This window comes from Saimiri boliviensis, chromosome 5 (genome assembly GCF_048565385.1).
Source record: "Saimiri boliviensis isolate mSaiBol1 chromosome 5, mSaiBol1.pri, whole genome shotgun sequence".
Taxonomy (NCBI): Eukaryota; Metazoa; Chordata; class Mammalia; order Primates; family Cebidae; genus Saimiri; species Saimiri boliviensis.
In genome coordinates this window covers 129,031,760-129,266,668 of record NC_133453.1, presented here as the reverse complement: position 1 = coordinate 129,266,668, position 234,909 = coordinate 129,031,760, and the positions used below count along the sequence as shown (strand labels likewise).

The window sequence follows — 234,909 nt, the reverse complement described above, 5'->3', positions numbered from 1 at the left end:
AAAAAATGTAAATACTAGCCAGGCATGGTGGCATGCACCTGTGGTCTCAGCTACTCAGGAGCTGAGGTGGAAGGCCTGAGCCCAGGAGTTCAGTGCTGCAGTGAGCTATGATCACGCCACTATACTCCAGCCTGGGCAACAAAGCAAGACCTTGTCTCTAAATAATAAAGAATATTCCCTACTTTACAGAAAAGTTTGGTAGTTAAATGGCTTTTTCAGGGTCACACAGGGCCAGATGAGTATGTTGAAAAGCACTCAGAATTAACTTCAGTTCACCACTTGGTACCTCAGAGTGGCTACTGAGAGAGAAAAGGCACACTGCAGAGCTGACAGAGGGCGCTCAGAGATGGCTCTTGGGTACCAGGTACCCAGTCAGATGTCAGGACATTCTGGAGGGCTGACAGAGAGACCACCAAAGGGCTTGCCCTGTTTAAGGAAACAAAGGCTTTGTCCTATGTTAAGATATTTGACCTGAGATGGTAATTGTGGACTGAGCTGGGAAGACAGGTCTGTCCCCTCCACCAAGTGCAAAGAAAAAAGGAAATGAACCACACAAAGAATTCAACCATCTTGAGGCAGAGATAGCAGGGCATGCAATCTATGGAATTTGCATCACCAACAGCTGGTAATAATTATCAAATAATCTGAAAGACTTGAAGATAAGTAGGCTTAACATGTTTAAAGAGATAAGAGAAGAAAAAAAAAACAGGTAGCCGGGCAGAGTGGCGCGTGCCTGTAGTCTCAGCTACTTGGAAGACGGAGGTGGGAGGATCGCTTGAGCCCAGGAGTTCTGGGCTGTAGGGCGCTATGCCAATCGGGTGTCTGCACTAAATTTGGCATCAGTATGGTGACCTCCCAGGACTGGGGGACCACCAGGTTGCCTGAGAAGGGGTGAACCTGCCCAGGTCGGAAATAGAGCAGGTGAAAACTCCTGTGCTGATCAGTGCCTGTGAATAGCCACTGCACTCCTGTGGGATCACACCTGTGAATAGCCACTGCACTCGAACCTGGGCAACATAGTGAGACCCTGTCTCTTAAAAAAAACAAACTAGCAACTAAGATAAACCAAGACAGCTTAATAATAGATTTGACAACCATATTAATAGACATTCTAGAGAAGAAGAATATAGTCACTGAAACAGAAAACTTCAGTGTCTAGGTGTCACAAAGACCAGACGTGACTCAGGAGGGAATCTGTAAATTGGAAGACAATGAAGAGACTCAATTAGCAGGCGCACTGAGAAAAAAATGGAAAATGTAAAAGATAAAATATGAGTAGAAAGAAATGCTTCAAAATATGTCCAATTAGGAGATCCAGAAGGGAGAATGGGGAGAAGCAGCATCTAGAGGAGAGCAGAGTCCTCCGGGATTTGACAGACACAAGTTCACAGATGTAAAGGCACGTTAAATCCTAAGCAGTATAAGTAAAACAGATCTACACAAGTGAAACTGTAGAACATTGAGCACAAAGAGAAATACTTAAAAGCTGAGAAAAGACCAATCGCAAAAGGAATAGAGTTAGACCACCATCAGGCTTCTTACCTGCAATGACTAAAATCAATAAAGTAATATTTAAATACTGAAGGAAATGGTCAACCTAGAATTACACGCCTGTATAGAAATTGCCAAAGGAATTAAAGAATATGGAACTTAAAATCACTAACAGGAGGCCGAGCGCAATGGCTCATGCCTGTAATCCCAGCATTTCCGAGAGGCCGAGGCGGGCAGATCATCTGAGGTTGGGAGTTTGAGACCAGCCTGACCAACATGGAGAAACCTCATCTCTACTAAAAATACAATATTAGCTAGGTGTGGTGGTGCATGCCTGTGATCCCAGCTACTTGGGAGGCTTAGGCAGGAGAATCACTTGAACCCGGGAGGTGGAGGTTGTGGTGAGTCAAGATCACCCCATTGCATTCCAACCTGGGCAACAAGAGCAAAACTGTCTCAACAACAACAAAAAAAAAGCAAAGAAGAAATAAAAGACAAACGGAAAAAGAAAATGCATGAGTTAGAAAAGACAACCACAGAAATAAGTATAAACTCATACACAGAATTTGATAAAGATCTACATGTAAAAAAAGTAGCATATACGAAAGATGCAAACCAAACTAGGCAGCTTAAATCAGTGTAGACTTATTATTGTCTCATGTCTCCTGGGGCTATAAGGCTGGAGTCAAGGTGTCAACAGGGTTGGTTCCTCCTGCAGGCTCAGAGGGAGAAAGTGTCCTGTGCCTCACCCTTAGGTCTTGGTGACTGCCGACAATCCTAGACGCTCCCTGGCTAGCAGATGCATCATCCCAGTCTCTGCCTCCACCTTCGCATTGCCTTCTATGGGACCTGTGTCCTCCCTTTTACTTATAAAAACACTGGTCATTGGATTTAGGGTCCATGCTAAATCCACGCTGGTTTCACTTCAAAATCCTTAACTAATGACATCTGGAAGGACCCTATTTCCACACAAAGTCACATGTTGAGGTTTCAGGGGGACACTGTTCAACCCATTATACATGGCGATAATCATGTTCGCTTGCTTGCTCTGATGAAGCAAGCTGCCGTGTTGTGAGCTGCCTTATGGTGAGACGCACGTGGCAAGGAACTAATGATACCCTGCAGCTCACAAGCAGCAGGGAAGTGAATCCTCCCAGCAACCACTCGAGTGAGCTGGAGGTACATCCTGCCTTGGTCAAGTCTTTAGGTGAGAGCACTCTCCCAGGAGACACCTTGATTACAGCCTTGCAAAAGAGTCTGAGCCAGAGAGCCCAGCTAAGCTGCACCTGGATTCCTGACTCACAGAAACTGAGATAACATGTTTTAAACCAGTAAGTTTTAATGCAGTTTGTTACACAGCAACAAATCACTAACAAATAAACTGTATAGCACCGAAAAAGAATGAAGCAGAGCTACAGATGTCGACTGGGTGAAAGATGAAGAATAATATTGGATGAAAAGGCAGAATTGCACTGTGATAACAATTTATGCAACGTTTTTGAATACCCAAAACAATACACTATTACTTATGTAAAAATTAATAGTAGGAACATTAAAATTCACATATTCACAAATACTGTGAAATTTACAAATACTGTGACCTCGCTCGTACAATACCACCTAGCCTCCTGGTGTACACAAGAGACTGAAAAGTCTTCCAAACTCCCTTGCACCCAAGTTTTCAGGTCTAATTTAGGTTTACTTGTCAGATGGCATTTGTCCAAGACTCTGATTTAGAATTAGTCATAAATGGAAGAAAGCTGCGTTTGGGCGCAGTGGCTCATGCATATAACCCCAGTATTTTCAGAGGGCGAAGCAGGCAGATCACCTGAGGTCAGGAGTTTGAGACCAGCCTGGCCAATAAGGTAAAGTCCCATCTCTACTAAAAATACAAAAAGTTAGCTGGGTGTGGTGGCAGGTGCCTGTAATCCCAGTTTCTTGGGAGACTGAGGTGGGAGAAGCGCTTGAATCCGAGAGGCAGAGGTTTCATTGAACCGAGATTGCGCCACTGCACTCCAGCCTGGGACAGAGCAAGACTCCATCTAAAAATTTTATATATATAAATGGGATATCTATATCAGCTGCAGCAGCTCACAACTGTAATCTTAGCACTTTGGGAGGCTGAGGCAGGTGGAGCATGAGGTCAGGAGATTGAGACCATCTGGCTAACATGGTGAAACCCTGTCTATACTAAAAATACAAAAATTAGCTGGGCATAGTGGCTCACACTTGTTATTTGTAATCCCAGCAACTCAGCAGGCTGAGGCAGGAGAATCACTTGAACCCAGGAGGCAGAGGTTGCAGTGAGCCGAGATCACACCACTGGGCTCCAGCCTGGCAATAGAACGAGACGCTCTCTCAAAAAAAGGAAAAAAAAGCAGACACAGAAAAATGTTAACATTTGTTAAGTCTACTGGTGAGTACACTGATTTTTTTTTAAAGGCAGTTAGGGCCAAGACAACTAGGATATTTTTTCTTTTCTTTCTTTGAGACAGGTCTCTCTTGCCCAGGCTGAAGTATAGTGGCACCATCAGGCTCACTGTAGCTTCTACCTCCCAGGCTCAAACAGTTCTCCCACCTCAGCCTCCTGAGTAGCTAGGACTACAGGCCCATATTTTAAGTAGAGAAAATAGTACGCAAAACGGAAGCCATATGAAAAAAATAAAATCAACTATAAAAATCAAAACATTTTATGTGACAAATCACAATATGTCAAAAACAGGAAAATGTTTATAAATCATTTTACAAAAGCTTCCATAATACTGATTTTTATATAAGGAAATGAACAGCACAGTAGAAAAAAATTTTAAAATGATATAAAAAGTTTGTAGAAAAACAAAAGGTTCTTAAACTTTATGCTAAACTTCACTGATAATTGAAATGCAAATTAGAACCAATTTGAGAGATTTTTCACCTTTAAGATGAGTAAAGAATAAAAAGTTTGATAATATAATATATTAATAAGAAAGTATGGGCCAGTTGTGGTGGTTCATACCTGTAATCCCAGCACTTTGGGAGGCTGAGACCAGCAGATCATGAGGTCAGGAGTTCGATACCAGCCTGCCCAACATAGTGAAACCCCATCTCTACTAAAAATACAAAAATTAGCCAGATGTGGTGGCAAGCACCTGTAATCACAGCTACTCCTGAGGCTGAGGCAGGAGAATTGCTTAAACCCAGGGGGTGGAGGTTGCTGTAAGCCGAGATCGCACCACCGCACTCCAGCCTGGGCGACAGAAAGACTCCGTCTTGGTGGGGGAAAAAAAAAGAATGTGTGGAAATGACATCGCAGGTGAGTGTACAACCTAATTACAAATTTGCCACATCTATCCAAATTATAAATGTACACGAATTGTGACCCGGCAATTCTACTTCCAGGATTTTAACCTAAAGATATTTACAAATGTGGGAAATAATACATCAAAATTATTTATGGCAGCCCTACTTATGTTAGTAAAAGACTGAAAACAAGTTGTCTATCATTTAAGAAGAGTAAGTAAATAAATTACAGTATGACCATACAATGGAATACTATGCAAGTTTAAAAAAGAATGAGGAGACTTTTATTTTCCAGTTCTGCATGTAAGGAACTCGAAAGTCACCACTTCATTCTAACAAGTAAAAAGCTGAATAGCAAAAAATCAACCACTCTTCCTAGATCTGTGAGAAAGGTGAGGATACAGGGCAAACTGCTGCCCCTAAGATGGGAGAGACCAACAGGCAAACACAGGAAATTATATCTTTCTGGAGCAGAGATTCATGAGTGAAAACCACCATCGGAACCAGTGCCAGAGTAGAAAAACCTGATCAGTAAATCGAAGAACTGGTGGAGGCTCAGTGTGGGCAGTCTAAGAATTAAAACTCCAAGGGAACCCAGTCATAAGGAGTACTCCCCCTGCACTTTTGTGAATTTTACCTCCAAGATCTTGACAATTCTCACAGTAAATATAAGAGAAAAATTCCCTCATACTTCCAGCAAAGAGAGGGGAAAGCACTGTTTTGTTTATAGCAAAACCACTGTAAATGAATGAAAAGTGCTTTTGATGGGCTCATTAATAGACTGGATATGACTGAGGAGTGAAACTCTCAGCTTGAAGACATGTCAATAGAAACCTACAAAACTGAAAACTAAAGACAATAGGACTGAGCAAAACATCCAGGGACTGTGGAGCCAAAAAGTTGTAATACACATGTAATAGGACGACCAGAGGGAAAATCCAAACAGAAAAGAACAGAGGAAAGATTTGAGGCCAGATGTGGTAGCTCATGCCTGTAGTCCCAGGACTTTGGGAGGCCAAGGTAGTAGATCACTTGAGGCTAGACATTTGAGACCAGCCGGGGCAACAGAGTGAGATCCCCGCCTATAAACAAATAAAAATTTAAAAAGCCGGCTGGGCGTGGTGGCTCACACTTGTAATCCCAGCACTTTGGGAGGTCAAGGCAGGTGATCACTTAAGGTTGGGACTTTGAGACTAGCCTGACCAACATGGAGAGACCTTGTCTCTACTAAAAATACAAAATTAGCCGGGTGTGGTGGCGTGCACCTGTAATTCTAGCTACCTGGCAGGCTGAAGCAGGAGAATCGCTTGAACCCGGAAAGTAGAGGTTGCAGTGAGCCAAGATCATGCCATTGCACTCCAGCCAGGGCAACCAGAGCAAAACTTCATCTCAAAAAAAAAAAAAAAATTTTTTTTTTTTTAAAGCCAGGCCAGACATGGTGGCTCACACCTATACTTTGGGAGCCTGAGACAGGTGGATCACCTGAGGTTGAGAGTTTGAGACCAGCCTGACCAACACGGAGAAACCACATCTCTACTGAAAACATAAAATTAGGTAGGTGTGGTAGTGCATGCCTGTAATCCTAGCTACTCAGGTGGCGGAGACAGGAGAATCGCTTGAGGCCGGGAGGTAGAAGTTGCAGTGTGCCGACACAGCACCGCTGCACTCCACCCTGGGCAGCAAGAGTGAAACTCCATCTCAAAAAAAAAAAAAAAAAAAAAGTCAGGCATGGTGCTATGCCTGAGGCTGGAGGATGACTTGCCCTCAGGAATTTGAGTCTGCATTGAGCTATGATCACACTACTGCAATCCAGCCTGGGCAACAGAGCAAGACCCCTAGGAAAAAAAAAATTGAAAAAATAATGATTGAAAATGTCCCCAAGTCACCAAAACACAGATTCAGGAAGCTGAGAAAACACCAAGCACAATGAATGGAAGGGAGAAAAAACTTTACATGGATGCTGTCTTAGTCCATTTGTGCTGCTCTAGCAAAATACCTGGGACTGGATAATTTATAAAGAACAGAATATTCTCATAGTTCTGGAGGCTGGGAAGTCCAAGATCAAGGCACCAGCAGGATAGTTTTCTGGCGAGACCTGCTCTCTGCTTCCAAGATGGCGCCTTGTTGCTATATCCTGTGTGAGATAACCTGTATCTCCTCAACATAATGGAGGGGATGAAAGGGCAAGAGAAGATGAATGCAGTGTCCTCACAGGGCAGGAGAGCATAAGAGAATGAAATTCTCTCACGCCATTTTATAAGGACCTAATCTCACGCATGAGGACTCTATCCTTATGACTTAGGCACTGCCCAAAGGCCTCGCCTCTTAATAAAATCATGTTTGGGGCCAGGCCTGGTGGCTCACGTCTGTAATCCCAGCACTTTGGGAGGCTGAGGAGGGCAGATAATGAAATCAGGAGTTGGAGACCTGGCCAATGTGGTGAACCCCCATCTCTACTAAAAATACAAAAATTAGCCAGGCGTGGTGGTGTGCCTCTGTAGTCCCAGCTACTCTGGAAGCTGAGGCAGGAGAATCACTTGAACCCGGGAGGCCGAGGTTGCAGTGAGCCGAGATAACACACGAATTTGTGGGGGCAGGCATTCGGGCCATGGCATAGGCATATCACTTTCGAACTATAAAAATCGAAAGTAAAGAAAAAATTCTGAAATAAACCAGAGGACAAAAACACCTTACCTATAGAAGACCAAAGACGAGAATTACATCTGACTTCTTAAGCAGGAAGAGTGGAGTGAAATAGTGTTGAAAGAAAAAAGCCACCAACCTAGAATCCTGAATCCTGAGAAATTATCCTTCCAAAAGTGAAGATGCTAATGTTGCATATAACTTTAAAAAAAAAACAGCAACAAAAACTCGACAAGGTTTGTGGGGGGAAAAAAATTGAAGGAGAATTAAAGGCTCTCTCAAGCCAACAAAAATTGAGGGACTTGTTGCCATTAGACCTGCCTTGCAATAAAAAACGTTAAAAAAAAGTTCTTTAGCCAGAAGAAAAATAGTATATGCCAGAAACTCAGATCATAAAGAAAGGAAGAATGTCAAAGGAGGAATAAAGGTAAAATAAAAATGTATCTTTCTTATTCTTAACAGCTAAGTTCCCCAAAATGATGATAGCAACATGTATTTGATTATGCACAGCTGTGTATATCAGAGCATAGATATGTGCTTACGTATGCTTTTGCTTTTTTTTTTTTTTTTTTTTGAGACGGAGTTTCGCTCTTGTTACCCAGGCTGGAGTGCAATGGCACGATCTCGGCTCACCGCAACCTCCGCCTCCTGGGTTCAGGCAATTCTCCTGCCTCAGCCTCCTGAGTAGCTGGGATTACAGGCACGAGCCACCATGCCCAGCTAATGTTTTGTATTTTTAGTAGAGACGGGGTTTCACCATGTTGACCAGGATGGTCTCGATCTCTCGACCTCGTGATCCACCCGCCTAGGCCTCCCAAAGTGCTGGGATTACAGGCTTGAGCCACCGCGCCCGGCCTACATATGCTTACATATGTGAAAGGAATGTGAAAGGACAGACAGCAAGGATACAAGGAATGGGAGGAAAAAATTGGGATTATTTTCTTACTATAAGGAACTCACAGTACTCGTGAAATAATTTAGTATTACCTGAAAGTGGGTTTGGATTTGTAAATTTATGTTGCAAACTATGGCAACCACTAACAAAAAAGTGAAAAGAAGTTTAACTCACATGCTGACAAAGGAGAGCAAACTGAATCATATAAAGTACTCAACTGAAACAATGCAAGGCAGAAAGGGAGTGGAAGACAAAAACAGAAACAAAGAACAAGGGGAACGAATGGAAAAGAGAAGCAAACGTAGAAGATACTGATCTAACACATGAATAATCACGCTGAACATCAGCGCTCTCCATGAACCCACTAGAAGAGAGTCAGAGTGGATCAAGAAACAAGACACAAGTAAACACTGTCTACAAGAAATACTTTAAATATAAAACACATAGATTAGGCTGGGCACGGTGGCTCACGCCTGTAATCCCAGCACTTTGGGAGGCGGAAGCAGGTGGATCACCTGAGGTCAGGAGTTTGAGACCAGTCTGGCCAACATGGTGACACCCCATCTCTACTAAAAATACAAAAAATTAGCCACACATGGTGGTGAGTGCCTATAATCCCAGCTACTTGGGAGGCTGAAGCAGGAGAATAGCTTAAACCCAGGGGGCAGAGGTGGCAGTAAGCCAAGATCATGCCACTGTACTCCATCCAGCCTGACCAACAAGACTGAAACTCCATCTCAAAACAAAATTGAAAAACCACACACATAGATTAAGTAGATGGAGCAAATATACTACACTAACACTAATCAAAAGAAAGCAAGACCATCCTGGCCAACATGGTGAAGCCCTGTCTCTACTAAAAATACAAAAATTAGCTGGGCATGGTGGTGCACACCTGTAGTCCCAGCTACTCAGGAGGCTGAGGCAGGAGAATTGCTTGAACTTGGGAGGAAGAGGTGGCAGTGAGCCAAGATCTTGCCACTGCACTCTAGCCTCATGACAGAGTGAGACTGTCTCAAGAAAAGAAAAGAAAAGAAAAGAAAAGAAAAAGCAGGAATAGTTACATTAATTGCAAACAGAACAGACTTCAAAGCGAGGGAAGTTATCAGGGATAAGGAAGATCATTGGATTATGATAAAGAGATCATTTCTCCAAGAAGACGTAGCAATCCCTAACATGTATATACCAAACAACATCAAACTACGTGAGCCCCAAACTGATAGGACGGTAAGGAGAAAAGATTAATCCACTATTACACTTGGAGATTTCAACACTCGTCTATCAGACGTGAACAGATTCGGCTGGCAGAAAATCAGTAAGGACATAGTTGAACCTTACCACACTGCCAGTCAAATGGATGTAATTGATATCTACAGACTAGTTCAGCCGACGGCCACAGATCACCCTTTCTCCTCAAACCCACATGGAACATTCACCAAGACAGACCATATCCTAGATTATAAAACACACCTTAACACATTTAAAACCAAAAATTAGGCCAGGTGCAGTTACTCATGCCTGTAATGCCAGCACTGTGGGAGGCCAAGGCAGGAAGATCAACTTGAGCTCAGGAGTTCAAGACCAGCTTAGGCAGCAAGGTGAGACCCTGTCTCTTCTAAAAATTACTGGGTGTAGAGGTGCATACCTGTGGTCCCAAGGTGGTAGAAACACGAGCTCAGGAGTTTGAGACTGTAGGAAGCCATGATCACACCACTGCACTCCAGCCTGGGTGACAGAGCAAAACTCTGTTTCCTAATTAATTAAAAATAAGACCCTGTCTCCTCTCAGACCACAGTGAAATTAACCTGTAATCAATAAAGGAAGACAACTGGAAATTGTCAAATTATGTGGAGCTTACAGAACACACTTCTAGGGCCAGGCACCATGGCTCACACTTGTAATCCCAGCACCTTGGGAGGCCAAAGCAGGGGGATCACCTGAGACCAGGAGTTCAAGACTAGCCTGAGAAACATAGTGGGACACGGTCTCAGCAAAAAGCACAAAAATTAGCCCGGCATTGTGGCACACCTGTAGTCCTAGCAACTCAGGGGGCTGCGGTGAGAGGATCACTGGAGCCTAGAAAGTCAAGGCTGCAGTGAGCCATGATGGCGCCACAGCGTTCCAGCCTGGGCAACTGAGTGAGACCCTGTGTCAAAAACAAAGACAAAAAACATGCATAATTAACACAGGGGCCAAAGAAGAAACCTCCGGAAATTTTTAAATATTTTAAACTAAATGAAAATTTAAATACAGCTTATTAAAATTTGTGGGATACGGAGAAAGCAGTGCTTAGAGGGAAGTTTATAGCATTGAATGTGTACATTAGGAAAGAATAGAGTATACAATTAATTATCTAAACTTCTAGCTTAGGAAACTAGAAAAAGAAGAGCAAATGAAATCCAAACAGAAGAAATAGTTTAAAAAAAAAATTAGAGCAGAAATCAATGAAATTAAAAACAGGAAATAGAGAAAGTCGATGAGACCAAAACCTGCTTCTTGGAGACCAGTAAAATTGCTAAGCCTTTAGCCAGGTTTACTAAGAATAAAAGCAAGAAGACACAAATTCCTATTATCAGAAACAGAAGCTATCACAACAGATCCCATAGACATTAAAAAGATAAAGGAATACTGTGGGAAAACTCCATACTCACAAATTTGGTATCTTATTTGAAAAGGACCAATTCAGCCAGGTGTGGTGGCTCATGCCTGTAATCCCAGCACTTTGGGAGGCCGAGGCAGGCGGATCACTTGAGGCCAGCAGTTCAAAACCAGCCTGGCCAAAATGGTAAAACGCTGTCTCTACTAAAACTACAAAAAATAGCCGGATGTGGTGATGGGCACCTGTAATCCCAGCTACTCGGGAGGTTGAGGCAGGAGAATCGCTTGAACCTGGGAGGCAAAGGTAGCAGTGAGCCGAGATCACACCACTGCACTCCAGCCTGAACAGCAAAGTGAGACTCAGTCTCAAAAGAAAAGCAGGGCAGGGTGGGCAGGGCAGGGCAGGTCCAATTCTTGAAAGACGCAATCTGCCAAACCTCACAAGAAGAAACAATCTGAATAAGCCTGTATCTCCTAAAGAAATTAAACCAATAACTTTCCAAAACAGAAAATGCCAGGCTCAAATGAGTTTCCTGTGAATTCTGCTAGACATATAAGGAAGAAATTATGCACTTTTTAAAAAGAATCTGGTTCAGAAAATCAAAGCAGAAGTAGTTTATAACTTTATAACTCCTTCTATGGGGCCAGACTCACCCTAAAATACATACCAAAGACATTGCAAGGAAGTGACAGACCAATATCTTTCACGAATCTAGATACAAAAATCCTTAAAAAAAATATTAGCAAACAGAATCCAAAAATGTGTAAAAAGAATTACACTTGACAACCAGATAGGATTTATCCCAGGGATGAAACACTTAGTTATACTAAATGGTGAGAAAGTAGAAGCTTTCTTACTAAGAACAGGAGCAATGCAAGGAGGTCCCTGTCACCATTCCTTTTCAACACTGGACTGCAAGTTCTAGCTAATGTAAGAGAAGAGAAAGGATATACCAAATCAGAAGAAATAAAACTCTGTTCACAAATGACAAGATTACCTATGTAGAAAATCCAAAAGAATAAAAAAATACCTGGAAAAAGCCATTTTGGCAAGGTTGCAGGGTACAATGTTAAAACAAACAAAAGTCAGGCCAGGCGTGGTGGCTCACGCCTGTAATCCCAGCACTTTGGGAGTCTGAGGTGGATGGATCATGAGATCAGGAGTCTGAGACCAGCCTGGCCAACATGGTGAAACCTGGTCTCTACTAAAAATACAAAAGTTAGCCAGGCACCGTGGCAGGCGCCTGTAATCCCATCTACTCAGGAGGCTGAGGCAGGAGAATCGCTTGAACCCAGGAGGCGGAGGTTGCAGTGAGCCGAGATTGTGCCACTGCACTCCAGCCTGAGCAACAGAGCAAGATTCCTTTAAAAACAACAACAACAAAAACCAAAAAACAAAACAAAACACAACCAAAAGTGAGTCACTTTCCTATGTATCAACAAGTAGAATTTGAAATTAAAAACACAATACTATTAATGTTAGCCCCCCCCACCTTAAAATGAAAGCTTGGATATAAATCTAACTATTTAGATACGTTCTTTATAAGGGAAACTACAAATGTTATATGAAAGAAATCAAAGAAGAACTGAATAAATGAAGAACTAGTCCATGTTCACAGATCGGAAGACTCAATATTGCCATGATGCAGTTTCTTCACAGCTTCATCTACAGATTAAATGCAACCACAATCAAAATCCTAGCAAGTTATTTTGTGGCTATTAACAAACTGATTTTAAAGTTGACTGGAGAGAAAAAAGACCCAGAAGAGCCAACAGAATACTAAGGTAGAAGAACAAAGCCGAAAGACTGATACTACCTGACGTTTAGACTTACCGTAAAGCTACGGTATTCAAAAAGATGTGGTAGGGAGAAAGAACAAATAGATCGATGGAGGAAAATGGAGTGCAGAAGTATGGAGCCCATGTGAGTACAGTCAGCTCATCTCTGACAAGGGGGCAAAGCAGTACAGTAAAACAAAGGGTTTTTATTTGTTTGTTTTACTAAATGGTGCTAGAATTGGACATCCACATCCAAACAAACAAACAGACAAAAATGTAGATGCAGACCTCACAACCTTCACACAAATTAACTCTAATGGGCTTGTAGGCCCAAATGTAAAATGTCAAACTGTAAAACTTCTAGAAGATAGCATACAAGAAAACCTAGGTGACCATGGATGTACTGCAAACTCTTCAGATACCGCAACAAAGGCACACTCCATGAAGGAAATCACTGATAAGCTGGATTCCGTTAAAGCCAACAACCTTCTGCTCTGTGAAGAATGTGAAGAGGATGAGAAGACACGCCACAGACAGGGAGAAAATATTCGCAAAATACACATAAAGAACTATTATTGAAAATATACAAAGAACTCTTAAGACTCAGCAATAAGAAAACAATCTGATTTTAAAACGGGTCAAAGACCCTAACAAAGACTTCACCAGAGAGGATCTACAGGTGGTAAGTAAGGATGTGAAAAGACGCAGCACATCACATGTCGTCAGGGAAGCACGAACTGAAACAACAGTGAGATGCCACTGCACACCTATTAGAATGGCCACACTGTAGAACACAGACAACACCAAATGCTGATGACGCTGTGAAGCAACAGGACATCTCATTCATTGCTAGTGGGAAGGCAAAAATGATACAGCCACGTTGGAGGACACTTTGGCAGTTGTTTTTCACAAAACTAAATGTAATCTTACCAAATGATCCAATTATCATGTCCTTGATTATACCCAAAGGAGCTGAAATCTCATGTTCACATACAAACCTTCACATGAATGTTTACAGTGGCTTTATGCATAATTGCCCAAGCTTGGAAACAACCAAGATCTCCTTCAGTCAGGGAATGGATAAACTGTGATGCATCCAGACAATGGAATTTTATTTAGCACTAAAAAGAACTAAGCTATTAGCTGGGCACGGTGGCTCATGCCTGTAATCCCAGCAATTTGGGAGGCCGAGGCAAGTGGATCATTAAGTCAAGAGATCGAGACCATCCTGGCCAACATGGCGAAACCCCATCTCTACTAAAAATATAAAAAATTAGCTGGGCGTGGTGGTACATGCCAGTAGTCCCAGCTACTCGGGAGGCTGAGGCAGGAGAATCACCTGAACCCAGGAGGCGGAGGTTGCAGTGAGCTGAGATCACGCCACTGCACTCCAGCATGGTGACAGTGGGAGACTCCATCTCAAAAAGAAAAAAAAAATGATAATTGAGCTATCAAGCCATGAAAAGACACAGAGGAACCTTTAACGCATTTTACTAAGTGAATAAAGCCCATCTGGAAGGGCTACATAGTGCACCATTCCAAGTGTTGGCAGTCGGGAAAAGGCTACAGGGTGGAGACCGTACCAGCTCAGTGGTTGCCATGGGGGAAGGGACGCAGAGAGACAAAGCACAGCAGATTTTTAGGACAGGGAAAATCCTCTGTATAACTGTAGATACGTGCCGTTATACATTTGTCCACACCCACAGAATGTACACCAGCCCAGTGAACCCTAATGTAAACTAGGGGCTCCAGTGGTAATGACGTGTAACAAATGTACCCCTCTGCTGGGGGAGCTGCTAATGGCGGACGCAGAGGGGATGGGGAACACCCACAGAGAGTTCAAAAACCTTTCAAAAGTTGCTTCTCGGTTCTGTTGTAAACCTAAAAACTGCCTTTTAACAATCAAGTGTTTTTAAAAACCCACAAAGCTATGTATCATTTTTTTAAATGAGGAAACTCATGTATACCTATGAAAAAATTACCAAGATACACTGATAAGTGAAAAACGCATAAGCATAATGCAAAATAAGATACACACACACAAGCATTTGTTTAAGTGCTACATTAGCTTCAGATCACCACCTGGATACACAAGAAACCAGAAGCACAGCTTCCTGTGGGAAGGGAACCTGGTCCCTGCTGCCCGCAGCAGTGGGAAAAACGCTTCCCGCACGCCCGTTTGTCCCTTTTGAATTTTGAACAGTGCTCCTGAAGAATTTAAAAGGTGTAAATAAACATAAAGGCATACCTTATTTTGGGGGTGAGTTAATTTCGTAAAAACATCACTTTTTACCTAAATTGTTCTATGAATTTAGCCTGAGTCCCGATCAAAGAAAAAAATTTAATCTAGTCAAGTCATTGCAAAGTTCGCATACTATGTGAAGGAGAGACGCAGTAAGAAACGTATATTTGCTCTTTGTCCCCGGTTTCTAACACAGAGCTCCTAAATCCTTGGAATTTTCTGAGTGATAGGAGCATCTTTTGTTCTAATGAGGAGGCCCCTGATGAGGAGGGAGCCCTAGTAGCTTCAGGATGGAGGCTGGTAGCCAGCAATATCAAGCCATGATTAGGGGGTAGAACGTTTCAGCCCTATCCCTGACCTCCAGGTTTGGGAGAAGAGCTGGAGTTTGAGGTAATTACCAGTGGCCAATTATTTAATCCGTCATGCCTAGGTAAGGAGCCCTTCATAAAACTCCTTAACAACAGGGTTGGAAGAACTTTTGGACTGATGAACACATCAAGGTGCTGGGAGGGTGGGCTCCTGGACATGGCGTGGAGGCTCCACACCCCCCTCAGGCCTTGGTGTCTGCTCCTCTTCCATTTGACTCTTCCAGAGGTGTACCCTTCATAATAAACTGGTCATGGTAAGTCAAATGTTTTCTTGAGTTTTGTGAGCTATTCTAGCAAATTACTGAACCTGAGGAAGGGGTTGTGGGAAGCCTCTGACTTTATACCAGTCATTCAGAAGTACGGGAGACCCGAACTTGCAACTGACACCTGAAGCGGAGAGTCTTGCGGGACTGAACCCTTCACTTCAGGGTCTGCACTAACTCCAAATAGCGTCAGAATTGAATTGAATTTGGGACATCCAGCTGGTATCCAAAGAGTTGGAAAACTGGTTGGTGTGAGGGAAAAACCCCCCACACATCTGATGTCAGAAGTGTTGTGAGTTGAAACAGGTCAGAGAAGAAGAGCGAGGAAAATTCTGGAAATGAGTGATATGGTTTGGCTCTATGTCCCCACCCAAATCTCATGTTGAATTGTAGTCACTATGTGTCAGGGGAGGGGCCTGGTGAGAGGTGACTGAATCATGGGGCAGATTTCCCCCTTGCTGTTCAAGCTGTCAAGAGATCTGACGGTCCAAAAGTGTGTGGGGGCACTTCTCCCTTCACTCTCTTTCCCCTGCTTCGCTACGGTAAGACGTGCTTGCTTCCCCTTCACCTTCCACCATGATGGTAAGTTTTCTGAGGCCTCCCACTCATGCTTCCTCTTAAGCCGGAAGAACTGTGAGTCAATTAAACCTCTTTTCTTTACAAATTACCTGGTCTCATGTAGTTCTGTATAGCAATGTGAGAATGAACTAATACAAGGAGTAAAAAGAAAGGACTGGCTATATTTATGAAAATACATCATAAAGCTACCATGATTAAAACTGTGAGGCACTGACTTTTTTAGATGAAAAAAAATGAAACTGAACAGAGCCCAGAAATAAATCAAAACACACAGGAAATAGGTATGGATTACTCAATAAATGGTGTGGGATGACTGGGTGTCTAGGAAATTAAATTTTTTTTGAGACAGGGTCTTGCTCTGTTGCTCAGTCTGGAGTGCAGTAGCACAATCTCAGCTCAATGCAGCCTTGACCTGGGCTCAAGCCATCCTCCCATCTCAGCTTCAAGAGTAGATGGGACCAGAGGTGCACACCACTACACCTGGCTAATTTTTTTGAATTTTATGGAGACAGGGTTTCACCATGCTGCTCAGGCTGGTCTTGAACTCCTGGGCTCAAGTGATGCCCCTGCCTCAGTCTCCCAAAATGCTGGGATTACAGAAGTGAGCCACCGTGCCTGGCCAGAAATAAATTCTTAATGTGCCAATGCTTTAGTAGTGAAAGATTAAACACGAAAACATGACAAGAAACTGTGAAGAAAACATTTTTATCATCTTGGAGGAAAAAGGCATGACCGAAAACCCAAAGTTTATATTTTAAAAACCTGCTGATTTCACCTATTTTGAAAGAAAAAAAAATCTGCTCCAGGCTAGGGTTTGCTTGGGAGGGGAAAGATGTGAAACATCAGTTAGAGCCCGACAGTAATTCAAAGGACAAGCAGCAGGGTGGGGCCAACAGCACAGATTCCTGGTGTTGAATCAGGCTGAGAAATGCCCAACAGGCAAAGAAAGACTCAGTATGGTTAAGAAGAAAAACTCAGGATGATTTCCAAAAGGGGTGCTTTTTGCAGCCACTAAAAATAATGACTTAGAAAAACGGATCAGTGAAATGGAAAACATCAAGCCTGGGTTATTCCGGGAAAACACATTGATGGCATCTTTCCTTTCACTTTCTTCCCTAATCACGTGGTGCTTCTGCGGCCTGGAATCAGAAGCACCATGTATGTGATTAGGGAAAGACGTCTAAGAAAAACACCCTCGGGCATGTTCACAGCTTCTCTCTGAAGGCTGGGATTACAGGGGATTTATTTTCTACCTTGTGCTTTTCCGGCTGTTCCCAAACTTTAATCCATTTGATTACTTTTGCAGTTTGTTCTAAGGTTTTGGGGGTTTTTGTTTTGTTTTGTTTTGTTTTGTTTTGTTTGAGACGGAGTCCCACTCTGTCACCCAGGCTGGAGTGCAGTGACATGATCTTGGCTCACTGCAACCTCCGCTTCCCAGGTTCAGCGCTTCTCCCATCTCAGCCTTCCGAGTAGCTGGGACTACAGGCGGACACCACCACGCCTTGCTAACTGTATTTTTAGTAAAGACAGGGTTTCACCATATTAGTCAGGCTAGTCTGGAACTCCTGGCCTCAGGTGATCCACCCACCTCAGCTTCCCAAAGTGCTAGGATGACAGGCGTGAGCCACTGCGCCCATCCTGTGCTAAGGATTAAAATCTAATGACTGAGAAGGTAATGTGAGTCATTTAACTAGGAAATGCTGGGGACAGAATCAGACTTTCCAGGGAAGACAATCAACTCAGATTTGGACACAGTGAGTGTCAGGGCCTGTGGACATGCAGGGAGCAGAGCCTGCTGGAAATGGACTCCCGGGCCTCGTGGAGTCTGTGCGGTGTTTGGCTCCATGGACAGGACACAAGCCTTGAAATAATCAAGGATGAGCAGGGAGGAAGGGGAGAGCCGCACAGAACAGCTGTACCCTGGGCTGGCAGAGTCCACATGGCAGCCCGAGGGGAGGTGCAGAACCCCCAGGGCCACCTGGGGCTGGACAGGAACAGAGCCTCAAGAGTGTCCAGACTTCCCACCTCCTGGCCCACACCTTCTCCTCTTCCACTTTGAGGGACAAGGTAAGCGTGCCTGCCAGCTAGTGTGTCCCTCCGGCAGCTAGGCAGAAAAATGAAATTCTAAATAGAAGCAAAAGTTATCAGCCTGGAAAAAGACCAAGGTTTGTATGCCCGCCTCACTGTAGCTGAACCAGGAAAAGGGCAGAGAAAAGGAGGAAGTAGTTTTGCTCCCCATCTTCTTCAAAGAAATAACTGGATGTGGAGGAACTGGCTTCTGAGTCGCAAGGAAGCCTTTCCCCCGAGGAGTGGGATCAGATACGAGGAAGAAAGGAATGAGTAAAGTCAGCAGCTCACAGCCAGCTCGGGAAGAAGCTGAGTAAATTTGTGAACGATTTGTCTCATCCTGCTATAAAAAGAGGAAATTTCAAAAAGTTAAAAACTATTGTATGTATAGAGTTACACACCTGTTTACTCTGCTTAGATAATCTAGAGTCACAAAGAGGCCCAGGAGTAAGAAAGCAAAGCCCTCCAGCCCCTCACTTATGGTCTGCAGACCAGCAGCTTTGGCGCCTCCAGGAACCGGCCAGAAACACAGCACCTCATGCCCGCGCACACTCATGTCTGAGAAGCGTGGCTTAATGAAAGCCTTCTCTACAATGAGGTATTTTCGCAAGTCACCCTTCCCCTTTCCTCCCGCCCCCATTTCACCAAAGCCTGAAACCCCACCTAAAAGGCCCCATTCTTGACGAATAGAAAAAAGGCTAAACTAATGAAAAACAGAGATGACTAGAATTGCTAAATGCATGAATCAGAGAGAGGACATCACTACCAACCTTAAAAAAATAAAAAGGATTGCAGGAGAGTACCATAAATAATTACGTACATAAATAATATGTACGTAAACATATTAGATAACCCAGGTAAAATATAGAAGTTCCTAGAACGATACAAATTAATGAAAAGGATTCAATAAAAATGTTAAACTTGAATAGATCTATAATAAGTGAAGATGGAATTAGTAATATAAAAATTTTCCCATAAAGGAAAGCCCAGGACCAGGTGGCTTCACCACTGAATTTTACTAAGCATTTAAAAAAGAATTAACACCAATCCTTTTCAACATCTTCCTAAAAACAGAAGAGGAGTAAACACCTCCCAACTCATTTTGTGACGCCAGCATTACCCTGATACCAAAATCAGACAAAAATATCACAAGGAAACTACAGATCAATATCTCTCACGAATGTGAACACAGAGGTGCCCTACAATGTACCAGCAAGCTGAATGGAGCAACATGGAAAACTGACTGTACATCATAGTCCAGTGGTACTTATCTCAGGAATGCTAGGTCAGTTAAGCATACAGTAGTCAGTCAACATAATACACCATACTGATAAGGAGTAAACCACACAGTTATTTCAATAGAAAAAATGGACATTTGACAAAATTTAACACTCTTTCATGATATAAATAAATAAATAAATAGATAGATAGATAGGAACTTCCTCAGCCCGATAAGGGGCAACCAGCTGTTTGGGAGCTCTACATAGGGATGACTGATTAAATCATTTGCCACTGGTGGTGAACGTAACCTTCAGCTTTTCTCCTCTCCCTGCAGGTTGGTGGGTGGAGCTGAAAGTCTCAACCTTCTAGATATGAACAGACACTTTACAAAAGTAGACATATATGAAGCCAATGAACGTATGAAAAAATGCTCATCATCGCTGGTCATTAGAGAAATGCAAATCAAAACTACATTGAAATACCGTCTCACGCCAGTTAGAATGGTGATCATTAAAAAATCAGGAGACAACAGATGCTGGAGAGGATGTGGAGAAATAGGAACACTTCTACACTGTTGGTGGGAGTGTAAACTAGTTCAACCACTGTGAAAGACAGGGTGGCGATTTCTCAAGGATCTGGAAATAGAAATTCCATTTAACCCAGAAATCCCATTACTGGGTATATACCCAAAGGATTATAAATCATTCTATTATAAAGACACATGTGCACATATGTCCATTGCAGCAAAGACCTGGAACCAACCCAAATGCCCATCGATGATAAACTGGACAGGGAAAATGTGGCACATATACACCAGGGAATACTATGAAGCCATAAAAAAACGATGAGTTCGTGTCCTTTGTAGGGACATGGATGAACCTGGAAACCATCATTCTCAGCAATCTGAAAATCAAACACCGCATGTTCTCACTTATAGGCAGGTGTTGAACAACAGAACACATGGACACAGGGAGGGGAGCATCACACGCTGAGGTCTGTCAGGGGGAACTGGGCAAGGGACAGTGGGGGTGGGGATTTGGGGAGAGATAGCATGGGGAGAAATGCCAGACAGAGGTGATGGGGAGGAAGTCAGCAAACCACATTGTCATGTATGTACCTATGCAACAATCCTGCATGTTCTTCACATGTACCCCAAACCAACAAAATATATTAAAGAAAAAAAAAGTCTCAACCTTCTAATCATGCCTTGGTCTTTCGGTAACCAGCCCCTATTTGGAAGCTATCTAAGGGCCGCAGCCACCATTCATCTCATTAGCGTATAAGAGACACTCATAACTCCAGAGATTCCGAGTGCTTTACAAGGTATATGTCAGGAAACAGGGAGGAAGACCTAATATATGTATTTCACAGTATCACACAAGGGTTCCATCAACCCAAAGAAACGCTGTACCCTGCAAACCAGAACCTAAAGAAACTAGTCATATCTTTCCTCCAAATGAGAAGTGGTTTGTGATAATGAACATAAGAATGAAAAAGCAGGCCGGGTGCAGTAGCTCAAGCCTGTAATGACAGCACTTTGGGAGGCCAACACAGGCAGATCATGAGGTCAAGAGATCGAGACCATCCTGGCCCACATGGTGAAACCCTGTCTTTACTAAAAAAATACAAAAATTAGCTGGGCGTGGTGGCACGAGCCTGTAGTCCCAGCTACTTGGGAGGCTGAGGCAGGAGCATTGATTGAACCTGGGAGGCGGAGGTTGCAGTGAGCCTAGCTCATGCCACTGCACTCTAGCCTGGTGCCTGGCAACAGAGTGAGACCCTGTATCAAAAAAAAAAAAAAAGAAGAAAGAAAGAAAGAAAGAAAAAAGAAAACCTATTATGAGCTAACCCAGTAGATTACAACCCTTTGATTATTCATAAGGAACGAAAAAATGTGTAACTTCTAAAAAAAATTATGTTTCACTTGTATTTAAAATATTTATACCTCAGTGTTGCAGGACAGAGAAATATGTTACAGGAAAGGGGTCCCAATCCAGACCCCAAGAGAGAGTTCTTGGATCTCACCAAAGAAGGAATTCAGGGCGAGTCCACAGGGCAAAGTGAAAGCAAGTTTATTAAGAAAGTAAAGGAAGGCCGGGCGCGGTGGCTCAAGCCTGTAATCCCAGCACTTTGGGAGGCCGAGGCGGGTGGATCACAAGGTCGAGAGATCGAGACCAACCTGGTCAACATGGTGAAACCCCGTCTCTACTAAAAATACTAAAAATTAGCTGGGCATGGTGGCGTGTGCCTGTAATCCCAGCTACTCAGGAGGCTGAGGCAGGAGAATTGCCTGAACCCAGGAGGCGGAGGTTGCGGTGAGCCGAGATCGCGCCATTGCACTCCAGCCTGGGCAACAAGAGCGAAACTCCGTCTCAAGAAAAAAAAAAAAAAAAAAAAAAAAAAAAAAGAAAGTAAAGGAATGAAAGAATGGCTACTCCATAGACAGAGCAGCCCTGAGGGCCACTGGTTGCCCATTTTTATGGTTATTTCTTGATAATACTCTAAATGAGGGGTGGATTCTTCATGCCTCCCCTTTTCAGACCATATAGGGTAACTTCGTGATGTTGCCATGGCATTTGTAAACTGTCATCCTGTGACTTAAAATGCCTTAACCATCTGGGAATGCAGCCCAGTAGGTTTCAGCCTCAATTACCCAGTTCCTATTTAAGATGGAGTTACTCTGGTTCACACACCTCTGACAATATGGCCCCAAACCACAAAGCAACTCCTAGAAATTTTCAACTGAAAATAAAATATAAATCAACAAAAATAAAAACATAAATTAAAAAGCCCTGGATTGGATTTGATAAAAGACAGGCATCTGTAAACCCAAGAGGCTCACCAAATTTCAAGAAAAAGTCAAAGAGACCCACACTGAGACACATTAATCAAACTGCTGAAAGCCAAAGACAACCCTGAAAGCACTGAGAAGCACCTCACCGAGTACAAATGATGCTCAACAAAATCACTTCCAATTGCTCATCAGATAGTGTGGAGTCCAGAGGATGACATATCCTAAAGTGCTGAAAGAAACAAACCTACTGTCACTTTGGTCTTCAACTTCTATCCTCCAGATCAGAGAGAAAATAAATGTTCTGTTGGTTAAATCACCCAGTCTACAGCACATTGCTATGGCAGCCCTAGCAAACTAATCATGATGGCAAATGTCAGCCCCACAGGAAAATTTGATTTTACTATAGTCTCCTTCACAAAGAAAATACCAGCAGACTATACACAAAAGGAAATGAAAAGGGAATCAAAATGGTTCACTATGGAGAATTAACAAAACACAAAAGGAAGAGAAAATGAGGGACAAGAAACAAAGATATATAGAAAACAAATAGCAAAGTGACAGAAGTCGTTCCTCATCGATAATGACTTTAAAGGTAAATGGATTAAACTTTCCAATCAAGACAGAGAATGACCAAATGGATTTTTAAAACCATGAACCAGCTATATACTGTCTACAAGAAACATCTTTAAATCCAAACACACAAACGGGTCGAGAGTGAAAGGATGGAAAGAGACATTCCATGCCGATAGGTCCCAGAAGGGAGCTGGGGCTGCTGAGCTCATACTGGACAAGACAGGCTTTATGCCAAAACCTATTACAAGGGACAAGGAAGGACATTATATATTGATAATTTAATAATTATTAACTTTATTCTATAGTAAGTATAAAATAAACTTTAATTAATCTAATCAATAATTTAATTCATTAATTTATTAATAAGTTTGTAAATACATTGATTCACCAATATTATATAATTATAAGCATATATTATATATCATATATTACATATGTGAATCTAAAAATCAGTAATAGTGAAAAAAATCTGCAAATACATGGTCATTAACCAATACATTTTTTTTTTTGAGACAGGGTCTTACTGTATTGCCCAGGCTGGAGGGCAGTGATGTGATCTTGGCTCACTGCAACCTCCACTTCCTGGGCTCAAGTGATCCTTCCGCCTCAGTCACCCAAGTAGCTGGGACCACAGCCACATGCCAGATAATTTTAGTATTTTTTTTGTAGAGATGGGGTTTCACCATGTTGCCCAGGCTGGCCTCAAACTCCTGAGCTGTAGCAATCCACCCACCTGAGCCCCCGAAAGTACTAGGATTACAGATGTGAGCTACCACACCTGGCCAACAACACATTTTTTTTTTTTTTTTTTTTTTTTTGAGACCGAGTTTCGATCTGTTACCCAGGCTGGAGTGCAGTGGCGCAATCTCGGCTCAATGCAACCTCTGCCTCCCAGGTTCAAGTGATTCTGCTGCCTCAGTCTCCCGGGTAGCTGGGATTACAGGTGTTTGCTGCCATGCCCGGGTAATTTTTGTATTTTTAGTAGAAACAGGGTTTCACCATGCTGGTCAGGCTGGTCTCAAACTTCTGATCTCAGGTGATCTGCCCATCTTGGCCTCCCAAAATGTTGAGATTACAGGTGTGAGCCACCGCACCCAGCCAACAACACATTCTTAAATTATAGGTCAAAGAAATTATGAGACAAATTAGAAAACACTTAGAGACAAATGAAAATGAAAAGACAACATACCAAAACTTAACAGGATACAGTAAAGGTAGTACTCAGAAGGAAATGAATAGCTGTAAATGCCTACAAAAAAAAGGAAAATGCAGGCCGTGGTGGGTCACACCTGTAATCGCAGCACTTTGGGAGGCCAAAGTGGGTGGACCATGAGGTCAAAAGATCGAGACCATCCTGCCCAACATGGTGAAACCCCATCCCTACTAAAAATATAAAAATTAGCTGGATGTGGTGGCACATTCCTGTAATCCCAGCTACTCAGGAGGCTGAAGCAGGAGAATTGCTTGAATGTGGGAGGCAGAGGTTGCAGTGAGCAGAGATTGTACCACTGCATTCCAGCCTGCTGACAGTCTAAAAAAAAAAAAAAAAAAAAAAATTGAAAAAGGAAAGAAGAAAAAATATCTCAAATCAATAAACTAACTTCACACCTTGTGGCTCAAGAAAAAGAGCAAACTAAACTAAAAGCTAACACAAAGAGGGAACTAAAGATTAGAGTTGAAATGAATAAAAATAGATCATGGAAAAACAATTGTGAGATCAATGAAACCAAAAGCTCGTTTTTTGAAAAAAATCAATTTTGACAAATCTTTAGCTCAACTCACACACACACAGACAAACACAGACACATACACACACACACACGAAGACGCAAATAATCAAAATTAGATATGAAAGCAGAGATATTACTTCTGAACAAACAGAAGTAAGAAGCAATGTATGAGAATATCATGAACAATTGTACACCAAAAATTGGGTAACCTAGATGAAATGGACAAATACATAGAAACACATAAATTACATAAATTGACTCAAAAAGAAATGGAAAGTCTTACCACGTATATAACAAGTAAAAACATTTAATCAAAACTTGTCCACACAGAAAAGTCTAGAACCAGATGGATTCACTGATGAAGTCTTCTAAAGATTTAAATAAAAATTAATATCAATCCTTCTCAAACACTTCCAAAAAAATCAAAGAGGAGGGAATACTTTCTAACTTATTCAGATGCCAGCATTACCCTAATAACAAAGCCGTATTAAGACATGAAAATAAAAAAATAAAAATCAATATCCCTCATGAGTATCAATGCAAAAATCTTCAACAAAACACTAGCAAACCAAATACAACACATGATGTATCATGACCAAGTAGAATTTGTAACAGGAATGCAAAGATTGTTCCACATAAGCAAATCAAATCAATGTAACACATTACATCAGTGGAATGATGATCTTAATTGGTACAGAAAAGGCATTTACAAAATGCCTTTCTACACATTTTCATGATAAAAACTCTCAGAACTAAAAACAGAACCATAGTTTTATTTTAAAAAATCACTCCCAGAGGCCGGGCGCGGTGGCTCAAGCCTGTAATCCCAGCACTTTGGGAGGCCGAGGCGGGTGGATCACGAGGTCGAAAGATCGAGACCATCCTGGTCAACATGGTGAAACCCCGTCTCTACTAAAAATACAAAAAAACTAGCTGGGCGTGGTGGTGCATGCCTGTAATCCCAGCTACTCAGGAGGCTGAGGCAGGAGAATTGCCTGAGCCCAGGAGGCGGAGGTTGCGGTGAGCCGAGATTGCGCCATTGCACTCCAGCCTGGGTAACAAGAGCGAAACTCCGTCTCAAAAAAAAAAAAAAAAATCACTCCCAGAAAACTAGGAATAGAGGGAAGATTCTTCAACATAATAAAAGCACTTATGAAAGACCCACAGCTAACATCATAGTCAATAGTAAAAGACTGAAAAGGTTTCCCATAACTTCACAAACAAGTCAAAAATGCCTGCTTTCACCAGTGCTTTTCAACATTGTATTGGAAGTTTCCTTCTTTTTTTTTTTTTTTTTTTTTAAACAGGGTCTCACTCTGTTGTCCAGGCTGGAGTACCACTGTACCATCATAGCTCACTGCAGCCTTGATCTCCTGGGCTCAAAATGACCTTCTCATCTCAGCCTCCTGAGGCTGATACCACAGGAATGTGCCACCACATCTGGGTAATTTTTATTTTTGTAGAGATAGGGTTTTGCCATGTTGCTCAGGCTGGTCTCAAACTCCTGGGCTCAAGTGATCTGCCCTCCTCTGCCTCCCAAAATGTTGGGATTACAGGTGTGAGCCACTGCACCAGGCCTGTACGAGAATTTCTAACCAGAACAATGAAACAAAAAAAAGGAATAAAAAGCATTCAAACTGAAAAGGAAGTAAAACTATATTCACAGACAATATGGTCTTACACATAGAAAATCCCAAAGTAGCCGGGCGCGGTGGCTCAAGCCTGTAATCCCAGCACTTTGGGAGGCCGAGGCGGGTGGATCACGAGGTCAAGAGATCGAGACCATCCTGGTCAACATGGTGAAACCCCGTCTCTACTAAAAATACAAAAAAAATAGCTGGGCATGGTGGTGTGTGCCTGTAATCCCAGCTACTCAGGAGGCTGAGGCAGGAGAATTGCCTGAACCCAGGAGGCGGAGGTTGCGGTGAGCCGAGATCGCGCCATTGCACTCCAGCCTGGGTAACAAGAGCGAAAACTCCACCTCAAAAAAAAAAAAAAAGAAAAAGAAAATCCCAAAGTATGTAAGGCAACTCCTAGAGCAAATACATGATTCAGCAAAATTTTAGGATACAAGATCAACATGCAAAAACTAGTTATGTTTCTAAATACCACTACTGAACAATCAGAAAAGGAAATTTAAAAAGCAATTCCATGTACAATACTATTTAAAAGCATGAAATATCTGGCAATAAATTTAACTAAGGAGTGAAAGACTTATACACTGTAAATTGCAAAACATTCCTGAAAGTCCTAAATCAAGAAAGGCCTAGGCCAGGTGTGGTGGCTGATGCCTGTAATCCCCACACTTGGGGAGGCAGAGGCGGGTGGATCACGAGGTCCAGAGATCCAGACCATCCTGGCCAACATGGTGAAACCCCGTCTCTACTAAAAATACAAAAATTACCTGGGTGTGGTGGTGTATGCCTGTAGTCCCAGCTACTCAGGAGGCTGAGGCAGGGGAATGGCTTGAACCCAGGAGGCAGAGGTTGCAGTGAGCTGAGATCATGCCACTGCACTCCAGCATGGTGACACAGCAAGACTCTGTCTCAAAAAAAAAAAGGCCTAAATAAATGGATATGCTGGGTGTGGTGGCTCACGCCTGTAATTCAAGCACTTTGGAGGCCAAGGCGAGCGGATCACCTGAGGTCGGGAGTTCAAGACCAGCCTGACCAACATGGTGAAAACCATCTTTAAAAATAAATAAATAAACAAATAATTTTAAAATAAGTAAATAAATAAATGGATAGAAAACCACCTTGTGCTAATGGATGGAAATAATTGATATCAATACTACCCAAAGCCATCTAGAGATTCAAGCCATGTCTAACAAAATTTCAAAAGCCTTTTTTGCAGAAATGGAAAATCTGATCTTCAATTAATATGAAATTCCAAGGAAATGCAAAAGAAAACAGAAATTCCAAGGAGCTTGTGTTATGAGCTGAATTGTGTCCTGCTGCCCTCTCAATTCACATGTTTGAGTCCCTAATCCCCCGGTACCTCAGAATGTGACTGTATTTGGAAATAGGACCTTTAAAGCATTGATTGAGGCTGGGAGCAGTGGCTCACACCTGTAACCCCAGCACATTGGAAGGCCAGGGTGGATGGATCACCTGAGGCCAGGAGTTCAAGACCAGCCTGTCCAACATAGTGAACTCTGTCTCTACTAAAAATACAAAAATTAGCCGGGCATGGTGGTAGGCACCTGTAATCCTAGCTACTCAGAAGGCTGAGGCAGGAGAATCGCTTGAGGCCAAGAGTTCAAGACCAGCCTGACCAACATGGTGAAACCCCTCTCTACTAAAATTACAAAAATTAGCTGGGCGTGGTGGCAGGCACCTGTAATCCCAGCTACTCGGGAGGCTGAGGCAGGAGAATTGCTTGAACCCAGGAGGTGGAGGTTGCAGTGAGCCGAGATCATACCATTGCACTCCAGCCTGGGCAAAAACAGCAAAATTTTGTCTAAAAAAAAAAGAGAAGTGACTGAGATAAAATAAGGCTGTTAGAGTGGTCCCTAATCTAGTCTAACTGGTACCCATATACCGAGGAGAAATTTGGAACCATCGAGGGAAATCAGTGACTCAATTACACCAAGAAAACACCATAGAGGATGGAGCAGGAAAGTAGCCATCTGCAAGCCAGGGAGAGGCTTGAAGAGAAACCATACCTGCTGACACCATGATCATGGACTTCCAGCCTCCAGGTCTGTGAGAAAATAAAATTCTGTTGTTTAAGCAACCCAGTTTCTGATATTTTGTTTTTCGTGGGTTTCTTTTTAGATGGAATCTCGCTCCATTGCCTGGGCTGGAATGCAGTGGTGGGATCTCAGCTCACCGCAACCTCCGCCTCTCGAGTTCAAGTGATCGTCCTGTCTCAGCCTCCCAAGCAGCCGGGACCACAAGCGCACATCACCATGCCTGGCTCAGTTTTGTATTTTTAGTAGAGAGGGGGTTTTGCCATGTTGACCAGGCTGGTCTCAAACTTCTGACCTCAGGTGATCCGATTTCTTTGGTCTCCCAAAGTGTTGGGACTACAGGTGTGAGCCACTGTAATCAGCCAATTTGTGATATTTTGCAATGGCAACCCTAGAAAATTAATATAGCTCAAATGACCCCCCCAAAAAAATCTCAAATAGAAGTAGAGAGGACTCACATATAGACCAATGCAATAGAACTGAGAGTTCAGAAATAAACGTGGACATCTGTGGCCACCTGACTTTTGACAAGGGTGCTAAGTTTGTTCAATGTGGCAAAGACAGTCTCTTCAACAGACGGTGTTGCATTAACTGAAGTTCCACAGGTAGAAGAATGAAGCTGGACCCTGACTTCATACCATACGCTAAAATTTTAGAAATGAATCAAAGGCCTAAATGTAAGAGCTAAAACTATAAAACTCTTAGAACAAGAGGAATTCTTCATGACCTTGGACTTGGCAGTGGATTCTTAGATATGACACCAAAAGCACAGGCAACAAAAGAAAACACAGACAAACACAACTTCATCAAAGTAAACTTTTTGTTATCAGAGAACACTTTCAACAGAGTTAAAGGCAACCCCCAGAATGAGAGAAAATATCTGCAAATTGGTGGAGCATGGTGGCTCAGCCTGTAACCCCAGCACTTTGGGAGGCTGAGGCAGGTGGATCACGAGGTCAAGAGATGGAGACCATCCTAGCCAACATGGTGAAACCCCGTCTCTACTAAAAATACAGAAATTACCTGGGCATGGTGGCACATGCCTGTAGTCCCAGCTACTCGGGAGGCTGAGGCAGGAGAACTGCTTCAACCCGGGAGGCGGAGGTTACAGTGAGCCGACATCGCACCACTGCACTCCAGCCTGGTGCCTGGTGACAGAGTGAGACTCTGTCTCAAAAAAAAGAAAAAATATCTGCAAGTCACGTATTTCATAAGCGATTAATATCCAGAATATATAAAGAACTCCTACAACTCAAAAAGAAAACGAACCACCTGATTCAAAAATGGGTGAAGGATTTAAATGAACATCTCTCCAAAGACGACATACAAATGCTCAACCCGCACACGAAGATGCTTGACATCACTAACCATGCAAATAAAAGCCACACTGAGACAACTCCACCTCACACCCCTTAGGAGGGCTACTATTTTTTTTTTTAATGGAAAAGAACATGTTGGCAACGATGTGGAAACATCAGAAGTCTAGTGGATTGGTGGTGAGAATGTAAAATGGTGAAGCAAAATATGATGTATGGTATTTCACCAAACACAGAATTACCGTATGACCCAGCAATCCCACTTCTGCAAATATAACCAAAAATTGAAAGCAATAATTCCAACACATATTCGTATACTCATGTTTACAGCGACATTATTCACAGTAGCCAAAACATAGAAACAAACAACCCATGTCCTTCAACAGATGAATGGATGCACAAGTGTGGTACATACACACAATGGAATATTATTCAGCCACGAAAGGAATGTAACTTTGATATATGCTGCAATACAGATGGACCTTGAAAACATTATGCTTAGTGAAAGCAGCCAGGCATAGAAAGACAGATATTGTATGATTTCACTTATGTGAGGTACCTAGAAAAGGCAAATTCATAGAGACACAAAGTGAAACTGAAGTTACTTGGGGTTTGGGGAAAGAGGGTAGGGAGTTGTTTAACGATTACAGAGTTTTTACTGGAGATGATGAAAAACCTTTTTGAGTATACACAATGATGATATATAACACGGATGTATTTAACATCACTGAATTGTACACTTATGGGTGGTTAAAATGATAAAGATTATATTTAACCAAACTTTAAAATCTATACTTTACCAAATTTCATACAATGGATGACAGTTAAATGAGAGGAAATGAAGCTCACTTCCATCATACATGATAATATAAATACCTTCCACACGATATCTGATGAATAATATAATGGCAACTATGAGTTTTAAACACTTGACATTTTTGGAAGCTTTGGAATTTCTCCAAATAAGCCTTTTTCTGCTCCACACATACTTTTACTACAACCAGCTGTACCAGAGCTCAGCAGATTCCCACCTCAGGTTGCATGGAATTCGTGATTTCTAGTTTTCTTTAAAAATATTCTCACCCAGCCGGGCGCGGTGGCTCAAGCCTGTAATCCCAGCACTTTGGGAGGCCGAGGCGGGCGGATCACAAGGTCAAGAGATCGAGACCATCCTCGTCAACATGGTGAAACCCCGTCTCTACTAAAAATACTAAAAATTAGCTGGGCATGGTGGCGTGTGCCTGTAATCCCAGCTACTCAGGAGGCTGAGGCAGGAGAATTGCCTGAACCCAGGAGGCGGAGGTTGCGGTGAGCCGAGATCGCGCCATTGCACTCCAGCCTGGGCAACAAGAGCGAAACTCTGTCTTAAAAAAAAAAAAGGCCGGGCGCGGTGGCTCAAGCCTGTAATCCCAGCACTTTGGGAGGCCGAGGCGGGTAGATCACGAGGTCAAGAGATCGAGACCATCCTGGTCAACACGGTGAAACCTCGTCTCTACTAAAACTACAAAAAGAAAAAATTAGCTGGGCATGGTGGCGCATGCCTGTAATCCCAGCTACTCAGGAGGCTGAGGCAGGAGAATTGCCTGAACTCAGGAGGCGGAGGTTGCGGTGAGCCGAGATCGCGCCATTGCACTCCAGCCTGGGTAACAAGAGCGAAACTCCGTCTCAAAAAAAAAAAAAAAAAAAAAAAAAAAACCATAAAAATATTCTCACCCACAGTTGTTCTATGCAGAATATTCATAAAGTCAAATTCTCACCTCTTCAAACTTGGCACTGACACCTTGAGCAGTATCAGTAACATCTCTTGACTCATCAAGAGCACACGAAAATCACTCAGAATCATTTGCCTTCTTTTGCCAAATTAGAGACAGGGTCTCACTCTGTGGCCCAGGCTGGAGTGCAGTGGTGCCATCATGGCACACAGCAGCCTTGAACTCCTGGGCACAAGTGATCCTCCCATCTCGGCCTCTCCAGTAGCTGGGACTTTAAAATTAGTGTGCAACCACACCTGGCTAATTTTTTTTTTTCTTGAGAGCGTCTCACTCTGTTGCCCAGGGTGGAGTGCAGTGATGCAATCTCAGCTCACTTCAACTGCTGCCTCCTGGGTTCAAGTGATTTCCTGCCTCAGCCTCCTCAGTAGCTGGGATTAGAGGCACCTGTCACAACACCCAGCCCATTTTTTTGGGTAATTTTTAGTAGAGAGGTGGTTTCACCATCTTGGCCAGGCTGGTCTTGAACTCCTGATCTCGTGATCCACCCACCTTGGCCTTCCAAGTGCTGGAATTACACCACTCCTGGCCTTTTTTTTTTCTTTTAACTTTTATTAGAGACAGAGCCTCGTTATGTTGCCCAGGCTGGTCTTGAACTTCTAGCCTCAAGCAATCCTGCCTCAGCCTCCCAAAGTGCTGAGCCACCATGCCCTACATTCCTAAATGTTTAAAAGATGAAGAAGAATTTGCCAGTGAAAATTCAAATTTCAATGCCCATAAAGTTTTATTGGAACACAGTCATATTGGACCACACGCTGGCATCACTGCTCTCCAGCCTGGGTGACAAGGTGAGACCTTGTCTCAAAAAAAGAAAAAAAAAGCCATTTTTATACACCTGCTGAAGGGTGGTCTTAAAATAAAAATTAAAAAGCCATTTTTAGTTTCTGACACACACACAAACAAGCAGCTGGCTATAATTTGCCCAACTCTGCAGTTGAAAAGAGAAAATGAGCATTATTCTTATTACTCACAAATTCTAATAGGGAAAAGAGGCAACCTCAAGTAAAGAGGAAGGAAGGTAGGAAGAACTCCGAGTGCAGGTTCTTTGAAACTATCGATAAAATAGTCAAACACATGACATGTTTAATTAAGAAAAGGAAGACTATTAAATATGAGACATAATGGATTCGGAATCTTCCTAATTACAGGAGAAAACTATGCATAATTACATACTAATAAAACGCAAAGTCTTGATGCCATAGGCAGGACAGGAAACAAATATGAATTTATTGATACAGGGGGAAACGTGTGCTCAGTGAAAAACTGTAAGAGCAGTCACCCAGGTTCTGATTCAAAATTACAGGAGCTCTGAACCTTCCTTCCACCGCCTTCAAGCGATTTTGCAACTTTGTAACTTGTAGATACCCGAGAGCATCAGAAAATTCCTGTATGGAGACTCACAAATGGCCACCATGGTGAAACACCATCTCTACTAAAGATGCAAAAATTAACTGAGCGTGGTGGCGGGCGCCTGTAATCCAAGCTACTCAGGAGGCCGAGGCAGGAGAATCGCTTCAGCCCAGGAGGCAGAGGTTGCAGTGAGTTGAGATCAGCCCACTGCACTCCCGCCTGGGCGACAGAGTGAGACTGTCTCAAAAAAAAAAAAAAAAAAAAAAGGATTATTCCAATAGACCTCCCGTTGACTCCCCACTGAAGAAGGAAGAGGCTAGTTTAGTTTTGTGTCCATTTATAAATTCATTTCAAACTTACTCTACTCCAAATTAATTTGTCCTTCTTTGATTCCTCCTTTAAACTGATTATAACATCTTGGTTCCCCCAGCTGAGGCTTTTAAAAAAATCTTTGGTCCGGCGTAGTGGCTCAGACCTGTAATCCCAGCACTTTGGGAGGACAAGGAGGGCAGATAATTTGAGGTCTGCAGTTCGAGACCTGCTGGCCAACATGGTAAAACCCCTATCTCTAGCAAACGTACAAAAATTAGCCAGGCGTGGTGGCGGGCCCTGCAGTGCCAGCTACTCGGAAGGCTGAGGCGGGAGAATGGCTTGAACCCGGGAGGCGGAGGTTGCAGTGAGCTGAGATCCCGCCACTGCACTTCAGCCCGGGCGACAGAAAGACTGCGTCTCAGAAAATGAAATATATTTTAACAATCTTGAACATGTGTTTATTTTATAGAAGGATGTAACTTCTGTTTGTTGGAAATCATTAAGGACCCTACAGGAAAAAAAGAATTACCTCCAAAAGTGTCCGGGGGCACTTCCAATCTTCAGCCAACACTGTCTCCGTGACACCGAAAGCAGAAGACCGCCCAGTCTAGTGGATGCCAACATTCCTGTGACCCACAGAAGCTGGGAGGATGGCCCCGAGGGTGCCCGGCAATGCGAAGGGCACGGAGAGCTCGGCAGGAACACCTGCGCTGGGCCCGCCCCAAACGGAAACAAATCGCAGCCCCGGGCGGGGGCGGGGCCTGACCGTGAGCGTTTAACGAGATTCAGGGAGCGCCAATGAGCACTGTGATGAGTCGTGTTTTAGAGGAAAGAACCAAAGCCCAGAGAGGTTCCCCAGCACAGCTGGAGCCTCGGTCAGCGCTGCCTCCGTAGCCCCAGCGCAGCCGCCCGGGACTGCGGAAGCCGCGGTGACCAGCGCTGTGCCCGAGGCTCCAGCTGTGCTGGGGAACCTCCCGCCCTAACTGCGCATCCAAGTGACCTGGCGCAGGTTTCCGAGGGGGGCGGGCTGCGAAGATGAAAATGATGACATCGCCCCCCAGTGGACGAGGGTGGCAAGTGTCACAGCCGGCGGCCCAGTTTCATTATTATTGGTCATTTTTCTCAGTTTGGGTTTTGTATAAGCTCCCCCTTGTTTCAGCTCCCCACCCGCCATCCTTAAACAAAGCTCAATCCTCTCCTCACCAATGACACCAGACCTAGGGGAGGGGCTTCTTTATGCACAGCTGTATTTACAAGGTAAGAGGATTTGTTGAGAATACTCTACCCCGCCCACCCCACACACAGACACAAAAGTTTGCTGGGAATAAATAAGTTCTTCCATACAGTGCAATATGAATAAATATAAAAGAAATGATGGATAACATCACCAATGGATGCTAAAGCTGGTGGGTAAAAAATTGACAAAGAACAGATATTTTGCCTCAAAATATCTGCTCACAATTACGAAGGGGAAAAGTTTACATTACAGAAGCTTGACAGAGAGGCACCTTCATGCAAGTGCTCAGAGTAGACCTCGGGAGGCTGAAGTGGGAGGGTCACTTGAGCCCAAGAGGTCAAAGCTCCAGGGAGCTGTGATTGTCCCACCCCGCACTCCAGCCTGGGGGACAGAGTGAGACCCTGTCTGTAAAAATAAAATAAATAATAAAAAACTATATATACATATACATATATATATATATATACACACACACACACACACGTAGTTAGGAGAAATAGTTCTAGTGTCTTTAGCACTATATGGTGACAATAATTGATGACACCTTATTATATATTTTCAAATAGCTAGTGGAGTAGATTTTGAATGCTCGAAGAACAAATAAATGATAAATGCTTCAGGTGATGGAGGCACTAATTGCCCTGATTTGCTCATTACATGTTATATACATGTATAAAAATATTGTAGTGTATCCATACATATGTGCAGTTATTATGGGTTATTAAAAATAATACTAAAAGAAAAAATATACTCTTTTACATATTTTCAAGTATATATTATTATTAACTCTAGTCATCATTCTGTACAACAGGTCCCGGAACTTACTCACATTATCTTTAATTCTGATCAGATTACTAGAGACACAGAGCTAAGAACAAAATGGTATCTGGAGCAAGACATCGTCAGTGAAACAAGAAAAGAAGACCAGAAAAACTGTGCTCCAAGGCTTCTATCCCAAAGCATTTCTTGTGCCCCTTCCCTTCTTGCCTTTGAGTGCTAACGCCCAGACGCCAACACTTTAAACTCATTTCGCCATTTCCTCTGTTATTTATAATTATATTTTTAATTAATGTTAATGTTGATTTCTTTTCCTCAGTATCTGTCAACTTCATGGCATAGCACAGTATACGGCTCACCTCCCTTATGAGGTCTGAACAATTCGCTTGACTCCATTCAACCAATGTGACTCGATTATAATCTTAGGAAATGAAAAGCATTGCCAGGCTTGGTGGCTCACAGCACTTTGGGAGGCTGAGGCGGGTGGATCACGAGGTCAAGAGATCGAGACCATCCTGGCCAACATAGCAAAACCCCGTCTCTACTAAAATACAAAAATTAGCTGGGCGTGGTGGTGCACACCTGTAGTCCCAGCTACTGGGGAGCCACCAGCACATTTGTGTGAGCTGGGTAATCGCATTCTTTTCTTCCAAGGACAGAGGTATCAAGGCCCTGGGAACCTTATCAGTGGATGTGGGGAAAGGGGGCCTGCGGTGAATCCAACAAATCTTTGGCACCAACTGAGCTCATGTCCCAGGGTGAGGCTCTGCCCGAGGACAAGAGATACAAGTGAGGCCCACTTGCTGCTAGTCCCATGCTGGGGCTCAGGACACACATAGTCCAGGAGGCCCAGAGCCCGGGGCTACAGTTACATGCACCTCCCTGCACCTAGCATTCAGTGAGCCACAGGACAACGTAGGGAAGGGGGCAGCTCCAGAGGGTCGTATTCGGGAGGGAAATAATCATGGGGTGGGGAGTGGCCTTGTGGAAAAGGGGCACATGCCAGGCCGTGTGTGTGTGTTTGTGTGAGTGTGTGTGTGTGTGTGTGTGTGAATGTATCTGTGTTGTGTATTGGGGGTAATGGGGAGAGCATCTGAGGTTTTCTCTGCACCAAGCAGCCGTTTCCATTCCAAGTGGACAGACCAAGTGTTACTTTCCTAATGGATGGGCCTTCTCGGTCCATCTCATGCTCCCAACAGAGCTCCCTCCGTGGGATGGGAAGGTGCCATTCTAGGGCAGCCCTTTTGACACAGCCTCCAGCCTAGGCCAGTCCCCCTGCCAAGCAGGCCCCACAGTTACACTGGAGGGTGACAGGCCTCTCCTGGAAATTTCTTGCTGAAAATTATCAGTTTCCCGCACAAGCATGGCCTGGCATTTTAATTCAGATTAAACCCAGAAGGAGACTGCTGCCTCAGTTTTGACTGCTTGGAAATTGGGCTCTGTAGAGCTTCTGTGTGCTGGAAATTGTGCAGTCAGACACTGAGCAGATTGATCCAGGAGATACAGCACATACACACAGCGCCAACCAAGCACAAGTGTGTACATGTGTGCACACACACGCACATAGGCACAGCAACAAATCTAGAAACAAACTATTTTAGTTTCAGCTGTCATGGAAGTTTTGTGTCATTTCCCCCCAAAACACAAATTATATTGTATGATTTAGTTGTGTTTTCATTTAGAATTATTTAAGAAAAGAGGGAGCTGAGTGCCGTGTCTCATACCTGTAATCGCAGCACTTGGGAGGCTGAGGCGGGAGGACTGCTTGAGCCCAGGAGTTCAAGACCACTCTGGGCAACATGGGAAAACCCCATCTCCACAAAAAATACAACTAGCCAGTTGGGGTAGCATATGCCTGTGGTCCCAGCTCCCCAGGAGACTGAGGTGGGAGGGTCACCTGAGCCTGGGACATCAAGGCCAGGGTGAGCTTTCATTGTGCCACTGCACTCCAGCCTGGATGACAGAGTGAAACTCTGTCTCACAACAAACAGGGGCTCTGCACGATCATTCTTGCAGTGTCATGGGTCTCCTAAGCTATTAATTTTGGCTCTAAACCCAGGTGAACATATGTCTAGAGTGAGATAGGGTGGGTCTCTGGAGAGGGGTCGATACGCCAGTGGTTTTCAACCTGGCTGCACCTGGAAAGCTTGGCGTCACCTGGAGGCTTGAACACATTCTCATGCCCAAGCCCCACACTAGGGATTCTGAGCTACTTGGTTGGGGGACAGCCTGGGCACCAGGAGTTTTCAGAGCTCACCCGATGATGGCAACGTGCAGCCAGGGCTGAGAATTACTGCCCTTTGCTGTTCCACGTTGCATCTGCCTTGATTTCCCCATATTCTCCCAGGCTCTGGGAGAACTACAGGAATGGAGAATCAGCCATCCCACCCAGCTGCTTTCCTCCCAGGCTGGGGAATTTTTATTCTTGTGGGAAGTGCCTGTATTTCTATTGCCCATTTTCTGTTGAAAATCATTTGTTTTATTCTAAGTTTAAAGATTTCTTTATAGACTAAGGATACAAACATTTTTAAACATCATTGAGTTTGCAAAAACTTTCTCCCAGCAAGAATGGATCATTTCACTTTCTCTCTCTCTCTCTCTCTCTCTCTCGTTCTATGTTTTTGCAGGTATACAAGATGTGCCTACCAGGAGTCTGCTTTATAGCCACTGAAAGCAAGAAGTAATACAGTAAAACTTTGCCTGGTAGAGGCTTTGAAACAATGCAGTGTTCTGGTTTCATTCTATTATCTTGGAAGTATGAAGGTGAAAAAAATTCAAAACTTAAATTTCCTGTTTAAGTTGAAAGCAATTTGAAAATATTGACAATTACTTCACTTTTCTTCTCTAGTGAGTTTCAACATTCTGATCTATTTAGTGTTTTATTACAGAACTCCTCCTGTGCCTGATATTTACATTGTGAGGATACTTTTTAAAAACTTTAGATGTAAGACGATGTAAATGGTTTGTATGAGATCAGGCTGGATGAGAACTGATATTTATCAATATCCTTTTTAGACTAAATCTCCACTGCCCCATATTTTCTGCTTGAACTCATAAAAAGAAAACACATTGGATGGAGGGTGGGAGTAGGAAAGAGATTTCTGTGTCTCAATTGCATGTCACTGTTTTGTATCAAGACAGAACACAGAGTATCCCGGGCTTTGGACCTACAGAAGGAAACACATTTTCTACCTCCCGTATGCCAGAAGTTCTTGAACACCTGGAGGGATGACTGCAGCACAGATTGCCAAGCCCTACTCCAGAATTTCTGATTCATCAGGCCCAGGGTGGGGCCTGAGAACTTGCATTTTTAAGAAGTTCTCAGGCGCTGTGGGTGCTGCTAGTCCAGAGACTGCATTACTGAGAACCACGTTTTTTTGTTTGTTTGTTTGTTTTTTATCCAAGATGGGGTTTCACCATATTGGTGAGGCTGCTCTCGAACTCCTGACCTCAGGTGACCACCCACCTCAGCCTCCCAAAGTGCTGGGATTACAGGTGTGAGCCACCGCGCCCGGCTGAGAACCACTCTTGTTTACTAACTGTAAACTGTAGAACTCTGGAAAAAAGCTTAGTTTGGTCTGGGATAAACAGCAAACTGATGATGGAGCAAATCATGAAAGATTCAACCCTTGATTGCAGCCTAGTGTCAAATTCAGGTAACGAGCAGTACACAGTGACATGACAGAACCCTTGGTTTTGATGATTGCAAGTCATAGCCAAGTATCAACTGAGAAATTAGTTTTGTTTGCAAGGCTTAGGCCAGTTGATTCTAGAGAAATGGGTCTTGTATTCGTTTTAAGCCAGTAAAGAGCTTTGAGTGTTCATTAAATTGAAATCGCTGTGTTTTTATGTATTTTGTATTTTATTTTATTGTATTTCTTTTGAGATGGAGTCTCGCTCTGCCGCCCAGGCTGGAGTGCTGTGGCATGATCTTGGCTCATTACAACCTCCGTCTCCTGGGTTCAGGTGATTCTCCTGCCTTAGCCTCCCGAGTAGCTATGATTACAGGCACCCACCAACACGCCTGGCTAGTTTTTGTGTTTTTAGTAGAGACGGTGTTTTACCATGTTGGCCAGGCTGGTGTGGAGCTCCTGACCTCAGGTGATTCACCCATCTCGGCCTCTCAAAGTGCTGGGATTACAGGTGTGAGCCACTGCACCCGCCAAAAAGCTTTGTGTTTCTAAAGATGTTAGACATACATCTTGCTGAAAAAAAAAAAAAAAAACCTTAACAATAATGAAGGAGAAACGTTTTTCCAAAAAAGGTAAATCATTGTGATTATTTTATCTTGCTGGAATGTTGGGTAACGTAGTCTGCTTAATGAATCATCAGGCATGCTATGGATTTTCCATTTTTATAGGTTTTGTATCTTTGTTAAGGTAATACTGGTAATTCTTGTACTCCATTTGAAGATGAAAAATAGAGGCCAAAATCATAGACTTTGCTTGCATTGAAGCTGGATAATGAAGACAGCTTTGAAGGCACACATAGAAATAGACAGACAGATACACGTATATATAAAGTATGCAGACATATATTTTTTAAAGTTCATTTTTTAAAACTTTTAAAGGAAAAGCCGACCCCTCCCCACTCCCGGAGTGGGCAGCCCCTCCCCTCTCTCGGAGTGGGCGGGGACAGCAGTGGCACGTGCGGCTTTCCTTGTGACACCTCCCCTTCATCTTTCTGATTGACCAATGGGCTTGGAGCATTAAGGCCACGCCCCCATTCTAGGTTCTAGTGCTGCCCTGGTTACGCCTCCCCTGGCTCAGTCACACAGCTGCCTGCTAGGTGACTGGAGCTGTTTACCAGTGCTGGCCTGATTTGCTGATGTGACCCCCAACCCCGCCTCCCTCCCCACCCCGCGATGTCAACGTCCACAGAGTCTCGAGAGAGCAAATTGGCAGCAGCCAAAAAAAAGGTAAAACGTACCAGGTCATGGCTCCCCAAACCAGCCACAGATCCCCTCCAATGGCAAGACTGCCGCCAGAGTCCATGCCAGTCCTGAGGCACACGGGACTGGGCCCCACAACCTTGCAGCCTCTGAGCCCCCGCCACCAAAATCTTGTCAGTCAACCCCATCCTTCCAGCAAGCAGCTCCGTCCCTGCCATCGCCAATCACCCCAGAGTGACTTTGGGCGGGTGACTCCTGGGACTCCCCACTCCATACGTGGCCCTCACCTCCTGCCTCCCCAAGATCAACCTCCCTGGGCTCTTTGGGCTTGTGTCTCTAAGGACCAGGGGTCCCCAGTCCTAGGCCCCACCCTCACCAGCCATCCCCGGGTGACTTTTGGCTGGTGACTCCTGGGGCTCCCTGCTGCAGGCTCTGCGCTCCCCTCCTGCTACCCCAACCTCGACCTCCCAGGGCTATTTCAGCTGCGTCTCCAAAGGCCTGGGTCCCAACCCTGTGTTTCCCTCCCCCATCATGGAGCAGCACCTTGGGTGTGGCAAGGATGTGGTCCCCTCCACCGGTAGGAGAATGTCTTGATATCACAATCTCTCCATGAACTGTCATTACTGTTACAAGACCTGACTTTGATCTTACGACCCAGTCCCCATACGTTCTCATCCCATTTCTGGTTCCTCTGGTCACAGAACACATTTCCAGCTGGAAAGGGAATGGAGACTATGGGACCTAGGAGCAAGAGCTTTCAGGCTGCCTCACTCCCTTAACATAGACACTGACAGGGTGAGAAGCCTACACTTCCCCTGTGAGCTCAAAATGTTACCAGTATCTCTGGTGCCAATGGAAGAATGGGTTGGGCTTGGTTTTCTTCCAGGCTTCTACTCTCCAGAGAGACTTTAACATTTTTTTCTGAGTTCTCCACCTCATATTCGAATTCTCCATAGCTCTGGGACCAACCACCCTTCAGTCAGTGGTCTCTGGAATGAGGTCTCCTCGTCTTCTATTGAATAGATCTTGGGAAACTAACTTGACAGCTTGGATCTTCCTCATATCACCTCAACCTGGGGTACTTTGAGTGCCACAGGAAAATTATGGGACATCTTTCTGAAGAGTCAGTTTCCCTTTAGTTTCTTGAGAGAGGAAAAAACAATAATGTACTTAGGGATGACAGTCACATGGGTTTCTAAGAGTGTACCAGACTTCTCTCTGAAATGAGGCTTGGGTTGTCATCTTGCTGATAAATCCCCAGATTTAACAGAAATGCTGCCTTCTGCCATGACGACACATCGATATAAAAGTGAGAGCGGTACTGGCGCACTTCTTAACACCAACAGAGGTGTGAGGATGTGTGACTGTAAACATACAGCGAACAGGTCCTGTCTACTGAATGTTGACGTTTTCTACCTCTGCCTCTGATTTTGGTCCCTGGAAGCTGCTGATTCATGGAAAAAATCGTAGAGTTTGGAGTCAAAAGACTGAGTTTAAGTTCCAGTATTGCCTTTTTCTTTTCTTTTCTTTTTTTTTTTTTTTTTTTTTTTTTTGCCGTTTATCAGTCCCTCTTAGTCACTGACTGCGGCAACAACTTGTACAGTTGTTGGCATTAAATCAGACAATGTATAAGAGTGTATGGTAAAAACTGTTAAAGGGGGATGTGGCTGTCGGGGCTGGTGGTTCTCATGAGTGTTACTGCTCTTCTTTCCCACAGTTCAAAGAATATCAGATGAGAAAGAGATCTGGTGTTCGCGAAGGAGCAAAAAGAAAGTTGAACAAAAATGCTATGAACTCTGAGTCAGCCCCCTCTAGTGGCTGCCAGTCACCTGGGGATGTGAGTCTTGGCCAGCCAGGCTCCTGGGGATGGGGTGTCGGGGCTGGGGGGATGCCCACAGGGCAGTGGAGGGTAATTCCTAAGATTGTGGATGGACTGTCAGGTCCTGGTTAAGAATTCTGGGTTTGAATCCTGCCTCTCCATCTGCTAGGGATACGATTTAGGGCAAGTTTCTTGAGCTCTTTGGGCCTCACTTTTCACAGCTGTAAAATAGAAGTGGTATTGTTTGAATTCTATTTGTGAAGTTTAAATGAGATTTGTGATTGTTGTTGTTGTTATGTGAATCTCTAGTACATGGCCTGCTGTAAGTAGCCAGGACACCCAGGAAACGGTCGTTGCTGTCTGATTTTCCTTATCCCCAGTCTCAAGGGGAAGCCAGGCCAGTGAGAACAGCCACTTCCCATCAGCCTGTCCCTTCAGCAGTCACTGAAAGAGCCCCAGCGTTGGAGGGTGGGGAGATAAGAACCATGAGAAAAGCCGGCACAAAGGGGTTATGGGACAAAGGGTCCGAGACAGGCAGAAGAGAAAATTTTGCCAGTTGATGGGGAAGAAAGGAAGTCAGAGGGCTTAGAGACCGAGGGGGACAGAACATCTCACGTACACTCTCATCTCTTGTAGTCAGAAACAGGTGTTCACGCGGAGGGCCCTGCGTCACGTACTGCTCTGAAAGATCTGCAGGTAAGAGGCCCTGCATCGAGGTGCAGTGACCCTGCAGGCCAGCCCTCCAGCCTCTTCCACAGCGGGAGCTGGGTGCCCTTCTGCCAGCTGAGACAGCCCCATACACCCAGCCCTAATGACTGTTCTCTCTGCCTCCCCCAAATCCTCCAACTCCTCCTCTCTGCATGCACCTCAGAGGCGCTACCAAGAAACAGCAGTGACCCTGGACTGGAGCTCCGGAACAGTCAGTCAACTGAATGACACCATTCAGTTATTGGTAAGAGTCCAGTGGGATCCCCTGATGCCACACTGCTGATCCTGGGCTCCAGTTTCCCCTAGGGGCCCTGAAAAAGGGGCTGGGGGACCCTGGTGCCAAGGGCAAATGGGGAGCTGGGGCACCCAGGCCTCACCTGGAGGGACCCACAACAGGGACATGCAGCATGGCTCTTCTGTTGCTGCCCTCTTTGCCGACTCTTCTCCAGACACCCCTGCTCAGGTCTTTGCCACACATGCCCTGGGGCTGTCACCTCTCGGGGAATTGCTAGCCTGACTGGTGGTCAGGGGCCCTGTATTCCTGCTGTGACTCAGTCCCTAATTTGCTATTTGACTCTGAACGAGCTGCCTCTCCTCCTTGGGCTCCTGTTTCCACAGGAGGTAGAAAATCAGAGGTCTCTGTCAGCTCTGAGAGTCGGAGATTTAAAGGCCCCTTAGAATGGAAACCTCAGGGCCAAGGGCTCCTGTCCTTTGCTGTCCTGCATCTCTGCTGTGAAGAACCGTACCTGGCCCATATCTGCTCCGTAAATATTTATGGAATGAATGGTTTTCTAAATCACAAGCTGACACAAGGGGGCCCTTTCTCAAACTTCATCCCTAGAGGTTGATGTTACTGTCCTTTCGAGAGAATTCAGATTCCGACTTTGAGTTCTGTGGCTGTGGGCAAAAACCAACAGAGACTCTCTGTCCTTGGGAGCTTGAGGAGAGTTGACCAGTTTGGGTTCCCACTGGGTCTGAGAAATTTGCCTTCAAAATCCATTCCTGGCCCCTGCATATCACTTCCTGGTGTGGACAATAGAGTTGAGGGGCCACCTCAGTCACATTGACTCTTTCCACAGAAACAACAGAAGGAAGACCTGGAACAACAGCTGAGAGAAGTAATGTGATTTGTTTGCTCGTGACATGACTGTGGGGTTTGGGGGACATTCAGATGGAGAGGCGCCAGTCTCATCTCACCCACTTCCAGCCTGGGGAAGAAGGCTCGCCCCTCAGATTCCACCCCATCCCCACAGGGTCCCTGAGAACCTGGTCCCATGGGTGGATCTGTCCTGGGGCACTGGTGGCATTCCTGGGGCATGTCTCTTGTGCCATCTCGGCCTCCCCCTGCAGAGAGCTCTGTCTTCCTCTTCCTATAGGAAAAGAAAATGCGAAGGGAGCAGTTAGAGGTGAGTGCAGGGTGGGAAGGGCTCTCCTGTCCTTCGGAGAATGCTTCTTTCCTTCTCTTTCAGCACTTGCTTGGCTTTTCTACCAAAGGGTCACATCCAGACAATCAACAGCCTCACGTCTGAGAATGGGCAGTTGAAAACTGCCGTATACCACACGGGCCGTGCCGCCAGGCACTTTGAAGGTGGGAATCTGGGTACCCCGTCACCCTTCAACCTGGCGCTTTGACAGGTCTTTAGTGGGAGTCCTTGGGGCCCCATCTCCATCTCTCTGATTCCAGAGGAGTCCAATAAATTGGTCGGCTGCCTGCAGGAGGCCGTGCAGCAGAGAGGGGAGTTGGAGCGGACTCTGTCTGCTGCCTCCGCCCAGCAGGACAAGGCGGACAGGGTGAGTCCAACCACCTGCCCCATCCCCTGGCTTCCAGATGGAGGAGTGAGCCTAACGGTGCCTTCTGCAGGATGGAGCGTCTGCCCAGAAGGCAGCATGGCCATTTCTCCCTGCTTTTGTGTGTGGTTGTCAGAGGCAGCCTGGGGACAAGTCAGCTGCTGTGGGTGACTTAGGGGGCACTGTGGGGAGCGAGCACTAGACGCAGAACTCGGAGGCCAAGTGCCTGCCCCCCCCTTATCTGTGTCCTTGGCGAAGTCCTCAGTGGGGAATTGGGTACTTGTGCTGTGAAGGGACAGAACAGTACCTTTAGTATGTTACCATTTGTGTAGAGAGAGGAAACGTGTGTGTGTGTGTGTGTGTGTGTGCTATAATATGCATAAAGCATGTCTGCAAGGGCTCGTAAAAAACTCAGGAGAGAGCAACAAGGTGACTGGGAGGTACTTCCTTTCTGGACCTTCTGAGTTTTGGACTATGTCAATGCATCCTCCTGTCAAAAACTGAACAAAAGATTAATTTCCCCCTTGCTATCTGTGCCTCCATGCCCAGCATGAAAAATGGGCTTAGAGAATCAGATACATCTGGGCGTTCAAATGCCAGCTCTGTCTCAGTGATCTTACACAAGCACTTAACCTCTAACACTCCGTGGTTTTTATCTACACAATAGAGGAAATCATAGTAACTGTCTCATACGGTGGTTGTGAGCATCAAATGGGATTGTTAGCACAGGACCTGGGAAGCACTCCATAAAGGTTCAAACAGTGGTAGTAAGAAGAGTAATAAGAGTAGCATATTATCTCCTGTCTCTGGGCCTGTGTTAGCCAGCTGTCACTTGGATCTCTTTCCCTGTCCCTTCCAACTTTACTGAGTTCTTTTGAAAACCAGACCACCGGCTTGGAAATGCCTTTATGTTTAGTGACCGAGTTGTACATTGAGCCTAGCCCCAGCTCCTTTAAGGAGTACTGTACAGAGCGGCCCGGGCTCCCAGATCAAAACTTCTCACTCTTCACCATCCAGTCCTCACACCGCTGTGAAGCAGTCCTCGAGCGGCAGTTACAGCGCTCCAGAAAGGAGCTGGCACTGCTCAAAGCACACATGACACAGGTGAGGCTTTGCAGAGGGAGGGATGTGGAAGGAAGATGACCCCAGGTGGCCATGAGCAGGTGAGGACCAGTGACAGCTTTTCCTAACGTCTGTGTTCACTTTTACAGATGATGGCATCACTTCACCAAGTGCAGCTCGAGAGAGATGAGTATTGTCAACATATTAAAGGAGAGAGGTTCCGATGGCAGCAGAGGATGCGGAAAATATCAGAGGAGGTGAGACCTGACCCTTCAGACCCCACCTTAAGATAGGTCACTGGATCTTTCTGGGCATCTGTGAAATAGGAATTGTACAGCCAGAGGTGGCCGTGGGTCTGGCCTTTGTAGACGTGGGCAGAGAGGGAGATGGCAGCCTGTCCAGCCACCAGCCCCTCTCTTCAGGGTCCTTTCCCCCCGTGCTTTGGGCAGGTTCGCACACTGAAGCTTGAGAAGAGGCAGGATGCACATCGCCTGCAGGAGCTGGAAAGGAGCCTTGCCCACCTCAGGAACCAGCTGGGTAAGATGTGGCTGGCATGACCTGAGAGCAGGACTGGCACCAGAGGGCTGAGCATGTAGTTTAGAATGCGCTAGGGAGGTGGGTGGACGGAAGGGCTTTGAGACAGAGGAAAGAGGTCGGTGCCAGGAGATGGCAAGTCTTCTCATCTCCATGAGCCTCAGTGTCCCCATCAGCCAAGAGGGAGGAGTGCCCGTTGTCAGCCACCCACAGTGCTCTCTATCTGAAAGTGGCTTGGAAGTCTGGCTACCGTCGGGCGCAAAGAGTCGTCCGCAGTGAGGCCAAGTTTAGGGAGCGTGAAAGGAGCTGTGCGCCAAAAGGAGGGTGGTGGTTTGTTTTGTTTTGTTTTGTTTTAGAATCCAGAGGCCCTTATATTCTGCTTCCTTTTTCAGCTGAAGCCCCTCGTCCTGAGCCCCCAGTAGGGCCCTTGGTGGCAGAACAACAGCTAAAATTTGAGACCAACCTCCTGAGGAAAAACCTGCAGAGTCTGACAGAGCAGTTGCAAGCTCAGGTGAAAACCAATGAGAACTTGAATCGCCTGAGCTCTGAGCAGAAAACAAGGCTGTGGCAGCAGGAGCAGTCCTTGCAGGAGCAGAAAGAGAGGACGCGGCTGCAGGAGGAGGAGCTGGTGCGCTGAGCCACCTGGGGAGCCTGTCCTTCCCAGCCCTCCAGGCCTTTGTTTCCCCACCCGTAAAACGGGGGAATGTAGCCCTCATGTGAAATGGTATTTCTAAAGGCACCTGTGAACCAGAGTCCTGCTCTGATGGCTGTGGGAGAAAGGGCCTGACTTTTCTAACCTGTCTCTCCCCTTCCCGGTGCCTTGGGAGGCAGACACCCAGTTCTGAGGTCTCTGGCTGCAGTGGGTGTCCGCTGATTGCTTCTCTCTGTCCAGAACAACGAGAGAAAGAACGCACTGCAGTTGGTGCAGCAGATACAGGAGCTGCAGGAGGAGCTGCACAACCAGAAGGTGACGGGAACCTCTGTCCCATCCGAGAAGGGCTGGGAGGCCGGCAGCAGCTTCTGGGTAGGGGAGGGGCGAAGCCAAAGGCAGCTCCAGCCTGAGGGCAGGTGACCCCAGCACCCTTCAGACAGTCCTGTCACCGTTTCCTGCTTTCTGCCCTCTCACTTTTAGAGGTGGGTAGCCCTGGGCTCCTCCCAGGTCTACACATTATCATCCCAGCTAGAGGCGTGGAGCCCCCAGTCACAGGAAAAGAGGCGGTTGTATAAGAGGCTCCTTAGCCTAGGCATGGTGGCACATGCCTGTAATCCCAGCTACTCGGTAGGCTGAGCACAGGAATCCCTTGAGCCCAGGAGGTGAAGGCTGCAGTGAGCGGAGATTGCACCACTGCCCTCCAGAGCATCCAGAGTGATACTCTGTCTCACACAAAAAAGGCTTCTTAGACTCAAACTGGATTCTGGCGTCGCTTCCGCTCGTCACCACTGAACTTCTTTACATCTCTAAGCCTCTGTTTCTTTCATTTCAAAAGGAAGTTAGTATTTTCCTTGTGGAGGTGCTGAGCATTAAATGTGATGCTATGTGGAAAGCATTAGGTGCGCAGCACACTTAGCAGACGGTGGTTGGCTCCCTCTGCTTTTCCACCAGTCTGTGGCCTGTAGTTTAAATGGTGGGAAGAAGGACGAGTTGCTGAGGATGGGGCCCCGAGGGGGATGACCTGGCAACCTCTGTGCCTTCTCGCTTCCTTTCCTGGCCCCTTAGGAGCACCTGAAAGCTGCCACCCAGGAGAACGAGCAGCCACAGAACCAGCTGAGCCTCACGACTCTTCCTGGGGAAGGTATGGGACACCACTCAGAGGAAGAGAGAGCCCCCCAAGAGGAAGGGGGGACTCTTAGCAGCATAGGATTGAGGCGTTGGAAGAGACCTTTAGAACAGCTGCTCATGACACTGACCAGGTGTCCGCACTAAGTTTGGCATCAATATGGTGACCTCCTGGAAGTGGGGGTCACAGGTTGCCTAAGGGCAGGTGAACTGGCCCAGATCAGAAAGGGAGTGGGTCAGAACTCCCACACCGATTGGTAGCGGGACTGTGCCTGGACAGTAGAGAAACATCTTGGTTCTCAAAAGTAGAGAAAGTACAGCAGCTAATTCCTGTGTGGTTAGGGGCTGGCTCAGGGTCACACGGTGAGGGTGGAGGTGGGCCCACAGTGGCACCTCCCTTGTTGGGTTGTGTGCGGACCCCTCTGGCCACCCCCCACAGGAGATGGAGGAGGACATGTGGACAGCAAGGAGGAGGACGAGGTGCCTCGGCCCAGCATTGCAGAGGCCCTGGAGAGCCGAGAGGCCGTGGTGAGCCTGACTCCCCCTGCCCCTCCTTTGCCCCCTTCCTCTGTGGTCCCTCCCAGACCCCCTTATGCTCTTGGTTTCCTGACCTTCTGATTTCTCTGGACACTCACCTCTTCCGGGAGCCAGTGCTCAGGCACCATTTCACCTGTGACCGACAGTGCATTCTCTGAGGCCCCACGGGAAGGGGCTGCACCCCACCTCCGTGCCCGTTTGTTCTGTGTGTGCCCCTACAAGAACGTTCACCTCTTGCCTTCAGGTGGCATTTTTCAATTCGGCTGGGGCCAGTGCCCAGGAGGAGCAGGAACAAAGGGTGCGCTACCAGCACCTGGCTCACCCGGTGGCCTCGGTGCAGGAGCCAGAGGCAGTGGCCGCAGCCCCAGCCCCAGGGACTGAGAGTGAGTCTTTGTGTAGGGAGACCAATCACGCACTGCAGGGAGCCATAGAGAAGCTGCAGGTGAGTCCTGGCATAGGCCAAGAAGGATGGGAGCGGGGCAGGTCACTGCTGAGAGGTGACCTCATTATTTTTACTTCAGAGCGGCTTTAGGACCCTCCGAAAGGAGAAGGTGGACCTGAAGGAGCGGGTGGAGAAACTAGAGCTTCTATTCGTCAGGCTCTCTGGAGAGACAGACACGATGAGTGAGCGGGAGGCCAGGGCACGGCAGGGGGAGCTGCAGGGTGGTCGGAGGGTCCCCAGCGTCGAGCCTGTCTGAGCCCTGTCCTCTCGCAGGAAAGGACATCAAATCATATGAGCCGCAGAGGGCAGTCCCAGAGTCCCGGCACCAGGAGGAGGAGGAAAAGCGGGAGATAAAGGTAAGGCGAGCAGCATCTCTGCGGGCTGAGGGGGTTGGGAGTGGGCATGAGTATGGGTGCTGGCACAGCGTGGCAGCTGAGCACCCCTCTCTCCAGCTGCAGCTGCAGGAGCCGGTGTTTCCAATTCTGGGTGACAAGGAGGGTCATGTCAAATTCCTGGCCACTGCCAAGAACCATGTTGATGAGCCTGCTCCAGGGGCCCCAGCCCCCCAGCAGCTTGGGACTGTCAACAAGGAGGGTGGTGAGTGGAGCCTCCAGGCGGGGTGGGCAGGCGGAAGCAGGGGAGACTCACCCCGAGCTGAGATCCCCACCTCCCTCTCTCCAAAGATCTTTGTGAGGTGAGCCTCGCAGACAGCATGGAGCCTGCAAGAGACACCGGGGAGCGTTCTGCCCAGGGCAACCCCACTGTAGGAAACATCGTGCAGCCGCCTTGTGAAATGAAGACCTTCCAGGAGCACCCAGGCTTGGGCAGAAACCCCTATGTGCCATTTTTTTACCAGGCTGCCAAGAACAGGGAGATCAGCATCACCATCTTCTAAGAGCTGGGCAAGAAATTTGAAAACCAAAACAAAGTTATGGTGTTAATCTACACAATTCATTAACTTTATCTGGATGTTAAAGCCACTCATGATTCTTTGTGTTTCTCATTTATACATTTCTTTGTTTATAAGTTTAGCATTAATTATTAATTTAGCGTTTTTCTGTTTTGATAATTGTAGGTCAATAGCATGCATATCGAGTTTGGCCTTACGTGGTGGGAGTTCAAACACACAAAGACCCACTCTTTACACCAAACTCTTTTGCTGGTTTGGAATAGGATGCCATGCTTTTTAAATGTTATTGCCGCATGTATACTTATTACGGAATTCAGATACAATTTATGTTCTGCTATCACAGTTGATCCGATCCTAATCACAGTGAGCTCTGAATTAGCTCAGTAGGTGGTTTGCCCTCAAGTGTGCACTGTCTGTTACTTTGTAACATGCCACTGTGAGTGCTGACATTGAGAGTTGCTAAAAGGCCCAGAAATGGAAACAGCCTTTCCTCCGTTTTCTGTGTCTTTGGGATGGGAGTAATAACATTTTGGGGAGCTTTTTAAATCTCACAGGAGAAAGTGGCCTACTCTGGCAGGTGTGTGCAGAATAATAGAGTGTGCTTCATTGGTTCCCCAGCCAAGAATGAGCGCTGTACTATGGTAGTTCCCTTAGGGTTTTCCTGTGCTCTGGGCTCATGAAGATATTGCACTATGAGCTGCAGCAGCTGTACTCATTTTCAGTAACCTAAAAAGGGATGATTTCTGAGGAATCAAAGGCTCCTATCGTTGACTATTATCAGGAAAAGTGTCTATGCAATCACAGAGTTCTGTCTCCTCCCCAAATTCTTTACGAAGCGTGAAATATGTTTTTAAATATCTTTTTATATCTCTTGGTTTTAGTCAGAGGCATATTTTGTGCAATATTTATGGTAATGTGCCTATACATTCTGAATGAATTATTTCAGTGATACATAGCCTACCTCATAACTTTATGATGCTTGAGAAAGAATAAACAGTTAAAACTTCATGACGTTCTAATGCTTTTGTTCCAAAATAAGGCCCATGATTAGGATGTAGGGAGATATGTATGTGTGCTTCCTGGGGTGGGCATTTCTAGTTACTAGACCGTCTCCATTTTTAGCATTTGGCCTTCTCATACTTTCATAAATATGCCATTAACAACAGAGCAATAATATGATTGTACAGATCGAATATTTGCACCCTAGAGTACAAATATTGGGTCCTGGTGACTTCAACGGACTCTTCCAAATTGTACGAATTTATCAATGTATCAGATAAACCAAGTTTCACAATTATCAACAAAAAATGTTAGGCCAAATAATGTGGCTAATGAACAGTGGTACAATTTTGCCTGCATTCACCAAAAGAGTGAAAAGGCCTCCTCTGGGAGGCCGAGGCGGCCTTCTTGATCAGAAGATCGAGACGACAAGACCATCCTGGCCAACACAGTGAAACCCAGTCTCTACAAAAATATAAAAAAATAGCTGGGCATGGTGGCGCAGGTCTGTAATCCCAACTACTTGGGAGGCTGAAGCAGGAGAATTGCTTGAACCAGGGAGGAAGAGGTTGCAGTGAGCGGAGATAGCCCCACTGCAATCCAGCCTGGCGCTTGGAGACAGAACGATACTGTCTCAAAAAAATAATAAATAAATAAATAACAGAGCAATAATATGATTGTACAGATGGAATAACAGATTTGCCTGCATTCACTGAAAGAGTGCGAATATTGGGTCCTGGTGACTTCAACGGACTCTTCTAAATTGTACGAATTTATCAATGTATCAGATAAACCCAATTTCAGAATTATCAAGACAAAGTGTTAGACCAAATAATGTGGCTAATGAACAGTGGTACAATTTCTAGCCTGAGGTTTAAAATGGACTTAAAATTACCGTCTTTAAACTGAACTCAAAGAATGCAAAAGCGGCAAGTTCAGAAAAGAAAAGGCAAGAACAGAACTTTACGTCCATGTGGAAACCTCAGGCTAGAAATCCTACCACTCTTAATTAGCCACATTACTTGGTGGGGGGCCAGGGATCTGCATTCAGTCACACACTGGCAGCCATGATGGCACCTGGGAGGGAGGGAAGGAAGCCGTGTGTCCTGCCTGGCCTGTGAGGTGTGTGGTGGGATGACTGTGTGTATGGGACTCTCCAGCTTTTACCCGAGATCACCACTGGATTATTACCAGCAGATAGAGGAGGTGGGACCCTGACTAGCACCCGCTCTGCAGTGGATTTGGCTCTCGGCACTCCAAGGCCGGGAGCTGGATGCCCTGCACTGGCAGCATGACTCAGAATGCACGACAGGCACAGCGTGCCCAGGAGGACGTTCCTGGGCCACTGGCTGCCTCAGAGTCCAGCCCCCTCCAAGCTCCTGGACCCCACACCATAAACCACGAGCTCTCTGCCCACTGTGGTGGCTCCGGAGAGCACCCACATCTGCCAGCTTGAGCACAGAGCCTGTTCCAAGAGCCCCAGGCTCAGTCACGGAGGCCCTGGGCAGTGGCACTGAGTGCCGAGGCTCACAGAGAAGGGAGTTGAGAGAGACAGCAGCATGAGGACAGAAAAAAGAAAGAGAAAGTCTGCAGCTCCAGAAGGGAGGGGCCGGGAGCCCGGCTCTTAGGTCCCAGGTTTGTCCCCTGTGTGGAGCTGGTGCAGCGGGGCAGACACACCATTCACGCAGCAGGCAGCGAGGCGTGTGCCCGCCGTGGCTGACGCTCCTCAGAGGTCACTGATAGTGATTCTGAAAGACAGCATGAAACCAACATGACAGCTCCCACGCATGGGTGCGGCAGGCCTGGAGGGGACACATGCAAACATCCAGGTGTGCACAGACGCGCCGTGGGGCCACATGGCCCGCATGCACACGCTAACACACGTGCCCACAGATACCACAAACGACACACCTCCTTGCCCTCCACCTCGTGGTGCCCAGCACCCACACTGGCCGGCACATGCAACACGGGTCATGGGTGTGCAGCTACTCGGCACACTGAAGCACACACATGGGCAGAGTCACAGCACAGAAGCTCACCCACACACAGAGGCATTTGCACCAGCTGGCTGCCCACGCGTGCCTGGCATGCTCAGAGGACCACCCATGCTGCTCATGGAGACAGGACTTGCTCACTAACGTCCAGCTGTCATTTCTCCACCTACAAGCCTTCCACCGCTCCTTAAGACCTACAGGATAGAGCCCCAACAAGTCAAACTCTGGACTCTGAAGGTTCACCCTAGGCCTCGCCCTCCCCATAGAGCTCCTCCTCATTCTGTCTCTTTCCCTGCTTTGGCCAGTGGCTGTCCTCCATGCGGCCCACACACCTCTGCCCACACGGCAGCTCTTTACCCAGATACCCTCCCATTCCTCGCCCTGTAAGCCTATCTCAGTCATGCCCCAGACCGCACGGAAGTCACGCCACCTTGAAGAAACTTTCCCAGACTGCTCTTTTCCCCAAGGCAGGGCCATGATTTGCATAACATTTCACATGTGTTACCAAGACTGGAGTCGGAGCAGGAGTGAAACCCTGCCTCAGAACAAACAGTGAGGTATGGTGAGTCTCAGGAGAGGGCTCCATACACCAATGGTTTTCGACCTGGCTGCACCTGGAGTGCTTGGCATCACCTGGAGGCTTGACAACATTCTGATGCCCAAGCCCCACCCTAGGGATTCTGAGCCACTTGGTTGGGGGACAGCCTGGGCACTAGGAGTTTTCTGAACTCACCCGATGATGGCAACGTGTAGCCAGGGCTGAGAATTACTGCCCTTTGCTGTCCCATGTTGCATCTGCCTTGATTTCCCCATATTCTCCCAGGCTCTGGGAGAACTACAGGAATGGAGAACTAGCCGTCCCACCCAGCTGCTTTCCTCCCAGGCTGGGGAATTTTTATTCTTGTGGGAAATGCCTGTATTTCTATTGCCCATTTTCTGTTGAAAATCATTTGTTTTATTCTAAGTTAAAAGATTTCTTAATAGGCTAAGGATACAAACATTTTTGATCTGTCATTGGAGTTGCAAAAACTCTCCCAGTAAGTAATTGGTCATTTCACTTTCTCTCTCTCTCTCGTTTTGTTTTTACAGTATACAAAATGTGCTTACTAGGAGTCTGCTTTATATCCATTGAAAGCAAGAAGTAATACAGTAAAACTTTGCCTGGCTAGAGGCTTTGAAAGAATGGAGTCCTCTGGTTTAATTCTATTAACTTGGAAGTCTGAAGGTGAAAAAAATTCAAAACTTAAATTTCCAGTTTAAGTCGAATGCAATTTGAAAATATTGACAATGATTTCACTTTTCTTCTCTAGTAAGTTTGAACATTCTGATCTATTTAGTGTTTTATTACAGAACTCCTCCTGTGCCTGATATTTACATTGTGCGGATACTTCTTTAAAACTTTAGATGTAAGAGGATGTAAATGGTTTTACATGAGATCAGGCTGGATGAGAACTGATATTTATAAATACACTCTTTAGACTAAATCTCTTCTGCCCCTTGTTTTCTGATTGAACTCATAAAAAGAAAACACATTGGATGGAGGGTGGGAGCAGTAAAGAGATTTCTGTTTTTTAATTGAATGTCATTATTTCATATCAAGACAGAACATAGAGCATCCCTGTCTTTGGACCTACAGAAGGAAACAGGTTTTCTACCTGCTGCATGCCAGAGGTTGTTGAACACCTGGAGGGATGACTGCAGCACAGATTGCCAAGCCCTACTCTAGAGTTTCTGATTCATCAGGCCCAGGGTGGGGCCTGAGAACTTGCATTTCTAAGAAGTTCTCAGGTACTGCGGGTGCTGCTAGTCCTGAGATTGCGTTATTGAGAACCACTCTTGTTTACTAACTGTAAATTGTAGAACTCTAGAAAAAAGCTTAGTTTGGTCTGGGATAAAAAGCACTGATGATGAGGAAGAGGAAGAGGAAAGACATTTGGGCAAATTTGCACCGTCGATCCTTGACTCATGGTGCAATACTGTTTTTTTTGGTTTTTGTTTTTGTTTTTTGTTTTTTTGAGATGGAGTTTCACTCTTGTTACCCAGGCTGGAGTGCAATGGCGCGATCTTGGCTCACCGCAACCTCCGCCTCCTGGGTTCAGGCAATTCTCCTGCCTCAGCCTCCTGAGTAGCTGGGATTACAGGCACGCGCCACCATGCCCAGCTAATTTTTGTATTTTTAGTAGAGACGGGGTTTCACTATGTTGACCAGGATGGTCTCGATCTCTTGACCTCGTGATCCACCCGCCTCGGCCTCCCAAAGTGCTGGGATTACAGGTTTGAGCCACCGCACCCGGCCCCCCTTTTTTTTTTTAAGATGGGGTTTCACCATGATGGGCAGGCTGGTCTTGAACTCCTGACCTCAGGTGATTCACCCACCTCAGCCACAGTGCAATACTCTTTCCCCTCTCTGAGAGCCCCGAGTCCTGAACAGAAGATGGAAGGAAGGTGTGTATATGTGTGTGTACACACGTGTTGGTGTAGATGTATATCTAATGAATTTGTGTGGCTATGTGCATGTTTCTGTGTGTATACATGTGTGTGTCCACATGCATGTTTGTGTATGTGGGTGTGCATACAGTGGTGCACACCTATGATGCCAGTCACTCAGGGGGCAGACAGGGGAGGATCACTTGAATCCAGGAATTTGAGAAGTGTCCAGAGGGTAGGGTGACCACATGTTCTGGTTTGCAAGGCGCAGCTTAAGGTTATGTCTGCTGTCCCAGTGCAGTTATTATAATGTCCCTTTCACTCCCTGAAATGTCTGTAGTTGGGTAAGTCACGTGATCACCCTACCAAAGAGAGGAAAATTAGCCAGAAGACCCATGTGTCTATTTCAAACGGATGTAGGCTGATCCTCAGCGGAGCAGTGTGCACCACCTCTGCCTCACCCTACCCAGCTCTGCCCTTGTCTTCTGGAAGGCTGGAGCCGAACCCTCGGCTCTTGCGCTGCTCTGCTGCCACCTGCAGGTCACATGGGGCAACTGCTTCTCCCCATCCCACTACCCACCACCGGCCTCCCCACCGGGGCCTGGACAGCCTTGGACTTGGCCAAAAGACATTCAGACCACCGAAGCCTGGACCAGGCAGCGAAACTGATGTTACAGAATCAGACGGGCCTAGCTTAAACCAACAAAGCCAAGTTCCTCCTCTTCTTACCCAATCTTGTCCTGTCTCATTCTGTAGACAGGAAATGAAGGCCTAATTCAGAATTTTCTTTGGGTAGGATTGTGGCGCACACAGCTGGAGCCTCCTGGGTGCCACTCCCCACATCTCTTTCTTTCCCTTAATACGTTAGGATAGTGGGGAAGCAGGACAACTTAAGCGTACTAAGCTCCTACTATGTATCAGGCACAGAGTGTGCACTTTTCTCTCCAGCCTCGCAATTGATGGGAAATAGGTGATTATAAAACAGGGATATAGGATTGGAGTGGGCCAGTGATGTGCTCAGTCTCAGCTGAAAACTGGAACCTAGAACTCGTTGGGTCTCCAGCTTGAGCAATAGTTGCAAAATACAAAGAGCACCAAGGAAATCTAATATTGATCCATATAAGACTGTATTGTTGGGTTGAATGTGGTGGCTCACGCCTGTAATCCCAGCACTTTGGGAGACCGAGGCAGGTGGATCACAAGGTCAAGAATAGGAGACCATCCTGGCCAACACAGAAAACCCGTCTCTACTAAAAATACAAAAAAATTAGCTGGGCGTGGTGGCACATGCCTGTGGTCCCAGCTACTCGGAAGACTGAGGTGGAAGAACTGCTTGAACCCAGGAGGCGGAGGTTGCAGTGAGCCGAGATTGCGCTGCTGCACTCCAGCCTGGTGACAGAGCAAGACTCCGTCTTAAAAAAAAAAAAAAAAAAAAAAAAAAAAGACTGCATTGTTTTTGGAGTTATGTCTTTATAAAATAAAAATCATATTGTGAATCATTTACACCCTGGTGAGTGTCATCTAAGATACCCTTTTCTTCTCAGAACTTTTAGCTGAAGTTGGTTATGAGAGAGGATGGGGAGGCGGGAAAAGGGTCGGAGCGAGCACTCTTGGACTGCACTGTTTCTTGTGATGTCCTGGCACAGTGTGAATGTCAATCTAAGTGGAGAGCTCTAGGCATGTTCCTCTGTATTCCCTTTGTCACTAATACCGATTCCCCAGGCAGAGCCCCAGGAGGGCTGGACTGAAGGACCTGGAGGTAATAGAAAATGTTTGGCTTTGGATTTCAGGTCAAGTTCTGCTGGTGACTTGCTGTGTAAGATCAGACAAGTCAGTTCACCTTGCTGCACTTCAGTGATCTCATTTGTAAAAGCCTAGTTTGGACAGGATTAATGATTTTCTTTAGGTTTTGCAATTTTTTTTGTTGTTTTAACATTATGTTCTTCCTCCATTTTTACTCAAGTATAATTGATAAAAATTGTGTGTATTTACAGCATTCAATGTGATGTTTTGATATATGCATATTTTGTGAGGTGACTAAACAGTTAATTAACATTTCCATCACCTCACATACTTATTTTGCATGTGGTAAGATCTATAATAGTTAGATCTTACCAGATCTAGTTAGACTAGAGGTGAGAAAGAGTAAGGGGGACAGGATAGCCAAAAATCGGCTAACAGGTTAACAGATATTGAGTACATGACTGAGTGTAATGGTTTACACACTAGTGTGATCCTAGCACTCTGGGACGCTGAGATGGGAGGATCACTTGAGGCCAGGAGTTCAAGACCAGCCTGGGAAACATAGGAGATGTCTACAAAAACTTAAAAAATTAGCTAGGCATGGTGGTACATACCTGTGGTCCCAGCTACTCAAGGCCAAACTGAAGGACAAAATAAATCAACCACAACTTTTCACATTTTGTGACTGTGACCAAGGACTGAATTATATCGTATTGTATCAATGTTACGCTTCCTGATTTTGACCATTGTATTATGGTTACATAAAATAATGTTCTGGAAATAACACTGAAATATTTGGGGGTAAATGGGCACATCTCCAACTTAACCTCAAGTGGAACAGAAAAAAAGTTGTGTGTATATACATATATATATAAAGAATATGATAAAGCAATTGGGGCAAAATGTGAACTGGTAAACCTGGGTATTCTTTGTACTATTCTTGCAACTTCTCTGCTTGAAATTATACACATATTAAGTTGCAAAACACATTAAAAATGTCTGCTTTATCTGCTTGACCGAAGTAGATATGTAAGAATCACTCCAAGGCTACAGCTTTGCCCCTTCCTGGCTGTCTTGAGACAGGTTCTCACTTTGTCACCTAGATTGTATTGGAAGTAGCATGATCTCAGCTCATTGCAACCTCCACCTCCAAAGCTTAGGCCACCTGCCGTCCACCCCCCGAGTAGCTGGACTACACTTGTACACCACCATGCCCAGCTAATTTTCTACCCTTTTTTTTTTCCTTCGGTAGAAAAGTCTTGCTATGTTGCCCAAGCTGGCCTCCAACTCAAGCAATCCCTCCCGCCCGTCTCCTGAAGTGCTGGGATTACAGGTGTGAGCCACCGTGCCCTGCCCGTTATCTTGGACACATGTCCAGCTAAGCTTGGCCTTGCAACAGCTCCTTCTCTCACTGGAGAAACACAAAGCCCACAACGTTCCTCATATCCAAGGGCATGAACCAAGGGCGGCCCAGCTTCTGTGACTCTCTCACACACACACACAGCCCACTATGTTTCTCATATGTAAGGGCATGAACCGACCAAGGGCAGCCCAGCTTCTGATGCATGCACGCGCACATGCAGACGCAGTTTAACTCACGGCCTCCAGAGTCCATGCGCTGAGTCCAGGGTAGTCTATACAGGCTGCAGCGGGTGAGCTCCGCCTCGGGTTAGGCTGAAGTATCTGTTATCACTGATCTTCCCACATATTTGTTGAGATCTTATATTCTAGGCACTTAACATTGAACAGACACAAAGACACCATGCATCATACCTCCCACTGACACAAAGTCCTACCCTAATACACGTGGTAATCCCGTTGTTACCTTCGCGAGGAGGGCAAGTTGGCCCAAATTGTGTGCACCCAGGAGGAGAAGATCAAAGACCTAGGCAAGCAGGGTGGAGCTGTCAGCAAAGCAGCTTTCCAGGCTCACACTGCAGACCACTCCCCACAGTTCCAGGCTTGCCCTTGCTCCCTTACTAAAAACTCCGGTGAACCACTCTTCATAGACCAGATGAAGGAGCACTCAAGTCCCAGGCAAGTGCCAGCTGATGAGTCACCTTGAGAGCTCGTGCCTTTTCCCACACACAACTGCAAAGATGACACAGGCAAGGCTGTTGTGCCAGGTTTATTGAAAATAATACAGCATTGATTCAAACAGGGCCCCGAGGCGTTTTGAAATTCATCCCAACTGTAGGCTGAGTGACCTGCAGGTTGGATAGACTGCCAAAATCCTGGAACGACAAAATGGATTCAGTGTGAGCAGTTACTGGTGAGATGCGAGTGGACCCCAGAAGAAACAGACAGCCTTCTTGACCCTAGAGCCACAGCACTCTCAAGGGGTCTAGGAGACCTGAAGGATCATTTACTCTAAGAACCACCAGGGACCTCAATGCTTCAACACACACCTGACCATGTGGCACCCCCACTTACAACTCCATCTATGACTTTTACCCAACATACCACTCCATTTTTCCTCCATGTTTTCACAACCCCTTCCTGTCAATCACTCTAAAACACCATTTCTCAATCTTGGCAATGTAGACATCCTGGGATGGGCATTCTTTGTTATGGGGGCTGTCGTGTGCACTGCAGTAAGTTTAGCAAGTTCCTTGGCCTCTACCCATTAGAATTTAGCAGGTATGCCCTTGCTATGACAACCAAAAATGTATCTGGACATTGCCAAATGCCTTTTAAGGCAGAATTCTATCCCTTTGAGAATACACAGTGCTACTTTCCAGGACCAGCCCCAGGTAAGACCTATCACCAATCTAATCAAATTGGGGAGGGGAGGGGGGAGAAGTACACAAGGCACCAAGCAGAAGGGAGGGAGGCAAGAGCAGACCCTGCCCCCACACAAGCTCAGGCTGGTGGGCGGGGCAAGAAGCCAAAGGGTCCAACTTATTTGTAGAACTTTCCTATTTGGTTCTCAAAAACCCATTTTAGTTTCAACAAAAAAGCTGCATTCAGCACAGTGGTTATTTCAGGAGGAAGAGATCCACAGCGGGCTGTAGCTGTACTGGTGATGTTTTTCTGAAGCTGGGAAGTTATAGGGAAGTTCATTTTGCTATTATCTCTTTATCTCTTTTAATGTTTCAAAAATTTAATGACCATAAAAATAGGAAAAATGAAGTTGTTCAAAATCAGCAACCACCCACTGTATTTTGAAGCCCATGCTTTCACCCAAGTATGCAAAAGGACTAAAACAAGCTACAGAAGAAACATCCAAGTGCAACGAAGATACTCGTGAACTACGTTAAGTAGCGCCTTGTAAGTATCTGGAAATGGACCGCAGCTCATTTCTGAGTGGTGAGCATGGAGACCCCAAAGAATGCTACTTCAAAAGAAAAGCAGGCAGAATAAGGACACAGAATAAGGGCTGACACAAGGTGGGGGGTGGGGCACGGCCAGGGGGCAACATAAGCCAGCCATAAAACCAAGAACAGAAGCAGCTGAGAGGGAAAGGGCGTCCTGGAAGCCACTGCATTTCAGAATTACAATCTTGTGGTGAGCAAACTCAATGCAAACAACTTTTGCTATACCCACTATGAAAGCAGTCCAGTTTACTGGCTAGAAGTTTAGATGAGATTTCCAACTTTGCTGCCACTTACTAGCCAGGTGCCCTTGGATAATAAGAACTACTGAATGGTTTTTGACCAGGGAAATACCATTTTAGGAATCCAGCAAACACTTACCAAAAGCTTCAGCATTTCCTTAGTGTCAGGATCTACTTCAATGATCTCCTGATCCAGGGCTGAGACCTAGAAGGGAACGAGGTAGGCTGAAAATACCAATCTATGAGGTCATCGCTCACCTCTCCTTTCCCCAGGCTCTTAAACATGGGAGAGGGGGCAAACAAGGATATAGCATTCCTCTCAGGAGGTGAGCAGTCTTACAGTATTATAGACCCCAACGACCGGTTCTTCTGCTCTTACCTTCCTATGCCCACATTACATCTACTCAGTATTCAGAACATTAAGTCTGTGTTTACATCAAAGAATACTATACTAGGGGCAAAGAATCAGAACAGGTGACACAACAGCAGTCATCAAATCAACATTAAGGGCTCTCAATGAACTACAGAATAGACTTAACTGGTTGGAAAGAGTAGAATGGAGAATAAAAAACTGACAGGAGGCCTATGGGCACCTACAGCTGATTATAGAATGTATGGATAAAAGGTCTCAGATTCAGCTGAAGTCCCTTTGGAAGCCAGGAACCCACAGCTTTATCATTTGAGGATTAGCCAGAGGCCCAAATATCCACAAAGTTTACCTCAGGAACATAATTGTCTCTCCTTTCTCTCTCCTCCTCCTGCAGTTTGATGGAGATACCTCTTACTGGGCCTCTCTGAATCCGCTTCATCAGATGCGTGACATAGCTACAAAGCACACATGGCCAAAGAGAACAGTGAGAAGATGAATCAGTTCCCAGCTAGTACCCAGCATGTGTGGATTTAAGTACCCACTTTAATTCTTTTCCAGTGAGAAGGGAGAGGACTCACTATCCTGGGACCTCCTACACATAGAACCCCCAATGGCCTGAGCATTCCTTCCCTTTGGTTTCTCACTCTATTCAAACTCTCCTTCATCGTGATCAAGACCGCCCTCCACCATAGTTTCACTACCCTTCACGACTTCATTTTTTTTCTTACAATTTCAAATTCACATAACTAAGCAATTAATACATTGACTTTGGCACTATTCTTCGGATCCATATTCCTATAAATCTCTGGAACAGTAAGTGCAACTGTAAAGAACGCATTAAAAGTTGACACCTAGCCGGGCGCAGTGGCTCATGCCTGTTAATCCCAGCACTTTGGGAGGCCGAGGCAGGCGGATCACCTGAGGCCAGTAGTTCCAGATCAGCCTGGCCAACACAGCGAAACCCCGTCTCTACTAAAAGTACCAAAATTAGCCGGGGGTGGTGGCGCGCGCCTGTAATCCCAGCTACTCGGGAGGATGAGGCAGGAGAATCACTTGAACCCGGGAAGTGGAGGTTGCAGTGAGCCCAGATCGCGCCACTGCACTCCGGCCTGTACGACAGAGCAAGACTCTGTCTCAAAAAAAAAAAAACAAAAAAAGCTGACACCTAAAAGCAACGTAGCTTCAAGGAAAGAGGTCTGACGATGGCTACCTTCGACCCAGTGTCACCGCGGCCAGTCATGACACAAGCCTAACTTGACAACAGAAATCCTGCACACGCCAAGTTCCAGCCCTTCTCCGGGGCACTAGGGAGGCTCAGGCTAATGAAACCACCACGGCACAGTCTCTTCCCGAGTCGGAGGGCGGCAGAGCACACAAACAGGCCGCGGGAGCCCCAACTCACCCTGCTATCTTGTTGCGGAGCTTCTTGCTAGGGATAATGGCGATCTCCTCGCACACGCGCTTGTTCGTGTGGAAGTCGTTGCCCAGGCGCGTGTAGTACTTTTCTATGATGACCCGGGCCGCCTTCTTCACGGTTTTGGTGCGAACGCGGCCCTGCGGGTGGAGAGGACAGGATCACTCACGAGCCATCGCAACCTTCTGGGAAGAGTGCGACGCCGAGCCCCAGCGGGAGTGGTTGGAGGCTGCCGGGGGCGCTGAGCCGGAGAGGGCCCGCTTGGGCAGTGCGGGCGCCAGGCTCAGTGCGGAAGCCGCCGGCCCGCTGCGCTCCAGCCTGACAGGGTCCGGCGCCCGCCCGGCCCAGGGCCTCTTTTTGTGGGCTGGGACCGCGGGAAACTGCAGATGGAGGACGATTGAAGAGGATGGCGGCCTCGGGCCAAAACACCTACCATGTCGGCGGGTCCTCAGTGAAAGAGGAAACCGGAAGCACAAGCGAGGCCTATTTAAGCTTAGGCCAGAGAGCCGCTTCCGCCGGGCCCCGGGCGAGCTGAACCTACTTGGGAGCCCACAGCGGCCCCTGGCGGAGCGGAGCGGAGCGGGAGCGGCGGCGGCGCGCCCCTCCGGAGGGCGGGTTATCTGTCCCGCCCCCGACGGCTCCTCCCTTTCCGCTCCTCGCCCCCGCTTGGTTGACCTGTTCGTTTCTCTCCCCCATCTGATTTCTAATCGTACGGCCTGTGTGATGTGCTTTATCCGAGGAGCGGTCCATCTCTTCCACACATGCCAGGGAGAGGAGAGGCATCCGGTCCTCGGGAGGACCGAGAAAGGAAGGCGATCCAGGGTCGTGGAACAATGAGGAAGTCAGGGATGGCGGCCACCCAGACCTCCAGCCAGTCCCCAGGCCAAAGACTTCTAAGACCTAACCGGGACACACGGTGCGCCTGGAAGAGGCATATCTCATTTCCAGGTCTTTGCTCAAATGTCGCCTTATCAGAGGACTTTCCCTTCAAACTTAGTTATCATAACTCCCTCACTATTCCCGCTCTTGTATTTCCTAGCACTTGGCATGTGACTCGGCTTAGTTTTCTAATCTAGGGGTGAGCTCCATGACAGTAAGGGTCGTCTTGTTTAGCCAATTCCCAGTGCTTGAATAGCGCCTAGCAGGTAGCAATCTCTCCAATATTGAAATGAAGGGCCCAAGTCACCTGCAGAGCTCTCAACACTTCAGGCACCTTCTCCACCCACCGTCTTCAGGCTGTTCCTGCCATACCCATCCCCAAACCAGGGCCTTCGGAAGCCACCAGCGCAAGCTGCCCTGATGAATCGCAGCCTAGTTAGGGCCCTGCCCCCTTCTTCCAACTCTGCTCCCTGGGCTGACCTAGGCCCCACACCTCAAAGGCTGCTGGCCAGGCTGGATGAGTTAAGCAGCCCAGGGCTGTGCCTCATTCCTCAACGCACCTTGGATACTCCAGTCAGACTCTCAACTGATTGAGGATGGAACCTGAAGAACAGGAAGCCCTCACCCCAAAAGTAGCACTGGGACAAAAGAAAAGGCCAGAATCTCAGAACTGCAGGAGCAAACTTCCAGTCAAGCTGCTATCAGGCCCAAAGTGAAAGATCAGGCTTTTTCTGGTGAGATGGGGTCTTGCTCTGTCGCCCAGGCTAGAGTACTATGGTGCCGTCTCGGCTCACTGCAACCTTGGTCTCCCGAGTTCAAGTGGTTCTCCTGCCTCAGCCTCCCGAGTAGCTGGGATTACAGGTGAGCGCCACCACGCCTGGCAACATTTTTTTTTTTTTTAAGTAGAGACAGGGTTTCGCCATGTTGGCCAGGCTGGTCTCCAACTCCTGACCCTCAGGTGATCTGCCAGCCTCAATGGCCAGCCTTTTTGAGACACGGTCTTGCTCAGTTGCCCAGGATTTAGTGAAGTGATATGCTAAGAGTTTGCTGCTGCCTCAATTTCCTGTGCTCACATGATCCTCCTGCCTCAGTCTCCCCAGTAGGTGGAACTACAGGCACACACCATGTCGTTAGTTTTTTTGTAGAGATGGGGTCTTCTTATGTTGTCCAGGCTGGTCTCAAACCCCCAGGGCTCAAGCGATCCTCCTGCTGCAGCTTCCCACAGTGCTGAGATTATAAGCATGAGCCACTGTGCCCAGTCTAGCCTCTCCTTTAGTGAGGAGACTCCCCCACCCTTCCCAATAGTTTTTGCGCCTCTTTCAGAAGAGACAGCTTCAGTATGCAGGGTTCCCTCTACCTCAACCTAAACTGGAGTTTCCCAAAGAATTAGTCCAACAAGTTGGGCCTAGGCCAACTTGACTGAAGAACAATCAGTAGTACACCCTGTCACAAATCCTAGGAGCTTTGAGAAAGTTCAGTTGATAGGGTTCTCTGAACTGCAAAATCCCAATCACTTCCTCTCAGAAAGGAACTGGGTGATCATTGGTGGGTAGAAGAGGATGTGCAGCCTCCTAAGAATAGGCCAAGGCTTGCAGGAGAAGCTGTGAACAAGTGGCTTCTACTGGCACGTGAGCAGCTGCACCTCCAGCATTCTCCAAGCTGGGTCTGGAGGCTGCGAGGACCCCCGAGAAGCTAAGATGTGAGGACTTTTTGTATTTGGGCTAGAAGCACCCACCCACTGGAGAGGCATCTCCAAAGTGTAACTGACCATGGAAAGGACCAAGTAGTACTCACAAGGCAGGTCTCCCACATGGTCACACCGTTATCCTGCTCCAGGATCCCATCAAAGAAAATCCAAGGAAACAAGCTGTGGCTGTGCCATTACCCTCCTATTCCTCTGTCAGCCCCTTGCTCCCAGACCTCAAACAGAGACAAAACCAGAACTCTGCTGCAACGTGTTTATTATGTGCCAAAAAAACTACACCACAGCTTACTCCACACATCTGTAGGAGAGTGCAGTCTTGCCTGCATATACTACAATGAGGTAGAGACTTCACACACAGCTTCACAAAACCCACAGAGTAGCTGGGATATGCAACAATGCAACATCAGCTCAGCAGGAGGGAGGGGTTATGACACTGGTTCTTTGGCACACAGCTTCCCTAGGAGGGGCAAGTAGTTTTTGTTTTTTCTATTTAAAAAAAAAAAAAAAGAAAGAAAAAAAGTCAAGTTTTCAAATTCCAGTAGGATTTCAATCAACTGCAACAGTTATCTCATATGTTCCTCAAATTAAAGATATAAAGGAAGGGTACTTGCCCCCCTAAGAGAAAGGGCTCCTGTGAGCCTTCATCTGCCCCCACCAAAAAGCAGCCCTTTTTAGCTCAGTTACAAAAGAAAAAAGTCCTGTGACTTTGTGATTAAAAACTTCTATCAACCCCCCCCCCAACATAAGTGCAACTTAAGGAGGTGCAATAAACCATTTAAAACTATATACAACAGCCGCTCAAACACCGTTTATCCGGTCCAGTTTCAAATAAAACAAAATTTTTTTTTTCTTGGTTGCAAATACCTTGATTTGCAACTGTGAGAAACAGTGACCAGCAGTCCCCCAGACACAAATTTGCTATAATGTTAAAAGCTGCCAGGAAAGAAAAAATCTCTTGTTCCAAACGACTTAAAAACTGTTTTAAGGAGTGTAAAAAGGAACCGGTAAAAACCCTCGAGCGTAAAATATGAAATATGATTTTGGTTTAAATGAAGAGCAAAGTCTCCTTGTTGTTTACAGTAAAAAACACCAGCTGAACACTCAGTTTATGCCGTTCAGGTGGGGGTTAAATAAATGGAAAGGCACTGTATGGCAACTGCAAGAATGAAACCAATGAGACCTGCGCATCATCACCATCAGTATTGCAAGGAATGTAAAAAAGCGCTTTTAATAAATAAACCTAGGTGTAGGCATCCGTGTCAATACTTTCTGGACACGTAGTTTTTTTTGTTTGTTTGCTTTTCATCGGCAAAATGAGAAACTAAAATCTGGGAAAACTACAGAGTCGCTTGAAGGGTAAGCCAAAGGGTCCTTGCCCTTGGCACGCCCCCAGAAAACAAAACCCGACAAAACTCATTGTGCATTAATTAGTGCAGAAACAAAGACAGATTCAGCAAGTGCAAAGGTGACTACAATTTTCCCTTGTCCTCGGGAAGCCAGCTCCCTGGTCGCCAGTGGCAGGGTGGTGCAGGCTGCTTGCCTGACCTGCCAGCTTTGGGCGCCACAGGCCACTGGGCAAGGCCAGCTCCTCTAGCTGGAATCTCTGTTCTTCTGGTTCCGCATCAGAGGGCTGTGATGGCGCAGGCCCTCCATGCTGTGCCGCCAGTGCCAGCAGCTCCGGCAGAAGTACTTGAAGCAGACCTGGGTTGGGAGAACAAAACAAAGAATGCCATGCCTGTGTCAGCACCAGACACAGGAGCTGTTGCATGAGCTGCTTGCTCTGTTTGGAGAAGGGGTGGGAAACTCCTGATGGCCTCTGTGGGTTAGAAGAGATGGTCCCTAGGAGAACTCTCACCCCAACACAAAAGCCTGATTAACTATGGCAAACCCACCATCCTGCTTACAGGTCCCCTTAAACATGTTGAGCTCCTAGTATGTACAGAGACCATGCTAGTTTCTCTTATCCCTTCTAACCACGACAGCTGCTCTCCTATTCCCCTGCCCTTCTCACTTCCTACAGGGTAGTTGTATCACATGGCTGCTAACATGGAGAATGTATAAAGACACTGACTACAAATTCTAATGCTAGGCAACATGCTGCCTTCTTCCCATCTCCCCTCTTCCTACTAAGTGAGGAGAGGTGACTGGGTTTCTCAGTCTAGTCCCATCTCTTGCTTGTTGTGTAACCTCAGGCAAGCCACTAATCTCTGAGCAATTATCTGACTATGAAGATTATCTGTGAAAGATCCAGATCCATAAAAGCCTGCTAGAAGAGGCTGATCAGAGAGATACTTGTTCTCAGGCTTTACCTAACAATCCAAACTTAATTTCAAACTGTCACTTGAGAGCTTCAGTTTAACCATGTACAGAGACTCCACATCTGAACAATGGCATCACTGCAAAAATTTTAAAAATAAAATTTAAAAAGCACCCACTGAGCATGGATGGGACTAGGTGGTGTCCTAAGACACCCTTACCGTAAGACAAACTTCCCCTAACACCTGGCAAAGGATGATGCTGACTAGCAGCACTAACACCGCTTGGATACTTGCTGGAAACATGGAATCTCAGAATCAACCCGAAACCCACCAAATCAGAATCTGCATTTAAACAAGATCCTCAGGTGATGTGTCTGCAATTAAGGTCTGAGAAGCACTGCCAAACACATCCAGATCCATGCTCCACCACCCAGAAACAGTCAACAGAAAGCGGCCTTGCTGCTTTCTGCCTGTTGCCGACACCTGTGGGAACAGCCCAGATGCAAATATCAAAGTAGTCTAGTAGTTCAGATGTAAAGGAGGAGGCCCTTGAGTAGATAAAAATAAGCTTAGAAGGCCTCAGGGTTAGAGCAGCTGAGCCTGGCTCCTAGGTACTGCTGAACATACCCAGGCAGGCCTCTATCATCTACAAATAGTGGGATACTGCATAGCAACATCCCAGGCAAGAAAAAGGCCAAAGTATAAAGACTCAATTCAACATGTTTTCCTAAAAGTTCTGGGCAAGCCATCCAAAGTGTGTCACTGGTCTGACCCTCAGCAAACCTTACTGCTCCTCCTCTATGCTTTCAGATGCCACAAGTTACCTCAGAACGCCAACATTCCATGTCATGATCTTGGCATAACAGTTTTTAATTGAGGGCAGGGACTTCATAGACATTGGACCCACCTGATCTCGACAGAAGAAAGGACCAGGCTGAGAACTGCAGATATGACACAGAGAATCTTCCAAGTAAGGGTCAATCTGAACCTGCACAAAAGCAAAAGATGATGATGAAATGTGTCTTCTCACCAGGAGGACTGATCGGTTATAGAAGGGCACATTACTGGGCTATACACAGGAATGTGGGATATCTGAATGCAGGGTATCTGCCCTTTTTTTTTTTTTTTTTTTTGAGACAGTCTTTCTTTGTCACCAGGTGCCAGGCTAGAGTACAGTGGCGTAATCTCAGCTCACTGCAACCTCCGCCTCCCAGGTTCAAGCAATTCTCCTGCCTCAGCCTCCCGAGTAGCTAGGACTACAGGCACACGCTACCACGCCCAGCTAATTTTTGTATTTTTTAGTAAAGAAGGGGTTTCACCATGTTGGCCAAGATGGTTTCAATCTCTTGCCCTCGTGATCCACCTGCCTTGGCCTCCCAAAGTGTTGGGATTACAGGAGTGAGCCACCGCACCCGGCCTGATATATGCCTGTTTTAAAGGAGGCTTGGAGAGAATTATGGGCCAGAAGTGCAGAAAGGGATTCTAGAGGACAGACTCATACACCATGCAGAGCCAGGCTGGATGCCTCCAGGATTTGAGCAACCATACATCTTAATGCCTGGTCTTCTCAGCAAACTGTACCTCAGCCCTCTATCAATTAGCAATATAGGCAAGTGTTGAGAGGATTCCTGAAAGGTTGGATAATGGGAAGTCAGGCTACTTAGCAATGTCAGAGAAACACCACAGTGAGGGAGGCACCCTACACACTGAAGAGGCTCAACAGTCGCAGTTCCCTTCCTCCTGAGCCTACAAAGACCAAGTCCACTCCCAAACCCTAACCTCAGTGTTAATTCTCAGGAGTTTGGCTCACTTCCCTCAACACACCCAGCATAAACACAGCTTCAGGTCTCAGGGCCTGCCCTGGGTAGTAATCGCCCAAACCCCTCTTATATATCCCAGAGTAAGAGCATAAACCAGCCAACTGACCTTCTTTGTGAACTTGGTGGTTTTGATCTCGACAAAAGCAGCACTGACTGCTTTCAGGTAACTCCGTTGGTTATTGAAAGTCACACGACCAGATCCTAGGACAAGAGACACAAACTTCCCTTCTAACCAAATTCTGCCAAATGCTACTCTCTTAACATGCAGGAAACCCTTTACTATGCATGTAAGTGCTGTCCAACAGAAACATAATGTGAGCTACTATGTAACTTTATTTCTTGAGACAGTCTCCCTCTCTCACCCAGGCTGGAGTATAATGGCGTGAGCCCACTGCAACCTCTGCATCCCGGGCTCAAACGATTCTCCTGCCTCAGCTTCCCAAGTAACTGGGACTACAGGAATAAGCCACCATGCCTGGCTAATTTTTGTAGTTTTTGTAGAGACAGAGTTTCACCATATTGCCCAGGCTGGTCTCGAACTCCTTCACTCAAGTGATCTGCCCACCTCAGCCTCCCAAAGTGCTGGGATTATAGGCATAAGCCATCATCATGGTCGGCCCTTATGTAATTTTAAATTTTCTAGTAGCCACATTGAAATTTTAAATAGTAGTGACATTAATATTTTATTTAACCCTACATGTTAAAAATATTATTTCCAAATATGACACAAGCCGTGTTTTCAGAACTCAGTAGCCACATTTAGCTGGTGGCTACCATATTCGAGATCATGTTGGCAGGAACCACGCAGGAATAGGGGAAGAATCTGCAGATCAAGATGGGGAAGGGAAGGGACTCCTTCAGTGCAGGTGGAAGCATAGGTAAGGTTGAAGGATTCGGAGTGGAAGCCAAGATGCAGATAGAACACTTCTCTGAAGGGTAAGCCCAGCAGTTGAACTGAACCTCTCCTAGCCTGGAGGCACTCTGGAGACCTATTAGGGGAGCTGGAAGAAGCCCCATCCTGCCAAGTGCCGCCTCTGCCCCTGCAGCTTCTCAAGTCCCTGTTCTTAATCTGCTGCACAGCATTGGTGAGTACACGATGCTCCTTCCTGACCAGATTCAGTGTGGGTGTGAAGACTAAGCATTTGGGGAAGTGGGTTAGCCACATCTTAATCACAGAGTTCAGGCTCTGCTCCACCTCCATACTCCATCACTGAGATTATTTTGCCAGGACTGGTGAATTAACCTCCTTTCTCAGAGGAGTTCATCAAAACCAAGAGGTTAGGCCCACAGACTTCTGAATTGGGAAAGCACAGGCTATGACCATACTCTGTAGCGTGACTCACTCAGAAAGTCCTCCTCCAGCCTGACCTGGTCTCTGCCCTTAGATAATGCCAGAGCTTTTCAAGAACTTTTAATAAAGGAAACCAGGCAAGTTCAGAGAATTGCAGCCTTTTCATGAAACAGTACCTGTTGTCTGTTCCAAACTGGTTTGGCTGTGAACTCTGAGCTTCCAACAAAGTTCCTACCTGGCTCTTACTTCTTATCACCTCCTGTAGTCTCCAATCGCTTTTTCTCTCCCTGCATGGGAGATGGGGGGTAGAGGGATAGATGCAGAGGGGCCAGTACACGTGACCTGACTAGAAGAAGATACTGCTGCTGGTATGTGCTGATCTGCAGAGCCGGGTCAGGCGTCTCTCCCCACTCCCACTGGGAATTATAACAATCTTGGTCTACTCCCAGGGGCCAACCAAGCTTTCGTAGACAGAAGTGGGACACTTACCAATGGGATACTTGTGCTTATCTGTGTCAATCCCGGCATACACCACTCCACCAAATAGGTCGTTCAAGATGGCTGCCAGGGCCTCGGCATTGAGCATCCCATGCAGAGCACCAACAAACACCGTCCTGCTGGGGTCAAGCCTCTGAGACGGGCTCCGGACAAAGTTACTGTCTGCTAATACCCAGGGGATCACCTGCACCTGAAAACCACCCAAAGGTATATCAGCCCGGGCAGAGAACCACAGATACAGAGGCGCTTGTATGGCAAGGCGCATGCTCTGGAGATACTGAAGCTGGCTGCTAAGGCCCTTTCAGGGGTAAAAAGGCATTGTTGCCCAGTCTCAGGCACACAGCCATCCAATCCAGTAAACCACCCTTACTCCACCCTAACTGGAGTTGAATTTTACACTGAGTCCATGTGTCCAGAATGGTAGAAGTGGACACAGTACTCACTCATGCTGGAGAGTAAGCAAAAATGTACCACAAGAGCCCAGCATTCTATTTCAACCTCCAACTGTGTGGTTCCACCAAAGGGCTGTGGACACTGATAAAAAGAGCAGAATCTGAAGTCCTCAAGAAAGGAAGGACTCACAGAGTATTTAAAGGCTAGGATCCTGAAGGACAGAGGGGTGAGAGTGCTTATGATATTTGTATGAGATGGTTACTAGCCCCAACCTAGGCTTCAGAGGGTTTGTACCCAGAGCAGTGGAAATGACTGGAGACAGGTCGGGTAGAAAGTCACATACAAGATTCCTGGAGTCTTGTAGGGCTGGGGCTGACCACGTCCTTTGCCTCTGAATGTCTTGAACGTGAAACAAAACCTGGTAGAGCAGGCAGAAGACTCCAGAATGAAGTAAAGATCTAAAAATATGTCTTGAAGCAAGAGGAGATCTGAGGCAGAAACCAGCAGAGAGGAAAAACAGTAGTTTCTAAGGACAGGTGATTAAAACCTAGACAAGGCCGGTGGCAATGAACAGAGAACAGGCCAAGATCAAGGGGATTCTTTAAGAGAATCGTCTGCAGTAACTCAGACTGCATTAGCAGGATGGGCAAGCAAGGAATCAGGCCTGGTGGGTGTTAGGTCTACACCATCTTGGGATGAGAGGACCTGGCAGAAGATACAAGGGGGGCCAATTTCACTGTAAGATGAAAAAGCCCATTTTGTCCATAAAAGAGTTTGGGATTACAGAAAATCCCAAAGGGGAGTCTCACAGGAAGGTGGTGCTCAGGTAGGACATGAGGCTAGAAATGTAAATCTGGGTCTAAAGTTGAGAGGAGCCACAAAAGTGAGTCATTTAACTGAAGTGGAAAAGAAGATAGGAGGGAGTCAAAGACTGACTATATTGGTGCTGGCAGGGAGGGGAATACAAAAGAAAAGTAAAGGAGAGGAAGGAGAACTGAATCAGCCTATAACCAATGAATCGAAGCACGATTAAATCCCTATAAGGTGATGAGGAGAAAATGGGAGACAGGATGGTGTCAACAGGGGCACTGAGGAAGGGGAGGGGCTCTGTGATATGCATATGGCCATCTCTGGTTGTGAAAGCAGGAGGGGAGGAAGGAGGAGCATGTTAAGTCAGTCCTAGAACATACTAAGGTGGGATGACTGCACAAGCTCCACATAGTTAAGGAAGCAGGTAAGGTAGGGAAGCTGTGGGTCATTGCGGGAAACTGGAAGATGAGCCTGCCCTCTCAAGCAGAACAAGAGCCAGCTTTGTTACATGGATTTATTTTAAATCTAATGTGATCATCCCAATAAAACAGGCATTTGCCATCTTACCCTATAGATTTTTTTAGAGAAATTTTAAGGTTCACAGTAAATTTGAGCAGAAAGTACAGGTATTTTCCAAATACTCTCTACTCCCACACTTGTGTGACTTCCCCACTATCAGGATCCTGCATGAAAGTGGAACATTTGTTAGCACTGGTGCAGCTACACTGACACATCATCACCACCCAAAACCATGGTTTACATCAGGGTTCACTCTTGGTGTTTGTTTTACATTCTATGGTTTGGACCAAAGTATAATGACATGTATCTACCATATACAGAATAGTTTCACTGCCCTAAAAATCCTCTGTGCTATGCCTATTCATCCCTTCCTGCTAAACCCCTGGCAACTACTGATCTTTTTACTAAAATAGGCATTTTAGTTTCCCATTTTATAGAAGAGGAAACAAAGTTTCAGAGATATTAAATAACTAGTTCAGTCTCACAAAAGCTGTGTACTCCCAAATCAGATTTTACCACCACACTGATTGCTGAGCTCAAAACTTGCTTTGAGAAGTGGTTTTCAAACACCATCCACTAGAACCACCAGGGGATCTTTGTTCAGTTGGAGATTCCTAAATTCCACCCAGAATGACTCAGTAAATCTGGAATAAGGCCCAAGAATCTGCAATGAGATCCCCAGGTGACATAAACTCTACATTAGAGACCCATGATGCCAACGACACATAAGGCTGATACTAGAAAAGGCACAGGAAGAAAAAATCTTAGGGGAATAACCACAAAACTAAATAAAGCCCTGAATGAGAATGAAGAAGTGACCCACAGGTGGGTGTGGGCTGAAGAGAAATTCCTTCTGAAGGAAGTCAGAAGGCACAGAAAGGGCAGAACCAGGGAAAAACAGGTGTAGGTTTATCAGTTAAATCAAGTAGAGAAGTTTGCTATTCTCAATCTCATTTCCAAGACAAAAGGTTTAAAACCAAAGTGTCGGCTACAAGAAAGAAGAGTAGAATAAAGGCTGGGAGACAGTTTGATCACCGTGGGCAGGCACACACAACCCATTAAGGCTCAAAGGTTTCTTCTTTTTTGTGTGTAATTGAGAGGATATTGCTATATTTATTGTGGGACAGTAAGAGCCTTCTTGCCTCAGCAGGAATACCTGTCTGCAGCCTGCCTAGCCACCTATCCCAAGAAAATCCAGTGCCTCTATATGCCAAGAACGTTGATCCAGAAAGGACATCATCATGTTAACTCACCTCCTTGCAGCGCATCCTTCGGCTGGACATCTTGAAATAATATTCACTCAGGCCATCTGGGCTCAGCGGGTCATGAGAGCAAGCCTGAAGCAAGGCTCTGACAGACTTCTCTAGTTCGAACACCAGATACACATACCCTATTCCCAATGAGAGAAAAAAAATCACATTACTATCCCACTCCTCAGCCTTGGCTTTGCAGCAGGGAATTTCTTCCAAGAAAGAAGGCCTTGTGTATAAGATACATTTTTGTTTGACTCCTGAAAAGTCTTGTTGAGTCGAAGCATTTGCTGTGCAGATGCCCAGGGTTGTGGGCATCCCTCCCACCCTGGGTAAAGGAAAGGATTGGCAAGCTGGGACAGAGGATTCCACCATTACCAAGCTCTCTATCCCGAGTACACAGCATGTTCAGGTCAGTAGAGCCAAGCCTTCCTGGGGGCAGGAAGGATGGCAGGTATTGCTTTAAACACCTACTTAAACCATTGGTTCAGTTCAATGAAGATGGGGCAGGGTGAAAATAGCACCTGCTCCTTTCTACAGGGAAGGGATCTCATTTCAGACCAGTGAGGAATCAGATGCTTGGTCCTCATTCCTGCCAACTCTAAAGGGACTTCAGAATTAGGTCAGGCAACAATGTAACTGGGCAGGACAGGCAGGCAAGGGAAAGCTTTTCAAACGCCTTATTTTGAGAGGAAAGGTGCTGCTAGGGTTCAGGTTTAGAGAGAAGTGTACAAGGAAGGGGTTTCAGAGGCAGCTCCCACTGCTGTGTAAGTCTGGACAGATGGAACATTAGTTCAGAAGAAACAGAGGGACTTGTTAGGTTGAAGAAAAGAGCTGACAGCTGACAGGTCTGTGCCCTGGAGTGCCCACCATGTGGCCAGCATGCAGCTGTGACATCCCAGCACCCCTAGGTGCAGTTATGTACTAGGGAAGGGAAAAAAAAGCTCCTACCATGTCTTTATTACCTTTAGGCATATTACCTTTGGGAGGACACCGGGGGTGCTTGCCATCCTTACCAGGCCACTCCACACTCAAAGAGCCAAAAACACGGAAGGTGTTAACTAATCCAGCTGCAAAGAGACAGAAAAGAATGGCAGAAGCTGAGGAACCATCCTCCCCAGTAAAGACACAAACACAGAATCACCAGCATTCTCCTTCCTGGCTCATCCCCCATGACAAACAACTCAGAAATGAATGCCGATCTCCAGTGACAACTGTAAACTCCAGAGAGAAGCACTATGGGGATCTATGAAATGTACCTCTCCCCTCAGACGCTCATGTAATATTGTACTCTGAGTTCTCAGTCAGAGATTCAGCCCCTGGCCTCATTCCAAGTTTCATGCTCCTGAAAGACATGCCCCACCCTTCAACTCTCGAGGCAGAAAGTTAGAGACAGCTCACCTTCTGTAATATCCCAAGGAACACCTCCTAGAAACACCTTGCAAGAGTAGATGGGGTTCTTATAGTTCCGGGGAGGAAGCTGGCCACTCCAGGTACAGGTGGCTTCATTCACAGCTTTGGTAGAAGACAAGGAGGGAAACAGGGAGGGGTTAAAGAATCAACAAAGTCACCACCCTTCCGTAAGGTGAACTTGTCCAGCAAGAACCTGTTGGCTGGGCGCAGTGGCTCATGCCTATAATCCCGGCACTTTGGGAGGCTAACGTGGGCGAATCACTTGAGGTCGGGAGTTCGAGACCACCCTGGCCAATATGGTGAAACCCCATCCCTACTAAAAGTACAAAAAAATTAGGTGGGTGTGGTAGCTCGTGCCTGTAGTCCCAGCTACTTGGGAGGCTGAGGCAGGAAAATTGCTTGAACCCAGGAGGCAGAGGTTGTAGTGAGCTGAGATCATGCTACTTCACTCCAGCCTGGATGACAGAGCCTTTTATTCTGAAAAGCAAGAAACCTATGTCTCACCAATCCACTCAATCAAGTATGATAATCCTATTTTGCTAATTCTGTCCTCACTAAAATTGAAAGGAATACCAACCCAGATGTTTAGGGTAAAAATTCATACCCCATGTTATTTTTAAATATACAACTAATATGCTAACCACAAAGCAGTTTTATCTTGTTATTGCTTACAGTACTAGTTCATAATCACTTGAAAGTAAACAGAGCAATACAACATCCTACAGGCTTACTGGTACAAATGGGCCTTCTCCCCAGTGTTCAAATGATAAACATTCTATTCTGTTTTCTTGTCTTGGCTCTGAATTCAATTACAGAAGTTAGGACACTGCCAATAAAAACCAGCATTAGCAACCCAATAAGACAAGAGTATCACAACTGTTCCAAGCCAGACTCATCTTTAGAGCACCCAAACAATGGGCCTTCCTTGATGCCAACATGGTAAGGTAATGAATTAGCCCCGAACCCCTAAGCTTTCTATTTATGTCAACCACAAGTTTTTCCAAACCTATTGTGATGTTTCTCTGACTCGAAGGCCACATTAAGAAACCCTTCTTGGCTGGGTGTGGTGGTTCACCCCCATAATCCCAGCACTTTGGGAGGCCAAGACAGGATTATCACTTAAATTCAGGAGCTGGAAGACCAGCCTGGGCAACAAACTGAGACCCTGCCTCCACACACACATTTTTTAATTAGCCAGGTACAGGAGTGTGTACCTGTAGATCCAGATACCGAGGTAGATCCCTTGAGCGCAGCAGTTTGAGGCTACAATGAGCTATAATTTCACAACTGTGCTCTAGCCTGGGTGAGAGAGAGACCTTGCCTCTTTTTTTAAGACAAGGTTTTGAGCCGGGTGCGGTGGCTCAAGCCTGTAATCCCAGCACTTTGGGAGGCCGAGGCGGGTGGATCACGAGGTCAAGAGATCGAGACCACCCTGGTCAACATGGTGAAACCCCGTCTCTACTAAAAATACAAAAAAATTAGCTGGGCATGGCGGCGCATGCCTGTAATCCCAGCTACTCAGGAGGCTGAGGCAGGAGAATTGCCTGAACCCAGGAGGCGGAGGTTGCAGTGAGCCGAGATCGCGCCATTGCACTCCCGCCTGGGTAACAAGAGCGAAACTCCATCTCAAAAAAGAAAAAAAAAAAAAAAAAAGAAAAAAAAAAGAAAGACAGAGTTTTACCATGTTGGTCAGGCTGGTCTTAAACTCCCGACCTCAGGTGATCTGCCCGCCTTGGCCTCCAAAGTGCTTGGATTATAGGCCTGAGTCACTACACCTGGCCAACCTCGTCTCTTAAAAACAAACAAAAACTCCTACTTGCTGAATAGGTTAGGAACTATCTTCTGTTTGCTCCTATTTCTAGATGATGGTTCTTGGTGACCAATTTAGCTTTTTATCAGTTTTCAATCCTGTCCCCACTGTACCTTTCCAAATCAGAAACTGACCTTAGTGGGGACTGGCTAGTTCTTGCCATTTCACCCTCCTCTTTCAGCAAAGAGGCAGACAGCCAATGAAAGGAACTATCATTTTCATTTAGGACAAAGATATGGAAGGATATTTCCTAAAAGAAACAGGCCCCAACGTGTTGCTACATAGCAAGAAATTGGGGAATGTCACCAATCTTTTATGACAAAAACAAAATATAATGGTCTCCTCCAAAAGCGTGGTAACATCATTTCATAGGAAACCAATGGTACCAGAGAAAGTACAAAGAGGGGCTGCCAGAATCATTAGGTGAACAGGGCAGTAGCACTATCAGAGGAGAATGAGACCCAGCCCAACTCTGTGAGCAGACAGACAGAGACACTGAAGCCTATGGAAACAAATGGAATGGAAAAACTAACATTAACTTAGTCATCAAATTCAGGAACTCAGAAGAGCCAGTGCTTACTGAACATCTCCCTGAAGCATTAGTAGACAAAGATGAAAAACAAATTTAATACATATTTAAGATTATTTATTTTTTAAACTTCTTTAAATATATGGAGATGGGTCTTGCTATGTTTCCCAGGCTGGGCAACTCCTGGGCTCAAGCCATCCTGCTGCCTCTGCTTAAGTGCTGAGCCACCCAGGCCAGCCTAAGATAATTTAAATGTCAGAACCTTAAGGATTCCTAGGAGACCAGGAAATCTGGTGACATCCCTTACCTTAGAGGTTGACAAATAAGACCTCTCCCTCCCCAGTGTATCCCTGAGTGTACCAATCAGAAAGCCTCAGGGAAGACAGCTCCAGCATGACTTGTGTCTGACTGTCTTTGAATTAGAATGAGGAGAGGGTAGACAAAATTCTGGACATCGCTTCCAGAGTTTCTCTTGAGGACATCCACCCGTGGAAGAGGAAAAAGCAAGAGTAGCATACAGCCAGTCTCCACGGAAGGGCACAAGTGGGAGGCAGAGCCAGCCTCTTGTGCTGTGGCACATGCGTGTGCCAGATTATCTGCTTCTTTCCTCTCCTCTCAGCCTCAAGAAATTCCTGAGTTTGTTCCCATTAGTACTTACTCCACAGAAATGTAATTATTTGCAGATCTGGGGACTTCACCATGCAACCAAGCCTCCTCTAGAAGGTTCACAAGTGTGTGAACTAAGGTCACTTCCTCTCTGCTCCCAGAATGAGGCCTCAGGCCCCACACATGCTCAAGGCACACTCACCTGCAGCTTGTCGGTGCAGCCTGGCCTCTCTCTCTATGCTGAAGGGGTCTTTGGGAGCTTCAAGGAGGTCCCAGGATGGCCACACAGAAGCTCCTGGCCATCGCTTTGAAGCACTGGTTGGGGAGGGAGTGACTGCAGCAAGAGCAGCTTGCTCTTGGTCCATCCGAGACCCTACCCCCATCTTTAAAGGGTCTCTGGGACCACCCCCTGTCAGAGACAGGAAGGGCAGGGGTGGGGAAATGCGAAGGCTTGACTAGGGGAGGAAAAAGGAAGATACGGTTTTAAAGGATAGTTTCATTATAAAGTAATAATCACATTATAGAAATTATTAAAAATACCCACGACATTTAGCATTTGATATATATTCTTTTAGACTTTCTTCCTTAGCAATTTTGGTTAGTTGTAGTTATACTATAATTTAAACAAATTCTCCTTTTCTCCTCATTCAACCTTTTTTTTCCCCCATATTTCCGGTCTTTATAACCATTTAAAATGCATTTATCATATTCTATTTAGGGAACAAGGTACATCTCACTGACCCATACTCCTCCTGTTACATATATACTTTCCATACTCCTCCTGTTACATATATACTTTCCAAGTTTTCAGAACCAGAAATAAAAATTAAGATATACCTTCTTCATATTTTGTGTTTTAGTCAGTCAGATTTCTAGAAAGTCAAATGCCAAAAGTGCTATCTATGAGGGCTCTGTGTTATATCATCAATGTATGAGAATACTATACACTTGTGTCAAAGCTTTCAAAATTCTAATTTACATGTGTGAAATGATACATTATCAAAATAACTCGTTGACAGAATATTTTTAAATCCCCAAATATTAATCAGTCATGAGATAAATTTCCAAAACTGAGTCCAATCTAAGTAACACAGACCTCCAGCACTGTATCTGACCCCATTTTACAGAAAAGGTAACTGCAGCCCAGAGAAGCAAAGGGACCCACTTGTGACTGCCCTTTTAGAAATGCAGCCCAAACAGATAAAACCAGTGGGCAGGCAGTGAGAACACCAATGCCAACTTCCATATTCTAGGACAGGCTGACAGGCAATCACAACCAGTGTTGCCAGTCCTGGGTATGGGAAGAGAAGAGAGTGAGAAAATAAGCCATTCTATTCACTGCACATTCAGCTCAGGGCATGTGGCAACAAAAACGCTTACAAGGCATCTGAAACTATATTCTTATTTTGGGGTAATTTCTCACTGCCAATCCCACCTGTATTTACTTTTACTATCCCCTATCTATATAATCTGTACTACTCCATCTATAATATCCCCTACCTATTCTAATCCATTTGCCAACTCTACTTAGCATGAAGGCCACACACATACATGGCTATAGGTAAGGAACATGAAATGCAAATATTAAGGCAATATTTCACAGATTCATCATGGCATAAATTGAAAGCTGGCATGGGTCAGTGGAAAAAATATAGAAGCTACAGTCAGTCAGATCTGAATTAAAATCCTACCTCTGCTAAGTACTTAAAAATTTTTTAAGTTACTACTTAATTTTGAGATATCATACATCAAAGTACATAAATGACACTGTTAAAGGCTAAAGAAAGTATCCCATGTAGGTAAAGAAACAGAACACTGCCAGGGCCCTCAAATTTCCTTTTAAAATGAAGTGTTTCTCAGTGCTCTCGGAGTAACTAGTAAAATGAAAGTCCTGAGCTCAGGTCCGAAAATGTATTGCTCGATGGGTCTTCAAAGCATTCTTTATCCTGTTAAGGATGAGAAACTCTACAAATGTCCACAATGGGCTCCACTCCTCCCCTCATCCCACCTCCCAGCCTACATTCCAGGGGACAGGCATCCCACAGACATTGTACCCCTTTTCCCCTTGGAGACACACAGGCAACTCCACCCACAACCCCTCTTTCCCAAATGAGTTACATACAATCAAATCTGAGAGATGATCTGATCCAGAGCTGAAGCCACTGGTGTCTGAGTCAGAGGGACTGCTAGATCGAGAGTCCAGGATAGGCCGGGTGTCCAGGCGTGATCCTCTAACAGAGGGTGCTGGAAACTTGTCCAAGTCAGACCCAAGGGGATCCAGAGGCAGGAAGCTCAAGGGGGGTTTTCCTAGGACATTTCCCAGTGGGTTATGCAGCATGCTCAGTACTAGGAGGACAAAAAAAGGAAGCCCATGACCTCTTAGTTTTCTTTGCAGCCAACAGCCTCTTTCTTTTCCCACAGCCACCCAACAAGAGACACCAAAGGCAAGACCACTAAAAGCATGCCAACAAAACAGAATATAACGAACAGATATGTATCTGGCTCTGAGACGTAGCCACAAGGGACTGTTAGAGGAAGTTACAGGCTGACTGAAGACCAGAGTTCCTGCTATTACAGTAGCAGCAAAACTGCTGGGTTCTGCTACACAGGCTTAAAGGTCAATGCCAGCATTTGGGAAACTGTCACTGGGAACCCTGGTCATGGCTATTAATACCTGAATATATCTACAGCACAGTTAAAAATCCCAAACCACACTTCATCTTTACTCCTTGTCAATTTGTTTATTAGAATAATTCCCACCTTTCTGATGCTATATAGCTAAAATATAGAATTTCAGGCCACATCCCAGAAATCTGGTATAGCATAAGCATACCACCTGATGTGAGAGGTTCACTTACACAAACTTCTAGCATATGCAGATTCTCTTCTATGCACCCTTGAACTTGAAATGTTCAGGATGGAAGCAGAATGGCGTGGTTAAGCCCATTCTTTGAGTTAAGACAAACTTGAGATGAAATCCTGTGTCTGACACCGCTTGTATATGGCTATGAGCTCTGGGAAGCTCACTTAGCCTCCCTGATCCTCCATTTTCTCACTGGCATCTAGGGTGGAGTACCAACTATTTCATAACATTGTTAGGACAGTTCAATAATTAGACAGCAGATGGAAAGAGCTAACCAGAGTAGCACCCAGCACACAATAAATATTTAAATATGAAACATAAAAAAACAGCAACATTTTCCACACTTGGCCTTGGAGAACCTAAGGTAAAGCACACCCTCCATCCATGAGGATGAGGAACAAGAGGGCTTTGCCATGGAGCTATGGTGCTGTATCTAGGGAAGAAGCCTTAATTTAATGGGTTTTTCTTTTATTTGAAAAATGAGAACATTCACCTCAAAATGGATGAGGCAAAACCAAAATAATATGTGTAAATGCTCAGTAACTAGCTGTGATTGGTCCTACTACAGCCCTGACTAGCAATGAAATTAAACATGTCACCCAGAGCTGGTTTTCTCCCAGGCCTCTAAGTCAGTCTGAATGCTTCTCTGGAAATGGGAGTCCCAAGAAGCAGGAATAAATCTCTCAAGTCTGAAATCAAAGTGAATGCATGCTTTCAGGGTGCAAGACACACATGCCATTGATGGACCATATGCACAAGATCCCAAACGTGTGTTAATATGGGACCAGAGCAGTCCACTCTCCTTTAGTATATGACCTCCCCTTTTGGATAAGATATGGTAAGTGTATCCTTAATATTTAATGCAGGGTAGATATATTTATCTAGTTATTATTTTATTATGGTAAAAATATCTTTAATTTTTAAAGAGACTGTCATAATGTTTTCCAAAGTAGATGTACTATACCATTTTACATTCCCACCAGCAGTAATGAAAGTTTCAGTCTCTCTACAACCGGGTCAACACCTGGTTTGGTCAGTCTTTTTGTTTCTAGCTAGTCGTATATGCATCTTGTGGGATGCAGGTAGGGTAGAGTCACACCACATCCAGCAAGGAGTTGCTTTAGCATTTTGTTTTCAAGTAAACATTCCTAACTTTGAAATTGCCGTTTGAAGCAGTTTTCAAAGCTCTAGCATTTAACTGTATGCTGGAACTAAGGGTCTCAAAATGCTTGGATTCTGATAACCATCAGAAATAATCTTTGACAAACTTCTCAAATAATCATTGGGTCAGGCATGGTGGCTCACACCTGTAATCCCAGTACTTTGGGAGGCTGAGGTGAGTGGATCACCTGAGGTCAGGAGTTTGTAACTAGTCTGGCTAACATGGTGAAACCCTGTCTCTACTAAAAATACAAAAATTAGCCAGGCGTGGTGGCACACACCTATAATCCCAGCTACTCAGGAAGCTGAGGCACGAGAATTGCTTGAACCCGGAAGGCAGAGATTACAGTGAGCCGAGATCGCACCATTGCACTCCAGCCTGGGAGACAGAGCAAGACTGTTAAAAAAAAAAAAAAAAAGTCATTGACAAACTCCTGCCTGAAAGAAATCCAAAAGCAAAGCCTGTAGAGTCCATGCCCTCAGAAGGCAAAATATATGAAGATTTTATTCAAGGTTTCTCCCTAATGCTGCAAAGCCTGGCGAAGAGGGACTGTGAAAAATCAACAGATTATATGCACGGGTCTTAAAAGTGTTACCTATTACCTGGAGGGCCTCATCCTTTTCCATATTTCACAAAAACAAGTTACGGAGATGAACAATGAGGTAACAATTCAAATCATAAAGAACCTTTACACCCAGGTTAAAGAGTTTTTATTTTATCTTATTGTCATTTGTTTTTTTTTTGAGACAGGGCCTAGCTCTGTCACCCAGGCTGGAGTGCAGTGGCTCACTTCAACTTCAGTCTTCCTGGGGGCTCAAGTAGTCTTCCCACCTCAGCCTCCAGAAGAGCTGGGACTCCAGCCATGTGGTACCTACCACATCCGGCTGATTAAAAAAAATTTTTTTAGTAGAGACAAGGTCGCACTATGTTGCCCAGGCTGTTCCTGAACTCCTGAGCTCAAGCAATCCTCGTGCCTCAGTCTCACAAAGTCCTGGGATTACAAGTGTGAAACACTGCAACCAGCTGATTTTATCTTAAGGGCAACTGAAAGACACTGAAAAGGTGGTCTGCAGAACTACTGTGGGGATGGCAAAGAAGGCTGACCAGGGAAACTAAGGAAGAGTACCAGTAGGAACCAGTGCCCAGCAGAGAGGAAACCTAAGTTGGACTTAAAGGATTTTCTCCAGCAGAGTTCAGGTACCTGGATGGACACTGGACTGATACAGAGCTATGATTTTGTTCCCCCAAGAGGGTATGAAAGAAGAAATGGGACAAGAGAGTTGATAACAGCAACAAAGGAAATGAACAATGGGTCGTGCATTATAGGCTAAAGGCAGAACAAAGTCAATAGACTGGGAACAAATAAATGGAAAACCAGAGATTTCAATAGGCTGAGAGCTGTAAGAAGAATGAAGATGGCACACAAGACAAGTAGAAGAGGTGGGACAGTGAAGATTAAGAGTTCTGAGGATGGCAAGGTCCAGAGGTGGCTGACTTAGAATGTGTTAAGTTTGAAATATTAGTTAAGTCATTCATGTCAACACTAAAGAGACCTATAGTGATAAATGGGCCTGGAGTTAAACAAACACAGAGATTTTCAGAGACCTGGGATAAGGAGTAGGCTCTACGTGGCATAGCAGCATCCTAAAGGAAAAGTCTTCAGCTAAAGCAGAAGCCGGAGGGAGGATTCACCAGTGACAAGAAGGACAGTTTGTTAACCCTGGAAAAGAGAAGTTTCAAGTGGCTCAACAGAGAGCTCTGAGAGTTAAGGGAGAAACAGCATAAAGCAGTCTGCCAGAAAAAAATAGTCAAGAGGGGATGCTGCCCCAAAGGCTTGCATCTGAAAACACCAAAGATGACAAAGTATGGGCTCTGGTAACTGTCCTCACCCAAGGTTTTTTTTAAAAACGTATGTTGGATAGAGTCAAAAAAGCAATGTGGTAAAAGCACTACAGACCCCTTTTCTCATTCACATCAATTTGTATTCACTATTGTGTTGGTACATCTGTTTCACCAGCCACAAACTCATCTACCTCCACTAACTTGAAAATTCTCTAGTGTGTCTATAAAGGTATCTTGAGGCTTTGTCAAATTCCTGTACCAAAGCTAGGAATTATCTCTGTAGTGATCCTTTAATCTGACAATAAACCTACCAAAGCAGAAAACAGCATGACAACCCATGTTGGTCCCTAACAAACTCTACTTCCTTAAGTGCTCACAGTTCATGGTGGTTCATCTCTTCTACAAATCTGGACCAGGTTCACTTAAGCTATTACCAACTTAGTGAACTTCTGGCATGCGCCAAGCACTGTGTTAGAAGCATTTTAGGTAAACAGTCTTCACCAAATCCTAAGTAGATATTACTGCATCCTAACAAAAGGAAACCAAAACTTGGGGCAGTCAAGTTTGTAAAAGTTAACAAATAAATGACGGAGTGAGACTGGATTCTTTTCCACTCCAAGTACTATTCACTAGTTTTTTTGTTGTTGTTGCTGTTTGTTTGTTTTTTTAATCTTTAGGACTTCACATCTGTTTGTCTTCACGTTCCTGGCACCTTTCCTTTGTCTGAATCCTTTAAGACCGTAACTACAAACTAGTGATGTCACCTACCAAAAGTTCCTGCTTTAGGACCTAGAATATTTGAGTCTTAAATCTTACCTAGGGCCTCGACACCACAGGAACTCATTAAAAATGCATTTTGGGTCCCACCCGAGACCTGACTCAGAATCTCCATTCTTAAAAGATCCCCAGGAGATTTGTGTACACATTAAGTTTGAGAAGCACTGATCCAGGCAAACCTGAGGCCTGCTACTTCGAATTCCTCATCACACCCAAACACCTTTCATATATAATTATTTCCTCTGACTTAAAGACTAGAGGTTATGGCCTACTGCAGTGGTTCACACCTGTAATACCACCAACTTGGGGGACTGAGACAGGAGGATTGCTTGAGGCCAGGAGTTCAAGACCAGCCTGGGCAGGCCTAGCTCTTAAAAAAAAAAAAAAAAATTCAGCCAGGCATTATGGCATGTACCTATAGTCCCAGTTACTCAAGAGGCTTAGGCAGGAAGATCACTTGAGCCCAGAAGGTTGAGGCTGCAGTGAGCCATGATTGTGCCACTGCACTCCAGCCTGGGCAACAGGACAAAATCCTGTTTCGGGGGGCGGGGAGGAGGAAAGACTGGAGTTTATAATTAAAATACAGTTCTCTCACTAAGATGGTAAATATTTAAGAGAAAAAAAAGGCATCAGATAAAGAAATCAACATAGCTATATAGGACATTTACTTAACAGTTCCTTCTCTCTAAAAACACTGGGTGGGAGTGGAGGACAACACAGAGAGGCAAGACAGGCACAGTAACCATGACCAAATAAGAATATTTTTAAAAAGGCCGGGCGCGGTGGCTCACGCCTGTAATCCCAGCACTTTGGGAGGCCGAGGCAGGTGGATCACGAGGTCAAGAGATCGAGACCATCTTGGTCAACATGGTGAAACCCCCTCTCTACTCAAAATACAAAAAATTAGCTGGGCATGGTGGCACGTGCCTGTAATCCCAGCTACTCAGTAGGCTGAGGCAGGAGAATTGCCTGAACCCAGGAGGCAGAGGTTGCGGTGAGCCGAGATCGTGCCATTGCACTCCAGCCTGGGTAACAAGAGCGAAACTCTGTCTCAAAAAAAAAAAAAAGAATATTAAAAAAAAAGAGTGGTAAGGGTTATCACAGTTTCAGGAAAAGTGATGGCCACAACAAGCTGATCACTGTGAAAAACATTCAAGACAACCAAGGGACTTTGTAAGCTCATACTGAGCAAAACACCCAAAGGAGCTAGGGGTTCCTTAGAGCAGAAAGAGAAAAATGTTATTAAGGATTTAAGGACATTACTGGGTCACTTGACAAAACTGGAATAGGAAGGACAGTTTAACCAAAGTAGTATATCAACTTTAACTTGACTGAAGTTAACTGTTTCCTTATGTATGCATGTAAGATCATCTCTATTCTTTTTTCTTGAGCAAGGGTCTGCCTCTGTAACCCAGGCTCTAGTGCAGGTAAACAATTACAGCTCACTGCAGTCTCAGCCTCCCACCTCAGGCTCCCAAGTAGCCAGGGACATGCCACCATGTCTGGCTAGTTTTTTTTTCTCTTTTTGGAGAGACAGGATTTCACTATGTTGCCCAGGCTGGTCTTGAACTCCTGGGCTCAAGCAATCCTCCTGCCTCAGCCTCCCAAAGTGCACAGAGCCACTGTGCCCAGCCTATTTTTACAACTTCTATAAATTTGAAATTATTTCCATTTTTTTAAATGACAGGAAAGTAAACAAGTCAATTCCCATTTGGCTTTCTTTGCCCCTTTCAAGGTAACTTATCTAATCAGCAAAGGGAAATCAAGAACAAGCACTAGGAACTAGGATCCCAGAGGGTAAGACAGTAATTGAGTACTTTTGGAGTCTCTGCCTATTAGAAGAAATAATCTGCTTTTAAATATGCTTTTTAAAGTCTCAAAAAATTTGCAAAGATATTTGCAGGCCCACATGTATAAGAATTTGTGCCTTTTCAACCAAGCATATCAAGAACCAGCTTTACCACCCTACTCGAATAGCAATTAGCTCAATACCTGGCAAAAAGCAGGTAAACAATGATAGCAGAATTCTACAGAAAGATAGAGGGTACTGTATTCCACAGAGCCAGTATGCTCCCTGAGGCTCTACCCTTTTCCAATAAGAATACAATTTAAGGACACAATGTTGACTTGAGTATAATACAGATTTAGGGGACTAAACCTTAACTCATCCCTACCCAGCCCATCACCAAAACAGAGGTTTAGAGAACCACAGTAACTCACCACATCACATTTGTGACAGTACTTCTTCCCTGGGTCTCAATTTCTTCAAAGAGAAAAAGGCTGAAGAAAACTGCTCTGATTGAGCAGGGGCAGGGTGGAAATCACCCTATCCTGATCAATCCTCCCCAGACTCTCCTGGGATCTTCAGGGCCACTGAAATACATTCCTATATTCAAGTACAAGGGCAAGGAAGAGTGTCTCACTGAATTATATGCCAACCACATAGAAAAACAGGGAAAGGACTTGGATTGATGGCTCAGAAGGGGGCAATGCCATCCTAGAGAATAGGATCAGCGTGCCCCAGAATTAACATGTGGGATGTTAGCATCTCCATGCATCAGTTTCCTGCAAATATTAAATCAGAAGGGATATACTCTAAGTTTGACTAGTAGACACTGAGAAGACAAGAGGCCTAGAACTTGCCAGCTGGTTTGATATTTCCTTCAACCCACAGACCAAGTGAATTTTGTCAAAACTGCCACCCATCGTCAAGATGCCCTAGAGTGACCGAACTGTACCTCCATAGGGCCTGGCCAGGCAGTTTTCTGAGTATCTACAGATCAAAGGAAGGAAAGAAGCAATTACACTGGGTTCTTAGGGGAGTAGGGGGGAGTTCATTTCAAGAAAGGAAGCCTGTCTTGCTCCCAGCTCACGAGACCATACTTGCCATATGTAGGGTTGCTGAGTAAGCAGCACCGATTTCCACCAGCTGGGAATCAGGAGGAAAGGAACAAAACAGCTAGCATTGGACTGTTCCCTTTTACATTCAAAGCCATGAGTATACCTAACTGGAAAGGTACTCTCTTTAAGCCACAGAAACTAAAATCCAGTGGAAATGACAGGTCCCTTATAATGCAAGTCAGTGTCTCATCTCAAAATCCACTCTCCATCATGGGACACACAACTTCCTAAGTCCAAATGTCAAGTATTAACCTCGATGGATTAGAGGAATGGGAGGGGTGGTGAGAAGTCCTAGAGTCAACCCCCAATAATGGCCAAGGCCCTGACCTCTTTGCTCTGTTCTCTCCTGGCCTCTAGAATGCAAGGGATCATGGAAGTCTGAGGTATACCAAGTACCTCCAGCTCTGGTGTCCATGTGTCCAGCAAATCTCCATCTTCTAGAAGTGGGTAAGACATTGTGCTCTTCCTAGAACAGAAGTACCCATCCCCACTCACATGCTGGCAGGAATCAGCATCAGCCACAGATATCGCTCAGAGAAGTCACGGGGAGGAGAGGACCTGGCAGAGCGTTCCAGTTCATTAATGCTACCTCAGAGTATAAGAGACCAAATCAGCAGTAATATTTTTAGACTGATTGTTAACTTTCTCTCCTTTTACCCTTCTATGCCATCTCCTGTCGGTTTTACAGCTGAGTCACTGTTCGAATTTTCGGAAGCCTTCCCCAAGAGTACAAAGGCACCTAGAGTGTGATGGCAGTATTTGCAATGGTAACAAGGGCTTGGCACTGTATGTCTGCATTATAAGACCATCTGAGGTTGAGCTTAGCTGAAGCAGAGACTAGCCCCAAAACATGATAGTCAAATGCTTGTTACCTAATGGGAGTAGTCTAATGGGGAAAATCCAGACCAGGAGCCATTATTTCTAGCCTGTGATATAAGACCATATTCCTGAAACTCTTTTTCCCTATCGCCATCCTTGGTTCTAGGATGCTTGCTCAGGATCTCTCTCAGGGCACAGGAAGCGGGGAGAGAAGCATTCATTCTAGATATGAAAACAGAACACTCCGTCTGTGACTCCAAATCTGCAACTCTATACCACATCTCAACCGTGGCGGTAATGAGAGTGCGGACTCCCCCTGCTGACTGTGGATCCCACAAGTTCAAGTTAAGTGACAAACACAGCCCTTCTCCCCAGTGTAACACCCAGTCCTAATCACCAGGAAAGTTCCATTACCTGCAGAAAAGACATATTCATGTCCCTTGTAAGGTCAGCACACATCCTGCCCCTGTTACCAAATCAAGCCCCTGTCAATCTCTTTCTCACATTGGAGGCCTCTCTAGCCACACTGCTTCTGAGGTCCTCCCTCCTCTCTGCACCGAAAGCTTTCCCAGACTACTTGACTCCACAATAGAACTCATGCTCCACTGTATGATGAAAACTTTGTATAAATACATTGCCATGCCCTAGAAGTTACAGGGCCCAAGATACTGATCTTTGAAGAATCTGTCCATCTAGCTAAATCAACACAAGCAGGAGGCAGAATAATAGGAGAGACCTTGTCTGATCTGCAGTTAAAAAACACCCAGGATAGCTCTCAGCCTTAGCGCCATTTTTTTTGGAAACCTCTGCGCCATGAGAGCCAAGTGGAGGAAGAAACGAATGTGCAGGCTGAAGCGCAAAAGAAGAAAGATGAGGCAGAAGTCCAAGTAAACCGCTAGTTTGTTGCACCGTGGAGGCCACAGGAGCAGAAACATGGAATGCCAGACGCTGGGGATGCTGGTACAAGTTGTGGGACTGCATGCTACTGTCTAGAGCTTGTCTCAATGGATCTAGAACTTCATCGCCATCTGATCGTCGATCACCTCTGAGACCCACCTTGCTCATAACCAAAACTGCCCATGTTGGTCCTTTGCCCTGGACCTGTGACATTCTGGACTATTTCTGTGTTTACTTGTGGCCGAGTGTAACAACCATAAAATAAATCACCTCTTCTGCTGTCTTAGCTGAAGAATTAAAAAAACAAAACAAAACAAAACAAAAAAACAAAAAAACACCCAGGATAAACACACTGGCTCAGCACTCATCATTCATTCAAAAAATACGTATTATCCATTAACCAGGCACTGTTCTACTGCTGGGAATACAGTAATGGAAAATTGGGAGTTGAGGCAATTTGTAAGAGACGTTGGTTGGGCTGAGGAAGTCCATGTTCTACACAGGACAGACCTAATCCCGTTCTGATTGTCGCCTCAGAATTAGTGTTTCGAAGAAGCTTCAGGTGCGAACTGCTGAAGACTCCCTCCTCATCTTAGGCTGATCTAGCCTGCAGACCAATGGGGAGAGTGCAAGTGACACAGCAAAGGGAACATTCCATTCACTTATTAGCAGTTAGGGTAGAAAATGAGAGTCTGGGCCAGGCACAGTGGCTCACGCCTGTAATCCTAGCACTTTGGGAGGCTGAGGTGGGTGGATCACGAGGTCAGGAGTTAAAGACCAGCCTGGCCAAGATGGTGAAACCCCGTATCTACTTAAAAAAAAAATTAGCCGGGCATGGTGGCGGGCGCCTGTAATCCCAGCTACTCGGGAGGCTGAGGCAGAGAATGGCTCGAAGCCAGGAGGCGGAGACTGCAGTGAGCTGAGATCACACCACCGCACTCCAGCCTGGGCAACAGAGCAAGACTCCATCTCAAAAACAAATGATAAAAACAGAGCGTGAATGGGTTAGTGCTCAAGGGACTTCTAAAGACGAGTGAGAAAAAACAGACAATGCCCTCTGACACTGATATCTTTAGAATGCATATATGGTCTGCCCACTGGGCTTCTGCACTAAACATCATTAAGAGAGTCCTTATTTCCAGGTCCCCCAAAGTAGTCTCAGCCACCTCACTCTTCTGCTGAATAATTCTGCACATAGAAGAGTTACAAAGGGTAAGGCAGGAAGACATATACAGCGGGTGGTGGAGCTGATGAGCTAAGACTCAGGGACTGAAAGGGAACTAGAACTGTCTACCATAGGCCCTTACCTTCAGAGATCTCATGAAGGGAGCACACCACCTCTACCTGAATAGCCTGTGTAGTATATGGTTATTTTACGTTTTCTCACTCAATATTGTTAGGGTTCTACTAACAGGACCACAGGTTTAACAGGAAGCATATGAGTTTTATAACCAGAGACCTGGGTTAGAATTCTGAGTCTTCCAGTAGTTGTGCCACTTTGGGCACTTCGTAACCTCTGTGAGCCTATTTCCTCATCTCTGCAAGTATTAAAATCATGTGATATACTTAGCACAAAAAGTAGTCGATAAATGGTGGTTGTCAGTCATTCTATCCCCCAGTCTGGGATACTGAGGACAGCTTCTATAGCCCTGCTGTTCCATTACAGATCTTAAGACATTGCAAGCAGGATAAGGGCAGCCCTGGACATGTACCACTGGGGTATGAGAAAAATGCACTTATAATACTCATCTAGCCCTGAAAGCCTTCCTCCCCAGGAAGGGGGGTGGTGCCAAATGGTAGGCACCATCTAGAAGAGAAGGACCCCACAAAGTGTTACATCCAAGCTCATGCAGGCCTTGCAGGTACAATTTCAAAAACAGGTTATTCCAGGGTCTTCTTGCAGGACTACGAGGCCAAGAACATCTAGACAGCAGAAGTACTCTGGCTCCTGGAGAATGGTATCCATGTACCAGCCTCAAGCTGAGAATCCGATTAAAGGTTGTTACAATGAAGACAATCCTTAGACGAAAAAATGGAAGCCCCTATCATAGCAGCTATCATATAGCACTTGGTATACTTTCTCATTTGTTTTCCTTTGACAGCCATGGAGATTCTTAAAGGTAATAATTTTATCTTATTCACTGTTGTACTTCCAGTGCTGCACACAACAAATGCTCAATGTTTCCCGAAAGAATTTGGCCAAAAGCCCTACTATCTCCAACCTTGCTGATTACTTAAGAGTGGTAGAAGATGGTCAGATGTGATGCCATAGCTGCCTACCTTGGGCCATGTATCACCAAGCACAGCTCAAGGAATAAGCTCGCATCTTGGTCTCTACACAGAGGCAACAGTGTAACAGGATGTCGGCAAGGATAACCCCCAAATGCCCAAAGCTGTTGAAAGCCTCCTCCCTCACTGAAGTAACTGAGCTAGCTGGTTTTCAGATGGAAAGGCAGTGTAGGCACTGGAATGTGGGCTGCATGTTCCCGCATTGCTGGTGAGGGTGCACGATCTGGCACTGCAGCTGGCTGGTGGGAGGGCTGCATCCTACTTCAGGAGGCGGTACCCTCATGTGGGCTTTCCAAGAAGGCCCAGAGCCCAGGGAAAGAAGAGTGATGGCTGTCACCACAGCTCCAAAACCAAAAGCAACATGACGATTAGGGATGGGTGTGTCCTCAACCCTCAGAAAGAAGACATACCCACACAGCCAGATCATGCTGCTGGGGTAACTCTGGTTCTCGTCCTTATGAATTCTGAGGCTCAGGCTGCAGTCCCTCCCTGGTCCACAAAATCATGTAGTTATTTATCACTAAAGTGCTTGGGATGGAAAGTGGAAAAGAAAAACCATTTCTATTTCAGACACAAACAGCTACAAGCACAGGCCTTTCAGGTGGTGGGGAAGCTGTGGATATTATGACTAGATCCAAGCTACTTTTAACGGCTGAATTTCACAGCAACTTTCAAACCAAGCTAAGCCTTCAGGAAGAGCACTGCAGCTTAGAGAACCAGAGCAAAAGAAGGGCTACGCTTCAACCTGTTACCAGTGAAAGACAGTGCCTTGGTCAAACACTGATCACCCATAAACAGGTACCTATCTCCTATGTGAGCTCTTGTATCTCTTGCTCCAATACAGCAGAAGTGAGAACAGGAGAGACTGGCTTCATAGGCCACCAAGGTTGGCTTCAAGAATACACAAAAAAACGTATCATGGTGTCCAAGCCAAGGTCCCCAGGCATAGGAAACCAAACAGTGACACCATACTTCCTTGCCTAGGGGAACAGGGCAGTTACTGACTTTTCTGGAAAAATCTGAGTCAGCAGAAGGCCAGTACTTCAAGAAACCCTATCTTAACCCAGAAATAGTTACTTAAGGTTAAGCTCTATATCCCCATCCACATCCACATCCGACAATTTCAATACCCCTCCCCTAAATGGGGTTTTACCAAAACAACTAGGCATTAAAATGCCTAACAGACACAACGAGCCCAGGCTCTGCAAAGCATTCTAAAAAAAGACTTGCGCCAAACAGGGTGGAGGCCACAGAAATCAACAAGACGGTACTTTGCTGCCATGGCTGCCGGTTCCTGGACCAGGAAGGGGAAGGGAAGGATAGCAGGCTTGGTGTTTCCCAGTGTCAGCACCAACAACAAATGGCTGCACCCACTCCTTACTGCCCCTTACCACCTTTTCATCTTCCTAGAATATCTGCTGCCAATACCTCTTTATTATGATACAATTTATGTGAAGCAAAATATGTAGGTTGTAAGTATACCTGTAGTATCTAAGTTCCCATTTCTTCCTGAATACTCCAAGACTTGCCCCTCCTCCTTGTACCACAAGAGGGAAATAAACAGGTAACGGAAGGTCTGAGCAGAAGCAGTTCAAGGGGGGCTGCCAAAAAGTCCCTTTAGTTTGTCCCCATTGAATCCTACCAAGAAGACAAGGGATCCTAAAGGGGAGTGGCTCTTCTTTTATCCAGCTGGTCACTCTCAACACAAAGAAAAGAAAAAAAGGCTCTGTAGCTGGGAGTTACCCCACCCCACTTACCCTGCCTACCCCTTTCCAGGATTAATGCTCTTAACCTTACGTTAAGTCAATTCCAATATCCCAGCACATTATCCAGCCTCATCTGAGGTTAAAATCCTTTCTTTGCCATGATTCAGAGACCACCCACCCTTCATATAACTCCCTAGTTTTTAAAGCCACTGAGTAATTCTGGTCATCCAGTAATCAGCCCTTAACTCCCCTCCCCCACCTAAAAGTGTTTTGCTTCATCATCTCCAAGACAGGCCTGGGCACCAGGGGGTTAGCCGGATCTTTTCTGCATAAGGCCATCACCTTGGGGACCCTCCTCAGGGGCACTCCAGGTGCAGGCTAACAACTCCAGGGGATTTATCAGGGTAAGTGGAAGAGGCATGCCTGCTTTTACGTGGAGCCATCTGTCCTGCCACACTTACAGCTAGCATTTCCATCTCTTGCAAAACAGCTCCATGTTGTATGTGTGTATGGTGGGGAGTGATGCAAAGGGGAACAGAACAACTGTTGCTGTGGATATCTTCGTTCACCACCCCCAATGCACCCCTTTCCCTCAGCCAACTCATTCTCTGGCACTCACCCGAGTGTGTGCTGCTCTGGGCTGAGGAATCTGAGTCCTGGGTGCTCCAGGGTCGGTCCCAGCCCGTCAGACTGAGGGACTGCAGGCCAAGGCACAAGTCATTTGCATCTGGGAGGCCACGGGAAGATTCTTGCGCAGAGGTTGGAAAAAGCATCCTGCTTGTGACTGTTTCTTCAGAGTCCTGGAAGTCTGCGTTGGACAGGAGCACAGCAGAAATCTCAGAGTTAAGGGCTGTTTTCCCCAATATTACCAACAGTAAATATTATTAATAATAGTTTCCCCAGGCTCGCGGGCCAGACATCCAAGCTGGCTGGATGCTGCAGCCGCTGCCTCTGCACTTTTGGGGGCGTTGGAACAAGAGCAGTTGCCATACAGGCCCCCTCCCCACACACACCCCCTATCCCGTCTGCATTACAGACTGGGCCAGCATGTGATCAGGCTGCTGATGCTTCCCGCTGCCAGTGACATCAGCCGGCTGAGCCGTGCAATAGAGAGCGGCATCATCCCTCACAGAACGGGGGAGGAGCAGGAGGGGACAACAGGGAGGAGACTTGCCTCCCAGGGAAAGACAGCACAACAGCTACTTGGAATAGTCCCGGTGCAGTGCCGGTAAGTATGGGTTGCAAGGCAGCGCCCTCCGATCTCCAGCAATGGTGGCCAAGCAGCCCTCAGGCACGACTGAAGTCCTCTCTGCTGACAGCAAAGCCAAAGCAGCCGACTGCCTGCTTGTGTGGCTCTGCCCTCCTGCCCCTCCCTTTCCCTCCCTCTGCTCTCCACCCCCAAACCCAAAAACACTCTAGTCCTGGACTCTCTCCAGCTGCTGGCTCAAGCCCTGGCTTTGCAGCCCAACGCAAAGCTTCACAATCCTGCTAGCAAAAATCTGTGTGCTCCAAGTGGCCCCTGAGCAGCACCCTGACACAGCAGTGTTTACCACTGAGGAACAAGATAACCTTCAGAAAAACAATGTACACTTGGACCCTGGGGAACAACACCTGGTGTTCCAGGCTTGTCTAGAACAGCTTATCACAGAGAAAGGGGGTCAGTTTTGGCAGAGGATGGGAGTCACTGGGCTTTTCCAGGTACACCTCACAGGACATGGCCACAACCCGTATGCCAGAGTGAGACCTGCCCTGATTAGGATAATCCCTGTGCCCAGACTCCCTCACCCCAATAAGATGGGTATTAGTCGTAAGCAGATATAGTGGCCCAGCTCCACTCCTCCCTGCCCTCCTGCAACTGCAGGCACAGACTGAGGAAACACTCTCAAAGCAGCATCTGACAAACCAAAACAAGAGAAACAGTCTCTAAAATATTGTTATGCCCTATTAGAAACACCAAACTCTGAAGCTTAATCACCCAGCTCTGTCAATATTGCTTCTCTTGTCCTTTTAAGAGCCCTGAGCACAATATTGGGCAGCAGTGAGGCCACTGATGCCTCTAATGCCCAGGCCCTCTCTCAGAGGTGCTGCACAAGACCAGTGCTTTATTTTTGTGGCCACTCACAGCCCCAGCAACAAAGTCTAAGAAAGTTCAGCTTCTGGAGCGTCCACCATTTCCTCTTTGCCGTGTCCTTCCACATCAGTCCTTTTCCACCATGAGCCCCGGGTCACTGTGCTTCTTCCTCACACAGGAGGGTAGGGCAACAGGCCCAGATTCAGTAGACAGGCTTCTCACACCTGGGACTCAGCTGGTAGCACTCCACCTGCTTGTTCTTCCCTGTTGCAAGGAGAAGCAAACAGATACAGGAAGCATTTCCACCTGGGACCTCCCATGACAGGGTCAAGAGGATACTGCTGCCATAGGAATAGCTGTTCAGAGCTTCCTGTAGTACACCCTGTGTCCATAGGCACTCAGGTATAGCCTAGAGGGGGAAATTATCAGTCTCCTTCCATTGGAGATTTTTTTTTTTTAAGCTTTGCTGCTGTGTCATCCATCCACGGTATTCCTGCTGGCTGTAGATACTCTGCTTGTTCCCTATCTGTGTTTGTCAAAGCCTTGTTCATCACTGCAAAGGTCAAGCAAGAATTGCCCATATTGGTGCTGTCCCTACCCCTGACTACTCCCCCTCTTGCTTCTCTACATTCACCCTTCCCTCAGCTAAGCATATACTTCAGACTTCACCCATATGTATTAGTTACCAAAGCATAATGCTTCCTTCATCCATACTTACGTATCTATTGCCCCCTAAATGAAGTATCTATATAATCCTCTCTACCCCAAACTGAGGGCATCTATGTCTAGAAGCAGCCATTCTCTACCCGTTAAAATCAGGGTAACTGTGCAGATGATTACCCTCATCCCTCACTCAGAGAGAATCAACTATGCTCTTGCTATTCAAAATATAGTGTGATAGACCAGCAATGTGAGCAGCACCAGGAGTTTGTTATAAATACTGAGTCTCAGGCCCCACCCACGACCGATGGAACTGAGATTTGCATTTTAACAAGATTCCCAGTTAATATATATGTATGCAAAGAAAGTTTGAGCAGTTGGGTGTATGGTAGCTCATGCCTATAATCCCAGCACTTTGGGAAGACTGCCTGAGCCCATGAGTTCAAGGCATCAGTGAGCCATGATTGTACCACTGTACTCCAGCCTGGGTGACAAAGCAGTCCCCATCTCAAAAAGTTTGAAAAGTACTGATGTATACAACTAACACAGTCTTCCCATCCCAAGCTGAAAGACCCCAGGCCTGAGTAACAGGTCTGTTAAACCTGAGGACCAAATGGCTACATACATCCAAGAGCCTGGAGTTCTACACACAGTGTAACTCTACCCTCAGCCACACAAACCCCACAACCACAGACCTCACTTTCCTCCTTATCCACACCTCCAGATAAAGGTTTTCACTACCATTGTAGGATTCCTTCACTAGATCCTCATCAATGGAGGCCATACCTGTTAAAACCGTTAGTGTGGCAGGCTGAAAAAAACTTTAGACGACTAACAGACCTTGCTCTGCTCACTAGGTCTGCCACTGTGTCCTTCTGAGCATCTTTCTGAGCATTTTTCATCTTTTTAAGAGGCAACAGTAGCTACCTTTTAGGCATTTTGTGAGGATTAAAGAAAATACTTGAGGCCAGGCATGGCGGCTCAGTCTGTAATCCCAGCACTTCGGGAGGCTGAAGTGAGCAGATCACTTAAGGTCAGGAGTTCGAGACCAGTCTGGGCAACATGGTAAAACCTCATCTCTACTAAAAATACAAAAAACATTAGGTGGGCATGGGGCACAGGCCTGTAGTCCCAGCTGCTCGGGAGGCTGAGGCAGGAGAATTGCTTGGGCCTGGGAGGCGGAGAGGTTGCAAGATCATGCCACTGCACTCCAGCCTGGGTGACGGAAGGAGGGAGGGAGGGAGGGAGGGAGGGAGGGAGGGAGGGAGAGAGGAAGGAAGGAAGGAAGGAAGGAAGAAGAAAATCATAAACCATGTTCATGTACTGGAAGACTCAATAGTGCTAAAAAGTGATACCCACTAAATTAATATACAGATGTTTCTCAACTACAGTGGGGTTATGGTCTGACAAACCCATTTTAAGTTGAAAACACTGTAAATTGAAAATGCATTTAAATACATCTAATTTATAGCTTAGCCTAGCCTACCTTAACTGTGCTCAGAAAACTGTCACTAGCCTGGGGTCTTTCAGCTTGGGGTGGGAAGACTGTGTTAGTTGTATACATCAGTACTTTTCAAACTTTTTGAGATGGGGACTGCTTTGTTGCCCAGGCTGGAGTACAGTGGTGCAATCATAGCTCACTGTCACTAGTTGGGCAAAATCATTTAACAGAAAACCTGTTTTATAATAAAGTGATGAACATCTCATGTAATTTATTGAATACTGTAATGAAAATGAAAACCAGAATGGTTATATGGATACTCAAAAAGTACAGTTTCAACTGAATGCATATCACTTTCGCACCATCATCATGTCAAAAAACATACACTGAACATCCTAAGTCTGGGACCATCTGCACAGAGTAATCCCAATATACCAGACTTCGAACAATTCATTAGGGAAAACCTTTTTTAAAATGTTGCTGGAACACCACATGGGGAGGAGGGAATAAACTCTAACCTATATACAAACATTAATTTAATAGGTATCTGAGACAATACCTAAGTATAACTATAAAGCTTCTCTAAGAATTATTTTTGTAATTTGGTAGAGGAGAGAGGAAGTGCACAGAAACAAGGTTTTCTTTATGTAGAGCACAGAAAACAATGATCACGAAGAAAGTTGATAAGCTGAACTTACCAAAATCAAAAACTTCTTCTCAAGACACCATTAAGAAAATAATCAGGCAAGCAAGAAAATGTGAGGAAATACCCACGAATGTATCTGACAAATCATTAAAGAAATCTTAACTGTAAAGTAACAAAGTCCCAATTGTTAAAAGGCACAAAATCTGAAAAGCATTTCAAAAAGATTCTATAAATGGCAAATAAGAACTTCAAAAATTGCTCGACATCATTAGTCAAAGAAATCCAAGTTAAAACCATAGTGAGATACTACTGCACAACTACTAGGTGGCTAAAATTAAAGAGACTGTACCACATCTTGCCAACATTTGATATCAATCAAAGCTTCATTACCGTAAATGGTACATCTACCTTGTACCTATGAAATCTCTTATATATTTTCTTCCTTTTCAATGCAAGAAATGGTACATTCACTTTGAGAATAGGTTTGCCCATTTCTTAAACAACTAAACACATATTATCCTATGATCTGGAAATTATACTCCTAGGAATTCAACTAAAAGGAATAAAAGTCTGTCTATAAAAACACCTGTGCAAGCATACTAATAGCAGCTTTATTCATAATCGCTCAAACCTGGATTCAGTCCATGTGAGAATCAACAGAACAAAATGTGGTATATGCATATACCATACTATTACTCAGCAATAAAAAGGAAACTGATACAGGCAACAATATGGTTAAATCTTAATTAAGGTGAGTGAAAAAAGTCATACATAAGTTACGTATGTATGTAATTCCACTTATTTCAATTTTTAGAATAGACAAAACTAATATATGGTGAAAAAAATCAGGTGGTTCCCTCTGGCAGGAAGCAGCAGGGTAGATTAGGAAGGGGTACAAGGGAACGAGCTGAGGTGACGCTAACAGTTTTGATGAGAGTGGGGATACATCAGTCAGAATGGATCTAATGACACATTTAGGATTTGTGGACTTTACTGCATATAAGTTTTACCTCAAAAAGTTATAAACAACTGTAGTTAACAATATGCATGTTGAAGGATTTTGAGGTAAACTGTACCAATGTCCACAATTTACTTTAATGAAGTGAATTATAAAAGTAAAATGTACTGATAAGTGGTTAGGGGGCTAACTAAATGAATGGAGACGTGGTAAGGCAAATATGATAAAATGTTCATTGTATGAGTGGTTAAGTATTATAGGTGTTCACTTTATATTTCTTTCAGCTTTTCTGTATCCTTGAAAATGTTAATAAAATGTTGAGAAAAAAACAAAGTCAGACTTTTTCTGAAAGAAAGTCTGGCTGAACTAATTGGTTTGACAATAAGAACTGATCCCAGGCTGGGCGTGGCTCACACCTACAGTCCCAGCACTTTGAAAGGCCAAGTCAGATGAACAGCTAAGTCAACAAGTTCGAGACCCGCCTAGGCAACATGGCAAAACCCCCATCTCTAATAAAAATACAAAAAAATTAGCCAAGCATGGTGTTGTGCACCTGCAGTCAGCTAGCTGGGTGGCTGAGGTGGGAGGATTGCTTGAGCCTAGGAGGCAGAGTATGCAGACTAAGCTGAGATCACGCCATTGCACTCCAGCCTGGGTGACAGAGTGAGATCCTGTCTCCAAAAAAAACAGAACTCATTTTCTATAAATAAAGTTAAATCTATAGGCCCATGGTTTTGACAAAACATACTTAAAGCAAATGGTAAAATAAAATCATTTAAAAAGAGCATATTGGCAAAAGTGTGCTTTGTTCTGTTTTTGTAGCTGAGGCTATAGGCACATCACTAAGTCCAACTTTTTTTTTTTTATTTTATTTTTTTTAAGAGACAGGGTCTCACCATGTTGCCCAGGCTAGTCTCGAACTCCTGTGCTCAAGGGATCCTCCCACCTCAGCCTCTCAAAGTGCTACCATTACAGGTGTGAGCCATTGTCCTGATTACAAAGGTGTATTTTTAACCTAACTTAAAATTCTTAAATTTCCTACAAATATTGCACAAAACTATTGTAAGTTTTCTCAATCCTTTAAGTATATTAAGATGTATCTAAGTGAAGGACAAAGAGACGTAGTTAGTAGTAATGTCAAATCTGTTTTTTTGTTTTGTTTTGTTTTGATTTTGAGATGAACTTTTAGAAACAGAATTTTGCTCTGTCAGGCTGGAATGCAGTGGAATAAACAAAGCTCACTGCAGACTAGACTTCCAGGCTTAAGTGACTCTCCTACCTCAAACCTCTCAAGTAGCTGGGACTGCAGGTGCATGCCACCATATCTGGCTTTGTTTGTTTGGTATATTTTTGTAGAGACAGGGTCTTGCTATGTTGCCCAACATAAAAGCCATTCTCAGACTCTTGAGCTCAAATGATCTGCCTGCTCCAGCCTCCCAAAGTGCTGGGATTACAGGCGTGAGCCACTGCACTCAGCCTCATCTGAAATCTTGATAAAGCATTCTTGATACAGTTCCAAGAAACTCAATAATTCCATGTCTGGTATGACTAGGTAACAAATCTTCACAGATTAGCTGGTTTCCAGTTCTTTCTTTTGAATAAACACGAAGGAGGAGTAGAATTCAACTATCAGCAAGTAGATGACTAAAAATAATGATACATGACTAATTTTTTGCACAAAACAAAGAGATCAAAGGATTGTAAAAACTAGTTCACTGCCCAATTACTTATTTTATGTGAACAAGTTTACTCAGGGCACAAACCTATGGAAACAAAATGTATACATACAGTGTTAAAAATCCCAAATTGGATGGGCACAGTGGCTCACACCTATAATCCCAGCACTTTGGGAGGTCAAGGCAGGTGGATCACTGGAGGTCAGGAGCTCGACACCAGCCATGGTGAAACCCCATCTCTACTAAAAATACAAAAATAGCTGGGCGTGGTGTTATGCACCTGTAGTCCCGGCTAGTCAAGAGGCTGAGGCAGGAGACTCGCTTGAGCCAGAGAGGCGGAGGTTGCAGTCAGTCAGCCAAGATCATGCCACTACACTCCAGCTTGGGTGACAGAGCAAGACTCTGTATCCAAAAAAAAAAAGAAAAAGAAAAAAGAAAAGAGAAAAGAAAATCCCAAGTCATTCCAGCAGTAAGTCAGTCACCCAAAATTACTTTTCTGTTGTTGTTATTTGTTTTGAGACAGTCTCACTCTGTCATCCAGACTGGACAAGATCTCGGCTTATTGCAACCTCTACCTCCCAGGCCTCAGACAATTCTCCTGCTTCAGCCTCCCCAGTAGCTGGGATTACACACAGATGCCACAATGCCCAGCTGATTTTTGTATTTTGAGTAGAGACAGGGTTTCACCATGTTGGCCAGGCTGGTCTTGAACTCCTGACCTCAGGTGATCCACCTGCCTCAGCCACCCAAAGTGCTGGGATTACAGGCATGAGCCACTGTGCTCGGTCTTAAAATTATATGTGTGTGGTTTTTTTTTTTTTTTCCTTTTTTTTTTTTTTTTTTTTGAGACGGAGTTTCGCTCTTGTTACCCAGGCTGGAGTGCAATGGCGCGATCTCGGCTCACCGCAACCTCCGCCTCCTGGGTTCAGGCAATTCTCCTGCCTCAGCCTCCTGAGTAGCTGGGATTACAGGCACGCACCACCATGCCCAGCTAATTTTTTGTATTTTTAGTAGAGACGGGGTTTCACCATGTTGACCAGGATGGTCTCGATCTCTTGACCTCGTGATCCACCCACCTTGGCCTCCCAAAGTGCTGGGATTACAGGCTTGAGCCACCGCGCCCAGCCTTTTTTCCTTTTTTTAAATAAAAAAAGGAAAAAAAAAAAAAAAGAGGAAAGCGAGAATGCAGTCCCCCACTACCACAAATTATGCAGCTGAGTTTCCCATATTTGGGGAAATTGCAGGGGTCAGCACATCTGGAGTGCAATGAATAAGCCTCACCCTGGGAAAACCACCTTCGTGATCATGGTATCTCCCCACCAGGTATTTATAAAATTACATGAGTTTTTAAAAGGTCTCAATTTGGGCCAGGCGCAGTGACTCACGCCTGTAATCCCAGCACTTTGGAAAGCCGAGGCTGGTGGATCACAGGGTCAAGAGATCAAGACCATCCTGGCCAATGTGGCGAAACCCCACCTCTACTAAAAAGGTCTCAATTTATATTTATGTCATTAAAAAACATTTTCAGACTAGGTGTGGTGGCTCACATCTGTAATCCCAACACTTTAGGGGGCTAAAGCAGGAAGATCACTTTAGCCCAGGAGTTCAAGACCAGCCTGGGCAATACAGGGAGACCCCGTATGTACAAAAAATAAGAAAAATAGCAGGGCATGGTGGCGTGCTTCTGTGGTCCCAGCTACTTAGGAGGCTGAGGCTGCAATGAGTCCTGATTGTGCCACTGCACTCTGGCTCAGGTGACAGATACCTTGTCTTAAAACAACAACAACAACAATAAAAGCAAGCACTTCCAATAAACAGTTATTAAAGAATAAAACTTTATCAAGATTTGTAACATTTAAATTGTCTTAATTGCCCTACCAATTGTCATAGCAATCCAGTATACTTACCATCTTTGAGATACAGGAAATAATTTAAAATTTCAGTTTACATACTTTTGTTGTTACCGAGAAGTATGATGTGTGATAAACAAGACTCTCAAGCATAAAATATTACATTAGGATAAAACTCAGTGGGAGATGTGGACTACAAATAATAGTAGAAAACAAATAATAGAAAAGTTTCCCACTATTTAAAAGAACTGGTTTACATATTTTAAAATAGATTAGTAGGTGTCAAATCTATGATTGTAAATCTGTTTCCACTTATTAAAAAAATGTACATACCAAGTTAAGTATGCAAGGGGTACACTGTACTAAAAATTTTACTGTGGTAAAATACACATGAAATTTACCATTCTAATCATTTTTGCACATACAATTCAGAGGCATTAGTATATTCACATTTTTGTGCAACCATTACCACTATTCACCTCGAGAGCTTTTTTTACCCTAAGCTAAAACTTTGTACCATTAGACACCAATTCCCCACTACCCTCTCCTCCTAGACCCTGGTTACCATTGTTTTACTTTGTCTCTATAAATTTGACTATCATAGGGACCTCGTAAGTGGAATCATACAGTATTTGTCCTTTGTATCAGGCTTATTTTACTTAGCATAACACCTTCAAGGTTCATCCACGTTGTGGTACGTCCCCCTACCCTGTTTTTTTTTTTTTTTTTTTTTTTGAGACAGGGTATCCTTCTGCCACCCAGGCTAGGATGCAGTGGCACAATAATGGCTCACTGCAGCCTTGGTCTTCCCAGCATCAAGTAATCCTCCCACCTCAGCCTCTCAAGTAGCTGGGACCACAGGTGCATGTCACCAGCCTGCCTAAATTTTTAGAGATGAGGGTCTCCTTATGCTGCCCAGGCTGTTGTTGAACTCCTGGGATCAAGCGATCCACCTGCTTAGGCCTCCCAAAGTGTTGGAACTATAGGGATGAGCCACTGCCCTGCATTCATTCATTCATTCATTCATTGACAGGATTTTGCTACGATGCCCAGGCTGGCCCCAGACTCCTGCCTCACTCTATCCTGCCTCACCCTCTCAAGTAGCTGGGACTATGGGTGTGCATCACTGCGCCAGGTTTCCTTTTTAAAGCTGCTAATATTTCAATGTTCATAACATTTTGTTTATCCATCCATCCAATTCATCCACTGATGGACATTTGGGTTGTTTCCTCTTTCACCTTTTGACTAGTGTGAACAGTACTGTTATGAACCCTAACATAAAAATATACGTTCAAGTCCTCGCTTTCAATTCTTTTCTGTGTATACCTTGAAGGAGAATTGCTGGATCATATGGTAATTCTATGTTTAATTATTTTGGAAGCACCACACTATTTTCCCCAGCAGCAGCACCATTTTACATTTTCACCAGTAATGCACATATGTTCTAATTTCTCCATATCCTTGCCTACAATTTATATTTAGTTTTAATAATGGCCATGCTAATAGTGTATAAACCAGTATATCATTGTGGCATATGTTTTTTAAAAAATTAGGTTGTACACAAATTTTGGAAGATTCCTGTTGCCTAATTCATGAATCCCCAATGTTTTAAAAAAATCTCCCCAATACCAGGTTTTTTTTAAATTGCTTTTGTTGAATTGCCATCCAAGTGGTCCTAAAGGCAATGGCATCTTCTTGCAGGATTCCACCTCCCTGGTTACAGTAATGGTCCCACAAGTAAGCATTTGACTCAAGCTAAGCAAGAATTACCCAACCCCATGACTACAGAGACCAGTCCACATATGGGCATGACTTAAGCCAAACTAGCTGGGTATCTTTCCTTGAGATTTTTCTAACTGTAGATAGTGGAAGAACCATTCTTCAGGATTGTCCATGATGCCAAAGGATGTAAGCATATACTCCTTCTCAGAACAGGCAACTCTGTAAAAGGAGATAATGAAACTCACACTGGAAAACGAGCAGAGGAAAGACAGAAATAGACAAAACTGGAGGCCACAAATTCAGTATCCCCAGCTTTCCAGTGATTCCTTCCTATTCAGTGAGCTTTATATCAACAGCCTTCCAACATATACCACATTTTACTAAAGTAAGTTCTAACTGGGTGTTTGATTGTTTACAAACCAGAGTGTTCTGTGTAATTCAGGTCCTTTAGCAAGGATACACCAAACAAGTAACTACAGCATGCAGGATAAAAATCTCTGGTACAAAGCCGGGCGCGGTGGCTCAAGTCTGTAATCCCAGCACTTTGGGAGGCTGAGGCGGGTGGATCACGAGGTCAGGAGATCGAGACCATCCTGGTCAACACGGTGAAACCCCGTCTCTACTAAAAATACAAAAAATAAGCTGGGTATGGTGGCGCGTGCCTGTAATCCCAGCTACTCAGGAGGCTGAGGCAGGAGAACTGCCTGAACCCAGGAGGCGGAGGTTGCGGTGAGCCAAGATCGTGCCATTGCACTCCAGCCTGGGTAGCAAGAGCGAAACTCCGTCTAAAAAAAAAAAAAAAAAATCTCTGGTACAAAAGCCCTTAATGTCCTGGCACCAGATGAGAAAGTCAGCCACAAAAGCAAGCAGGAAAGCAGTTTATACCACCTTGTGAAATTCCTTGCCACACACCGCCCCCCACTTTTTTTTTTTTTTAACTAGAAAGCACACAAGGCTCAGAGATGGCCGTAAACAACAAAGCTACTAAAAGGCAGAAGTGAGATATTTGTTCATCTCAAATCCAGGGAGCAACCTGCTCCCCCGACCTCTCTCCCACCATGAGACACTTTCTAGACCCAGATCTGCACTCATACATAACCTACTCAGACCTGTCTTATCAGTAAGTTAGCAAAGTATCCCTTTTCTGCACTCAGGTCCCACGGAGCTGTGTACTAAACCCGTCCCTTCAGTTATTTAAAACAGAAGGGCAGTGCATTTTCATATAGAGTAAATTAGTACATTTCCGGAGAGAAATGTACTAATTAGTACATTTCCGGAGAGAAATCTGACGAAAATATTGAAAGCTTCAAAAGATAGTTATTCTTTGATAAATAAATTCTACTTTTAGAAATGTATTCTATGTCCAATAATCACGGATGTAGGCAAAAGCTTTAACTTCAAGTACTTCTTACTGGTATATGAAATAGACACCTATTTAAACAAACTCCAAAATATGAAGACTGAATGCCAGAGGTTAACCTTTTTTTGTATCTTGAACCATTTGGCGGTCTGCTAAAACCTACAGAAACATTCTAAGAAAAATGTTTCAAAACATATAAAATAGTAATAATATTGAAATAATGTCAAGATATATACAATGACTGGAAAGGAATCAATATGAATTGTCTGATCATCCTATGGATACCAAATTATTAGGTCCTGCTACTATTGTGATTTGTTGCCTAAACTTACAGTTGAAAGAAATGCTATGTTTCAGCTAAACATCACTGAATATAAAAATACAAGTTTTTACCTGTCTAAATTATTGGACCCCCCGAATTCTATCCATGTATCCAGGTTAAGAATCCCACAGTGCAGGCCAGGCGCGATGGCTCATGCCTGTAATACCAGTACTTTGGGAGGCAGGGAGGGCAAATCATCTGAGGTCAAGAGCTTGAGACCAGCCTGGCCAACATAGTGAAACCCCGTCTCTACTAAAAATGCAAAAATTAGTCAGGGGTGATGGCGGACACCTGTAATCCCACCTACTCTGGAGGCTGAGGCAGGAGAATTGTTTGACCCTGGGAGGCAGAGGTTGCAGTGAGCCAAGATGGTGCCACGGCATTCCAGCCTGGGTGAGAGAGAGATTCTATCTCAAAAAAAAAAAAAAAAAAAAAAAAATCCCATAATGCATCTATCTACACAGTAAAGTGCTACGTAACCTTGAAAAAAGATATAAAAATTAACACAGATAAAAGATAAACAGGTAGTGTGTTCAAAAAGACTGATTAAATACATGATTGAACAAAAACTGGAGAGATATGCCAAAATGTTAACAATAGTCACTTCTGGGTAGTAAGATGACACGATTTTTCCCCCCAATTTGTCTTTTTTTTTTTTTAACAGAGAACATATTGTAACAAGAAAAAAAATGCAAGCTATTAAACTGGGCAAGGTAACTTAACATTCCCTAAATAAATGAGTATTTTTTGCAGCTAAAAGCCCATATTATATTTCAAATTTGACATCAGGAATTAAATGAAATGAAAAAAGGATCATTTAAACAAGCAACAAAACATTAAAAATAAGGACTTTGGAGTCCATTTAGTGCAAGCCCTTTATTTCACAGTAGAAAGACCCTTTCCACAGTGCTAATTCCAGAAGCCTTAAGAGCTCATCTCTGCATAGTTCCCTCTACCCCCATAAAGGTACTCATTTATTCAGACAAAATGATGCAACATATCTACATTTGGAAACTAGAACACATTTTCCAAAGTGGAAGTAATCCAGACTCTGATCAAGAAACAACCAACAGTTAAGCTTTCAGTGGCAAAGCCTGGACATTCCAGCAGATGGGGATGGTACTATGCAGAAGACGACTTTCAAAATTTGAATGAAAATCATATTCTCTATTTTTCAAGGGAGAAAAAGAGCAGAAAACTTGTTTTTGAAGTCCAAAAGGAGCTAGGCAACGTACAACTATCACCATATTCCTCAAAACAACACCATGGAGAAAAGGCATTACATCCATTTTACAAGCACTGAAGTCACAGAAAAGAAGAGGTGAAGCAATCTGACCAAGATCACACAGCTAAGCACTCAGATCCCATTCAAAACCCAAGCCCTTACCCCACCATGCCCTTTATACAATTATATTGTAAAATTCCATTTTATTTTTTAAAGTATTGGCCAGGTGCAGTGGCTCATGACTATAATTCCAGCACTTTGGGAGACTGAGGTGCGCAGATTACCTGAGGTCAGGAATTCGAGACCAGCATGACCAACATGGAGAAACCCCATCTCTACTAAAAACAGAACATTAGCCAGGTGTGGTGGTGCATGCCTGTGATCCCAGCTACTCAGGAGGCTGAGGCAGGAGAATCACTTGAATCCAGGAGGCGGAGGTTTTGGTGAGCCAATATTGAGCCACTGCATTCCAGCTTGGGCCACATGAGCAAAACTCCATCTCAGAAAGGTATACAAACACAAGCAAAAAGTAAACAACGATCACTGTCATATCTCCGTAGCATTCCTTGTCCTCAATCCTACTCTTTTCTCTGAACAGTTTGAGATACTCCTTTTATACCATTTTCGATGCATTTGTGAACACTGTTACCAACACTGGTACTACTCAACTTTAAGTTCTGCCAATATGATAGATTAAAATATACGCTACTTAATAAATGAGAATCTTGAGTGTCAGGTACTAGCCAGGCAAACAGGATATGATAAGAAAAAAAGAAAAACAGCTACAGCTCTTGTCTTCTTGGGCTTACTAGTGTAGCGGTAGAAAAAAACTGAGAATGGTTTAAGTGATAAAGTGTAATTGTGAGTGAAGTGCTAGGAAGCAAAGAGAAATCAGTAAACAGAATAAGGTGGTTTCTGGATTAACGGGGGAGCACTAGTTAGAATTTCCTTGGGTAAGTATGCTTTTCGGATATTTGTTAATATCATTTGCAAAGTTAATCTAATTTAATTAGAAGGTTGAAACATTTTTTTCAGACAGAAAAAAAAAAAGCCAGTAGCTACCAATTTTCAGTTTATATCTTTGCCCTCTTTAAGAGTGAGTTCTTATCCTGTGGTTTTTCCTTTACATCAGTAAGCCTGTACTTATTGTCCTCTAGAAAGAGAAATACGCTAAAAGAAAGAATACTCTAAAAATAATTTTGTTATACTTTTCTAAGCACTACACTTGATGTGCTTTAAACTCTGGATTGTTTACAGAGGCCTCTCGTTTTAAATGTTATTTTCCTTTAAAAAAAAAAAAAAGATTACCTGAAATAAATCTGATCTCTCCTTTGCATTTCTGTTTGGAACAAAAAGTTACCTAAGCTACATTTTGTCCAGTAGTAAAAACTAACTTCAATCAATCTGCATGAAAAGACCACTTACAGTTAGTTTGTATTTCTGTGTTCATTGGGAAAGAATGTAAGGAAGTTGTAGGTTCAGGCTGGTTTCACAGCTATTCTAAATTTAGATTCACACACACCAAGCACAAACACTCCCCTCTATACTTAGGGACATTGAATTGCACAGGTGTAAATTCAAGATGATTACTATTCCTAGCCTTCATTAACATTTTAAAAAGTTAAAGTTGCTACTAAGGATGTGTGCTGCCCTAAGCCTGGCTTAAAGCATTTTCCCCAAGGGATTTTATTCATTAGGAACTAGTAGACAATGAATTAACACACTACAAACCTTTAACTTTGCAACAAGGAAAGAACTGCAATTCGCTCTTGTTACCCAGGCTGGAGTGCAATGGCGCGATCTCGGCTCACCGCAACCTCCGCCTCCTGGGTTCAGGCAATTCTCCTGCCTCAGCCTCCTGAGTAGCTGGGATTACAGGCACGTGCCACCATGCCCAGCTAATTTTTTGTATTTTTAGTAGAGACGGGGTTTCACCATGTTGACCAGGATGGTCTCGATCTCTCGACCTCGTGATCCACCCGCCTCGGCCTCCCAAAGTGCCGGGATTACAGGCTTGGGCCACCGCGCCCGGCCTGCAATTGTCTTTTAAGACAGTTTCAAGTTTCCACCCCGTAGCTGTGAGAAAGATATCAGGAAATTCAAAATAGTAAAAAGATTTAAAAGACTAACAGAAAAAGTAATTATTCTACTTATAAAGAAAATGGAAATTAAAATGAGAATTCTGCTTACCAAACCTGAAAAATTACAGTTACAATATTCAACGGTATGGTAATCTTTTTCTTCTCTATGTATATGGTAAGGCAGGACTCTCCAACTGCTGAGGGAACAACAGAAGGATAGTATCCCTGTCAAGAATTCACCCGTCAAGAATTTTTAAAATATAAAAACTCTTCAAGTTGGTAATTCTATTATAAGAATCTCTCTAAAAACTCATAAATGCTAAGAAATATTTACCTACAAAGATACCTATCACAATGCAATCAACTGTAAAAATTCCCTCAAAATGGACTCCAAACTTAGCCATTAAAATACATACCTCAGCATATGACAAAGGAGAATGCTAAGTGGTTGGGGAAAGAGAGTAAGTTGTATATAAGGCAAAATTACAGCTGCACGAAGGTATTAAGAAATATGGAGAAAAACTGAAAGTCATCAAAAACAATTGAATAAGCACGTATAACTAATGGCATTAAAAAATTTTTATAGCAAACTACTCAAAAACATTTCAGATAATTTTAAGGAATTAAAATCTGGGTATGGCTGACAAAGAAATTCACGATACATATTTAAAGTAGTACATTTAAAGATGAGCTGTCTTCTTTTAAGAAAATAATTCAGCAAAAAAACTTCTGGGATGCTATTTGGTCATATGTTTTAAGAGTATGTTTATACCTAAGTACAAACATTCAGAAGTAGTTCAGTACTTCTAAGATTCTACTATAAGGACAATGGTCAATTTTTGTTTGTTTTGAGACAGGGTCTGGCTCTGTTGCACAGGCTGGAATGCAATTGTGTGATCTCGACTCATTTCTCTACCGATATGCATTCAGGCTGTTTCCAGTTGTTTTTATTTCTTCTACAAATAAAGCAGTGAACACCCATCAACATTCATCTTTACTTACTTGGGCAAGCATACTTGATAAATGCATACACTTCACAATCTAGCATATTTAAAATTGATAGGTATCGGTCGCAATTGACCCAAGAGCCACACCAGTTTAAATTCCCAACTATATGAGAACTATTTCTTTGCACTCTTGCCAAAGTTTACTTTTTATGAACATGACAGGTAAACAAAGAATCCATTGTTTAAGTCAATGACGGGATTCTGAGCTGAAGGACACGGAGTCTACCATATGTTCTTAAGACTGAGTATTTTTTCATGTTAATTGTCCCCCTTCCCCCGTCATGTTCCTCATCTTAGAAAACAGATCCACATTAATGTGCCAGACAAAATTTGATTCCTTTCTTTCTCATTCCCTACAATCAAGTCTTGTTAAACCTAAACCTTAAAATTTACACAAAATCTGTCTACTTAATTTGTCTCCGTTATTACCATACCAGTCCAAGCCAACACACTTCTCACCTGAACTATTGCAATAGCTTCCTGCTGTCACTTGTGCTTTGTCACTCAACACTTCCAACCCACTGGAAAGCCCTGTACCCCTTAAAAATCCTAAGTTCAGGTCCACACCAAGGCCCTGCTGTTTGCTCTGCTTATGATACTCCTGCTCTGTGGCCTTAAACCAGTTTCTCTGCATGGTTGGCTACTTGTTATTCAGTCTTCAGCTTAAATGTTACTTTCTGAGAGAGAGACCTCAATTGCACGTGGGCCAGCAGTTTAATCACTAACTCCCCATCCTAATTCCTTACCATATCCCCTTGCTTAGTTTTCGTATTACTGAATATAATTTAAAATTGTGGCCTGGCATGGTAGCTCACGCCTATAATCCCAGCACTTTGGGAGGCTGAGGCGGGTGGATTACTTGAAGTCAGGAGTTTGGGACCAGCCTGGCCAACATGGTGAAAACTTGTCTCTGCTAAAAATAAAAATTAGTTGAGTGTAGTGGCACACACCCATAGTTTCAGCTACTTGGGAGGCTGAGGCAGGAGAATCGCCTGAACCCTGGAAGTGGAGGTTGCAGTGAGCTGAGACTGCACCACTGTACTCTAGCCTGGGCAACAGAGCAAGACTCCATTTCAAAAAGAAAGAGATAAAGAGAAAGAAAGAGAAAGAGAAAAGAAAGGAAAAAGGAGAGAGAAAGTGAGTGAAGAGGGAGAGAGAAAGAGAAAAACGGAAGGAAGGAGGGAGGGAGGGAATAAATAAACTGTATTACAGTCGACCCTCCCTACCTGTGGGTTCCACATCTGTGGATTCAACAAACCGCGTATCAAAAAAAAAAAAAATTTTTTTTTTTTTGAGTCGGAGTTTCGCTCTTGTTACCCAGGCTGGAGTGCAATGGCGCGATCTCGGCTCACCGCAACCTCCGCCTCCCGGGTTCAGGCAATTCTCCTGCCTCAGCCTCCTGAGTAGCTGGGATTACAGGCACGCGCCAACATGACCAGCTAAGTTTTTGTATTTTTAGTAGAGACGGAGTTTCACCATGTTGACCAGGATGGTCTCGATCTCTTGACCTCGTGATCCACCCACCTTGGCCTCCCAAAGTGCTGGGATTACAGGCGTGAGCCACCGCGCCAGGCCAAAAATATTTTTTTAAAAATATATATATTTTTTAAAATATATATACAGGAAGACATGCGGGTTCTTTGCAAATACTGTACCATTTTACATCAGGGACTTCAGCATCTGTGGATCTGGGTATGTACAGGAGGTCCTGGATCCTCTAGAAATAACCAGGGAAAACTTTTGTTTCTACTCCACTATAGGTCTGTAGTTAGAAATGCAAAAATCGGTCACTGCAAGGCGCCGGGCGACACGTTGTCTCGGTTTTCGGCGGGCTTACCAGGGACGAAAATGTCTATGGCCAGCGATTTCTACCTGCACTACTACGTAGGGCACAAGGGCAAGTTTGGGCACGAGTTTCTGGAGTTCGAATTTCGGCCAGACGGAAAGCTTAGATATGCCAACAGCAGCAATTACAAAAATGATGTCATGATCAGAAAAGAGGCTTATGTGCACAAGAGTGTAATGGAAGAACTGAAGAGAATTATTGATGACAGTGAAATTACAAAAGAAGATGATGCTTTGTGGCCTCCCCCTGACAGGGTTGGCTGACAGGAGCTTGAAATTGTCATTGGAGATGAGCACATATCTTTTACCACATCAAAAATAGGTTCTCTTATTGATGTAAATCAGTCAAAGGATCCTGAAGGCCTTGGAGTATTTTACTATTTGGTACAAGACTTGAAATGTTTAGTTTTCAGTCTCATTGGATTACACTTCAAGATTAAACCAATTTAAATTCCAAAAAAAAAAAAAAAAAAAGAAATGCAAAAATCGTAGCTTTTCTACAGGACAGAAGACACAGTATTTGCCCTGTTCACATCTGTATCCACAACACCTAGAACAGTTTATACTGTTCACATCTGTATCCACAACACCTAGAACAGTTTATTAGATGTTGACTAAAAGAAGTGCAGAACAGTCTTTTCATATGCGTCCCCCCACCAACTTTTAAGAAGATAAAGTTGTTAGTCTCATTAATTCCTAAGAAAACTCTTTAAGAAAGTTAACCTACAGTTACCCATCACACAGATTTTTTTCCTCCTTGGTCACATATTCACCTAATTATATAATTCAATGATTTTTAATACATTCAGAATTCTGGAATCATTACAATTTTAGTGTACTCCATCATCCCCAAAAGAAACCTGTATCCTTTCAGACGAGATCAGGCACACTCAGGGTGGTATGGCTGTAGACAGAAACCTGTATCCTTTCAACAGTTGCTCTCTGGGAGTTTTTTGTTTTTTTAAACATTTAAGTTCAGTGGTACATGTGCAGGTTTGCTACATGGGTAAACTCATGTCACAGGAATTTGTTGTACAGATTATTTTACCACCCAGGTATTATGTCCAGTACCCAATGCTTTTTTTTCTGAACCTCTCTCTTCTCCAACCCACCACACTCAAATAGACCCCAGTGTCTATTATTACCCTCTGTGTCTGTATGTCACCATTTAGCTCCCACTTGTAAGAACATGATATTTTGATTTTTCAATCCTGTGTTAGTTTGCTAAGAATTATGACCTCTAGCTCTATCTATGTTCCTATCAAGGGCATGATCTCCTCCTCCTTCATGGCTGTGTTGTATTCCATGGTGTGTATGTACCACATTTTCTTTATCCAGTCTACTATTGATGGGCATTTAGGTTGATTGCATGTCTCTACTATGGTGAACAGTGCTGCAATATTGTTCACAATATATGTGTGCATGTGTTTTTATGGTAGAACAATTTATATTCCTTTGGGTATATACCCAGTAATGGGATTGCTGGGTTGAACGCTGGTTCTGTTTTTAACTCTTTTGAGGAATCACTACACTGTTTTTCCACAATGACTGAACTAATATATATTCCCCATCACCACCTTCTGGTGTGAGTGAGATGGTATCTTAATGTGGCTTTGATTTTCATTTCTGTTTTTTGTTTTGTTTTGAGACAAAGTCTCGCCCTGTCACCCAGGATGGAGTGCAGTGGCATGATCTCGGCTAATTGCAACCTCTGCCTCTCAGGTTCAAATGATTCTCATGCCTCAGCCTCCCACGTAGCTAGGATTACAGGAGCCTGCCACCATGCCCAGCTAATTTTTGTAGTTTTTAGTAGAGATGGGGCTTCACCATGTTGGCCAGGCTGGTCTTAACTCCTGACCTCAGGTGATCTGCCCACCTCAGCCTCTCAAAGTCCTGGAATTACAGGCATAAGTCACTGCGCCCAGCTTGAGTTTCACCTAATTATCAGTAATAAAGCTTTTTTTCCATATGCTTATTGTCCACATGTATGTCTTCTTTTAAAAGGTGTCTGTTCATGTCCTTTTTAGGACACTATCATTTCCCTCCAACCTCTCCCACCCCTAGGCAACCATGAATCTATTTTCTGTCTCTGCAGATTTACCTATTCTGGATATTTCACATAAATTAGATCATACAATGTTTAAAAAAATTTTTTCACTTATCATGTTTTTAAATTCATAATTGTTTTAGCATATATCAGAACTACTTTTTTGTGTGTGACAGGGTCTCACTCTGTCACCCAGGCTAGAGTACAGTGGCATTATCTTGGCTCACTGCAACCTCTACCTCCCAGGTTTAAACCATTCTCCCACTTCAGCCTACTACAGTAGTGTGCCACCACGCCTGGCTAATTTTCATATTTTTTGTAGAGATGGGGTTTTGCCATGTTTTCCAGGCTGGTCTTGAACTCTGGCTCAAGCGATCTGCCCGCCTCAGCCTCCCAAAGCGCTTGGATTACAGGCATGAGCCACCACGCCTGGACAGAACTTCATTTCTTTTTATTGCCAAATAACATTTTATTGAATGGAAATATGGGTATACCTTGGAGATATTGTAGGTTCAGTCCCAGACCACCTCAAAATGAATATTCCAATAAAGTTAGTTTCACAACCTTTTTGGTTTCCCAGTGCATATGAAAGTTATTTTTAGGCCATGTATGGTGGCTCATGCCTGTAATCTCAGCACTTTGGGAGGCCAAGGTGGGTGGATCGCTTGAGCTCATGAGTTTGAGACCAGCCTAGGCAACAAGGTGACAGAACCAGACCTGGTCTCAAAAAAAAAAAAAAAAAAAAAAAGTTATTTTTATACTATGGTCTATTAAATGTATATATCATAATTTTAAAACACTTTATTGCTGAAGAATCCTAACAATTATCAGAGACTTCAGTGAGTCAATGCTGGCGGAGGGTCTTGCCTCAATGTGCATGGCTGCTGACTTATAAGGGTGGTGGGTTGCTGAAGGCTGGGTTAGCTGTGGCAATTTCTTAAAATAAGACAACCATGATGTTTGCTGCATAGTTGGATTTTTCCTTTCATGAAAGATTTCTTTGTATCATGTGATGCTGTTTGACAGCATTTTACCCACCACAGGAGAACTTTCTTTTTTTTTTTTTTTTTTTTTTTTTTTTTTTTTTTTTTTTTTTTTTTTTTTTTTGGAGACGGAGTTTCGCTCTTGTTACCCAGGCTGGAGTGCAATGGCGCGATCTCGGCTCACCGCAACCTCCGCCTCCTGGGTTCAAGCAATTCTCCTGCCTCAGCCTCCTGAGTAGCTGGGATTACAGGCACACACCACCATGCCCAGCTAATTTTTTGTATTTTTAGTAGAGACGGGGTTTCACCTTGTTGACCAGGATGGTCTCGATCTCTCGACCTCGTGATCCACCCGCCTCGGCCTCCCAAAGTGCTGGGATTACAGGCTTGAGCCACCGCGCCCGGTCAAGGAGAACTTTCAAAATTTGAATCAAACCTCTCAAACTCTGCTTCTGCTTTATCAACTAAGTTTATGTGAAATTCTAAGTCCTTTGTTGTCTTATCACCAAAAATGTTCATACCATCTGCACCAGGAGTAGATTCTATCAAGAAACCATTCATCTGTAAGAAGCTATTTTCATCTGTTCAAGTTTTATGAGATTACAGCCAATTCAGTCACACCTTCAGGCTCCGCTTTTCATTCTACTTCTCTTGCTATTTCCACACCTATGTAGCTACTTCTTCCTCTAAAGTATTGAACCCCGAAAGTCATCCATGAAGTTTGGAATCAACTTCTTCCAAACTCCTGTTCATGTTTATCTTTTGACCTTCTTCCATTAATCGAAAATGTTCTTAACAGCTTCTAGAAAAACGAATCCTTTCCAGAAAGTTTTCTCAGATCCATCAAAGGAATCACTATCGATGGCAGCTCTAGCTTTATGAAATGTATTTCTTAAACAATAAGACTTGAAAGTCAAAATTATTCTTTGATCCACAGGCTGCAGAACTGATCTTGTGTTAGCAGGCATGAAATCATTAACCTCCTTGTACATCTCAGAGCTTCAGTGACATTGTTACTCGAGCTCTGATGGAGCACTGTTAATGAGTACTAATATTATGAAAGGAATCCCTTTTTTTCTGAGCAGTTAAGTCTCAACAGTGGGCTTTAAACATTCAGTTAGCCATACTGCAAACAGATGTGCTGCCATAACTTTATTGTTCCATTTATAGAACACAGGTAGAGTAGATTTAGCATGTTTCTTAATGGTCCTAGAATATTCAGAATGGTCAGTAAGCACAACTTAAAGAGGCCAGCTTCATTAGCCTGTAACAAGAGAATTAGCCTGTTCTTAAAAGCTTTGAAGCCAGAAACAGACTCTTCCTCTTTAGCTAGGAAAGTCCTAGATGACATCTTCTAAAAGAAGGCTGTGTTCATCTACATTGAGAATCTGTTGTTGAGTGTAGCCATCTTACCACTTATCTTAGCTAGATCTTCTGAATAACTTGCTGCAGCTTCTCCATCAGTACTTGCTGCTTCATCTTGCACATTTATGTTACAGAGACAGATGGATGGACGGGACGGATGGATGGAAGGATGGAAAGGAGGAAGGGAGGGAGGGAGGAAAAAGAAAAACCTCATGAACCAACCTCTGCTAGCTTCCAAATTTTCTTATGCAGCTTCCTTACCTCTCTCAGTCTCCACAGAAGAGAAGAGTGTTAGAGATTTCCTCTGGATTAGGCTTTGGCTTAAGGGAATGTTGTAGCTGATCTGATCTTCTACCCAGACCACTCAAACTTTCCCATATCAGCAAAAAGCCTGTCTCATTTTCTTATTATTCATGTGCTTACTGGAGTAGCCCTTTTAGTTTACTGCAGGAACTTGTGATTTGCATTCACAACTTCACTATTTGGATCAAGAGGCCTAACTTTCAGCCTACCATGGCTTTTGACATGCCTTCCTCACTAAGCTTAATCATTTCCAGTCTTTCATTTAAACTAAGAGACATGTGACTCTTCCCTTCACTTGAACACTTAGAGACCATTGTAGGGTTATTAATTGGCCTAATTTCAATTTTGTTGTGTCTCAGGGAATAGGGAGGCCCAAGAAAAGTGGGAGAGACAGGAGAATGGTCGACTGGTAGAGCAGTCACAGCACACACATTTATCAATTAAGTTCAGCATGTTACATGGGAATCATTTGTGGCACGCCAAAACAATTACAACAGTGGCAAAGCAATAGTTCAAAAAAAAAAAGATGAAAATATTGGGAGAATTACCAGAATGTAGCACAGAAACATGAAGTAAGCACATACTTTTTGAAAAATGGCACCAACAGATTTGTCCAACACAGAATTACCACAAACCTTACATTTGTGTAAAATGGTGTATCTGTGAGGTGTGATAAAAATAAAACACAGTAATATGAGGTATGCCAATACTACATTCTGTTCATCCATTCACCACCGGTTAATAGACATTTAGGTTGTTTCCACATTTGGGATATTATGAACAACATACCGAAGAAGGGAATTTAATAGGACAGTCTATTCCATATTAGGCTGGGACCCCCCCCCCAAATTAACAAATACAAGTTTTTGTATGAACATGCATTTTCATTTCAGTACATACCTGGGAGTAAATTTCTGGGTCACATGGTGATTTTTTTATTTAACCTTCAGTAACTGCCAAATTGTTTTCCAAAGCAGCTGCAACATTTCTCATTAGCAATATATGAGAGTTTCACTTTTTCTACATCCTAATCAACAATTGTTACTGCCTTCTTGCTACAGGTATCCTACCAGGTGTAAAGAGGCTCCACTGTTCAAAGATTAGACAATCTAAACAAAAAAGGGTAACTGCAATGGATCAAGACTCATCAAACACATTAAATCCATGAGTTCACAATGATACTAAAAAACAACTTAGTGGTCAACTTTGGAGAATGCCAGAGAATCAGCTCAATATTATGAAGGAAAGTAAAGAAAAATAATCAAGCATTTAATTGTGCTTGATTATTTGAAGAAATATTCTCTTCTAGTTTATCAAATAGTTGATGAAATTAAGTTTATTTTTTATAAAAGCATATCAACTAATAAACTAAAAACTGAGAGAATTAGAAAACTGCAATTTGGCAACCCCTTATGTATGTATCTAGGTAGTGACCACCTAGATTTCACTAGACAGAAGTACTCAATATCACCTGCTAAGTATTCTTGCTAAGAAAGTCAAACCTAAGTCTGCTGAAGTCTCTAGCTATAATCACCAACCAATTAATAGAAAACACAGGTGGCCGAGAGATATGTTAAGGACTGCCATGAGAATGCAGTCAGTAAAATCTATACTGCAGATAATTCCAGAGAACACATGACCTACTTTTCTCAAAAAATAAATTACAGCAGGAGGCAGATGGAGAAAGTAACTCCAGACTAAAAGCAATGTGAGACATAAACAATCACAACCCTAACAATCACAGAATCACAATCCTATTCCTGAAAGATTCAAAAAACTATTAGGCCTAATTTTCACTAAAGCTCACAAAAAATATAGCAGTTAATACAAGCAAGTGTGTGGTGAAACTTGGACTGATTCATACTCTTGATGGCATAACATTCTGACTGAATTCACTTGCAAATAAACTTTTTACATGAGAGGATTTAACTTGCAAATAAAAGTATTAATAAGCTTTTAATCTGAGGAAAAAAAACAAAATATAGAAAACATATGTACTAAAAAGTTCATTTAAATGTTCATAACAGGCCAGGCACTGCATCTCACACTTGTAATCCTAGCACTTTGGGAGACCGAGGCAGGTAGATTGCTTGAGGCCAGGACTTGGAACTCCTGGCCAACATGGCAAAACCCCATCTCTACTAAAAATACAAAAAATAGCTGGGCATGGTGGCACACTCCACCCTAGCCGAGGCATGAGAATCACTTGAACCCAGGAGGCAGAGGTTACAGTGAGCTGAGATTGTGCCTCTACACCCCAACCTGAGCGACAGAGGGAGACACTGTTTCAAAAAAAAAAAAAATGTTGATTACAATATTATTTATAGCAAGAAGGTACCCAGGAAGCATGATGTTTTATTTACATGGCAAGGAAAGGATAAGAACTGTTAGGTAGTTTTGATACATCCTCTTGACATATTTAAGTCATTAACATGGAAGATAATCTACCAACAAACAAAAATACTCATGTCAGGCTTAAGATACCAGGATGAACACATATTATAGCTTCCCCTTCATTCTCCAATGCTAAAATGCCAATTTTAAAGAAACTTTAACCATATTAGAAAACAAAAAAAGATATCCTTGGTGTGCCAAAATCATGAAGAATCCTGAAAATAAGAAATATAAAGCTGGACACCGTGGCTCACACCTGTAATCCCAGTGCTTGGGAGGCTGAGGGAGGTGGATTGCTTGAGCCCAGAAGTTCAAGATCAGACTGGACAACACAGGGAGACCTCAACTCTACAAAAAAAAAAAAAATTTAATGGGGTATAGTGGCACATGCTTATAGTCCCAGCTACTTGGGAAGCTGAGGTTGGAGAATCAACTGGGCCTGGGAGGTCGAGGCTGCAGTGAGCAGTGATCACACCATGTGACTCCAGCCTACATGGTAAGAATGAGACCCTGTCTCAAAAAAACAATAACCAAGAAAATACAACAAGCAAGACAGATGGATTCAAACTGGGAGGAGGAAACATTGAAAGAAGACTGTTACAAAACAGGAGAGCTGCTCTGGATATTGCACAGCTTAAGAGGTGTATAAAAGGAGTTACTTACAGGACTATTGACAATGACTGAGTTGGAAGGGCCCAGTAGAAGCAGACAGGCTGATTCTACTACTTCACCTGAGAACCAGGAACCTGATGATATCCAGGAGGGATGATGAGACTACATATCCAAAAGTTTTGCTACTATTACATCTCTCCCTTGTAACTTCCCATCCTGAGAGCAGGCTAGAATAAACCTACACATCATTTGCACAAAAGGTTTCTCGGGCATTTCAAAAACAAACATCATTTAAGCTAGGAGTGGTGGCTCACGCCTGTAATCCCAACACTTTTGGAGGCTGAAGTGGGTGGATCACCTGAGGTCAGGAATTCGAGACCAGCCTGGCCAACATGTCAACTCTCATCTCTACTGAAACTACAAAAATCAGCCAAGTACGGTGGTACACATATGTAATCCAAGCTACTAGGGAGGCTGAGATATAAGAACTGCTTGAACATGGGAGGTGAAGGTTGCAGTGAGCGGAGATCATGCCAGTGCTCTCCAGACTGAGCAACAGAGAAAAACTCCTTTGTCAAAAAAACAAAACAGGCTGGGCACAGTGGCTCACGCCTATAATCCCAGCACTTTGGGGAAGCCAAGGCGGGTGGATCGTCTGAGGTCAGGAGTTTGAGACCAGCCTGACCAACATGGTGAAACCCCATCTCTACTAAAAATGCAAAAATTAGCTGGGCATGGTGGCAGGTACCTGTAATCCCAACTACTCAAGAGGCTGAGGTAGGAGAATCGCTTGAACTGCAGAGGGTGCAGTGAGCCAAGATCACACCACTGCACTCCAGCCTGGGTGACAGAGTGAGACTCTGTCCCAATAAAAAACCAAAACAAACAAAAACCCAAAGGCCATTTAAAAATACAAATTACAACCAATATTGACCAAATATTTTCAGAAAACCAATAGATTGAATGTGGCAGCAACCTTAACATAAACCTACTACCTTTCCCACAATGTATATACCTACTGTGTAACCATAAAAATTAAAGGTAAAAAAAAATTAACTCATATCTTAAGGAAATGAAGGATAATAAAGCCAAAAGCATAAGATTTTAAGACAAAAATTCCCCCAAAGATACCAGATGATTGCTGGAGACCTTGGAAGTTAAAATTTGATTATTTTAATAAAGCTGACAAATAGTCTGACTGGTATAATGTTCACAAATGAAAAACTTAATTAGGTGGAAAGAAAAAGTTCTCTCAAATTATGCAGGAGAATAAAAATGTTGAAAAATATAAGAAGATTGGAAAAACTCATCACTACCACTCAACTGGACATGTTCCTAGTGTCTAGTACTAGAGGAGAATTGAATAAGTACTAGTACTAGAGGAGAATTGAAATAAAGCTTAAATCAGAATTTTAAACTATTTGAGTTCCATTTCCAATAAAGGCTGGCAAAGTTATTCAAACTAACCTTCTTTCTGGAAAAAAAAAATGCTAACAATAAATAGGGACATCATCTTAAAAGCACCTGAAATCTTACAGAACAGAACTGCTAATCCAAATTCTTTTTTTTTTTTTTTTTTTTTTTTTTTGAGTCGGAGTCTTGCTCTGTCGCCAGGCTAGAGTGCAGTGGCACAATCTCGGCTCACTGTAACCTCCGCCTCCTGGGTTCAAGCGATTCTTCCGCCTCAGCCTCCTGAGAAACTGGGACAACAGGTGTGTGCCACCACACCCGGCTAATTTTTGTATTTTTAGTAGAGACAGGGTTTCATAATGGTGAGAATGGTCTTGATCTCTTGACCTCATGATCCGCCCGCCTCGGCCTCCCAAAGTGCTGAGATTACAGGCGTGAGCCACTGCGCCAGGCCTAATCCAAATTCTTTAAAACAAAAACACAGCCGGGCGCGGTGGCTCAAGCCTGTAATCCCAGCACTTTGGGAGGCCGAGGCGGGTGGATCACAAGGTCCAGAGATCGAGACCATCCTGGTCAACATGGTGAAACCCCGTCTCTACTAAAAATACAAAAAATTAGCTGGGCGTGGTGGGTGCCTGTAATCCCAGCTACTTAGGAGGCTGAGGCAGGAGAATTGCCTGAACCCAGGAGGTGGAGGTTGCGGTGAGCCGAGATCGCGCCATTGCACTCCAGCCTGGGTAACAAGAGCGAAAACTCCTCCTCAAAAAAAAAAACAAAAAACAAAAACAAAAACAAACAACAACAACAAACAAACAAACAAAAAAACAGGCAAGCACTCCCCTACCTCAAAAAAGCACAATACCAGAACACCAAAGTCATTTTTAGTCTATGATGGAATCTCTTTGCCCACCTCAGCGAAGTTGGGTTTTGTTTCTATAGTCCCAAGAGGCAAAGGAAAAGAAGTCAAGGTTCAAAACACATTCAAGAAGGGAATTTAATAAGACAGCCTATCCACATTAAGCTGGGACCCCCCCACCAAGTTACCTACAACCAGAATAAAACCAGGGCCCCAAATCTCCTGCCCTGATCTCTAAAATTTAAAACCTCAAAGATGGAGTTTAACAACTAAATGATGTACAATAGGGCAAAAGCAGTAAACTAGAATACAGAATGAAAATTTATACAATAAGGGAGACACAAAAAAGTAGAGAATACCAAAGAGACCATGGATAGAATGACAAAGTAGAATAAATATTTAACTACAGACTCCCAGAAGAGGAGAAAAATGAGGCACAGGAAATATATGAGAAGATAATGGTGGTAAAGTGAGTAATCAAAGATACCAGTCTGTACACATAAGAAATCTAAAAACCCAAGGAAGAAAAATAAAAAGATAACCATATTTAAACTAAGAGTGAAACATCAGAAAACAAAGGGATAATTAAAACAAACAAGGAACAAAACAGAGAAAAAGGTTGCAAAAGAATGACTGACTTTTCAAAACCACTGAGGCCTGAACATGTTCAGTATATAGAGTGAAATGATAAATGCCAATTAAGAACTGCATAACCAGGAAATAGATCCTAAGAAACAAACATGAAAAATATATTTTCAAGAAAGATAAAGCTCACTCACTCCCAGCAGACTCAAAATAAAAATGTTCACCTTTAACACTAAATATGCTCCTTGAGCACAGTTAACCCACATGGAAGCACAAAAATTCAGGAAAAAAACAACAATGAAAAGAAGACACAACTAAGTCTAAGTAAATACTGACTATGTAAGATGCTTTGTTCTGGGATTCAAATATATACACAATTAAAATGTATAGTAGCAACAGCACAAAAGCAGTGGAGACAGAATAACAAGTTCTGCAAGGTCTTTGTATTTTCTATGAGTGATGAAAGCACTAATTTGTTAGATGCTAGTAAGTCAATGATAACCTGTTGTAATGCCTGGAGTAGCCACAAAAAGATCAGTAAATATGTTTACCACTTGTCAGACAAGGAGGCCATGGAAGAAAGAAAAAGGAATAGAACATGAATAACAAAGAAGACTCAGTAAAGATGATAGGTTTGAGCACAACAATAGTTAAACTATGTGGTTCTGGGGGGGGGGGTTGGGTGGGTTCTTCATCCTCTCTCATAAACTACATTTTTTTTTTTTTAAGAAGCCAGAACTTGTCACTTTTTTTCTTTTTCTTTAGACAGAGTTTTGCTCTATTGTCCAAGCTGGAGTGCAGTGGTACAATCTCAGCTCACTGCAATGTCCACCTCCCAGGTTCAAGCAATTCTCCTCCCTCAGCCTCCTAAGTGGCTGGGGTTGCAGGCAGGCACCGTAACATCCAGCTAATTTTTGTATTTTTAGTAGAGATGGGGTTTCGTCACATTGGTCAGGCTGGTCTGAAACTCCTGACCTCAGGTGATCCACCTGCCTTGGCCTCCCAAAGTGCTGGGATTACAGGTGTGAGCCACAGTGCCTGGCCGTAGAACTTGTCACTTCTAATATGAGGTCTTTTTAATTTAAAAACAAAAATACAGATTTTTACAGTGGGCACAGTGGCTCATGCCTGTAATCTCAGCACTTTGGGAGATCAAGACAGGTGGATCACCTGAAGTCAGGAGTCAGAGACCAGCCTAGCCAGCATGATGAAAACCCATCTCTACTAAAAATACAAAAATTAGCTGGGCATGGTGGCAGGTACCTGTAGTCCAAGCTACTCAAGAGGCTGAGACAGGAAAATCACTTGAACCCGAGAGGCAGAAGTTGCAGTGAACCGAGATTCCGAATTGCACTCCAGCCTGGGCGACAGAGCAAGACTCCATCTCAAATAATAATAATAAATAAAACTAAAATAAAACCAATGACCAGGGTAATAGTGAAATGGCAGAGTAAGAAGCTCTGAAAATTCTTTCTACATAAAACCATTGAGAACACTAGCAAAAAACTGTCACAATAAACTGTCAGACCCAAATTAAACCAAAGCTTGCAGAAATCTGGGTATTTGTTTAAAAAATAAAACCAGATGAATCTTGGTAAGAACAACATTCTTTGTGGCCTTTTAACTTGCACTATTCCCATACCTTCCTCCCTAGCTCTACTATAACCCTGAAAACCAGAAACCTGCAATCACAGTGAAAACTAGCAGCCTGGAAGCCACTGAAGGGACAAAACAGTTGAAGCTCAAGCCCTATCCTCAAAGAACTGTCATTACTTGACCTTTTAGACAGTTACACATAAGGCCCCACTTACCCGGTTGTCTTTATTTGACCTGCCTCAGAGTTCACCAAGTACAATCAGCCATTTCCTAGGAAAAGTTTGTTTAAAAAAAATCAGAGGCAATTATTAAATATCCCAGGTGCCTGAGGCAGTAGGTAACAGTTTTGGAACTCAACAGGCTAACCAAAAAAAGCTTAAAAGGCTGGGGAATGAAATATGAGGCTTTATTAAAGACTCTATTTTTAAAAAAAGTAAAAAGAAAAATAAATTCTGTAGTGTGGAGAGCTAAACAAAAAAAAAAAAAAAAGAAGAAGAAGAAGAAGAAGAAGAAAAGTAAAAACTCCATATATTTCTGGGAATCTAGGCTATCCTGCATGTTTTAAAGAATCCTTAGAAGGCCCTGAACTCTCACTTCTGGTTAACCTTGAGGCTCTGTACAAACAGGAAGTGAAGACTACTGCAGAGTTATAAACTGTCTGGCTCAGTGTGGAGGGCATACTGGGCCCCTTGTCAAAGACTGGGAAACTTACTGGTTCTAAGCACGTAAGGCAATTTCTGTCCATCATCAGATAAACAAGTAGAGATTTCAGTGGCCACATATGAAAAAAATCCAAAGTTTACAGAATTAGCTGAGAAAAGCCACGAAATGAACAACAAACAAGAACTCTTCAGCCTGTGGAGGAGGAATAACCCAATTTCTACATTTGCCACATTATTTCCAATGTCCATTTCTCAAGACAAAAGTTGTAAGACATTCAAGGAAACAAGTATGGCCCACTCATGAGGAAAAAATCGTTAGAAATTCTCCCTGACAAAGACCACATATTACATGTATTAGACAAAGACTACTTATTTTAAATATGTTTGAAGAGCTAAAGGATATCATATCTGGCTGTGCATAGTGGCTCTGTAATCCCAGCACTTTGGGAGGCCAAGGAAAGAAGGATAACTTGAGGCCAGGAGTTCAAGAAAGCCTGGGTAACACAGTAAGATTCCACTGCTACAAAAAACAAAACAGAAACAAGAAACCGTATCTAAGGAACTAAAGGAAAGTATGAGAATGTCTCACCAAATAGTGAATATCACTAAAGAGACAGAAATTACATCTAAAAAAGAACCAGTTAGAAACTCTGGAGCTGAAAGGTACAATAACTGAAATGAAAAATTCACTACAGGACTCAACAGCAGACTTGAAAAAGAACGAGGAAGGTTGAAGATAGAGACAATGACATTACCCAGTCTGAGGAAGAGAAAGAACAGAGCCTCAAGGATATCTGGGATACAGTTAAGTATACCAAGATACACATTATTAGAAGTCCCAAAGGAGATGAGGAAAACAGACCAAAAGAATATGTGAAGAAATAATGGCAGAAAACACTGATGAAAAACATCAACCAACATATTCAAAAAATCCAATAAACTACAAGTAGGATAAGCTCAAAGAGACCTACACCAAAACACATTAAACTGTCAAAAGCCAAAAACAGAATGGGGAAAGCTACAACAGAGGAATAATCACCAAATATCACATACAAGGAATTTTCAATAACATTAATAGCTGATTTCTTACCAGAAACTATGGAGCCAGAAGGCAGTGAGATGACATATTGAGAGAGTTTAAAAAAAGAAACTCAACCTAGAATTTTATATCAGCAACATGATACTTCAAAAATGGAGAAATTAAGACATTCCCAGATAAAAAGAGTTTGTTACTAGCAGACAACAAATATTAAAGGGAGTCCTTCCTGGTGAAGTGAAAGAATGCTACAGTTACTTTAATCCACATAAAGTAGTAAGACCAAAAAAGGTAACTACATAGGTAAATATAAAAGACAGTATTTTTTGTCTAAATTTTTTTTCTCCTATCATACTTAGAAGATAACTGAACTGGGGTGGGATAAAAAGGTACTGGTCAAAGGGCACAAAGTTTTGATTAGGATGAAAATGTTCTGAAGGCCATTGTACAGAATAATGGTAACTGTAGTATAGTTGCATGCAACTATAAATATGTTGTATAGTTGTACTTGCTGAGAGAGATTTTAGATGTTCTCACCACAAAAATGTAAGTATGTGAGGTGATGAATATATTAGCAAAATCATTTCACAATTTATACATATATACTGCCATAAAGTTCTCATTTGTCAATTATATCTTACAGCTAGGAAGATAACAGATAGCTAAATAAAGTAATAATTATAAATCTATATTGATAGGCATACCATCTGTAAAGACATATTTGAATTACATTAACAGCACAAAAGGAGGAGAAAATGAAGTCATACTGGAGCAAAGTTTCTGTGTACTATTCAAAACAAAATCAGTATTATTGGACCTAGATTGTTAACATAAATTAAGATGCTAGTTCCAGCTGGGCATGATGGCTCACGGCTGTAATCCCAGCACTCTGGGAGGCCAAGGCAGGCAGATCACTGAGTTCAGGAGTTTGAGACCAGCCTGGCCAACATGGTGAAACCCCATTTCTACTAAAAATACAAAAAAAAAAAATTAGCCACGTGTGGTGACAGGCACCTGTAATCCCAGCTACTCAAGAGGCTGAGGCAGGAGAATTGCTCGAACCCAGGAGCCATAGGTTGCAGCGAGTCGAGATGGCACCACTTCACTCCAGCCTGGGTGACAGAGTAAGACTCTGTCTCAAAAATAGAAAAAAAAAAAAAAAAAAAAAAAAGCTAGTTTTTATTATATCCGCTAAGAAAATTAACTTAAAAATACACAGTAAAAGAGACTAGGTACAATGGTTTATGCCTGCAATCCCAGCACTTTGAGAAGCCATGGTGGGAAGATAACTTAAGGCCAGGAGTTTGAGACCAGCCTGAGTGACAGAGCAAGAATTTCTCTCTTAAAAAAGAAAAAAGAAACATATGTATCACAAGGAAATTAATAGGTCATGGGATTTTATACCAGAAAATATCTTATTTAACACAAAAGAAGGTAGTAATGGAAGAACTGGGGAAAAAGACAAAACATAGGGAAAACAAATAGAAAAATGGCAGGTGTATATTTTATCAGCAATTACATTAAATGTAGATGGATCGAACTCACAAATGACAGAGACTGACAGAATGAATTTTTTAAAAGCATGATCCAAACATATACTATAAAACAAGAGACACACTTTAAGATTCAAAGACACAAATAGGGCTGGGCACGGTGGCTCATGCCTGTAATCCCAGCATTTTGGGAGGCTGAGGCAGGTGGATCGTCTGAGGTCAGGAGTTCAAGACCAGCCTGGCCAACATGAGGAAACCCCGTCTCTACTAAAAGTACAAAAATTACCGAGGGGTGGTGGTGTATACCTGTGGTCCCAGCTACCAGGGAGGCTGAAACAGGAGAATTGCTTGAACCAGGAGGCAGAGGTTGCAGTGAGCCAAGATCACACCACTGCACTCTAGCCTGGGAACAGAGTGAGACTCCAGTCTCAAAAAAAAAAAAAAAAAAAAGGTAAATAAATAAATAAATAAAAGCAAAGCCACAAAAGACACAAATAGGTTGAAAGTAAAAGGATGGAAAAAAGCATACCCTGCTAATAGTAACCAAATCAGAGCCAGAGTAACTGTGCCTGTTAAAAGACAGAACAGACTTTAAAAGAAAAATTGTTACTAGGATAAAGGAGGACATTTTGTAATAATTAAAGGGTTAATCCATCAAAAATTTTAACAATTATCAACACCAATGAACCTAACGCAGACCACCAAAATACATGCAACAAAAACTGACAAAAATGATAGGAAAAACAGATACTTCAACAGTAACAGGTGGAAACGGCAATAGCTCACTTTCAGTTATGTACAGAACAAGATGACAGTATCAGGAAGGAAACTGTATACTTGGACACTATAAGCCAACTAGAACAGACACATATATTTCAATCAAAAAAAGGAGAATATACAATCTTAACTGTATATGGAATATTCTCCCGGAAAGACCATATATACGTTAAGCCATAAAGTCTCAATAAACATGAAATGGCTGAAATCATACAAAGTACATTCTGCAACCACAAAGTAATAGAAGTCAGTAACAGAAGGAAAACTGGAAAATACACAAAATGAAATTAAACAACATACTCTTTATCAATGGATCAAAGAAGAAATCACAAGGGAATGAGAAAATACTTTTTGAGATGAAGAAACACACCATACTAAAACTTATGGCATGCAGTGAAAATAATACTTGGAAAGTTGTAAAATCTTATGTTAAAGATTATGCCAGATGTCGTAGCTCACAACTGTAATCGTGGAACTTTAGGAGGCTGAGGTGGGAGGATCACTTTAGCCCAGGAGTTTGAGAACAGCCCAGGTAACATAGTAAGACCCTGCCTCTAAAAATATATATATATACACAACTTAGGCATGGTGGTGTACACCTGTAGTCGCAACTGCTCAGGAGGCTGAGGTGGGAGGATTGCTTCAGCCTGGAAGTCGAGGCTGCAGTGAATGCCTGAGCAACAGACCAAGAGCCTGTTACAAAATTAAAAATCGATAACCTAACATTCTACCTAAACAAACTAGCAAAAGTAAAATAAACACAAAGCAAGCTAAGGAAGCAACAAAGATTAAAGTCAAAATAAGTAACATCTAGTAAAACTATAGAGGGAAAAAGAAAAAAACAGTTCTTTGAAAACCATCTGCAAAATGGATAAACCTTGAGCTAGATCAACCAAGAAGAAATATAAGTGGGAACAATACTACCACCCTTTCAGAAAGGAAAAAAAAAGACTATAAAGAATTATTACCAATAATTATATGCCTACAAATTATCGAAAACATTAAGTGAAATGAACAAATCCTACAGTCACAAATTACCAAAACTAACTCAAAGTAACAGACAACCTGAATGTATTTGTAATGAATAAAAAGTCTGTATTACAAAATTCCCAGAGAAAAGCCCAGGATAAGCAAGCTTCACCGTTTAATTCTACCAAAAAACTAAAAAGGAATAAATACCAATTATTCACATGAACTCTTCTAAAAAAAACAGACGAGCAGGGAACACTTTACAACTCAGTCATGAATCCAGTATTTCCCTAATACCAAAATCAGACAAACAGTCCACAAGAAAAGAAAATCACAGACCTGTTTATTAATCTAAATGCAGTGGCATTATAAGATGGATTACACACTATGACCAAATAGGATTTTATCCCAAGAAGACAAGGTTGGTTCATCATTAAAAAAAAAAAGAAAAGCAAAATATCATATTAATAGAATAAAAGTAAAAAAAAACAACCCACATGATTATCTCAATAGACACAGGCAAGTACTTGATGAAAATCCAATATCCTTGCATGGTAAAAATATTCAATAAACTAGAAATAGAAACATCCTTGGCCAGGCACAGTGGCTCATATCTGTAATCCAAGCACTCTGGGAAGCCAAGGCAGGTGGATCACCAAAGGTCAAGAATTTGAGTCCAGCCTGACCAACATGGTGAAACCCCGTCTCTACTAAAAATACAAAAATTAGACAGACTTGGTGGGGTGCACCTGTAATCCCTGCTACTCTGGAGGCTGAGGCAGGAGAACTGCTTGAACCCGGGAGGCGGAGGCTGCAGTGAGCCGAGATTGTGCCACTGCACTGCAGCCTGGGTAACAGAGCAAAACTCCAGTCAAAAGAAAGAAACATGCTCAAATTGATAACGGGCTCCTACAAAAACACCCACATCTAACATCATGTTTAATGGTGAAAGACAGTTTTTGGAAATAAGACAAGATGTCTGCTCTCTTCACTTTTCTTCAAAACTGCAAGATTTTAGCCAGCACAACTAGGTAGGAAAATGAAATAGAGGGCATCTAGATGAAAAAACAAAACAAAACAAAACTATAGATGATATACCTAGAAGGCATGATCTTGGATGTAAAAAATCCTAAGAAATCTCACACACATACACACACACACACACACACACACACACACATATCCATGTACAAAAACCAGCTGTATTTCTATACACTAGCAATGAACAACCTGAAAATGAAATTAAGAGAACAGTTTCACTTCCAGTAGCATCAAAAATAAACATGCTTATGAATAAATTGAAAGACTTGTACACTGAAAATTATAAGTAATCATTGAAAAAAATTAAATGAGAGACAACCTTGATTCATGCATTAGAAGACTTAATATTGTTAAGATGGCAATAGTAGGCCAGGCACAGTGGCTCATGCTTATAATCTCAACACTCTGGGAGGCCGAGGTAGGAGGGCCCTTCGAGGCCAGGAGTTCAAGACCAGCCTGGCCAACATAGCAAGGCCCCATCTCTAGAAAAAAATAAAAACAAAAATTAGCCAGCCATGGTGGCACATGCCTGCAGTCCCTGCTACTCAAGAGGCTGAGGCAAGAGGATCACTTGAGATCACATCTCAAACAAAAAACCCCAAAAAACAAAAATACAATGATCTAATAATTTTCATCTCAGTAAGTTTAAAAAACACAGTAAATTAAAACCAAAGAAAGCAATAGGAAAAATAAATAAATAAATGACACATAAAAGCAATGTATAGAATAGGGTGGGATTAAAGCCAAAAGCTTATTTTTTAAAAAAGATTAGTAACACAGACCAAAAAAAGCACATTTAATGTCAAGAAATACTGGAAATTCTAAAACGTTAGAAGAGGCTTTTACATAAACATTTATGCATGAATTTGAAAACTTAAACGAAATGAAGAAATTCCTAGAAAAACAAAATTTAGCAAAACTTAGAAGAAACAGAAAGCTGGGCCGAGCTTGGTGGCTCATGCCTATAATACCAGCATTTTGGGAGGCCAAGATGGGCAGATTGCCTGAGGTCAGGAGTTTGAGACTAGCCTGGCTAATATTGTGAAACCCCATCTCTACTAAAAACACAAAAATTAACCAGGCATGGTAGAGCACCCCTGGCTAATTTAGTCCCAGCTACTCGGGAGGCTGAGGCAGGAGAATCGCTTGAACCCAGAAGGCAGAGGTTGCAGTTAACCAAGATCACGCCACTGCACTTCAGCCTAGGCTATAGAGTGAGACTCCGTTTAAAAAAAAACAAAACAGCCGGGCGCGGTGGCTCAAGCCTGTAATCCCAGCACTTTGGGAGGCCGAGGCGGGTGGATTACGAGGTCGAGAGATCGAGACCATCCTGGTCAATGTGGTGAAACCCCGTCTCTACTAAAAATACAAAAAATTAGCTGGGCATGGTGGCACGTGCCTGTAGTCCCAGCTACTCAGGAGGCTGAGGCAGGAGAATTGCTTGAACCCAGGAGGCGGAGGTTGCGGTGAGCCCAGATGGCGCCATTGCACTCCAGCCTGGGTAACAAGAGCGACACTCTGTCTCAAAAAAACAAAAAACAAAAAACAAACAAAAAAAAAAAACAAAAAAACAAAACAAACAAAAACAAAACAGAAATTTTGATAATTATATTTTAAAAACTGGACTGGGCATGGAGGCTCATACTTGTAATCCTAGCACTTTAGGAGGCCAAGGCTGGGGAGAATCATGAGATCAGGAGTTCAAGACCAGCCTGGCCAAGATGGTGAAACCCCATTCCTACAAAAAGTTCATAAATTGGCCGGGTACAGTGGCCCATGCCTGTAATCCCAGAATTTAGGAGGCTGAGGTGGGTGGATCATGAGGTCAGGTGTTCAAGACCAGCCTGGCCAAGATGCTGAAAGCCCGTCTCTACTACAATTACCAAAAAAAAAAAAAAAATTAGCCAGGTGAGGTAGCAGGTACCTGTAATCCTATCTACCCAGGAGGCTGAGGCAGGAGAATCGCTTGAACTCGGGTGGCGGATGTTGCAGTGAGCTGAGATCATGCCACTGCACTACAGCCTGTCCCTCAAAAAAACAAAAACACACGCCAGGCCCAGGTGGTTTCACCCATGAATTATAAAAAAATTTAAGGAAGAATATAAATTTCACACAAGCTCTTCCCAAGAACAGAGGAAAAAAAAACAAACTTTTCAAGAAACTAACGATTTGCTTCAAGAAGCTAATGACTCTGACACCAGGGATATTTTAAGGAAGAAAATGTACAAGCTTATCTTTTATGTGCATGAATACAAAAATCCTAAAGAAAACATTCACAAACCAAATACAAACAGTATACTAAATAAAATATATTATGAACAACTTAATTCCAGGAATGCAAAGTTGGCTTCACTTTGGTATTCTTTCCTGAATCTTATTCCTACGTCTATACAATAATGGAGAAAAATAAACACATGCAGAAAAAGTGATAAAATTTAATAACCATTTATGATTTTATGATTTTTATCTCTTTTTTTTTGGAGACAGGGTTTCTGTCATCCAGGCTGGAATACAGTGGCACGATCTTGGCTCACTGCAATCTCCGCCTCCTGAGTTCAAATGATCCTCCCACCTCAGCCTCAAGTAAAAAGGGCTACAGGTATATGCCACCACACCAGGCTTTTTGTACTTTTGTAGAGGCAGAGTTTCACTATATTGTCTAGGCTGGTCCTTAAGACCTGGGTTGAAGTGATCCACCCACCTCAACCTCCCAAAGTGCTGGGATTACGAGCATGAGCCACTGTGCCCTGCAGATTTTCTTTTTTAAAAGCCTCTTGGCAAAGTCTGAAAACAACTTTCTTAACCAGATAAAGAACATTCACAAAAACTTCAGCATATTTAATGGAGAAATGCTAAGAATTTCGCTCACAACCCCACCCCCAAGACTGGAAACAAGAAGATAATGGTTATCCTCTCAATATAAAAATATGCAACCAACCAAAAGAGAGCCTGCATAGCCAAGACAGTTCTAAGCAAAACAAAACAAAACAAAACAAAACAAAAACACCTGGAGGCATCATGCTACCTGACTTCAAACTATACTACAAAGCTACAGTAATCAAAACAGCATGGTACTAGTACCAAAAAAGAGATACAGACCAATGGAATGGAACAGAGGCCTCAAAAGCAACACGACACATCTACAACCATCTGATCTTTGACAAATCTGACAAAAACAAGCAATGGGGAAAGGATTCCCTATTTAATACATGGTGTAGGGAAAACTGGCAAGCCATAAGCAGAAAGCTGAAACTGGATCACTTCTTTACACTTTAAACAAAACTTAACTCCAGATGGCTTAAAGATTTAAACGTAAGACCTAACACCATAAAAACCCTAGAAGAAAACTTAGGCAATATCATTCAGGACACAGGCATAGGCAAGGACTTCATGATTAAAACACCAAAAGCAATGGCAACAAAAGCCAAAATAGACAAATGGGATCTAATTAAACTTAAGAGCTTCTGCACAGCAAAAGAAACAATCATTTAGAGTGAACCAGCAACCAAGAGAATGGGAAAAAAATTTTTGCAATCTACCCATCTGACAAAGGGCAAATAACCAGAATCCACAAAGAACTTAAATTTACGAAAAAAAAGCCCAACTCCACCAAAAAGTAGAAGTCTCCTTCCCAAAAGGAGACATTTGCCAGGCACAGTGGCTCATGCCTGTAATCCCAACTCTTTGGGAGGTCAAGTGAGCGGATCACAAGGTCAGGAGTTCAAGACCACCAGCCTAACCACCCAGCTACTTAGGAGGCTGAGACAGGAGAATTGCTTGAACCTGTGAGGTAGAGGTTGCAGTGAGCCGGAATTGTGCCACTGCACTCTGGCCTGGGTGACAGAGTGAGACTCCATCTCAATAAAAATTTAAAAAATTTAAAAAAAGGAGACAGTTATGCAGCCAACAAACATATGAAAAAAAGCTCATCACCACCAGTCATTAGAGAAATGCAAATCAGAGACACCATCTCACACCAGTTAGAATGGTGATCATCAAAAAATCAAGAGACAACAGATGCTGGAGAGGTTGTGGAAAAATATGAACACTTTTACACTGTTGGTGGGAGTGTAAATTAGTTAAACCATGTGGAAGACAAGTGTGGCTATTCCTCAAGGATCTGGAACTAGAAATATCATTTGACCCAGCAATCCCATTACTGGGTATAAACCAAAGGATTATAAATCATTCTATTATAAAGACACATGCAAAACCTAAAATGCAATTAAAAAAATAAATAAATAAATAAAGACACATGTACACGTTCATGTTTATTGCGGCAGTTTGCAATAGCAAAGACTTGGAACCAACCCAAATGCCCATCAAAGACAGACTGGATAAAGAAAATGGGGCACATACACACCATGGAACACTATGCAGCCATAAAAAATGATGAGCCCATGACCTCTGGAGGCACATGGATGAAGCTGGAAAGCATCATTCTCAGCAAACTGACATGGAACAGAAAACCAAACACCGCATGTTCTCACTCATATGTGGGTGCTAAACAATGAGAACACATGGACACAGGGAGGGGAACATCACACACTGGGGCCTTTCAGGGGCTGAGGTGGGGCTAGGGGAGGATAGCAGGTGGTGGAGGGATTGGGGATGGCTAACATTAGGAAAAATACCTAATGTAGATGACAGGGGGATAGATGCAGCAAACAACCATGGCACGTGTATACCTATGTAACAAACCTGCACATTCTACACAGGTACCCCAGAACTTAAAGTATAATTTAAAAAGGAGGGGAGGGGACAAAAAAAATCAAAATAAACAACCATATACAAATATGGTTTTTTACAGACAGGGTCTTGCTCTCAGACTGGAATATAGCAGCATCATCATAGCTCACTGAAGCCTCCAACTCCTGGGCTCAAGGGTTCTTCCCACTTTAACCTCCCAAAGTGCTGGGATTACTGGGATTACAGGCATGAGCCACTGTACCCAGCTGTAATATTCTATTTTTTGACCTAGGTAGTGGTTATGTGGGTGTCTGCTGAATAACTGATTAAAATATACCAGAGTATTATTCCAGTTTCCATATATTCTATATTTAACAATTTGGAAAAGTCCAGCAAACTAGTCCAAGAATTAAATGAAACACAATGATAATCTAAATAATCTGTAAAAATTACTAAAGTCTAAATAAACACTGACTGTGTACACATACACACACACAGAACTGCAAGTAAATTCCTAGATATTATCAGTACCGAATGTTGGGGGAGTACAATTTGAACATAAAATGAGGGCCTTTTTCAGCTTAGGGACCCAGTTTGAGAGATGCATTCATTAAGCAATTGTATAATGTCACATAACATGCACAAGGCCCAACAGTGAGGATTGGAAATCCAAGGATTTCAAAAGATCTTTAAAAAAAAAAAAAAAAAAAAAAAAAAAGCTGTGCAGTGGCTCACGCCTGTAATCCCAGCACTTTGGGAGGCCGAGGCGGGTGGATCATGAGGTCAAGAGATCAAGACCATCCTGGTCAACATGGTGAAACCCCCTCTCTATTCAAAATACAAAAAATTAGCTGGGCATGGTGGCACATGCCTGTAATCCCAGCTACTCAGGAGGCTGAGGCAGGAGAATTGCCTGAACCCAGGAGGCGGAGGTTGAGGTGAGCCGAGATTGCGCTATTGCACTCCAGCCTGGGTAACAAGAGCGAAACTGTCTCAAAAAAAAAAAGAATGTATATGCTTTCAACACCACATGGTGGAACCACAAACACGAAGAGTCAAAAAGGACCTTATATCATCTCACGAACTGGGAGACTACAGAACACGGGAGGCAGGACAGTGTGAGAAAGTTTCTAAAGTGGCAACCAAGCCAACCTTGAATAAAAAGAACTTTTCTAGGAAGACAAAGTCAATTTAGTTGCCAACAATGTAGCAGAAGAGCACTCATTGCATGACTTCATCTAAATCAATGATTTTAATTATGTAATATGCATGGAATGTCAAGAAACATCAGACAGAATGACATAAAGGATACGACCCCTGGGACACAATTTAGAAACTTTCTCTCACCAGATCACATATGCTACATGTATTATTTTAACTTCAGAAAGTATTTTACAATATAAAGAAAACAAAATCAAGTTTGATTTACAGCTATATCAACTGGAATTTTTAAGTATAACAATACTTAGAGTCTACAAGGAATGTGACTGAAAACTCATGAAATCCTACCAGGATTATAAAACATTCATTTTGAAAAAGTACCCAGCAACCTGAAGTATGAAGACAGTATACCAAACTCCGCAATTCATTTCCAGGTATATACTCAAGGAAACTCTTGTGATGTGTGCACAGGAGACATAGAGAAGGATGTTCACCAAAATACTGTTTATAATAGCAAAAATATATATGCCTAAACATTTACCTTAAATATAGCAAAAAATATATACCTAAACACTTAGAGGGATAAATGTTATATTCATGTAAAATATTACTACAAAGCAATTAAAATGTACTGATTTTACTTATAAATATCAATATGTACACATTATAAATATGATACATGGAAAAAAGCAAATACCAGGAAGATAATGTCATATTTTTTGCCTAAAGATTTAAAACATATGACAACTAGGAGGGGCCTGAGGAGTCTTCTTAGGTGCTGGTATTCTATTTCTTGATTTGAGCTTTAGAGCATGAGTGTATTTGTTTTGTGACAATTTATCCAGTTATATACTTTATTTGTACATTTCCTCAGTGCATGTTTTACTTACGTTTTACCTTTTTATAGGTAAAATGATGTTTGTGGACACACACAGAGAAGCACAAAAAAACAGACGGAAAGGAAATACACCAACTTCAGGAGAGCTATCTGTAGGAAAATGAGGGCAAGAGTATACTTAAGTGCGACATTTTTATTTTACTGTCTCAATCGAACATACCAATACCTTAACTGTTACCCTTTGTAAATACAGTTATCTCTGAATGGTAGGATTTAAGTGCATATATTTGCTTTTATAGGGCTTTTGCTTTTAAAAATTTTAACCAGCACAGCCAACATGGTGAAATCCCGTCTCTACTAAAAATACAAAAATTAGCTGGGAGTGGTGGTGGGCACCTGTAATCCCAGATACTTGGGAAGCTGAGGCAGGAGAATCACTTGAACCTGGGAGGCAGAGGTTACAGTGAGCTGAGTTTGACAGTTTCAGTTATTCAACATCCTTGCCAATTCTTGGTAAGGTCAGTCTTTTAGACAGTCTAAGAGTCAAAAAGATTCACTTTTTGGTGTATATTTTGTCAATATATATGATGTATACACATATATATACATACACATATATATACTCTCATATACACACTGACAAATGCACAATACATATGTATGTATGAGAGAGAATACATATATATGTTTTTCAAACATCATCGTTAAGATCAGACTTCCTGGTTCCTACAGGAAATTGGCAGTTGCCTAGATCCAAATCTCTCCACAGAGCCTCCAAAACTCACAGATGAACTAAAGCAATAAAACTAACTCACATCTCAAAACTATGGACTATTTAGGAGACAGGATACCATAAACAATTTGCACATAAGAGGGACTCAAATGTCCAAAACATGGAATATCTACTTCTAGAGCCCACACTAGATAGGGCTGTCAAAGCAGCAAACACACAGAAAATAGCACTAAAAATAAAAAAATAATAATTTTTAAAAACCCTGCTTTACAATAGCCTTAAATACTCATGAAAATCTAACTTAAAGAATGTGCAAGACATCTACAAACACTGAGAAAATTTTTAAAGACCAGATAAACAAAGGGATATGCCAGCTTCTTGAACTGGAAGACTTGTTAACATATCCATCATCCAGAAATTGATTCATAGACAAAATGCAATCCCAATCAAAATCCTAGTATAACTTTGTGTATATGGGGTTCGGGCAGCTTGGACTGATAAGCTGAATCTAAAATTTATATGGAAATGTGAAGATTAAAAAAAAAAAAAGCCAAGAATCCAAAAAGACAAAGTTGAAGGACTTCATTACCAACTATCAATGCCAATTACAAAGCTACAATAATTAAGACAGAAGGACAGATGAACAGATCAATGGAAGAGAAGCAAGTATCCAGAAACAGATCTGCACATATATTACAGACACCTGATTTATGAGAAAGGTGACATAGCAATACAATTTAAAAGAATTTTCTTTCTCCAAAATGATGCTAAGTTGACTGGCTATTCATACAGAACAAAATTAATCTTGCCCCTCTAGCTTATACCATGTACAAAACAAAATTCCAGATGAGTTATAAATCTAAGTGTGAAAGGTAAAACAACTTTTGAAAAGAGACAGTATTATACTACCTTCATGGCCATGGAAAAGGCAAACGTTTCTTAAACAGGCCACAAAGCATTAAGAATAATGGAATAAAGTCAGTAGATTACACTTAATTACAATTTAAGTTTTCTGTTATTCATAATAACAGAATTATTATTATGTATGTACCAATTAAGAGTACAAAGGCAGCTTGAACCTGGGGAGGACCCAAGATGGCCAAATAGGAACAGCTCTGGATTGCAGTTCCCAATGAAAACAGAGAGTGGCTCAAGCTTGTAATCCCAGCACTTTGGGAGGCCGAGGCGGGTGAATCACGAGGTCAAGAGATCGAGACCATCCTGGTCAACATGGTGAAACCCCGTCTCTACTAAAAATACAAAAAATTAGCTGGACATGATGGTGCGTGCCTGTAATCCCACCTACTCAGGAAGCTGAGGCAGGAGAATTGCCTGAACCCAGGAGGCGGAGGTTGCGGTAAGCCGAGATCGCGCCATTGCACTCCAGCCTGGGTAACAAGAACGAAACTCCGTCTTAAAAAAAAAAAAAAAAAAAAAAAGCAGAAGGTGAGTGATCGATCACTGCATTTCCAAAAGAATTTTTACTGCCCACAGACCAGGAGATTTCAGGGCAGAAAAGCACGACGAGTCTCCCATGCAGCTGTTTCAGCCGGCGCGATGGGTCTCTGCACAAAAATTCACACAAATCTGGGTGCCATTTCAACTGGCGACTGGAACATCTGAGAGACAGAGTTGCTCATTCAACTAAAAAAAAAAAAAAAAAAAGGTGGGGGGGTGGCTGAAACAGGGAGCCAGGTGATGGTCCTACACCCATAAAGACTAGCACTTTGAAATGCTTTGGATTGAGTTTCACAGTAAGCACAGCTGGACCAAGGACAATTCAGCTCTGTGTGGGGAAGGGCATCCACCATTACTGAGGCAGACTGCCATTACCGAGGCAGTTCTAACCATACCCCTATAAACAAAACTGCAAGGAAGTTCACACAGCAGCTGGACAAAGCCCACAGCAACTCAGCAACACGTCTGCTGGCAGACTGTGACTAGGCCACCTCCTCATTATGCAGGGCATCTCTGAAAAAAGGCAGCAGAAAGACAGGAACTTAGAAATAAAGCCCCACCTTCCCGGGACAGAGCACCTGGTAAAAGGAGGAAGTTATGAGTTCTCCTGCAGCAGATTTAAACGTACCTGCCCAGCAGATCTGAACAGAAGAATGGAGCTCACAGCTCAGCACATGAGCTCCTATAAGGGACAGACTGCCTCTTCAAGCAGCTCATCAACCCCCATATATACCAAAGAGACATCTCATAAAGGAGAGCTCAGGCTGACATCTGGTGGGTATCCTTCTGGGACAAAGATAACAGAAGAAGAAACTGGCAGCAACCCTTACTCTCTCACCACGCCTATTCAACATAGTATTGGAAGTTCTAGCCAGAGCAATCAGGCAAGAAAAAGAAGTAAAGGGTATTCAAATAGGAAAGAGGAAGTCAAATTGTCTCTATTTGCAGATGACATGATTGTATATCTAAAGACCCCATCGTCTCAGCCCAAAATCTCCTAAAACTGGTAAGCAACTTCAGCAAAGTCTCAGGATACAAAAATCAATGTGCAAAAATCACAAGCATACCTATACACCAATAACAGACTTAAAGAGAGCCACATCAAGAACGAATTGCCATTCACAACTGCTACAAAGAAAATAAAATACCTAGGAATACAACTAACAAGGAACGTAAAGGACCTCTTCAAGGAGAACTACAAGCCACTGCTCAACGAAATAAGAGAGGACACAAGCAGATGGAGAAACATTCCATGCTCATGGTTAGGAAGAATCAATATCGTGAAAATGGCCATACTACCCAAAGTCATTTATAGATTCAACGCTATCCCCATCAAGCTAGCAATTACCTTCTTCTCAGAACTGGAAAAAAACACCTTACACTTCATATGGAACCAAAAGAGAGCCTGCATAGCCAAGTCAATTCTAAGCAAAAAGAACGAAGTGGGAGGCATCACACTGCCAGACTTCAAACTATACTACAAGGCTACAGTAATCAAAACAGCATGGTACTTGTACCAAAACAGAGATCTAGGCCAATGGAACAGAACAGAGGCCTCAGAGGCAACGCCCCACATCTACAACCATCTGGTCTTTGACAAGCCTCACAAAAACAAGCAATGGGGAATGGATTCCCTGTTTCATCAATGGTGTAGGGAAAACTGGCTAGCCATGTGCAGAAAGCAGAAACTGGACCCCTTCCTGACACATTACACTAAAATTAACTCCATATGGATTAAAGACTTAAACATAAGACCTAACACCATTAAAACCTTAGAATAAAACCTAGGCAAAACCATTCATGACATAGGCACAGGCAAGGACTTCATGTCTAAAACACCAAAAGCACTGGCAACAAAAGCCAAACTAGACAAATGGGATCTAATTCAACTCCAGAGCTTCTGCACAGCAAAAGAAACAATCATTAGAGTGAATCAGCACCCAACAGAATGGGAAAAATTTCTGCAATCTACCCATCTTACAAAGGACTTATATCCAAAATCTACAAAGAACTAAAACAGATGTACAAGAAAAAAAACAGGCCCATTCAAAAGTGGGCAAAGGATATGAACAGACACTTTACAAAAGGCAACATATATGACGCCAAAAAACATATGGAAAAATGCTCATCATCACTGGTCATTAGAGAAATGCATATCAAAACTATATTGAGATACCATCTCATGCCAGTTAGAATGGTGATCATTAAAAAATTTGGAGACTACAGATGCTGGAGAGAATGTGGAGAAATAGAACACTTTTACACTGTTGGTGGGAGCGTAAATTAGTTCAACCATTGTGGAAGACAGGGTGGCGATTCCTCAAGGACCTAGAAATAGAAATCCCATTTGACCCAGCAATTCCATTACTGGGTATATATCCAAAGGATTATAAATTATTCTATTATAAGGACACATGCACATGAATGTTTACTGCAGCACTGTTTACAATAGCAAAGACTTGGAACCAACCCAAATGCCCATCGATGATAAGACTGGACAGGGAAAATGTGGCATACATACACCATGGAATACCATGCAGCCATCAAAAACAATGAGTTTGTGTCCTTTGTAGGGACATGGATGAACCACCTGGAAACCATCATTCTCAGCTAACTGACACAAGAACAGAGAATCAAGCACCTCATGTTCTCACTCATTGGTGGGTGTTGAACAATGAGAACACATTGACAAAGGGAGGGGTGCATCACACACTGAGGTCTGTGGAGAGGACTTGCTGTGGTTTAAGACCACAGCAAGTCACAACTTCCTTGTATATAAACAAGGAATTTAGATGCTCCAGCTACTGTCTTTTTCCCTGCCCTACCGTATCTCTCTGCAGAGTCTCACTCTGTCACCCAGGCTGGAATGAGGTGGCGAGATCTCAGCTCACTGCGACCTCCAACTCCTGGGTTCAAGCAATTCTCCTGCCTCAGTCTCCCAAGTAGCTGGGACTACAGGCACACACCACCATGCCCAGTTAATTTTTGCATTTTTAATACAGACAAGGTTTCACCATGTTGGTCAGGCTGGTCTTGAACTCCTGACCTAAAGTGATCCACCTGCCTCGGCCTCCCAAAGTGCTGGGATTACTACAGGTGTGAACCACTGTACCCAGCTCATATCTCTTAATTTCTCATTAATCTCCATTCAGTCAGGGAAATACAGCAAGTCTGCTGTCTAATCACATGCTCAACCTTGTCTTCTTTTTTTGGAAGCACTCTCCATCTATACAAATACTTCTCTTGGAAGACCCTCTTGCCTGGCTTGAACAACAAAGCCGCATTCTACCCCACCCTCCTCCACTAACGTGGAGGTAATCATTTCAAATACTACCCTCCTTAAGTGATCCTCTTTATAGACTAGGGAAGGGCTGAGCTAATGCTGGTGGTAGCAGGGACAGCTCTGTGACCTTTTGGTAAGCCCTGGCAGGAGGTATCTGGTCCCACCTCTTAGGGATTCTCATTATCCCACAGGTCACTTACGAGCTCTTCATTCTCAGCTTTGGGCCCTAATGGCCAATTCTCAGGCAACAGAAACAAAAATCTACTCAACATTCAGTTAAGACTGAAATAATTTTAACTCTTTTCGAAGCCTATTTCAAATGCTGCCTTAACCAGAAGTGCTTCCTAGTTTCCTAACAAAAGCAACCTCTCCCTGACCCTGTCACAGCACTTTTCCAATGATGCTTTATCACCTGGGTTATGCATGCAACTAGCACTGTGAAACACTTTGAAAATTTATTATAAAATGTTTGTTATAGAACTAGTGGGGAAAAGTATACAGAAAAAAATTACTCAGCCAGGTACAGTGGCTCATGCCTTTAATCCCAGCACTTTGGGAGGCCAAAGTGGGTGGATCACTTGAGATCAGGAGTTCAAGACCAGCCTGGCCAATGTGGTGAAATGCCATCTCTACTAAAAATACAAAAATCGGCCGGGCGCGGTGGCTCAAGCCTGTAATCCCAGCACTTTGGGAGGCTGAGGCGGGTGGATCACGAAGTCAAGAGATCGAGACCATCCTGGTCAACATGGTGAAATCCCGTCTCTACTAAAAATACTAAAAATTAGCTGGGCATGGTGGCGTGTGCCTGTAATCCCAGCTACTCAGGAGGCTGAGGCAGGAGAATTGCCTGAACCCAGGAGGCGGAGATTGCGGTGAGCCGAGATCGCGCCATTGCACTCCAGCCTGGGCAACAAGAGCGAAACTCCGTCTCAAAAAAAAAAAGCAAAAATCAGCTGGGTGTGGTGGCGCACACCTGTAATCCCATCTACTCAGGAGACTGAGGCAGAAGAATCCCTTGAACCCGGAAGTCGTATGTTGCAGTGAGCCGAGATCACACCACTGCACTCCAGCCTGGACAACAGAGTGAGATTCGGTCTAAAGAAAAAAAAATTACCCATAATTTTTTTCTGTATTACCCACCTTCACTTTCACATCTGTATCATTCTAGTGTTCTTCTGTACATGTATACTTAAGGCCATTCTTTTTACACTGCTTTTTTACATTTTGCTTTTTTACATCTGTCTTACACTTTGCTTTTTTTTATTTCAAATACTGTAGTTATCTTTTTTTGCCATTAAGTAGTATTCTATAAACATTATATTTAATGGTAAATGATATTCCATGATATGGCTTTCCCACCATTTACTTAACATTCTGTTGCCAAATTGTCCCTAGCTATAATGCTGTCCATAAATAATCTCAGGTTCTCATAATTCTGATTATTTTCTTCAATTAACAAAATTACCTTTGATAAGAAGCTACAAGTTTGGGTTATTTCTTAAGGTTCTTCACAGAAAAATATGTATCCTAGTTTACTTTCTCGTTAATCACAAGGTTAGTATTTTTGCTAGAAAACACAGGAAAAATGCTCTCTGCAGCAGGCCAGGCATCCTTGTTTCACCACTCAAGAATACAGGTCCACAACCCTGAACTGAATCTCAGGTGGAAAGCAGAGAGAGTTGACCACACAAGAGAGGTGCTAGGGATATGTGAAGAGTTCAAGAACATCCACTACCTTTGACAGGAACCTTTCCTACAATTCCATGAGTTCCCTTAAATCTGCAGTATTGTCTCAACGTCTGAGCTCCATAAGAAACCTGTGAGACAGGTTGAGCAGGTACCATTCTGTTCTACAGCTGAGCAATCTGATCTCTTTATCTCACTGCCCAGTGTCAAACTTACAACCCAGATTTCCCAGCTTCCTCAAGATCTTCCTCCTGTTCCTCTTAGCAGGTTCTAAGAGGCTGTGAAGGATCTGAAGAGCCTACAAGTCTACATCTTGTAGTATGGCTACTGTCACTGGGCAGAGTATAACGGTAACACCACCCTCACCAGACCCTTCCGTTTTACCAGAGAAGTCACTGGGCTCCCTGGACAGTTGCAAACATACACTCCTGAAAGCTGCTCTCCCATCAATCATGGGTCATTTCCCTTAACAATCCAACACCTAGTATTAGCTAAAAATAGTATCCTATAAACTAGAAAAGTTTCCAGCATCTCTGAAGCATCTCAGTGAGGTTTAAACCATTGTTGAATTGTTAACTGTTACGCTTTTTTTCTTGGAGGGGGCAGGGGTGGTGGCAAGTCACCCAGGCTGTAGTATAGTGACACGACCATGTTCACTGCAGCCTTGACCTCCCAGGCTCAAGTGATCCTTCCACCTCACCCTCCAAGTGGCTGCGACTAAGTGCACACCACCACATCTGGCTAATTTTTCTACTTTTTTGTAGATGGGGTTTCACCATGTTGCCCAAGCTGGTCTCGAACTCCTGGCTTCAAGTGGCCCAACTGCTCCAGCCGTAATTACAGGGGTTAAGTCACCACATCTGGCCTGTCATTCTTACTAGGACACAACACATGCAATTTTCTCAAAGGAGAAAAACAGAACATTTATTAGAATTAAGAGATGACTCCCTGAATTTTGTTTGTTTGTTTTTAAGACAGAGTTTTGTTTCATCGCCAGGCACCAGGCTGGAGTGCAGTGGCGCAATCTCGGCTCACTGCAACCTCTGCCTCCTGGATTCAAGCAATTCTCCTGCCTCAGCCTCCGGAGTAGCCGAGACTACAGGCACACACCACCATGGCCAGCTAATTTTTTGTGTGTGTTTTTAGTACAGACAGGGTTTCACCATGTTGGCCAGGATGGTCTCCATCTCTTGACCTCGTGATCCGCCAGCCTCAGCCTCCCAAAGTGCTGGGATGACACGCGTGAGCCACCGCACCCGGCAACTCCCTGAGTTTTTAACTCAGTGTAAGTTAAAAGGGAACTGGACTACCTCATGACTTACATTTTTCTTTTGTAGAAGTCAGAAGAGACAAAAACTACCCACAACCCCAAGTATACCCTTCTCTCATTTGCTTTCCTGTACAACAGAAACAAATGCCACAAGTTAGTTTCTCCCTTAATATGCCTCTCCCTCAAACATTAAGATATTTAATACTCACATACTTCTCAATTGTGGGAATTATTTCCAGGCCCAAGCTAAAAAATAAATTAAAAAATTTACAACTACAAACAGTAGTTGTCCTTTGGTGTATGTAGGGAATTGGTTCCAGGACCCTTACAGTATACCAAAATCCACACATACTCAAGTCTCGCAGTTGGTCCTGAGGAACCCACTTATACCAGAAAAGTCAGTCCTCCATGTATGTGGGTTTTACATCCCTTGAATACCGTATTTTCCATCTTTGAAAAACATGTGCATAAATGTGGACCTGCACAGTTCAGAATAATGTTGTTCAAGGGTTGACTAATTATCAGTCTTTGTTTTGAGAACTGCATTGTTGCTAATTTTTTTCAAGGTCCATTTTTAAATATTAAAAATTATATTCTTTCATCTAAAATAACTCAAAAAGGCCAGGCGCAGTGGCTCACACCTGTAATCCCAGCACTTTGGGAGGCCAAGGTAGGTGGATCACCTGAGGTTAGGAGTTTGAGACTAACCTGGCCAACATGGTGAAACCCTGTCTCTAATAAAAATACAAAAAATTAGGCAGGCGTGGTGGCGGGCACCTGTAATCCCAGCTACTTGTGAGGCTGAGGCAGGAGAATTGCTTGAACCCAGGAGGTGGAGGTTGCAGCGAGCCAAGACTGCACCACTGCACTCCAGCCTGGGTGACAAGGCAAGACTCTGTCTCAAAAAAAAAAAAAGAAAGAAAGAAAATATAAAATAAAATTACTCAAACAAAAACACTTCAACATTCTTATAATGCGTTGCAATGCCCACAAAAGATTATTAAACACCACTAGGACATCTGAACCTCCTTGGAAAGAGTCAACTTCAGGAGATGCTGCCCTCTTAACTCCACTATTCCTTGGAGTATCCAATAGATCATAAAAACTAAATGTGTGCTGACTCATGTTTAAAAGCTGTTAAAACATTCCAGAGCTACACTGTCCAATGCAGTAGCCACTAAACACCTGAAATGTCCATGTTGAGATATGCCTGTAAAATTGACACTGGATTTTGAAGTCTCAGTACTAACAAAAAAAATCTCATTAATAGTTTTTTTAATTAAATGTTGCCATACTATTATATATTGGGTTAAATAAAATAATAATTTCATCTATATCTTAATTTTAATATGGGTACCAGAAAATCTATGACATATGTGATTCACATTATATCTCTTTATATAAATACTCATGTAACCTGTGGCCTGTTTTTTCCCCCAATCTTCCTATGTATCATAAAGTCGATTTACACATCCTAACCAAAGGCAGTCTTCACCCAGACAGGTATTCAATCCATAAACTAAAAACCCAAGTGTTGCCATCAACTCAACATCATTCTTCACAAGCTTTCCAAGGAAGACCTCTTACATCACTACCTAGAAGCAGATCTGTACAGACCCCTAGCACATTCAAGTTTTCAAATCTCAATCACCTGGCAAATGATCATGAATTCCTCGGTTTACTGGTGTAGTGCAGACTCTACTGAAATCCAGAGAATTATCCAATATGGCATTTATCCTTCGAAAGATATTGGCATTGCTACATGTGGATAGAGCAGGTGCTTCCTGGTTGTCCCAGCAATCTTTTATCCTTCCTGCTTCTTCTTCCTAGACATAGGGAAAAAAAGATATTTAGGTTTTCTATACTCCTTTATGACAGACTTTGTACCCCCTTGTCTCCACACTATGAGTTAGAAAAAGTAGGAAGGACTTAAGTATCTTGTTTATACATTAAACTAATAAGTGTTTACTATGAGCTAAGTACTCAGAACTGTAAGAAAAAAATAACCACAATATTCTTGGCCAATTCTTGGAAAAAATTCCAGAAAGGATACTATTAAGGAAGCAAATCAAGCACCAGGATTTAGAGCAAGAAGAGGTAGGCTAACTTACACTAGTTTTCTACAAATGTAGTCAGGTTTATGATTAGGACTGCCTTTATCTAAAAAGCTGCTAGCATCTGGGCCTTAAGGAAAAAGATAAACACTAGCTGCCAGCCTTTCAGCTATATAAGAGGAGGCTCTGGACAACAAGAACCCTTTTTCTGGATTGGTTCCATTGATGTCTTGTCCCTGAAGTCAGAAGTACCTCGCCAGAAACGGACTTGCTTATATAGTAAAACACGTAATGAGTGTTTATGATAAGCAAGGTACTCAGAAGTTCTTTTAATACTGGACAATGCCCCAGGCCACCCAGAATGCTATGAATTTAACAATTTAACAAAGAGGTATACATGCCCCAAAGTACAACATCTGCAAGTCAGCCTGCTGATCAAGGGGTCGTAAGGACCTTTAAGTCTCATTATACATGCTATTCTATGGAAAGGATTATCAATGCTGTGGAAGAGAACCCCAACAGAGAGAACATCGTGAAAGTCTAGAAAGATTACACCATTGACGATGCCATCATTGTTACAGAAAAATCCATGAAAGCCATCACGCCCAAAACAATAAAATCCTGCTAGAGAAAACGGTTTCCAGATGTTACACATCACTTCACAGGATTTACCACAGAGCCAATACAGGAAATCATGAAAGAGACCGTAGATATGACAAAAAAGACTGAGAGTGAAGGTTTACGTGAACCTTGGAGAAAACAGAGAGTTAACAGACACCATACCAGAGGAATTAACAGAGACAATTTGATAGAGATGAGTGCTCCAAACCAGTGCCAGACAAGGAAGATGATGTTGAAGTACCAATGTCAGAAAACAAATTGACATTTGATGATCTGGCAGAAGGGTTCCAATTATTCAAGACTGCTTTTGACTTCTTTAACAATATGTGCCCTTTCATTATACAGGCACCGAAACTAATGCAAACGGTGGAAGAAGGATTGTACAGTATAGAAACATTTTTACAGAAATGAAAAAGCAAAAAGTCACACAGAAATCACAAATTATTTCTGTAAAGTTACATTGACTGTGCCTGCTTCTCCTTCCATCCCCTCCACCTCCTTCCACCTCTGCCACCTGTGATAGCAAATAGTTATACATAACTAGATACACAGCAAGACCAATCAATCCCTCCTCTTCCTCAGCCTGCTCAAGGTGAAGACGGCAAATGTGAAGATCTTTATGATGATTCGCTTCCACTTAATGAACGGTAAATGTATTTTCTCTTTATGATTTCCCTAGTAACATTTTCTTTTCTTTAGCTTACTTTATTGTAAGAATACAGTATATAATACAAGTAACATACAAAATATGTGATCAGCTGTTTATGTTATTGGTAAGGCTTCCAGTCAACAGCAAGCTATTAAGTTTTAGGGGAGTCAAAAGTTATACACAGATTTTTGACTGTGGGGGTTGGTGCTCCTAACTCCCACATTGTCCAAGAGTCAACTGAACTAATACTCAATGAATTGTACATTAAAGGTGAACTTTAGGGTATGTAAATTTTATTTATGTCAATACAGCTGTTTAAAATTTTTCTTTTCTGCTGTTTACTGGCTGTGTGATATCATAGTTACTTAACCTCCATGCCTCAGTTTTCCCATTTATGAAAAAGTTAACAACTTTTTGATGACATATGTAAAGCATTTTGCATGGCATACAGTAGTTGCTATTTTTGTATCTGAAAACATTAATTATTAAATACTGGTAAGTACCAAGAGTGGCAAAGCACCCAAACTGATTAAGTTATACAATTCTATGTGATCACTGCAAGGACATACAACTTTGTTAACTGGCATAAGATGGATAAGCCATTAATGAATGAAAAAAAACCTCATACACACACACACACACACACACACACACACACACACACACACACGTAAACGTATAAATGTATAAAAAAATCAGGAACTTTTTTTTTTTTTTGAGACGGAGTTTCGCTCTTGTTACCCAGGCTGGAGTGCAATGGCATGATCTCGGCTCACCGCAACCTCCGCCTCCAAAAATCAGGAACTCTTACAGAAAAACTATTCTTTTGGTGTTCCCTATCTTGGTAAATAACAATACCATCCACCCGATGCCCAAAGCAGAAATGTAGGTACCATTCTTCACTCCAGTCTCCCTCACTCTCCACATCCAATGCCCAACTAAGCAATGAAATAATGGTTGACAGAGTTTTGTTTGTTTGTTTTTCCTTAAGACAGTCTTGCTCTGTCACCAGGCTGAAGTGCAGCGGCTCAATCTCAGCTCACTGAAACCTCTGCCTCCCAGGTTCAAGGAATTCTCCTGCCTCAGCTTCCCAAGTAGCTAGGACCATAGACACCTGCCACCCCGCCCGGCTAATTTTTGGGTTTGTTTTTGTTTTGTTTTTGTTTTGTTTTTTTGAGACCGAGTTTCACTCTTGTTACCCAGGCTGGAGTGCAATGGAGCGATCTCGGCTCACCACAACCTCCGCCTCCTGGGTTCAGGCAATTCTCCTGCCTCAGCCTCCTGAGTAGCTGGGATTACAGGCACATGCCACCACACCCAGCTAATTTTTTGTATTTTTAGTAGAGACGGGGTTTCACCATGTTGGCCGGAATGGTCTCGATCTCTTGACCTCGTGATCCACCCGCCTCGGCCTCCCAAAGTGCTGGGATTACAGGCTTGAGCCACCGCGCCCAGCCAATTTTTGTATTTTTAGTAGAGACAAGGTTTCATCATGTTGGCCAGGATAGTCTTGATCTCTTGACCTCGTGATCCACCCGTCTTGGCCTCCCAACATGCTGGAATTACAGGCGTAAGCCACAGGTGCTTGGCCAACAGAGTCTTTTAAGAGGAGCCTGCCTCATCAGTTCTATCAGCCTCAATTATCTTGGGGAAAACATAAAAAAACACACTAAGTAAAAAAACTGGCACTTAATATCTCATAAGCTGTTCACATCAAAACAAAACAAGAACAGGCCTGATGTTGGTTTGTTTAGCCTACTAAAATCCAAGTAAGCATGAGAATGACCAGGAGAATTTACAGTTTTATCAACTCTGAAAGATAACCTTAAAGGGACAAACTTGAGCCTCATACCAGCCTCAAGTTCTTCAAAAGACTGGTATCCTTTGCAAACTGTTAAGAAGACCAAAATACACAATCCTACAAGGTTGTTTTCCCAAGCTCTCTAGAGTGGCACCATTGAGAATTGTTAAATCCAGTGGAACACAAGGCCATTTTCACAACCGTAGATTTCTAAGATGATTCTCAACCTCACAAAAGCAACTTCATAAAAGCTAAGATGCAAATATTTACAATTTGCAGAGAGGAGGTATCACTGTGTTGCCCAGGCTGGACTTGAAAGTTCTAGGCTCAAGTGCTCCTCTCACCTCAGCCTCCCAAGTAGCTGAGACTACAGGCATGTGCCATTGCCTGGCACCATCTACATATCTTAAGACTACACACTTCATTCTTCACTGCCTAATAAACATTAGCCAACTTACTACTCTCTAGAGTGAGCACCCCAAGGAGCAGCAGATTAGACAAGGACTAAACCAAAATTAAGTTTCAAAGTTTGGAAAAAGAACTTTTGGGAGGCCAGGATGGGTGGATTGCTCGAAGCCAGGAATTCAAGACCAGCCTGGGCAACATGACAAAACCCTGTTTCTACAAAAAATAGAAAACATTAGCTAGGTGTGGTTGTGCATGCCTGTACTCCCAGCTATTCATGAAGCTGAGGTGGAGGAATGCTTGAACCCAGGAGGCAAAGGCTGCAGTGAGCAGAGATTGTGCCACCACATGCCAGCCTGGGTGACAGAGCAAGACCCTGCCTCAAAAGAGAAAAGAAAAGAAAAAGAACTAAGACCTGATGCTGCAAACATCCATAACACAGACTACAGTATGCTCTAAACATACACTGTCCCTCTAAGCCAAGGTGGCTTAGAGAGACAATATGCCTCAATATGCCTGAAAATGGAGGTAAAGAGGAAGTTCAGAGGAACAGAGAGAGCAGAGAAACATTATTAAAAGTGGTCCAGTGTGGTACAGCATTAGGGACAGGAGAGGAGAGAAGATTGGAAAAGGCTGATATGCCAAATTAAGGAGTCAACATTGTCTTTTCAACACACAAAAATTAACCTCATTTTTATTTACTGTAACAATAGTCCCATATGTATGGTTTCCAGATCCTGGCCACATCTAAAGGCAAGTAAATAAAAAAGAGAGTCGAGGGAAGATCCAAGATGGCCGACTAAGAACAGCTCAGGATTGCAGCTCCCAGTGAAAGCGCAGAAGGTGAGTGGATGCTGCGTTTCCAGATGGATTTTTATTGCCCACAGACCAGGAGATTCCCAGGCAGAGGAGCCCCACGGGTCGCCAGCACGGCTGTTTTGGCTGGTGCAGCTGCTTTGGCCCATGCGGCTGCTTTGCTGGTGCCCCCGCGAGGTGGTTCTCTGTGTATGGGTGCCCTTTTAGCTGGCGATCTGAGCCCCGGGAAGGCAGAGTCGCACATTCATCTGATTAAAAACAGGACTGAAACAGGGAGCTAGGACAGGAGATTCCCAGGCAAAAAAAAAGCGCCACAAATCTCAGCACCACTGTTTCAGCCGGCGCAGTGAGTCGCTGCACAGGAAATCAGATCAATCCTGGCTCCTTTTCAACAGATGACTCAAACACCTGAGAGTCAACCATTCAACTAAAAAAAAAGGCTCTGAGGCAGGGAGCCAGGTAATCAGGCTCGGCTGGACCCACCCCCACAAAAAAAAAAAAACAAAACAGCAATTGGAAACACTCTGGGTTGAGAGTCCCGCAGCAAGCACAGCTGAACCAGGGAGGGTCCAGCTGTGTGCGAGAGGGGCGTCTGCCGTTGCCGAGGCAACCTGCCATTACAGAGGTGGGCCACCACTGCCAAGGCAGTTCTAACTACACCCATATAAACAGAACTGCAGGGAAGTTCACATAGTAGCTGGGCGGAGCCCGCAGTAGCTCAGCAAAGCCTCTGCAGGCAGACAGTGACTAGGCTGCCTCCTTGCTGGGCAGAGTAGCCCTGAAAAAAAGGCAGCAGCACAACCGAAACTCATAAAGCCCTAACTCCCTGGGACAGAGCACCTGGGGAAAAAAAAAGGGGTTTATGAGTTCTGCTGCAGCAGACCTAAACATACCTGCCCAGCAGCTCTGAATGAACAATGGAGCTCACAGCTCAGCACTTGAGCTCCTATGAAGGACAGACTGTCTCCTCAAGCAGCTCCCTGACCCCCATATATCCAAAGAGTCACCTCATAAAGGAGAGATCAGACTGACATTTGGCGGGTATCCTTCTGGGACAAAGAGAGCAGAAGAAGAAACTGGTAGCAACCGTTACTGTTATGCAGCTGCTGCAGGTGATCCCAAGCAAGCATGGCCTGGAGTGGACACCTCAGCAGTCCTACAGCAGAGGGGCAAGACTGTTAGAAGGAAAACTAAGAAACAGAAATAACTTCATCATCAACAAACTGGACATCCACTCAGAGACCCCATTTGAAAGTCAGCAACTACAAAGACGACATGTGGATAAATCCACAAAGATGGGAAGAAACCAGCGCAAAAAATCATGAAAACACCCAAAACCAAAACACCTCTCCTCCTACAAGGGATCACAACTCCTCACCAGTAAGGGAACAAGGCTGGATGGAGAAGGAGTGTGATGAAATGACAGAATCAGTCTTCAGAAGGTGGGTAATAAACTTCTGTGAGCTAAAAGAGTATGTTCTAACTCAATGCAAAGAAACTAAGAACCTTGAAAAAAGATTTGACGAAATGCTAAGGAGAACTGACAACTTAGAGAGGAATGTAAGTGAATTGATGGAGCTGAAAAACACAACACGACAACTTCACAAAGCATGCACAAGTTTCAACAGCCGAACTGACCAAGCAGAAGAAAGGATATCAGAGGTCGAAGATCAACTCAATGAAATAAAACAAGAAGGCAAGATTAGAGGAAAAAAAGTAAAAAGGAATGAACAAAGTCTCCAAGAAATGTGGAACTATGTGAAAAGACCTAATCTATGTTTGATAGGTGTACCTGAATGTGACGAAGAGAATGAATCCAAGCTGGAAAATACTCTTCAGGATATTATCCAGGAAAACCTCCCCAACCTAGCAAGGCAGGCCAATATTCAAGTCCAGGAAATACAGAAACCACCACAAAGATATTCCTCAAGAAGAGCAACCCCAAGGCACATAATCGTCAGATTCACCAGGGCTGAAATGAAGGAGAAAATGCTAAGGGTAACCAGAGAGAAAGGTCGAGTTACCCACAAAGGGAAGCCCATCAGACTCACAGCAGATCTCTCAGCAGAAACCCTACATGCCAGAAGAGAGTGGGGACCAATATTCAACATCCTTAAAGAAAAGAACTTTCAACCCAGAATTTCACATCCAGCCAAACTAAGCATCGTAAGTGAAGGAAAAACAAAATCCTTTGCGAACAAGCAAGTACTCAGAGATTTCATCACCACCAGGCCTGCTTTACAGGAGCTCCTGAAAGAGGCTCTACACATAGAAAGGAACAACCAGTACCAGCCACTCCAAAAACAAACCAAATGGTAAAGGGCATCAACACAATGAAGAATCTGGATCAACTAATGGGCAAAACAACCAGCTAGCATCAAAATGGCAGGATCAAATTTACACATAACAATATTAACCCTAAATGTAAATGGACTAAATGCCCCAATCAAAAGACACAGACTGGCAAATTGGATAAAAAGCCAAAATCCATCGGTGTGCTATATCCAGGAAACCCATCTCACATGCAAGGATACACAAAATCGCAAAATAAAGGGATGGAGGAAGATTTACCAAGCAAATGGAGAGCAAAAAAAAAAAAAAAAGCAGGAGTTGCAATTCTTGTCTCTCATAAAATAGACTTTAAAGCAACAAAGATCAAAAGAGACAAAGAAGGACATCACATAACGGTAAAAGGACCAATGCAACAACAGCTAACGATCCTAAATACATACGTACCCAGTACAGGAGCACCCAGATACATAAAGCAAGTTCTTAATGACTTACAAAGAGAGTTAGACTCCCACACAATAATAGTGGGAGACTTTAACACCCCATTGTCAGTATTAGACAGATCAACTGGATAGAAAATTTACAAGGATATCCAGGACTTGAACTCAGACCTGGAACAAGCAAACCTAATAGACATTTACAGAACTCTCCATCCCAAATCCACAGAACACACATTCTTCTCAGCACCACATCATACCTACTCTAAAACTGACCACATAATTGGAACTAAATCACTCCTCAGCAAATGCAAAAGAACGGAAATCATAACCATCTCTCAGACTACAGTGCAATCATGTTAGAACTCAGAATTCAGAAACTAACTCAGAACCGCACAGCTTCGTGGAAACTGAACAACTGGCTCTTGAATGTTGACTGGATAAACAATGAAATGAAGGCAGAAATAAAGATGTTCTTCGAAACCAACGAGAACGAAGACACAACATACCAGAATCTCTCGGACACATTTAAAGCAGTGTCCAGCAATAAATGCCCAAATGAGAAGCAAGGAGAGATCTAAAATTGACACCCTATTGTCAAAATTGAAAGAGCTAGAGGAGCAAGATCAAAAAAACTGAAAACCTAGCAGAAGACAAGAAATAACTAAGATCAGAGCAGAACTGAAGGAGATAGAGACGCAAAAAACCCTTCAAAAAAAAATCAATAAATCCAGGAGCTGGTTTTTTAAAAAGATCAACAAAATAGACCACTAGCCAGATTAACAAATGAGAAAAGAATAACCAAATAGATACAATAAAAATGATAAAGGGAATATCACCACAGATTCCACAGAAATTCAAACTATCATCAGAGATTATTACGAACAACTCTATGCACATAAACTAACAAACCTGGAAGAAATGGATAAATTCCTGGACAATTGTTCCCTCCCAAGCCTAAACCAGGAAGAAGTTGAAACCCTGAACAGACCCATAACAAGGTCTGAAGTTGAGGCAGCAATAAGAGCCTGCCACCCAAAAAAAGCCCAGGTCCAGATGGGTTTACAGCCGAATTCTACCAAACATACAAAGAGGAGCTGGTACCATTCCTTCTGAAACTATTCCAAATAATCCAAAAAGAGGAAATTCTTCCCAAATCATTTTATGAGACCAACATCACCCTGATACCAAAACCCAGCAGAGACTCATCAAGAAAAGAAAACTTCAAGCCAATATACATGATGAACATAGATGCAAAAATCTTCAATAAAATACTAGCAAGCTGACTGCAACAGCACATCGAAAAGCTTATCCACCATGATCAAGTAGGATTCATCCCGGGGATGCAACGCAGGTTCAACGTACGCAAGTCTATAAACATAATTCACCACATAAACAGAACCAAAGACAAAAACCACATGATTATCTCAATTGATGCAGAGAAGGCCTGTGACAAAATTCAACAGCCCTTTATGCTAAAAATCCTCAATAAACTAGGTATTGACAGAATGTATCTCAAAATAATAAAAGCTATTTACCACAAACCCACAGCCAGTATCACACTGAATGGGCAAAAACTGAAAGCATTCCTTTCAAATCTGGCACTAGACAAGGATGCCCTCTCTCACCACGCCTATTCAATATAGTATTGGAAGTTCTAGCCGAGCAATCAGGCAAGAAAAAGAAATAAAGGATATTCAAATAGGAAAGGAGGAAGTCAAATTGTCTCTATTTGCAGATGACATGATTGTATATCTAGAAGACCCCATCGTCTCAGTCCAAAATCTCCTAAAACTGGTAAGCAACTTCAGCAAAGTCTCAGGATACAAAAATCAATGTGCAAAAATCACAAGCATTCCTATACACCAATAACAGACTTAAAGAGAGCCACATCAAGAACAAACTGCCATTCACAATTGCTACAAAGAGAATAAAATACCTAGGAATACAACTAACAAGGAATGTAAAGGACCTCTTCAAGGAGAACTACAAGCCACTGCTCAACGAAATAAGAGAGGACACAAACACATGGAGAAATATTCCATGTTCATGGTTAGGAAGAATCAACATTGTGAAAATGGCCATACTGCCCCAAGTAATTTACAGATTCAATGCTATCCCCATCAAGCTACCAATGACCTTCTTCGCAGAACTGGAAAAAAACACCTTACACTTCATATGAAACCAAAAGAGAGCCTGCATAGCCAAGTCAATTCTAAGCAAAAAGAACGAAGTGGGAGGCATCACATTGCCAGACTTCAAACTATACTACAAGGCTACAGTAATCAAAACAGCATCGTACTGGTACCAAAACAGAGATATGGACCAATGTAACAGAACAAAGGCCTCAGAAGCAACACAACATATCTACAACCATCCGATCTTTGACAAACCTGACAAAAACAAGCAATGGGGAATGGATTCCCTGTTTCATCAATGGTGTTGGGAAAAATGGCTAGCCATGTGCAGAAAGCAGAAACTGGACCCCCTCCAGACACCTTATACTAAAATTAACTCCATATGGATTAAAGACTTAAACATAAGACCTAACACCATAAAAACCCTGGAAGAAAATCTAGGCAAAACCCTTCAGGACATAGGCGTAGGCAAGGATTTCATGACTAAAACACCAAAAGCATTGGCAACAAAAGCCAAAATAGACAAATGGGACCTAATCAAACTCCACAGCTTCTGCACAGCAAAAGAAACAGTCAGTAGAGTGAATCAGCAACCAACAGAATGGGAAAAAATTTTTGCAGTTTACTCATCTGACAAAGGGCTGATATCCAGAATTTACAAAGAACTAAAACAGATTTACAAGAAAAAAACAAGCCCATTCAAAAGTGGGCAAAGGAAATGAACAGACACTTTACAAAAGAAGACATACATGAGGCCAAAGAACATATGAAAAAACGTTCATCATCACTAGTCATTAGAGAAATGCAAATCAAAACTACATTGAGATACCATCTCATGCCAGTTAGAATGGCGATCATTAAAAAATCTGGAGACTACAGATGCTGTAGAGGATGTGGAGAAACAGTAACACTTTCACACTGTTGGTGGGAGTGTAAATTAGTTCAACCATTGTGGAAGACAGGGTGGCAATTCCTCAAGGACCTAGAAATAGAAATTCCATTTGACCCAGCAATCCTAGTACTGGGTATATATCCAAAGGATTATAAATCATTCTACTATAAGGACACATGCACACAAATGTTCACTGCAGCACAGTTTACAATAGCAGAGACTTGGAACCAACCCAAATGCCTATTGATGATAGACTGGAAAGGGAAAATGTGGCACATAGACACCATGGAATATTATGCAGCCATCAAAAACGATGAGTTAGTGTCCTTTGTAAGGACATGGATGAACCTGGAAACCATCCTTCTCAGCAAACTGACACAAGAGCAGAAAATGAAACACAGCATGTTCTCACTCACAGATGGGTGCTGAACAATGAGAACACATGGACACAGGGAGGGGAGCACTGGGGTCTGTTGGTGGGAAATAGGGGAGGGACGGGGGGGTGGGGACGTGGGGAGAGATAGCAGGGGGAGAAATGCCAGCTATAGGTGAAGGGGAGGAAGGGAGCAAATCACACTGCCACATGTGTACCTATGCAACAATCTTGCATGTTCTTCACATGTACCACAAAACATAAAATGCAATAAATAAAAAAAAAAAGAGTCTTAGAAGGAGACCACCAGCAACTACATGAAAGGTAAGTGGCAGAAGGATTAGTGAGAAAGTACCACTGTAGTCTAGGGGACAGGTGCAGACTTGGGAGTCTCGGAGAAAGGTATTCCTTAGGAGAGGAAGGAAATCTTACCATTTCAAGGAGCCTGAAAAAAATCTAATTTAGGAATATGTCTGGCCACCCTGATCCACTCCTAATCTTTTTAGGAAAATACACGACGTCTAAAATCAAGGCAAATGATATCTGACATGCCTCTCTCCCCTTCTCTCACGTACATCAAGCCAGAGCTCTAGTTTAAGATGACTTTATAATTAGAATAAAAGTGAATGAGGTATTCAATGTATACTCCAAACTGTATGATCTTGTAACTGCCAATGTTTGCCTTAACTAACTTAGAAGGGAAAAAAAAAAATCAAAACCAAGACTTGTCAGATGGGGAACAGATCTACTACTCTCCTTTGTGTACAACAGGAATAAAAGTAACACTATCTCATAAGGCTTTTTGTGAATTAATACACATAAAGTTACTTAGCATAGGTCCCGGCATATAATTATGTGCTGAACCAATGAATACTATCAGAAGTATCATTATTATTACAGCAGGTCAGAGGCCCCCACAGGGATCCCCGAGGAAGGATCTACTGGCTCACTAAGTGAACCAAAGACCTATGGCAACTATTTCTCTGAAGACTCCAGAACTTCTATTCCTGGTATCCCATAACTCTTCCTAATCATTTGGACTTAAAATGCTTAATTAAGGCCAGGCGCGGTGGCTCAAGCTTGTAATCCCAGCACTTTGGGAGGCTGAGGCGGGTGGATCACGAGGTCGAGAGATCGAGACCATCTTGGTCAACATGGTGAAATCCCGTCTCTACTAAAAATACAAAACATTAGCTGGGCATGGTGGCACGTGCCTGTAATCCCAGCTACTCAGGAGGCTGAGGCAGGAGAATTGCCTGAACCCAGGAGGCGGAGGTTGCGGTGAGCCAAGATCGCGCCATTGCACTCCAGCCTGGGTAACAAGAGTGAAACTCCGTCTCAAAAAAAAAAAAAAAAAAAAAGCTTAATTAAAAGACAACAGGTATGATTCAAACAGACCTACCTAAGGGATGAATCCACTACAGGTTCAGTATTCCTCATCTGAAATGCTGGGTCCAAGAAGTGTTTCAGATTTGGATTTTTTTGATTCTGGAATATCTGCATATACATAACAAGCTATTTTGGGGATAGTGTCCAAGTCTAAATACAGAATTCATTTTCATATACACTTTATACATATAGCCTGAAGGTAATTTTATACAGGTTTTTTTCTTTTTTGTTTTTTTCTGAGACGGAACGCCCTAATCTGAAACGCTCCAAAATCTGAAATTTTTGGAGCACCACCATGTTGGAGCACTCCAGCCCAGGCTGGAGTACAGTGGCACAATCTTGGCTCACTGCAACCTCCACCTCCCTAGTTCAAGTGATTCCCCTGCCTCAGCCTCCTGAGTAGCTGGGAATACAAGCTCGCACCACCATGCCCAGCTAATTTTTTTCGTGTGTGTATTTTTAGTAAAGACAGGGTTTCACCATGTTGGCCAGACTGGTCTCTAACTCCTGACAAGCAATCTGCCTGCCTCAGCCTCCCAAAGTGCTGAGATTACAGGAATGAGCCACCGCACCTGGCCAATTTTATATAATATTTTTAGTAATTCTGTAGATGAAATTAAATCTTGACTGTTTTAACTGTCACCCATCAAGAATTCAGGTGTGCAGTTTCTACTGTGACAACATGGTGGTGCTCCAAAAATTTCAGATTTTGGGGCATTTCAGATTAGGGCTGCTCGAGTGTGTGTGTGTCAGAGAGAGAGAGAGAGAGTGTGTGTGTGTGTTTGCGTGTGTGTGTACACATGCATGCATGCATGTGTGTGTGAATACATTCTTGAAGAGATGGGGTCTTGCTCTGCCCCCAACCCCCAGCACAGTGGTACAATCATAGCTCACTACAGCCTTGAACTCCTGGGCTCAAGCAATCCTTCTGCCTCAGCCTCTCAAGTAGTTGACAGACATGTGCCACCATTGCCATGCCCAGTTAATTTTTTTTTTAACTTTTTTTCCCCCTCAAAGAAGAGGTCTTGCTATGTTTCCCAGGCTGGTCTTGAATTCCTGGGCTCAAGCATTACTCTTGCCTCAGCCTCCCAAAGTGCTGGGATTACAGGCATAAGCCACCATGCTTAGCCAATACTGATCCTTTTAAACTGTCTAGGTTAAATGAATTCATAGTTGCTCATTTTCAAAACAAACACCACTACCCACCCCATACTCACAGACCCATTTACTTTGTGTAGTATACCTGAACTTTCATCAATATATAGATCAGCATTCAGACCAGTGTTTTGCCATGAGAAAAAATGTTCTCTTGGTTATTCTACTATTGCCTGACAATGCCTACTCTTATTTTTGGCATATTTTGCCATAAAGTGCGATCATTTGTAGCTTTTTTTGACCGTTGGTTGGTCTTTCACTGTCAAAGGGAAAGAAAGCTTTACGATAAATCAGAGACTTAATAGAACCCAAACTTTAACACTACCAAAAATCAGGAGTCAACAGGAATAATTACTTGGCAATGCTGGAGAAGAAAAACAATTAATTTAAAAATTTTAATTACGATGGTTTAATGTGATGATATAAAGACAAACGGCCTCAAAATAAAACTAGTTCTAGCTATCCACCTATTGTTACAAAGAATGGGTTTTGAGGAAACTCACCTAATACAAGTTATTTTGAGACACAGTTTCGCTCTTGTCACCCACACTGAAGTGCAATGGCTCCATCTCAGCTCACTGCAACCTCTGCCTCCCAGATTCAAGCAATTCTCCTGCCTCAGCCTTCAGAGTAGCTGGGATCACAGAGCTGAAACTCCTATCATGAAACTGTTTTCCTATAGCCATGATCCTCAAGTAGGACAACAAAGGTGATGGAGATACTCTGAAGAAAAGCATTACCCTACTACATAAAGGAAAATCTTCCCCTCCTCCTCCTCAAAACTGGGAATCATTGTTTTGAAAAGCAGAAAGAACATAGGCTTTGGAATAAAACACCAGGTCTACCACTTAGTTATCACTCTGAGCCTTGGTTACCTAAAGGTATAAAAAAAAAAGTGGAGGGGTAGCACCTACTTTGCAGACTTTGTAGTAGTCAGAAATACATAAAGTACATGGATATGCTCAATAAATAACTTATTAGTGACAGATGTCCAATTACACACAGGTTATTAAATTATATCACAGTTACTCAGAGGCATGTTTTCCAACTTATTCATCCTAGCCAAGTTCTACAAGAAGCTTATTTACTCATTTTAGCACATAACTGTGTGTTTATTTTTTTCCCATCTGTGGTTCGGAAGTTATCACTCATAACTTTTTTCTTTAAAAATATGAACCCACGCTATGTAGATATGTTTGCTACATAAATAAAAACCCCAAAATTTATACTTATTTGTATAAAAGAAATGTATGACTGCCTAATTTGGAAACCTTGGCCTTGCCTTTAAATATCATACTCCCAAGACCCAGCATTGTGATGGGATGGCCATTCTGGCAGCTTAAAATCCTGATTTGGAGATACTCACTTGTCGTAAACGAATGTCAACTACCATCTATGGGTTGATTTTTATTCACTTTGCCTTTAGTCAACAACATAATGCCAACCCTGAAAACCCCTTCAAGACTATTAGTATTAATTATGTACAACTGATTCCTTAAAAAGCCAGTTGAGAAATTTATAAAAGACTGTTTGAAGGGCCCAAGGTTTATGGACTGCTCCAGAGAGAGTTCTAAAACTGGGGTCCCATGGATTGGAATGTAGTGATCCTCCTGACAAAAATGTGTTCACACTAAAAACTTTTCTAAAATATTTTTTCTTCATTTAATCCAAGACATTTTTTAAACACATTGGTCTTGAACATTTAGACTTTGCTTTTTAATTAAGCCAGAGGAGCAGAAAGTAATATACTTAGATGCTCCAAAGAACTGGTTCTGCTGAGATGTACTCTGGCAACTTGTATTTTTCTCTATTTTTATTTATTTATTTATTTTTTGAGACGGAGTTTTGCTCATGTTACCCAGGCTGGAGTGCAATGGTGCGATCTCGGCTCACCGCAACCTCCGCCTCCTGGGTTCAGGCAATTCTCCTGCCTCAGCCTCCTGAGTAGCTGGGATTACAGGCACGCGCCACCATGCCCAGCCAATTTTTTGTGTTTTTAGTAGAGATAGAGTTTCACCATGTTGACCATGGTCTCGATCTCCTGACCTCGTGATCCACCCGCCTCGGCCTCCCAAAGTGCTGGGATTACAGGCTTGAGCCACCGCACCCAGCCTTCTATTTTTATTTTTAAAACAGAGTCTTGCTCTGCCACCCAGGCTGAAGTGCAGTGATATAATTTCGGCTCACTGCAACCTCTGCCTCCCGGGTTCAGGCAATTCTCATGCCTCAGCCTCCCGAGTAGCTGGGACTACAGGCACGTGCCACCACACCCACCTAATTTATATATTTAGTAGAGATGGGGTTTTGTCATGTTGGCCAGGCTGGTCTCAAACTCCTGACCTCAGGTGATCTGCCCCGCCTAGGCCTCCCGAAGTGCTGGGATTACTGGCATGAGCCACTGACCCCAGCCTGCCTTTAGTTTTACATTAATAAAGCTAAATAAAATTTCTATAGCATGGATACTCAGTATTTTGGGCATACTCTTTATCATAATTTTGAAAAGCCTTATATGAGCATCCATTTAGAGAAATGTCACTCGGACCACAGGTTAGGAAATGCTACAACTTCCCATGAAGAATAAGTTTTCCTTATGGAAGAGTATTGTCTTCTAGCCAAATTTCTCTATTTAGTCACCAGCTCACTCAAAGCCAAGTTTTTGGCTCTACTTTAATGACTCTAGTTTGCTGACAGATGCTTCTCTGTGTTTAACTTTCTCCTTGGTGCGACCTCAAGTCTTCTATGCAACAATGTCAGGAATAAAAATTTATCAGATCTGTCCCTATGAAATTGTCAGTATTTTACCTTTTTCAACCAATAAAATGGTAATTTCACATAATTCAACCTAGTATTTCTTAAATGCTGACAACCCACTAGGTTAGATGTTGAGATTACAGATACATATAAAACAATCCTTACCCTCAGGAGAATTAGGTAAGAAAAAGTAACAAATCTAGTTAAGTAGAGACAAGCACAAAATACCACAGAAGAGAAGAATAAATCGAGGTATCTACAATGGTTTCACAATTCAGACATCTTGGCTAGAGAATAATGAAAACGCAGAATTTCAATAAGCAGGCATGAGAAAGAGCGTAAACACCCAGAGAAAAAGCACAGAGAGGATACAGAACACAGTAAATTCAAGAAAAGGAAGTAGTCCAACAGGGCTGGATAGGAAAGTTCACCAGGATTCAATGAGATAAAAGGTACAGGTCCTAACCTCCTTCCTCTATCAGAAAGATAAATCCATCAAAAGATACAAGATCTCCGCTACTCTTCCTGCATCACCTGACTTTCCTCTCTTTTCCACTGGCTCCTTCAGTTTGTCAGTATGTTCAAGACTCTTTCACCTTAAAAAACCACCACACCTTCCTTGATTTAAAATATCCTCCCAATTCACTGCCATCTTTCTTTTGCTATTCTACCAACCTTCTTGAAAATATGCGATCTTTATTTAACCTCCTGTTCATCCTGTCAATCCAAAACATCCTGCTAGCACTATAATATCTCCCCTTCCCCCAAAAGACACTGAACAATTGCTCCCAAATTAATGACTTTAGCTGCCAAACCCAACTAATACTTCAAGTCTATCTTACTCTGCATCTTTCTGAGATCTGACCCTTCAACTATTCTCTACTCAAGTCAGGAATCACTTTCTCCTGGCTCTCCCTTTCCATCTCTGGTTATTCTTCAGTTTTCATAGGGTACATCTACTGTCCGATAGTCTTTTTGCTCTATTAACTCAGTCTGGAAGAGGATATACTACAACTTCCAGGACAGATTTATGAGAACATTAGAGAACATTTCAAAGCAAGCCAGCTTAAGAACACTGAAAGCACACGGTCACTTCAATTGTAGCTCTCATTACTTACCAGTCACACTGCTAAGTGTAAGGACTGTTAGCTCACCAAATTAATAAACTATAGAAGTCCTTCATAACCTGTATCTCAGCAATGTCCAGCACAGAATCTGCCATATTTGCAGGCACTCAATACAGATACCACATGAAAGGCAGCCCCTTACAATACTCCTATCACAGGTATTTTTACCACCTCAGTCATAACCTCCACAAATGGAAGTAACTCCTTTCTTAAGCTTTTAGAACATCAAGAGAAATACTCATTCAATTCTACCTCTTCTCCTTGTCAAAATTCTCAGCCACTAGTCATTTTGGGATTTGGGGTTTTAAGTTTGGACCACAGACCATTCCACATTGACAAAAAACAAAGGCTCCAGAGTTGTCTCAGACCTGTTCCCTGACCTGGTCTCTATCTTCTCTCCATATGCTACTCAGGCTGCCTTGATGCAGAAGAAAGAGGGAGCTTGGAGTCTGGGATTCTCATTTAAGCCCCAGGGCTCTATTAACTGGGGAACTTTGACCAAGATTTTCAGTTTCTCTAAGCAAGTCTTTTTCTTTGTAATCTGAGAATGACAGAGTCTTATAAATTCTCCTGAGGAATTTAAGAGACTAAAGACTCGGGACAGTTGGTCTACACGATCCTACTCTTGCCCTCACCAATTTGACATAGATTCCATTACTATACTTTTTCTGCAGTTACTGACAGGGTATCCTTCTTCCTATTTAAAGAGCAATTTTGGAGTCCATCTTTTCTCATACCCCCAAGAGCCTCCTGGTCAGTCATCCCTGCCACACTTCTCACACCTTTGTAAACATGATCTGCTCTCTCCCACGTTTACAACTTTCCTTAACCCTGTGCTTCCCTCTAGTAGCTAGTCTGTCTTTCCCTAGCATCCACATCAGCCTTCCATACACAGTACCCCATCTCTACTGCCTTTACTCATCTCTTTAATCCTTGAAGGCAAGCATCAAATGCTTCTCTCCCTTTCCACACTTTTTTTCAAACCAAGTTCACTGTGCCTTATCAAATCCTATGGACATACCCTGAGCCTTTTAAGAGGACTTCATTACTGTTCAGATGTTCCTACAGGATCTTTGAAAAGTACAAATTTAATCACCTATTCCAGAGGGCAGTGGTCCACAAACATTTTGGTCTCAGGACTCCTTTATACGCTTAAAATTAGTGAGGTAATTTTAAGCACTTTGAATTACTCAAGAGCTTTTTGTGTAAGTAGAGCATATCAATATTCAGCCATTAGAAATAAAAGAAAAAGGGGCAGATGGATTCATCATTTAAAAAAACCCGATTACATATTAATACAAAAATTTCCCAAGACAAAAAAAATTTAAGGAGTGGCAATGACATTTTTGCAAATCTCTTTAGTATCTGGTTTAATATAAGACGGTGGGATTTTCTGGTCTGTTTCTGTATTTAATTTCTTGCCATGTGTTGTTTTGGTTGAAGTATATGAAGAAAATCCAGCCTCACACAGATATGTAGTTGGAAAAAGGGATATTTTAATATCATTCTCAGACAACTGTGGTTATTCTTTAATACTACTTACCAAAATTCTCAACAAATGGTAACTTAATAAAGATTAGTTACAACATGAAATCCGGAACCATATGTACTCTTCATATGCTGTTACATTAAAACAAATAGGTCAAGTTTGTATTTTGGATGGATCTTTTACTCCTATCTGCTTTTGTATCATATGTTAGTCATTTGACAAATACTGGCTCACCGAGTTATGCAAATATGACAAATGTTGACACACTAGTTAATAGTACCAGCAATTTCATCAGGAGTCTTTAAGTATTGGGGCAACTGTTAAGCTCACATGGTAGCAGATAAAGGTCTTCCAAATTTTATCATTGACAAATACAGTGCGCTATTTCTCATGAAGTGACTGGCTTACTTTGTTCATTTTCAATAAAATGTCTGCCAAATACCCAAAGTTGAATAACCATAGTTTGTCAGTTGCTCTTCTAGTAAAGAAAAAAAGGTGTTCCGAGGGAAAGAAAGAGGCTTATTCTTGAAACTCAGTCATATAAACACTTTCCTTCAGACAATCATCATACCGGATATAAAGCAAAAGTACTTTATGCTGACTTCTCATTTTTCACACAAAATATTACAGCACATATTCAAGGACCAAGATTTAATTAAATTAATTTTACCGCTTCCTCAAGGACATTTATAAGTGACAGTGGTTTTTTTTTTTTTGGTTTTTTTTTTTTGAGTCAGAGTTTCGTTTTGTCACCCAAGCTGGAGTGCAGTGGCACGATCTCGACTCTGCAACCTCCGCCTCCTGGATTCAAGAGATTCTCCTGCCTCAGCCTCCCAAGTAGCTGGGATCATAGGTGCCCACCACCACACCTGGCTTATTCTTTCTATTTTCGGTAGAGACAAGGTTTCGCCACGTTGGGCAGGCTGGTCTAGAACTCATGACCTCAGGTGATCTGCCAGCCCCAGCCTCCTAAAGTACTGGGATTACAGATGTGAGTCAGAGGGCGTGGCCTTGACACTGGCTTTTCTAGGAATGTGTAGCATGAAGAATACAATGACTGCTACTACAGTTTAATGGCATTACCCTGATTCCTGGTAAGTGCTAGCCAGTTTTACCCATCTCTACCACTTTTGCACTATCAGTGCAAATGTCAACACAGTGGGGTAGGGGAAGAGAAATCAACTCATGTACTGGAATCACAGAAATATTTCTGACTTTGTGGACCTCTTAAAGGGTTTTTGTGACCACTAGGCATGCAGAGACCTAGCTTGCAGAAGTGCTGTCACAGAGTAAAGGCCAAGTTCCTTATCAAAAGCACATAAAACCCTTCATGGTCTTGCTTCATCTTAGTGACCAAGTTAGAGCCCTCCTAGTCTAATCCTACTTTATTGTGTGTTCTCCTCTCAATTAAAAGACACTAGTTTCAAATGTGTATCTTGATCAAGTTTCACTTATCTGTATATACAGGAGCAACCACCACACACAGGAAGATACAGAACATTTCCAACACTCTGTAAGGTTCCCCTGTGCCCTTTCCCACTATCCCCCAAAGAGTTTACTATTCAGGCTCCTCTTGTTACCAATTAGTTTTGCCTATTTTTTAACCTCTTACAAATGCAATTATGTAGGTATTCTTTTGGGTCTGGCTTTTTTTCCCCCCATTTAACTTAGTATCTGAGATGTCCACACACTAAAGTATAGAACAGTAATTTTTATTACTGTGCAGTGCCACATCATATTAACAGATGTGGACAGATCACAACGTATTTATCCATATTTCTGCTCAAGAGTGTACAGAAAAGATTGAAAGTAACAGGTCTAACTGGTGCCACCTGGGAACCTAAATTTTGAGTTCCCACCATTCCCTAAACTGAGTGACTTACTACACCCAAAATGAACAAACAGGGTTTATGCTAAATAAACAGGTTTATGCTAACAAACAGGGTTTATGCTAAACATCAGCTTTCCTCCTGGTCTGGAATTTTGGTACATTCCAGGCAGAGGCTACCTATTTAACCAGCCCTCAAACATACACAATCTCTTTCTCCTCTCTCTCTCTGGCAGAGGCTATTTAACCAGCCCTCAAACAAACATACACAATCAATCAATCAAACTCTCTCTCTCTCTCTCTTTCTCTCTCTCTCACCTCTCTCTCTCTCTCTCTCTCACACACACACACACACACACACACACACACGCTATTCTGGCTGGTAACATTTTACATATGTTGTCAGTTGTGGGGCCATTAAACTATATCCCATGTAACTCCTCTGGGAGAACACTTGTACCAGACTTTGCCCCAACTGCTTTTTCCCTTTGATGGTTTTCTCTGTATCTTTTAGCTGTAAGATTAGCTATGAGTACCACTATATGCTGAGTCCTGTGAATCATCCTAATAAATCATCTAATTTGGACACTGTCTTCGGGGACCCCTGACACAACAGCTGCTTGTTGTTTTCTCCTATTTTTAGTGACAGGTTCTGGACATGTTGCCCAGACTGAACTTGAACTGATAGGCTCAAGGTATTCTCCCGCCTCTGCCTTCCCAGCAGCTGATACTACAGGCGCCACACCCAGATTGCTGCTTCTTCAGATTTTGATTATGAATAAAACTGCTGCGAATATTCTTGCGCATGCCTTTTTATACTCACATGTACTCATTTCTCTTGCATATAGGAACACAAGTGGATTGCTGGTCATAGGCTAGTTAGTACCCTTTGCACTTAAAATTCTGGCAATATTGTACTCCTAGTTGCCTAACAACAGCCCTGTTTCATACCTCCTTGTCCTTGTATATGTTGTTCCTTTTGACTAGAATGTCCTTCCCATCCCATACACTAAATTTTGGCATAACCTTTTAATCTTTTACCTGCCTACTATTGATGTTATTTCTGATGATAAAAAAGAAGAAACTGTTTCTGTTTTTTTATCTGCTGCATTTAACATACCTCAGATAGAAGTATAGGTCTTCAGATCAACCAAGGCTAAAGAGCTCAATCTAAAACTTGGTCACACAGATAACTGGTGATCCTACAGGAACACGTGGGCCTCCTATATATACAAAAGGAGACAGGAACTATCCAACAGGGTTGACCTGTGGAGAATGTGGCATTCAGGGAGAAAAGGAAGCCTGCAAGTACCAAGACAAGTACTAACCTAGAAATGAAAAAACTTGGGTTCCAGTTCTGTCTCTATCTCCTGCTCACTGTATAAAATTAAGGTAATCACTTTTCATTCTAAACTTAATTCTCTTAGTCTGTGAAAAGAGAATGTCAGATTACAATCTGGCTTTAGTGTCAACTCCCAGTTATATAGGAGACAGGTCTCTAACACCTTTTGAGCTTCAAAACAATTCCAAGATTACAGCTTTAAAAAACAAAAACAAAAAGCCTCAGGAGAAAGGGCAGACTCGGGGAAACAGATGGTGTCAGAGCCAGAACCCAGGAGCACAAAGCCAGAATGCAGAGAACACAGATGTTTAGTAAGAGATTAAGTGTTCTGTAAAAAGACACAAAAAAACCAACTTGCCCTTCAAAGTAACTGCTCTCTTCCAACAGAGAAGAGCTACTCCCACACTTAAGACTATAGGCAGTGGTGCTAAATGTGTCTGCATGGCACATAAGGCAGTATATTATGTTGGCCAAGAATAAAGAAACCAGTAACACTATTAGTCAAGTTACTCCCAGAATCAATAGCTACTTGCAACTATGACCCATTTTTAGCATACAAATCAACCTTTAGACCTGCCCTCTGGGGATTCGTCTGTTATCTCAAGGGAACTCATAGCTGATGCCTTAAATAAATCAAAACAAAGAGTGTTAATGCACTATAATTTAAAAGAACTGTTCCACCATTCAGGAATACAAAAAATAAATAAGAATTCAAAGGTTATCCATTCCTAAGTGTTCCCCTGAACTACTGAAATTTAGCAAAGCTCAATCCCATTCAGTTGGGAATCCTCCCAGGTCCACAATAATCAGAAACACTCCTGTTATATATTAGCATGGCAAAATAATCTGTAACATTGGGTTTTAAAATGACACCTAACAAAATTCACAGGAAATTACATCTACAATGTGAAGCTTTGGCATTCTGAAATTTGGATACTGCAAGTCAGATAATGTTCCTATGGAAATATGAAATATCACATACATCATCCATGTTTTAGTTCAATTTTTTCAACTAGTTTACTATAATTGAGAAATGCACTATTGGGGCAGGTCCTATCTCCAACATAAAAACTTTCAGAAGATGAGACACTCTGATAAGCAGGAACTAAAAAACAGGCTGCAACAATGGCAGGAAAAAAACTAAAGGCATTTCCAAAACTGCAATGTGGGAGGTAAAGGAAGCAGAGTTCACAGTGGCTAAAAGGCTTTAAGAGCCTGAATGAGGCCTGGCACAGTGGCTGACGCTTGTAATCCCAGCACTTTGGGAGGTGGACCGATCACAAGGTCAGGGGTACGAGGCCAGCCTGGCCAACATGGTGAAACCCTGTCTCTACTAAAAATACAAAAATTAGCTGGGCATGGTGACAGGCACCTGTAATCCCAGCCACTCGAGAAGTTGAGGCAGGAGAATCGCTTGAGCCCGGGAGATGGTGGTTGCAGCGAGCCAAGATCACGCCACAGCACTCCAGCCTGGATGACAGAGCTTGACTCCACCTCAAAAAACAAACAAACGAACAAAAGGGCCTGCATGGGGGCTTACACCCGTAATCCCAATACTCTGGGAGGCCGAGGCAGGAGGATAGATTGAGCTCAGGACCAGCCTGGGCAACATAGTCAAAACCCATCTCAAAAAAAATTTTTTTTTTTTTTTAATTAGCCAGGCATGTCGGTGCATGGCTGTAGTTTCACCTACTTGGAAGGCTGAGGCTGAAGGATCCGCTGAGCTAGGCTGCAGTAAGCTGTCATTGAGCCACTGCCCCCACCGGCTTGGGTGACAGAGTGAGACCTTCTCACGAAAAAAAGATAATACAATCTTAAAAGGCTTAAGAAATGGTAAAGGGCACAATCAGAGCTTCTTGGTCTTAATTCGAACAAAAGCAGCACAATTATTTATATAACCACCTCCACCACAACCTTCAAGTCCAAATCCCTTCCTACCCTTAAGCCTCAGGAGCTTTCTGGCAAATTCTCCCCAGAGTCAGTACAGTTTATATACTGCCTCAGAAAAGCAGATTTGCAGAACAGGGTAAGATTAGCACAACTTCTCCACAGAAGAGAAAATAATTTGTTATTTGATCCCATGATTCTTTTACTGCCCCCACCACTAGCTACTAAAGACAACAGTCTAAACATTAATACCTAGGTTTGGTGTGCATTTCTATCTCAAAATGTAAGCCAGAAGTACAAGCACACTAATTAATTTTCCCTTAAAATAAATGTAGCTTTAGAAACTGATTATTTAACTAAGGGACCTGAAACCAATGAATGAGAATGCATGCATAGACAACACCTAACATTATAAATGTGAAAATATTAATAGCAGCAGAGAGTTGCTTTAGTCACCTCACCCTTCACCCTTCCCAGCACACTCCACGCCCCCAAATCCACAAACACTGAACTCATAGCCGAGTGCTTGGCTGGCAAAGGTTGCTAAGAAGCAGCTAGAGGTAAGTAACATTTTAAGTTTCCATCTTTCCAAAAACTTTCTAGGACACAGGTAAGAAAGCTATCTAGCATTAGCTGGGCATGGTGGCAAATGCCTGTAATCCCAGCTACTCAGGAGGCTGAGGCAGGAGAATTGCCTGAACCCAGGAGGCGGAGGTTGCAGTGAGCCGAGATCGCGCCACTGCACTCCAGCCTGGGTAACAAGTGCGAAACTCCGTCTCAAAAAAAAAAAAAGAAAGAAAGAAAGAAAGCTATCTAGCTTGTGTTTGAGTTTGCATTCTCACAGAGAAAAAATTATTTGGCAAAAGCTCTGAATATGCTTTCCACTCCTTTAAATCCTTGGGAATGCAGCCTAGCACTGTGGCTCATGCCTGTAATCCTAGCACTCTAGGTAGCCGAAGTGGGCGGATAACAAGGTCAGGAGTTCAAGACCAGCCTAGCCAATATGGTGAAACCCTGTCTCTACTAAAAATACAAAAATCAGCTGGGCATGGTGGTGCATGCCTATAGTCCCAGCTACTCCCAGGGCTGAGGCAGAACAATCACTTGAACCTGCAAGGCGGAGGTTGCAGTGAGCCTAGATTGCGTTACTGCACTCCAGCCTGGGTGACAGAGCAAGACTGTCTCAAAAAAAAAAAAAAAAATGGGAATGCAATGTAGGAAAAAAAAATGTATATACCCCTTTACATGAGCAACTGCGGCTGTGTACAATGCTGGGATTCTAAGTTTCATCCAGAATTGAAACTCCAGCCCCTCATTTCTGTGGCAGGGTCATTTTATGCCCTGGGAGCTTATCTCAGAAGATTTTACCAAATGCTGCTTTTTAAAAAGTTCTTCTTTTTAACCCTTTATTAATTCTTCCTGGAAATCTAAGAGACAACATTATGGAAATTTGAGCTAAGACAGACAAGGTGAGATTTAGTAAGCACCATTTTACTCTTACAGTTCCTAATACAAGTATATAACTTCAAATTTGCCTTGCCTCAGACAGAAAAAGTTACTGAAATTTTAACTGTCCTGATAAAAGGAGTCTTTTGTGCAGAGGATTGGAAGGGTCACCCCCACAGTGGGAGGAGCCTGCCTTCTCCAGACCTCCAGCTCTCAGGATCAGCTAACTGCCCTGACATACATTGTGGAATGATAGACGCAGCACATTCCTCCCAACATCAGCACTGCTGTACTAACTCTCAGAAGACCCACACTGACTTCTACAGCAACTGGGATTCCTGCCAATGCAGTTAACGTTCACTTTGCCTATAAATGTGACCAGCTCCCAGACCACTACCTTTTTTCTACAGTGTACCTCACCAATAACCCGTTGTTCCTCTGACATAACAGAACACACATAACATAATAGGCTGGGCTATGGCACCAGAAAGACCTAGGTTGACACTCAATTCCATCACTTAACAGCCTTGTGACTTGATTTCTAAGCCTGTTTGCTTTTCTGCAAAATAGGAGGAAAATCCAACAGGGATATTTTAAGACAGACTCCAAACTAGCCTTCAGGTTGAATCCAACATTAAAGACATGTTACGTTTAGTCCATAGTGTTTTAATTTTTTTTAATGCTACACTTAAAAGTCAGGAGATTCATCAAAATAGAGACAGCCAACAATCAGCTAGTGGCTCTTTTCAGAAAAACAAACTTTGTAGCTCAATAGCCATTACCTCTCCTTCCTCCTCCTCCTCTGCTCATTTATGTTACCTCAGGCCCCTGGAGGGTTTGAGTTTGCAACCCATTTTAAAGATTAAGAACACAACTAATGGCTGTGTTCAGTGAAAATGCTTCTTAAGGCAGCTATTACCATTTGCTCCCTAGTGAAGTTCGGTGCTGAGCCTGGAGTCTTACTACTCTATCACGCTCCTCCACTTTTCCCTTCACGGACACTGGTTTGTGCACTACAGTGAAAGAAAAGCCCATGGACCATTCCCCTATCGAATGCCTATGGCCTAACCCAAACTGCAAACGTTCCCACCATCATTCACCACCGGCATCGCTCTGCAACCGCCGACGTGCTGCCCAGGCTGGCACAACCTCCCTGCCACTCGCGGGAGCCTAGGCCAGGGAGTTGTTAATAAGACGAGCCGTTCGGAGGGGGGAAGCGAGGCATTTTTATATTACAAAGGTTGACTTACAGAGCAGTCAACTTCCAAATCCTGTTTCTATAAACTGAGCAGGCGCTACCAGGCCACCCAAAGTTCAAATCGCCGTGACAAAAAATTTAAAAAGCCAAACTCTATAGCAACGTCCTCTGGGAATATAGCTCAGCTCCAAGCCAGCACAGCGGGGACAAGTAAAAGACCAGTGATGAGTCCCCAAAACACGGTCCCCAGGGTTTTCCGACAGTCCCCTGAGCTCCAGAAGCTTTTCTAACTCTGCAGAAAACCAATCGGGAAAACAATCGCCAACCTGAGGTTTCCAAGGTTAGGTTCTGTTTGAATGTTTTATTTTTCACCCCGCGTGTGTCCCTAGACTCAAAGGGAGCAGGAGCCTCAGGGTGCAAACTGTCCTCAGCAGACACTCCTCCCGCTGGCAGGGGACAGCCCCGTCACCTGAGGGGCGGCCAAGAGACGGGCGGTGCACCTGCGCCTTCCAGAACGGGAACCCCACCCACCGGCCCCCCGTCCCCATCAACCACGCAGCCCAGCGGTTGACTCGGGTGCCAGGAGACTACGGGAGGCAGGGCGGTAGCCAGGGAGACCGAGGGAAGCGGCTGCCGGAGAACCGGGGCGCCAGTCGGGGCCGGGCTGCAGGCGCGGGGCGGGGAAGGGGGCCCGGCGGGGGCGCCCCGGCCTCTCAGGGCGGGTTCCGCGGCCGACGCTTCCCCACGGGAGGAACCCCGGCTGACCGCACGGTGCAAGGGGCCAGGCCCGCAGGCAGCAAAGCGCCGCCGAGAAAGCAAGCGCGCGCCCACGAGGGCGCCCGGAAGCCCAGGGGCCGCCCGGCTTTTCTCGGTCGGGTCCCGGGGCCGGCGCGGGGCCGCTCACGGGGCCTTCCGGCCTCCCCGGGCCCCCGGGAAAGGAGGCAGCAACGCCTCGGTCGACCCGACCGCAGAGGCACCCACGAGAGAACAAGCCCCGGGGAATGACGCCGGCGGGGACACCCCAAGGTGAGGGCCCCTCGTGGGCGAGTCCCCCCAGCCCCCGGGTGACCCCGCGCGGGCACAGGCCCGCCCGACCAGTTCGTCAGCGAAGCCGCCCGTCCGCGCCCCGGCCGCTGCTCCACAAACCTGAGGCCGGACCCGAGTCTGGAGACCCGGCCTCGTCCGGCCCTGAGGAGAATGACCAGAACGCCGAGGCCACATGCACCCGCCCGCCGGGCCGCAGGGTCCGCACAGCGCAGCAGCGCGGGCTCCGGCCGCGCCCCGCCGGCGCCACCTCCGCGGCCTGCACGCCCGCCCCTCTCCCACCCACGGCCGCGGGACCCACCTCAGAGCCGACAGCCCCGCGGGTCTCCCGGGTGCGAAGCCCCGCCAGTCTTCCGCCCTCGCGCCACGCGACTCGGCCAGCCTCGCCCCAGGACTCCCGTTCCGGCGCCAAGCGAAGGTGTGAAGCCACGTGACCTGCCCGGGCTCGGGCAGCCGCACGCGGGGCTCGATCCCTCCGCCTTAAAGGGGCCGAGGACGCCGCCGTCGCGGGGCTCTCCACACGCCGCCGGGTCTACGCCGTCAGCAGCCCCGCCCCGTCCCGCCCCGCCCGGCTTCCCCCTCGCCCCGCGGCGAGTGCGACAGAGACCCACCGCGGGACGTGAGCTGCCAGCGCCGGCGGCCTCGGGTGCGACGGCAGGGTGAGAAAGAAGTGTTCTGGGCCCCAGGGCTCCTTTCTGTCCGGTCGGCTCCCGTCTGGACATACGCTCGAGGCCGCCCGGAGGCCGCAGTGCGGCTAGGAGGCCCCACCGGCCACCCCCGCAAGGCTGCGGCGCCTTTAAGCCCAAAGGCCCTGAGTCACGAGGAGGCTCCCTGCCCCCCTCGCCCTCCACCCCTCCACGAGGCCCCACGCCCGCGGGCACGTGACCGCGCCCCGCCCGGGACTCGCGCACGGGGCGGGGGATGGGGTACCGTAGCGCCGGACCCGGCTGCGCGCGGACCGTTAGCTACTGCGGCCGGGACGCGGCCCCGCCCAGGCGAGCGACGGGCGGCTCTTACCAGCGGGAACGCCATGGGGCCGGTGTGGCCCTGCGGGGCTGACGGGCTGGCGGGCCGGCCGGCCGCCGGGCGAGACACGCGCACGCACGTGGGCACTGTTTCTGCAGCGGGCCGCACGCAGCCCCGCACCTCGGCAGCTTATGAAGCTCCACCGAGCCGCTCCTCGGAGCCGCCCCCCGGCCGGATGCGGAGCACCTGTGTCGGCCCCGCCCGGGCCCTCGCCTCCGCCCCCGCGCGCCCCGCCCCTCCCTGCAGGCCGGGCCGAGGAGGGCTCTGCCGCCCACCCGCACGCCGGCGGGGCCTGCCGCTGCTGCTAGCCACAGCCGCCCCCTGGGAGGACCCTGAGCGCGCCACTCACCTAAGTGACCCTGGCCGAGTCGTTGTCTGCCCTGAACCGCAGATCACCCCCTTACGAAAGAGGGCACGATTTACAAGCCCCTGCGAGCGGCGGGATCGCTTTGTCAGTACAGCCGCGTATCCACGCTCCTCTTCCAGTGATCTCTCCAGGGCGAGAGCCAGCCCTGCAGCCTCGGTCCAAACCGTAGCACCCGGGCTCCAGGAGGCGCACGCACTTTAGACTCACTGCTACGTGCGCTGCAGAGGGGGCGGCGGGAGTCAGGACATTCCAGAAAGTTCCAAAGACATCACTGGCCCTCTTTGGACAGGAGTTCCCCGGGGAAACCGCTTCAGACGCTCCCGACAGACCGAAATAGAAAGTTTCACAGAAATAGAACAAGGGACAGGGCGAGGGCTCCAGGCAGGCGTCCTGGGGCAACTGGAGCAGGGGCGGACCGGAAGCCCCAGGCAAACGCAGAGGCGGAGATGGCATTCCAGGCGGGAGACCAAGCAAAGGCAGAGTGAAAGGACTGCACAGAGCGGCCCACTCTGACCGGGACTGAGGATGATGCGAGCTGATACCGCCGGAGGAAGCCTGGGCCGGGTTTGTAAAAGGCCTTTATTCTGCAGACAGCAGGAAACTTAAAAAATTGTGAAAGGGGTTGGCAATTGTCAGGTCTGTTTTAAGGTATTACTGGAGACTTAGAAGAGGTTGGACAGCCCAGGCGCGGTGGCTCACTCCTGTAATCCCAGCATTTTGGGAGGCCGAGTTGGGCGGATCACCTGAGGTCGGGAGTTTGAGACCAACCTGACCAACATGGGGAAATCTCCTCTCTACTGAAAAGAAAAAAAAAAAAAAAAAGCAAAATTAGCCAGGCTTGGTGGTGCTTGTCTGTAATCCCAGCTACTCAGGAGGCTGAGGTAGGAGAATCGCTTGAACCCGGGAGGTGGAGGTTGCGGTGAGCCGAGATTGCGCCATTGCACTCCATCCTAGGCAACAAGAGTGAAACTCCGTCTCAAAGAAGAGGTTGTATGTAAAAGGGGGAAAACAAGGGACCAGAGTTTATTGAGCATTGTTAACTGTCTTACATGTGTCAGGTTATCATGATACTATTTAATAAGCACTTACTATGCTCCCGGCTACTCCTGGCACTTAGGGAAGATGGTACTGCCGCCTTCCTGGCCTGGCTATAATGGCTAAAGGGAGACGGGCAGTTAACTGTCAGTTTCTGCCTCAGGTGATGGAGAAAGAAGAAACTGATGGTGTAGTCTAGTGTTTCAGAGGATTAACGAGGGAAGGAAACTGATGGTGTAGTCTAGTGTTTCAGAGGATTAATGGGGGAAGGATGGTGAGCCTAAGAGCAGAAATCCACAGCCAGGGGCGGCGGGTCACACCTGTAATCCTAGCATTTTCGGAGGGTGAGCCAGGCAGATCATGAGGTCAGGAAATCTAGACCATCCTGGCTAACACGGTGAAACCCCCTCTCTCCTAAAAATACAAAAAAATTAACCGGGCATGGTGGTGTGCGCCTGTAGTCCCAGCTGCTTGGGAGGCTGAAGCAGGAGAATCACTTCAACCTGGGAGGCATAGGTTGCAGTGAGCCAAGGTCATGCCACTGCACTCCAGTCTGGGCAACAGAGCAAGAATCCATCTCAAAAAAAAAAAAAAGAAAGAAAGAAAAAGAAAAAAGAAAAGAACTCTACGAGGGAGTGAGTGACAGTGGGATTTGGCCAGTCTCCATCCACTTGTAGGTCTATCTACTTGCAGGAGCTTTTTTGGGTTACTGAGTTCATGGGCAGAAAGAGTGATGACCACAGGGACAAGGCAGGAGCAACTTTGCTGGGACCTCTCCCTCTTGAGCCATGTTTTCTCCAGGAGCAGACCACCCCTGAGTCTTGTCCTGCCCCACAAGCAGGGTAGGACAGTTGCTTGTCCTCTGAGAGGGTACCACACCCAGATACCTACAGCACAGGAGCCAAGTGAGGGTGGGTGACAATACTGAAGGTCCAAGGCACACCCAAAGGGGCCGTTAGCTGGGGAGCACCATGTAGAAATGAGGTTCCAGCCCAGCCAGATCTTTCAAGCTGGAAGTACTTTTTTAAGTGTAACCTTTAATGTGAATTTTAAAGTTGGTTACTAATCCAAATGATAAGAGCCAAACCCAGCATGTCCAAGGGCCCCCTGCAGCTCACTGGCTGCCAGTTTGTGATCCTTGACATCCTTTCCTCCTCTGTGACCCAAAAGCTGAGCAAGATAAGAATCTGAAACTCAGAATAGTGCCCAAGGGAATGGGTGTCTGGAAGCCCTTTTCATATTTCAAAATTCTCAACCATTAAGAAAAGAAAGGCATCTTTCAAGAGACTTGGAACAGAAATTTCTGCTGCCCAAAATCTCTCTTCCTAAACTTTCTGTTGCAGGTAATAATAATAGCTCGTCTTCAGTGATGGTTCACTATGCATGTGGCAAAGTTCTAAGTGCTTTACCTATGTTACCTCATTTTGCAGATGAGACTGAAGCTCAGTGAAGTTCAGTAAATTGCCAAAGACTCCCAGCTAAAAGTGGCAGAGCAAGGACTCAAACCAAGGCAGACTTCTGGTTTCAGAGCCTTTCAAGTGCTAACCAGGTGAGAATAAAACTTCCAACACGCTTATGTGTGTGCTTCTCTGTGAATGACCCCAGAGCTGACTGCAGATGTTGAGGGAAGAGGTAAATTTGACAAAATACAGTCATGACCTGAGGTGTGAGCGAGTCCTTGCTCCCTGCCTGCACTTGGCTAGGCCTGCAGGTCATACAAGAAGAATAGTCCCTCTGAAGGTGTCCATAATCCCCTGGGCAGGGTACGGAAAGTCACATAGGTGAATATATTAAATGACTTAGTAAGGTCCCCACACTGGTCACTGGCAGAAGTAGCAGGAACAAATAGGCAGCATTATCTATTCTCCCAGTCAACAAACAGCCTTTGAGCCCAGCTATGCCTGGCACTGTCTCTGCAGTCAAGCCCCAGACTTACAATACAGGTTTTAAATCGAACTATAATTAGTTGGACTACATTTTAAATATATGTACTAGGGAAACAGGAGGGACCTTGTAGTCTCGTATATGCTCAGGTGTTCAGTGCTTCCACAGCAGGCAGAGAGCTAAAAGAAAAGAGGAGTTTGCCAGGAGAAAATAATTTCCTGGTTGTAAAAGATTAGAAAAGGAATTCACTTAGGAGCTCAAGACCACAAGGTAGACACAGTCTCTGCTCAAGTTTTGCCAAGCTCTGTACAGAAGAAATCATGTTGTTTGTTTTTTTCAAGTTCCTTTTAAGTGGGATAAAAGAGTGGATTGGCCCCACATTTTATCTTACATAAAAGTAAGTTAAAAATACAATTCTAGGCCAGGGGCAGTGACTCACACCTGTAATGCCAGCACTTTGGGAGGCTGAGGAGAGCAGATCATGAGGTCAGGAGTTCAAGACCAGCCTGACCAACATGGTCAGGTTAAAATATTAGCTAGGTATGGTGGCACATGCCTGTAATCCCAGCTACTCAGGAGGCTAAAGCAGGAGAATCCCTTGAACCCAGGAGGCACAGGTTGTGGTGAGCCAAGATTGCACCATTGCCCTCCAGCCTAGGTGACAGAGCAAGACTCCATCTCAAAATAATAAAATAAATAAATATAATTCTGAAAAGCTTTACTTAGAATTTTTTTAGAAGAAAATATAGGAGAATTTTTTTAACCTCAGCCTGTGGATGAATTTTGTAAATTAGGAACAGTAAGCACAAGATATAAAGGAAGATAATACATTTAACCACACTGGAATTAAAAATTTTGGTTTACTAAAAGATATTGCTGAAAGCTTGAAAAGACAAGCCATAGACTGGAAGAAGATATTTGTAATCCACATATCTTCAAAGGACTAGTTTCCAGACTGTGTAAGAACTTCTGGCCTGGCATAGTGGCTCATGCCTGTAATCCTCCCAGCATTTTGGGAGGCCGAGGAAGGTGGATCACAAGGTCAGGAAATCAAGACCAGCCTGGCCAAGATAGTCCCCATGTCTACTAAAAATACAAAAATTAGCCAGGTGCGGTTGCAGGTGCCTGTAATCCCAGCTACTTGGGAGGCTGAGGCAGGAGAACTGCTTGAACCCAGGCAGGAGAGGTTGCAGCAAGCCTAGATGGTGCTACTGCACTCCAGCCTGGGTGATAGAATGAGACTGTCTCCAAAAAAAAAAAAAAAAGAACTTCTATGATCAATGAGGAAAAAAAACACAACTCCATAGATAAATGGGCAGAAGATGGGAATAGACAGTTGACAGGAGTGAAAATCCAAATGGCCAACAAACATACCAGTAGATACCTACCCTCATCAGTAACCAGGGAAATGCAAATGAAGCACAGCCAGATGCCTTGCTACACTTTTCAAATGGAAAAAATGATCAAGTCTCACTGTCCCAATAGCAGGATCACTGCCAGTAAGGGCGTAAACTGGTTCAGCTACTTAGGTGTGTGCTTTTATGTTTTACATCTTTCAAGGGGGAGATGACAGTGTATAGAGTGCACAGCTCTTAAGTGTATACCATAAGGTGACCGCCACCCGCATCAAGACATAGAATCTCTCTCGAACCCCTGTTGGGTTCCATCATGCCCCTTCCCACTTTATACCTCCCTCCCCAAGGTACTGTTATTCTTACTGCTTTTCATGACAGATTTAACCTGTTCTAAACTTCATAGAAGTTTTGGTTTTTTTCATTCAACAAACCTGTGAGATCCATCCATCCATGTTGTTGCATGTAGGAGTAGTTTGTTCCTTTGTGTTGCTAAGTAGTATTCCATTGTATAGCTATAACATAGTTTATTTCTGTATAGTCTTATTGATTGAAATTTGAATTCTTTCCAGTTTGGGGTCTTTTATGAATAAAGCTGCTAGAAATATCCTTGATGTGAAGTTTGGCAACTCTGTTGAGCAATTTGGATTCTCCAGTTAACTTGAAAAAGTGTGTACTCACCAGACACGGTGGCTCACACCTGTAATCACAGCACTTTGGGAGGCTGAGACAGGCGAATCACAAGGCCAGGAGTTCAACAGCAGCCTGACCAACATGGTGAAACTTAGCTGGAGCATAGTGGCACACGCCTGTAATCCTAGCTACTCAGGAGGCTGAGGCAGGAGAATCACTTGAATCTGGGAGGAGGAGATTGCAGTGAGCCAAAATGGCGCCACTGTACTCCATCTGCAATCCTAGGCAACAGAGCGAGACTCCATCTCAAAAAAAAAAGTGTATACTCTATGACCCAGCAATTTAATTCCTAGGAAAATACGTTATGGAAACTTTCATGTGTGTTAAGTGGCACAAGTAAAAATGCCCGTAGCTGTTTTGTTAATTAATAGTTGTAAAAACGAAATAAAATAACAATCTTAAATGCCCACCAACAGAAGAGTGGATCAATAAATTATGGTATAGTCATACAATGGAATACTATATATAAGTAAAAGTAAATGAAATATAGCGAATTATATCAATATGACTCACAAACAATAGTGAAAAAGGAGGATGTAGGAGAAAACATACTCTAAGATGCCATTGGTATAAAATTTGAAAATGTGTAGTACCCACCACTATCACAAAGTATAGTACTACATATTGTTCAGGAACACATCTGTATATAGTGAAAGTACAAAAAATGCATGGCATTGATAAACAGAACACTCAGAATGATGACTTGTTTCAGGTAGGAAAGGAAGCAGTCACGAAATGAGGGATATAGGGGACATTGATGAGCACTGAATTGATGGGTGCTTCAGTTCTTAAGTTGGGTGATTATGTTAGTCTTTAAACTTGAAATACATAATATTTTAAAGAGACGGAGATGGGAGTAATTAAGGGCAGTGATGTGCTGGTAAATGGCTGGGGGAGGAAAGTGATTTGTAGCAATTGGCTGGGGGAAGGAAGTGATTTGTAGCATTTGCCTCTTAGGTGACATAAAAACTCCCACCATGGCTGATTTCAAATTGTCTGTGTGACATCATCTGACTCACAAAATTCCTGAACATGTAATAACATTCAGCCCTTATGAGCCAGTAGAAGCCAGCTCAGGCATACCACTCAGACACTGAATGTGGGAGCAGAGTGCTCTGAAGGCCAGAGCCGGGGACCCAGGCTCCCTGAGGGCTTTCCCAACAACCTAGGAGATGGATGGAAGTCTCGATTGTATTATTTGTTTATTGCTGTTAAGTTACCCCTACAGCTAAGCAGCTTAAAACAACAACTATTTGTTATCTTGCACAATTTCTGGGAGTCGGGAATTGGAGAATGACTTAGTTGGCTAGTTCTGGCTCAGAATCTCTCATGAGGTTGCAGTCCTGATGTCAGCCACAACTGCAGTAACTTGAAGCTTTGCCTTGGGCCGGAAGATCAGCTTCCAAGCTCACTCAAGTGGGTGCTGACAAAAGCCTCAGTTCCTTGTCACGTCGCCATTCTTCTGTTTCTTTACTTCCCTGGTAAACTTGCTTTCACTTTATTATTATGATTATTATGATCATTTGAGATGGAGTCTCGCTGTTGCCCAGGCTGGAGTGCAATAGCGTGATCTCGACTCACTGCAACCTCCACCTCCCAGGTTCAAGCTGTTCTCCTGCCTCAGCCTCTCAAGTAGCTGGAATTACAGGCACTCGCCACCACGCCCAGCTAATTTTTTTAATCTTTAGTAGAGATGAGGTTTCACCATGTTGGCCAGGCTGGTCTTGAACTCCTGACCTCATGATCCACCCGCCTTAGCTTCCTAAAGTGCTGGGATTACAGGTGTGAGCCACCGTGCCCACCCGGCTGCTTTCACTTAAAAAAAAAAAAAAAAAAAAAAAAAAGGAATGCAGAATTTCAGGCCCCACCATAGGCCTACTGATAGAATCTGCATGTAATTGGATCCCCAGGTGACTTGACACAAAGCGGTTTGAGAAGCACAATTATACATCTTCTATTCTTCCACTAAGATGACCAGTGGGTCAGTACTCCAGCCAGTGGGTCAGTACTCAAGCCAGGTGTGGCCTTCAGGTACCCTAATGGGAGGTAGTTGACATATGTTGAACTGAGCACCTGTGTTTGGCGAACTCCCCATGCTGTAAGTCCTTCCTTCCCAAGGGCCCATAAGGAGAACTAAGGGGGTCTGCCAGCCATTGGAGAGGACTTGTTTTTGCCGAGGCTATTAAAAGGACTAAGGTGCTCTTCCAGCTCTGCCTTCCCATCCCGGCCCAGATGTTGCTTCCACAGGGATGCCTCCAGACTCCTAGGCATCCTGACCCAGAGATGGTCACCTTGGGGATTCAACTAGAGCTGTTCCTGAGAAGTAGTCACAGCTTTCCCTACAAGGTCACAAGAGCCAGATACTGTCACCCTGAGCAGCTGTCCCCCAAACCCCTATAAGGAAAGTCAAGCCAGCATCTAGGGAGAAGACATTTTATTGAGACTGCTATATAAATAGCTACAGAAAGCTGGGAGGACCAAAGGGAGTGGCTGCCATCTCCTTCTGCACAAATCACTAAGGAACCCATGGGGAGAGGATTAGGAGGTCCTGGTTTTCCAGAGGGAGAGAGAACACCCTGAATGCTATCTGGCATGAGGAGGTTGATGAGAAAGTGAGAAAGGTGAGAGGGACTGACAGCCCAGATGTCGTGGGGGAGGTATAGATGGGAGCCAAAGAGGTCACAGCATTTTGAAGTCATTGGGTCAGAGCCTGTATCACATCCTTCACCAGCATGGTGCCAATCACCATTTTCTCACTGTTGACAGTCAGCTGGGCAGCTCCAGCTGGCCGAGCATCCAGGGTCAGCAGAACGAGGCTCCCACTGGTTAGTGTCCTCCCTGCAAACCTGAGGTGGGAGTAGAAGAAGGGATGGGGAAGAGCTGCTAAGGGTGACTGTGTTTGGAAGGGGCTCAGTGCCTGGGGCTCCTCCTTCAAACCAGGATCCCCATGCTCATTATTTCCCCTAGTACCTGTACTCATCAGATGTCCCACAAGGAACACGACCCAGGTTGGCAGTGGTGGTCACTTTCTGCACCACAATGTGGTCACTCCGACAGGCGTCTGGCAGCATGAGCTTCTCTGTGATCTCATTCATGCCCATCAGCTTTCCTGGGGGCAGAGGTTGTGATGAGGACAGAAGCCGTGGGGACAGAGGCGAGCACCTGGATCTGCTTAGTGAGCATCAAGTTCTCCCAGGCTGGGAAGGTATCATGCAAAGGGCAGGTCAGAATCTCCGACATCAGTCTTGGTGTGGGGGGCCTTCCCTCTCAGAAGGGGCCCTCCTTCAGGAAGCCCTTGTCAGCCTCTTTCTCCCTCCCACTCAGGGCTTTATCCACGTTGTTACCAAAGACTGATTTGGCACTTTCTCCATCAGACATCTGCGCTACCAGCCCCTTGAGAGTGGTCATAGAGTTCTTAAGAGGTTCGCCCATCCTGGACCTCACACCCTTTCATCTTTCTTGGCGGGGGGCCTCCAACCAACATTCAACTCCCACCCAGCTCCTGGATGCTGAGCTCTCACAAAGAGATCACAGGTGGCTGTTGTGATCTCCTGGCTTGAGTCCAGTAGCCACATGCAGCATTCACAGGTACATTCCTAATTGTACCTCTGCGGCAGCAGCTCCAGACCTAGCCAGGGCTCCTGAAGCCCCCAAACACTCAAAGCACCCCCAGAACTCATTCTGCAGGACTGACTGCTCTCCCCTCACACGCTCTAGGCCTCCCATGGGAGCCCCTCCATCTGCCCTCCTGCACATCAACAGGAGTGCTTCTCTTCAGCCTCTATTTCCTTCCTCTGTTTCTTCCCCCAGTCTTCACCTCCTTTCAGAAACTGACATCCCTCTCGTTTCTTCCATCCCCTTCATTCCTGACTAATAACATTTTCTTGTCTTTGTTCCTTGCATCTGTTCAAGTGTCCCTGTTTCTAAATAATCCTTTTTAGAAGTGACATCCATTCTTCATTGTGCTAATGCCCTATCTCCTTCCTCATTCATGACTAAAGTCCTTCAAAGAGGACTCCGTTTACTTGAGCCCTGGTCTCCCTCAGCCCACTCCAATTGGCCTCTTCCCTCCTTTAGCAGTGACCCTCTCTCCCTAACATTGGCAGTAGCCTTCTATATGCTCAATCTGAAGGTCTTCGGTAACTGTGGCTTGCAGACATCTTCTGCCTTGTTTCTCCTGGTTCTCCTCTCACCTCTCCCTTTGTTCCTTTTCCTCTTTCTTCTGCAGAATTTAGGTTTTCCCCCAAGGTTCTGTCTTTGGCCTTCCTATTTTCTCCCGCCTCCCAGAGCGATCTCATTCATATTCACAGCTTCCATTACCACCTCTATGCTCGTGACTCCAGCTTCAAAGTGTTTCCTGGGCAAAGACCCATAATTTCAATTGCATACTAAATATGTTCTCCTGAATTTTCCAAATGCATTTCAAAATCAGTTTATCCAAAACTATCCATATCTTCCCTCCTCCCTTGCCCAAGCCACTCTTCTTTCTTCTAGGCCAGAGGTTTTGCAGATTACAGCCTGCAGGCTAAATCCAGCCCACCACCTGTATGACCCACAATGTTTTAAATATTTTTTTAAATGTTGGGGAAGAAATCAAAGAAGATTAATATTTCATGACACATGAAAATTACGAAATTTAAACTTGTGTCTATAAATATAAATGGAAATTTCTTGAAACACAGCCATACTCATTAATTTACATACTGTCTATGGCTGCTTTTATGTTTCAAGAGCCGCAGTCATGTTGTAACCGCAAGAGAGACCATGTGATTCTCAAAGCCTAAATCATTTATCTTTGGCCCATTATAGAAAAAGTTTTGCAAGCCGGGTGCAGTGGCTCAGGCCTGTAATCCTAGCACTTTGGGAGGCTGAGGTGGGTGGATCACCTGAGGTCAGGAGTTCAAGACCAGCCTGGCCATCATGGTAAAACCCCATCTTTAAAAAAATAAAAATAAAGTTTGCTGACCCCTAATCTAGATGAAGGACACCACCATTGTCCCTACCATCCAAGCTGGACAAGCGTCTATACCTCCCTCTCTGCCCATTCCCAGGGGGAGGACTCACCCTGTTCTTTCTTAAACTCATTTTCACTCATGAACACAGGGGCCATCAGCTCCCCAACAGGTGGCTGAATGGAGACGTAGAACTGTCGGGTCTGGGTGCTGGGAAGGGTGGGAGGAAAGAGAGGGAGAAGAGGTAAGGCCAGCTTCTCTCCCCTCACCCCCCACCCTGTGTAGAGGCATGGCTTGGATACACTGAGAGAGTGACGTCAGGAATGAGGGCCTGAGATGGCTTCCAGACCCACCTAGTCATGATACGATGTATCCCCACTAACCACCACCTCCATCTCCGTTTCACTGTTACCCTGTCTCTCTCCAGCCCACCCTCTCACCCACACCTCAAATTGGACACATACCACAGCTGGAAGTTGGCTGCCTGGGTTGAGTCACAGAAATTAATGCCCATTACAGCAGTGGTAGATTCTCCAGGTGCCAGGGACTCTGAAATAGTGTAAGGCAGTGAAGGGGAGAGGGAGGGCCACCATCACCTGATAGGTCTAGAACCCAGCCTGGTCCTCCCCTCCAGTGTCACAGCTGACCAGTCATCTATAGAATCCTGGCTTTTTTGGCCCCTGGAGACTGTTCCTGGGTACCTGCTGAACTCTTTAAGCACCTTTCCCTACTCACCCTCACCACATTCAAGTTAGTCCTGAAAAAAACCAAGGCCCAAATCTGCTTCTGCAAGCACCTCCCACCCTGATATGAACTTGCTTGTTTCATAATCTGCCTTGTCCACCAGAGTGTGGATCATGTTAGATGCTATCTCTGTGCCTCCCACAGCTTGGCCCCTGGCCTGGCACAAGTAGGGTATCAACAACCACAGAAAGACTGACTCTGCCCAGGAGCCTCCTCCACCCCATCCAAAGCCCTTCGCACCAATTTCAGGAAATTCTTGGATGCTGATGCCAGCAGGCAGTTTGGAGGTGCCCAAACGCAGGCCTTTGATGGGGGTATCAGAGCTGTTGGAGAAGTGGATGTGCACAGACACCATGTGGGGGTCCCCGGAGAAAGGCTGGCGGCTGAAGGTGTAGTCCACAGCCAGCCCCTCGCCAGCTACCCGGTGCAGCAGCTCCTGCCGCCCAACACCCGACACTGGACTCAGAAGCTAGAGTGGAGGGGGAAGGAAGGACAGAACTGAGCAAGACGGAGGGAGTCTGTCATAGCATTGTCCCCTAGGGCCATCCAGCAACTGGAACTCAAAGCTATCACATCTTCTATCATGTCTTCCCACACATCCACACCATAGGGTGCAGAACAGGAATGTATCCCTGTCCAGCCCAGTCCCTCTTCCATCCCACTCACCGACGGTACCAGGGTGGAGTCTGTGAGTGTCAGGCCTTCCAGGTCAGCAGCCAGACTGGTAGACACAATTGCTGGGGGAGACACAGGCTGAACACTGGGAGGAGTGACTGTGGGAGTAAATAAGACTATGATGAGGGGCAAAGTGAAGGTGGCTTGGGTTGAGCAGGGAGTCTAGGGATCAAGGAGCAAACATTTCAGCACCATGGACAGCGGGGGGCACATGGCTGCCTGGAGGCTCTTGCCAAAATACCCATCTCTAGATCTCAACCCCAGACATGGGGAGGTCAGCTCTGCTGTCCTCTCAGGCCTGAAGATGTGTTCGGTCTGCTCCCCTGCTCCCACGAGACCTGAGGAACCTGATCCAGAGTACCCATGGGTCATTCTAAGTCATGCTCCCCAGGTCTCCTTTCCCCTGTGACCACCAAACTTACAGTCCTCTAGATCAAGAAGGGAGATCTCCTTGGCTGCAGGCGCACTTTTGCTGCTGGGAGGCTGAAAGAAAAAAATGGGATGTGGTGTGGGGAAGGGGAGCACTTCGGCATGTTCTGGGTTGGGTAGAAGATATCATGGTCTGTTCTGGATGGAAGGGAGGTAGATGTCTGGGCCTGGCCCAGAGGGTGGGGAGGCCCTGGCCCATGAGCACACCCCCACTCTGCCCCAAGGCTCTCACTGTTTTCCTTCTCCAGGAGGCAGGTTCCAACTGCTCCTCCTCGGACTCCGATGTCATCTCAGACTCCGATGAGCTGCTGCTGGAATCGCTGCCCTCATTGGAGGATGACACTTCTCCTTTTCCCTCTGGCACCTTCTTCTTCTTTGTCTTCCTCTTCTCACCATCTTCCTCACTCTGTTCACTGAATAAGAGTGGAAAAGGTGGACTCGGGCCTGGCCTGGACACCCCTTCCTTGCTTCACAGAAGCAGGAGAAATGCTGAAAAGCTGGAGTGGAGTAGGGAGCCTGGGCCAGGAGGGTTCACACCTGAGTTCCTATGGCAGAGCCCCAGTGAGCACTTGAAGCCAGCTTGTGCCAGCTCAGGCTCCAGGCCCCTGGTTACTTTTCGGTACCACCCTATGAGGCCTCAGAGATCTGTAGCCAGCCAAAGCAGTCGTCATGTGAGCTGACAGCCCCAGCCAGCTAATGAGGGTCCCGGGGGCTCTTAGAAGACTGGTTAAAGTTCAGTGCTAGCCCTTCTTTCCAGGGGAGCCCCCTGAACCCACCAGCCATCTGCTCAGTTCCCCTCTCACCTCTCGCTGCCTCTCACTTTCTCCTCATCCTCATCTTGGTCTTCATTGTCAGACTCACTGCTGGACTCCCCAGAGCCGCTCTCGCTGCTGCTCTTACTGTCTGATTCACTCTCAGACTCAGGTTCTGTGGAGGAACGATATGAGGCCTCCTCCCTCATATGCAGGCCTCCTTGGATCTGAAGCAGGCACCTGGGTTCTAGCTTCAGACTCAGTACTAAAGCCTCAAACTTCTCCGACCTGCCCCCAGCACTATATGCCAGCTGAAACTAATAGAAACACAGATGGACTCCACGGATAGAAACCTGCTCAAGCACACACACCTGGGATATGAATCCCTCAGGTGCACAAACAGAACTCACAGCAGGTGCACACCCCTGGACACATGACCATATGACCATATACATACACCCCCCATATAATCAGTCACACAGATGCATGGGCAGGAGCACAGAGGACCCCAGCTCTGCCATCTGCTCACCACTGTCTGCAGACTCCGTGGGGCCTGACTCCCCCTCGGAGTCTGAGTAGAAGGGTTTTTCCTTCTCCTTCCTCTTCTCCCGATTTGAGCATTTGGTCCATTCCGGTACCTGGAGATGGGGGTACGGTGCAGGGTCATTTCATCATGGTTGAGGAGAAGGCAGGCAGGCACAGGCCCTTCTTACCCTTTATTCCACTTCTTTGCGAGGCCCTACCTGGTCTTGTCCCACAAAGAGAATAACAGAGGAGGAAGAAAGGGACATTGTCCATGGAGAAGAAGGGATGCTATTCACAGGGGAGCACTGCCAAACCAAGGTGGAAACAGAGCATGGGAAGGCACAGGAACACAACACACAGGGGAAGCAGAGGGACACAGGGCAGGGAGGAGAGCACACAGCACACGGAGGTGGGACCTCAGTGTATTCGCCCAACAGGCCCACGTGGGTCTCAATAAGGGAGAGATCTTCTTCCTGTGTGTGGGGAGGGTGTCAGGAGGGCTGGGCCAGCACTGCCAGGGCTCCCTACTCTCTGCCCTCACCAACACACACACATCAAACCTCCACCCCACTGACCTCCACATTGCGCACAGATGGGTCTGGGGCTTCCTCTGGCCAGTCTGGGAGCTCCTGGTAGCCTGTGGCCTTGGCATTGAGCAGATGGGACAGTGAGCCCAGCTGGAAGTGGTCCCGGTCTGGGGATAGGTTTAGAGGTCAGGCGGGTAGCAGCAGTGAGGGAATGCGCTGGAGCTGTTTCCCAGGTGGGGCTGGGTCATGATTCTGATCGGGACTTCCCAGGTGGGTAGGGGAGGGAGATGGATGTGTCGCCTAATGGCTCTTCCACTCTGACTGCACCTTTAGGCCCACATGCTAGAAGAAAAGGCTGTCTGGCCAGGCCAGAGCAGGGACTGAGGGCCAGGGAGAGACACCTGCAGAGGTGGGTAAGAGGAGACTCTGGGCCCAAAGATGCAGCAAGCCTGTCTGCTCAGGAAGCATGTCTAGTCAGGGTCTGGACTCAGTGGGGAGGGGTAAGCAGTCAGAGCATGAGTGCACGGAGTCGGGGTTAGAGGTCAGGCACTGCTAGAGGAGGACAGCACAGGCCTGTGAGGATGGTGTCAGGGAGAAAGAGACTGTTGCCTTCTTTCCGGGAGATTTTCAAAGCTATCCCTACCCTCAGAATCTCCCCAATCCTTAGGTCCAGGGAAGAGAAAAGCAGCAAAACAATACCAAGGAGAACTGAGCTTTGTGAAGGAGGCTCCTCTCCTGTGTAGGTTCCTGGCTTCCACTCCTGGGGTCCGGAGAGCCAGTGGGAGGACCCTTCCCTCCCAGGCCCCTCTCAGGGCCCTTGTCATGAGAAGAGGCCTTAAGGGCCAAGTCCAGGAACAGAGGCAAGGCTGAAGGCCTGGGGCCTGGGATTCGGACTGACCTGTAGTGACTAAGCTCACAGAGTGCAGGCAACTGCTTTCTCAGGACCTTTATAAAAATACACACCTCTCTTTTGTGTGTTGTTTTGCTTTCTGCCTTCCTGGGTCCTTGGTATTTAAGATCTTGGTATGTATTCCAAAGCCTAGTGTCTGCTCAGGGAGGGAAATGGAAAGGGGAGCCTGAGAGGAGTGGAGGCAGGAGCCCGTCCTTGCTAGGAAGGCAGACCCTCAGGTGAGATGATGTGAGCAGTGGTTGTGGGCAGGTAAAATAGTAATTCCTGGTGCCACAGAAGGGGCAAAAGGAGTGAGCTGGGGGTAGGACTGTATTTCCCCAGAAGTTCTGACCACAGAAGCATGGTGCCTGGCTAGGGGCCTCAGGAAGGTCTGGGACAGAGACTCTGGCCAGTTTCTTCCCATTCCCCTAGGAAGGTTACCCTTGATTTCAGTTCCCACCTTTGAAGGATGACTCCAAGACTGGAGCTGGTTTGGGTGCCAGGAAGAGCTTCTTGGCATGGCGGCTGAGGGCCCCACCCTGCTCAGAAGGGACGATGAGCTGCCGGGTAAAGCGTGCCCGGTCGCGAATATCATAGTTCTGGTCATACTTGGCCAGACTCAGCACATATTGGGTCAGCAGCTTGGTCTAGAGGAACAGGAAGAGGTGGGTCAGCTGACAGAGAGGATGGGGACACAGGAGGCTCGGAACCAGATTCTTTAATACCTGCAGGCAGAATGTCTCCTCTCCCTGCTTAGGACTGGCTGCCTCACCCAGCTGTCTCTCCCTCCTGCCCTTGTTTTGGGCTCAGCATTTTCTCTCATTTCTCTGGCCCTGCCTCTGGTGACCCCAACTTTGACAACTGCCTTGGGCCAGCAAAAGAGGTTTTCCTTTTGGCCTTTCCCCATTCCTGGCTCTGGGCTCCATTCTTCCCTAGGTTTGTGGTCCCTACCACTCCAGGCCTGTCCAGCCTCTTTACTCTAGGGTAGCAGGGTATGTGGAAGTCTGGAACACTCTGCTGGACTTCACAGTTTCCAGGCTCCATCACCCAGGGGGGAATTAGACAACAAAAAGAGAGTGGAGATAAATAGGGGTCCCTTTGGCAGGGCCCACCCTCATTCCCTATCTACCCACTTAGTAGATTTTGAGCAGCCCAGGCATCTCAGAGGCCTTGATCCTTCCCTGGAAGGTTATAATGACATCAAGGCAAACTGCAGCTGCCCGTGGGTTTGCCAAGGTCATTAGGGTTCACAGTCTGCAGTCAGGGAAGCTACAACTGCAGACCTAAAATCTCTTCATTTCTGCCGTGATCTTGGCCTAATCTACTGCCTTAACATGGCAACGTGGTAGCAGCCATCACTTATGGAGTGCCTTCTGGCACCAAGCACTGTGCTAGGTGCTTCACACTACCTCACCTAATCTCCCCAAACCTTCTGAAAGGTAGGTATTATTGCCCCCATTTTACAGAAGAGAAGCAGAATCATTAAGGGGCTTTTCCCAGGCTGAGGACCCCATCAGTACCCCGTCTAGGCTTGCATCTGCTGGAGCTGCACCCTTCACCGCCTACCTGCTGACATAAGGAGCCTGCCCTGGCCCAGGTCTCCATGTTTTCATCTCTCGTGACCAAAATCAAAACCACCAAGTAGTCAACAACCAGAGTGCCCAGGGGCATCAGGGGCCAGCAGGAGGGAGCCTGGAACTGACTGATCTTCCTGAGGCTTATGGTAACATACTGTCACATGCAGCCTTGGACATGGTTAACACAGCTGATCTGGCAGGAATATCAAGCAGATGTCCATGCAGTCCCTATCAACATACAAATGATATTCTTCACAGAAATAGAAAAAGCAATCCTAAAATTTATATGGAACCACAAAAGACCCAGAGTAGCCAAAGCTACCTGAGCAAGAACAAAACTGGAAGAGTAACATTATCTGACTTCAAATTATACTACAGAGCTATAGTAACCAAGGCAGCATGGTACTGTCATAGAAACAGACATAGAGACAAATGGAATAGAATAGAGAACCCAAAAATAAGTCCATACATCTACGGTGAATTTTCTTTCTTTCTTTCTTTCTTTTTTTTTTTTTTGAGAAGGAGTTTCACTCTTGTTGCCCAGGCTGGAGTGCAGTGGTGCAATCTCGGCTCCCTGCAACCTCCGCCTCACAAATTCAAGCGATTCTCCTGCCTCAGCATCCCGAGTAGCCAGGATTACAAGCACCTGCCACCATGCCCAGCTAATTTTTGTATTTTCAGTAGAGATGGGGTTTTGCCATGTTGGCCAGGCTGGTCTCGAACTCCTGACCTTGGGTGATCCACCCACCTCGGCCTCCCAAAGTGCTGGGATTACAGGCTGAGCCACCACACCCAGATGAGAATTCATTTAGGACAGAGTTGTCAAGAACATACAATAGAGAAAGGAGTGTTTCTTCGGTAAATTGTACTGGCAAAACTGGTTTTCCATATGGAGAAGAATAAAACTAGACCCCTATCTCTTGCCATATGCAAAAATCAAATCATAATGGATTAAAAACTTAAATCTAACACTTCAAACTATGAAACTACTGAAAGAAAACTTTAGAGAAATTCTCAGGGACATTGTAGTGGGCAAAGATTTCTTGAGTAATACCCTACAATCATAAGCAACCAAAGCAAAATAGACATGGGATCACATCAAATTCCAAAGCTTCTGCACAGCAAAGGAATCAACAAAGACAAGCCACAGAATAGGAGAAAAAAAATTGCAAACTACTCATTTGACAAGAGATTAATAACCAGAATATATAAGGAGCTCAAACAACTTGAAAAAAAAATCCAATAATCTGATTTAAAAATGGGCAAAAGATCTGAGTAGCCATTTCTGAAAAGAAGACATACAAGTAGCAAACAGGTATATGAAAAGGTGATCAACATCATTGAACAGCAGAGAAATGCAAATCAAAACTACAATCAACGGCCAGACATGGTGGTTCATGCTTGTAATCCCAGGACTTTGGGAGGCTGAGGCAGGCGGATCACCTGAGGTCAGGAGTTTGAGACCAGCCTGACCAACATGGTGAAACCCCATCTCTACTAAAAATATGAAACTTAGCCAGGCATGGTGGCACATGCCTGTAGTCCCAGCTACTCAGGAGGCTGAGGCAAAAAAATCACCTGAACCCCAGAGACGGAGGTTGCAGTGAGCCAAGATTGCACCACTGCACACTCCAGCCTGGGTGACAGAGCAACACTCTGTTTCAAAAAACAAAACAAACAAACAAAAACACAATGATACATCATCTCACCCCAAGTAAAATGGCTTACATCCAAAAGATAGCCAATAACAAATGCTAGCAAGGACATGGAGAAAAGGCAACCCTTATACACTGTTGGTGACAATGTCTATGAAGAACAGTTTGGAGGTTCCTTAAAAAACTAAACGTAGTGCTACCATATGATCCACCCCAATCCCAATGCTAGATAATACACCCCAAAGTAAAGAAATCAGTAAATTGAAGTGATATCTGTACTCCCATAGACACTGAGTGTTTATTGTAGCACTGTTCACAATAGCCAAGATTTGAAAGCACCTTAGGTGTCCATCAACAGACAAATGGATAAAGAAAATATGGTACATACAATGCAGATTGAGATCCTGTCATCTGCAACAACATGGATAGAATTAGAGGTCATGATGTTAAGTGAAATAAGCCAAGCACAGAAAAACAAACTTCACATTTTCTCACTTATTTGTGAGGGCTAAAAATTGAAAGAATTGAACTCATGGAGAGAGAGAATAGAACAATGGTTACCAGAGGCTGAGAAAGGGTACTGGGTGGGGGAAAGCGGGATGGTTAATGGATACAAAAGTATACTTCTATAGAATGCATAAGATCTACTATTTGATAGCCCAACAGAGTAACCACAGTCAACAATACTTTATTATATATTTAAAAGTAACTAAAAGAGGCCAGGCGCTGTGGCTCTTGCCTGTAATCTCAGCACTTGGGGAGGCCAAGTTGGGTGGATGATGAGGTCAAGAGATCAAGACCATCCTGGCCAACATGGTGAAACCCCATTTCTACTAAAAATACAAAAATTAGCTGGGCATGGTGGAGTGTGCCTATAGTATCAGCTACTCAGGTGGCTGAGGCAGGAGAATTGCTTGAACCCGGGAGGCAAAGGTTACAGTGAGCTGAGATCACGCCACAACACTCCAGCCTGGTGACAAGAGCAAGACTCTGTCTCAAAAAAAAAAAAAAAAACGGAGGCCGAGGTGGGTGGATCACGAGGTCAAGAGATCGAGACCATCCTGGTCAACATGGTGAAACCCCGTCTCTACTAAAAATACAAAAAATTAGCTGGGCATGGTGGCACGTGCCTGTAATTCCAGCTACTCAGGAGGCTGAGGCAGGAGAATTGCCTGAACCCGGGAGGCGGAGGTTGCGGTGAGCCAAGATCACGCCATTGCACTCCAGCCTGGGTAACAAGAGTGAAACTCCGTCTCAAAAAAAAAAAAAAGAATTGGATTGTTTGTAACACAAAGATAAATGCTCGAGGGAATGGATACCCCATTCCCTGATGTGATTATGTATTGTATGACTGTATCAAAATATCTCATGTACCCCATAAATAGATACACTTACTATATATACATAAATTTAAAAAATAAAAAAAAATAAAGACGGTCTTGCTAGCAGACTGGCTCTAAAGACTTTCTCCCTTATGACTTTGGAGAAATAAGCATCCATGTTGGGAAGCCCACATGGCAAGGAACTAAGGATGGCCTCTAGAAGGCCCCAGCGGACAGCCGGCAAGAAGCCAGGGCCACAGTTCTACAACCGTAAAGAAGTAGATCCTGGCACCATGTAACTTGGAAGTGAACCTTTCCCCAGTACAGCCTCCAGATAAAAACTCAGCCTTGGCTGACACCTCAATTGTAGCCTTGCATAAGATCCAACTAAGCCATACCTGAACTCTCTACCCATAGACAGTGTGAAAATAAATGTGTGTTGTTTGAAGCCACTAAATTTAATTTATTATGTCGCAGAAAACTAATATAATTGATTAAAAATGTGAAAGTAGAAAAAAATTTGGAGAAAATTATGTTGTATTTTTATGTATATATTTATATATGTGTTTATTTTGAGATGGAGTCTCGCTCTGTGGCACAGGCTGGAGTGCAGTGGTGCCATCCAAGCTCACTGCAACCTCTGCCTCCTGGGTTCAAGCAATTCTCCTGCCTCAGTCTCCCAAGTAGCTGAGATTTCAGTGCACCACCATGCCCAGCTAATTTTTTTGTAGTTTTAGTAGAGACAGGGTTTTGCCATGTTGGTCAGGCTGGTCTTGAATTCATGGCCTCAAATGATCCACCCACCTCGACCTCCCAAAGTGAATTACAGGTATGAGCCACCGAACCCAACCTGGAGGAAATTCTAAGTGAAAATTTTAACGGGAATGTGAATGGGAAAAAAATCTTACTAAATTTGAAAGCATTGGAAAGAAGAAGAAAAGTTTAAAATATTGGACAATAGACAAATGTACAACTTCTGAATGACTATATATGGGAATAAAAAATAAGGAAATATAAAGTTAGTGATGGTCTTTTCTAAGTGGTGGACTTATGAATAGTTTCAACTTGTAATTTTCTGAGTTTTCCAAATGTTCTATTATGAGCATGTATTGCCTTTAGAATATTAAAAAAGTTTAATTAAAAAAATTTTTAAACGCAATTCTGCAAAATTTATCAGTATCTTCCATTCACTGTAGAGGCAGTCAAATGGGATGGTTGTAGATCCCACTGTGCCTCTGGCAGACCTTCCTGCCACACATCTCACCTGGCGTATAAAAGCAAACTGACCTGCTACACACTTTCCCCAGGTTCTGTACCCAGGTAGCTGTAATAACCACTTTCAGTACCATTCCCCCTTAAGCCCTTTGTCACTGCATATTATGCTTTTGTGGCCTCTGGTCTAGCATCTGACTATCTGCCGATCAATAGCAGGGCAGGGAACTCATCTTGGTCATTTCCTTGGCCTCAGCCTGGGCCAGGATCTGGAATGCAGTGGGGCCATGTCCAAACTGGAGAGAATGACTGAGATTACTGTGTGGCCTTTTAGCAGGCCAGATTGCCACCCATGGTACCAGGATGGGAAGCATCACTGCTGTTTTGTAAGCATGGTCATGTGCACATCCAAACCACCTCCCTTCTAGTACACCAAAGATTCCCCTTTCTTCACCGCTCCCAGAAGAGGCTGGGAAGAAAGGAGAAAGAAAGGGAGGACAGAAATCTTTATTCAATCAAATAACCATTCTAATGGGCCTGCAAAGACTCAGTTTCAGGTGCCTGAACAGCCTACTCTGGGTGACCTGACTGGTTTGGACCTCCCGTGTCCTGCCTAGGAGAGGGTTCAGCTGTATATACCCACAGCTTTTTGTGCTAACCCTGATGACAGCTCTCACTGCTGTGTTTAAAATGTTTATTTTTGTCCTGTTTCTCCTACTTGGCTATGAGCATCTGGAGGCCCATAAACGTCTCTCACTCATTGTCATATCCCGGGGACATAGCACACTACCAGACAAATAGTAGGCCTGTATGTTAAATAAATGAACAAATGCACATGCAGCTCACAGTGACAATTTGGGGAAATGCCATGCAGACAGGCCCAGGCTTATAAAAACATGCCAACCTCACCATTCTGGGGTTCAGGACTCTGGCTCAGTGCTGAGCATGTCAGAGTCCCGCCCACCTGGGTGGCTCCCCACCCCTGCTGCTTCATCTTTTCAGACATTCCTCCCACCTGCTCCTTCCTCCCACTTGAACAAAGGAAGTACACAAATATTTGTTCAATGATTGAATGCTTCCCTGTGGTGCTCCCTGTCTCTCTAACGTCTCTCTCTCCAATCTGCTTTGCCCACAACACCGATACCCACAGACTCAGTTGCGTCCACATATAACTGCTGCTCTTTCTGACTCCTGATTAGAGTCCCAGCACTTGGTGGCCCTGCTTACCTCAGCTTGAGTCTCTGGGCCTCACTCTGGCCAAAGACGACACTGAGAAATAATACAAGTGCCACCATCCAAAGACTCCCATGCACAGTGCGCATGGCAGGGACGCTACAGTCTCCAGGGTATCCCTGCTATAAATTTGTAGACTTCAGCCACCTACCCAGATATTTTCCTTCAAGAATTGGCAGAGTCTTTTTATAAAGGGCCATCAAATAACTATTTTAGGCTTTGCAAGCCATACAGTCTGTTGCAACTAGTCAACTCTGTTGTTGTAGCACAAAAGCGGCCATAGATAGTTTGTAAACGAATGAGCAGGGCTGTGTTCCAACAAAACTGCCTTCTTTTTTTTTTTTCCTTAGACCCAAGTTCAAGGGACCAACAAAAGTTTATTTACAAAAATAGGCATAGGCCAGATTCAGGCTATGGGCAGTAGTTTGCCAATCCCTGTCCTGCTGAACTGAGTTGGAGAGTGTGGAAACTCATGGTGTTTTATGTCCCTGACACCTTGAGAAGCTCAGCACATTGCTTTATTTCAGCACAATCTCCTGGAACCATCTCAGGAGATGCCAGACACTAGGAGGCTCTGAATGCCCTGATACCACAACTTAGTTGAGCCTCATCCTTGGCTATATGTCTCTTATAACCTTTCACCTTGGGAATGATAGTGGCCACCAGTACCACCCAAGCCCAAGCAGAGATTCACCCCCTATCTTTGGCACAGACTGGCCAAGCATTGTCAAGCTTTGGGAAGGATCACAGACCACATCTCCTGGGATGCATGTGCTCCCATCAGTATTTGCCACCGTTGGGCCCTTCCCTTATCCCAATCAACTGTGGTTCTTCACAGCCTCAGAGTTCCAAGGTAGCAGACTAGAGGTTATAGCTTCATAGGAGAGCCTCTTCAACAGTGACTACCAGCACTACAAGGCCTTTGAGTCCCCAGAATAGCTGTGGACATTCGAGTAGCATTGGTTACCTGGGCAGACCAGCCACCTTCCCTGATTATTTTCCAGAATAGGAGCTAGAGTTCAGCCCTGCCTAGGGAGGGCCGAAATAATACTGTCTAGGGAATTTCTGGGGACCAGAGTATTTGGTGGGGGGGCGATCATCGCTCCATCTTTACCTGTTTAGAGTTCGTCAGGTAGAGCTTGGCTGCCAGGTTGATGACCTGCAGCTTGACAATATCCTCCTCTGCTGTGAATGACTTGGCCATTTTTCTTAAGACATCAGGTGCAATCCTGGGGACATGCTCACAGTACTCTCCAATGAGCCACAGGATGCTGGCTCGGGCCATGGGCACCTGTGGTTGCAGGAGAGGAGTTATCGTTGGGTAAATATGGGAAAGTGGGTGGGTGGGAATTGGACTTCCAGGGGAACAGCACTCCTCATCTGTGCTGGCCTATTGTATTATGGGTTCTCTGGAAATGGGATTTGGGGGTGGTGGGAGACAGAGAGGTTAAAAGGTAGGCATTTCCTGGACAGCATTTTCCCTCTTCTCTAGGGCTTCATTAGCATAGAGCTTTTAAGACCCCAAGTCTGTCATGATGTAAGACTGACTTTCTGGCTTCATTGAACCCTCAGTGCTTTATTTCCATGTTACTCTCCTGAATCTTTGGGAATGTTTGTTTAGGTATTTCAGCATAGTAGTGCCATAGAAAAAACACAGTATTTGTCACTCAGCCATGGTTAGCTAGAGCTTTAGAGAGAAAGTAAGAGTAGCGGTAAAATCCATGATGCTCAGTGAGGATCTCCAAAGGGAAGGTGAATCTTGGGTAACAAGGTCAGGGTCACATGGTCCAGTGTCTCTCCTCCTCCCACCTGAAGACCTAAGGCTTAGAAGTTGCTTTTGATAAGGCTACAGTATTTAATTATATGGTCTTGAAATCATGGGGAGGATCTTGGGGTGGAGACTGAAAATGTGGCTACTCCCTCACCTGGATGTTGTCTGTAAGCTTTGCCAAGTGTTTGATGATCTCTCCATGTTGTGCTGGCTGCATCTGCAGCAATTTCTTAATGACGACCACTGACTCTGCAACCACAAGCTCTACGGAACAAAAATGAGTGTGTGGACCCTGGGACAGTCAGATGGCCACACTCAGACACACCTGCACTCCCCCAGGCCCTTGGCTCTTTTTCTCAACCCCCTGCTCTTCTCTAGCAGCCCTCAGAGGTGTAGGAACACTTGGGCCCAGATCAAGACAGACCAATGGACACACATTGTGCCTAGGCTGGTAGATATCCACTGATCAGCAAAGTCAGACCTGCAGACACTCACTGATCATCATGGTTAGACACTCAAGCAAACACTGACCATCACGGTTGGACAGCAGCTGCACCAGGCCATTGAGGCAGGTGTCACGGACTCGGCCGATGTTAGTTGCACAGCGTCCAATGGCCTGGATTGTGGCTGCCACAAAGTCCTTGTCCATGCTGCGAATATAGGTCTGTGGAATATGACAAAGAAATCCCCCAGTGACCCTGCAGGCTTGAGGGTGAACTTCAAGAAGGCAGTTGCCCCTCATTTTATGACTCATCATGCCAGAGACTAAGACTTGGGAAAGAGAGTGATACCTCCACCCCCAATCAAGTGATTATTTGGCCCAAAGCCAGCCAAAGACATTGGAAGGGGAACATAAGATAATAATTTCTCCAGCTTTGGGCTCATAAGAGGAGGTTAGACCCACCAGGGCAATTGAGCACAGGGATCTGATGGGCACTTCTCCCAGACCATTCTGACTGGGAGCTGGCCTGTACCTGGAATTCCCGTAGGACAGTAGGAATGTTGGTCTCATTGGCCAGGTTTGTCAGCACTTCCAGCTGCAGGGAGGGGTGGAGAGGCAGAAAATGGGTGGGGTGGCCAGTGGGCTTTCTGTGTTTTCATTCCAAATACACTTCGCAGACCAGAAAACAATCCTCATGACAGCCCTGCATCATCCTCAGACTGATGAGGGAACTGACAGGTTATGAAACTTGTCTAGAAATCAAGAGGACCAGTTTCCCTACAGAGTATGCTTATAGTATGGTCATGTCACCTCCCTACTCCATTGAAAACGTAAAGCTTCCTGTCGCTTTCAGGATGAAGACCATCGTTTTCGCCATGGTCTGTAAGTCCCTGAATGATCTGCCTGCTGTCTACCTCCCATCTCCCATCACTCTCCCCCTTGCTTTCCAGGCCCCATTTCCACTCCATTTCGTAACCCAGGGTCTTCGCAGATGCTGTTTTCCTCTGCGTGGAGCAGTTCTTCCCATTTCTGTCCCTGCATAATTCATGTTCATCTCCCAGGCTTCAGCTCAAGTCTCATATCCTCCAGGAAAACTTCCCTGAAACCAGACTACATGAAGTCTCTCTATTTTATGCCCTTCTGGCTCTCCACACTTTCTTCCATATTTCTTAAACGGACTTTTACATTTGCCTTTGATTAGCTACTTAACGTCTCCTCATTCCCCCATCTGTAAGCTCCACAAAGGCAGGGTCCCTGATTAGTTGCTCCATCTTGCACCCCTAGAACACAGTGGATATTCACAAGGGTTAGGAGGATTAACTGTTGCCAAAGGAAATCACTCAATGATGAGGCAGCAGAACAGTAATCAAATGGAGGTATGGGCTCCTGCCACTTTCCTTGTCTGTGAATGTTTGCAGGAAAGCCTGAGGGGGCAGGCATGTGGGGGCCATAACACTGTGGGTGGGAGACAGAAACCTGCAGTGCAAAAAGCATGAACCTTGGAGTCAGCAAAATAGCAGAACTGTGTGACCTGGGGCAATTACCTCCCAGAGTCTACTCTTTTTTTTTTTTTTTTTTTTGAGATGGAGTTTTGCTCTTGTCACCCAGGTTGGAGTGCAGTGGTGCGATCTCAGCTCACTGCAACCTCTGCCTCCCAGGTTCAAGTGATTCTCCTGCCTCAGTCTCCCAAGTAGCTGGGATTACAGGTGCCCACCACCACACCTGGCAAATTTTTGTATTTTTAGTAGAGATGGGGTTTCACCATGTTGGCTAGGTTGGTCTGGAACTCCTGACCTCAGGTGATCTGCCTGCCTCAGCCTCCTAAAGTGCTGAGATTACAGATGTGAGCCACCGTGCTCAGCCAGAGTCTACATTTTTATAAAAGGAATATAATGTACATATCCTGAGATTATTATGAAGTGATATCAGGTTATTTCATATATGAAGAATAGCAGCTATATACCAGGTACTAGACAAAGAGCAGTTCCCTTCTCCCCCTGACCCTCCTTAGCCCAGCTCCCTGAACAAACAGCTCCCTCTGGGGAAGTCATGGGCTCCTGGGCTCAGCCCCAGAAATAAGCAGGCACCAAAGGGGCCACTGTGAGTTATCTGAGTGGGTCCGTCGAATGGAGAGGGCGGGGAGGCACATGCACTTCTGTGCTTCACTCACCTTCAGGATCTTGATCTGGGTGGGGTCGGTGGACCTGATGTAGAAGCTCTTCAGGTAGGGCTCAAACATACCCTGGCACAAGAGAGGCAGTCAGGGAGCTCCACCGCTGCCCCACGCCTGCCTGGCTGCCCAGAGACACCCCTCCTATCCTGACCCAGCGCCCGGGATCCTTCACTCCTCACCACTGCCCTCCACTCCTCAAGTCTTCCCTTGTCCATCTCAGATCTGACCAGCTCGTTTTCCACTGGGCATCCCACCTCAGCGGCCCCTCAGGATCCAGGCCCTGCTCCCTATCTGTGTTTGCGGTCTCCCCTGCCCCGTCCTCCGCACAGCCAGGGTATTCTTCTATTTTCGCTTTCCGCGGTCCGGGTCCCAGCCCGACAGCACCTCCAGAGCCTGCAGAAGCGGCCCTCGGACTGCGAGGACAGGCCCGCGGTCTCAGGCTCACCCGGCGCTTGATGGACATGGTGGCCACGTTCTGGAGCACGACGTACTGCACCTCACTGCGGAGAGGATGGGTCAGAGGGACAGAGGCAGCGGATGAGGGGAAGGTGGGGCAAGTGGCTGCGGGTAGAGCCGCCGATGAGAAGGCGGCTGCTGGGTGTGGGGGGGCGGGGCCGGGCGGCGCGGGACTAGGGCGGGAGGTGGGGGGCGAGGACTGGGCGCACCTGTGACTGCGCAGCAGGCGCACAAGCGCCTTGGCGATGACGCCCACCTCCGCCTTGGGGGCCAGGTGGAAGTAGAGCTGCGCCACCGCCATGACCACTGCGGCGCTGCGGCTCTGCAGCAGGGGCTTGGTGTTGCGCAGCAGCAGCCGGTGGTCCGGGTCCATGACGTAGGGCTTTCGGGTGGGGAGCGCCGCGGCGGCCGCATCCTCCGATCCCGCGCCCTTGGCCTCATCCTCCTCCGAGCCGTAAAAGGCTTTCTCCGCGTTCTCCTCTAGCAGGGATTCCTGGATGGGGAGACCGACGGGCCTGTGGGCGCCTCCCGGGACGCCCTGCCGCCCGCTCTGCCGGGGCGGGGTCCACTCACGTTCTGGGTGGGGCTCAGGAACTGTGTGCGGGCGTAGCGGGTGAGCATGCTGATGATGACCACCTGGCCCCACTCCTCCACGTCGATCAGTAGGTTACAGAGTTTCCGGTAGTTTTTGTGAATCAGGTCGATGCGCTCGGGGCAGACCTCTTCGAAGGCCATCACCACGCTGCCGGCCACCAGCTGGGGAAAGAACAAAGGCGAGAGGGTGAACGCGAAAGATGGAAGGCCGGCTGTCGGTCACTACCTTTCCCGGAGTGCCTCCATACACTCACCGTGGTCTTGTCGGCCAGAAGCTTCTCAATGACTTCTATCAGCTGATCCTTCTGGTCAGAGTCCAAACTGAGGGAGAAATCGGTTAGGGGAGGTTGCCCTTCTCGGCCTTTCCCAGTATCTGCCCAAGCCATGCTCACCCCCTGCACCCCAACCCTATTGCTCTCCTCCATCTCTGTCAGTTCCCCAAAATGCCTTCCCCAAACCCTCTGAGAAGCAAAGGGCAAGACTTAGGAAAGGACAGCGGTGGGTTGGGAACTAGGAGCCAGCCCCCTGGGGAGCATGGGACAGGGCTGGGCATACCTGTAGAGTTTAGGGATGGCGTGAGCAGCTGTTTTCCGCACATAGGGTGACATGTCCGAGGCGGCTTCCTTGATAGCTAGCATCATGATGGGCACTATGATGGGCACACGGATGCTAGAGAGGACACGGAGGGCACTGGCACGAATCAGCTGGTTGGGGTCCTAGAGGCAGAGGTAGAGGCAGAGCTATGAAAGGTCACCAGGTGCCCTGATGGGGGAGGCCACACCTTTGGAAGTCACTGTCCCTGGCGACCACCAGCTCTTGCTTCCCTGCCCCCTGAACGGAGCCTGGATGGTGTGCCAGTGCTGGGTACATGGGAGACAATTTTGGCTCTGGTTGCAGAAATCTGACACCCCAACAGGTGTTGCAATAGGCAGCTTCACTTCCAGAAAAACTGAAAAAATTTTAGAACACCTAAAGTTGTTGAAACACCTAAAACAGTTCCTGTTCCTTGTAAGGGTTTTTTGGAGGGTGTCTGTTTTAATGCCTGAGGTGACTGCCCAGCAGATGCAAGCTGGTCTTCCTTCTGGAGTTCAGCCTTTTGCTCCCTTCTCCCAGCAATTATTGCAAAAGCTGCTGTTCTTCCACAGTGTTTAAAAGAGGATAGGTGTGTAGCCCCTTCCTTCTTATTTTTTTTTTTTCTTTCTTTGAGATGGAGTCTTACTCTGTCACCCAGGCTAGAGTGCAGTGGCACAATCTCGGCTCACTGAAACCTCTGCCTCCTGGGTTCCAGCGATTCTCCTGCCTCAGCCTCCTGGGTAGCTGGGACTACAGGCACATGCCACCAATGCCCAGCTAATGTTTTGTATTTTTAGTAGATATGGGGTTTCACCATGTTGGCCAGGCTGGTCTTGAACTCCTGGCCTCAAGTGATCTGCCCGCCTCAGCCTCCCAAAGTGCTGGGATTACAGACGTGAGCCACCGCACCCAGCCTCAAGCCCTTCCTCTTTATTTCTATCGCATCCTATACAGAACTTACAAAAGCATTAGTTACACTGTACTGTGATCATGCGGCTTAGGACTGTCTTCCCACTATCAGCAGCAGCTGTAAATTACAGGCATACCTCCGAGATGTTGTGGGTTTGATTCTAGACTTCAGCAATAAAGCAAATGTCGCACTAAAATGAGTCACATAAAGGTTTTGGTTTCCTGGTGCATACAAGTTGTTTATAATTATAACTACTTGGGAACCTGAGATGAGAGAATTAACTTGAGCCCAGGGAGTTTGAGGCCAAAATGAGCTATGTATGTTCATGCCAATGCACTTTAGACTAAGCAACAGAGTGAGATCCTATATCCAAGCAAGAACAAAAGTTTATACTGTAGTCTACTAAGCATGCAGTAGCATTATGTCTTTACAAAAAAAAAAAAAAAGTACACTGGGCGTGATGGCTCGTGCCTGTAATCCCAACACTCTGAGAGGCTGAGGTAGGAAGATTGCTTGAGCCTAGGAGTTTAAGACTGGCCTGGGCAACACAGGGAGACCCCAGTCTCTACCAAAAAAAAAATTTTTTTTTAGTCAGTCCTCTTAAATTCTGTTTTATCAACTAAGTTTATGTAATTTTCTAAATCCTTTGTTGTCATTTCAACAGTGTTCACAGCATCTGCACCAGGAGTAGATTCCATTTTAAGAAAACACTTTGTTCATCCCTAAGAAGCAAGCCTCATCCGTTCAAGTTTCATTATGAGATTGCGGCAATTCAGTCACATTTTCAGTTCACTTTTCATTCTGCTTCTGTCACTATTTCCACCACATATGTAGTTACTTTCTCCACGGAAGTCTTGAACGCCTCAAAGTCATCCATGGAGCTTGCAGTCGACTTCTTCCAAACTCCTGTTCATGTTAATCTTTTGACCTCCTCCCACAAATCATGTTCCCAATGGCATCTAGAAGGGTGAATCCGGGTGTTTCAGGTTTTCAATTTACTTTGCACAGATCCGTGAGAGGAATCACTATCTATGGCAGCTCTAGCCTTATGAAATGTCTTTTTTTTTTTTTTTTTAAGATGGAGTCTCACTCTATCACCAGGCTGAAGTGCAGTGGTGCGATCTCAGCTCACCACAACCTCCACCTCCCAGGCTCAAGCGATTCTCCTGCCTCAGCCTCCTGAGTAGCTGGGACTACATAAGCACACCACCACACCCAGCTTTTTTGTATTTTTAGTAGAGACAGGGTTTCACTATGTTGGCCAGGATGGTCTTGATCTCTTAACCTTGTGATCTGCCTGCCTCAGCCTCCCAAAGTGCTGAGATTACAGGCATGAGCCACTGTACCCCGCCACGAGATGTATTTCTTTTTTTTTTTTTTTTTTTTTTTTTTTTTTTTTTTTTTGACACGGGGTTTCGCCCTTGTTACCCAGGCTGGAGTGCAATGGCGCGATCTCGGCTCATCGCAACCTCCGCCTCCTGGGCTCAGGCAATTCTCCTGCCTCAGCCTCCTGAGTAGCTGGGATTACAGGCACGTGCCACCATGCCCAGCTAATTTTTTGCACTTTTAGTAGAGACGGGGTTTCACCATGTTGACCAGGATGGTCTCGATCTCTCGACCTCGTGATCCACCCGCCTCGGCCTCCCAAAGTGCTGGGATTACAGGCTTGAGCCACCGCGCCCGGCGAGATGTATTTCTTAAATAAGACTTTAAAGTCAAAGCTAGCAGCCTTTAAGGTGAAAAAAAAAAAGACTTTAAAGTCAAAATTACTCCTTGATCCATAGGCTGAGAACTGATCTGTGTTAGCAGGCATGAAATCATTAATCTCCTTGTACATCTCCATCAAAGCTCTTGAGTGACCAAGTGCATTGTCAGTGAGCAGTAATGTTATGAAAGGAATCTTTTTCTCTAAGCATCAACAATGGGCTTAAAAAATTCAGTAAACCATAACTGCAAACGGATGTGCTGTCATGGCTTTGTTGTTCCATTGACAGAGCACAGGCAGAGTAGATTTGCCATAATTCTTAAGGACCCTAGAATTTTCAGAATGGTCAATGAGCACTGGCCTCAACTTAAAGTCACCAGCTGCATTAGCCCCTAACAAGAGTCAGCCTGTTTTTTATTTTATTTAATTAAAAAAAATTTTTTTGGAGACGAAGTCTCCCTGTCACCAGGCTGGAGTACAGTGGCTCGATCTCAGCTCACTGCAACCTCTGCCAGGTTCAAGTAATTCTTTTGCCTCAGCCTCCTGAGTAGCTAGGACTACAGGCATGTGCCATCACACCCAGCTAATTGTGTGTGTGTGTGTGTGTGTGTGTTTGGTAGAGACAGGGTTTTACTATGTTGGCCAAGATGGTCTCGATCTGCTGATCTCATGATCCAGCTGCCTAGGCTCCCAAAGTGCTGGGATTACAGGCGTAAGCCACCATGCCCGGCCTCCAGCCTGTTTTTTTAAAGCCAGGCATTGACTTCTCCTCTCTAGCTAGGAAAATCCTAGATGGCATCTTCTTCCAGTAAGAGGGTGTTTCATTTACATTGAGCATCTCTTATTGAACACAGTCACTTTCATCAATGATCTGAGCTAGATCTTCTGGACAACTTGCTGTAGCTTTTCCATCAGTACTTTCGCTTCACTTTGCTTTTTTATGTTATGGAGATGGCTTCTGTACTTGAATTTCATAAGCCAACCTCCACTACCTTCTTCACTAAGCCTAACCATTTCTAGCTTTTGATTTAAATTGAGAGATGTGTGGTTGCTCCTTTCAGCTGAACACTTACAGGCCATTGTAAGGTAATTAGTTGGTCTAGTTTCAATATTCTTGTCTCAGGGAAGAAAGAGGCCCAAGGTAAAGGAGATGGGGGAACCATCAGAACACATACAACATTTATCAATTAATTGCACTGTCATCTCTGGGCATGGTTTGTGGCACCCCAAAACAATTACAATAGTAACATCAAAGATCACTGATCACCATAACAGATATAATAATCATTAAGAAGTTCGGAATATTGTGAGAATTACCAGAATGTGACAGAGGCACAATGTGGACATACTGTTGGAAAAATGACACTGATAGACTTGAGTGATGTAGGGTTGCCACAAACCAAGTGATGAAGTGCAGTGGCACAATCTCAATTTGTAAAAAGTACAGTATCTGCAAAGTGCAATAAAGCAAAGTACAATAAAATGAGGTGTGCCTGAACTATGAATTTTAGAGAATGATGGAAATAGGGACACTAAAGAACAGATGTTACCCTGACTTTCTGAAATGGAGAAAAACAAGATCCTCACAATTGCAGGTAAAGCTAATGCTAATTCCCGACAAAATTCTGCAACTGACTTTTAAACAGATGGGTTAGAAGCATTTATTAAAAAGAAAGGAGTCTGTGTTTTTTTAGAAACAATCACATCAACTGCTAAAACCTGTTTTCCTTTTTTTGTGTGTATGAACATTTTACTTAGGAAATGATTACAGATTCACAGAAAGTTATAAAAAAAAATCTGTTTTCCTTTTTGATGGGGTATCTAGGCCAGTAGATATTAGTACTGTGTATCTTTATTTCAGCGATGTTTGTGGAAATCTCATAGCATTTCCTGCATTGCCATTTTTTGGGTAGGCCTTTTGGTTCACCTAAGAGCCAAGCATTTTTAAGAGCAGAATTCACATCTGTTTTATCTCTGTGTCACCCACAACTCTTTGCTCATGAAAAGTGTCATTTATTTATTTAGTTTTTGCTATTAAATAAGAGCCTTCTTAACAAGATAGAAAAATGCCATCTGTCTGTACAGTCAGGTGGGTCTACAACTTGGTGAAATGTACTTGGGGAAGGTTTATTAACAGATCACTGTCAACCTGGAAACATACTATGCCTGGTCCAAATAGCTTATCAGTATCTTGAAAGAAGACACAAAATCAGGAGGGACATAATTAAGAGTCAGAATCACCCTGGCTTGGACCCTGTGCTAAACTGCTAAAAATCAAATAGAGCAGGGTTTCATAGGGGGTTCAAGGGACCAACTGTACAAAGACAGGATGTAGGGTGACCTGGATCACCTGCTTGCCAGTCAGAGGTTTGATTACATGATGGGTCTCCTAAGAAAGTGAACACAGCCCTAGCTTGGGCTGATAAAAAGAAGGGAGAAGGCTGGGTTGAAATGATTGGTTCCAATGTACAGGAGAGACCAAAAGTCAGTGACAACAAAAAAGAAAACAAGTTTTAAAGGAATACATATATAGTATGATGACACCATTTTGGGTTTTTTTTTTGGTTTTTTTTTTTTTTGAGACGGAGTTTCACTCTTGTTACCCAGGCTGGAGTGCAATGGCGCGATCTCGGCTCACCGCAACCTCCGCCTCCTGGGTTCAGGCAATTCTCCTGCCTCAGCCTCCTGAGTAGCTGGGACTACAGGCACGTGCCACCATGCCCAGCTAATTTTTTGTATTTTTAGTAGAGACGGGGTTTCACCATGTTGACCAGGATGGTCTCGATCTCTTGACCTTGTGATCCACCCGCCTCGGCCTCCCAAAGTGCTGGGATTACAGGCTTGAGCCACCGCGCCCGGCCGATGACACCATTTACAAAATATTTTATATTGCTTAGGAATATGTAAATTAGAAGTACAGGAATAAAGACATACATATGAATGACAAACAAGAGAAGACACATAGGAGGCTTTGACTGTTTGAGAAATGTAATTAGTTTCATTTCTTATGCTGGATGTATGGATATTCATTATATTATTCTTTATGCCTTTGGTGAACCTGTAGTTTATTTTATTTTTTATTTTTTAGATACAGGGTCTCCCTATGTTGCCCAGGCTGGAGTACAGTGGCTATTCACACGCATAGTCATTATGCAATATAGCTTGAAATCAATTTTTTTTTTTGAGACAGTCTTGCACTGTCGCCTGGGCTGGATGAAGTGCAGTGGCACAATCTCGGCTCTCTGCAACTTCCGCCTCCCAGGTTCAAGCGATTCTCTTGCCTCAGCCTCACAGGTAGCTGGGATCACACCTGCCATCACATCCAGCTAATTTTTGTATTTTTAGTAGAGATGGGGTTTCACTGTGTTGGCCAGGCTCGTTTCAAACTCCTGACCTCGTGATTTGCCCGCCTCAGCTTCCCAAAGTCCTGGGATTACAGGCATGAGCCACATATCTGGCCTGAAATCAATTTTTTAAAATTATAGTTGTGGAGGTTTCAACAAAATATAGTGGTTTAAAAAACACCCCAAATAGTGGTCGTTGTCTTGAGATGGAGCAAGTTGCCTTATGAAGGAGTGAGGTCCCTATCAGAAAAGATGACCTGTCAGAGATGTTCTAGAGCAAAAGCTGGCATGCTACAGCCCTCAGATAAAATCCACCTATTGCCTGTTTTTTATATAGATTTATTGGAACATGGCCACGCCCACTTGTTTATAGCTACTTTTGCACCATAAAGGCAAAATTGAGTGATTGCCTAGTTGAGACTATATGTCCTACAAAATCTAAAATACTATTTGGCACTTTGCAGAAAGAAATTATCACATCAAGTTGGACTAAATGCGCTCTGGTTTTCTAAAAGGGGGAAGGGAGCAGTTGGTAGAGACTGTAGGTGAAAATCTGTAACAATTTCAGATTAGTTTTTATAAAATGACTTAACCCTTATTCAAACCAAAAGATTACTTGCCAATCTAAGATGGATTCCCTGGTTTTGACTTCTAAAAAGATACCTAGCACAATGTGTGGCATGGAGACACCCAAGTATTTGCTAAATGAATGAACTGTATATGCAAGTGACCATGCTTTCTACCCTTGCCCCAAAGAAGCTGACTGTCAACTCCACTTGCTGGCCATAGCAGATTGGACAAGGGGTGGGCCCTGGACTTGAGCAATCAATTCTGTCTGCCCAACAACCTACAGAACTTCTGGATATGAAAAAATGAGCTACACCTTTCAGAATCTCTCACAGAAATGTGAACTAAAAGCAGGGGCTCATGCCTGTAATCCCAGCACTTTTGGAGGCTGAGGCCACTTGAGCCCAGGAGTCTGAGACCAGCCTGGGCAACATGGCGAAATCCCGACTCTACAAAAACTACAAAAAAATTAGCTAGGCATGGTGGTGCACACTTGTAGTCGCAGCTACTCAGGAGACAAAGGTGGGAGAATCACCTGAACTCAAGGAGGTCGAGGTTGCAGTGAGCCGTGATTATACCACTGCACTCCAGCCTGGGCAACAGAGTGAGACCCTGTCTCATAAATAATAAATAAATAAATAAATAAATAAATAAAGGTATGCGAAAATAGGGGAGTTAATGGTTGTAATCAGAGCTGAAAAAGCTGATTTGGGGAGAGAGAATGGCCTTGATATGGCTACATTTACTCTCAAGATATCTTAGACTAACCAGAAAAGCCCTCAGTGGAGACGTCTGCATGCATCTAACATATGTGAATCCAACTAGAAGCCTTGGGCAAAATGAAACAAAAGGTGAGAATGGAGTGGTAGATTCAGGCCATGCTAAAGGTTGAATTCTACCTGGCTGTGGACCACTATTCACACCTTTACACAAAGCGGGGTGAGGGCTAAGGGGCTCTCCATTGTCAGAGACTCTCCACTCTCCAGGGACTCAAGTGGGTCATACTAGAGGCAGCCATTACCATAGGCTCCTGGGAGGAGGAGAGACAGGGGCCTTGGATACCCACTTCATCTCTTCTGCACCTTCTGAGCCTGGCTTCCACTCTATGAGTGTCTGGCTGGCCTCTCCTGACTGTGACCCTCCCAACTTTGGGCAGGTAGGAAGGGGACTACAGAGCCCACTCCCATGCACATGGCCTCTCCCTGGGCCTACTCCTCCAGTACAGCACCAACGAGGCCCAGGCCCTGGGAGGCAAACTGAGACCCCTGACCTTTAGGCCACGTTGGAAGGTGGAGATAGACAGCAGGGCCAGGTCTTGCTGCTCCTCAGCGTAGCGTACCAGGTACACGTAGACAAGCTTCTTTACCTGGGAAGAGGAGGTTTCTCAGCAGAAGGCTTCTCAGCAGGAACCCGTGCCTGCCCCACCTACCCCTGGGATATTATCACCCCAGCCAGCTGTGGTTCACAGGACAAATTCTTCCAGTGGGAGAGAGCACTCCCGAGTGTATCCAGGTCCTTTACCCTGATCCACATCCAGTTCAGGGACATGGAGACAGTGTCTTCTCCTGGCTCAGGGACATTTCTGAGCAGGTTGAGCCCCCAGAGGCTGAATCATTTCCTTCCTGACCCCACACTTGAGTTTGGTCCCCAGAGAGGTGAGGACAAGCCATCCCTCGCTGGGTAGTGCTCACCTCTATGTTCTTGCAGGCCACGTTCTTCACCACTGCGGGAAACAGGTCTGAAGCATTCTTTCCTCGGGCAATCATCTGGGTGGTGGGGTCAAGGTAGGAGAAGAGGGACGAGGAGGGAGGCACAACACTGATTAGGGGAAGGTCCACAAGGAGCTAAGGAGAGCTGCTCTTGGACACCCAGGCCCCACCCCAAGGGAGGCCCCTTCCTGCCCCTCTCACCGCCACAATCCTCTTCATGGCCTCCAGCTTGAGGGAATCCTTGTTGGTGTCCAGCATCTCCTTCAGGTCATCATGCCTGGTGGGAGGCACAAGGGGTCAGCTGAGGGCACAAGGCTGGGGATGGGGTATTAATCAGGAGGGTCCAGGCAGAAAGAAGGGACATGGCCAGGGGAGGCTCAGGCAGGACCCAACCTGAGGAGGGACCAGAGCACAGATCAGGGGAAACATGTAGCTAGCTAATATTATGGGTTGAGCTGTGTCCCTCCTAAAAAGCATATGTTTACATCTTAACCCCTAGTACCTCAGAATGTAACCATATTTTGAAACAGAGTTGTTGTTGCAGATATACTTAGTTAAATGCAATTCCACTCTAGTAGAGTGGGTCTCTTAGTCCCATATTCTGATTTCCCACAAGAAGACTGCCATGTAGGCTAGGTGAGGTGGCTTATGCCTATAATCCCAGCACTTTGGGAAGCCAAGGCAGGAGGATCACTTAAGCCCTAGAGTTCAAGGCCAGCCTGGGCAACATGGTGACACAATGTGTCTACCAAAAATAGATTAAATTGAAATTTAAAAAAAAAAAAGGCACTTAAAGAGACAGACACAGGGAGAAGACCATGTGAAGGCAGAGGAGTAGAGAGATGCATCTATAAGCCAGGGAACACTAGAGACTGCCAGCAAACAATCAGAAGCTACAAGGGGCAAGGAAAGATTCCCCTATGGCTTTTAGAGGGAGCATGGTCCTGCCAATACATTGAGTTCAGACTTTTGGCCTCCAGAGCTGTGAGACCATTCATTTCTATTGTCCCAAGCAACCCAACTGTGGTACTTTGATACAGTAGTGTAGGAAGTGAATGCAGCCAGGAACAGAGAGCCAGAAGACAACAGGAAGGCTTCAGGGTGGGAAAGTATAGACTTTGTTCAGGGAACAGGACCAGCTGGATGGATAAGAAGGACAGGCAGAAAAGAGGCAGGTGCCAAAACAAGAGCAGGGTGCCCCTGCCCTGCCTCCAGTATGTTTCCAAGTCCTGACCTCAGACCAAACTGATTGCAGGGCTGGAAGCATCCCAGAGACTCCATAGATGGCCTCACAATAAAAGCCAGACATGTCACTCAACACTGAACAGTCATTCAAGGAAGTTATTAAACCCTAGTGGGATGAGTAAAGATTTGAGTAAGTGATCCCTTGCACTTGGCTGAGAAGAATAAGGGTAGTGACTGAACCAAATACGCAGGTTTCTTTCTTTTTTTAGATCTCATACTTCATTTTAAGACGTTGAAATTTCAAAGGGAACATTTTGTCAGACTTTGTGAAGTGACAGCAAAATTCATCTGGAAAAAAAAAATCAGTAGGTAAGAACTCCAAAGAATCTTTTTGGGAAAAGAAGGGAATAATGATAGACAACTCATCCTATTGGACTTCAAAACATAAAACCATGAGACAATGATAAAAGCTATATGGTACCAGGTTAAAAATGGAAATTCAAAGGTCATGGGGGGAATTTCATAAAAGGTCCAGCTTGATAAATTAGGAATCAATAACTCACCTAAGGAAGAAAGAACCTTTTCCCCAATCCTTTAATAAATGTTATTGGGACAACTGCTTTGCAGCAAAATTTTTTTCTTTTTCTTTCTTTTTTTTTTTTTTTTGAGATGGAATTTTGTTCTTGTTGCGCAGGCTGGAGTGCAATGACTCGATCTTGGGTCACTGTAACCTCTGCCTCCCTGGTTCAAGGGAGTCTCCTGTCTGAGCCTTCCACATAGCCCAGCTAATTCTGTATTTTTAATAGAGATGGGGTTTCACCATGTTGGTCAGGCTGGACTCCTGACCTCAAGTGATTCACCTGCCTTGGCCTCCCAAAGCACTGGGATTACAGGTGCAAGCCACTGCACCCGGCCAGCAGCGAATAATTTAACTTGTATACATATTTCACCCCAAAATAAATCCCACATTTGCTTAACAGTTAAATTATTATTATTATTAATTTTTTTTTTTTTTGAGACAGAGTTTTGCTCTTGTTACCCAGGCTGGAGTGCAATGGCGCGATCTCGGCTCACCACAACCTCCGCCTCCTGGGTTCAGGCAATTCTCCTGCCTCAGCCTCCCTAGTAGCTGGGACTACAGGCGTACGCCACCATGCCCAGCTAATTTTTGTATTTTTAGTAGAGACAGGGTTTCACCATGTTGACCAGGATGGTCTTGATCTCTTGACCTCGTGATCCACCCGCCTCGGCCTCCCAAAGTGCTGGGATTACAGGTGTGAGCCACTGCGCCCAGACTAAATTATTTTTAAATAGGAAGGGAAAAGTTTATTAAGGTCATAAAATTATTAGCAACAATATGGCTAGGTTTAATTTTGTTGTTGTTGTTATTGTTGTTTTGAGATGAAGTCACACACTGTCATCCAAGCTGGAGTGCAGGGGCGCAGTCTTGGCTCACTGCAGCCTCAACCTCCCGGGTTCCAGTGATTATTATGCCTCAGCCTCCTGAGTAGCTGAGATTACAGGTGTGCACCACTGCACTTGGCTAATTTTTTTTGTATTTTTAGTAGAGATAGGATTTCCCCGTGTTGGCCGGGCTGCTCTCAAACTCCTGATCTCAGGTGATTTGCCTGCCTTCGCCTCCCAAAGTGCTGGGATTACAGGTGTGAGCCACTGTACCAAGCCTAGGTTTAATTCTTAAACTTTGGTATATAAAAACTAAATTTATGAGAAAAATAAGGCAACTATACTAGCTTCCTAGAACCACCATAACAAAGAACCATAGGCTAGGCATGGTGGCTCATACTTATAATCCCAGCACTTTGGAAGACAAAGGCAGGAAGATTGCTTGAGCTCAGGAGTTACAACCAGCCTGGGCAACATAGTCAGATCCTGTTTCTACAAAAATTTAAAAATTAGCCAGGCCTGGTGGCACATGCCTGTAGTGCCAGCCACTCAGGAGGCTGAGGTGGGAGGATCGCATGCACTGAGATGTTGGAGGCTACAGGGAGCTATGATTGTGCTACTACACTCCTGCCTAGGCAACAAAGCAAGATCTTATCTCAAAAAAAAAAAAGTAGTACAGATGGTGGCTTAAACAACATAAATTTATTTGCTCACAGTTCTGGAGGCTGAAAGTCTGATATTAAGGTTTTAGGAGGATTGGTTTCTTCTAGGACCTCTTTCTTTGGCTTGTAGATGGCTCTTGTGAAATTGTAAAGAAATACATATTTGGTCTCTATATCCCACTTCTGAGACAGAGCTCCTAAAACTCTTGATGACAGGGATGCTAGGAGAACATTTGTTCTAATATTTAGTCTTCCACCCAGTTTCTCAAGCAGAGATCCTAAGACTTTTGTAACTTCCCGAGTGATAGGAACATCTGACATGGAATGCCTAAATTCCTTGGAATTTCCTGGGTGATAGGAGCCTCTTTTGTTATTGGATGCTTGGAATTTTTTTTGATGACACTGAGTCTCGCTCCGTCACCCACGCTGGAGTGGTGCAGTGGTGCGATCTTGGCTCACTGCAACCTCCACCTTTTGGGTTGAAGTGATTCTCCAGCCCCAGCCTCCCCAGTAGCTGGGACTATAGGCACCTGCCACCACGCCTGACTAATTTTTTTTTTTTTTTTTTTTTTTTGAGACGGAGTTTCGCTCTTGTTACCCAGGCTGGAGTGCAATGGCACGATCTCGGCTCACTGCAACCTCCGCCTCCTGGGTTCAGGCAATTCTCCTGCCTCAGCCTCCTGAGTAGCTGGGATTACAGGCACACGCCACCATGCCCAGCTAATTTTTGTATTTTTAGTAGAGACAGGGTTTCATCATGTTGACCAGGATGGTCTCGATCTCTTGACCTCGTGATCCACCCGCCTCGGCCTCCCAAAGTGCTGGAATTACAGGCTTGAGCCACCGTGCCCGGCCTCTAATTTTTGTATTTTTAGTAGAGATGAGGTTTCATCATGTTGGCCAGGTTGGTCTCGAACTCCCAACCTCAAGTGATCTGTCCGCCTTGGCCTCTCAAAGTGCTGGGATTACAGGCATCAGTCACTGCGCCCAGCCAAAGGTTGAAACTTTCAATCCCACCATTTGACCTCTGGAGAGTGGGGAGTGGGGCTCACAGCTGAGTTGATCACATGGCCAAAGATAAGATGAATCATGAAGACTTCATAAAAACCCAAAAGCACAGAGTTTGGAGAGCTTCTAGACTACGGAACATGTGAAGGTGCCTGGAGGGTGAGGCACCTGGAGAGAGCATGGGAGCTCTGCACCCCTCCTTCCATACCTCTCCCTATGCATCTCTTCATCTGGTGTTTGTCCGTATCCTTTATAATAAATGGGTAAATGTAAGTAAAGTTTTCCTGAGTTCTGTGAGCCACTCACAGAGCTGAACCCAAGGAGGTGGGCATGGGAACCCCTGATTTATAGCCAGTTGGTTGGAAGTATAGGTGACACCTTACCATGTGCAACTGGCATCTGAAGCGGAGGGCAGTCTTGTGGGACTGAACCCTTAACCTAAAAATCTAACACTGCTCCAGGTAGATTGACTTGAACTAGAAGACACCCACTAGGTGTCCACTGGAGAATAGGTTGTTGGTGGGGAGAAATCCCCACCCATTTCTGTGGCCAGAGGTGAAGCATTCTCTGGTGAGTAGTGTGTATAAGAGTAGAAGAAACTTGGGTTTTTCTGACTCTTACAACCATCTTCTCTATGTCTTCACATAGTTTTCCCTATATTCAAATTTCCTCTTCTTATAGAGAAGTCAGCGATAGTGGATAAGGGCCCCCCTTAATAACCTCATTTTAACTTAATCACCTCAAAGGTAACATTCTGAGGTACTGATGGTTAGGTCTTCAACATACGCACTTTGGAGGGACATAATTCAGCCCATAATAACAACAAAAGGGAAAATATTTAGGATACGGTAAATCAAAGTTCAATATTCAAAATAGATGCTGGGTGCGGTGGCTCACCCTTATAATTCCAGCACTTTGGGAGGCTAAGTTGGGCAGATCATTTGAGGTCAGGAATTTGAGACCAGCCTGTCCAACATGGTGAAACCCGATCGCTACTAAAAATACAAAAATTAGCCAGGCATGGTGGTGCACACCTGTAATCCCAGCTACTCAGGAGGCCGAGGCACGAGAATTGCTTGAACCGAGAGATCCAAGATGGCTGATCACTAGCAGCTCGGGATTGTAGCTCCCAGTGAAAGCGCAAAGGAGAGGACACCACACCTACACATGAATTCTTGTTGCTCACGCACCAGGAGATTCCCAGCGGAGGAGCCCCACGGGTCGCCAGCGCGACTCTTGTGACCGGCAAGGCGGTTTTGCTGGCGCCTCGGAGCGTTGGTTCTTGGTGCAGAGTCAGAAAAGCACCATCAATCTTAACACCGCTGATGGAGTCGGCGCAGTGGGTTGCTCAGATTTCGGCGCTGAGAATCAATAAGTTGGACGTCCACTCAGAAACCCAGTTACAAAGACGGTAATTATAAAGACCACATGGATAAATCTACAATGAAGGGAAGAAAACAGCCAAAAAAGGCTGAGAATACCCAAGATCAGAACGCCTCTCCCTCAGCAGGGGATCACAGTTCCTCATCAGCAACGAAACAAGGCTTGATGGAGAACGAGTGTGTTCCAATTACAGAAGCAGGCTTCAAAATGTGGATAATAAGAAACTTCTGTGAATTAAAAGACCTTGTTCTAACACAATCCAGAGAAACTAAGAACTTTGAAAAAAGGTTTGACGAAATGTTAACAAGAATACACAATTTAGAGAGGAATATAAGTGAACTGATGGAGTTGAAAAACACAATACAAGAACTACGTGAAGTATGCACAAGTTTTAACAGCCGAATTGATCAAGCAGAAGAAAGGATATCAGAGGTCGAAGACCAACTCAATGAAATAAAACAAGAAGACAAGATTAGAGAAAAAAGGATAAAAAGGAACGAGCAAAGTCTCCAAGAAATATGGGACTATGTGAAAAGACCTAATCTACGCTTGATAGGTGTACCTGAATGTGACGAAGAGAATGAATCCAAGCTGGAAAATACGCTTCAGGATATTATTCAGGAAAATTTTCCCAACCTAGTAAGGCAGGATAATATTCAACTCCAGGTAATACAGAGAACACCACAAAGATATACCTCAAGAAGAGCAACTCCAAGGCACATAATCGTCAGATTTACCCGGGTTGAAATGAAGGAGAAAATACTAACGGCAGCCAAAGAGAAAGGTCAGGTTACCCACAAAGGGAAGCCTATCAGACTTGCAGCAGATCTCTCAGCAGAAACCCTACAAGCCAGAAGAGAGTGGGGACCAATATTCAACATCCTTAAAGAAAAGAACTTTCAACCCAGAATTTCACATCCAGCCAAGCTAAGCTTCATAAGTGAAGGAAAAGTAAAGTTTTTCGTGAACAAGCAAGCACTCAGAGATTTCATCACCACCAGGCCTGCTTTACAAGAGCTTCTGAAAGAACCACTACACATAGAAAGGAATAAACAGTATCAGCCTTTCTAAAAAATACCAAAAAGAGCATCAATATAATGAAGAATTTACATCAACTAATGGACAAAATAGCCAGCTAATATTAAATGGCAATATTAGACTCCCATATATCATTGTTAATTCTAAATTTAAATTGACTAAATCCCCCAATCCAAAGACAGACAGACAATTTAGATAAAAAACTAAAACCCATCAGTATGCAGTATGCTGCATCCAGACCCATCTCACATTCAAGGATACACAAAGATTCAAAACAAGGGATGGAGAAAGATTTACCAACCAAACAGAGAGCTGAAATAAATAAATAAAAAGCAGAAGTTACAATTTTTGCCTTTGATAAAAGTTGTTAAAGCAACAAAGATCAAAAGAAGCAAAGAAGGACATTATATCATGATAAAAGGATCAATGCAACAACAAGAAGAGCTAAAGATCCTAAATATGTACACACCCAATACAGGAATACCCAGACATATAAGACTAATAAAGAGACTTAGACTCCCACACAATAATAGTCGGAGACTTCAACATTAATATTAGACAGATCAATGAGACAGAAAATTAACGATATCCAGGACTTGAACTCAGATCTGGAACAAGTAAACGTAATTAACATTTATAGAACTCTCCACTTTAAATATACAAAATATACACTCTTATCAGTACCATATCATATCAACTTAGAAGTTTAAATGAAATGTTGGTTGGCTCCTGGTTTGTTATTCTCTTCCCTCATTTTATTTTATGTTTCCATTATTAAGGACAATTATAGGCATACCCATATTTAGGCTGCATTCTAGCCCGGGCAATAAAGCAATACCCCCATTCTCTCTCCCTCTTCCTCTTTCTCTTTCTTCCTCTTCTTTATTCTTTTTATTATTCTTTTTTTCTTTCTCAAAAAAAAAAAAAAAAAAAAAAAAGGATCAAGACCATCCTGGTCGACATGGTGAAACCCCGTCTCTACTAAAAACAAAACAAAAAAAAAAAAAAAAAAAAAAAAGAAGGAAGAAGAAAGAGAATTGCTTGAACCTAGGAGGCAGAGGTTGCAGTGAGCTGAGACGCACCACTGCACTCCAGCCTGGGAAAGATGGAGATCTTGTCTCAAAAAAAAAAAGAAAAGAAAAGAAAGAAAAGATAAGGAACTGATATACACGTATAAGGTCTCTCTCCAGCATTCACCGTCACGGCTGCTGCAAGCCTATCTGCCATCTGCATGCCCCTCCAGGTAGACACAGTCCTGAGCTGTTGCTCCCCATTCCGTGAGTGAAGCATGGGCTGGTATTCCTTGGCCAGATGCCCTTGTGCAGTGAACCATGGGCCTAACCATAATCAGAGGACTTCTTGAACTGGTGGTCAAGAAGTGATCAGAGAATTATGAATAAACCCATGAAAAAAAACTGTGTCTACATGCAATTGATAAAGTGCGAATCTGATGCACTCATATGTTGCCAAGGCAATCCCAAAATGTGGTGAGCAACTGTGTGTATGGACTCACACACACTAATTTCCAAGATGACACTCTGGTAACCCACAGCTTTGACCTAGGCACAAGAATCCAGCTTGAGAAATATCACCACTGTTAAAAATTCAAAATCAGCATGTGCAAAGTTAGTCACAGACATGCAACATGTAGAAATGACAGAAAATCAGAAATTGGGGATAGCAGTGTTAGGAGAGGAAAGAGCATGATTAACAGCCGTAAAGAGGCAAATGACTGCTGCTGACGCTAAGAAATAAGTGACAAGTGCTGAGAGGAAGAGAAGAACCCGCCACAACATGTGCCTGAGTCACAGGGCTGCAGCAATACGTGAGTACCTAACGTGAAATGAAAAAGAAGAGGGGCACTAAGAAGTCACTATCCAAAGAATTTCAGAAACTGTCTTTCCTAAAGAGATTTTTGAGGGAAAGCAAAATAGAGAGACGATGCCTTTCAGCATTATCTGAAGCCCTTGCTAGCTATCATGTGAGAAGAAAATATCCAACCCATCATGTTATCTGAAACTCCCCCACCTGGGGGGATGCCCCCCAAACGAGAGGACACCTTCTCTCCCAGGGTCAAGCCAGGTCCAGAAGACAATCACCCTGTTACCCTCCCAAACACAGACCAGGCTGTGAGTTTCTTAGTGGGTAGAAGACTGAGCTCAGGGCACCTGGGGCATGGGCCTATATAGGTACACACCATTGGGCTGGCTGGGCCTGGGTAGCACCCAGGGCCTAAGAACAAAGACAGAGCTGGGCACCAACTTCCCTGAGATATGAATGCACAACACTGTACCCCAGGATCCTCTGTATGCACACCCCACAGACAACTGCACATTGATACCACCCACGTATACCACAGACATACCCTCACCTCACAGACAAACCCACACTCACACAAACATACCTACAGGCCCCACAGACACTTGTAGAATCCATACATAGACCCACGCACACACACAAAACCCTGCCTACGCAATGCCCAGAGAAACACACTCCCCCACAGACACCTCCCATAGAAAAACTCTACACGCATAAACTCCCACAGAACTCACCTACATACCCACAAACCCCCTCGGACATATACCACCACGAGACCTCTCCCTACTCTTCCATACCCTCATATAGACACACATATCCCACACATGTCCCCCACAGATATATATCACAAGACCTCTCCCCACCCCACCACACCCCCATAGAGACATAAACACCCCACACATGCCCCCTACAGACACATACCACCATGAGAACCCCTCCCTGCTCCTCCATACCCTCATAGAAACATACACACACCACACATGTCCCCCACAAACATATGCCAACACAAGACCTCCCCGGGCTCCCCCAGACCCTCATAGAGACACACACACACACACCGCACACACGCCCCATACAGACATACACACCACAGTCACATCTAATACACAGATAACTTGGACAAAACTTGGCCTCTCCAGTCTCATTCACCAAAATGGCCAGTGGACTCCTAGTTGAGATTTTTGATGATAAATGTAGGCTTCTAAGATTAAATACATCCAGCCCCAGGGGTCACCCTGGGACAGATTTTCCCCGCGCTTCTGTGGAAGGAGGGCCATGTTTGCCCAATCTCCGTTAACTCTGGGTGTTCTTCCTCACCACACCCACAAATGCCACAGGCACCTGTCAAATGTACACACCCCAGGGCATCCTCCCCACCCAACCTAGGGAGTACATTCCAGGCCCCTGAAAGAGAAGGGGAATGACAGAGGGCAGGACCACAGGGCCAAAAGCAGACAGCACAGGCAGGATTGACTGTCGATGGTGCACTGACACAGACCTCAGCAACCTCCTGGGTCGAGACTGCCCTGGGCCTCTCATCCTCACTCCTGCCAGCTTCCATTCCCAAGAGGCAGAGCCTGGGATGGAGCCACGACACCCTAAGGCCATGAAACATTAATCTCCCATGGTCCGATCCCCTTACACCTTGCTCACTCTGACCTGACCCCTAGTCTGATCTGGCCTGAGGTACTCTTCTGGGGGTGGCCAGAGCCAGCCAGTGGGTCTGGCATGGCACTGGGAGTCAGCCATGCTCACCTCTCCTGATACACATCTCCCTGCCACCCCCTCCCACCTAAATTCCAGTCCACTGGCAGGGAGTGGCTGGCCAAACCGTCTGTGCTTTATCCTGTCCCCAAACCTCACCCAGAGCCCACTCCAGCAGGAAGACTGTGGGGAGAAAAAGGTCAAGGTGGGACCTCAACCCTCAAATATGTTACTATCCTCCTCCCCTCAGAGCCTCCAGGGAGTTAAGCCCCTCATCTCTCCTCACTCATACTCTCAGGCCCCATACTGTGCCCCTGGCCACCTTCTCCGCCCAGCCTGGACCCTAAATGCGAGCCCAAACCTCTATCTGAGGAGGTGGGACCTGAAGGGGCCTGGGCTGAGAGTGCAGCTGCCCATCCCTGGCCTTGCTGGCTGTGTGAGTGGGGGGTTCCCAGGGGCCCCTCTATACCGTAGTGGCTGGCTCTGGCTCTGGCCAGTCTCTGGGCAAGGTCCTTCCAGGGATGCTTCTGGGGTCGTGTCTTCCTCCTGGGCCTGCAGCCACCGAAGCTCCTCAGGCTGCAAGGCCTGGTACCAGGGTGGGGGCCCACCTTCCGGTGCCAGCACAGGGCTGGCAGCTTCTTGATCAGCTTTGCAGGCCCCTCTCACCCCGGGCCTCACCACGGCCCCCGGGAGCTGCAGGAATCGCTGCATCAGGTCCTTCTCTAGGATAGAACTAAGCTGGCCAGGGCGCTCGGGCTCCGGTCACAGTCACCAGACAGCCCGCCCCCAAAACTTGGTAACCAGACACGGGCAGGGAGAGAGGCTCCGGTTTCCTCTTCACTGCTCAGAGACAAGGACTCAAGGGACAGAAGGGCAGAGACGGGGGACCAAGCCTACCCCCAGTCTCTGGGCAAGGGACTAGAAGGTCAGTGGAGTTGACAGAGAGGTGAGAGATGCCCTCTTCACTTCCAGTCCCATGGTCACAATTAGACTGCAGTCTCCTAAGAAATCTCATATACCCTCTTCTCACTCTAACCCCAGGCGTCTTAATCCTTACCTGCCTTTCCAGAGCCAATCCTTGATTTATTCCTTCCCATCAACCTTCTCTTATCTCTAGTTCCTCCAGGCCCAGCACCCTCCCCCTGCAACCCCTGTGTCCATCCCTCCAACTGCTCTCACGTCCTCGGCCCTCCTGTCCCACTGGGATCCAATGCCACTGCCCTACCAGTCGTGGTTGGCATTTTTTTTTTTTGAGATGAAGTTTTGCTCTTTTTGCCCAGGCTAGAGTGTAATGGCATGATCTCCACCCCCCGCAACCTCCGCCTTCTGGGTTCAAGCGATTCTCCTGCCTCAGCTTCCCAAGTAGCTGGGATTACAGGCACATGCCACCACACCCAGCTCTTTTTTGTATTTTCAGTAGATACGGGGTTTCTCCATGTTGGTCAGACTGGTCTCGAACTCCCGACTGTTAGGCCTCCAAGTCCAGGCCTGGCCATTTTAGCCTTGGTGACCCACACATACACCTCTGGGTGGTCTCCAGGAACCAGAAAGTCTGAAGCAACAAGTAATCAGGTGGCCACAGAAAGAAGTAAAACAACTTGTTCCTACCTCAACTAATTGCTGCAGCCTGCATCCATTATTTCTGTTCAGCCTTGCAAAAAATTCCCCCGGACACTGTGTTTCTCAAGACTCCCACCCCTGTAACTATGTAATCTACCGCACCCTCCCCTTTGACTGCAACCCCTACTCCCCACCTTTATGATCATGTCTGTTTGTAATAAATGACCCCTACCTTGTGATCATGCATCCTGTGACTTCCTCCTCCCCACAAGATAGAGCATTACCTTTATAGGTTGTCCCAAACTATATAACCAATCCCCTTTCCTACTCTCTTTGCCTTACTCCTTTCTTGGACTTGGCCCACTTGCACCCAAGCACAAAATAAACGGCCTTGTTGCCCACGCAAAGCCTGTCTAGTAGTCTCTTTACATCAGCAACACGCATTACACCAACCTCAGGTGATCTGCCCACCTAGGCCTCCCAAAGTGCTGGGATTACAGGCATGAGCCACCACGCCCAGCCTGGTTTGCTTTAATCAGTGATTTGAAATGCCTTTGACCCTCAAGTCCCTATTCCCAGCCTTGCCCTTGTGGCCTCACTACTTGCTTCCCAAAAAAGGGAAAGGCTTTAGATAAAATCCCCTGTAACTCCCTGCCCCAGACTCCCATCTATCTGCATTTATTTATTTATTCATTTATTTAGAGATGGAGTCTCACTCTGTTGCCCAGGCTGGAGGGCAGGGTGCCATCCTGGCTCACTGTAATCTCCACCTCCCGGGTTCAAGTGATTCTCCTGCCTCAGCCTCCTGAATAGTTGGGATTATAGGCATGCATTACCACAACCGGCTAATTTTTGTATTTTTAGTAAAGTCAGGGTTTTGACATGTAGGCCAGGCTAGTCTTGAACTCTTGACTTCAAGTGATCTGTCTGCCTCGGCCTCCCAAAGTGCTGGAATTACAGGCATGAGCCACTGTGCTCAGCTTCCATCTGCATTTATACTCTCCTCTCCTCCTGCTCTCTTCCCTCTGGGCAGAGCTGGTCCTCCCTGCTCCCAAGCTAGTTCTCCCACCCAGCTCTGTAAGCCTCTCCTCCCATCACTCAGCAGTCTGTACCTCCTTTCTTCCCTTCAGCCTCTCTCCCACCACTGGCTGCTTCCAGTGTAACTGCATCAGCAGTTACACTTGCTCTAGGCTCTCCTAGCCTAATATTAATAATAAATAAAAATGTTGAGCCATACATTTTATGAAACAAACAAACAACAACAACAAAACCCAAAATAACAAAATAAACAAACTTCCTTGAACTGGGGTTCTCCTCCAGCAACTTTCTCTTTTACAGTCAAACTTCTTGAGAGCAAAATTCCCATTCACTGTGTTTTATCTATTCACTTTCTATGTGCTTCTTTATTCATTTTAATCTGGCTTTAGATGTCGATTTAGAATTTGGGGCTGAAGGATCATTCATGATCTTTGCAACTTAACATGGTTCAACCAAAAAAAAGTATATGAATAGATGGTTAGATAAGGCAAGCATGGTACAAGGTCAATGATGGTTGAATCTAGATGGATGATATACATGTATTCATTGTATTATTTATTCCATTTTCTATACAGTTTAAATCATCCACAACAGAATATTGGGGGAAAAAATCTAGTTCCTGTTCTCCTCACTTGGCCAGAATTTGTCTCCCAGGGCAGGAGGTGGGGAATAGAGAGGGAAGGAATTGAGCTTCTCTTTGTCAACCAATGGTCATGAATTTTTTTTCCTTGTTTGATTTGACCTTAATGGGCATTGAAACTACTGACCACTCCCTCCTTCTTGAAATTACATTTTCTTTCAGCCTTTAGTTCACTTCTTGGGTACCTTGAAACACTTTCTGCTGCTCTCTGGTCACCTCTAAAGTTGGTATCTTCACGGTTCAGACTTGTGCAGTGTCTGCACTCATTTTATACCCCCTCCCTGAGTTATCTTCACTTCCTTCTGTGGCTTGAATTAACATACATATGTTAATAATTCCCTAATCTCTTTCCTGGAACCCAGATCCTAATATCCAGCTTCCTAATAGGGTAATACGTCCTTCAGAGTTTATAATCTCAGTATGTCCAAAACTAGGCTCAACATTAATTTTCCACAAATTTGTTTGTAACATCTTTATTTCCAATTACACTGAATAACACCACCAGCCATCCAGCTGCAGGAACTAGTAACTTCAGTAACATCCTCATCTCCCAGTGGTCCCTCTAACCTCTCACCCAATATCCAATTAATCATCCGGTCTGACGCTTCCGCCTCTTCCACAGTCTCAAATCTTCTACCTCTTCCCTGGTCTTAGGCCACCATCATGCCCGGCCTGTGAACTTCGAGACCCACCTCACGTGTCTCCTGCTCAATCTGGCCCACCTCCAATCTCTTCTCCACAATGCAGCAGCCTGAGATCCTTCTAAAATATCAATCTGATTACGACGTCTGCTTAGAACCCTCCAGGAGTCCTCCCCACACCGTTTTCAGGTCATTCCAGTGGCTCACAGTGATTGCAGCCGGGCTCTCAAGCTTCCTGAAAGCCCTTTTCTCTGCCTGGAACATACCTCACTCTCCCGTCTCTCCGGAGCAGAGACCAGGTCCTCTCCCTGCTCCCACTGCCCCCATTACACTCGGCAGTCCCTGACTGCTTCTTCATCTGTGCTCCCCTCTAGAGCAACTTGGGGACGAGAAGGGTCTCATGTTCACAGTTGTATTCTGTGACTGGTTCGGGGCTCAAGACAGTTGGCCTTTAACACATGCTTGTTGCAGAATTTACGAAGAAACAAATGAAGAAACAAACGAACGAGTCAAAGGTGGGGGACGGTGTGAAGGTGGCGTTGAGCAAGAGGGACAATGCGGGTAGCAGGAATGTGAGGGCCGAATGGAGATGGGGACCAGCGAGAGGGGAAATGAATTTGCAGGAGCCGTCAGGCTGGGAGGCTGTGCTAGCACCTCCAGGGCCCGCCTTCCTGGAGAGGCCCCAGGCTCAAATTCAAGTTCGCTGACTCAGACCCCTCCCCCACACTTTTGGTAAGCCAACCCGCCTGGCACGAAAAAGGAAGGGAATCCGTAACGCAACGCTGCAAACCCGAGAAACACCTGGAACCGGAGGCTTTCCTCCCGAAACCGAACTGGCCCATCCCCCGCTAGCCCCCACCCGCCCCCCGCCGCGCCCTAGGCCTGCCCCTGAGGCTGGGGTGCCCGCGTTGGGCCCGGGCGCGAGGCCGCAGGAGGAGGCCGGGCGGGCTTCCGGTTGGCGCGACCCGGGCGGGGCCGGCGCTGGGCCCGGGCGCTGTCCATGGTGCCCGCGCGCCTCGCCCCGGCCCGGCCCTCCCGCGAGCCTCCGGGCGGGCTCCCTCACCGCTTGTAATCAGAGGAGAAGATGCCGCCGCTGGCGGGGTCGTGGCCGTACTCGGGCTCCCCGGGGCCAGCGGAGCCGCCCTTGTCTTCGCTGTAGGCGGGGGCGGCCGACATGGGGCGGCCAGGGAGAGGACTTCGCTGGGGAGGAGGCTGCGGGCCCGGAGGCCGGCTGGGGCCGAGGAGGGGAGAGCGGACCCGGCCGGCGGGCGAGGGAGCTGCGGCGGCCGGGGCTCAGCGGAGGCCTCAGTGTGCTGCGGAGGAGGCTGCGCGCGGATTTCTCAATCAGGGCCGCGCGCTGAGGTCTTAAAGGCACCGGCGCCAGCCGAGCGGAGGGCGCGTCCGCAAGGGGGCGACAGGGGCGGTGCGGCAGCGCCGGGCCCCGCCCACCCCTCGGAAATGCCCTCCCTTCAGGACGTCTCCCGTCCTTTAAAGCGACTTGGCTCATCTCCAGGTCTGGCGGTGGGCGAGGCTGCTGGACGGACGCTGGGGCCGTCTTCCAGGGGATGCGGGACACCTGCCGCCGTCTTCCAGGGGATGCGGAACACCTGCCGCCAGCCCCGACCACCTGGCCTCGGCGGGAGGGGCTCCAAGGGCTCCGCTCTCCCCAGACGCGCGCGAGGATGCTCTCCCAGGCCGTGGAGGGAAAAAGTGGCCACAGGCTGGGGGTTCTAGAGCGGGAAGGGGTCACTGCACCAGAGCACTGGCCTGGGAGGCCTAAGGACGCTCCCTTTCCCGCCCCACCTTTCCTACAAAATCTGACTTAGCAGCAGGAAGCCGAAGAGCTTCCTGGAGGAGCCTCCTAGAGGTGGCGGAATTTAAGGACGTGCTGGTCGTAGAGGTCTGAGGAGCTCTTGAAAGCTTAGAGAGATGGGGAACAAGATACATGTTCCTGTGAAGGGTCCAGCCCTTCAGGGTCCTGTGAGCGCCTCTCTACAGGTGTGGAGACAAGAAACTGTGGAAATAAAAAACACAAGACACCAAGGAAGAGAAAACAGAGTTTGGGCCCAGGGGTCCAACGCCGACCAAAGCGCGGAGTCTGGCAGTGGCCCTGAGTGCCTGGATACTCTGACTTAATCTATTGAGTACAAAGCAGGGGGCAGGGTAGGTAGGGTGAGGTAATGGGGGTCATTGATAGGGTCAGGTCAATCACGTTTCTTGGAGATAGGGGCCCAGGTCTTTCAAGTAGTGGAGGCGAGGAGAAAACCTAATGTGTCAGCACTTTTGCATGCTTGTCCAGAAAGAACAAAGACATTAAGATTTATGTTACTATTACTGATTTTATCTTTTAAGAAGGGGAGGGACCAGGTGCAGTAGCGGAACATGAAAGTAGACATGGAACGTGGCCACTGAAGCACAGCCTCACATAGAGACAAGTCCCTGGATGTCTGTGGACCTACCTGAGGGCCATCAGGCCTACCACAAGCTTGGAGAAGCGGAGTTTTCTCCTAACTCCCCAGAGGAAGTAGACCTCGGACATTTTGGATGTCTCCTTCCCTAGCTGGCTAAACCGCAGGCACTTTCCCAGCGCTGGAGCTGCCACACAGCCCAGGTGCCTGCCAGCAGCCCTTATGCGGGCGTGACAGAGGGCTTAGAGCATCTTGCCTTAGGATCACTTTGTTCACAATGTCATCTCAGTTCCATGCTTCATAACCCGATAATCATTAGTAAGATTAAAAGACTACATTGAGTATATATATTTCTGTGATTACATATGAATAACAACGTGATTATTCATGATTACATATAGGAATCACTACGTAACTATAGCTCTAATTCTCTTCTAATTCTGTATTCATATGGGAAAAGGCTGAGGCTTCAGACCCTTGCCTCTGCACTTGCGGGGTCTCCCACCCACAGATACAGAGTATGGTGCACATTAAGCTTTGGAAAGTAGTTTAATGAATCTTTCTGAAGCCTCCACGTCCACCCAGGAGGGCCCAAGGTCATGCCTAATCCCGGGTCACGTCCATGAACACTCATACCTGAAAAGGAAAAGAAAGGGTCTGGTGTGACCATCAGGACTCCTGAGTCATGTGAGGCCTCCAGTTCAGTGCTCTAGGCCCGAGGTACCCCAAGGCCCAAGGAAGGAAGGCTTGGATCAGATGGAAAGTAGTGAACCAGGCTGGGGAAAGAGGTAGGATCCAGCTGTGCCCAAGTTTGCGGCGTCCGTTTAGGTGGCTGGAGTCTCTTGGCTGGGCATGGGGACTGGAGGAGTTCATAGGCCTGAGTCTTGATCTGTCAACTAGCATCCCAAAGTCTCCATGGCCAGAATTGGCGGGCATGCCTGGGAAGGAGTGGGGCCCAGAAAAAAGGAGCTTGGCTCAGTAGGAAAGTTCCACTGGGGGTAATTCTATTGCAATAAGGTTCTATTAGGGTAATGGGAAGATTGTATCGGGATAACCCAGACAAGTGGGTACAAGTGGGAGGGTCTGCTTGGTTCTGGTGGCTTTGTGCCTGCCAGAGAAAAGTTGATCTTGAGTTTGGAGAAGCCTGGCCTGGGTGGGGAGGGAAGGGCCTGAATTTTGCAGTTGTGCATTGGTTAGGCACATTGGCTAGTCTGCTCAGGAGGTGGGATGGGGTCCTGTGTGGGTAAAGGCGCTATGCTCACTGAGCTGCTGGAGCTCCGATCTATTTGCAAGGGGTCCAGGCTGGGATCTGGGGCGAGCAGACGCAGTGCAAAGTGCACACAGTTGCTGCGTGTGGGGTGATAGGGTGGTGGGTCCACCTTCATGGCTTCACGCACTCTAGAATCCGCTTCTCCAACCAGCTTCCATTTTGCCACTCCTCCCGAAGGCAACACCAGGAACTGGGTGGATGTCAGCTGGTACCTAAGTTGAGCAGAAGACCTGAAAAAATCGGGAAACCTGGATGAGATTTGGACCCAGGACAAGCATCTCCTCCCAAGTCTGGGTGGAGAAGGACCTCTCCAACAACCACTGTTGAGGCTCATTTGATCCTTAAGTCAATCACAAGGTAGGAACAATGTCCCCATTTTCAGGATAGGGAAACAGGTTTACCGAGGCTATAGACGTCACTGGAGTGCATGCAGCTAATGTATTCTTGCATAACTCTGTGCGCTGTGGCCTTCGTACGAAAATCAGTCACCTCTCTTACTTCTTCTTGCTCTATAAGGAAGTGAGAAACCTGCTTAGTTCAGGCTTCTCCTATCTCTATTGGGAACAGGCTTTTGGGACTAGAGAGGATGGCCCCATTGCCTGTACTGTGCCTGAGGTTTGATCTCAGAGCTTGGGAAGGGGGTGAAGGTAAGATCTATGAGCATGGAACTCTCCAGGGGTGTTAGAGGAGCTGGGAGCAGGAAGTGACACACTACCGCCAAGTGTCTGAGCATCTTTTTTTTTTTTAACGGAGTTTCGCTCTTGTTACCCAGGCTGGAGTGCAATGACACGATCTCGGCTCACTGCAACCTCCGCCTCCTGGGTTCAGGCAATTCTCTTGCCTCAGCCTCTTGAGTGGCTGGGATTACAGGCACGCGCCACCATGCCCTGCTGATTTTTTATATTTTTAGTAGAGACGGGGTTTCACCATGTTGACCAGGATGGTCTCGATCTCTTGACCTCGTGATCCACCCACCTCGGCCTCCCAAAGTGCCGGGATTACAGGCGTGAACCACCGTGCCCGGCCTGTGTCTGGGCATCTTTGTTGGAAGGGAATGGAGTTGGCTCCAGCAGATTTGACTTGGGTGGGAAGGACCTCTATGCAAATGAAGAGCTGGGCTGACCAGGCCTGCCATGCAGAATGCCAGCTCTGTATAGCTCACTGTGTCTGTCCCATCCCTCACCTTTTGTTTTTCTCCTGGCCCCAGTCCATAGTATCTTCTGCTTATTACTGGGTGAGTCTCATTTTCTCAGACTGGGAGCTTGGAAGACTCCAGTGACCAACTCATCCCAGTCTGCCTACAACTTCCCATGTGTTAAAATTGGAAACCTTGCATCCCAGGAACTCAGGAAAACCTGAAATATTGGGTTCCCCTAGGATCAGGTCTACCCCTTTGCATCTCCTGCAATCTCAGAAGTCCACAGGTAGAACCCAGTCACGTGAACAGCCCTTTGGCTTTTGGTCATGCTCTCCTACCATCCCATGTACCCGGTAATGAGGGCATTTTGGGTGCTGCTCCCCTCTACCCTCACTCCTGCTGCGCCAAACAGAGGTTTACAGCTATGGAAGAGGGCAGACTGTTCTGGCCCCTGTTGAGGCAGTGGGCACCCCACCTGCGGAGAAGACAAGATGAGCTGAAGGCTTCTCCAGTTACCTGAGATGTGAAACTCATCTAGGGAGAAAAAAAAAAAAAACCCAGCCATTTGTAAGGCCGGTTGCCTTGCCGGGAGGCCGGACACACCCGCCTCTGCACCTAGCACCAGGCTCTGCACTCCACAACCCGCTCGGCCGCATGGCTCCCCTAGAAGGCTCCAGCTGATGCAACCCTGGCCGGCTCTCAAACCGGAAAAACCCGCCCAACAACCCGCCAACCAATAGCGGTCCTCCCCATCCCAATCCCGCTCCCCGGGACCCAATCAGAGCCCCCACCTGTTGCTCGTTCCTCCTAGCCATAAACACCACCTCCCACACCCCCGATGCCAGGAAGTCAGCACGACTTCTCTGGTCTCCTTTCTCCGGACCAGAGAACCTCGCCGGGGAGCTGAATAAATTGGCATTTAGTTTTCTTGTACTGGCCTCAGTTTCCTCATTTTAAACTCGGCAATAACCCTTACACCATCACCACATGGCCACTGAGGAGGTGAGGACGGAGGCTGTCGTGTCTCTTCCCCGCTCTGACCATGCCCTCCGCCTGTGGAGCTATTTGTCTGTCAGTGCATGGCTGTGCAGTTGGTGTGCACACGAGTCTGCACTAAAATGCTGGACACGGTACTGGGATACCCAGCCCTGACTGTGCCACCTCTCTGTATGGGACATCAAACTAGCCACTTTCACTCTCTGGGCCTCAACTTCCTTATCTGTGAACTAGGGACAATAAGCTCGAAGGGCTGGACATCACAGGGCCATCGTGAGGCTGTGAGAGCTCTCTGTGAGCTGGGTAAGGCGAGACGGCAAGCTTTGTTTATCTAAGGTCTGCCCCTAAGCCTGCAGATTTGGGTGTGGAGAGGAAGGGTGGGGAGAATACATCTTTCCCAGCTCAGAGGAGAAGAACAATGGGCCCTCAGAGGCTGGTGGCCTCCCTGTGACCCCTGCCACAGACCTCTCAGGGAATCACCCAGATGGAAAGGCCCTGGGGAGCAGGGCCCCACCCGACTCTCCCTCTGAAAGTTGCCTAGTGCTGTTGGGGGTGGGGAGGCACTCAGCCACCAGCAGCTGGGTGGTAACGTTGAGTCAAGGTCTGATGAGGGCATGCTCTTTCAAATAGGGGATATAGGTCCACACGTGGTGCTCCATCCATAGTCATTCATTGCCAGAAGCTGTGCTAAAGCCCTATTTAACAATAATGACTTGAAGTTGATAATGTTGTACTTCCCATTTTACAGATGGGGAAACAGGCTTGGAGAGGCTGCCAAAGTTGCAGGCTACTAAGTGGCACAACCAGTATTCAGGCCAGGTGGTCTGGCTCCAGTGCTGTTTCCTTCACCACGGGACAGTATCGTCTTTCTCATCCTGCTGGTATGTGAGGCCCCTGCTACCCCAGACCTAGCTGCCGGGAAGTGCTAACTCCCGTACCCTTCCTGACCTGGAGAAACAGCTACCCTTCTTAATTTTCGCTGAGTGAAATCACTTTTTTCTTTGTAAGAAAGAAAAGGAGGCTATACCTGAATTGAAAGGAAATTTAAAAAGAAAAAAGAAAAGGAGGCAAGGCCCGGGAGCCATAAGAGCCCAGGGAACAGAGCCCCCCATTCCTGGGGCACCTGGCCTGACCACACTCACTGCCCATCCCATGGGGACTCCTTGCTGGCGGCCTGAGCTCTTCCTCCTCCCACCCTGACCGAGGCTTTCAACGGAGCAAAGTAATGAGGGTGGCCCTGCAGCTGGGTGTGAGGGGGACAGGCAGTCTTTCTGAAGCCCAGGGCTTCTGCAGAACCCTGACCAGTGGGGGTCCTGTCCCTGAGAACAAGCCTTGCGGGGCCAGCGTGGCAGCCCTGGCTGTGACTGTCATCTAGTTCTAAATTGTCAGCTCCTGCCCTCACCCTTCAGTTGAACCTCGGACAAAGTGTACCTCTGTGGATGACAGGGCTTTGGGATCACTGCTCCTAGCCAGCCACCTTCAGTGGGAACAAGGCTCAGGGACCCCTGCTGGCATAGAGTAGGCAGTTCTCCAGCACACCTTGCTTCAGCCCTTCCTTTCCATACAGAGCCTTTGGTTACCCCTTGCCTCTTGGCACAGAGCAATCCCACTTGAATCTGAACCCCCAGCCCAAGCAGCTCACCTAGCAGTGGCCACGCTCACACCTTGCTAGATGTTCTTCTACTGTGGCCAGAGAAGGAAGGACAAGCTGTCCATCCCTCAGGCAGATAAAGGAGCCAGGCGGGAAGCCCTGGGGCCCTGTTTGTCATCACTGCCCAGGCCAGTCTGATAGCAGAACTCCTTCCTCCTGGCAGCGCTGAGTCCAGGTGGGTGATTGGTGCCCTCACCACCCTCTCTGTAATCCTCCTCGTGTTCAGTCCTACCCAGAACCGATTGTGCATCCTCTCTGAACTGGCTTTTCTCCTTCCACTGCCCTCCAGTGTGCTCAGATGCCTCATCCCCAGATTGAGGTCAGAGAACAGTGAATGATTTCAATCCCTTTAAATGTATTGAGGCTTGCTTCATGGAGTAACATATGGTCTATACTGGTGAACATACCATGTGTACTTGAAAATTTTTATTTTGCAAATTAGGGTATAGCATTATATAACTATCAATTAGGTCAAGGTGGTTGATAATGTTGTTAGATCATCTATGACTTCACTGATTTTGTGTACAGTTTCTCTGTCAGTTGTTAAGAGAGGAACGTTGGCCAGGCGTGGTGGCTCACACCTGTAATTCCAACACTGGGAGGCTGAGACAGGTGGATCAGGAGGTCAGGAGTTCAAGACCAGCCTGGCCAAGATGGTGAAACCCTGTCTCTACTAAAAATACAAAAAATTGACCAGGCATGGTGGCAGGCGCCTGTAATTCCAGCTACTTGAGAAGCTGAGGCAGAGAATTGCTTGAACCTGGGAGAGGGAGGTTGCAGTGAGCCGAGATCCTGCCACTGCTCTAGCCTGGGTGACAGAGCAAGATTCCGTCTCAAAAAAAAAAGAGAGGGATGTTAAGACTTCCAAATATGATCATGGCATCATCTATTTCTTCTGATAATTCTGTCAAATTTTGCTCTATGGATTTTAAATTAAATTGTTATGTTAAAGATGTTGTCCAGGAGGCTGAGGCAGGAGAATTGCCTGAACCCAGGAGGCGGAGGTTGCGGTGAGCCGAGATCGCACCATTGCACTCCAGCCTGGGTAACAAGAGCGAAACTCCGTCTCAAAAAAAAAAAAAAAAAAGTTGTCTTTCTGATGTACTTTTATCTTTATGAATGTTCCTCTGTATCTCTGCTAATGCTTTTTCTTTGAAGTCTATTTTATCTGATATTATGCTCACTATTTGCCTCTATCTATCTATCTACCTATCTATTTTTTTGAGACGGAGTTTCGCTCTTGTTACCCAGGCTGGAGCGCAATGGCGCGATCTCGGCTCACTGCAACCTCCGCCTCCTGGGTTCAGGCAATTCTCCTGCCTCAGCCTCCTGAGTAGCTGGGATTACAGGCACGCGCCACCATGCCCAGCTAATTTCTTGTATTTTTAGTAGAGACAGGGTTTCACCATGTTGACCAGGATGGTCTCAATCTCTTGACCTTGTGATTCACCTGCCTCGGCCTCCCGAAGTGCTGGGATTATAGGCTTGAGCCATCGCACCCAGCCCTATCTATATATTTTTGAGACAGAGTCTTGCTCTGTGGCCAGGCTGGAATGCAATGGTACAATGTTGGCTCACTGCAACCTTCGCCTCCCGAGTTCAAGTGATTCTCCTGCCTCAGCCTCCTGAGTAGCTGGGACTACAGGTGCACACCACCATGCCTCTGCCTCCCAAAGTGCTACAATTACAGGTGTGAGCCACTGCACCCGACCAAAATTCACCATTTTAAAAATTTATTTATTTTTTTGAGACAGAGTCTCACTCTGTTGCCCAGGAGTGCAGTGATGCAATAACATCCACCTCCCAGATTCAAGCAGTTCTCCTGCCTCAGCCTCTCAAGTAGCTGGGACTATAGGCATGAACCACCATGCCCAGCTAATTTTTGTATTTTTAGTAGATGGGGTTTCACCGTGTTGACCAGGCTGGTCTCAAACTCCTAACCTCAAGTAATCCACCCACCTTGGCCTCCCAAAGTGCTAGGATTATAGATGTGAGCCACCGCACCTCGCCAAATTCACTGTTTAAAAATATACAATTCATTTGGGGTT

General features: G+C 44.9%; 3 protein-coding genes, 1 non-coding gene and 2 pseudogenes across 15 annotated transcripts; 1 reads left to right on the top strand and 5 right to left on the bottom strand.

The window, feature by feature from the left end:
- Window positions 1-43,144: 43,144 nt before the first annotated feature.
- Window positions 43,145-44,972, bottom strand: LOC141584709 (uncharacterized; annotated as a pseudogene).
- A 13,746-nt stretch (window positions 44,973-58,718) lies between these two features.
- Window positions 58,719-62,474, bottom strand: RPS17 (ribosomal protein S17). Its single transcript, XM_010350080.3, has 5 exons — window positions 62,379-62,474; window positions 61,934-62,085; window positions 60,881-60,986; window positions 60,301-60,366; window positions 58,719-58,839 (listed from the first exon to the last, which is right to left on the bottom strand). Exons 1-5 carry the CDS (start codon window positions 62,379-62,381, stop codon window positions 58,759-58,761), a joined length of 408 nt encoding a protein of 135 aa, XP_010348382.1. The 5' UTR covers window positions 62,382-62,474; the 3' UTR covers window positions 58,719-58,758.
- A 2,294-nt stretch (window positions 62,475-64,768) lies between these two features.
- Window positions 64,769-176,004, bottom strand: CPEB1 (cytoplasmic polyadenylation element binding protein 1). Of its 10 annotated transcripts, none has more exons than XM_074399958.1 (12): window positions 175,600-176,004; window positions 146,745-146,919; window positions 93,602-93,790; window positions 79,849-80,072; window positions 77,929-78,181; window positions 74,770-74,883; window positions 74,334-74,438; window positions 73,372-73,508; window positions 70,388-70,586; window positions 68,714-68,808; window positions 67,695-67,775; window positions 64,769-66,230 (listed from the first exon to the last, which is right to left on the bottom strand). In XM_074399958.1, the coding sequence occupies exons 3-12, from the start codon at window positions 93,753-93,755 to the stop codon at window positions 66,120-66,122; spliced, it is 1,473 nt and encodes a 490-aa protein (XP_074256059.1). In that variant the 5' UTR covers window positions 93,756-93,790; window positions 146,745-146,919; window positions 175,600-176,004; the 3' UTR covers window positions 64,769-66,119. The 10 variants fall into 10 exon arrangements, with proteins under 10 accessions (XP_074256059.1, XP_074256057.1, XP_074256058.1 ...); XM_074399956.1 differs by lacking the exon at window positions 175,600-176,004 and adding an exon at window positions 175,242-175,440; XM_074399957.1 differs by lacking the exon at window positions 175,600-176,004 and adding an exon at window positions 175,242-175,440 and having other exon boundaries at window positions 74,349-74,438.
- LOC120368135 (U1 spliceosomal RNA) lies at window positions 101,603-101,765 on the bottom strand. The gene has a single exon (XR_005582340.1). It is a non-coding gene; the product is annotated as a U1 spliceosomal RNA (small nuclear RNA).
- Window positions 111,794-112,326, top strand: LOC101027919 (protein mago nashi homolog 2 pseudogene; annotated as a pseudogene).
- Window positions 176,005-183,000: 6,996 nt separating the features above from the next.
- On the bottom strand, window positions 183,001-226,817 carry AP3B2 (adaptor related protein complex 3 subunit beta 2). 3 transcript variants are annotated; one of them, XM_039479856.2, is made up of 26 exons: window positions 226,462-226,815; window positions 211,519-211,594; window positions 211,300-211,374; window positions 210,879-210,974; window positions 203,065-203,225; window positions 202,764-202,830; window positions 202,489-202,671; window positions 202,125-202,408; window positions 201,905-201,959; window positions 201,457-201,528; window positions 199,819-199,881; window positions 199,376-199,508; window positions 198,999-199,108; window positions 198,188-198,364; window positions 190,535-190,721; window positions 189,234-189,352; window positions 188,663-188,771; window positions 188,185-188,308; window positions 187,614-187,794; window positions 187,375-187,435; window positions 186,944-187,050; window positions 186,518-186,746; window positions 185,998-186,082; window positions 185,646-185,743; window positions 183,552-183,690; window positions 183,001-183,427 (listed from the first exon to the last, which is right to left on the bottom strand). In XM_039479856.2, the coding sequence occupies exons 1-26, from the start codon at window positions 226,572-226,574 to the stop codon at window positions 183,277-183,279; spliced, it is 3,255 nt and encodes a 1,084-aa protein (XP_039335790.1). In that variant the 5' UTR covers window positions 226,575-226,815; the 3' UTR covers window positions 183,001-183,276. The 3 variants fall into 3 exon arrangements, with proteins under 3 accessions (XP_039335790.1, XP_074256053.1, XP_074256054.1); XM_074399952.1 differs by lacking the exons at window positions 183,001-183,427; window positions 183,552-183,690 and adding an exon at window positions 183,785-184,938; XM_074399953.1 differs by lacking the exons at window positions 183,001-183,427; window positions 183,552-183,690; window positions 185,646-185,743; ... (17 more) ...; window positions 202,764-202,830; window positions 203,065-203,225 and adding an exon at window positions 203,232-210,638 and having other exon boundaries at window positions 226,462-226,817.
- Between the last annotated feature and the right edge of the window lie 8,092 nt (window positions 226,818-234,909).

What these genes read in the sequence shown, in the direction of transcription:
- RPS17 (XM_010350080.3), bottom strand. An exon ending in CTCCGCAACAAGATAGCAGG is followed by an intron (nt 60,987 to 61,933) that starts GTGAGTTGGGGC and finishes TGTGCTTTGTAG; the next exon opens with CTATGTCACGCATCTGATGA. An exon ending in GAGACAATTATGTTCCTGAG is followed by an intron (nt 60,367 to 60,880) that starts GTAAACTTTGTG and finishes GTTCCCTTCTAG; the next exon opens with GTCTCAGCCCTGGATCAGGA.
- CPEB1 (XM_074399954.1), bottom strand. Translation starts at nt 174,946, where the DNA reads ATGTCCAGACGGGAGCCGACCGGACAGAAAGGAGCCCTGGGGCCCAGA. An exon ending in CCAGAGCAGCACACACTCGG is followed by an intron (nt 80,073 to 93,601) that starts GTGAGTGCCAGA and finishes TTGTCCTCCTAG; the next exon opens with TACTGAGCATGCTGCATAAC. An exon ending in GCTGCACCGACAAGCTGCAG is followed by an intron (nt 74,884 to 77,928) that starts GTGAGTGTGCCT and finishes CTTCTACCAAAG; the next exon opens with CTGTGAATGAAGCCACCTGT.
- AP3B2 (XM_039479856.2), bottom strand. Translation starts at nt 226,574, where the DNA reads ATGTCGGCCGCCCCCGCCTACAGCGAAGACAAGGGCGGCTCCGCTGGC. An exon ending in TGAGTTTAAGAAAGAACAGG is followed by an intron (nt 183,691 to 185,645) that starts GTGAGTCCTCCC and finishes CTCTGCCCCCAG; the next exon opens with GAAAGCTGATGGGCATGAAT. An exon ending in GGGACATCTGATGAGTACAG is followed by an intron (nt 183,428 to 183,551) that starts GTACTAGGGGAA and finishes CTCCCACCTCAG; the next exon opens with GTTTGCAGGGAGGACACTAA.